This window comes from Heloderma suspectum, chromosome 2 (assembly GCF_057233095.1).
Source record: "Heloderma suspectum isolate Gila_16-S chromosome 2, 16-S_ref, whole genome shotgun sequence".
Taxonomy (NCBI): domain Eukaryota; kingdom Metazoa; phylum Chordata; class Lepidosauria; order Squamata; family Helodermatidae; genus Heloderma; species Heloderma suspectum.
The window spans coordinates 201436083-201694378 of record NC_139459.1 but is presented as its reverse complement, the minus strand read 5'-3'; the positions used below and the strand labels follow the sequence as shown (position 1 = coordinate 201694378).

The window sequence follows — 258296 nt, the reverse complement described above, 5'->3', positions numbered from 1 at the left end:
TTTGGCATTTTGTTTGGGGGTGAGGGGAGGGAGAATATAGTGTGGGAATTTGAGGGTTGTTGAACCTGCCTGCCTTTTGAGAGACAGAATCCCTGAAGAGATGGGACACTCCAAAGAAATGGAAACTGGGATCCACTTGGAATGCTTCTCTGTGTTGCATGGTTGCAAGAGATGGTGATGGAGTGGAGGTGTAGCCTCTAGATTTAGAGGGGTGTTGGGGGAGCTGTCTAACTGGAAGATAAGCTTTGAATTCTAGCTGACTTAGATGAAAGCCCTTTAGTTTCAGTTTCTCTCATACAGGCTGACAATATCTGCTCCAAGAGTTAATGTTCTCCAGCTCCCCTGTCTTTAGAAAAGTATGAACTCAATTCAGTGAATTCAAGCTACATGTGTCCACCCTGAATCCATCTTTGAAGTAGTGGGAAAAGGACCATGGGGAGTTTTGTCCATGTGAGGACAAAGGGTCTCAGTTCCTTTTCTCCTCTGCAGTTTGCATAATGGGGACTCTTCACTTGCAGAACAGGAGTCTCTCCAAGATGCAGTTGGGGTGGAGACAAAATTCCTTTTATTTATTCTTGGCAATAGAGCTTTACCTCTTTAAGCACCACTTTTGCCTAATGTTTCAATGAACCCTCGCCCCCGCATCCATCCATGTAAATATGATACAACTAGCGCTTTTCCTTTGCTAACTGCAGAACTGAACTAGTCCTATCAGTTTGCTTTGGCTACTTGCAGTTATGTTTTTTTTTTAAATGGCTAGTGTCTTGTTGATGTTAGGCAGTTCTTTAGTAACACAGAAATCCCTGAATCGTGGCATGAGCTGCTGTGTATGACTCAAACCCCGCCCCCCCCAGTTGTATGAAATGCTTTTTATTTTTAAATGCACTTATGTTGATCTTAACCGCATTTCCAGCCTTCCATGAAACCGCAGTATGATCTTTCTTCTCCCAGTCATAAACACAGTGCAATTCTGCTTCTACTATTTGAGGCAATAAAGCCCAGGATGACATAGGAGAATGAAACATGTGACATAATGGAGTTAAACACTAACTCACAAAAGAGGGGAAATGGCTTATTAGAATTATATTGAAATTTATATCACAGATTGAATTAATTTCACTCAGAGTTGGTATTCCTTCTTTCAAGGATATGTAGCAACTGAGATGGGGGTTAATTGCCCTTCCAATTATAAACATTAGCCACACTTTGAGAAATAAAAAATCATCTTTGAATCTATGATTTCCAGTTTTAGGAACAAGCTTGCAAGGGTTGGGTCAGACAGGATTCTAGACAAGAGAAGCTTGAATCTCTTCACCAAAGATGTCTCTAGCCAGACATACTACATAGTGATGCCAAGATAACATCGAATTGGTTCTAGATTTTGTCACTGTCTGCCCCTTACTGTTTGATAGCCATGGGGTAGAATGGATTTCACAAAACATGGCTCATAATCCTGAGAATCAAAGTGTGTGTGAGTGGGAGAGAAATAAGAGTTTACATAGAAAAAGTTCTTACGGTGAATATAAGGTCCTAGGATGATTGTGGTGTTACTTACATTTGCTCTAACTGTAGAGTCAAAGTACTGGTTTTTCAGTGCAAGTGGATAATGCTGCAATCTGGAACACAAACAGCAACCCATTATTAGTTGGACTCAAATCCAGTATGTTTCATTGTTACCAGTTTTGCTGTTTGATAGTGACCAGCATCCCACCATTCACTGCTGAATTTCCATTTGTGGAGGGGACAAAGTTTCAGTCTATTTTGTCATGGAAAAACCCTCCTTTGTACAACTAGAACTGTCAGTAGCCAAATTATGGACTGAAGGAGCCAATGAAATATTGTTCTCAAACGCTGAAGCACTTTGGCAGATGGGCTGGCATATACAACAGATTTCATTTTTTTCAGAAGCATTAGATTCTCTCAGTTCAAATAGAGAAAAAAAAGTTAGGTAGTTGAAAGTTCTCATAGTGAATAGGTGGCCCCAGATTAATTATGGCATTTGGAAAGTAGACTTATGCACCTCTATTTATAAGGTTAAAGTATAGCTTCTATTAATGCAAAAGTTTGCTGTTGCAGACTTCATATTTCTTAAACGAATCTGAGATGTAGAACTTGCAGTTGCTTACTGAAAGAGGAAAGAAGAGACAAGTGAGCGAGAATTATCTCTAAATTAGATAATGTCTTATTGCACCAAACTGGACAAACACTCAGGCTCAGACTACTCATACCATTGTGGCGTCTTTACTTCCCTTTTGCTATTTTCATGACAGTATGAAATCAGGATCCCTGTTTCTCCAGAGTTCAGCTGTTCCTGCTGCGTTAGGGCTTGTTTCTCCACTTCTCTGTTTGGGCTGTCTAGAAAGCTGCTGTGTGGTATGATGCAACCCTTCAGAAATGCCTGTCATGGGTCTGGAACCCAGGCGTGGAGGTGATGGACTGGAGGGGAGTCTGTAGCAGACCTGGAGCCAAATATTTATTCAAGGTTTTCAGCACAGACAATTTTGAGCCAACTGCCAGTTTGTCTGCCAGGATTACAGCTGTTTCATTACATTAAAGCAGCTAAAAATATACCACCTGATTTTCCGGAAGTTTTTCACAGATGTACTGATTATGGATGGGATGGATGTCAGTAAATTGGGAGGAAGAGTCAAATGAGACCATCAGGAATTAATTTACCTTACAGAATTGCCTTTCCAATTCTAGCACTTATTGTATAAGAGATAAGCTGTGCATCTTAGTACCCAGCCCAATTCCTGCATGGAACAACTTTGGTCCTTTCTTAGGTTAATTCATTTCCTTGAATCTTTGTCTTCCTACTTTGGAATTACTGAGTACCATGCTGGTGGGCAAGGCATTGATGAAGGCTTGGATGAAGATGCATAGGATGAGATGCTGTGAAAAATCTAAACTCCCCAACCCACCTCTATCCTGTAGCTAGGGAGTTCAATGCTGCTCTACCTGAGCAGAATATTAGCACTTCCCATGGGTTTAAACCCTACATCCCAAAGAAGGGAACAGTCCCTTGCCCAAGGTTGCACAGAGATCAGCTCTCCTGGTCCTTTTTGAGCTACACTGCCCCTGATTCTCTAGCACTTATAGACTGAAGTGCTTCACCCTTTTTCAAAGCACTCATCAAACATGCCTTTTCAACCTGTTGAACAAATGCAAAATTTCATTAACATATTTGGTGCAAATATATTTGAGAGTGTATGTACAAGGTAACAACTCTGCAAATGGAAGCCTATAAGTGGTTTTAAGATGGGAATCCCTGAGCCTTCGATGGCTTGTAGTCACCTTGATTCTTTAAGGTTATTTAAGGACTCCATGGCCTTTAAATTTCCTATCTGCTGTATTTGTTACCTGGATCCCCCTTTTCTGCAATTTGCATACTTTGTACACTGTTGGGCCCATAAAAATATTCAAAGCCATAACAAAAACCAAGTTCTCAACACAGTTTCCTACGTAGTGTGCCATCAAGCTCCGCAAAACAAGAATAGCAGATGTGTGAGGGACACAAGCCAGTTTCATATTAATATCCATAGCAGTAAAGAGCTAGGTGAGGAGAGGAAGGGTCTGCATATTCCCTATAATGTGATAAATATCTAACTAGCATTACTGGTCTCAGTATTTTTATTGGTGGGGAATCTGAACAGTTGCTACATAGTAATGTAGAACAATGCCACTCTCTTACTCTCCAGTTCTTGCCTTCTTATTAAAATAAATATCTCATTGTTGTGATTGATCAGAATAGATAGATGTTTCAAAGTCCACAGATAATCTGGTATTTGTAGAGGTGTGACTTGTCCCTTCAACCCAATGGAAAGTCATAGTTTAGTTGTCACATTTCATTTTTTCTGATGGTTCTCTTCATCTGAAGGATTCAATTACTTTGGGCCTCTATGCCAGATGTACGGAAGAAAGTACTGGTTTAGCAGTACTGCAGTCCAGTATAATTCTCTCAACTTTATGTTTTTAGTTTTTGTTTTGAAAGACATTAGCCTCCTAGGATCTCTCTTTGGATTGGGAAAGAGAATAGAATCAGGTGGCTGATAGAGAAGACATGAGAAGGGATTCTTTGATTGGTGCCACTGATTTATGATGTGATCTTCAAGGGATGCCACTTTCTCTGTGTGTAAAAGCAGGATACATGTTATATGTGTAGCATAATTTATGAGTTAAGTAGCTATGGACACAGACTGGTGGCACAGAGAAGGACATTTACTTTTCCATAGCTGTTCAATGAGCCAAATGCATAATCAAGCACCGATCGCTTTTTCTTCTAGTTCAGTCCTTAATACAAATAATATTTACATTCTTCTGCTTTTATCATTGGTTGAATTCAGCTGTTCATCTTACAGGAAAAATATTTTTCCCACTTCCACCAGCTAGTACTTAGATATGTAAACGCAATGGGATTCTCCTCTACCCCACCACCCTGGCAAAAGGACAATTTCACAGCCAAACACTATTGATGGATCGATTTTGTTCTTTCCCTAACAAATTCGGTAGAAGGACTGTACATGCACCCTGCTCAGTCTAGCAAACCTCATGTCCAAATGCAAGAACTATGAAAAAGAGTCTTTATCCACACAGGCAACATATGCTACAATGTTTTCTCTAGAACAGTGCAAACTCACAAAGTGGTGTCTCTTCTGATACTCTACACACATTGTATAACACAGACTTTGGCTATGATAAAGAATTAGGTTTCCTGAGAAACTCAGCTTTCATTTTTGTCTAAAGAAAGCAACTTTCTAGACTTCATGTTTGCTGACCAAAGTTTAAGTGCACAGACAGTATCTGCTGCAGCTCAGAAATCAAAGGTGGTCTTGAGTAGCAGGTCATCCTGTGGTATATATCTATGCCATACATAGCATCCTGATACAACTCATGTCTCCTAGGCCTTTGCCTCTTTGCTTCTGGACATTTAAAAGGAATGCAGCATGAATCTAGATACAGTTGCAGGGGGCACTTCATGGGTTTTATGTCATGCATGAATTTCATTGTACTCTATTATTGTTTTAGAAGGACTTGTGTTAGAAGCTAAAAAGAGGGAAGGGTATATGGAAGAGACTTGAGATTAGCTATGCCCAACTATCAAACCATTGTACGAGGCACTATTTTGTAAAAACAGAATAGAAGGATAGTGTTGTAAATCATTTGTTTTACAAACCAGTAAGCAGCCTGGAGTTTTGCTTCTGTGACTGAAACCAGAATGCTTGAACTGAAAAATGAATCTGACAATTTTCAAATTATATAGATGATGTGTATATACTAACCCGTGACAGCAAAATCATGAATCAGTGACTCTGACGTTGGCTTGAGAGCAGTCCTCCCTATTGTGGTATCTTTCCTCATTTCAAAATCTAGTATCTAGCAGGTAACTGATTTGCAGAAACTCCATTGAACACGACAAAGGACCACCTCATTAATATGTTCCACAAAAATATTACTTCCAAAATCCCCATTCTAAATCTGCTGAAATCAGTCAGGTATTTGTTGTTTTGTGGTTATTGTTATCAGATATTTAACTTTTATCCTGCTTTAAGATGGAGATGTTCTTAGATGACCTGCTATGGCACAGAGCCACATACTTTGCAATACACAACCTTTCCCTGCAGGAGACACAGAGGGGGGAAATGCATTACAAAGCTATTTTTCATTAAGTATAATTTCCTGTTGGTGGCTTTGCTCAGTTGCAGGGGGTGGGGAATTAGATACACGTCACTGTATGAAAATTGAGATGGTTATGATCAAATTGGATCCCTAGGAGTTGGACTGCTTCCAATGGGACATCTCCAAATGGCTATTTTTGAATGCAGTCTAGCTCTCCAAGAAATAGTTCAGGACTGTGTCTTGCTGATATAGACAGTAGGGGAAAACGAATATGTTTTTGAACGCATAACAGCAGATATTTCAAATTATTATCTGAAACAGCTGAAATGTAGGCTTAACTCAAAGTACATAATTCATTTGTGGAACTTACTGCCTTGCAATGTTGTGATTACAAGTAGCTCATTAAATGCCAAAGCACCCCAGTACATTGCAGAGTCTATGGTATGAAGGGACCACTGAGATAACAATTGATAGCAAAAAATGTGAAGGAAATCCTTGCCAGTTGTTATTGTATTAAGTCCAGTTCATTGTGTTTTGGCTAATATACACCTTACTAATATAGAGCATCCAGTCACTGAACAGATTTAGAGTGATGGAGAATCCATTCTCCTTGAATCTTGCATGGAAAGATAGAAGTCCCATGAGAGCAAATAAAATTTGCCCTTCTGTTCACCCATTAGTATCATTTCCTACAGTCTGTTTTATAATAGTCTCATACTGGTCCAAGTGTCTAAAGCCATTAGGGATTCTTTTGAAGGACATGCAACCTGACCCTATGAATGCTTACTCAGAAGTAAGTGTTCCTGTGTTCAGTGGCACTTACTCCTATGTAAGTGTGCTTAGGACTGCAGCCATAGTAAGCAACGATGAGTCCATCCTAATGTACAAAAGTAGCCCTGTGCATGAAGGTCCATACTTCCCTACTAAGCCCTGATGTGGTCCATCCATTTAGTAAGATACACCAAACAGATGGGCAGGACTCGCCTGAAACATGGATGCTTTCTTTCTGGGATTTGGGTGGTTGATTCCCCCTGCCTCCTTCTACTGCCCAATGGTGCTAAACTAGAAAGATAAGATCCGAAACACCTGCTACTAATGGTTCCTTCCAATGGGATAGTATTTTGCTTTGGGTAATTTGACTCACAAAAGGCAGACAGGCATGGTTATTTTTGGATGTATGCTTGTAAATATCAGTCCTACAAGTACATTATTATTTACTTTTTGTTTGTTATTGTCCATCAATGTCATAGAGGGGTGTATGTTTGTATGTATGTGTGCACGTTTTTGCCAGTGTGTGTGAAATGAAGAAATGAGTTTGAGGATGACGATGCCACGGGCTAAGAAGTTTTGTTTTTATTTTAATCACATGACCAAAAGGCCATTCACTGGTTAAGATTGTTTTTGTTTGTTTGTTTTGATCACATGACCAAACACAGCACTTGAACATCAAAATAAAAATTAAAGAATTAAAATATATATATATAAAAAATAAGAGTTCAGAGCTTTTCACTCCAATCCTGCACCTGAGATATGTATAACTATCATTTCAACCATTCCAGATGGAAACCTATTGGCTGTCTCAAAGACAAGGGGCTGCCACTGAGGGGAAACTGGGATTCCAAGGGGAAAGCTAATGCCACTACAGCATGTATTGTGCCATATAGTAATGTTAGGTTCCAAAAAGGTGCAAGTTGGTTTTAGGTCCATGGCTGGTGTTAAACAACAGGGACTTCTGTTGCACTTGGTCAGTGTGTCCATTCACACCTCTCCACCATCACCCTGAGCTGCTGCCTTTCTCTACAAAATGGATGCTCGTTCACTTTGGAAGCAAGAGGCAGTCCCACCAGGACATTTGGGGAGGCCTCAGAGACTTTGCAGGAGTGAAGCAAAGCGCCTGGACTTAAAAATGCTGAATGTTCACTGTAAAAAATTCTGTACTGAGAGACTGCTTTGGGCTAAGGTACCATTTGCACTATGGAAGGTTAAAGAAAATTTAAAGAGACTAGGATGGGGTTTCCTTTTGTGACACACCCTAGAGCTCAAGAAGAGATACTTTAATGTCTGTTTTCTCTTTTTGTAATGGCTGTGTGTAAGGATTAGTACGTATGAATCTTGGTGTAGTTCCCTTCCTGCTGAAGGCAATTCACTGTGTAGTTCTGCAAACCCAGCAAACATATGCTGTTGTATCTGACTTCCAAGCCACAAGTGTCTTGTTACTGCCATACCTATGAACACAACTCTAACAGGGCATGAGTCGATAGTTAATTTCGCCATGAAATACCTACTGGGTGTCTATGTACATCTTCATGTGGTTACATCTTGTTGTGGATCCTAAATAGTTATAGAATTAGCTAATCAATGTCCAGCTAGGCTTAGCTTCCCCTGAATTGTCAACGATGAAGGAGAAGAATCTATGTCTTAAATAATTAGTTTGGGAGAAGAGGCAAAAGCTGGACTTTTAGCACAATTACAGATTGTTCCAAATTTATTAGGAAACCAGGAGTCCTAAGAAAGGCATTTTTGCAGTGTCAAGAATATGTCAGGGGTCTAATAGTTAGGATACCTGAACTCTTCTGCAAGTTTCATCACCAACCTTGGTGTAATTTTGAGTCAAATTGGTATTATCTCTTTGCATCTTCTATGGAAGAGGGATGAGGCTTCTTTTACACCAATGTTGTGAGTTTTAATTTGTATATTTAAAGCTTTATAGAATCCACAGATGAAGAAATGCTAAAGGCATAGGAGTGAGTAAATTGTTCAGTACCAATTTAGGAAAAGTCCAGTTAATGAGCCTTTCTATGCGAGGCATTTATTTTGCACTCGTGATTCCTCATGGTAGCTTGCGGGTGCTTTATACAATGTTTTCATCCTCCAGGGTCTTTCCTGTTCTTTGGAACCATTTTAGAGGTTTTTCCTTTAATGAGGAATGTCTGATATATCTCTGAATGGCGGCATGAAACCCCCGTGTATTTGTGCAACTCCGCTATGCCACAGTGCCACCTAATGGTTGGTAATGGAACATATAGAAAGGCAGAGAAAGAAACCCCCCAGGGGAAAAAAAAGGAGCCAATCTTAATCCCACAAAAAATCCCGAACGTGGCCCTTTATGAGGAGATGGGGTCGGAACAACTCGGGACTGTAACAGGTGCTACATACACAATAGAAAAGGAAAACTGTGATATGGAAGGTTAAAAGACTCATGTAGAAAAGCCCAGTATCTCTGCTGGCATTCTGTTGACTTCAAATATTTCACAATTCCACCTCATATCATATTTTGACATTGCTGAAGTAAATTTCTAAAATGGTTTCATTGCCATTTATCAAAACAACACAGCCCTGGTCTGTTTCACTTAATAGCTTTGGATTTGGAGAAGAATAAAGTGACAAATATTTTACCACAAAAATAGTCTTCCTTACCCAGTTGGAAAAGTTCCTAGCTATTCACTTTGCCAAAAGCTCAACAAATTCACATATTTCAGGCAGGTGTGTACTCTCTACTGCCACACAGGGTTTATTGACTGAAATTATAAGAATTAAATTGAGGTGGCACTCATTTATGAGGAGGTGGGGTCAGAACTGGGGACTTTAACAGCTGTTCTTTCATATGCATATTAGAAAAAGAAAACTAGAGGAGAAAAAACAAAAAATAAAGACTGCCTTGGCTATTTCTCTTCTGTGTTGTATAAACTAAATTTGTTCTGTAACTGGCTTTAGTCTGTCAAGTATATCATAACCATTGCTTCTGTTCCAATTTCTCTTTGTCCTTTTTTAGATTTTTTTTGTACAATAAATATATATATATAGCAAAAAGCATCTTCTTCTTTGAATGCACTGATGAAGGAGCTCTAAATCTTAAGTGTATAACTTAGGAATCCGTGGGTTGTATCCAATGTTAGTCCAACTTAGAGTACACCTACTGAAATAAATGGGACATAAGTTTGACTAGCATTGGATAAACCTACTGGATACAACACCCTAGATTTGATTTTTCAGTGCAACCATTAGATACAACTTGAGATAGAGTTACTTTGGGATATCTACATATATAATCGGGGCTGTATTTGGAGGAAGGCTCAACAACACTACAAGCGAGAAGGTTCTTGGAATTGTTGTAGATCACAAGCTGAATATGAGCCAACAATGTGATGTGGCTGCAAAAAAGGCAAATGCTCTTTTTGGCTGCATTAATAGAAGCATAGCTTCCAAATCCCGGGAAGTACTAGTTCCCCTCTACTCAGCACTGGTTAGGCCTCATCTGGAGTCCTGTGTCCAGGTCTGGGCACCACACTTGAAGAAGGATGCAGACAAACTGGAGAGGGTTCAGAGGAGGGCAACAAAGATGATCAGGGGACTGGAAACAAAGCCCTATGAAGAGAGACTGAAAGAACTGGGCATGTTTAGCCTTGAGAAGACTGAGGGGAGATATGATAGCTCTCTTCAAGTACTTGAAAGGTTGTCACAGAGAGGAAGGCTAGGATCTCTTCTCGATCATCCCAGAGTGCAGGACACGGAATAATGGGCTCAAGTTACAGTAAACCAGATTCCGGCTGAACTTCAGGAGAAACTTCCTGACTCTTAGAGCAATACGACAATGGAACCAATTACCTAGGGAGGTAGTGGGCTCCCCCACACTGGAGGCATTCAAGATGAGGCTGGACAGCCATCTGTCAGGGATGCTCTGACTTGGATTCCTGCATTGAGCAGGGGGTTGGACTCGATGGCCTTGTAGGCCCCTTCCAACCCCACTATTCTAAGATTCTATGAAGGAAAGGAGAGGGGTTAGCAATTAGAAGGTATTCACACATGTGGGTGAGTGCAGGGATGGAACAGGACGCCCTGGCTCCCAGAACTATCTGTGACTGTGCAATCATACTTCCCCGTGGAGAGTTGGTATTATGATAGAGGAGTCAGCTACATATACCATAATAAAGGCACCTTATTTCAAAACCTTCATAATTACTGTGCATCCCTGCAATTTTACATCTATCACACCTTTTCATTGTCACTTCTCCCCGTTCTGTATTTAAGAATCAGAAACAGAACCCAAGTATCTTGGCTCTCAATTCCTTTCCAACCATAATTTATTGGGCTCCATGCCACTCTTATTGCTGGAGCAATCTGATAGGCTAAAGCATGCTAGGGACAGGCCATGGGGGACAGAAGCCTATTTTTTAAACAAAAAAACCCCCAACCACACACCCACACACACACACCAGCCTGTATGACCTTTCTTGCTTCCCATCCCCTTGAGGACTCTTGCACTGAGTTGAAAAGCTGCACTTGGACTAGAGCTGAAAATATTCTCTAATACCTCTATTTTTTCCCCACACTCCCTGATACTAAGTCAGCAAGCCACACTACTGGAAAATATTTCAAAGCAGCCTTCAGCAAAATGTTTTTCCTATTTTTCCTGGATTAAAGCTGTAATCCTAAACACACTTACCATGGAGTAAGTTCCACTGAACACAATGGGACATACTTCCAAATAAGCATGCACAGGATTTCACTGTAAGAGAAAGAGTAAATGTCACAACATTAAGGGTAGGGAGTGGAGAGGAGGGTTGGAAATCAGCATCTGATGCTGAAATGCTCAAAATAAAACCTTAGTGAAGAACCTGAACGGAATTAGTTTGATTCTCATAGACAACCAAACTAATGCTAGCTTAGCATCTAAACACCAGTTATCAATCTAATTTCTTTTAAGAACATTCCCATAGCCCCTAAGCGCTCCTCCTGCCCATGTTTACACAAATTAAATTTGGATACTGGCTATTTAAAGAATAATTGATACCCTTCTTTATTTGCATATTCCTTAATATATTTTAGCTCACTACTATTCTTTAAGTTCTAGCTAGGGTTGCATCTGTATTATGGCTTCAATTCCATGTCTAATGTGGAGCAACAAGCTTTACATATGCGGTCATGCACAAGGATCACTACATGTGGGCCTTTTGGACAGATGGTGTCCGTTTTGACAATGCTGCTCACCTGCTGGGAAGGAATAGGGGGGTCAGATTTTAGTCCATTCCCTGTACAAATGGATGTCAAGGCTGTCAGTTTTAAGAGTGAGCATCATGGTTATCTGCAGCCTTAAGTAGTTGTACAGAACACTTTTGGTGTGCAATGCATGTAACACAAAAAGGGATCCCATGGAAAGCTTGCATCTATATGCAGATTATCCTTGCTAGCATCAGGTATTTAATACAATCACAATTATATGATTGTGATTGCATTAAACACCTACATACTTCTACCACAAAAGCATTCATATATTCCAGTGGTAATTACTCCATTGCTTTGGTTTAGGCAATGCCGGCTCACTAGCACTACTTTCTCATTGCTTTGACACAAACTGGATCACAGGCTAGAAAGCAGGAAATTATTTAGTTCTTCTCTCCATGGTATGGAGAAGGTCACTTTAAAGCAGCCTTCCTCAATTTCATACTCTTCAGATGTTTGGGACGTCAAATCCCACCAGTCCAAGCCAACATGGCCAATGTTCAGGAATGCAGGGAATTGTAGTTCAAAACATCTGGAGGGCACCAGGTTGGGGAAGGCTATTTTAGATCATCAGTAAATCCACTCTTTCTTCCGTATCTCAACAACAAATTGTGAGATAGCTTGTAAGCCATCAGTTTTGGATGGGAAATGTACAAGCAAACCCAAGAATAGTTAAGTCCAGAGTTCTACACAGGGATAGCATAGTGGAGATGAACCTGGTTATTATTAATGTAATCCAGCGTTGTAACTACTCTTGTAAAGAAAGTTCAGTGTAGTGTAACCAAGAAAGATTGCCATGCTGACAGGTACAGTTTAAAATCAAAGATGGGCATTCCAGATGCTGAGTTGATGCCTTCTGGAAAGGTGCTGGATTACAAGCTGGAAAACATTGTCAAAATCTGAAAAAGCTCAAAATAGAGTCAAAATTTAAAAATGAAACTACAGATTTCCCAAATAGCACTCAGTGCTTCAGATTTGAAGTCACTGCTGTTCATACTTTCCCCTCACTTTGCTTTTGTATTGTGTGCCTAACTCAGATGGCAAGTCCCCTGGACAGAAACTGTGCACTCCTTGATTCCATGATGTATTTATTTATAGTTGTATTATAATACTTTTATACCACTTAGGGCACAATCCTATGCATGTTTAGACAGAAAAAAAGTCCTACAACTCCCACCATTCCCCAGCCAGCATAGCTCGTAATGGTGGGAGTTGTAGGATTTTTTTCTGTCTAAACATGCATAAGATTACAATCTTAATATATTAAAATCTTGGGGGGAGCAATCCTATGGCCACTAGTCAGTGGCTAGATGGCCATAGGATATCTAGTTTTCCAGGAACCAACCTCAGATTCTGCGCACCAAGGTCTGTTCCTGGATAACTGACCTTCCCCCTGTTCCAAGCTGCCTTGCAGGCAGCGCAGAACAGCCCCACGCTCTGCAGAGAAGCATGGAGCGTCCAAAACGTCATACCGGCATTTCCACCTTCCATGTCCTGGAACGCCCTCTTTTGTACCAGCAGCCTCCTCCCTCGGTCTGCCTTCCCGCGGCTAGCCAGCCGCAATTGGCTGTCTAGCCGCAAATGCAGGGCAGGAGAAGCGCAGAGGGAATGATCCCCTCTGTGCTTCTTCTGCCATGCACTGGATAGGTGGTTGCCTGTGAGCTTGGAGGCGGCCGCCTATCCCCATAGGATTGCGCCCTAAGTGCAGTATTGGTGTTAAACAAAGATTTAATTATGGTAGCCTTATTTAATGATAGCTGCATAGCAAGAAGCATGCCTATTGTATGTAAGAGATCAAATGTCATCTTCAGAGGCAGATGGGGAAAAACGTTATTCCAACTGTTCTGCTCTAATCAGAAAATTCTAGCTTCCACGTAGTATCTAGCATGGCACTGGTTATTTTATTAGAAGTTTGTTTGTTTAATGATAGTTGCATAACAAATAGCATACCTATTATACGAAGAAAACTAAATGCTATCCTGTTAGGCAGGCTCACACACACAAAGTTATTCCATCTGTTTTGCTGTCCCAAAATTGTAAAAGCTGAGATTTACAACTGGCCAGAAGTGCTGCAGGAAACTGGATCATGGGATGCTGTTTTATGGAGCCCTCATTAGGAGGTGACAGGTATGCTGAGAATGCAAGAGCTAATTACATTGCCCCAATCAGAGGAAGTGGTGTGAATGTATCACACATGGACATGAAGCCAGTCAGAGCAATTCCAGCTTGCTGGGTATGTGTGTTGTCACGGTGAAAGGGCTTGGGAAAATGAAGTTGCTCAGTAAAAAGGAATGGATGGAAACAGGGGTGTTAAGACAAGATAAGGAAGGCTCTGAAACCACAGATTTCACTAAATAGAAGTATATGGCCAAATATGTGTCAAATTCTAAGCAGCTCAAACCACCCAACTTCATACAGGTCAATCCGAGGTTTCCTCAAGCACATAAGCTCAAAATGCTTGCTCTTGATCAGTCATTTTGGGGCACCTTCCTGGTATATTTTGCATCCCGTGCAACAGGAATCCCATGGATGCATCCATGCGAAAGCATTGTCCGAATGTGTCATCAACAACTTATTCAAAGATAATTCCATGAGCTGAAGATGATGTCTGGACAGATACAGGACACGTTAAAGCACATGATAGTCCCTGAGGAAATTGTGTGGATTGTATCCAAACTGATGTATGCATCCACAGAGCCATTCCAAAAGCTACCCCACAGACACAAGTAGCTGCACTAAAACTAGCTCTCACAGGAAGGAATTTCTGAGACATTCTATGTGTGATTTATATAAAGGTCCTTTATTGCTTTAAAAAAAGAATCCAGTAAACCACATAGTACTAGCTCCTACAACTAATGGCTTGGTTTATAAAAGTTTGGTCCACATTCATGGAGGATAGACTCATCCATGGCTTATTACCCATATGTTCAGAGACAACATCTCCCCAATTCCTAGTTGCTCGGACAAACAACATCATGCCTTGCTTGTGAATTTCCCAGGGCCCCCTGGCAGCTACCAATGGAGTCAGAATGCTGGATATATGGATCTTTCATTTGATCTAGCAAGGCAGTACTTATATTCTTTTGAGCCACTAACATTTGAACTCTCTGCAACATGCTAGTCCACACTCCCATGGCATCAGTTTTGTGCTTTGTCTGCAGCTTCTCTGTCTCCTTCTCATTTACTAATACATACTAGATGCTGCAAAAGTTAATAGGCCTATCCCTGCTAGCTCATAATCCTTTAAAAAAAGCTCCAATGTTCCATCACTATCTTAAATTGCCTCTGTTCCATTCATTTTGTGTTTTTCTCTCACTCTATAGATTTCCTTTTCAGATGCAAACCTTTTAATCAAGGCCTTGTAAGTTCAAGGTGAATTCACAATGCCAACTGTGCCTGAGGACAGGTGCACCTAGTATTTCAATATCTACTGCTTACTCTTCAGTAAACTCTTCATAATGGCTAGCAGACAGCAGGCTAGGGATCTCAATTTCCTCTTAAGAATTCAGTAGCTAAAATTGATCATAAAATGGTAAAGCCCTCTTAGGCTGTATTGTTAGGGATGAGTTGTATACAGGGAACCTTGATTCTATTGGAATTGATAAGAGGGTGAGCGATTCAAGTTTGTGTAGAAGAACAGGAGAGCCAGATGAAAGAGGGACATTTGTTGTTGTTCAGTCGTTAAGTCGTGTCCGACTCTTCGTGACCCCATGGACGCCAGGCCTTCCTGTCCTCTGCTCTCTCCTGGAGCATACTCAAGTTCATATTCATTGCATCAGTGATGCTATCTAGCCATCTCCTCCTCTGCCGTCCCCTTCTCCTTTTGCCTTCAATCTTTTCCAGCATCAGGGTCTTTTCCAGGGAGTTTTCTCTTCGCATTAGGTGGCCAAAATATTTGAGCTTCAGCTTCAGTATCTGTCCTTCCAATGAGCACTCAAGGTTGATTTCCTTTAGGATGGACTGATTTGACCTCCTTGCAGTCCAGGGGACTTGTAAGAGGCTTCTCCAGCACCACAGTTCGAAAGCATCAATTCTTTGGCGCTCAGCCTTCCTTATAGTCCAGTTCTCACAGCCATACATTGCTACTGGGAAAACCATAGCTTTGATATGGACCTTTGTCGGCAAGGTGATGTCTCTGCTTCTTACCATGCTGTCTAGGTTTGCCATAGCTTTCCTCCCAAGAAGCAAATGTCTTTTAATTTCATGGCTACAGTCACCGTCTGCGGTGATCTTGGAGCCCAAGAAAATAAAATCTGTCACTGCTTCCATTTCTTCCCCTTCTATATGGAAGAAGATAAAAAGAAGAAAATATTTCAACTGTAATAGCTGTAAACAGACCAAAGAGACATCACGGACTTTCCTGATTATTCTTGTCTGAGGGACAACCACAGGTGATTGGCATGCAGTAGCTCCAGAGTAACTAATGAAGCTGACTAGAAAGTGGGATGTTCAGACCAGGCCAATACATCACACATTAACCAATTATTTTATTTCTTGTTAATCCACCTCCTATTATTAATAGTATATAATGGAAATCATTCTATAACAAGTTAATGTTTGTTGTCAATGTTAAACATTTCCATACATTTTGGGGTTGGGGTCTCCAATGCTGTTTAATTTTATTTTTTGTAGGAGCTAGTGCTGTGCAGCTTACTGGATTTTTTAAAAAAATGTTATAGCGGTAAGGGACCTTTATATAAATCATTCAGAGAATGTCTCAGAAATTCCTTCCTGTGAGAACTAGTTTTAGTGTAGTTACTTTTGTCTGTAGGGTTATTTTGGTATGGTTCTGTGGATGTGTACATCAGTTTGGATGCAATTCCCACTTCCTCAGGGTTGTCCAGACATCATCTTCAGTTCATGGAATCATCTAAGTAAGTTGTGCACTTTTGCAAACCTTGGGGTTCCACCAAGCCTGCTGATACTTCCTTCTTCTGCAGGGATGGTGCCATCTTAGCTATGTGAGGACCAGTACTCGGAGAATGAGCTCACTATTAGTATATGAACATATTACATGTTATTTTTCACATTCATTGGCTCCTGATCCATTTCTGGGCATGATCCAAGGTGCTGATTTTGTCCTATAAAGCCCTGCATGGCTTGAGACCTTAGTACCTAAAGCAGGGCTGCAGAACCTCAGGCCCAGGGGCCAAATCTGGACCTTCAGGGTTCCCCAGATGGCCTCACCTTCTTCTGCAGAAGTACAACCCCATCCCCCTCAAAACCCAGCTATATGAGGACTGAGCAAATTAAGTGATCATGGAATGCTCACTGCCTGTTGGAGGGTGGTGGGAATGGAAAACCAGGGAAAAGAGGAATGGAATGGAATATTCTGGAAGACAGCCCGATTCCAGTCAACCAGCCACAAACAGGAGCACTCCACATTGCAACCTTTTGTTGAAGGTCCTATTCGTACGCCATATTTAAAACATGGGCACAGATAGCTCAGAGTGAGAAAATGATGGTTCTAAAGATCTTCATTAGTGTCCTACAGATTGATTCTCACTTCATAGAGGGGGTGCACGTTTGCCTGGTAGACCCAATTTGCAATGAGATTTTCCAGCTGGCAACTCTAAACTAGGATCAGTTTTAGAGATTCACAAACTCAGATAAGATCCAGGGTCAGTTAACTTGGATTAATACACAGTTTCTGGGCATCTCCTGAAAATGAATTCATCAATTTAAACTACTCATGTTGATCCATCCGTTTCATGGGCTTGTCTACAAGAAAGTTGTTTTAAAAGTGTTCATGCTGCTCTTCAATATAAATATTATCAGGTGGTGTACACAATGAAAAATGGAACAGATATAATAACAAACCAGCAATAGAATTTAATATATAAAACTGCAGATAAAAACCTGGCAGCAGTAAAGCAATACAGTTTAACAATTAAAAGTATGGGGAAACAAGAAGGTATTTGCTTAGTGCTAAAAAAAAATAACAAAGTGCCAGGTGAGCCTTCTTGTCGAAATAATTTCCTACACTGGCTGCCACCGCTGAGAAGGTCTTCTCTCCAGTCCCCACCTGCCTCACTTCCAGTGGTGGTGGCTCACTGAGGAGGGCCTCTGATGATAACCACAGTGCACAGGCAGGCTGATGTGGAGGGCTGGCATTCTTTCAGGTTCCCTGGTCCCAAACTGTGTAGAACTTTAAAGGTAAATATCAGTACTTTGGATTTTGCTTGGAAATGGACTCGTAACCAATACTGCTGCTCAAGAATTGGCAAGTTATATTCCCAGCTATCAGTCCCAGTCAAGAACCTTATAGCTGTATTTTTGAATGAGCTGAACTTTCTGAACAATCTTCAAAGGCAGCCCCATTTACAATGCATTACAGTAGTTTAACCTGGAAAGTTGCTAGAGCTTGGGTAAAAGTGGACAGGCTCTCTAGCCTGAAGGGTTCCAGCACTAGTGGAAGTCATTCAGAGCCAATGACACCAGCATTCAGTCACACAGGTGAATCTAAGAGCACTGCACACCTGATCATTCAGTTAGAATACAATCCATCTGGAACAGGTTGAACATCTCTCTGGCTAGACAAAGCACCTACCAACAGTGTCCCCATCTTGTCAGGACTGAGCCTCAGTTTATTGGCCCTTATCCAGTCCATTATAGGTTTCTAGGCACCAGTTCAGCACTCCACTGCTTTACCTAAGTTACATGTAAAGGAGAAGCAGAGTTTGGTATCATCTGCATACTGATGACATCACTTCAAATCTCTGGATGACTTCCCCCAGCAGCTTCATATAGATGCTGAAAACCATGGAAGAGAAGATGGAGCCATTTGGTAACTTGTCTTTTAGATTTTCTCCATCTTTTGTGAATAAAAGTATCAAAAATCTTTTGAATGTCAATCTAGGGAAATTAAATGATTTTGCTAAATCCAAGTACTATCTTGATGTATTTCCTAAATTGTGCCAGCCCACTTTTCCATAAGCTCTTCTTACGGTGCCAACGTTCTTTATGACATGCAGCACAATCCTGTCCATACCTACTAGGAAGTAAATTCTATTATGTCCAATGTGGTTTACTCCTAAGTAAGTGTGTTTAGGATTACAACCTTAATACATCACAAGATAGATGGCCATCTCAGTGCCTTGAGACACTGCGCAGCAGCAGTGCCCAATACTGTTAACACCAATATCTCCACTGCACGTCTTCATCACCATTAGGGGTCTTTGTCCCTGTCATGCTTTTCACAATATAGCACCTTCCCAGAGGAAGAGAACCAAGGCTGGCTTTCAAGGCAGGATCTATAGTTATAGAATGTATCTGGAACATATTTTTCTTCACATGAAAGGTGCACAGTATGTGATGCAGAGATAGCAAGGCTATCCTGATTGAAATGTTTCTGCATGGATGTGTATGTTTGTTTTGAAGGAAGATGCCAAAAGTTTAAAGAGCAACTGTTATTGTTCTGGTCATGTCTGTGTCACCTGCTTCTGCTTGGCCACTGGCTGACCTAATTTAGAGACATAGAGTGCTGTATGCATATGGGAGTAGGACTATAATCTGAGGAAAGACTGGACAAATTAGAACAGTGATGGTTACCCTTAGAATAGTGATGGTTACCCTTACTGCTGATGACCCATGCGTCAGGGCCAAATCTTGTGCCAGCTATGACATAATATAGGCCTCCTACCCTTCCTTTTTGCTGCTCCCTAACACATTTGCCCTTATGCAGATGCACACAGTAATTAAAACACTGTGAAAGGATTCCACCAGTCCTGCTCATGAGAGATAAAGTTGCTAGAAACCATACATAGGTGAGGAGATTGCTCAAGCCATCTATCTGCTTCCCTTTCCCAATTACTACTTTTCTAGCACCAGAAAGGAAAAGTGCATCAGGTGATCTGTTTTGAATTATTTTGGTCAAACCTATTAAAGTAAAAGACTTCCAGAAAAGTATACTTTTACCTTAACAGACCGCCTTATGAAACCCCCACTCCCCATCAGCATGCAGACAGTGATACCTGTCTTTCTCACTGAGAGTATCCAGAGCTGATTGTCTCCTCCCTTCATAGCAGAAAAAGGGCTTTGCTAACATTTTAGGGCTCAAGAAGAGGAAGCATGTTCTGGACACCAAATAATTAAGAGCATTTACATTCAGATAAAGCCTCCAAACTAATTTAGAATTAGAAGGGACAGCTTTACCATAGTTTCTTTCTTGGCTGAGCTTCTTATTTAATTTTAAGGTAACTATAAAAGGTAATTACATAGACAGGTGAAGGGTTGTCAGTATTCCATGTATTTGATAGTGTATAATCTGGTATGCAGCATGAGATTTGGCACCCTGAGAATGTCAACTTTGAAGTGAAAATCGTGTTCCCTCACCTTCCCATTTTTACTTGCTATGGCTGCAGAGAAAGATTTGACATTGTGTGAACAGCATTTGCGGGAAACCTCTTGATTTGTGGTTCATAATTTATAATATAGGAACTTATACCAGATCAGACTATTTGTCCAGTTAGCCCAGTATTATCTACTCTTGGGGTGCAAAACTTGCATGTGGGTCTTGGCTGCAAGTTCTGTGGCTCCCGCCCACTTTTCCTGGCAGATTGTAGGAAGAAGGACCTCAGAAAGACTGAAGAATGAAAGCTTTCTTCAGTAGTAAGCAGTGAAACCCCATTCTTATCTCTGATCAGAACTAAGAGCGATTTAAAGACATTCAAACTTTAAATATGCTGCTTGGTATTTAAATACCTTTAAATTTTAGAATTTGCATGCCTGAAAGCTGTTGAATTGGGGCTTACTTCTGAGAAGGTACACACAGAATTGAGCTATGCTTTGTACACTTGGGAAAGTATCAGAATTGGTAAGAACTACATTTGTGTGTGGGCATGTGCACGTGTGGTCCCCAGTCCTACAGCATGCCCCAGATGTGGCCCAAAAGATTGTGCACCCCCGGTCTACTCTGAGAGATACTGGATCTTCAGGACCTCAGGCACAGATAGGCCTTTCCTATCACCTGCTATCCAATACTTTTTTAAACTGTAGATGCCAGGACTGGACCTGGGACCATCTGCATATAAAGCATGTGTTCTACCACTGAAATATGGCTCCTCCCCAATTCATTACATGACTCTAATTACAGGAAGAATTGTTTTCCAGAATTTCGGAAATTGCTTTAATAGTAAAAGGTCCTGAGAACTAAAGAATATTGTTATATTCAGTGCTCATATGAGCTCTGCGTTCCTATTAATTCTTCTGGAAAGTGTTCTCCCCTACTCTTTATCTTCATCCCTTGAGATAAAGGTTTTGCCAACATACATTTGTTGATGACATCACCTTGTTGATAGGTAATGACAGTATAAAAACACCATTACGTCAATATGTTAAAGTGCATTGGCTATGCTGGCTGGGGATGGTGGGAATTGTAGTACAACACATCTAAAGAGCACCAGGTTGGGGAAGGCCAATATAGCTAATAGGGCTACTGCCAGTTACAAGAGAAAACGGGTATCTGGACTGCTTAAGCCACTGTAATAATTCTAAGCTCTTGCCATTAGGGGAGAGGCAGCGTGGAAAGTGACTGACATTAAAGAAAAATGACAACTCAGAGCACAAGAAAGCAGTTCACCTCACAGCTGGCATGAAACTGACCAATCCCCTCTAGTCTCTCCCCTGGCAGAGGGGGAATAATCTGAGTTTCAAGGGGTCAGAGCTTCAGGTGAGAGGTCACTTCATTTGCCCGCCTCTAGAAATAAAATTTTGCTGTTTCTCTATAAATATTTAAAAGAGCAGCGGGACTGGGGGCAAGGAGAAGAACACAATTCTCTTTATTAACTCCTCACTGGCACACACTTCCAGGCTCCCTCTGTCCCTTTGTTTTCTTATTTTCCTGAATTTAAACAGGAGAGATTTTCAAACCCACCCACAGAGGGCTTGGGGGCAAGAGGCCACTGGGGAGAAGAGGACATTGCAATTGGGAAGAACATATGTTTGTATTTCTTTGTGAAGGGATGCATGCACACCCACAGGATCCCTTCTCCCCCCTTCCTTTTCCTGCTTACATTGTGCAAGCTTAACACAAATTTCCATCTTCCCCTTCCCTGACCTATAGTCCTACTTGCATTTAGAGCCCAAGCGTCTACTGTTGAAAAGTGACTTCATGCTGAATTTGGGTGCTAACACGGCCTTCCCTAGCTCTCATGCTGCAAGGCTTGGCCATCCCTTTCTTTCGCTGGTTTTCCCACACTTTCTGCCGCTCATTGTATGCCGGCTGCTTTTTCTATCTGCCTATTCAGCTCAAATTAGTCACGAGCGGCCCCCAGCTTAGAGAGGAAAAATAAATTAGGTAGTGTTTTAAACACAGTTTGATTAGAATGATCCCCCCCTTGCTAAAGAAGGGGGAATGCATACACTTTAAAAGACAGCGTCCTCTCTAATAAAATCCTTCCCCCACTGCAGGAGTGGGGCACAAGGCAGGGGAGAAAAAATTGTGAGGGGCAGTTACCCATTAGAATATAGGCGATACATACAGAAAGGTAAGGAAAGATTTTGGGGAACACACAATTTATTACTATACTAATATTATAGCCAAAGGAGAGAGGAGAGGACTGTAAGAAATGACAGGTAAGCAACATATCCTAAAGCATTTAATGTTAAATACTAGGATGAAGATACAGGCAAAATGTAGATTTACTTATAACCATAATAATGAGTACAGGTGTACAACCTTAAAAATCAGTTGGTCATACATCCTTCTGAGTGTATCTACACATACCTCTTCTTTCCAGGAGTATTCTACCATGGATTTTAGCAATTACTGTTTCTATTCTGTTCACACTTTATCCTTTAAAGAATTCCTGATATTGATTCCTATTTTCTCCATTAAGGAAAAAAAACAACCAATGTCTTAATGACTAACCATAATTCTTTGCTTCAATATGGTAGACTGAAGGAAAGGAATAGGAAATATTCTTATCTTCCTCTATATCCTGTAACAGAGAAACAAAATAAATGACTCCTACTCCCTTCAGTGATTTAGAAGCAGCAGCAACTGCAGAATTACCAGTATTAGTTAAACTTTAACGACTGAATAACAATGACACCTATGGAAAATTGGGCAGCTACAGTGGTAACTCCACCCTTAAATGGGTAGCAAGGTTGCAGTCAGTTACCAGAATTTGTTCTGGTAGGCTTCAGATTTCTTGGATTCTATCTACACAAATGTCAAATATTTGGGTCACCGTAAATAGTTTAATTCAATTATTTCTCTGACTGTACAAAACAGGGCATATATTTCCTAGCTTCTCTCTACAGCAAGGGTACAGAACCTGAGCACCTCCCTGGGTCCAAATTCAGCCCTCCCTGGGCCCCCAGAATGCCATGCCATTTCCCCTTGCCCTGCCCCTTTCCCTCCAACCACTGATTCTTTAGTGGTTTCCTGGCTTTTGTGCAGTCTTTTCCCTCATTTTAAAAGGTTGAAATGCCTCTCCTAAGACTTAGTTACTGACAGAAAGAGCTTTAAGCTAAAATATACTGGTATTTTGGGTTTTTTAGCCCTACCCCCTTTGCATTTGGAATGCAGCCACTGAGAACTCCTCTGAAATGGAATTCGGCTCTTGGGCTGAAAGAGGTTCTGCACGCCTGTTCAACAGTGATTTGCAGCTATTTTGATAATGCCCCTGCAAAATACAAAGTGGAAACAAACTCAAATGAACATCAAAAGTTCATGCTTTCTTGCAGACCCAAGTTATTAATTAAAGCCAGAAGTAACACATCTCCAAGTACAAGAGACTAAGATGTATCCTGCGGCTAGGAAGTATGATAAATCGGAGCCATTGCCTCCTCTATCACAGAACTTGTTTATGTTTCTTGGACAAATTATTGGGGGAGCATACTCAAAACTGCTTAGTGCAGATTATTATATCTTAACACATTTAACTGTCCTTTTGTACTCAACCATCACAGTAGTTAATGAACAGGGATATTCCCCATTCTTAAAGCATGTAATTAAAGCATTACACTGGGGCCCAGTTTTGTATCTGCAAAGCTAAGAATACAGAGGATGTATAAAGATAAAAGCACCCTTGTCCTCCTCCCTCCTGAGAAGACTTTGAGGGTGTGCAGGGGGAAAGGGGGCTAATAAACTAGAAGCCCTTTCACAAATGTACACACACATTACTTTCTCAGGGATATGGATACATATTTTAAAGAAAGTAAATTGAATTTCTTTGATTGCTATAATACTGCTTTCCAAAGGGCAACATCTTTTCTCTCTCCTTCTTTGTCCCTTCCTGTTATGATGCAAGTTGGATAAACAAAAAACCAGCCAGAATGTATGAGAGAAATCCTATAATTGACTGAAACTCACTGTACTATTAAAGTGAACGATCAGAATTCTTGGGATTTTCAAAGGAGTTAAAACTCTTCACCAAGAACCAGTATGACATGACCATTAAGTGTATCCTTAGCAGCTCGAAATCTTACATGCCAGTAGATATAAACACAAAAAGATACATCCAGTTATGCTCTGGTCTATCCAAGAGGCAGATACAGGCATTGCCTTGAAGAAGCAGTTTTATTATGAAACCAAGAATGAAATGCAGTTCTGGTTTCAACACACCCTACAAAATATTTCAAGCAAGTAACCATACTGCCAACAGTTGATGAGTAGAAAACACATATTAGGAAATTCAACATATAAAATAAGATCAGAATAAAGTTGAATATACATTTTGAGATGTTGGGGTGCTGAATTGATAACTGATACCAGGCGACCCCAGGACCTAATAGCAAATACATCCTTAGAATATTGCTCAGAAGTGGCATAAATAATGAAGAGCATAAGCACATTAGAAGAGCTTGATTAATTAAAAACACATGCTTTTTAATGAATAAAGTATAAAATCAAGAAGATTCAGCTAATGATTTTTCTAAGCATTGTTTAATCTGCAACTGCACACAAAAGGAAGGACCTGTGTGTGGGAAACAAAAAACCTCACCATCTATCTTTCAATGAAATATTAGGTTAAAAAAATCCAAAGGAGCCCAACTGGACTATCACCGAGATCAAAAGCCGACCAGCAACCGTATATAGAACTGGTGACCAACAAGAGATGATACCTTTGGAATACAGAACACAGTGTCATTCTTCCCTGTACAAAGGATGAAACAGATCAGAAGTATTAGCTAAAAATTCTTTGGGCTATATGAAGTGAAACAGCTTGGTACCGCTTTAAAAAAAGATAGAACCACCCGGACAAAGCTACCACTACATTTCACTTCTGAAGCAAATATGAGTAAGTATGAGCAAATTCAGTTTTCTTTCATTTGCAAGAAAATGAGATGCATAGGAGATAATAGGAGATAAATTTTATCCAACTCATTACTTTTAATACATTGCAACATTATAAATGGAAGCATCATCTCACTCTAAAATGTATTTTACTCAGGGAGAAACATAACATAATTTGAAAATTAGGTTAGAGACTGAAAGCTGTGTAAAAAGGCTAATGTAAATATTATATTTTACAATAATTCATTCCACAGCTATCATTTTTATAACTTTTTGATACTACGCTCAAAGGAGGAAATTATTTGCATTTGTGACAAGTAAAATTTAAAAACCTCAGGGCAAGGTTCTAAAATATCATTATCAACAGAGCATCTACAAGAGGCTGCATAGCCCTGGTTGTTAATGCATGACTATTTCACTTCCTTTATCTTGGAATGCTCTAAACTGTGCAACCAGTCACAGTCTAATGCAATTAATCCTATTCTGTGCGCCAACAGCCACACAAGGTACAAAACGCATGTATACATTAACTGATGATTATACATAACCCATCCAGGCTAGGTGTATGGCAATATTTTATGAATTCATAAGACCCAGTGTTAGTCAACTTGTAGCAGAACCCAAGGAGAAAAGGGCTTCAGCTTTGAGTATAAAAATAATCTCAGATTGGGAGCAGTCAGATGAGACAGATTAACTTTATGAGTTATTTTGCTCAAAGGTGGGGGTAGAAGAAGCAGCCTGTGTCTTAGTCATGGCCACTATGAAAATTCAAAAACTGAGGTAATGAATGCCTAAGTAAAAATGCAAGGAAGGTTCAGGCAGCTAGGCATTACTGACTAACTTCAACTGGAGTTGAATGATGTGACAAAAATATTCATATTCTTCCTACTTAGGGAGTATTTTTATTTTGTGCAGCTGTTTTCACGTGTACAGAGAAGTATGTTGGAGGTATAATTTTGATACAAGTGACTAATAAGAGAATTTGCCAGATAATTCAAATTGTTTACACACACAAACAGAATACTTTTATTTGATGCTTTAAAATCTGTTCCTTTTACAAGTCCAAATTTGGGGTGGGGGTGGGGAAGCAAAACTGAATAGCTAGCTTTAAAATGCATAGCCAAGGTTTGTATGGGGGAGAAAACTATATTTCTCATTAGGGATGAAGAACAAGAATGTGTAAAAGATACACCCCAAGCAGGTAAACACTAAGAGGAAGATCATCAGACGATGCCAAAACGCTCTGCTCTTTTTCTCTTCTTTGCCTGCAAATAGGAATTAAAAGAAAGATTAAAAAAAATCAGGACCTAGGGGAATGGCAACTCTCAGCATGTTTTGGCACAAAGGAAGGTAGAAAGTCTACAAGGACTGTCACAGTGTTAGTTTAAGAAAGCATTTTTCATATCAGATTTCACAAGGGGCACTCCAATTGCAACAGGGCCTCCAACCAGAGTCAGAAATTAAGTTGTAAAAGCGTAAGATACAGTGGCCTGGTGGTTGCTTCATCTTGCTGGGATATACAAGAGAGCTGTGCTTAGAACAATGACTACTTTACAGGCCTGGAAAGCCTTCCAGGCAATGGCGAGGTGGGAAATGTAAAAGGCCAAAGGGTTAACACTCTTCTATTCATGGGGAAGGCGAGAGGAACACAGTCAAATGCATTAAATATACTCATGCGTCTCTGAGATATGCCTCTAAGTCAATTCACTAGGGGCATATAAATCTTAATTTTTACCAGGATAAATAGCCTGGGGGGTAGCAGAAGTCCTAATCAAGAATCTCCAGGGGAAAGGTGCCGTTTAGCATACACAATACTAGAAAAAGACCTTTTTGTTTCAGGCACACTCTCCAAGTGACCTAACGGAAAAGCATGGAATCCCTCAGACCAGAACCCAGCCACCCCCTTCACTCAAACTGAACAGGGGGATCATTCTACAGCTGCTACTTCATTTTGTGGAGCAATGCTTGCACAGCATCTGGCAAAAACAAAAAGCAGCAAACCATATCTGAACCCCATACAGGATGCCAAAGAAAATAAACTTCCTGTATATAATACTCAGGATTCATCCAAGCAGGAGGGTTCAGAGACCCAAATATTGCTTCCCTTTCACAGGCAAAATCAGCCCACAGTAAGAAGACCCCTTGTGATGGGGACTATGGCTTAATACCAATCACAATAACCATGAATATGGATTTACAGAAACAAAAGAACTACCATGCTAGAGTAGAAGGATCTAATTAAAATTATACAAATAGTTCAAGGAGGAGGAATCTGAAAATCTATAAGATAACAGATCCCTGCTGAAAGGAATTTACAAAATGTGATACAAGAGAAGCATTAGAAAAATTCTAAACAATGATCAGGAAAATATTTAACAGGAAATAATTGTAGATCTCAGTTTTAACCTTTTGTGACATTTTCAAGGGGTTGCATGGGGTCAAGAGGAAACTTACAGCACAGTGCAAAAAAGGTAGGAAACTGTAGTTGAATGTTATAGATTTTACAAGGTCAAACCACTCATTTATTTATTCTCTCCTTCACTCTTGCCATTAATTTCTGTAGATAGTTTTTAGTAGCACTGGAAAAGGCAGGCAGATAATGTTCCATACACCCAGCATGACATTTGTTTCACATACACCCCAAATTAAAAATCACCATGCAAGCTCTGCAAAGGATACAAAGGTGGGTTTGGATCTGCTGACCCAGATTCAAATTCCAGCTCAACTATGTAGCTGTGTGGTCTTAGACAACTCATGGGGTTTGTTATGAGGATAACATGAGCTACTATGAGTTTAGAATTTACCTTTAGCTCAACAAGACTGTGATGGAAAAAACTAGTGATATAGATTAAAATGTATCAACCAAAGAAAGCATAGTAATGGCCTGATACACTATCTTTAAAGAGGAAAAGAAGCTAATTTTTGAGGTCATCCATTGATGAAGTATCTAAAGTACTAAATGATCACCTAGGAGAGTTTAGTGGGACCATGGGGTTGGGGGCAGAGAAAGGATAAAAGACACACAGTGCCATCTTGTGGAGTGCTTTCCATTATTTCAATTAATCACAGAAAGCGTTCTCAACTGCTACCCATACCATTATAAAAACAGAACATGTCCCATATCATTTTTGTTTTGATAGGTTACCTCTGTGTCTTCTGTGGTTCCTGTCCCAGAAGAACTTGTTACAATACCAAACCTCTCCTTTCTCTTTTTGAGCTTCTCATCATCTTCAGTCTATACAAAAAGAAGAGGAAAATATTTATTTGGCTTTGTAGGCCAAGATAATAATTTTAGTTTTTGACACCTTCTGCTGTTGCTGCCCCAAGTCTCATAGAACAATTTGCTGGAAGAGGTCATAGCTGGTATTCAGAACTGGCTGTTATTCAGTAAAGAGAGCTGAAACAATTATCTGGATGGACACTATGTACACCCATGACAGCTGAACAAGCTAGGCCCTCCAGCTTTATTCCATTGACTTTTCCTCTTCCTTCCTCTTTCATGCTGCTCATCACCTCACTTCTACTGTTGTGGCAGTACCTTGTATGTCAATGCTGGGCATTAAAACTGGAGCTGGCATCAAGAGCAGCCTCAAATGATTGTTTCCACCAAGAAGGAACACTGGGTAACACTTGGATGGCTGTGTATGTGCATTCTCTTTCTGAGTTTCTCTTCTCTAATCTTTAAAAGAATGAGCAGCCCTTTAATATCAGAAAAGGGAAAAGGGTACAGGAAGCAGTTGATATCACTGAGTTGTATTTTTCTCTGCTAGAAACAGAACCACCACCATGTTTCCTGCTTTAAAAGATCACCTCAATCACTGAAACTTTAAATCAAGATGATGTAAGTACTGATTAAACAACTAAGAAAATAAGAATTATTGATGTTCGATACAGTATTTCTCTGTATCTCTAGAACTGAGAATTCAACCTCTTTTCCTACACTGCCTTCAGAATGAAGCATAGAATCTGCTTTGCTGTGTAACAAGGTAATTTAATACCTGTTTTAAACTTTAGGAACGGTAAAATGTTAGCACAACACAACATACAATTTAAGGCTGGTTTTATAGTAGTACACAGTCATCACTGAGGGAGCTCCCTAAAATATGTTTTGGGATATTTTGTCAGTGTGAATAATGTGAAGTCTGATCAAGAGATCCTGATCCCAACTTTAACTACCACTGTACAAGATCTGAGAACTAACATTTTTCAGTGGAGGGAAGTAATAATAAAGACTAGCTGCATAAATGCATCTTTGCCACTAGTTCTTTCATTCCATTCTTAAAAGGCCATCTTTTTAATTTAATCCATCTGCTCCAGTCTAATAGAAGCATTTTCATTAAGTTGGCCTGTATGGCACTTAACGTATCTTCATAAATTCTGTTTCAATTATTTTCCAGTCTGAGTGAGCAAATAGATGTTGGCTGATGCAGGTGCTTTGGATTTCTTCTGTTGATTTCCCCATAAGACTGAGGCATTTTACTCTCAGCCTTTAACCATGCTGGTGGCCTTGGTCTACAGTAATAATTAAGGCCATCATTATCCTTTAAGAGCCTCTACCTCATCCATTAGCCATGGAAGTTGTGTTGTGCTATTTTCAGTTCCAAAAGATTGTTTGTTTATTACATTTATATCCTGCCTTTTTTCCTCCTTAAGGAACCCAAGGTGGCGTACATAGTCCTCCTCCTCCATTTTATCCTCACAACAACAACCCTATGAGGTGGGTTGGGCTGAGAGTCTGTGACTGGCCCAGTCACCCAGTGACCTTCCATGACCGAGTGGGGACTAGAACCCAGATCTCCCAGCTCCCAGTCCAACACTCTAGCCACTACACCACACTGGCTCTCACGAGCCAGTGCAAATTACCTTGCTCTGCTCCTATAATTTGCCTTACCTGCTCATGCAATACATTTATAACCTTCCCTATTTCATGTATTTGGTAATCGAGCAGTACTGGCCATGAGAGGCACTGAAGTAATAATAGCCTTTCACAATCACCTTGTTGTGGATGCAAGAGTCAATCAGATGATGGAAATGAGCAATGAAACAAATCAAAACCTTTAACTGTATTTGCTAGTCTTGATTAACTCCTACTTGAATGCTCATCTTCCCACGTCCATTAAGCACTCTGATAAAATGTGGTCTGAACCTTACCATCAACAAGGTCATATTATAAATGATTAAATGGTAAGAATGAAGAACTAGGATGGCACTTTTCCTGTGACTATATAAAGTCCCCTTTCCTCATTTCATCTGTACAAATAATGTCTAATGATGACTGTTCAGACATGATTAATTGATATTAACTAGTCAAGCAGTGACAACTACCTCTACTTTTAAAAACAAATGCAAAACAAAGTATCAATCAATTTACAAAGCAAGCCCAATTACATCACTGGTGCAGCAGATACCTTTTGCCACAGAAGCTGTGCTTGACACCTCCACAGCAAGTGGCAGGTCTACCTTCATTATGTCAATCCCTTACATAAATGACACCATAGCAACCAAACTCAGCTTTATTAATTATGACATTTTCATCTGTTGTGGCAACAGGAATAATTGAAAGATTAATTTAAAATGCAGCAGTTTCTCAGGGGCTTCTGATAACAGCAGCAGTTCTTATCCTAAAAGGATGCAGATACCCTTTCGGTGCATTTGTAACACTCTGCAATAGTTACTGCTTAACTGTATGGGTTTGCCATTTCTTTGGCCACAGGATACTTTTCATATTGGATTTTCTGCTCCAAAACACCTATTAAGCTTTTTGCTCTTGACAAATGAAGGCCATTATAAAGATGATATTACAATTAGTTTATATTAAAGGTTATTACATGACCTTTACAGATATGGCATTGGAGTACTGTTGGGCCTACAGTAGTGTGGCTGGCCAATTATATCAACAGCTGGAATGGCAAAAAGGACAAACTAGTGCATTATATTTTGGAGCTTGGTTTGTGTGGTTCTCTGGACTCAAAACTTAGTGTCCAACATTACGTGAGTGGTCTTGTGCTCCAACCCTCCAGAAAAGATTTGGAGGGTGCATGAGGGGGCAACATGGGGAGGGGAAATCTGTTCTGCCTGCAGTTTCCATTCTGCTGTCTGACAGCCAGAACTGGATACAACCCTAAGTCTGCCTGATGACTTTTAAATACAAATGTTCACTAGTCTTGGAACCTAAACAGTCAAGTTGATGCTGATGAATTCAGATAGCCAATATTTGGTACAACTATCACAATGGAGATTGCTAACCCTAACTACTCTAAAAAGAGAGAATGTGCATTCTGAGCTCAGTTCTGCCTTGCTGGATGCTATATACAGAAACAAAGGCTCTGGAAATGTAGGATAGTTGGAATCAGGGAGATCTGCAATGTTACATTGCTATTACGCACCTTTACAAAAAAGGGGGGGGTTGTTAAGTCAACAGCTTGATTCTAAGGCCAGATTTGTTTACCAAAGACAGATATAATACCAACCTGCTTTTTAGAACAGCTATTGTGAGGCTTAAATACCTAAAATGTAGTATGAGCTGAGGAGACTGAAGAACAACATACATGTTTCCTTGTTATTCTTGTTACGTCCTATACAAATGCTGCTTCAGCAGTTTTTTTAAACATTTTTTTCTCCTTGTATGTAGTAACTAATCAAGTAAACAAAAGTTTACTTGATACTTTACAAATCTCACACAAATAAAATCTAGATCAAAATATGCTAAGAATAAATAGTGCTAAGCAAAAACAAAACACCATGAACAGCAAGAAAAGCCACAGCTAGCACTTAATAGAATTCCTGGTGCATTAATGTTTGAATAGCAACATGGATATCCTTTTTGCTATGGGTACAATAACTAGCGAAGTGATATATACAATGGTTTCTACAGTGGTTTCTTATCTATATACCTCAAGATGATGTATGCATAGCCATTTAAAGGTTACATGCTACCTCTGCAACAACACAGCATTCTGTTTTATCCAATACATTCCTATCTTCCAGCTAAGATAGTTGGAAGACTTGCATAAGATAGTGATAACTCCTACTAAAAACTGCAACATGTAATTTACTCATATTCCAATGCAGATGGTTCAGTTAACCATTAAAAATCACATACTTTAAATTGTAGATAATAACAAGTCTGTATCTTTATGGCCTAAAGGAATTTTGAGGGAAAAATTAGCCAAACAGCAACTTTAAATGGATGAATGGATGTCGTGGGGCATGTAAGAGACTGCAGTGAGCTGAGGTTTTTATTTATTTTTTCAGTAACCCCCTATAATCATCCCACCCCCACTCACCGCCTGAAGGGAAAGTGTGTAACAATCCCACTAAATCAACACTGTTCTAATGATCTCACTCACTTGACCCCCTAGCACACCAGTGTCAGATGCAAACACGCTTACAATAAACTTCACTCCATCTTTAGCTCCTCACTGACAGGTTTTGATTCATGGGGTGCTGAAACCCATCTGAGGAAAATTACCTCTATCAAAACACTGCTATCTCGGCATCTATCAAGCTGTCCAAGAGCCCTGGGGCATGCTTGAATATGCACATGGGCATTTGTGTATGTGAACTGGGGATGGAAGCTGACCTTTCCTGTGAAGTGACAGATAAATTTCTCGAAGGTTGTGATTTCCAGGTTTTCTTCTTTTACTGCTTGTGCAGAAAAGCTCTGGAGAAGGATCCTAGTCAATAACAATTCTCACTTAAATTATATCCACCAAGGATCTACTACAAAAACAGTAAACTACAAACATCATCCATCTGATTATATCAAAAATATCCTGTCCAATTTCATAAGGCCACAGTTATTGTTCCAATAGAAAATAAAACTATTCAATTTACCTGTGGAATTAATTACATGTAAATTTCCAGGACTTCTATGTATAGATTCTGTCAATTTGTCAATTTCCACTATATCAAAGCATTTAATCAGCCACTCATAAGTTGAAGGTGATACCGCATTCTTCCAATACCTAGCCCATACTATTTTGGCTGCAATTAATAGGTTCATATCAGCACTGCATATAAGTAATATCTATCCAGATCAGCTGCCTTAAATTGCAGGTTTTGGTAGAAAGGTGAGGTATAAATCAAACAAATAAATAATATTAATTAATACCAATAGAAGAGATAAACCCAAGTTGGTATCCATAATCTGAGAAATAATACTCAAACTTTGTCGCCAATAGTTCTGGGCAAACTGAAAATCCCACATGTGACAGAGATCTGCATATGATGCCTCGCATTTTCAACCATTAAACCTATTCACCGTGTATATTAGCTTCCATCTTGCTGGAGCTAAATAACACTGGAAGAGCAGTTTACACAGCTGTCTTGGGAGGAAGGGGACAATATAAATAAGTATAAATAATATTTATTTCTCCAATTTATAGGCTGTTTTTATATGTCAGATAATGTTTAGCCATTTATCTTCAGTTAACCATTCCCAGGTCTCTTTACTACAAAAGCTTAACATTGATCTGGTCCACATGATCAAAATACAACAGCCCATGGGTTATTGGAGGATTGTTTTCCCCTCCAACAAGCCATGCTGCCCAGGTTCAAACAACAGGGCAAGCCACATCTGGGCGGTGATTATGGAAATCATGCCTCACATACTCCATAATTTAAATAAGCCACGGTGGCTTATTTTGATCATGTGAACTGCCCTGATATTTCTTTTTAACTGAACTACAAACAAGAGCATAACATTTTGGTGGTAACCCTTTAATAACTGTTCTGTTGTGGTCAGTTTCCTGAGTGCATATGTAGTACCCAGCATTTTAACTATGAAGCTCTGAACTTTTAGATATTGACTGAGTTATTGTGGCCTCTGTCAGGGATTTTTTTTAACCCATGATGGCTTATTTGGCCAAAATAATGCATGAAGATAACCCACGGTCTGCAGTAGGATTTCTTTAAGCAATTGTGGGTTATCATGTCATCTGGTGGTCACCATGGGTTATTTTGGTCACCTATGGAGTTGTGTGCCAAGAACAGTCAAAACTGCTGCCGCCCTGCTCCTTGCCAGCTTTAGTGCTTTAAAGTAACCAAGCCCACAGCATCAAGGGGGGGTGGGGGTGAGCCATTTCTCTATTGGGAACAGGCTAAAGCAACTAAGGCACCAATGTCTATTTTGTGCAACCAGGATTTTCGTTCCTCTCAGAGTAAGCACACTGGGTTTTGCTGGTGCATCAGGTGCTGCCTGACTAGGGGAGGCTGTGTATGAATTCTGGTCCTGATCTTGCAAACCCCCTAGGTTTTATAGCCACCACCCACTTTTTGGTGCACTCAAGATTTTCGCCCCTTGGTGAGTAGTCATGCAGTGTTTTGATGTTGGACTGGGTGCCTTTGGACTGCAAACTTCGCGCGCTTTAGAAGTGAAACAGTGCCACTGCTTGGGCGGGAGGACTGCAGCAGGACAGGAGGCGGTGGTGGCAGTGGTGATGAGTCAAATTATACACAGTAGCTTAATAAGCTACTCACAATAGCTTATTAGCCTGTTTGTGTGGTGGGGGATCGTGGACTGTTTCAAAAATAAGGTACTGTGCGTAGCTTATTAACCCATCATGGGTTATCGTGATTTCTGAATTGATATTGACATCACTGATACTGAAACCATGGGGGTGTGGCGGGGTAGGGCCAACCTCCTGCTCTAGTTCCAATTTCTGGTCTAGACAATATTAGTCCATTAATTGTCAGTGATATAAACTATCCAAATTATTCTTTTCCCATGTCTGGAAATCTTGAGCACAATCCACGATATTACATTTCCAATGTTTTATCACTGATGCTAGTGGTGAAAGCTATGGGCTAATTCTCTTTTTCAGTCTATCCACATTTTAATTGTTGGCCCCTATCTTTACTATCTGTCCAAAGTAGTGTGTTCAATGGCTGATTAATATATAAATGTTCTAAACTGAATAGCAGCATTGTTATTCCTAGGATGCAGCCAAACTACCAACCATGTTAATTGTGTGGCCTTAAAGAAAGGTATCAGGGACAGTCAATCCATTTACACTGTTGTCTGCATTGTATATGACATTATTCTAGAAGGTCTATTTATCCATATAAAATCATCCAAGATCTTTTGCCAGCTACAATTGTGCTCATTTCACATGCCAGCAAGGTTATGCTCAAAATCCTACAAGCTAGGCTTCAGCAGCATGTGAACCGAGAACTACCGGAAGTATAAGCTGGGTTTCGAAAAGGCAGAGGAACTAGAGATCAAATTGCCAACATTCACTGGATCATGAAGAAAGCAAGAGAATTCCAGAAAAACATCTATTTCTGCTTCATTGACTACGCTAAAGCCTTTGATTGTGTGGATCACAACAAACTCTGGCAAATTCTTAAAGAGATAGGAGTACCAGACCACCTTACCTGTCTCCTGAGAAACCTGTACGAGGGTCAAGAAGCAACAGTAAGAACCAGACATGGAACAACCAATTGGTTCAAAATTGGGAAAGGAGTACAACAAGGCTGCATATTGTCGCCCTGCTTATTTAACTTATATGCAGAGTACATCATGAGAAACGCTGGGCTGGATGAATCACAGCTCAGAATTAAGATTGCCAGGAGAATTATCAACAACCTCAGAAACGCAGATGATATAACCCTAATGGCAGAAAGTAGAGAGGATCTCAAGAGCCTCTTGTGGAGGGTGAAAGTGGAGAGTTCAAAAGCTGGTTTGAAACTCAACATTAAAAAAACTAAGATCATGGCATCTGGCCCCATCACTTCCTGGCATATAGAAGGGGAAGAAATGGAAGCAGTGACAGATTTTATTTTCTTGGGCTCCAAGATCACTGCAGACGTTGACTGTGGCCATGAAATTAAAAGATGCTTGCTCCTTGGGAGGAAAGCTATGGCACACCTAGACAGCATAGTAAGAAGCAGAGACATCACCTTGCCGACAAAGGTCTGTATCATCAAAGCTATGGTTTTCCCAGTAGTAATGTATGGCTGTGAGAGCTGGACTATAAGGAAGACTGAGCACCGAAGAACTGAGGCCTTCGAACTGTGTTGCTGGAGAAGACTCTTACGAGTCCCCTGGACTGCAAGGAGGTCAAATCAGTCAATCCTAAAGGAAATCAACCCTGACTGCTCATTGGAAGGACAGATACTGAAGCTGAAGCTCAAATATTTTGGCCACCTAATGCGAAGAGAAAACTCCCTGAAAAAGACCCTGATGCTGGAAAAGATTGAAGGCAAAAGGAGAAGGGGACGGCAGAGGAGGAGATGGCTAGATAGCATCACCGATGCAATGAATATGAACTTGAGCACGCTCCGGGAGGGAGTGGAGGATAGGAAGGCCTGGCATGCTATGGTCCGTGGGGTCATGAAGAGTCGGACACGACTTAACGACTGAACTACAACAAGTCCAGTAGTAACAATAACGACAAAAATAAAAATGTAAGCAAAAGTGCCACCTTAACTGCTGCAATTTGGACCAACCATGATTTTATTTTTTTCCAATTCACTATATCTTGCTGTATTTGTTGAATAAGAGGGTTATAACTTATTTCAGATAATGTATTGATACCTGAAGACAATATGACTGCTAAATATCTAACAGGATGTACAGCTGCTTTCAGGCCAAAATGAGATGTAATGTTATTTTTTCTTGCTTGATAAATTTACTGATATAAATTTAGATTTCAATCTATTGATTCTATAACCAGAAATCACAATATTTCCTGATAACCTCAAACAGGAATAATGTTTGAGGAATAATCAATATGCAGATGACACCCAGCTCTACCTCTCTTTCTCATCAAAACCAGGTGAGGCAGTGGCTGTTCTGAATCAGTGCCTGGGCATGGTAATGGACTGGATGAGGGCCAATAAACTGAAACTCAATTCAGACAAGACGGAGGTACTGTTAGTGGGTGGTTCGTCTGCCCGGCTAAGTGATATTCAACCTGTTCTGGAGGGGGTTGCACTCCCCCTAAAGGATCAGGTTCGTAGTTTGGGGGTGCTCTTGGATCCAGAACTGTCACTTGAGGCACAGGTGAACTCAGTGGCACGGAGCACTTTTTATCAGCTTAGGCTGGTATACCAACTACGCCCTTATCTGGACAGAGATAGCCTAGCTACAGTTATCGATGCTCTGATAACTTCTCATCTGGATTACTGCAATGCGTTATACGTGGGGTTGCCTTTGAAAACGGTCCAGAAACTTCAGCTGGTCCAAAATAGGGCAGCAAGATTGTTAACAGGGACTGGTCTGCAAGCTCATATTACGCCAGTACTTTTCCAGCTGCACTGGCTACCAGTCCATTTCCGGGCGTGATTCAAAGTGCTGGTGTTAACATTCAAAGCCCTTAACGGCTTGGGGCCAGGTTACCTGAAGGATCGCCTCCTCCCATATGTGCCTGCCCGGACCTTAAGATCATCATCAGAGGCCCTTCTCCGTGAGCCCCTGCCAAAGGAAGTGAGGCGGGTGGCTACTAGGAGGAGGGCTTTTTCTGCTGTGGCACCCCGGCTCTGGAATGAGCTCCCTAGTGAGGTTCGCCTGGCGCCTACATTGTATTCCTTTCGGTGCCAGGTGAAGACCTTTTTATTTTCCTAGGCATTTTAGCTTTCTAAATTGTTATCTTTGCTGTTTTAAATCTGTATTTTAAACTCCTGCACTGCTGCTAGATTTTATTGTGGTTGTATTGTTATATTGTGGTTTTAATATTCTATATATTTTAAATTGTTTTATTGTGTGTTTGGTTTTAATTTTTGTGAACCGCCCAGAGAGCTTCGGCTATTGGGCGGTATAGAAATTAATTAAATAATAAATAAATAAATAATCTCACTGTGTTAAAGTTCTCATGATATAGTCAGCATATGATGTGACCTTGCTTCCCATCTGCCTCAACGCATTGTATATGTGGTGAGAACTGAATTACATTGGCTAATGGTTCTATGGCCAGGGTAAACAGTAATGGTGAAAGAGGACAATGCTGTCTTATAACCTTTTGAGGGCGCAATCCGATGGCTGCTAGAGGATTTTCAGTTTTCGGGAACCAACCTCAGAGCCTGCACTCCAAGGTCGGTTCCCAGAAAACCACCTCCCCTCCCCCTCCCCAGTGGTGTGGATTGTCCCAGGTTCTGCGCTCAGAAAAGCAGTGTGGAGTGGGAGGAAAGGGGGCGTTCCAGGGGGCAGGGAGGAGATGGTGGAAGTATCGTTATGATGCTTCCTATGCGTCATCGAATTGCCCTGTCCCCCGCACCACTCTGGCTAGACAGCTGAAATTGCTCGTTTAGCAGGTAATGCAGGGTGGCTGGAGCACCAAGAAGATACCCTCTGTGCTCCTCCCACCCTGCACTGGATAGGCAGTCGCCTCCGAGTTTGGAGGCGCCCTCCAGCATTAAATTATCAATGAGTTGTCAATTAACTAAAATTCTGGCCAGTGGGTTTGAATAAATGGCCTTATTCCATGTAACAGATTGAGGTGCCATGTTAAAATGTTGGCAGAATTTTACATCCTGCTGACAGAAGTATACTTTTATTTCACCAGTTCACCATAATTGCTTTAGATTAGACTATTTTTTTATTTCTTCAACTTTAGTATGTCAAATCAAAGATTGCAAGATTGAAACACTGGTAGTGTCAGATCATTCCCCAGTATGTTTGGAACTGCAATTTTCTAATATTCCTAGGGCCCCTAGTCTTTGGCGTTCTAATGTTTCACTTCTTAATGATGAGAAGTTTAAAACCCAGATATTAGCTGAACTAACAGAGTATTTCAATACTAATGAGGGTACAGCAGGTTCACGCGCCACCGAATGGGAGGCTAGTAAAGCTTTTATAAGGGGCCGAATTACCTCTTCTGCTTCCTATCAAAAAAAGCTTTAAAAAACTCAACAGATGCACTTAAATAAGAAGCTGAAATCTCTCATAACTCAGTTTGCCACTTCTCCCACAGCACAACTTTATAAAGAGCTACAGAATACTAAGTATGAGTTGAATAATATCCTTTCACAACAGGCAGAATTTGCTCTGACATGTCTACAACAGAAATATTGGGGAAATGGTTAACGTCCTAGTAAGATTCTTGCACATCGTCTTAAACAGCACCAATATCAAAATGTTATTTCAGCTATTAAAGATGAGAGTGGTAAATTATATACTTCTACTACAGACATAAACTCACAATTTTTAAAGTTTTATTCTGATCTATATAGTACTGGTAATAAGATATCAGTGCAAGATACAGACGCTTTTCCCCCCCTCAGATTCATCTTCCACATTTAGATTCTTCACAAGAACAGCTCCTTGTAGCTCGTCTGCGTTTAGAGGAAATCATGAATGCAATAATGAAAATGAATACTGGGAAATCATCCGGACTGGCTGGATTCCCAATTCAATGGTATAAAACATTTCCTAGCTTTTTAGCCAAAGTTGTATCGCCTCTATAACCATACTTTTGAAGTGGGCTCCCTTTCTTCATCGTTAAATGATGCTTACATTACTGTGATTCCTAAGCCAGGCAAGGACCATACCTATTGCGCAAACTATCGACCTACATCATTAATGTAGATATCAAAATATTAACAGCAATCTTGGCCGATAGATTACAACAGGTCTTGGCTGTATAGGTTAGACCAGACCAGGTGGGATTTATTAAAAATAGACAGGGGGCTGATAATCTTAGATTAGTTGTTGATCTGGTTGCTTTAAACTCTGAAAGAACTGATCAGGCGGTCATAATTTCCTTGGATGCAGAAAAGGCCTTCGACAAAATTAATTGGAAATTTATTTTTACTACATTGACTAATTTTGGTTTTCCTATTGAATTTTTGAAATGGGTTAAAATTTTATTCTCGGCTCCTAGAGCGAGAGTAATGACCAACGGTTTATTCTCAGTTTTTTTTTTTTTTACTAGGGCAGGGCACCAGACAAGGTTGCCAATTTTTGCCATTGATATTCAATTCATGTTTGGAACCCCTGGCCTGTGCTATTAGACAAAACAATAGTAATCGTGGATTTGTCCATTTTGGATTAGAATTTAAAATTAGTCTTTATGCTGATGATCTTTTGTTGTTTATCTCGAGACTCCAGTCGTCGGTTCCAGCTTTGATGAAATTGATTAATACCTTTGGTGAATTGTCCGGCTATTCAATTAATTGGTCAAAGTCGGAAATAATGCCGATAGGACATAGGATATACTCTAGTGTATTAGCCAATTGGCAATTTTGACAGTGCCCAGAGTTTATTACTTATTTGGGAATAATTATTCCTAGAGAGATTTATCAAATGATTAGTTTAAATTTAAACAAGTTGATTAATATTTCACGAGATATAGATAGATGGGCATCATTAAAGTTGAGATCATGGGGCAAGGTGAATACACTTAAGATAAATACCATACCCCGAATTATTTATGTTATATGAGGGATCCCTATACTTATATCTGGCAAATATTTCCAAAAACTCAAATGCTTTGTTTCGTAAATTCTTTGGGGTTCCTCTCCACCAAGAATATCTTTAAAAAGGATGCAACTTCCAATTAATGAAGATGGGTGGGTTAGGGTCTAGCTATGTAATATCAGGCCTATTTGCTGATCTCTACTAAATTTTGGTCTTTTCCACTCAAATTAGATTTTCCTCTGTGGTCAGTATTGGAATCTTCTTGTCTGGAGCCTCTCTTTAAATGGATGGCATTAGGTTCTCGGCATATTAAGGTAGACAGAGCTCCTCCCACAATTTCGGCAGTTAGGGAAGTTTGGCATATAATGTCACGTCAATTACAGTTTGATCCATTTTCCCATGCTAAATTGACTTTATGGGGAAATCCAGATTTAAGAATTGGCAAGAAATGTTTTCATGGCAGACCTGGACAGATAAGATGATCTTTACTTTAGATCAATTAGTGAGGGTTGATGATGAGTTTTTGGTATTTCCAATTTTGCGAGATCATAGAATAGTGGGGTTGGAAGGGGCCTATAAGATCATCTAGTCCAACCTCCTGCTCAGTGCAGGAATCCAAGTCAGAGCATCCCTGACAAATGGCTGTCCAGCCTCGTCTTGAAGGCCTCGAGTGTGGGAGAGCCCACTACCTCCCTAGGTCATTGGTTCCATTGTCGTATTGCTCTAACAGTCAGGAGCTTCAGCCAGAATCTGGCTTCCTGTAACTTGAGCCCATTATTCCGTGTCCTGCATTCTGGGATGATGGAGAAGAGATCCTGGCCTTCCTCTCTGTGACAACCTTTCAAGTACTTGAAGAGCGCTATCATACCTCCCCTCAGCCTTCTCTTCTCAAGGCTAAACATGCCCAGTTCTTTCAGTCTCTCCTCATAGGGCTTTGTTTCCAGTCCCCTGATCATCTTTGTTGCCCTCCTCTGAACCCTCTCCAGCTTGTCTGTATCCTTCTTAAAGTGCAGTGCCCAGAACTGGACAACAGTACTCCAGATGAGACCTAACCAGTGCTGAGTAGAGGGGAACTAGTACTTCCCGGGATTTGGAAGCTATGCTTCTATTAATGCAGCCCCAAATAGCATTTGCCTTTTTTGCAGCCACATCACATTGTTGGCTCATATTCAGCTTGTGATCGACAACAATTCCGAGATCCTTCTCGCTTGTAGTGTGGTTGAGCCACGTATCCCCCATCTTGTAACTGCATTTGGTTTCTTTTTCCTAGGTGCAGAACTTGGCATTTATCCCTATTAAATTGCATTCTGTTGTTTTCTGCCCAGCGCTCCAGCCTATCAAGATCACTTTGAATTTTGTTTCTGACTTCCAAGGTATTAGCTATCCCGCCCAATTCTGTGTCATCTGCAGATTTGATCAGCATCAAATGCACTTTCTCCTCCAAGTCATTAATAAAAATGTTGAAGAGCACTGGGCTCAATTTGATCTGCCGGCTTCAGCAGAATGGCAGTATTTGCAACTGAGACATTTGTTGGTATCTAGATTCGGACCTGCTGCTTTTACTGCTTCAGAGTCTCTTTCACTATTGAAAATACTTATTGAAGCTGATCAGATGTACTGACCTATGATTCATGTTTATAAACATTTATTATCAATGAATAAATATGACACAAGTGGTTTACAGTGGGAATGGAACAGGGAATTGAAACGTCCTATTCTGCTTAATCAATGGACTGCCATTTTGGCGTCTGTATCGGACATTTCCATGAATCTTTGGTTACGCCTTATTCAGCAAAAGCTCTTGGTTTGGGTCTACTGGACACCACAACATCTTTTTAGTAAAGGTCTGTCAAATTCGGCTAATTGTTGGAGGTGTAATGCAATCAATGCTTCTTTTAGTCACGTTTTGGAAATGCCCAATGGCTGCCCCCTTTTGAGAGGAAGTTATTGTACAGATAAATTTTGTACTGGAAAGCTCTTTAATATTTACTGATGTAAATGTTCTTTTAAACTACTTATCTGCTTCTTAGAATGTAACACATGGTCAGTGTAAATGGATTTTTCACATCCTTTTGGTTGCTAAAAGACTGATACTACGATATTGGAAGGATAAAAGCTCACCGCCTATAACACAATGAACGGAAGACTTAACACTAGCAACATTTGAAAGAGTGGTATATAGGTGTAAGTTGCAAATGGACTTATATGTGGATATTTGGTCTGCTTTTAATATTTGAAATAGAAAGGTCCATTCCACCTGATCAAATGACTTGGCAGTGCCAATAAAAGAGCACCAAGTTGGAATCTTGCTAATCTCAGCATTACTAATATTGTTAATTGCTTTCCATACATTTATATTCAGCTGCCTACCCTTTATAAGTCCAGCTTGGCCTGGGTTTCCCATTATATTTAATCTGCCAGCTAGAATACCAGTCATGATTTTAAAATCTACATTTAATAACAAGATTGACAGCTATGATTCTACATTTGAGGTATCCTTACACTCCTTTGGAATGAGTGCAATTTTAGCCTGATCTGAACTTTCTGGTATAAAACAATAAACAGAATGTTCAGTGTTGGGACCAATTCTTGGGCGTAAATTTGCTAGAATTCTGCCCCTAAACAATCCAGCCCAGGCGATTTGCTCTTTTTAACATTTCCTAATAGGAATTAGAATTTTCTCCTCAGAAAATAGTTCACATTATTCTGCTGATTCAACTTTGCTAACTAACATTACCTCATCACTTTTAGGGTTACATGTTTGGCAGCTTCATAATAATAAAAAAAAGTTAGTTTCCTTCAATTTTTTTGTTAATTGCCCCATTTCCTTCATTACTGAGAATTATATTACCTGCCTGTTTCTTTGCAAGTTGTTGAGCCAATAATTTATCTTTTTGTTTTTCAAAACAGCATTGCTTCATATAGGCCAATGCCTTCTGGGCTTGTCGTGTTTCCACCAGTTTCACTTTTTTCCAAGTTGTTAGTAATTGCTCTGATGTGCCAGCTGAACGATCTATTTAATATTGGGCTTCTAGTCTATGTCCCGCCTAAGTAATTGTCACCTTTGTTTATACTGCTTGTTTTTCATAGTTGTAATATTGATGGATGATCCTCTTATAATGGTTTTGAAGATGTCCCTTAAATTAGATAGAATTAACTGAATGCACATTACTTCTAAAATAGTGTTATATATCATCAGCAATCCTGTTCTTAACATATTCATCCTGAAGAAGCAGGATATCTAATTGCCCTATTATTTCTTCCACTAGACATCCTGAGTCTTTCCACGTACAAATAATTGAATATGATCTCCCTTTTAAATTCTTTTACTTTATTTAAGCAGAAACCTCAAGCCTGAAATTTGGTACAAAGCTTGGTATCTCAAGAGTCTCAGGGATATGTCACAGTTTAAACAAAGATCTTAATCTCTGCAGAAAAACTTTTCTAACATTTGAATGGTAGCATATGGATCAAGCAGCTCAGCATTAAAAATAAAATGTTAATCAACCCGTAACAAGACGGACAGGTCATGGCAGAGAGTTCTGACAAAATGTGGTCCACTGGAGAAGGAAATGGCAACCCACTCCAGTATTCTTGCCAAGAAAACCCCATGGAACGTATCACAAGGCTAAAAGAGATGACGCCGGAAGATGAGCCCCTCAGGTCGGAAGGTGTCCAATATGCTACTGGGGAAGAGCAGAGGGTATTTCCAAGTAGCGCCAGAAAGAGTGAAGCGGCTGGGCCAAAGCCGAAAGGACACTCAGCTGTGGATGTGTCTGGTGGTGAAAAGAAAATCCGATGCTGTAAAGAACAATATTGTTTAGGAACCTGGAATGTCAGATCAATGAATCAAGGTAAGCTGGAGGTGGTCAAACAGGAGATGGCAAGATTGAACATCGACATCTTGGGAATCAGCGAACTAAAATGGACAGGCATGGGCGAATTTAATTCAGGTGACCATCATATCTACTATTGTGGGCAAGAATCCCTTAGAAGAAATGGAGTAGCGCTCATAGTCAACAAAAGGGTGGGAAAAGCAGTACTGGGGTACAATCTTAAAAATGATAGAATGATCTCAGTACGAATCCAAGGCAAACCATTCAACATCACAGTAATTCAAGTCTATGCCCCAACCACTGAGGCCGAAGAAGCTGAGGTTGATCGGTTTTATGAAGACCTACAACACCTTCTAGAACTAACACCAAAAAAAGATGTCCTCTTCATCATAGGGGATTGGAATGCTAAAGTAGGAAGTCAAGAAATCACCGGGATAACAGGCAGGCATGGCCTTGGTGTACAAAATGAAGCAGGACAAAAGCTAATAGAGTTTTGCCAAGAGAACATGCTGATCATAGCAAACACTCTTTTCCAACAGCACAAGAGGCGACTCTACACATGGACATCACCAGATGGTCAATATCGAAATCAGATTGATTATGTCCTTTGCAGCCAAAGATGGAGAAGCTCCATACAGTCAGTAAAAACAAGACCTGGAGCTGACTGTGGCTCAGATCATGAGCTGCTTCTTGCAAAATTTCGGCTTAAATTGAAGAACGTCGGGAAAACCACTAAACCATTCAGGTATGACCTAAAGCATATCCCTGATGAATATACAGTGGAGGTGAGGAATAGATTTCAGGGATTAGACCTGATAGACAGAGTACCTGAGGAACTATGGACGGAGGTCCGTAACATTGTTCAGGAGGCAGCAACTCAATCCGTCCCAAAGAAAAAGAAATGCAAGAAAGCCAAGTGGCTGTCTGATGAGGTTTTACAAGTAGCTGAGGAAAGAAGGGAAGCGAAAAGCAAGGGAGAAAGGGGAAGATATACCCAACTGAATGCAGATTTCCAGAGAATAGCAAGGAGAGACAAGAAGGCCTTCTTAAATGAACAATGCAAAGAAATCGAGGAAAACAACAGAATGGGAAAGACTAGAGATCTCTTCAAGAAAATTGGAGATCTCAAGGGAACGTTTTGTGCAAAGACGGGCATGATAAAGGACAAAGAAGGCAGGGACCTAACAGAAGCAGATGAGATTAAGAAGAGGTGGCAAGAATACACAGAAGAACTATACAGGAAAGATCTGAATGTCCCTGATAGCCATGATAGTGCGGTCACTGAACTTGAGCCGGACATCCTCGAGAGTGAAGTCAAGTGGGCCTTAGGAAGCATTAGTAACAACAAAGCTAGCGGAGATGACAGTATTCCAGCTGAGCTATTTAAAATCCTAAAAGATGATGCTGTTAAAGTGCTGCATTCAATATGCCAACAAATCTGGAACACTCAACAGTGGCCACAAGACTGGAAAAGGTCAGTTTACATTCCAATTCCAAAGAAGGGCAACGCCAAAGAGTGTTCAAACTACCGCACAATTGCGCTCATTTCACATGCCAGCAAGGTGATGCTCAAAATCCTACAAGCTAGGCTTCAGCAGTATGCGAACCGAGAACTACCGGAAGTACAAGCTGGGTTTCGAAGAGGCAGAGGAACTAGAGATCAAATCGCCAACATTCGCTGCATCATGGCGAAAGCAAGAGAATTCCAGAAAAATGTCTATTTCTGCTTCATTGACTACGCTAAAGCCTTTGATTGTGTGGATCACAACAAACTGTGGCAAATTCTTAAAGTGATGGGAGTACCAGACCACCTTACCTGTCTCCTGAGAAACCTGTACGAGGGTCAAGAAGCAACAGTAAGAACCAGACATGGAACAACCGATTGGTTCCAAATTGGGAAAGGAGTACGACAAGGCTGCATATTGTCACCCTGCTTATTTAACTTATATGCAGAGTACATCATGAGAAATGCCGGGTTGGATGAATCAGAGGTCGGAATTAAGATTGCCGGGAGAATTATCAACAACCTCCGATATGCAGACGATACCACCCTAATGGCAGAAAGCGAAGAGGATCTCAAGAGCCTCTTGTTGAGGGTGAAAGAGGAGAGTGCAAAAGCTGGTTTGAAACTCAACATTAAAAAAACTAAGATCATGGCATCTGGCCCTATCACTTCCTGGCATATAGAAGGGGAAGAAATGGAAGCAGTGACAGATTTTACTTTCTTGGGCTCCAAGATCACCGCAGACGGTGACTGTAGCCATGAAATTAAAAGACGCTTGCTCCTTGGGAGGAAAGCTATGGCAAACCTAGACAGCATAGTAAGAAGCAGAGACATCACCTTGCCGACAAAGGTCCGTCTAATCAAAGCTATGGTTTTCCCAGTAGTAATGTATGGCTGTGAGAGCTGGACTATAAGGAAGGCTGAGCGCCGAAGAATTGATGCTTTCGAACTGTGGTGCTGGAGAAGACTCTTACGAGTCCCCTGGACTGCAAGGAGGTCAAATCAGTCAATCCTAAAGGAAATCAACCCTGACTGCTCATTGGAAGGACAGATAATGAAGCTGAAGCTCCAATATTTTGGCCACCTAATGCGAAGAGAAAACTCCCTGGAAAAGACCCTGATGCTGGGAAAGACTGAAGGCAAAAGGAGAAGGGGACGGCAGAGGATGAGATGGCTAGATAGCATCACGGATGCAATGAATATGAACTTGAGCACGCTCCGGGAGAGAGCGCAGGACAGGAAGGCCTGGCGTGCTATGGTCCATGGGGTCACGAAGAGTCGGACACGACTGAACGACTGAACAACAACAACAACAACATCATTTAAAAAAGTTTTTAGATCTCTTGGCTGAGCAGAAATGCTTAGGAAAACATAGGTGAAAGCTTAGCAATCAGAGGTGGGGGAAGACTCTGAATCAGTGGCCAAGGGATTAGGGTTTTTTTGGTCATCTGCACAACTTTCTGCTCGTTTGCATGGCTCCTCCTTCTGTTTCCCTACTATTATGTCCACACCTTTCCTTCCTTGCTATTTAGGCCAGAAGACCTGATTCCCTTCAGTTGCTATTAAAAAGCAGCCAAGAGCAGGAGTTTCAGCTATTCCTCCATGCCACCAGGCCATTTTGTAGGAGTGAAGTAACTGAGAACAGATGTGGGTCGTGAGCAGGGTTAGTGGCTTTCAAAGCCTTTTGAAGTGACAGACAAAGGCAGGAATGCTCTTCAGGATTGATTTGATTTACTGGGCTCTGGATTTTGGTCACCTGGAGAGGAGGGCAGAAGAGGGAAAATGTCCTCTTGCATTTGGGGCTGGTCAGTGGTGCTTTTTTATTTAAAGGAAGAGAAAGAAAAACCCACACTGGCTGGCTGATATGATATTCCTATTGCAGCTTGGGGGGCTCAGTTGGACACGCACACCCTTGTTAATTTAGAACACAGATTTGCCCCTCCCCTTTTCTGAACTGGTGCTGGAGGGAAAGTAATCTCCTCAGATAGGTCTAGCAGTGGTTATTTAGTGATCTGGCATTCTAATTATGTCCAAAGGGCCAGCATATAGAAAGTGTATCAAGGAAAAGTACCCCAGCCAACTGGATTCATTTTGGTTGCTGGGTGCTTAAAGTGAAAATAGGTTCCAGGAGCTTAGAGTAAAAATACAGGTAGTAGGGGATACATTCCAGATAGGCTGTATTGATGGGAAGGGCAGGGATTTGTGGTTTTGTCTTTTGGGCTTCAAGGAGTCATAGCCTGTGCTATAAGAAATTAGTCTATCCCAAGTGGGTAGATAAAATATCAGCTAAGGAGGCAGCTTTATGGCAGATGCAGTGTTTCTGTCTAGTCCAGGCACAGGTAGTACGAAGGCTGACTTGCAAGTTTGGTATGACTTTCAAATACTACACTGGTGTCTCCTACTGGAGTGAAGTTGCTATTTAAAGCCTCAGTCAGTGTTGGAGGATGAACTTGAGCACACTCCGGGAGAGAGCGGAGGACAGGAAGGCCTGGCATGCTATGGTCCATGGGGTCAAGAGGAGTCGGATACGACTTAACGACTGAACAACAACAGCGTTGGAGGGGAAAGTGGTGCACCCAGGTATGACCAAAGCAAAGGAAGAAAGAAGATTAACCAGAAATCTCACCTTTCTGGAATGTGTCCTATTGTGGTTGTAGTCCATCTACAGGCCCATGGTTTTGTAGACAGAACAGTGCATTTCTGGCGTGCCAATGAGACCATGGTGCAGCTAATTACTTACTTGACCTCCAAGTTATTGAGGACGATGCATCTGGTTAGAGAATTTGTCCTGCAACATCTGCATTTTGATGTTCTTTTTGCTTCATGCTACATGCAAGGCCTGGATAACATCATAAATGATGCCCTCTTTTCTACATATTGAACACTGGTTCCTTCAGCCAAAACAGATATGGAAAAGATGCCAGTGAATAAGCTATGAGCGTAGCTTTGAACTCCCTAAGGGAATTCCACAAGCTGGGTGAACTTTAGTCTATTCTATTAGAATGAATGTTGTACTCCCTGAACCTGAGGTTTAGCTGCCTGACAATTTTCACATTTCATGCCAAGGCTAGGAGATACTCTGAAATCACCACAGACTTCAGGATATGCAAAATGTTAAAGGGATGAATGCAAAAGAGCATTCATTAACAGAAATTATTTACAAAATTGAATAAAATGTCACTCTTCAAATAATAGCTTGAGATTGCTTAAAGGTTCTTACTTTAAATATGGTTGCTAACCATTTCTACGCCGCATCTTTCCCTGCCAAATTAAATCTCAATAGCTTAATGAGTGCAAGAGTGCCTTCGCTAGAGATGTGAAGGCTCAGAAAAAAAAACAACTGGATTTTTTTTACCCTCCCCAAAATGTTTTTATTTTATTTTATTTTTTTATAAAAAAGGATTTTTTGGCAGCTTTAGATTATGAATTTTTTTTCCAGAATGATGAATAAAATATTTAAGACAAAGTGTTTATATATTGTTACCCAGCCTTTACGCCCCCATCCCTGAATGATCAAAACTATGTAATAAGAATCATAGAATAGTAGGGTTGGAAGGGGCCTCTAAGACCATTGAGTCCAACTCCCTGCTCAATGCAGGAATCTAGGTCAAAGCATCCCTGACAGATGGTTTTCCAGCCTCATCTTGAATGACTTCAGTGTGGAAGAGCCCACTACCTCTCTAGGCAATTGGTTCCATTCCATTCATAGAAAGACTAGAGATGCAAAACTTCTGGAAATAATGAAGCTGGGGGGAAAATGTGTTTTTTTAATTCTCTCTGTAAGATTCCCAGCATAGTTATTTCTTGCACTCATTAAAATTATTGATCTAATATATCTTTTAGTGATAGCCATGTAGGACTGCTCCAAGCCATGCTCAGTTTCCCAACATGTGAGCAGAATCACTATATGGAAGACAAAGTGCATTCTTGACAGTTTGGGTTTTGTTCTACAGAGTCCTGTGTTTCTGGGCTTGTTCTGGTTAGGTGGTATAGCAATCAATTAATGTAGTTCTAATCTAAAACCCACCTGTGAAAGAAACACTGTAATTATCCTGCCACTGCCACCACATCTGACGGAACAGCATGTGGGTTATCCCACCTATGTTTCTTTCTTTTTTTTTTTAATAATATAGTATAACCGTGTTAGCCTTCTGTTTACACATTTAAGGGTTAAGTGTAGCACACATATATACTAACTGTTTTAGTTGTTCAGATATAAATTAGCATGAGCTTTTGTGGGTTATAACCGACTTCATCAGATACTATATGTTGAACTGCAGACTCTGAGTCTGAAAAGACAGCTAAACAGGTAGATCTGCAGCAAGCATTCAATTTTCTTAAAGTGACAGTTACAAATCACAAAGTGCATTAAGTCTTTATAATCTGCATAGAAGCCATAGTCCCTATTAGGTCCCTGATTAACTCAATCGAATTTCCTATCTCTTGTTCTGCAATCTCACATTCCAACCAAGCCCCTGTTCCTATTTCTTTAGAACTGTCACCCTGAAGTCCTCGATGGTATGTCCAGGGAGGTTAAAGTGTTCACTGACAGGCTGAGTGATATCCTTATGCTTGATGTCTGATTTATGCTCATTTCATCTTTGTCTTAAAAATAATCCTGTTTGGACAATGTAGGTGGCTTTTGGCCACTTGATGAAAGAGATCAAATACACGTTTGAAGATACGTAGGTATATTTGCCCTGGATGTGGTTGATAGCCCTACTGGGTCCACTTACATTATCACCAGTGTTTATTAATGAGAACAGCCAGCATTTAGGTTTATTGTAAGGTCTGGTACCTTGCTCTGAGTCCAGTGATGGACTCAGAAATTAACTTTGAAGCTTGGGTCTCACTGCCACAGTTTTTAATGACGTTAATTGGACTCACATGCTGCCTCATCTATAAAACCTTTAAACTGCTGCCACTAGAATAAACCCTCTCTACCTAAAAGAACCTCAGTAACCTGGCTCTTATGGCATAAGCACGGGACTGACACCACTACTAGAGAGAAAATGAACGAAAATGAACAAAAAAGATATTCATTAACAGATTTTTGGCCCCCAATTTCTCCAGACTTGCCTGAAGCCACAAGCATGTTTTTTCTCAAGTGATAGTCTTCCCCTTTAAGTGGCCTCTTGGGGACTTTTCCAGCTATCTGCCCCACCTCCAACTTTAAGAACTGGTGCCCAAGTTTGCTTTTTCCTTCACCCTCCCATTTACCTTTTGTGTTGTGTCTGTTAGTTCAGAGGTGTTGATCTAAAAGACACAACACAAGGGCCGAATTCAATTTTATAGCAATTCTCAGGGACTGCATCCCAATGGGGATGGGGCCAAAGGAAAAGGGGGCAGGGCCAAACTCCAGCATATTTTAGTTTAAAGCTCTTACTTCCAGTAATGAAAAAAATGTGCAACAACCGAGAAACCACTAAAGAATCAGCAGTTGGGGGAAAGGGCATGACCATCTGGAGGGCTGGATTGGGATGCCAGGTGTGCTGGATTTAGCCCGCAGGCCTGAGGTTTGACACCCCTGTTTTAGATTGTAAGCCTTAGGCAGGGACTGCAATGTTTTTTTTTAATTATTTGTAAACTGCTCCGGGACCTTTTCAGCTGAAGAGCAGAGTAAAAGGGTTTTAAACAAACAAATGAATAAAAGCATTCTCAGTATTAAGCTGCAGTAGTGCCACGAAAGAATCATTTAGAGAGCCCCAAGTATATATTTACTCCAAGGAACCCAAAAAGGCAGTGTCAGTTTTGAATTTCAGAGGTATCTATCATAATGTATGCATTCAATCATGAGGCTTCTGAATGTCCATCTCATGTCATACACATAGTAAATATCATTTGTTTTATTGCTGGGTGAGGCAAAACTCTAATTTTATGCTGGAAGAGTTAGCACTAGGGAGGTGACAACTAATTTCCTTTCTAAAAGCAATTTACATAGAATCATAGAATAGTAGGGTTGGAAGGGGCCTATAAGACCATCGAGTCCAACCCCCTGCTCAATGCAGGAATCTGACATGAGCTCTATGGAATGAGGGTAGTGTCGCTGCAACTTGCCATCACCATCTCAAGGTTGGGAGACACACCTGCAGTAAGAAAAATCCCAACAGAAGTGAATAGTATACTACTGCATCCTTTTCTCTTTCAATGATACTATGTAAGGCAGTAGAGCACAGGCTAACTCCCATAGCTGGAACACAGTCTAGAAGTCAGCACAGGCGAAGAACAAGACTACGGATACCTCTCTGTGTTTGATAACCTGGAGACTATTTTTACCCATCACAGACAACTAGGCAGGTGGCTAGTTACAGACTGGATGAAGCTTCAAAAGTAGCGCCTGATCAACAGAATATAGGCTACACCAAAAGAACTTAAAAAGATGCTGTCCTCTGCCAGATCAAAATGTCCTTGGAGGCCAATCTCTAATATTTATCACTCTGTATGATTCAGAGTTCCGATCAAGACAGACTGCAAACGTGAAGTTATTGATCTCCATCGCTCCCTCAATACTTATCAACATTCTGCACATTTGGGTACATCTTTCAATCTCCTTGGCTAATGCCAATTGAGGAATCTGCCTTTCATGTTTTTTTGTGTAATCTTTCTCAAAACCAATGACCTACATTTATTGAGTTAAGCATACAATGCACAAAAACCCTTCTTGCTGTAAGCTTTATCAGATTCCCCCTTTGGAAACTGTGATTTTTTAAAATCACAGGGCAGGTATTAGGGGTGTGCATCAACCACAAGAATCTGTTAAGACCCCTATTTGGAAAACAGCCCTATTTGACTCAGACGGATTCAGAGGCCACCTGGATTTGACTCTTGATTCGGAAATCTGAAGGTTCATGCCTCCCACAGAACATCACTGGAAATCCACAAACGACTACACTTTTTTTTTTTTTAAAAAAAAACAACTGTTTAACAGAATTGGATGAATTTCACAAGCACAGTGGCCCCTGTCAGGCCCGGCTCCTTTGCAACATTAGCAACTAAACAAGTGTTAAAGGAACAGTGATCTTCTTTATTACAGCATGATACAAGCACAGGCATCTCACCAGAGTCCACAGATTAGAGCTCTTAGCAAGCCCACGTTCAAATAAACTCAGATAATCCAAGCAGGAACCAGACACAGGATCTAATAGTCAAGCAGTATAATCCAAAAAAGGTCCCAAGGCATGGGATTCAAAGCATGCAATAGTTCAAGGTTCAAAGGGGCAGGGCAACTAGAGCTCCTCACTGGTCAATCCAGCACTACAGAAAAACCTAGCCTGGAGTCAAGAACTCTATGTAACTGGCTGTTTTTCTTCTAGCCTTTTCAGCTGCTGTCAGTGCCTGGGAGACAGTCTTGGGCATGACCTTTCCTCAGCCGAGTCTGCCCGTTGACCGCTTATCAAAGAATGTTCCTTGGGCTGTGCTGGCTCAGGCGCTTTTTCCCAGGCTAGCTCTGGCTGTAATTGGGAAGAAGTAGCTGCCTCCCTGACTGCAATCTTTTGTGAAACCAGGAAGAGAAGAATTCCCAGCACCCTGACCCTCCATCCTTTGACTAGGCCCTAAATCAGATTCTTCTACCTCTGAATCTGATTCTTCCTCTGAGACAGTGGCGGCACCAGAACAAAAATGGGGGGGGCACAGAAGGGGCAAATGGATTTATAGGTGGGTGAGCTGTGTCTCATACGCTAAGATCTCTGAAAGAAAAATAATGGTATATTTCACACTAAAACTGCCATCCTAAACATGTTTTTTCTGAAATAAGTCATATATTGATTAAGTTAGGTAATAATTCTCTCTCTCTCCATATATATATATATATATATATATATATATAAAACCAAATTCAAATTACATTAAGGAAATAGGCTTTCAAACAAGGTAGAGTCACTACACGAACATTTCCTTCATGTATGAATTAGACAGAAGACCTCCTTTAGAAAACTGTCACTTTTGAATCAGTGCAGGCAGAACCAGGAATGTAGATTCTCGGTATGTAAGGAAAGTAAATGCAAACTGACACACCTGAGCTCTGTACACCTAAAAAACCTAGTGCATGTTGTTGCATATCTAAATAGCCATCCCTGGCTGATTAGACTGTCAGTCACTGAGAAAGAATGGGGGGGAGTATGTACTATGTAGATCTAAAGAAGCTGAATACATCGATTCTTATGTACTTCTGCAAAATGACTGACAACAATTTCAAGGTCGAGGGCTTTTGATAGTTTCTTTTCAATTGCCATTATAGCAATGTTATTTAGGCATTCTTCACCCATAGGCATTACTTAGGCATTCTTCACCCTTGCTCCTCAAGTAGGTCTTAATTTGCCACAGACATGAAAACGTTCGTACACATCCAGCAGTAGATATTGTGATGGCTATGGCACGCAGTCTGTGGAGTTCACTGAAAGACAGTTTCAGTTCTTCAAGAAGAGTAAGCATTTGGTTCATTGTGTCAATTCTCATTTGTCTTTCTCATTCATACCTCTCTAGAACCTTTGGAAAAAGTCTGAGTTCTGCTTCAAATCCATCCATGTCACTTTTATATCTTGCAAATGGTCTGAGTTTTTCTGGATCAAGAAAGTAATAGTACTTGGGACTGAAAGCACTAACCCCATTCAAAATATTGCAATTGTCTGTAAACCTTCTCTTGAGTTAATTTATTATTTTATTTTTAAAAAACATTTGCATCCCGCCTTATATCATTAAGATCTCAGGGCAGGTAAGTTCACTAGTAGTGCAATCAACAACAGGAAGTAACACTTTAATTCTAAAATTGTGGTCAGTTTTTGGATAAATACTTTCTGCTATGTTTAATTTAGTAACATGGCTTTTAAATTGTTTTGGGATACAGTGTATTCTGTTTTCTTTATTTTGCATTTTGATTGAATTTTCTTCTGCAAACATCTTTACATCTGCCATAATTTTAATGAAATTTTCCTCCTGATCCCTGAGATCCTGCAGTTTATCAATCAGAGAATTAACAAGGACACAAGCTTGAGCCATGTCACAATCTGATTTTTTCAAATAATCTGATACCACTTTTAGTTCAAGAAGCACTTCACTAAAAAGATTCAGGCAAAACACAACGCCAAAATCTATTTGGTGCAGAATGCCAGAAGTCTATACACTTCTTTCAGAATGTGATTAATTTCGGATTATATTCAGAAGCAATAAAATTGCAGGAACTGTTGACCACAGCTAAACATGATGCAACCTGACATACTCAACAAATATCTGACAGTCTTTTTAATTAAATAATTATATTCTGTTTGTCTTTGCAATTCAGTGAAACATGGATGCACATAAGAACAGGAAACAAATATATACAGTTGCTTGAAGACTAAAGAAGTTTGCAACAACATATATATTTGAACACACATCAATAGTAATTAAGTTCAGCCTGTGGTTGAAACAATGAACATAGATGGCTTGTGGCACCTCTTTCAGGAGCAGTGCATGCACCTCATTTAGTTTTCCACTGATTACACTAGCACCATCATAAGTTTGTACTATGCAGGGCTTAATAGCTATTCTACAACATGCTAATAAGCTCTTTATATAACTCACTAGTGAAGGAGCATCCAGTGAATCACATGGAGGGAAACCAACAAAATGTTCATATATATTGCCACTGTAGCAATAATGAATTACTAACATTTGTTCTTGCTTACGTATGTCCTTAATTTCATGAGCAATTAATGCAAAGAAGCCAGTTTCCTTCACTTCATGAGAAATTGACTTCAGAATCATTCTGCTCAAAACGCTTAACAATTCAACTTGAATGAAATGATGCATTGTGAGGAAGGGTATCTATTTTAGACTGGATTCTGGGATTGTGTTTTGCAACTAGATGCAAGAGTTCAAGAACATTTCCTGTTTTCACTTGTCTCACTTTCCCAATGTCCACGCTGAGCAATTGTGTAGTAGTGAACAAAATTATTTCTGCAAGCATGACTATGTAATGCCTATTTTCTTTGATAAGTTATTTATGTGCATCAGTTAATTGTGCTAAAATGGAGCCTCCTTGAAATTTCTGTGTCCATTTATAACTCTCCCATGCCACCATGCAGTCTTTGTGGACCGCACTTGTTATGCAGCTTCAGTCCTGAATCATTACCAGTTGTTTTTCCAGTTGTTGTACCCTTTATGAGTAAATGTATTTTCACTAGTACAAGCATATTTTCCAGTAAAATGGTGACAAGCAAAGCAAAATACAGCATTTTCTATTACACTGTATTCTAACAAGGAGTACATTTTGTACTGTGTTGGGTTAAAATATCTCCATGCCTGGCCATATTTTGTTGATGGAAAACATTTTAGCACTGGCTGAAGTGAACTTTCTTCTTTACATTGTGCAATGTCACTTGGACCAGGTAATTTTTTTTACGAAGGAAGGCAACTCATTCACTAAACCAGCATCTGGCAGCTCTGAAACACTTTCCTTTTCAGAATTATCTATTTCACAAGAATTAGAGTCACTAGTGGCAGATAAATCCTACTCCCAGTCAATTTCTGATTCATTTAGTCTTTCTACGGAAACCTGTGCTTCTGTGACATCAGATCTTTTCCTTACTTTTGCTGGGCTTGTGAAGTGGTACTCTAAAGATCCAAAAGATGAAGCTCTGGAAGATGAAACTCCTGAAGATGAGGCTGGGTGTTTTTATTGCAATCCTTTGCCTTTGTAATATGGAGTAAGAGGAGTAAGAGGCATTGAATATGGTGGGATTAACTGATGAGTAAACATTCACAGATCTGCACTGTAAGTAAATTCTCCTTGCCCCCCTTTTCCTATCCTGAGGAGAAAAAAGGACGACCTGGAGAAAGTAGTTTAATTCCTTGCTGCCCCTCATTTTCCCTGACCTAATGCCCTGAGAAAACAGGAAGACAGTCATGAAAAAGACAGATTAATTCTTCCTCTTTTCCAACTTCTAAGTGAGGCCTGCACAGCTTGGATAGAGGAGAAATGCTTGGGAAATACCCTATAGCCTGGTATTATTAAGTCCTAGAAGGTCCCCATAGATATTAAAGGGGATATTAATTTTTTTAAGTGGGAAAAAGGTTACTTTAGGCTTACACCACAGAAGGGGAAATTAATCTTAATTTTGAAAAATATTAACTTGCAGTTAGAATTCCTTTTTCCTTTTTTTTTTACTATGAGTCCCCCCCTCCATAAATAATAAATTAAGTTAAGGCAGACAGTAAGCAACATTACCAAGCAGCAACTGGATTATTTTTTGGTGACACAGGTTCCTTAAACATATACAAGTTTCTGAGCTTTTAATTATTCACACACATTCTTTTTAATGCAAAATTCAGTTGTAAAGGGCCAGCCGGCCAAGAGGTCAGCAAAGTTGGATCACAAAGCATGGTGTGTGTGTGTGTGTGTGTGTAATCTCCAGAAATACAACCAAGTACATTAGATTACAATTTGTGCATTCTTAACTGAAAACGCACTTTCTAGTCCATAAGGCAGTAGAGAAAAAGATTTCCCCTAAAACTTAAAAACCAGATATGGCCTGGGTGTATACTCCAATAAGTCACTAAAAACAGCTTTCAGTCAAAGCTAACTCTTTTGTTAGAGGCCTAATTATTCAATTACAAATAAGTGTGTGAAGACACACCTCTATAACCATCTTCAGCCTTCCCACCAAGAGAGGTGAGCCCCTTCACCACACCACCACCACCACCACCACTATAAATCCCCCCAGAGGAAAGCAGAGAAATCCCTTTGTGATCGTTACAGGGGCTCAGTGATGAGTTAGAAACAGTTTGCGCATTCTCAGAGTCACTTATTTTGTTCCCTATCCCACCGCAGAGAGCAAGTTCCAAGCCACAGCCCAGATTGAGCCTTCCACAAGTGGAATCCCAACACACATAGCTACTCCCAAGACGTATGTTAAACCCTACCTCAGAACACAACGTCAACAAGAAAAATTAAAAACTAGATACTCCCTTCAGGATGTGGCTCTTCAGTTCCAAGACAATGTTACAAAGTATGCTTTAATTTGCAGGGATATGCATATCACATACATGAAAACCAAACACATACATGAGGGATCTTTTGGCGTTGAACTCTGGGCGCTTAGGAAAACCTGATACCCCCAAAGGCTGAGAGTCAGAGACCACAAGAAGATCTTTGAAAGCAATTGTTTCATTAAAGAATTTAAAATGAATTAAAATCACTCATCAGGGGAATTAGTATCATACATTAATACTGAGGTTAAAGATAATCAGTAAAGTCAGTAGTGAAGCTAGGTACACTGGGATGTATAGAAAAGTGTGTGTGTGTGTGTGTTCAAAATAGGTTTGATAGAAGTGCAGCTCCTTAAAGAGAAATTTTAACTCTTAGCAAGGTGTGTGAGTGGATCATGGAAGAAGGGGGAGAACGTTGGGGGGGGGGTTTCAGCTTGGGATAATTTGAACGGGGGAGAAACAGACTCTTTTGGGGAATTGTGAGTTTGGTGGATGGGGTTAGATCAAAGGCAGTGTTTTTGGAAGAAAGTGGATGGGGAGACATAAAAGAGCAAGAGGGAGCTCCAAAGCCAAGGGCTTTTGGAGTTTGGAATGGGATGAAATATTAGGGAAAAGGGAGGAAAAGAAAATAATAGCAATATGGACAACTTAAAAGGAAAACTGAATGTAATGCAAAGATTTACCTCTCTGTATCTGCTGACTTTTGAAGTCCTGGGGAGCTCCTTCTGTGGAAAAGTAGGGGAGACAGGAGGAGTCCTCTGAGCAGAAAGGATGGAAGGAGTTCTCTTTTCTTCTCTGTGTTCTATAAATTTGGATTGCTGCTTCTATCCATGTTCTCGCAGCATTTAGTAATCAAAATAAACCAAAACAAGTCTTTCTTTTCTAAGATTGCTCATGGATGTTTTTGGAAAATGGATTTTTAGGTGGCTATGGAGATGACAATATATGAATACACTTGTATATGTGAAAAGTGCCTTTCCGCCAAGTAATGACATGTCCGGCAATGGGGTGGTGAGTTGGGTGGCGAGCTCCTTGTTTAGGGAGGCGCTTGCCAACCCTGCCCCCCCCCCACACGCACCACCATTGGGCATCAGAGGAAGGTATGACAGCCCCTTGTAAGGGAGTGAAACCTGCCACATTTCAGACAGATAGATGCAGCATGTTTTGTTCTGCAGGCCTTAACATTTTGGTTTTTATAAACTGAACTGCCAATATTTTTTTTTATTTCTTGGCAGAATTGGATGAAAATTGTAGCCATTGTTGTTCCTTATTAGGGGATCACACCTGCCATGTTTCAGATGACTAGAACAGCTTTACAGTATAGGGTGGGTTTTTTTAATGCACTAATCCTCCTTTATTTCTTTGGGCAATTGTTTTGAAAATGACATAAAACATAGAGGTGGCCCTAGCTAAGAAGAATGTCATAAGGATGAGTGCAAGACTTTTTGGAAGGAGAATCTTCACATTTTGGGTTGGAGGGAGAATTGTTTTCCCTTCACCTGCTTCTGTGTGAGGTTTTGGGGGGGCAATTTCTATGAAAAATGTCACACACCATAGAGGTGCTCCTAAGCAAGAAACTTACAAGATTTTAGAAAGATAGATGTGGGGGTGGGGGGCGCTAGGGAGTCATGAACAATGAAAACAGTTTAAGACTTTGTTGTTTTGTTTTTTGCTCAGTTGGCACCAAAGTCACAGAAAGTGCAATAGGGCAGGGGTGGATTTTGGATGTGTAGCATACAGTGGCAGAAGGACGTAAACATCCAGTATTGTTCACGCAAACACCAAATGCTACACCCTCCCAGATCCCACAAACTCCACAATAACACTTTTATCATTACTGTCCCTGGAGGAGAGAACTAGCAAAGAATATTAAACACTGAAACAATCCTGCAATATACTTCTTCAACATCCCTGCCTCAAAGCACTGGGACTGGAGAGCCCCGATAAACCATCCACTGCGATTAGAAGCTAGAGTTGTCAGTCGCAAATCTACATCTGCCCCTCCCTAGGTGTTTTCGTTAATGGAGAACTTGGGAAGAAATGTATCCATTTTTGCAGACACACCGTCTGGGTCTCTATGTCCCTCTGAATTGCTTAACAAAGGTTCGGGAGGTTTCAATTTCGGATTCAGACTGCTTTGGAGGAGCCCTGCTTCAACTCAGACATCTCCCAAAACTTATCAAATCGGCCTGCTTTAGATTGGGATTCAGCTGAATCTGAAGCACACCCATAGCAAGTACTTTAAGTATTGATCTCTTTCCAATATTCAGAGCATTTTCTATATGAAACTTTGAAGTGAAAAGTGGATTAAAAAATTGTCCCAAAAAAAGTGGTGGAAGTCCTCTAAGATGGTTAGTGTAGCTGGGCAAACTGATCCAGCAAACTACAAGGTGGGGTTTAGCTCTGAGGTTTTGCTAGCCTCATGTCTAACCCTGTGTCCTAAAAAGCCAGTGCTTGGACATAGAAATATAGTAAAAGTTACTTTGAGGAAGTTGTCTATTCAACTTGTGAATCTCAAGGTTGTAAAGTGCACTACTCAGGAAGATTGGACTTGGACATCAAACGATAAAAGGATGCTTTCAACGAAATTCAAACGATGCTGAAGAAAACAATGCAAACATGTTACAATTGAACCCATCCCTTTAACAGAACTGAGTTCTAGAGTAAAATGTGAAGTTAGGAGCAATAAGAATACAGTCTATAAGTGATCTGTCTAGTTTGGTATCATGAATGGATGCTCTATATACCCACACAATCCTCCACTCATTATTTTCCACTCTAATCTTCCAAAAGACTATGGTTTGGGAATACATTAAACATTAGCTGCATGTCTGTAGTAAATAGCTACAGAGGGGATACTCATTTTTTCCCCATACTAGTTGGTTATCAAGTCAGCGCTATGAAAGCAAGTTCAACAGATAAATTGTGTACTCTGCAAATACTCTAGCAGGGAATAGAGGGGGAAAATCTGTTTTAAACCTACAGCCTGTTAATTTCTTCAGGTGTTCCTTTAAGTTTTTTACAACAATATGACATTATCACGAATTGCATTTTACAAGCCAATGGGAGGGCATTTATATAAAAATGAACCCTTCTGGCCACCACTCCTGTATCTCCACTGCAGCATGACGGATGGCAGGATGAAAAGCAGAGCCTCCAGGCTTTCAGGCGATTGTAGATTAATGATGACATGGCCTTGACCTCCAAAAGGTAAAGGTTATGAAACACTCATGAGTAGCTGGCTTCCAATTTCATACCCAGAGGGTGAATGACAGCAACTGATAGTTTTGTTCTTCAAAACACTCTAATCCTGGGATGCACAGCTGTCACCCACCATCTTTTTGAAATTCATCCCAACATATTTATACCTCCTTGTTCTTTTCCCTTGTGGACTCTCTTCTGTGCATCAGCTACGTGAACAATACTCAGCAGCAAATATTTAGTAGAAGCCATGAAACGACAGGAAATTGAATGGTTTCAGTATAAGCATCCTGTGAAGCAGGTTACTCTTCCTTTTATAGCCTTAGAATGATCTTTTGCAAAGTATTCAACATGCATAGTTTACACACTAAACTTGCACTGTGATCAATGGGATAGGCACAATCAAGAAGCTGTAGATTTTATAGACTCCAGTACTGCTTACCTTCCCATTCTGCTTCTCACAAAAGACCCAAAGACCCAAATAATACGTGATTGATCTCCCCCTTTCAGGACTAGTCAGTCAAATCAACACAGCCCTTTAATCTCAAAGCCCAGGAGAAAGTCAAACACTGTGCAGTTCTCCCCATCCCCTAATAAGTCATGTTTCACCAAGAACTCTACGTAGTTGGTACAAGGATGCATTGACACTGAAACAAGATCTTTTCACAGCCTCAAAAGTTTTATTTGGAAATGAAGCCAATGTTGTGAACTAATGTTAAATAAGGTCATGCTTTTGTCTCTATACAGCAAGACAGCTGGCAGGTTCACATCACAATTTGATACAACACAAATGGTGAAACTATTGCAGTATTAGTCTACAGTACCATGAAACTAGTAATACATAGTTCAAGATGTCAATATTCAATTATATCTCCCTTGCAGGGACATACCACCCTTATTTGCAGATTACCCAAAGATGATAAAAGTAATTGCATGTACAAATGCACAGTCAGTAACAAAATCTAAGAATGTATCTAATCCAGCAGAAAAACCCATTAGTTTCACTGTCAGTGTATCTTTGTATAACTATATCATCTCCTGGACCTTATTTGATACAAGTGTTCAAGTTATGCAGATCTCTGCATGAGAAGTACATTCTGCTATTAGCATCATAGTAAAAATAAATAAAGTCAAACAAAAAAAGGTGAAAATTACCTTCACTGTTGCTTCTTTCCTTGACTCTTTTTACTTAAATCACAAACAGAAGCCAGGAAAAAGAAAAAAGCTTAAGAGATCAAAATTGTCTGAGGTGTTGAATTTGTTAAAGGGCAAAGTTCTGAGAGTCAGCAGTTATGAAAACTCTCTGTGTCAAAATACCAGGGCCTTCACAGATAAAAGTTTATGCTTGCTCCAAACGGGATCAGCAGGGGAGTGAGGCATACAAAAAAAAGTCACAGCTATGTGTTAAGAGCACACCTGCAACTCTCAGAGTTTAATTCTGAAGTTGAAAAGCATTCTTTGACCTAGACGTCACAGGATGAAACATACATATAAGGAATGCCACATAGTAGAGTGAAAGAAATGTATCTCAGGTGCACAATGAAAAAGAAAAAACACATCTCTGGATTCTTTAATAATATAACATAGCTTTTTAAATTAAAAATATTCCAGACAATAATACATAAATCTAACTGTAACAAACACTAGCCTTTCTTCTGAAGAAAAATGTATACTTACTACTTCCCACTCTGAGGAAGGCTCAGATCATGTATTTCACAGCAGTCAAAGGATACAGTTAGATAGTTCATCATAGCATTCTATGTACATGTGCACAAACACCCTGAGCCAGCAAAGAAAATTATTTGTGGGAGCAGGCTCCTGTGCACATAGTCAATAGATATGCAAATCCACATCTGGATGTACATTCACATCTGCTTTACCATTTTCATTCAGGCCCTACTGGGTGAGGTTTTAGTTGCAGATGTATGGATTGAGGATCACTAGCTGTTACCCATGACTGGAATTAGAGCTTTTCAAAAACAGTGCCGCCAATCAGAAATTGCAATGAACAGTGGTGAACGATCCAGCAGGTTTTAGGAAGGCGAATGTTAAAATATTATACTGCCCTCACATTTGATATAAAGAACTACCTATTGAATTCTTTGTTAGAAGACGTTCTTGCCATAAAAATCTCACTGCCAATGGGCAGAGTAAAAATAATAGAACTAATTCTACTGCCATCAGGACTATTGCTGATTTTACTCACTTTCATTTTTGTTATTTATTCTTGTACTTTTTGAATTTTGTATGTAAGCAGCCTAAGAAGCCATTGGGGAAAAGTGAGATATAACCCTTCTAAATAAAATTAATTCATTTGGGGCTAGAAATCTATTACAGTGGCTCACTGATGTCAATGGACAGAGCAGAAGTGAACACTGTTTTATGTCAAGGAAGTCCACAGGTCCCAGGGCAGGGGAATCAAAGACTGGATTTAATGAAATGTTATGTTCTTTTTTATTACAATCAAAACCCCAAAATGAGCATGTTGTGGGAGAATAGGAAAATGGTGAAAGACATAAGCAGCTTTAATCTATACTGTTTGTACACAGACCGAATGCAGCTGACTCTCTCCTTATTACACAAGATTCTAGGTCTTTATTGTTCTTCTCTACTTCCCTCCCCACACCTACTTCATTTGAGAAGTTAACAGATCAAGAAAAAGGCTATATAAATCTCTTGCTAAATACTCCATATCATCATTAACGGGCAGAGCAATCCCTAGGCGCCCTGAGTGTCCCAGGGACCATACAATATTTTGAATTCCCTCTCCCAAGACTGTAGACACTCCTACGACCTTGAGAGGGGGAATCAGAGCTCAGGCCATCCCCCACCCCCACTCCTCACTGCTGCCACAGAAAGCACCATGGCATCTGCTTTCCAAGATCAGAAAAGCAACCTCGAAGAAGCTTGAGGCGGCCAGAAAGGGACATTCCAGTGAATGAAGAAGGGAGAGGTGAGGATCCTGCAGCTCTCCGCGGCCCGTCCCTGCCCACTGCCATTAAGTAATCTATACCACCTCAGAGGCCCATCTAGCTGAATTTGTTTTTGAGGAGGAATGGGTTTCTCCTGCCTGGCAGGCAACAGCCCAGCAGGACAAAGGATTTTTGGAAGCCTTCCATCTAACAGGCAGCAATCGCATAGGATTGTGCCCTAAGGGATCTACTAATGTCAAGCTTCTCAATAACTCTTTCACTATGGTGTTACAACGATAGGGTCCCCAAACAAATTGGCATGTACTAGATGCAGCACAAGCCCAGAGGAAGAGTGGGTGTTGCTCTAAAGCATTTAAAAAAAACTCCAAACATATATATTTTTAAAAAGGGGGTTTCCCTCACTTTAAACTGGAGATGCCAAATTTTCTGGCCCTACTCCAATGTCTTCAGCACAGGGGTGTCAAAGCTAAGGCCCACAGGCCAATCCACTCTCTGGGGTTCATCAGATCACCACATCCCGTTCTGTCAGTCCCATCTCCTTCCTCCAACTGTTGATCATTTGGTGGTTTCATGGCTTTTGCATATTTTTTCCCATTCTAAAATACGCTGGGTTTTTATGGTATGTATGGCCATGCCACTTTGGGCTGAAACAGGTTCAGCATCCCTGCTTTAGCATCAACCTGATACACATAAATTAAGCTGGTTAAAGTTTTCTCACTACTTATTTTCATACTAGGAAATGCTTTACTAGCTTAATTTCTGTGTATCAGACTGATGTTAAAAGCAAAGGAGCAGTGTCCAGAAAACTGGCAGCCTCATTTTGAACATGTGGACTGCAATGTGGCAAGCTAGAAATTATGTCAATAAGGTATGTGTGTGTGTTTATGTGAAAGAGAGAGATGTCTAAGAAACTGTAATGAAGAGGTTGTACTATGTGTCTGCTGTACTATCTCCACTAGATCATTAGACTCTGTTCTCATATTTAACACTTCATGATGAAGAAAACACGAAAATGGTTCTCGTATAGGCTTGAAGAATCAATTGGCTTGAAAGAAAACCCTGTCATGTAGTCTACCCTGGCATTTGGTGCCTTGCACCCCCAAACAACTCTGATAAATGGGAATTCTAACTTTCCTGAACAGTTTAAAGGATGGTTATATTATCTCCAAGTTATCACATAGCTTCCCATTTATACTATTTAATTTGCCTTTCTACACATCCATCCAAATTCTTGCAAGGCCTACATGACTGGATATCCACAATGGAGAAGTGGAGAAGACTAGAAAAGAAGGGAACTATTGGGATTGCAGGAACTACACTAAAATGGCAAACTAAGGCTGCAATCTTATGCACTACTTACCTGGGAGGATGTTCAGCACATACCTGAACTCAGTGGCACTTAATTCCAAGTAAATATGCACAGGATCAAGCGACAGGCTTCAGGAATGAAAGATGTTATTTAGCTCCCTAGTGCCAAGGTGTGCTTTTGACATTTTACTGACAATGCGCATCTTTTCTACATCAGATGTGCAGATTTTTAGAATTGCTTGCTTTAGCAGTAACAATGATAGTACAAAGGATGTTGGCTGTTGCTGGGGAGGTGGACCTAGGGAGAACATCAGGTCAAAGTGGGGAACAATGAATATTCTCTTCAGAGGATGTTAATGTGGAAATCTGAATCATTCCACAGCTAGGTGATGAAGATACATATTTTTAAAATTAAGACAAGATTAATTCTAGTAATTTTTCCTAGTACTATAAGGAGTTAATTCCCTAACAAACGTAGGCAGGTAAAGTTTTTACTCCCATTTTACAGATAAAAATTGTGTCCAGCCTACTTACTAGACCAGAATGTAATGTCTCTCTCTATAAGCTGTATCTGCAATTATGGTCACATGTACACAAGGTATTATATTTAGCATCATTCTCATTAAAACCTCACATTCACACTTCAAGCTTGATCTGTACTGATACTAAGTATACTCCTCTAAGATAGAGTTGAGGAAGGATGTCTCAAAAGAGGGGGAAAGGATACTTTCCCAATAAACTACTGTAACTAAGCATGAGTACACAAATTATTCCTGTATTTACCCAGTTTCCATTTCCTTCCTCTTCCTTTGTTGCTTTATCTCTATTTCTAAATTGTAAGCTCTTTGAATCAGGGGCTTGTCCTCTCATTCTTTGTAAAGGGCCATGTGCATGGATAGTGCTATATAAACAAGCAAACAAAACTCATGATACTGGACAATGCTGGCTTTATGGGGTTTGGATCAGACTTATGGAGTATATTAAAATGGGTGGTTTACATTTAGTTGCTTCAAGATGACAGTATATTATTTTAGATTTTCTAAAATAAAAATGGTCCTACTCTCAAAGGCTTGGGCTCAAAGATTCCACTGTATGAGTGAAAGGCACTCCCTCTCCCCACCTCCATCTGCAGCCCCCCTGCACGCTACCAAACTGGCTCCAGAAAGTTAGGGAATCCTACAGAGCACATTTTCAGGGGGCTGCAGAGAGAGGAAAATTTGCAACATTTGCATAGGAATAGAATTTAGATCTTTGGATCCAAGCCAAAGGTTTGGAAAAGCAACTTTTATTTCAAATAAACTCTTTTGAGAAAGATTTCATCAATTTTTATTAGCACTTATATTATTATAGTCCACACTGAAAAGAAGTTCCTTAGTTGTACTAACAAATACGTCAATAACTTTTTTGGGGGAGTTCTAATCAAATGAATCAACAACATATATAGACACACCAAGGCCTGCAGGCCCTGGTCTACATAAGTGCCTTCTTTCTCCATCAGTGCAAGACCGCTGTTTAATTAAAATGAAACAGTTAAATGAGGGATGAAAGTAAAATTATGGACAATGGCAGAAATTCCAGAGCTGCTGGCATTTTTCTTGAGCAAAAGAAAGCACTATTAAAAAAATCCTTGAAAATTGTTTGTGGTGTAAATTAGAACTTTTAAAAAGCTTAATTATTCATGCCTAAGAAAAGTGCTGCAGTCAGCACCACCCTCACGTATTTATACCGCACTCTCCTTCTCACTTTAGATTACTTTTGTTTTTCATGGTGAACTGGGGTTAAAAAAAGAAATGTGACTTTGTTTCTCTGGTTAAAATCAGAATAGGCCCTTGAAGACTAGGAGTGAGAGCACAGTTCTCCATTCTTCCCCTAGTTGCTCCTCCAAATTCCTGCAGCCAAGTGGTTCAACAGTTCCTGAATGGCACACATAATGACATCATTGATTGAACTATAATAGAAGGGAAAGGGGGGCTGGAGAAAAAGATGTATTTGTGTTACAGACAAAAGATAAGTTCTGTTTCACAGCAGGGACAAATGAAGAACCAGATGACTGGACAGAGTGAGGTCGCGAAGTACCCCTTGCCATTGTCTTTGCTTTAAGCAACCCTTCCACTACTCCCTAAAGGTTTGTTAGGGACTCAAATCCTTTTCAAATGGCACCGCGGAGAAAGGAAAGATCAGGAGCCCTGCTGACCCTTCACAACTCTCTCATCATTTATTTTTTAAAATATCATGTAGTGTAAGTGGGGGGAATGCTATAAACATTAATAACAGTATAATCCTAAATACTGAACTATGATGAACATTAGAACTATTAGGAATGCATAAAAAAAAGCAGGAACCACTACCAAAGTCTTTGAATTCAACAGGGTCCATCTTGTATTTTTGCATTCTAGTCTTCTCACAAAAGTATTAGTTTTTCTTACATAGTAAGTTTTGTGGCGGCACAGCTCTAATATGCCGAAACTATGTAGAAACCACTAACAAGTATTTGGACCACACATCTGGGTGCTATTTTGAGAGACTGAAAGGACTGTTTTTCACTGTTCACAAAATCTAGAGATAATTGCTAAGGTCTTTGACAGCTTATTTCTAGAATTACACTTTTTTCACCCTAGGTAAAAAAGAAGAAGTATATATATCAAGTGAAGTTATTGTAGAACATGTTGGCAGGGATATGATATCCTTGGAATGAAAGAAAATGCTAAATCTAGTGAATGGAAACTTAGCTTCTAACTCTCATAAAACTCATTAGGAGTTTAAAAAAATGGAATGAAATATATAGTAGCAGAAAGTCATTCAAAGGCCAGTGTCAAAAACATAAAGAGCAGCACTGGCTTCTTAAATTCAACAGCAATAAGACCCTTTTCAAAATATGGAAGGAAAAATGTATTCCTGGTAATGACACTAATGTTCCAACTGCATTCACAGAACATTATAGCCCCAAGAGCAACTGTTAAAGTTGCTAGAGATGTACCATGTAATTATTCAAGTCAGAAAGACGCATCTTTGAAAGGACACACATATGAAAAACTGAGCACCAGAAGGGGAGGAATACAGAAATGTCTCCTCTAATACCAAGCTGGGATACCTCTGTGCCTATCAGTTTGGAGGCAAAAAGATGCTGCCCAAAAGTAAAACAGTAGTTTCTGCATACATGGGAGACTGCCTAGGTAAACAGAAATCAATTAATCTGAAAGATACAAGAAAAAGACATTTAAAAAAAACCAACTGGCCTGACAAGATCTATACTCAGTGATATTCAGGATCTATGGAATGTTGAGGGTGTCAGTGTGTAAGTGTAGAGGGGAGGGAAAGGAAAACACTGCTAAAGATGCTTATGTTTGAGGCTGTAAATTAGTCCCAAACCTGAACCCTTTAGTGTTCAGTTTATATAACACAGCTGAAAGTTTTTATAAGAGTAGGAAAGAAAAAATAGCCATTCCTTTTCATTCTGTCCTCCCGTAGTGTGCCCCCCTCACTGTCCCAAAACAGTGCCACAAGGCTTCTGTTCCAGGCTAGATGGAGCTCTGAACAGGATCACTCCTATTGTTCGGATACTCATTTTATTTATTTATTTATTAAATTTCTTAATCGCCCATCTGGCTGGTCACCCGGCCACTCTGGGTGATGTACATCAATACAAACAGTTTTAAAACAATAAAATTGAGGAATTTTTATTTTTACTTCTATTTACTTCTACTTACAAATTTTTACTTCTATTGAGGAATACCCTGCAACAGCTTGATGTCACTCCCCAGTTACCAAAGCTAAAACACTACCTCAAAACAAATCTTAGAAATAGGGACGGAGATAAATTTCCTAAAAGCAAGTCTGTCATCTATCTATCTATCTGGAGTCTGCCATCTATCTATCTATCTATCTATCTATCTATCTATCTATCTATCTGGAGTCTGCCTGCTATCTATCTATCTATCTGGAGTCTGCCATCTATCTATCTATCTATCTATCTATCTATCTATCTATCTCCTGTAGTACATATGAATATTTAGTATGTCTAACTGTCCCTTCCCTCTCCAATTTCTTCTAAGATACTTTCCAAAAATGGAGATCACAACTATTTTTTTTTTTTTTTAGTACACATAGGAAAATATTAAATTTTTTAATGTATTTTTGCCACAGTTGAGCTGGAAAAAAATGTACATGCTGTGCACACAGAAGGTACCAGGTTCAGTCATTCGCACCTTCAGTTAAAAAGGATCTTGGATAGCAGGGCTGAGAAAGACTCCTACCTATGATCTTGGAAAACAGCTGCCAGTAAGAATAGACAACACTGGGCTAGATGGAAAAATGATGGTATAAGGTAGCTTTATGCATACAGATCTACTGAAAATGAAAGTGATTTTTTTCCCAAAAGGCAAAAATGACAGGTAGCTAGCATGTACACAATGAGCTGCTATCCAACATAATTTTTATTTTTTCTCCCCTTAAAAAGACATATCTCTGTATTTTCAGTGCTATAGGTAATATGTGAATTCTTAAACATTCACACTTTTTTTTATAACAAAAAAGGTGTTTAAAATTTCGCTTTATATAATACAAATGTGAATGCGAGATGTCTTTATTTGGGGCCACTCCATTTATGACATTATAGCTAGACTTGAAGTACAGAGAAGATGACATCAGAGATAGTGTCTCGAGTTTCTCTTAGCTTCAGGGAGCAAAGACATGCCTCCTTCCTGATCTCTCCTCTGTTTCGATGCTGGCAACACCTATGCACCCTAGCATAACATGAAAAAGATGCAGAGGCACTTTCACCACCACTGAAGCTGGTCAGAAGAGGAAGCCAAGATATTCCTACCCTCACTTTGTATTCTCACAGTTTGCAACAGTTTGCAGATAAAAATCAGATAGCAAGCCTGATGCGATCTACTGGTTACCAGTTAATCATGCTTGTAATAGAAGAAGAGGCACATTTATAACCTAAAATTATGTTAGCAGATTCAAGCTAAAAAAGTTAGTGTGGAAACAATTTCAGTACCTGTAGCTAGCTCCTACCAAGCTAAATGAAATGTTATAGAAGATTTAGGAGAAACACTCATAGATCAGGATATTATACCTGGCCTGGTATACCTCTCATAGGTCTGAATATTATAAAAATTTAATAGGCCTGAGACAGGATTTTAAACTGAGATATCTATTCAGGTTTATAATCAAAAACAGCTCTCCCCAGACCGCATAGTCTTCAGTTACATTTTCCAAAGACAATTAAAGAGGAATATCCTTGCTAGAAACTGACAAGGACAGGATGAAGTTTCAGAAGAACAGCTCTTGCTAAGCTGCACTGAATTAGAGGAACAACAGTTCATTAGATGCTGAAATTCTGCAAACAGGCTACTTAAATTCCATTGACTTCAATTATTGCACATTACTTTTTCAGCACTCCTTCCTTACCATCAACGTAACGTATAATTCGGAGTTTGTAAATAAACATTCAAATATTGCATCCAGATTTACATAATTTGAACAATTACACGTTAATACAGAATTTAAGTTCCCTTCGTGGAAAATCTGGGTTGTTTTCAAAAAGTATGACCAGTAATAAGTGACAGGATCTCAGAATGGTATAGAATTAACTATTCAGGCAAGTGTCTTCCCCTTACAAATATTTGACATGGGGACACTACTTAGTTTACTGTATGCATCAGTTTCTTACAAAAATTATCCATATAATCTCTGTAGGAATTAGAAAGTAAACTATGAACCCATCAGAAGAAGTATAGGCTCAAGGCCAAAGAGATGTATGAAACTTGTATTAGGGTCTGTTTGGTGTTAAGATCTTTTCAAGCCATCTTCTTTCTTCTGCCTCTCAGTGGCATGGCGATAAAGTCTCCCTTCCACCATGGGAGTGCAAAGAAATTTATTACAGGATGGTTGATGTGTGTGCAACACCACCTATCCCAGGAACAGTTTCAACCATATGTGGTTGGATTACAGGGACAGCTTCAGCATCTCATAGGAGGAAAAATAAGAGAATTTGGACTAGATACAGGGAATAATAGAAAAATAGGAACAAGGGAATGCAGATGACAAGTAAGCATCTGACTGAGATTGAAAAACATTCTTACACATTGATTTATCTTGTCTATTTATAACTGGTTTAGCCTATCCTGAGATCTATAAAGTGGGCTATAAATCAAAATGTGTGTGCATAAAATTAGTACTCTACCTGAATTTAGAGAAGGCCACATTTTGGAAACCTGAAAGTAAGTGACTCTCATTCCACTTAACACCTATCAGGGAAATCTAATGGCTGCAAACACTGAGGATGCAATTATGAAAGAATATATTAAATGAGAGAAAAGACCTGACTACTTTTTCAACCATCCATAACAGAATGTTGAGTGAAATGGTTAAAATATACATTGAGAGATAGAAAATACTCATCTTGTATTTGGATCTGGAAACCATACAGCCTACACTATCCACACAGCCTTGCACAAGCCATTGGACTCTTTTCCTAAACAACCCAGAGTGTGGGGGAGGAGGTGGCCTTGCTTTCTGCATCCTTGTGTTGAAATGTCCATGACTGCCAGCACTATTCTTCACCTTGTCATTTCCCATTATTCTAAAATCAACAGGCCTACACTCATGGCTACTCAAGTTGGAGCACGGTGACATCATTTCAAGGCGGTGGGGGTAGGGAGAGAAGAAAGAGAGAAAAAGAGTATCAAGGGCAGCCCACTATGCTGGATGTGTAGACACATTGCTTTACATTAGATCAGACTCACACTTTACATTTTGAAGTCAAGTACGAAAACGTTAAAAAAGATGTGAATCTGCTCTCACAGAGATATGGTATGCAAGCCCAAATTAAAAATACCAGTGTCAAAATGCTTTTAAGAGTGAGATTGACAGCACAAATCTATACATGTTTATTTGGAATTAATTAACTCTCACTGTGTTCACTGGGACTTACTCTCTAGTAAGTGTTTAGGACTGCTGTCTCAGAAACAATTCTGAACAGAGTATTTAGCTCTGAACCAGTCTGGCCTCCATATTAATATATGTTTCTTCCTAGCGTAATGTCTCCAAAATCGCAAAATGCAAACCCAAATTCTATATTTTCTCTCTGTCTCTCTCTTATATAAATCAGACTAACACAGTTGTTTATCCAAAGGCTTTTAATATCAAATCAAGGACTTATTTAGACTCTCCCTTGACCTGGATTTGTCAAAGAAAATATGTACACGTATTAGTAAGCTGAGGGCCATTCACAACATTTTTAAAGTCTGCTTAAACGGGCCACTTTTATTTTGAAGAAAAAGGAGCTCTGGGACCCTGATCTGGAGCATCCCAATCTAGACCAGGGCCCAGATTTCCTCACTGAAAATCATCCTCTCCTTGGCTATTTGGAGTGCAGTAGCTTTGGAAGCAAATAGCAGTGGCGGGGGGGGGGGGGGAATGTTCAGCAAGAAACTGATCCTAGCCTAATATCTGTTGGATAATAAATGATAGCCCTAAAGGAGACCATATCAAGAAGGTTTTAGATCAGTAACTTTCCACCTCTTGATCTATCTACCTTTTGGCCTAACCTGAAACACAGGGGACCCTTTTATTTTGTTCTGTATTAATATACTCCCTTTTCCCCTCTGTCTCTCTGTCTCTGACACACACCCCTTTCCTCCCACTTTCCCTCTTCTTTCCATCTGTTTTGTTTCTGCTTAAAAAGCCCTGAACAACAACTAAAGCAGGGGGGGAGGGAAGGAGGTAGTACTGCCACTTGTGTGACCCATCTTTGGTCAGGGTACAACCCATTTGTAAATCCTGACCCACCAGGTGGAAGAGCAATGCACTATATACTATGTTGCTTTCAGCAGCTGTGAAGTCTTGGGGGCCTCCTGAAGTACCCTTGGTAATCCTGCTTAGTAGAAAGAACCAAACAGTTTGAATGTATCCACACGATTCAAGAAAAGCTTGTCTTTACCATAATGAACCACACAGAAATGTAAATATTTAGAGCATAACTGCTCTAAATCAATTCATATTAATATAAGGCACATGAGGACACTGTACCTTGTTCTTTGATCCTGATCCTAGAGTCATAGTACTTTGAACAAAACTCCATATTCTAAGTAACTGTGCTTGGGATTACAGCCTAAAAAGATAACATTCCAATATGTTTGTTCTGGAAGCTACCAAATGCTAAGAAAAGATGCAGTAGTGTCTGGAACTACATCGTGAACCACAAGAATTTTATTTAAAAGATTTTGTTATATATAAGGGGGTGATTCCAGAGTGTCCCTTCTGTCAACAGGACTCCCTTTTGTGGAAGGGACTGAGATCCACTGGAGGCTTCTACTGGAGGTAGTGGGGAGGAGGTGATCTTCAATTATTCCCGTTTCCCCCTGCACACTATTTCAGAGAGTCCCCCAATCCTCTGAAGCAGTTTTTAAGAGGGTACGAGGGCTGTAGGGGAATAGGTGAAAACTGCCTCAGCCCCTCTTCTTCTAGTAGAAGGAACTCATGAGCAGAGTTCTGGTTTCAAGCTCTGGATCCAAGCCAATTTTATCAACATGTAACAAGTTTCATTAGCAAGCTTGTGCCTTTGCTAATTATAAAATGAAGCCATGGTAATGCAAATTACCAAGGCACAATGTTTTATTAAGTGTCAGGAACTTTTACTTCTCCAGCTGTAGTCTAAAATATACCTTTTTGCCATACAAACATACTCAAAATCTAAAACAAATGATAAATGAACACGTTCAACATGTTTGAAAGCTGGGTGGGGTGCTAGTGGGGAGAATACCTGTTCACAACTGACATAAAAATTTGGCCTCCTGATTTGCTAGTAAAACTCCATTCAATTTTGCATTCCACCTTTATAGCACATTCTGTAATCATGAACAAGAGTGCTGGGCTTCTCCCATATAACATCTGTAGATGCAGACGACTATATCATTTTTTTTTTACAATACTACAATAGTTCTACAATATTTGGAAATGCAGATGATCAGTTTTAAAAGCCTTTTAAAAAAAGTTTGAGTTGATATACTCACCAACCTTCCACTGCTTCAAAAAATGAAGTTGTACTTTACATCAGTGTTGATTTGAGGAACAAGTATGGAGGGAGAGTTCGATTTGAACATTAATAAAGATTACATTTTACAAAAAGGCATAGACAAAAGCTGAAAAAAGACAGCAAAGGGTTTGAGATACAATCTGCAAAAGGGTGAAGAATATTCCTTCGGATACAGAGATGAGAGTTACACGAGGAAACCACGTGAAGCCCTCCAACATAAGGGAAAATAGAAGATCAACCAACTACGGACACCTGCCTACAAAGCAGCTGGCAAAACTTTCCAAGCCAACCCTAATCATGTGGGCACCATGGACAGAGTCTGGTTTGCTTCCAAGAGAACTAAGTCTTCTCATCCTTCAAAGTAATAAAATGGCTGGCTCCCAATGCTATTACAGTGTAGCACAAAACTTTTCCAACGTTCAGAAAGCTTCTAAGCCACAAATCAGTATAATTCTGCCTTCTGTGGATGGAAGGGCTCCACTCATGGAAGGTGCCTTTTTGGGCATCCTCTTGTACCACAGCTCACCCCATTCAACAGGGTCCCCCAACCCTCTGTGTAGCATTTTCATGGGGCTAGAAGGGCTGTCATGGAGAGGATGGGGCAGAGAAGTCATCTTCAGCCAGCCCAGTGGCATTTGCCTAAATCTGGATCCAACCCATTGTCTCCAGAATTGCAATTCAGTTTTCTGCTACCTTCTGTAAGTTGTATATTCCTAGATCAATGGCTACTGAGAGCTGAAGCATTGCTGAAGCAAAGGAGCTTTGGACTTTTAACTGTTTGCACGTAACAGTGGCATTCAGTGGCAAATCATGAGTTAACCCACAAATTGAGGGGACATATGCCATATGTGAGCTGCTTCCAGTTTCCAGCAACAACTTACGAATGCTCCATTCTTGGTTGTTACCATGACATCCAAACCCAGACACTTTGGGTTATTTGTGGGTTAAATAACCTAAAGTTAACTCATTTTTGTCCTTAGGTTAACTTTGGGGTATTTACTAATGAATAACCCAAAGTGCCCCTGTAACAACCTATGAATGCGGCAACCTCTCTGCTTGACAATGTGGATTAATCTTGGAAAAGGGGTTTTAGTGGGTACAACAGATATGGGTTATTATATAACCCTGCATTAGACAGGATTAGTTTAGATTGCCTTCAGATCTAAACTAAAACCTTATCCCTTCCCTTGATATTGCTTTCTTACTGATGGATAAATATCAGATGGATAAAAATTAATTCATCGGATGGTGGTGGAGGGGAGGTATTTGGAAATATTGCAAGGAAAATAACTAGAAAAAGAATCCCTCTACAGCATGCTGCTCCAAACTTGCTGTAAACTAAACAATTGAGCCAATGGTATTATTTCATTAAATTTATAAACACATAAATTGCCTCTATACTTGCCCTCCAAAAATCACATCATGAAAAACAACCTTTGCTAAGATGAGCACGACTGTTTTCTTCAAACCTATATAACAAGCCTTCACTAAAGAGAATTAAGCCAGTATTAAGAACTTGAACCAACGTTCACTTTTCAACTTTTTCAGCCAGCAATATCTTGTTCATTGTGAACTGCCACCCTACCACCCATTTGCAATCAAACTAAAACTTTCACCTATCTTTTAAAAAACTGTTTCAAAAGGCCTTACCATTTTCCTATCTCAAACAGCAAAATGGGGAAAGTAGTCCTTGTGAATTTTACATTGCAATTTATTGGTAAAAGAGAATGGAACCTCAGATTTCTGAGTCTTGGTTTATCTATACCTTCTGCCACACTGAAAAAGTGTGAAGATGGAATATTCGTTGCAGCTGCCCTTCTTCTGCTTACCGAGTGGGAGCACATTATACCATGGGGCCACTTACAACAAATTTGGGTATTACTACATTTGTAAATAAATTGCTGCTTGATTGCCCGGCACTAACCTTTTGGGTTCAAGCAGAGGACTCTGAGTCAAAGTTCCTTTGTTTCTTTTCAACTTAAAACCCAAATCTGAGGACTGGAAGAAACTGGTGCTAAGGTATGTGAGCTTAGATCCTTCCAATTCTATCGACATTTGCAGCATCTCTGACATGCTAGTACTTTACTTTCCAAACTCCAACTTCTGACAGGCTGCAGGTTAATTAGGGACGTCTATAACAGTTTGAGACCCTTACATTAGATAATGTGAAGCATACATTATTTTAGTCATCTGTTCTGACTGGAAATGGCACCAGATAATGCAGTGCAGAAAGGAGCATTTATGCTAACCTAAGGGCTCTCTAAAAAGTCTCAGTCTTCTACTTTGTGGCAATATTCTCCCGGCTGGATACCTATAAGGTTGTTTTATGCGTAAAAAAGAAAAAGAAAGCCCTCTGAGAATGCGCTTTTGCATTATGATGTCGAATGTTGCCCTCTCTGCAGCACCAATGCCTGCAGCTATCAGCTATCCCACTGGGAAGCCAGGGGTTCAGAGTGGTACAGGGAGCAGCTGCTACAGATGGGAAATTTACAAGGGAAGGGAGCAGTTTAAGTGTAACTCACAGAAATCAAGGGACAGCAGCCTCAGGTCAGAGGGTAAATTTTAAAAGGAGGGCTCCCATGAGAGTACAGGGGAGGGGGTATGATTAGTTCTGGAGAGAAAAATGCTTTCTTGATTTATTTAAAAAATTAATTTGATGGCTCTGCGCTGACCTAAAAAAAAAGAGCACCTGCCACTTCTATTATAGTAAACAGTGGTAGTCACCACCTCTACTGTACCTTCATTATCTTTTAGGAAGAGGATTTTTAACTTAACAGACTCTACATTAGCAGTGGGTTCAAAGCTGGATAGCCTCTTACTCAGATCTAGGTTTACTTCCTTGATCCCAGGAGGCTTGAAATTGCCCTTGGCTACATTCCTCTTCCCCCACCTCTCTTCTTCAAAACCAATTTGAATAGGAAATGAAATGTAGCTCCAGAGACAATGGTTTACTGTAAAGTTTTTGCTGCAATGCTTGGTGTTAAAAATCTGCAAAGATACATATAACCAGGCTATTCTGTAATGAAAAGCTATAAAGAACACCCAGGTGGGCAACACAATACTAGAGGCTAATTGAAGCAACTAATAATATGCCTCAACACAATTCAAGAGTGTGCTTCTCAGAGGGAGAAAGCCACTTCTAAGCCTCTGAACTCTGCTTTCTTATAGAACAAACAAACAATCTCAAGACAAATCACTATAATGGCTAAATTTGTTGATTATCATCTTGCCTGGTATACGCAAGCAAAAAGAAACATAGCAACAAAAGAGTATTTAACAAATACAGTCAGGCAGAAACACAGATTTCTAGACCTAACTTAGCAATCGATTTCTGACCTTTGGCTTGTCATTCTCCTATTGGTATTTCCTCCATGTGTATAGTCGGGATCAATTCACTAATGAAACTAGCTTCACACATATTCTGTAAGAGCATTCAAATCAGTTAATGCTTAGCACTTATAATCTTCAATTTTTTGTCAGGTGCTGGGGAGGGGATTGTTGTGGGAAGCTCTTAGAGAGAGCTTACAATTCATATTAAGACTCTTCTACAGAATTCTACTCAAAGGAAACTGGCCCATAAATGCTGACAAAGCATATATTCTTCCTGAAAAATGTGCACTCCTGGTGACAGGGTTAATGATGTTTGAGCAGCCTCTCACCCTGACCTGCCCCTCCACATATTCTAGCTTTAATGCACTTGCATGATTTCACCCTGCCCCCAGAACAGAGGATGGGGAGGTAAGTGGCCTCCATCTTCAGTTATTTTCTACATGGTTGAACTCCCTGGTGCCAGGTTCAGTGCCTTATTGCAGAACGGAATGCATTAAGTGTTCAATGTGTAAATCCTATGAGGGATAGAATAGTTTATTTGTCAGGGGTTAAGGCAAAATGACAGCCTTCTTCTAGGCTTTTTACATATGAACATTTCCAAGTCTGGAATAATGAATAGACAGTGTTTCTCTCCCTACTCCACCTTATCCTCCAAAATCTGGTACTGATCTGTAGAAATGTCAGGAGTTTTTAGGTCCATGGAAAATAGCCCAGCCTTATACTAGATAGAGTGTTTTTCTTCTTTCCTCACATCCTTACCATTTTCAATGCACTACACATCTATAGGAAAGATTACAGCAATGTCACCTGTTCTAACAAGCTCTGCTGAAGAATCTCCTTCTCCCCAGCCACTAATGAACTGGTGCTTACTCCTTTCCGACATTATTGTGTTTTTCACATTTAAGGCTTAATGAACCCAAGTCCTTTATATTCAGTTTTGGGAAAGCAAGGTCTTGAACCCAATAACAGAGGGAATGCAGAACCATATCACAACACTAGGGGCTAGCTAAAACTAAGTTTGGGCTGCATCACTTCAGACTGCAGGAGAGGGCTTCTGACTGAATATTCCTATAGACATACATACTTATGAAAAAAAAAACCTCTACAAAGAAAACTAAATGCCAGAGAAGGGTTCTAGCCTAGCTTTCTCTGTGACATGTTTCCCACAGATTGCCCCTCCTGTAATATGAAGTAGCAAACCCAGGCTCAAGGTTATTATCTTGGTGAGAACTAAGCATAGTATTGTGGGCATTCATCCCTTGGGAGAAAAATCAAGCCATAGTGAATTGTTTCAATTATTTCATCCTGAAAGGACCTGCCCCAAGGAATATTATCAAAATGTTATGTAGTTAAGGTGGTCAGTTACGAATCTATGCTTTAAAAAATCAGAAGCCATATGCCACAAATTCAGTAATAAACATTGCTATTTGACCTCCTAACACAAGCCATTTAAGTCTTTAAATATGGCTTGGAGATGGACTGATGATGCTGGAGATAAAAATCCTCAATCCACCAGAATGCTTCATCAAAACAAATAAGATAAAACAAGTGGAATTATAGGGTTAAGTTATATATTTGTTGCAGTTTCTAAATTTTTCAAATATTGACTCATTTGCTATAGTAGTGCTTGCCCTGGGACCTTACCTTTTTGGAGACTGTGGAGACATTCAAGCCAAATCTCTGAGCCCTTTCCTTTAATTTGTCTATATTTACCTAGAAAAGTCACAGGAAACAGTTTAATATAATCTCCACTTGTAGTCTTAGATGAAGGAAGCCTAAAGACAATTTGTGCTTATGCCAAGGAAAATGGAGAGGTCTGAAACTAAGTGCTGGTATGGATGAATTTGCTATGCCCCAATAAAAATTCCCTCTCTGTATCATGACTGCAGAAATCTCTTTTATCAATTATGAAGCGGAAAGAGAATCAAAAGATGGCATCCAGATCTACAGAATTTTACTGCAAATTTCTTCTAACAAGGGTTTCTCACCACTATTTTAGCAGAGCTATTGTACAAAGATTGATTCATTTCTTTTAAAATGCATTCACAACTGTAAAAAAAATGGAACTATCACATTTGTTATTTCCAACCCAGTTAGTACTTTGCCTCCAATAAATTATTTTTGTTAAGTCACCTATTTTGTATTTTTAACTCTACAGAAACAACTATATATACCCCCAACTCCTCAAGATAATTAACATGAAAGAAACTCAAGTATCAAAGAGAACAAAATATTTCCATCTAATTTCAACACTAGAAGCGTTGAGTAGATGTGGTGTTTAATTAAGTATGGAATTAAGAAGCATATGGCCTAAGCCTGAGCTGAATTTGAGAGATTTGATTTTTGCAACAAAGGTGACATCTTGGTAGCAAAATTGGGATTGTTCCTCTTCTGTTGATATAGTTCTCAACAGGAGATGGTAAAGGATTGATTCCTTTCAGGTGGCTGCAACAGCCACTTTAAGGATGGGATAAGTGCCAGAACTTTCCCCTTCTCTTGGCATATTGCCAAGGGGGTGGGGATGGAGCGAGCATCATTATTACATATAGTGGAGCCCTGCAGATGGCTTCCTTTAAAATGGCAACTGCTGTTTTAAAGGAAGCCAACATAGTTTACTCCTACTTGATTGCTCCTTGATTGATTAGGCCATCTTTTCATGAGGAACAAAATTGCTTAAAAAAAGGTCTCATATGCTTTGCCTCAGCCCTAATTTGGCCAAGGAATTTACACTGGAAAAGTTACTTAAGTGTTTTGCTCCATCTCCATTAAAGCCAGTTCAAGCAACATCCCTAATGGAGAAATATTTGGCAGTTCCTAAATGATCATATACTCTAAAGGCTTCAGGTGGACCCTGGAATCTTTTGTGGTAATCTACTTCTCCTTGATATTTTATATTGTTTTATGCTGTACTTTGCAGTTTAAATTTTTGTGAACGGTCCAGAGAGCTTTGGCTATTGGGTGGTATAGAAGTGAAATGAAGGAATGAATGAATGAATGAAATCCTTCCCAAACAAACGGCACAACAGAAGACTAAATTTGGTGCTTGTTCTTCTAGATCTTGGAGAAACATTGGCTAAATTAGCAGAACAACTACCTGTTCGCTCTCAATATTGTTATTAATACTGTACCTGGTGCTTTACAGAGTAACATAAGCAAAACATTCTACAGGAGGAGCCATGTTAGTTTGTTGCAGATTAATAGGCTAAAAGGAATCAAGTTCTTATCCTAAAGAGCTCACAAGCTAAAATTTGACGACAGGGGAGATAAAATTTAGCATGGATTAATATGCACAAATGTACATACTATAATTTCATTTTGGTTGGAAGTGAGTGGTAAATAATTAAGCTAAAAGAACAACTGGGCTTAAGGAAGAATTTGAAGGGAGAGCGAGAGAGAACGTAGTGTTTTAGGAGGGAGTTTCAAGTATAGATGAAAGGGAGAAAGTGCAGAAACGTATCAAGAAGGGCTGGGGAACCTCTGGCCTGTGTGGGTTTCCTATTGAGCCTGGAAGCTTCTTCCCCTGGTCCCACCCCCTCTGCCATGGAGGGAAAAGCTCTTATCTCCGATCAGCAGCTGCTGAGTGATTCAGTCCTGCTTCCTTCTGATCCTTCTCCTCCTTACTTCTGAGTAGTCATGCAGAGGCCTGATATTTCGGATGCTATTTGAAAATGCTGTGGAGTGTTTTAGTCTTGCTTACTTCTGAGCAGACATTCCTTATTTGTGAGTAGACATGCTGTTCATGATTACTTCTGAGAAGACATGCTTCTTATTAAAAACAGTTAAGAATGGAATTTGCGGGGGGAGGCATTTTTGAGGATTTTTTCAGCTTCACCCACTTTTGCCTGTGGCCCTGGCCACTACTAGAATGCAGCCCCTAAGAGCTTCTCTGAAATGTAATTCAGCCCTTGGGCTGAAAAGGGTTCTTCACCCCTGATATAAATAAACACAGCACTTCAGGGTGGCTGAGGGTGGGAGTCTGGAGAAGTGAAGGGCACAAGCAAAGGTGTGTTGGCAGATAAGGGCAAAAAGATAGATGGGGGAAATCTGTGGACTTTGATGTAAAGGAAAGTCAGTTTGTACAGGCTGTGGAGGGGACAGGGAGCCAGTGATTTGAGGAAGAGGTCATAAAGTGAATGATGAGAGAAGAGAAGAAATGAATTATTTTGACAGCAGTTTTCTGGATAGATCAAGGGACAGGGATGTGACAAGGATGAGTCAGATAGTAGCAGTAGTTAACACAAGACACAACTGGAGCATGAACCAGTGCTTTAGCTTAAGAGGACAAAAAATAATGGACAGATCTGGGCAATATTGTATAGAGACTTTGTGATACAGTACATCTGGGGAGAAAAGGAATGGGAAGAATAAAGCTAAAGCTAAGGCCTCCTGCCTGGTTTAGTACCTCTGAACAAGAACTACAGAATCTGTAGCTTTGACATGGTCACTTGTAGGAAAACAGATTACTATAACTGATTTCCTAATGCAACAAAAATGTCATTTTTAGCAATAGGATAAAGAACACAATGTACATGGAATATGAATCTAGTCTTCTATTCCATCAGGCATCAAAGGAATTACAATAAGTGAGGAAAAGAAGCAAAAATACTATGACTAAGTTGCTAGGCTAGACAGGCCTTTGATCTAATCCAGCATGCATCTTCTTATGTGTAAATCAAGTAATTTTCTTGGCGTTATGTTTAATGCCAGTTTTGAAGTACCCATTCACTGAAGTGAGCAATTTGTTAGATAAGGTTCTGGACTATCAGTTACTTTCTGGGTGAGAAAGGGATTCAGTAGAATGTTTAAAATTCATTAAATTCATTACAGTAAGCAAAGTAGCTACTTACTGTAGTCTTACTTTCTGCTCCCAGACCTGAAATAGGAAAAATACATTTTAAATGATCATATTTGAAATAAACATGTTTCCTTCAGATTGCCCAAGTAGTGGATGAAGAAGTGGTGAGAACAAAAGTGGAGGGATATGTCTCACAGCCAAAAATGAAGGCAAAGCCTCAAAATGATGCTCAAAGAAGAAAGGTTTGTTGGAAAACACAATAGCTTGGATCTCAAGATAAAGTGATTTAGGAAAGATCACAGAAAGAAAGTTCTGTCCCCACCTCCCCCCTGTAGTCACCTGCAACCCTCAAAAAGCCTTTCTGGGGGGTTGGAGGCCCCTTCTTAACAGTATAGGACAGGGTGTGTGAGGGCTGCTGATGGAGGAGGAGGAGATGGGAACCTTTCTATGAACTTTCTTAAGGCTGCAATCCTATACCTAGTTACCTGGGTATAGGAAACCATCAAACTCAATGGAATTTGCTTTTGAGTAGACATTTACAGGATTGTGCTGTAAAGTTAACTTAGGATCCAAGCCCAATTTTGGGCAATTCCACCACCCTTTCAGCAGCCCCTTTGCCCCTCCCATGTTATTCAAGAGGGCCCCTAATCTCCAGAGAAGCTTTTGGGGTGACGGGGGGGGGGGGGGAAGAGGGGACGGATGCCCCCTTAATTTCCTTTCATTAACTTATCTTAGGATCCAAGCCAACATGCCCAATGCATTCAGGGGTATCACTTTCTTCAGGGGCGAAGAAATCTGTATTCCACTTATATTTATGAAGCGTTGCCAAATATGATTTCTTTGCCCCTGAAGAAGGTCCCCTGCACCTCCCAGCTTGTCTATCTGCAGATCCTGGCCTCTCCTTGTCCTCCCCTGCCCACCAGCACACACCCCTTTCTCCCTCTCTGATTTTTCTTACGAGGTTGCAGCTGTGACCTCATAAGGAAAGCTTTCCAGAGGTTGGAAGGGGGAGGGGATAGGGAGAAGATCCACTATCCGATTTCTTCCTCCATGGTCATACCTCTGTCTACAGCTGTGGAAGAGATCTGCACTATCCTATGGCTCTCCAGATGCTGTCTAGGAAGCCATAGGATTGCTCTGTAAATTAATCTGATTTACTTAACAGCACAGATGACTGAATTTCTTGAAGTTACTGCTACATGAAGCCCAATTGTAAGCACATTTTAAGAGCAGTGTGGTGTACTGGTGAAAATGCTGGATTGGGAGCTGGGAGATCCAGGTTCTAGTCCCCACTCGGCCATGGAAGCTCACTGGGTGACTTTGGGCCAGTCACAGTCTCTCAGCCCAACCTACCTCACAGGGTGGTTGTTGTGAGGATAAAATGGAGAGGAGGAGGATAATGTAAGCCGCCTTGGGTTCCTTGCAAGAGGAAAAAAGGCGGGGTATAAATGCAATAAATAAATAAATAGCTAGCAGTACTACTGTAATGGTAGTCTCTGCCAATTACTCCATCAGAGGCTAATTGCGTTTTAATCTATGGCGTACACCACATCATTCTAGCTATTACTACAAAATCCATGTATGTACTATTTATATTGCACCCTTAAGTCTAGTATTATTTATCTTCAAATGTAAATACTAATGGATAAGCTAATAGTGAAATCCAGACTAGCTTCTGTATGACAAACATTGGAGCAAACTGTCCAAGGAATAACTTTGTCCAACTTCATTTGCAGCTATTGGTTTTTGCTCAGGCATATCTGAGATTTTCAGAACATTTACCACCTTTACCTCAAAATGCTGCCAGCTTGGATTTCCAATGGTTCAGTGCACTGAACATATGATTACATGTCCAAGTCCTGGTTCTGCCAGAAGTCACTATATATCTTTATATTTTTGATGGGATTATATTAATTTATCTGAATTAAAGATAAAGTGCTGCATAGAATGAAATTTACATAAAAGCAATACTTCCAGATTCCATTAATAGCTACAATGCTCAAATATCCACTAGCCAGCCAAGGTAAGAAGATAGATGTTACTAAGTATTCAGAATGTCATGGAGTCAATGCAACTTCATTCTCAATATCATTTTTACAAGGTGGTTGGAAGAAAAAAAGGCCATATCATTCAAAGGAAGGGGAAGATATCAGATAGTGGTTCTACAAATGAACTCTGCCTCACACTCACATACCTTTAGTGGAAGCTGTAGACATGCCAAACCTGTGAAGAAGAGAGCAGCTCGAGTCAGAGACTCTGAAGTTTAGGGTCTATGCCATAACACAGTAGAAAAAAATTTCAATTCAAGCTAAATTATGAATTACCTCGTAAATATGCCATAGACATACCTGGAGTACTTGACTGGTCTTTGAATCAGATAAGCAAATAATGGCAGATCCACATTTGACTTCTGCCATTCACAATATTACCACCAATCAAATGAAACAGATGGTATAATAAATCATATTCTGGGCTAACCTTTCTTGTGGTATATTACTTGCCATTCCATGTTCTTTAATAATTGGGTATTTAAAGCTGTACATCTCACAAGTGTTCAAGGTACTTATCACAGATATACAGAATAAGGAATGTTGTCTGCTGATGGTAAAATTAAAAGAAATGGTCTGTATTCCATCCTTTCCTCAATTTTTACCTTTTTAACCCCTTCCCCATGATCTATGGCCCTCATGGCTACCAGCAAAGAAGTGAAAGCATATAATATTACTTAAGTTGCAATAGACAAACAAATTATTCCAATCATTTTAGGCCTGTCTGATCATTCGCTGGAAGCTTTAAAGGCTATGAAAGAAACTGAATATGCAATCTGTTCTTCCTGCACTTAATGTAATTTGATGCCTTCTGTGGAGTGATAGTCTCCTACCTGAAATAAGACATTAAAAGATGAGTCTACTATGTCCTTTTCATGTCTTGCCCAAAAGTTATTCTGGAAATTTACTTCTTTCTCTTCCATCTTTCTGTTACCCAACTTGTGAAGCAGTTTCTTTTAGATTAGTGGTGGGGAACCTGTAGTCCTCTGGAAGCTGGACTCCAGCTCTCATCAGTCCCAGCTAGCATGATCAATGGCCAGGGATGATGGAAGTTGTAGTCCAACAACAACTGGAGGGCCACAGTTTCCTCACCCTCTTAGATGAAAAGATGAGAATTCTTAGGGTGGCATATTAAAGTATTAGGTCAACAGTTGTTAGGGAAGCAAAGCATTTTTTAAGGTATGCAAAGTCTGCAAAGCAGTATAGCCGTTGGTTGTTACCCACAACTCAAATTCCAAAGGTCCTCCATCAAAGTCACCCCAGCTAACTAGCACACAGCAGTTGCAACATACATCCATAATAGACTGCCACCTGGTTAAGAAGCACCAGAGTGGCAATATCACAAATACTTACCGAGCTGCTCGCGCAGCCTTCTTACTCTCCAAACTCACAGGAACATTGAATCTCTCTGCCCGTTTCTGCATTCTCTAAAGTAGACAAATACAAATCCTGTAAATATAGGCAATATAGATGGTTGTATCCTTCTGTCAGCAGAACAGACACTGCCAGCAAACTGAAATTCCCTTTCCTTCTTGCAGCGCCCTACCCATGCACCTTCCAAATCTGCTCCACAGGGTTAGGAGACCCGCTGGAGTAGATTTGGGATGTGTGCAGGAAGGCTGCAGGAGGGAAGAGGGGAAAAGAAATTCCTGTTGTGTGTTTGTGGAAGTCTGCTTGCCTAGCGTTGGATTTAAATTTAATCTATAAAAAAATGCATTTAGTTTCAGATTTAACAGTAATCATCAGTTAATCTCTGCTTGCCTCCATCTCCCAAACAGGGAAACTTTTCATTCTCCTAGGTGTCAATACTCCTGGCTGTTCCAAGGTTTGGAAGACAAAGCAACACAGAAGTGTGGGTATTAGTAGTATTTACTTACAGCAGGTTCATGAAAGCCAGATTCCACTTAGGTATGATAAACAATTGTTGTGGTGGGGCACAACCAGGCACGCCCAAACCCTGGGTTTAAATAGTGAGTTTACCAGTTGAGAATTTAAATTTAAAATGACTGTGCCTATGATTGCAGATAAGAACTACTGGTTTGCCCAAGCTCAGCTCCTACATATTTAGACCGATGAGAGCAATGCTAACAGAGGAAGTGTGGGAGGCAAGCAGGGCCCAGAAAGAGAGAGAAAGGGTGGGGTTTCTATCTTCAAGACATCTCTTGTTGGTTAGTGAGAATAATCAGCAGCTGCTGGGAGTGAGCAACCAGTAGCTTAACCCTCCCTGAGAAAATGCAAGGCAGAGGGAAGCAACACTGAAGTGAGGTGGTCCCATTCCAGAACCAACCCCAGAAACCACACTGGGGCCAGCTTAGAGAGAGTGGTCCTCTTATGGATCAGTAACTGATTAAAGACCAGAAGGAAGAGAGTAGGAATAAATGGTAAATTCTCCCAATGGAAAGCTGTAAGCACTGGGGTCCCACAGGGATCTGTATTGGGACCAAAGTTTTTCAACTTGTTCATAAATGAGCTGGTATTAGGAGGGAGCAGTGAAGTGGCCAAATTTGCTGATGACACCAAATTATTTAGGGTAGTTAAAACAAAAAGGGACTGTGAAGAGCTCCAAAAGGATCTCTCCAATTGGGAGAATGGGCATCAAAATGGCAAATGCAGTTCAATGTAACTAAGTGTAAAGTGATGCTCGTTGGGGAGAAAGATTCCAACTTCATGTATAAGCTGATGGAATCCGAGCTAGCAATGACTGACCAAGAAAGAGATCTTGGGGCTGTGCAGGGACAGCATGATGAAAATGTCAACCCAGTTTGTGGCTGCTGTGAAAAAGGCAAATTCCATGTTTGGTATAATTAGAAAAGGAATTGAAAATAAAACTGCCAATATCATACTGTCCTTTTACAAACCCATTGTGCAACCACACTTGGAATACTTTGTACAGTTCTGGTCACTGCACATAAAAAAGGATATTGCAGAGTTGGAGAAAGTGCAGAAAGGGCAACTAAAATTATCAAGGGGCTGAAGCAACTCTCCTTTGAGGAAAGATTACAACATCTGGGAATATTTAGCTTAGAAAAGAAGTGAGTAAGGGGAGACATGATAGAGGTGTACAAAATTATGCATGGTATGGAGAAAGTGGATAGTGAGACATTTTTATCCCTTTCTCATAATACTAGAACCTGGAGAGCTTCAGGACAGATAAAACGAAGTACTTATGTTCTTAGGAAATAAAGAAAGGAAGACTTGGGGCTCCATAGGGCATGAAGAGCCCTGCATCAGAGAGTGAAGAAACTTCAGGGTTCTCTACTTCTATTATCCGCATCTCATTCTTTTGGTTCACACCTTACTAAAGACACACTGAAAGGCCACCACTACCTGATTTCTTGAATCAGAATAGAGCCCTACATTACTTGGCCTTTATACAGCAAAACAGAGGTTTGATTTGGAGACTTGTTTTTGCCTCAGCAGATTAACGCCTGCCCTGTAACAACAATCAAGCAACCGTGCCCTCAGCTTTCCTTCAGTTACAGGATCTGCTCAACTGTGGATGTGAGCCCTTGATTGTATTACTGGACCTCTTTAACTTTGCTTAGATCTTGGGCAAAACCTTGCAAAGTGCCTATGACTGTCTCCATTTATATCTAAATTGAGCTCAACTTTATGCGGTGGCCAAACTCAAACTTGAAAACATTAAAGGTCAGGATATTGGCAACTTCTATTTCCTCACTCTACTTGGGAGTTTGAATAACCATTTATCTGGATATAGCAATCTCAATTTTTAATAAGACAGATGTTATGACAACCCTGCTAAAAGGAACATAGGATGAGTGTCAAGTATTCTCAGCAAAGCACTTCAGTAGACTGGAGTTCCTGCTGTGGATATGAATGCTATGTCTTTGTTGCCAAGTTAAACCTGCATAAGTTGAGGTAGACTGGCTTCTAAGGTACCAAAAATACAAGGCCAATTCTATAAAAAGATAAAATCAGGGGATAGCACGGTGCAACTGACTGGCCTGGGAAATCCTACATCAGCCTTCCCTAAGTTGGTGTCTTCCAGTTATTTTTGACAACAACTGATGGGAGTTGTAGTCCAAAACATTTGGAGGGCACCACCTTGGGGAATACTAACCTACATCTTGCTTCCAATATATATGTTTCTGTTCAGAAGTCCACTTCCTCATCTGCCTCGAACATATTATGTGATATCCAACCCTTATGACCCACTGCTATGTTATATTAGCATTTAGAAGACCTTTACAGAGCAGGTGCTCTTTCTTGGTATGAAGGGAAAATTGTACCTGTTTCAAACATACCACCTGACCAGGCCAGCTGAACTAGATACACTATGTATTGTATTGCTCTCAAAACACTGTGCTGGCACTAGCTCCATTCTCTTCAATAAGGCTTACACCAGCACAACAATTTGAAGACTGAACTGCCTTCAGACTGGGAAGAAGTTTGCCAGCAATAGCAGATTAACTGCTATGAAGAGAATGAGAGCCTTTTTATAAATTAGTATGCTAAAAATCCATTGTTGAGTTAAAGTTTTCAATGCCAAGCATGCAGCATAAAATGTTGTATGTGAACAACTTACTTCCCCCTCCTAGTTGCCGAAAGCAAGTGACAGCTCAAACAGCTCCCAGCTGATTTGGAAGCAGACAAAACAGGATTTTTAACACAAGCTAAGAAAAATTCTTTCTTTAAAATGAAAAGTAGAACTGTTTTACAGAATACTGGCAGGACCCCAAGAATGTGTGCTTGAGCAGTCTTATGAATATGGCTATATTTCACAAACCAGCACACAATTCAAGGTACGTTTGTGGCATAAGAGGCAAGATAAGATGCCTGTAGACAGAAATGCACTTTATTCTGGCAAAAGGATAACTGAATGAAACATATAGAAGGAACAAGAATAAAATGTTTCAGCATAAAAAGAGAGATAACTCTTAATGGCTAATCCTTTGCCTATAAAGTTTTATGAAGGCAGCAGCATATTTATGACTAATAAATGAAAATACTTCATTGAATAACACACTGGAACTCATGTACGCATTCACCGGACAACACAGACCACCGCACATTCTTGCAAGCATTTAACTTGTTTATTCTACATAATTTACTTTATTAAGAGAGAATCCACTTTTCTCCCTGCAGGAACCAAACCTATTTTTCTGTAGGCAGGTTTGACCTGAAGCGGTAGCCTAATATCACCTCATGTGAACCCTCAGACAGTTCAAGTATAGCACTCTCACTGACAGCGCTGAGAATAAATGCTAGAGTTCTGAGAACATCATCAGACATCAGGAACCTTCATATGTCAATTGAATCTAGAAGGCATTTATATGCTCTGGCTAAAAAGGTTCATAAAACATCAAGGGATTTTAGCGAGAATGGAGCTTGGCAGAGTTGAAACCCAAAAGCAAAGGACGTAAGTAAAATAATTTAACTTAATGACCCCTTGATGAAGGCTTCCCACAAAGTTGAGAAGACGTCACTCTTTCAGCACCAGCTCCGTTTCAGATAATTTTCTATTTATTGTTTCTGGTTATTTCCCCTACTGAAGTAATAATCCATACTTTGTGAAAGCAGCTCTCAATAGCTGTGGTCAGCTTACAAAATGATTAGATCTTGAAGGTGGCAGTTTAACAGCGGGGGGGGGGGGGGAGGAGGACTGTTTTCCTATCAACTTCCCCAGTTATGGAGACTGCAAGTGATGAAAATAAAGGAAGTGAAGCAACTGTAAGACAGAAAGAACATGCCAAGTTTCCTCATAGCACCTTTTGTCCTATTGCAGGAAGACCAAACTTTGTATAAGATACAGAATTGGAGGCATATCAGTTTCTCCTTTAATGTTCCAAGCAGTTCTTTAGGCAAGTGTGGAGACAGTGCCACAAAACTGGGAGAACCATCCAAAGAGCAGAAAAGGACACTCAGCATATACATTTCATGCAGTTAAGTTTCCTTGTGTTAACATAGTGACCTCTCTTGCCAGTGCAAGCCAGAAGACAGCAGGGGCCACATTCATCTACCAATTGCAGCAGAGCTGCAAATCTATCTTGTATTCCAATAGACAATAAAGTTAACAGAGATTACAGCAGCAGATACAAAAGATAAGAGAATTAAGGCCAATATGAAGCAATCCAGTCTACTGCATCCAAGTTAAACATATCGTTCCAGTTCAGACAAATTGGGTAAACTACAGTTTCCCATGATGTCTGAATATTGAGAATTGTGTTGGTTAAAACTATGGTTAGTGAGAACAAGCCAAGATCAAACTCTGCTTTCCGATTCTGACTTGTTCTGAAACAACTGTTTAAATAAACCAGTTTTCTGAGTTGAGAGGTCATGGTGACCCACAGTTTGTTTACAATGGGAAATGAAAGCTTGTGATCTCCTCCTCTTGTACACAAAACAGGAGAGGAAAAGAGGAGCATGCAAGCCTCACTGCAGCTCATCCATATAGCTGCATGGTTTCTTGTTACATCTGAACCAGGCCATAGATAGCATCAACCTAATAATGCAAGACCAGTAGCAAACTAGAAATGGGAAAACCCAGTCATATACACTACAAAATACTGGCCAAGGCTCAGCTGCATGTACTAAAATTATGGTATTAGCGGGATAGTTTTCTATTGGTTCAACCCAGAGGTGAAAAGAATTGAAGCAAAAGAGCAATTTACCTCCATTTGTGGAATTTCTGATGTAATTTTCACCACTTTCTTTTCTGCACCTCTAAAGCAAGAAAAAATAAATTAGAGACCGAGTAAGTTTGCCATTTCTATCCAAGAGTGATGCCAGTTTTTAACAGTTCGATGGACATTAAAAAGTGCATACATGCTTAATGGTTATAGTAACACTACAAGGCATGAACACTAGAGGGGCCTCCACCTTCAAACAGGAACATGCATGGAGATCCCATGTCCAATCTATAGCCAAGCCAGGACTATTTCCTGCTTGTTACACTTGAGCAGGGTGGGCAACTTGTGGCCCTCCAGGTGTTTTGGTCTACAACTTCCATGAGCCCTAGCCAGCATGGCCAATGGTGAAGGATCATAGGAGCTGCAGGCCAAAACATGAAGAGGGCCACAAATTGCCCACCTCTGCTCTTGAGGGGCAAATTACTCCGGAATGCCCTATTTCTGCCCCCCCCATCGGAACAGTGATGACAGTGAAGCTTTCTGCTGCCATACCAGAGGGGCCTCTGCCGTGGAGAGGGACAGCCGCAGCTTCCTATGGCTCCTCAGTCACCCTTCCCTAGAGAATAGGATTGCTCCCTAAACACTGTCTTAAAAGAGAACTTGTGTAAGATTCTACCTCAGATATATTACACTCCTTTATAAATTAGGAAGATAGATTTAAATAATTCAAGGAACTGTTGGAGATGCCAGGATAAATATGTAGATATTTTAACGTATCAGATGAGAATGTAAACATATCAAAGTACTAAAAAATTAAAAAAAGCTCTCGGATGGATGGATATGAAATCCAGACTTTCTTGGAGATACTTTCATAGAGTTATAAATAACATTTTCTTTCATAGAAACTCATGGATTTAGTAGGAAATTACACTGGAAAGTAATATCAATAGGGGATTAGATTAAGAAAATCAGGTATATTAATGAAGTTATATATATGTAGAAGGGTAGAATGCGTCTATTTCTGATTCACTGACTACGCTAAAGCCTTTGATTGTGTGGATCACAACAAACTCTGGCAAATTCTTAAAGAGATGGGAGTACCAGACCACCTTACCTGTCTCCTGAGAAACCTGTATGAGGGTCAAGAAGCAACAGTAAGAACCAGACATGGAACAACTGATTGGTTCAAAATTGGGAAAGGAGTACGACAAGGCTGCATATTGTCGCCCTGCTTATTTAACTTATATGCAGAGTACATCATGAGAAACGCCGGGTTGGATGAATCACAGGTTGGAATTAAGATTGCCAGGAGAATTATCAACAACCTCAGGTATGCAGACAATACCACCCTAATGGCAGAAAGCGAAGAGGATCTAAAGAGCCTCTTGTGGAGGGTGAAAGTGGGGAGTGCAAAAGCTGGTTTGAAACTCAACATTAAAAAAACGAAGATCATGGCATCTGGCCCCATCACTTCCTGGCATATAGAAGGGGAAGAAATGGAAGCAGTGACAGATTTTACTTTCTTGGGCTCCAAGATCACCACAGACGGTGACTGTAGCCATGACATTAAAAGACGCTTGCTCCTTGGGAGGAAAGCTATGGCAAACCTAGATGGCATAGTAAGAAGCAGAGACATCACCTTGCCGACAAAGGTCAGTCTAATCAAAGCTATGGTTTTCCCAGTAGTAATGTATGGCTGTGAGAGCTGGACTATAAGGAAGGCTGAGCGCCGAAGAATTGATGCTTTCGAACTGTGGTGCTGGAGAAGACTCTTACGAGTCCCCTGGACTGCAAGGAGGTCAAATCAGTCAACCCTAAAGGAAATCAACCCTGACTGCTCATTGGAAGGACAGATACTGAAGTTCAAATATTTTGGCCATCTAATGCGAAGAGAAAAGTCACTGGAAAAGACCTTGATGCTGGGAAAGATTGAAGGCAAAAGGAGAAGGGGACGGCGGAGGATGAGATGGCTAGATAGCATCACCGATGCAACGAATATGAACTTGAGCACGCTCCGGGACAGAGTGGAGGACAGGAAGGCCTGGCGCGCTATGGTCCATGGGGTCATGAAGAGTTGGACACGACTTAATGACTGAACAACAACAAAGAATGCTTTCAACAGGGATTTTTTGGGAAAAGGAGATGACATTTTGGAAGAGAGTAAACCAGAAGCGAGCATAAAAGGATAAAAAGCTACTGTGGAATTCATGAAATATATGATGAATATATTTGGAAGGAAACCTGTAGAGTAGTATAAAAAAATTACAGTTAAAAAAAAAGTTTAGAATTGAACATGGGGAATTGAAAAAAGAAATCACTAAATGGAATCTGTGTGTGCCTACCAGCAAGGCAGATTGTCATCCTAGCAGCCTGATCAGCCAGGCTGTTGCCTTTAATCTGAACATTTTCTGAATCCAGCAAGAAACCTTTTCTACAAAATAAAGAGTCTTCAACCAGGAAACAGTAAGGAAAGATAATGCTACATGCTGAACCTGAACAAGTTTAACACTAACAATGAACTCCACGAGTCAATGTATGTATGGACGGGTCTCTGGGACCAAAAAACCCCCGGGGAATCAAAAGAAAAGAACTTGAACAAATACGTTTAGAGGAAGGTATGCTGCCTTAACAAGAATAAGCTTTTGACTAACTCATGGGTTCCAGATCTGCCCTAGCAGGGTACATGACCAAAGGATCAAATGTGGAGCTTGGTGGTCACTCTCAGTTCTTTGTATGGTGACAACTCCTGAATTTTAGTCTCTGTAAAATCCCCAGTTATCCATACAACCTTGAAAGGAATGAAATTATCTTCAACTCTGAGCAAAACAGATGTCATTCAACTCAAAAGCATGGGAAGGAAACACGGCATTTGCAAAGCATGAAAATTACTGATCAAGTCACATTAGAGAATTCCAACTGCCTGAACCATTGCTCTCCAAATTCACTCTCTCTCCCACATCAATGTAAACTGGACTCTTTATCTGAACTTCTGATTATTCAAATATTTGGATGCCTTCGATGCTAGTTAGATAAATGAGGTTCTATTTAGCATGTAATCATTCACACAGTACAACTGGGGGGAAAATACTGCTTACACTGAATAGTTAACCCCAACCAGAAGCCCCATTCCTATGTTATGTGCCCTGAGAATCTTTATTCTTTTATGGCCATATATTCACAAAGGGGATGCTCTGTTGTAGTTCATGGGACAGCTATGGTTGACTTTTGGCCAGGTCAGCTCTAGCTCCATTTCAAACACACACTTCTTTAACAATGTGCAATGGGAGCCAGTAAACAGCTTGAACAAAAATATAATGGAGTGGGCGTGCTTGGAAGTTTATGCTCTGAAAACAGGGTTGAGGTTTGCAAGAGAAAACAAAGGAGGAAGATACAAAGTTCGGAAGTTCCCAGGCTAAATGAAACAGCACCCTTCTCCTCCAAACAGCTCCCATAAAACAGTGGGTCATAGCCTGACTCATTAAGGTCTCCCATTTAGAGAAATCGACAGCTTTTGTTCAAGATTCCTGGACAGTTTTCCCATTTTATGCCCTGAAAGGTAGTAATGGTTTAATGACTTTTTCACAGGAAGCAATTCAGAACAGGAACCAGGGACTTGTTACCCCTGCAGCACTGTTTGCAGTTTTCTGTTTGTGATGCAAAGAAAGGGCACCCCCTGCTGCATAGGAGCAGGCACTGCACTAAAACTCACATAATCTTGGCACCTAAACTCAAGATTCAGCTATACTGAATAGGATATGGTCAAATTTAATGCTTTTTGGAGCCATTAATTGTTAATAGATCAGGAATTCTATAAGCACACTCTGCAACTACTGGCACTCAGATCAAAGACCCCAATCAATCTTAGACAAAAAGCAGCACCTGACTTGTATAAATCTAATAATAAATAATAGCAATAATTTAAGGGGTTGATGATCAGGAACTCAAGACTGTAATTTTCAATCAACAGCTTTCACATACATCTGCACAGAAAGCGAGCATGATGATACGTATAGTATAATTTCATTGCATTGCACTATGAATGCAGCTGTAATTAAAACTAAGGATTGATCCCCCTTGAGCAGGGATGGCCACCCTCAGCCTTCCTGAGGTCCCAATCAGGACCTCCAGATGGGTTCTCCAAATGGCTACACCATCTTCTGGACATACCCCTTTCCCCTGCCCACCAATCATTTGGTGGGTTTTCAGCTTTTGCATGATTCTGCCCACCCCCTATTCTAAAAGGTTGAAATGTTTTGTTATTTGGCCTGCTCCCTTTGTCCTTTGGCCCCACACATCACTGGAACATGGCCCCAGAGAGCTTTTCTGAAATAAGATTCGGCCCTTGGGCTGAAAGAGGTTTCCCCACCTTTGCCCTAGAGCTGCATTCACCTTTCACAGCACGTGATCTCTGCAAGAGCCACTGGCATAAGTATCTAAGCTACTAAATTGCTGAATCCCTGTTTGGACATAGACAAGGCCTGTGCACACTTAAATCCTGTTTTGTTAACTTAAAAGGAAGTATAAAATAATTCACAGAACTACTGCTGTGGAAGAATTCAGATTCTTGCAAACACCCATCTGTTCACAAAAACAAGAAGAGGAGCTGGGCTTTGCCCACTCAGCTAGAGCACACTGGAATATTATACTAACTATCTACAGCAATGGATAAAAGAGGTGAAGAGGTGTATGCTGCAATTACCTTGTTATTGAGGAAGGCAAAACATATACATAAAACAAAGCATGGCACTTCAGAATGTATATCATAGTACCAACACCTTATTTCCCAAACAATTCACCTGGCTTCTCTGCAACAATATTTTGCCATCTGATAAAAGGGATAAATATTTACCTAATTTCTATTGCTGGAAGCATTAGCCAGGAAGTGGCCTAAAGATGGGTTGGATTCTACTTACATTCTAGTAACTGGCTATAATATACCAACACTTCTGTTGCAAACATTTTTGCTTTTTTAATGAGTTGTTTTATTGTCTTTTCATTGATAGCAGGGCTGTGAGCCCTTTGGGTTGGAAAGTGGGGTAAAAATAGTCCAAACCAACCAACCAAACTGGTGGATTTGAAAATCCATATTCTCTGATAACCCAGGCAACTCCTTACCAATTCCTATATCAAAGAATCCCTGTTCATCTACAAGAATCTGATAAAGAAGATGAAAGCACCTAGGGAAGCAAGTATATGGAAACTGCTATTAAAACACACACAGGCCTGCTAGTTTTTATTTAAAAACCATGGTACTCAAAATGTGAGGCAAACCCTTCCAAGATGCAGGGTAATTGCTAGGGGAGGTGCTAGCTCACCTTCTTTGACCTCTTTTACCAGTGCAGTTTGTGTGCATGCCTGCTTGATCGGGTCAGGAGTAGGCTGTGTACCCCTTCAGCAGATTCAGTCGTTTAGTTGACGAATGGCACTAGGGACAAATGGGCAATTTGCTTCTGTCTTTTAGCCTTTAAAGCATGCCGTTGACACAGGTGGCCCTATTCTTTTTTACAACTTGCCTGTTCCTTGATGTGGAATGAGAATGAGCACTGCAAGCTAAACTGTGTATCTTTACTTTGCCTTTGTTAATGCTGAGGTGGCTCTAACAGTCTTTCTTACACCTTGGAAAGCTTACTAGAACTAAATGTAAGATTCCCTGCATAAAGTATATATAGAGAAAGACAATATACTTGTAAGAGAATAGGGAGGCAATGCCATTCTTGTAAAAAAAAAAAGTATGGTAAAATTAACAGCTTCATTTATCTAGGTTACATAATTCAGCTTTATCTATTGCAACATTTCAGTTACTTTGGTTAAGAATTTTGATTTTTAGTAAGTGTAGAATATATGCAGCTTTAAAGATTTTCAAGATGGATTATCATACATAGTAGATACATTTGCTCCAAGTATGATAAAGCAAATTCATTATCTCTGCAAAAAGACTCAGAAGCTTGGATGTGTGAAAGAATATGGGACTTTGCCAATTTTAAATGAGGTACATTTAAATTTAACTTATTTTCCAGGTTCATTATTTCTAGCCTTCTGGCGTTTTAATTTGTGATTTCCAAAAAGCCAAAGTATTTCAAATGTAATTCCTAACCCAGTCATTCTACTATAGATTCAATTTGTGTACTTTAGCATGGGTGGTTAAGGACAGATTCATAGATGGCCAGAGTTTCAATGGACAGGTGGTACACAAATACTTGAGAAATAGAAACACATTAATGTTTGACCAATAACATGCTCTGCTCTATGAAGGACAGATAATTACACTTCAGCTGATTTCTCAGTAGCTATTTCCTCTTTGATAGGTGTGTCTATAGGCTTCTGTTCTTCTTCCTGCAATGCAAAAAGTCAAAAGGAAAGAGTAAACCTACAGAACAGAATATAAACCTCACAGAAAATACAGATGAGGATTAACAAATATTACTTCAGCCTGATCCTATGCAAGTCTTACTGGAAGTAAGTCCCATTGAGTTCAGTAGAACTTAAGCAAGCATAAAATTTCAGCTTTGTGGAAAACCAACCACAATTGCAAGTGTTAGCTCAAGGTACAAATTTGCATATTTATGATTTCAAAAAATCAGTCCAAAGAGTATACTACATGTATTATTTTATTTTTGTACACATCAGTGAAAGGTAATACTTCTTTTTCTTTAGCCCTACACTTCATAAACTCTTTTACAATCAAACAATATGGATTCTAGTAGACCAAGAAGAAAAAAAATCTTAGAGTAGAGGCTTTATCCCATTTCCTGTTAAATTATACGGCAGGCACCCACCAAACAGGAAAGTTGATACCGTACTGGACCACCATCTCTTAGTATATCAGAATGCAAGTTAGTTATGAAATTATATAAAATTCTTCTTCAAGTAGTTGCAGGTATAAACTGCCTGATGTAGCGTACTATGTAATTAGAATGTTTCTTCTCTTTTACTAACAGAATCTGACCAATACACAATATTTAACTGTAGTTTCTCCCACTTTTAAAAATCAACATGGCAGAATCCTAAAAACTTCACAATATTTGGTGCTGCAGGTATTACTAGAGGACAGATATATAGGCTTCCACTTTGTTGTTTCAAGATTTTATGCTAATTAGAAAAAAACCTCAGCCTTAATATAAAAACTTGAACAGCTAGTTCCATTTTTAGTTAGACTGTGACCCAAAATCTGTACTCAGTATTCTTTGCACCAACTGACTTTGCACTAAATAAATATGGTAAATGCTGCTTCCAAGAGTCCTAGAAAATCATAGCAGTTGGACCTGAACAGGGCAGGCTGTTCTTGAGGGAGCAGCCACAGCTATGTTCTGCTAAAATTAAAGGTAAGGGAAATACAGTACATGGCATCTGGGACTGGGGCACTTCTGGCAAGGAACAAGGCCTGTCCAAAGCCACTGGTCAAACCATTTAATCTCCCCCACTTAAATTTCTGTAGCAATGAAGAGGCAATAAAGGTACAAGGGGTATGACAACCCACCCTGCGAATAAGATATGCAGTGTGTTATTTTCGGAACAATCCACGGTGCACCCGACAGACAATTGGGCTCACCATGGGTGGTTCTCCCCCTCGGTCCTCCACCCGGTATCCCACGTTCTTGCACGGCAGAACCTGTCTTGTCTGCCTATCTCATCCCTTTCCCTGGACTGATCACGATCCTGTTTTTGTTGCTCAGCTTTTCTTTTCTTTTAAAAAAATCAGACCCCGAGATTTGTGCAAATGGGGCCGCTATATAATTTTTTGACCCCAGGAATTTGCATAAATGTCTTTGCAAATATTTGTGTCCATCTTTCGCACTTGCACAAGTGCACACTTCTGGGTATCAACTATGTATAGCCTTGCCTTGACAATGTCCTTGTATGTTTTACCTGTCAAAGCTAACAAAGTGCAGTATGAAACATGCAAAGAAACTGACAAGACGGGACTGCACATAGGCTGGTTTGACAGCAGTTGACAGTGACAGGTGGGGAAAAGGGGACAAGATCACCCACTTAGCAAAGTGATCCCCAGGTTTTTAAGTGTTGGGCTGACACCTCTGGGTGCCCTGCTTCCATTCCACACTTCCCCAAGTCTCCAGGAAGTCCTTTAAAGAGGGAACTAGCCTCCCCCTGACTTTTCATGGCTGTATCATTATTTTTGCTGGTGTATTATTATGGGAAATAATGTTTAAAAATTACAAAAACATTTGTGCAAATTCCTGGGGCTGAAGAAATTATATCTACACACAGAGACATATATATAAATTACAGCTATATTTGTGCAAATCTTGGGTGCCAAAACAATATTTTAAAAGGGGTTGTCAAACAAGCGACAGCCCCTCCAAAATGCCTGATCATTCAAGATCACTTGGAAGAAAGGAAGAGGTCATTGCCGCTCTTGCCGAGTGGCTCTGTACCTGATTGCTGCAACCTACAATGGGTTGGTTCTGTGTGGATCGGACAATACACCAACCCATTGTGGGCTAAACAACCCCAGGAACAAGCCATGGATTGTCAGGGTGGCTTAGTCGTGAAAAATAAGCCACCCTGCAAGAAGTGATCCAGGTTCAGACAACACAACAACCCACTGTGGTTTGTTTCAAATGACAACCCACAATGGGCTGTCATGTCATGTGACAGATCATTCCATCCCACCTCTGCCAATCCACTTGGTAGGAAGCAATTTTTAAAATGAGCTTGCTAAGAAGCTAGTAGTCTGTGTTTCCAGGCTGGCTGAGAAGGGGCTTCTCCTTCTCCACAGCCAGCAAGGAAACACAGGCTAACTAACCTCTTAGCAGGCCACCAATTTTTTTTGCAGACTAGTAACTTTTGTGGGCTTATTTACAGGCTTGTTAGGGTATCTGTACACAGGACTGCCTTCTAAGAACCATACTGCAGAAGAGAAGGAATGTAGCTGGCAAAGAATTTTAGTATTCTGGGAATCTCACTTTCATTTTTAAAGGAAACATGCTTGAAAGTATGTGGGAAATCTATAGTAAAATCTCAAAAGCATGGAAGAGAAAAGTGGAACAAGGGACGGGATAGGGTTCAGTGCCCTGTATAAATCTTTGCTTCTTCCCATGACTAGCAGAAGTAGAATAGATAATTTAATTAATATGACAGTTTGCTTAATGTGCATAATTAAGATCGGTTGCAGAAGTCAACTTCTTCAAGCACAGAATCTGCAATACCTTTGAATTTTTATATTTTTAGAGCATGGTATATACAATCTTGTTAGTAAGAAAACAAAGAATGGCCCTTTTAGCTGATAATTTTTCCTGATTGCTTGATATTGCCATTAGGAGTCCTTTTTGATAATTACGTAGACATCGGAGATTACACATGCAATTAAATATATTTGTTTGATTAGCTTGGAAGTCATAGGCCTTTTCATATCTAGTGTGAATCTATAGGAGCAGCTCAAATAGTATTACTAACATGTATGAAGAGGTCATATACCATCACAGTATTTTCCCCATGACATTTACTCACTGCACTGATATAAACCACCAAGGTTTCTGTCCACAAATGGGTCCCAGAGTCACAAGACGTAAAAGCGTCCAGTTACCCAGATGTGAACAATATGTCAGTCTGAACACCAGTTATTTTTATGCAAACTTTTGATGATCTCAATAATCTGAATTTGTGACAACTGGGATACGCAAGCTGTAATGCACTTTATGTTTTTTAATAACTCACAAATACATCTCATCAATCAATCCACATTCTTAAAATGAACAAAAAAACTTAATACTAATCTGAAATATGATAATCACTCAGTATAATTATTTAGCCACCTCAGTCATATACATTTCCAAATACCCATTTTCTTTCCAACTATTTGCAAGCTGCCTTTAGTTTTTGTAAAAATATACAGAACACTAAAGACAATCCTTTCAAGTATGAAAGAAATGGGAAAAGCAGTGTAAGATGCTATGGCCCTAGTCAAATGGCCATGTACTTGGATGGGGGCCAAGAGATGCGCGAGCTGGAAAGCGAGAAGTATAGTTGACACTACCCACTTGGCAAAATGCTGTGAGGACACAGGGTGCCCTTTTTTCAGGCCATAGTGACAGACGAGGGGATGTTTGGTAAATAGAACAAGAAGGCCTGTCTACTGGTTAAGGAGTGAAATTTGACGGAAAATTCCCTCCATTTTCTGGCATATGAAGCCTGAGTGGGGGGTTTGTGGGAGGCAGTCATCATCTCCAACACCTCATTGAAGAATTTGTTATGTCACCAACCTTAGGCTGTTAGGCCTAAGGTTTTGAGGTCGGGGTATATCTGATCTTCTCCCTGTTCATCTTGAGGAGGTCTGGTCAACAAGGAAGATGGAGAAAAATGCTGTCAGACAGGAGGAGCAACATCGCAAACCACAGTTGCCTTGGTCACCACAGGTTTATTAAGATACAAGGTGTTTTGTCATTATCTTGTTCATGACATATGTGAGGAGGGGAAAAAGAAGAAAGGCGTAAGTCAAGGCACTTCCCAATATACGAGAAAGGCATTGCTGAGAGAATCCTAGTTGTGTCCAGCCCTGCTGCAGAAGGTACTCATTCAGAGTTCAGGATCAGTGGGAAGAGGCCGATAGTGGGGGAGCTCCACATCACGAAGAGGTTGGACACAACACTTGGAGAAAGCTCCTAGTCGTGAGGGGTGGTCCCATTCTGCTGAGTGAGACAGCTAGGGTGTTTGACATTCCTACGAGATGGACAGCAAAAGGAACAATGCGGTGGAGTATACACCAGTCTCAGAAGTTTAGAGTTAGAAAGAGGAGGGAGCGAGACTTCATTCCACCTTGTTTGTTGATATGAAAGACAACCATGGTGCTGTCCACGGCAATTTTGATGGATCATCCTGTGATGTGTGTTTCGAGTACCCGGAAGGCTTTTGTGACCGCTGCAAGCAGTTTGAGCTGACTGATGCACAGAGCTCATTCCCACTGTTACTACTGTCCATGGATACTGAGTGAACTTCAGTGGGGCCCCCAGCCAGAAAGGGACACATCTATGGTTCCTGTTAATGATGGGCTGAAAACTGAGTTCCTATATGAGGTGCACTGGGACCATCCAGTAGCTCACAGAATGTCAGATTGGAATGGGATGATCCAGAAGGTGTCTTGGGATCTGTCTTAAAGTGAAAGGCCCGGAGGAACAACGATTGCAGCAGCCTCATGCAGAGGCATGCTACAGGGATTACCACTGTGGTCGTATCCGTGAGGCTGAGAAGGTGCTGGAGTGTGATTGCTTGGGAGCCGGGACAGTATTCCACCTTGTGGGCAAGATGTCTTAGTGTGTCCGCTCTGTCTGCAGGTAGGTAGAGGCAGGCTCGAGTGGAGTTCAGAAGTGTTTGTATGAATTGTCATATGTGAGAAGAGATGAGGCAGGACTTTTCCTTGTTGACCTGTAGGCTGAGGAATTCCAGAAGTGACAGAGGTACAGTGATGTTGGCCTGGAGACATTAGAATGAGGGAGCGATAAGGAGTCAAGTCATCTATGTATGGGAAAATGACAATTTCTTGAAGCCACAAGTGTGCTGCCACTACCGCCTTGCTTTTTGTAAAGACCCTGGTGCTGTGGCCAGATGGAATGGGAGAACTTTGACCTGGAAGAACCCATTGCTCAGGGCAAACTTGAGGAAGTGGCATGAGGCAGAGTGAACAGAGATGTGAAAATAGGCATCACTGAGATCTATGTGGCAAACCAGTCCCCTTGATGCAGTAAAGGGAGAATGGAGGAGAGCATGGTCATTTGGAACTTCTTTGGGTGAATACAAAGATTGACATCTCAAAGGTCAAGTATAGGCCAAAGACCTCCATCCTTCTTGGGGAAGGGGATGGTGAAGTACTCGAACAAAAAAACGGTGAACTTTTGAGCAGAGGCGATTCTTCATGCCTTTGCTCAAAAGCATAGTGATTTCTTCTTTGAGGACTAGAGAAGGGTGAGCAGAGTGGAAGATTCCTGTAGGAGGGATGTCTTCGAACTCAATGGAGTAAACTTGAGTGATGATGGATAGAAGATATTGGTGGTGATGGATTCTCAAATGGCAAGGAAAGGTCTGAGTCTGTTGGAGAAAAACAGGGCCAATGGCTGGGCTCTTCTGCAAGAGTCAAAGACGATGCTTGGACTGGTTGGGCATTTACCCTGTGTGGATTGGCGGTGTTTGCCCTGAAAGGGTTGTTTGCACTGAAAGGGGTCATATGAGCCCAGTTTAGAGGGTCTGTTCAAAGCTGAATCAGGTTGGTGTGCTGGCCCCTGGTGTTGCCAATATGGACGTGGCTGATTTGTAGTGGCTGATTTGTGGCAGTTGAAGAGGGCTGCAATCCCATTCCCATCTTTTGGGCGGATGTTTTTATTCTGTGAATATGGTCCAAGGTTTCACTCGTAGATGCAATGAAAAGGCCTTTACCATCAAATGGGAGATCCTCCAGCCTGGATCTAGCCTCCTGGTTAAGCCCTGCTGTTTGAAGCCAAGCATGGTGTTGCAGTGATATGGCAGCTGCTATAGCCTTGGAGCCACAGTCAGCCATAATGTGGGCTGTACTGATTTGTTGTCCAGCAAGTCTTTGAGCTTTGGGCTGAAATATCATGGCCATGTTTTGTACATCCTCCGGAAGGTGGTCAAAGAAGGTTGCTGCTTTTTTCCAGAGGAACTGTTGGTAGGCCTCTATGCAGGCCTTGTAATGGGCTACTCATAGGGCTAGAGCTGCAGTAGAGTAGACCCTATGCCCCATTGAGTCTAATTGTCTCCCCTCTGAGTCGACAGGTGCAGAATGGAGGTTTTGTCTGGTCTTGGATTACAATGCTTCCACTATTATGGAGTTTGGTGTGGGGTGTTTAAAGTGGAAAGGGAAGCCCTCTTCCTGAACCCTGTATAGGTTCTCTATCTTTTCAGATGAAGAGGGTACAATGGAAGGTCTCAACCATGATTGCTTAATGATGTACAAGAGCACGTGGAACATAGGAATAGTGACTGGGGGTTAGTCTGGTTGAACCCTCTGAAATACTGGATCCCTGACTAGAACTGGAAGAATCTTAATATCTAGCCCCAGGAATTTTACCATTTGCAGTATCTGTTCTGTGAAAGGCCTATCATTATCACAGAGAGGGTTTTTTGATCCCCAACAGTAGCGTCCAGGGAAGTGGTCAAGGCTACCATAGGAGGGCGAATAAGAGCAATAATTGTCCTGCCCCAAGGAACGATCCTTGGAACACAGGTTGGTAGGCAGTTCCAGGTTAGTAATTGGTGAAGTTTTAGCTAGTGAAACCACTGATGACAGTTGGGGTGTGGTGGCTACTGGTGTAGCTTCTGGGAATTTTGGAACAATTATGTCTTGGAAGAAATTAGCCGGAAGAGAATGGTGCAAAGCGAACAGCAAGCTGGCAAATTTAGGTACTGTAGTAGTTGCCAGGAACTGTGTATCAGGTGGCTTAGATACAGTGTGGGTCAATGGTGCAGGATTGGGGAGCACCTCTGATCATTCATTACGATGAGGAGAAGGAGAACATTGGTGGCATAAGTCGTAACCCTGGGTATTTCTATACCTGCAGTCATGACACTATTGGGAGGAGGAGTGATGCCTTCATGATGGAGAGCGGTCCTCATAGTAGTATAGAGGAGATCTGCTAAAGTAAGAGTGTCAACAGTACTCCCATGGCATGTTGTAGTGATGCTGGAGGAAGCTCTCTGACGAGGCTGGTGTGGTTTCTCGGGATCTACCGCTATGTGGAGAATGGTCCCAAGGAGAAGGCTGGTAGGGTTTCAGGGAGAAGACCCCATGCGCTTAATTTCATCTGAGGAATTGCAATCTGGTGGGAGTTGCACTTTCTCCAGAATTGGGATCAGGGACCAGAGATAAATAGGTTGTGTAACCATCAGTACCAAGGGTGGTTGCATTGGTATGGATGTAGCCATTGGTTTGTTGTCTGATTCAATCCTGCCAGCAGTCTTTTTCTTTTTTCTCTTTGGTCTTGGTGCCTGGGGATTGGCGGGGCATTTATTATGGGACTTGGCTGGATTGACCATTTCGATCTTGACCGCCTGTACTGAGGGCTCACTTCTGACCCAAGTTGCCATGGTTGGCGGTTGGTCCAAATACAAGGCCGAAGCCAATGCCAGAGAAAGGGCCAGTACTCCCGATACCAGGAATGATTACCCTGCAGCGACTTCCATGGCTAGTGTCAGAACTGGGCCCAGGCTCCTAGTTTGGTTTCTGACTCCGATTCAGAGGCGGAACTAGAAGAAGCCCAACTGGGACAGGGGGTGGGGGAGGAAATTTCCCAAGACTCTCCAGGAGTCAGTGAAGAACCTTCCCAGGGGCTTATTGAGCAGGAGGGCCAGGTTCAGAGACCGTCTTCCCCGCCCCTGTGGGAACCTGGCCTCTGTCAGAGGGGGAGGAAGCACAGGAATTGACAGATGCAACAGCCCACTGCCGAGTTAAGTGGGCAGAGTTGAGAGGGGGTGGGAGGTGTTCTGCCAGATTGGCTGCCCATCAGAGGCTGGGTCAGGAGGATCATCCCTGAAGGGAGATGCTCAGAAAAAGGTTGTCAAGCATGGTGGAATATCCATCCATTAGTTGAAAGGCAGCTGCTTAGTCCAAGAGGATAGCTCCTAGCCTTTGCAGACACTACAGGTGTGAAGAGGTGCTGTTAACTGAATAAAAGAGTTTGTGGATTGCACAATGAGTCTCTGTTGCCTCACTACTCAGTGGGAGGGCTTGGAAACATGTCAGCTACTGGTGCTGTGAGAAGCTGCAAGAGGGCCAGTGCCAGCTTCTTGCAAATGGGAGGCAGTGTGAAGCAACCAGTTCAGCATGGCTGTATCTGCCACCATAAGGGCTTGTTCCCACAGAAGGGCACGGAGGCATGCCATGCTGTTCTGTCTTCTATCTTCTTTAGTAAAGGCCTAGCAAAGGGTGCACAAATCCAATTTATGTGCCTCCTTGAGGCGGAGGAGACAGTAGAGTGTCCGTCAGTTAGTGGTATCTTCCCGCCACAGTGGGTACACTTTTTGAAGAAGGCTTTGGAGGCCATGCAACCCAGAGGAGCGAAGGGAAGAAAAAGTAAAAACTCAGAGGAAGAAAAAGAGGAGAAAGAACTCTGCTCAGCATCCCATGTACAAAAAGCCATGAGGCAGAGAACATTCCAAATGCTACCAGTCACTGCGATGGGCAAAAAGGAACTGAGAAGCAGGCGGGAGGCACAGCCGGAGTGTGCAGAGGTGGTGGGCGGGACTCCTGCTTAAACTATATTCAGCTCTAGAATGTTCGAAATGACTGTTCTGTGCAGGCACATAATCCATATGTGTGAGTCAGAGAGACTATGAAGAAGTAGAATAGGTTTTGTTGGAGATTCATAGCTAGTAACGAGACAGCCAGCCAAGAATTGCCAATAAAACTTATTTGCACATGTTAGCTAATACAAATAAATACACTCCATGGTTTCCTAATCGTGAATATTAATACCAGTGTTAGATATCTTCCAAGCTATATATTTCACAAGCAATCATATACTATAGGTATCTACCTGGAAACCTTTCTAATAAAATAGTTCAAATACTGGTTAATTCATCAACACTGGTGACAATCTATCCAAAGGTGACTGTAATACTGGCACCCCCAATTTGTCAACCACAGGTGACAATCTATCCAAAGAGATGTTTCCCGGCACACTCGCAAGACTCTGCTCCTTTCCCTGCTCCCTTCATGGAGTCACTCAATAGCAGCAGCTCCGAAGCCATGCTACCATACACTTTCCTGCTGCTTTTTGCCCGCACTGTTGCCACAACAGAGAGACCAAATGGCAAGCACACTCCTGCATGTTTCTCAACAACCAGAATGAAGAGGAGGTGGGGCATGGCTGAGATATTTGTTCAGGGGGGTGGCAAGTGAAGCTTGAGAAACAAGCATGGACAAACAGAGGGAGCTGCTGAGGACCTTGAAAAACAAAGGGGAGACAGGATGCTGTGGAACTGCAGCAGCTTGAGGAAAGAGCCCTTGAAGTGGTGCTCCTCTTCCTTTTTGCTACTTTCTTGCTGTCTTGTAGCCAGTGGCACACAACAATGATATGTTTGTATTACGGAAGACTGTTTCCCACCTTTTCTTCCTTCTTTCTCTGCTCCCCACAAACTCTAGAGTTGATTTGGGAGTTGATTTGGGAGGTAATTAATTGAAGGGGGCCTACTTTAGGTACACGTTTTTGTTTTATTCCGTTCAGAAAAAGCATTTTACACATGATCAGAGGGACTGTGGGTGTAGTACTAGGCTTTTGTGAACACAAAGTGGCAAACTATTCTTCCAAATCCAATTGCATCTCACCCCGCAAAAGCACCAAAGTTGGCAACTAATCCTTGAAATGGGGAGGGTGGAAATGTGCCAGGAGGGCACTTATGAAATTAAAAAAGAGCACAGGTGTCTTGTGGCACTTTAAAGGCTAACACATTTATTTTTGCATAAACTTTCTGTAAGCAAGATCTTGCTTCATTTGATGCATGAATTGTGTAAGTGTTGGACATTATATAAGCAAGGGTGTATGTACTATAACACACACAATACTTAGTATATCTTGAGTGTTCAGTGCTTCATGTACATTCAGTATCTTAATAATCCTTACAAGAGCCCTGCAAGGTAGACTAATAATATTATCCCCATATACAGGTGGGACAGAGGGCCCAATCCACACATAGTAACAATGATTTTGTGACTGACCTGGCCCCATGGCAATAATTTTGTATGTGTCCATGACACTTCCTTAAAATTTCAAATGTGCCCCTAGGCCTGAAAAGGTTGGGGACTCTTGCTGTAATATGACATACAGATCCTTGTCACCATGCATCCTGTTATCAAAAGTAAAAGCTAGAGAACAATCAAGATCAGAATGGGGCACAATACCAGTAACATGAACTACAGAATTAAGTAACTATCTTATACGTTAGGATGATTTACCTCTGTTTCTTCTCCTAAAACATCCTCTTCATTTGCCTCCTCTTCAGCTAAAACAATCAGGGGAAAATGGAAAGAGTTACTAATTAAAATACATTTGATATGCTGGGTGTACTGAGATCCTAGTTGTTAGAATGCTAGCAGTCTTCACTTAAAACCAGAATCATTTTAGTTATATTGTGCTCTTTTAGAAAGATCCAAACCACATCAAAGTCAGGGAAATATAGTGCTCTATAGTACTGTACCTATTTACATACAGATTAACACACTAAAAGTGCAACATACCAAATGCATCTTGTTACTGTCAAATTCACAGAAGCTCCATTCACATGCACATAACTGAGCCTGCTTCCCCTTCTGCGTGCTCCAATTTCCTCCCTGACTTGCTGTTTAGCTGAAGTCATTGTTTGCTGTTACACCTGAATTGGCAAGTGGGATTGATCATTGTTTCCAATTTTGATTTGGAAGAAAAGCACAAACCACAGCTTGCTGATGTGGATGTAATGTGGTTTGTGCTAAATAAATAATTAGGGAAGGAATCAGAGTGCACAAGCCCACATAATGGTTTGGTGTTATATGTGAACCAAGCCATAGTTTAAAAGCTGCTATTTTGACGCATTATCCCTGAATCCAAATTGCTATTTTGGTGTGTTACTTTAAAATGTTTGTGAAAACGAATTGCTAGTGTAATATAGTTTACCATGTTATCATGCCTCTGAAGCTTTCTGGGCAGTAGATTTTGTTAATTAGGCTAATATTCCTTTTTTTCTAATGCATTTTTTCTTTTTTAAAAACATCGTTTTTATTTATTTGTCTTATAACATACACTTCCATACCAGTGGGACTCTGTTTTTAACCTCCAGTGAGTAAGGGCCAGGCACAGGCTACTCTAGAACAATCAGAAAGCTAGACACCAAAAGGAAAACAGACTATGGAAGGACAAGACTCTCCAGTGGTGGTGATCTGCAAGGTGTGTGCAATGTTTGTTTTCTTGCCTGAGATCAACATGGCCTACACTTGCAACAAGTGCAAGTTGATCACACTGCTGGAAGAAAAAGTAAGAGGACTGGAGCAGCGAGTGTCGACCCTCCAGGGAAAAAGAGAAAAGAGTTCTTGGACAGAATGGTGGAACTACAGGAGCAAAGCGAGGTACAGGAGTTAGAAGAGCAACAGCAAGCTGAGGCAGAAGAAGGAAATGCTGAGGTGAGGAAAACTGAAGTACAGGATACTCCTTGGAAAAGGGTGACAATTAGGAACAGAAGAACTAGAAGACACTCTGCACCAGCGGTGGCAGTGGAACTACCGTTTCCAGGTACGTGAGGATGAGACTGGAGGACAGCCTGCAGAGGAAGAGTTACAAGGGAACCTGTATGAGAGCAAGCAAGAGGCTGAAGGTCAGTCAAGCAGAGGCGATGAAACCAAGGCCTACAACAAGAAGAGTAGTAGTAGTGAGAGACTCCTTACTGCATGGGATCGAAACCCATGTATGTTGCCAAGACCCATGGACATGCCAGGTATGCTGTCTCCCAGGAGGATGGATTAGAAACATGACTGAAGGGTTGCCTGCACTCATAAAGCCCACTGACAGGTATCCCTTTCTTCTCATCCATGTGGGAACAAATGATACCGCCAAGCAGAGCTACGAAGAAATCACCTCAGACTTTGAAGCTTTGGGAAGGAAACTCAAGAACTTTGGGGCCCAGATAGTTTTCTCATCCATCCTTCCAGTAGTTAGAAGAGGGATAGAAAGGGAACGAAAAATACTCCAGGTGAATGACTGGCTACGAAGGTGGTGCCGACGAGAGAGATTTGGATTCTGGGACCACGGGCTATATTTCCTGGAAGATGGACTGTTGGCAAGGGACAGGTTGCACCTCACAAAGGATGGGAAGAATGTGTTTGGCCACAGCATGAAGAACTACATCAGGAGGGCTTTAAACTGAATCCTACGGGGAAGGGAGACGTAAAGTCGGGGGTAACAATGGACGAAGGCTCATGCACCGCAACGGAGAGAACAGCTCTAATAGTGCCCAATAATAGTCTTCACAAACATGTAGGAAGAAAGCCAGACTATGAAGCACATGGTCTTCGATGTCTACATACTAATGCCCAGAGTATGGGAAACAAACAGAACGAACTTGAACTCTTAATACAGGAGGGAAATTATTACTTGATATGTGTAACTGACACTTGGTGGAATGACTCTCATGACTGGAATACAGCAATTAAAGGATATAACATGTTCAAAAAGAACAGGAGGAACAGAAAGGGAGGTGGGCACTATATGTGAAAAATGCATCTCTCTGCACAGAAATACAAAAGGATGAGCTTGGTAGCCCCATTGAGAGCATCTGGATTAAAATAAATGGAGCAAAGAATAAAAAGAACCTGGTGGTCGGAGTCTACTACCGGCCACCCAATCAAGAAGACAAGGATGAAACTTTTGAAAAGCAAATAGCTAATGTTTCAAGGAAGCATGATGTAGTAGCAATGGAGGACTTTAACTTCCCCAATATTTGTTGGGAGACAAATTCCGCAAAACATGGCCCCTCCAGGAAATTCCTGACTTGTGTGGCGGATAACCTCCTCCTACAGAAAGTAGAGGAAGGAACTAGGTTGGCTATCCTTGACTTGATCCTAACCAACAGAGATGACTTAGTGGATAAAGTAGCAGTTACAGGAACTCTGGGGGAAAGCAACCATGTTATACTTGAGTTCTTGGTTCTAAAGGAAGCAAAAGCTGAGTGTAGCCAAACGCGTACCCTGGATTTTAGAAAAGCTGATTTTAATAAACTCAGAACAATAAGTAGTCCCATGGCAAGCGACTCTAATGAGAAAAGGAGTCCAAGATGGGTGGGAACTTTTAAAAAAGGAAATTCTCAAGGCACAATTACAAATAATTCCAACAACAAAAGGTGGAAGACAACAGAAGAAGCCAATGTGGCTTCACAAAAAGCTTAGAGATGACCTGTAAAAACAAAAAAGTACACATATAGGAAGTGGAGAGAAGGCCAAGCAGCAAAGGAAGAGTACAGGCAGGTAGCACAGAATTGCAGAGATGGTGTCAGGAAGGCTAAAGCCGAGAATGAGCTGAGGTTAGCGAGGGATGCTAAAACCAACAAAAACGCTTTCTTCAGCTACGTGCATAGTAAAAGACAGAGGAAAGAGATGGTGGTTCAGCTATTAAATAAAGATGGCAAAATGTAACAGATGACAAAGAAAAGGCAGAAGTGATCAATTCCTACTTTGGCTCAGTCTTCTACCAAAAAGAGGGTCTATAACCCCCCTGGCAAAGGTGAAGTACAGGCTGAAGGGGCAGGATTGCAGCTTAAGATCGATAGGCATATGATCAAGGAACAGCTAATTACTTTGAATGAGTTCAAATCTCCAGAGCCAGATGAACTGCATCCTAGAGTAATAAAGGAACTGGCAGAAGAACTCTCAGAGCCACTATCAATTCTCTTTTGAGAAATCATGGAAGATGGGTGAAATGCCAGATGACTGGAGGAGGGCTAATGTTGTCCCCATCTTCAAAAAGGGTAAAAAGGAGGAACCTAGGAACTACGGACCAGTCAGTCTGACATCAATCCCTGGGAAAATTCTGGAGCATATGATAAAGCGATCCATCTGTAAGCACCTTGAAAACAATGCAGTGATTACTTGAAGCCAACATGGATTTGTCAAAAACAAATCCTGCCAGACGAATCTGATCTCTTTTGATCAGGTCACCTCCCTTGTGGACTGTGGGAATGCTGTGGACATAATATACCTTGACTTCAGCAAAGCTTTTGACAAAGTGCCCCAAGATATCCTGATCAGCAAAGTAGCTAAAAGTGGGCTAGATGAAACAATGATCCGGTGGATCCACAGTTGGCTACAGGATCAGACTCAAAGAGTGCTTATCAATGGGATCTTCTCAAACTGGGGAGATGTAACGAGCGGGGTACTGCAGGGCTCAGTCCTGGGCCCAGTGCTCTTCAGCATTTTCATTAATGACTTGGAGGAGGAGGTGCAGGGAATGCTGATCAAATTTGCAGATGACACAAAATTGGGTGGGATAGCTAATACCTTGGAAGACAGAAACAAAATTCAAAGTGATCTGGATAGACTGGAGCGCTGGGCAGAAAACAACAGAATTACATTTAATAGGGATAAATGCCAAGTTCTGCACCTAGGAAAAAAGAAACCAAATGCACAGTTACAAGATGGGGAATACATGGCTCAACAACACTACAAGCAAGAAGGATCTTGGAATTGTTGTAGATTACAAGCTGAATATGAGCCAACAACGTGATGTGGCTGCAAAAAAGGCAAATGCTATTTGGGGCTGCATTAATAGAAGCATAGCTTTCAAATCCCGGGAAGTACTAGTTCCCCTCTACTCAGCAGTGGTTAGGCCTCATCTGGAGTACTGTGTCCAGGTCTGGGCACCACACTTGAAGGATGCAGACAAGCTGGAGAGGGTTCAGAGGAGGGCAACAAAGATGATCAGGGGACTGGAAACAAAGCCCTATGAAGAATCATGGAATAGTAGGGTTGGAAGGGGCCTACAAGGCCATTGAAGAGAGACTGAAAGAACTGGGCATGTTTAGCCTTGAGAAGAGAAGACTGAGGGAAGATATGATAGCTCTCTTCAAGTACTTGAAATGTTGTCACAGAGAGGAAGGTCAAGATCTCTTCTCAATCATCCCAGAATGCAGGACACGGAATAATGGGCTCAAGTGACAGGAAGCCAGATTCCGGCTGAACATCAGGAGAAACATCCTGACTCTTAGAGCAATACGACAATGGAACCAATTACCTAGGGAGATAGTGGGCTCTCCCACACTGGAGGCATTCAAGATGAGACTGGACAGCTATCTGTCAGGGATGCTCTGACTTGGATTCCTGCATTGAGCAGGGGATTGGACTTGATGGCCTTGTAGGCCCCTTCCAACCCTACTATTCTATGGTTCTATGAATGCTCTATTTCAGAATACTCGAAGTGCCCAAAGAAAGTCAAATCGAATCTATTCATCCAATAGAATGTTGTTTCCCTCCTACCCCAACAGGTGTGTTGAACATGAACATAGGGTCACATGCCCAATCAGCATCCACTCACAGTTCAGTAACCTGGAGAGGTTAGTCATAAGCTGTAGCAGGGGAAATAAAATTCATTTTGCAACATGCATGACAATGGGCAGCAAAACTTGGCTCTTGCACTCAGTGTATCACATGGATGCAAAACAAGGATAAAATAGCATACCGATGGTCGAATATGGTGGATGGGCACTGGCACCAAGGGCAGCACTGACACAAACAACACCCCCTCCCCAATCCAAGGAGAACAGAGCCCCATGAATGCCAGAAGTCAGCTCATTTTCCTAGACATCCCATTGTCAGGCCTTTGGGGACAAACACACATCAGGAACCAAAATCCAAAGCTGAGAAGGGTGTAAGGACAGAGCACCCACACAGGTAAGCAAAGGAGGATGGCTGTGTTTGCTGAACAATGCTTCCCTCCATCAGCAGGTAGCAGCAGTGATGTGCTCAAAAAAGATCCATGACAAGCATGAGTCTTAAACAGGGATTCCAGTTGAGTTGGAATCCCCAACTCACAAGTAAGCCCTCCCCATGATCACAGTATGGGAGAGGAAACCACAAGCACGTGTGGCTCTTCACTCCAGACATTCTGCTCACTAACTTATGAACTAGCTTTAACTTAAATGGTTATGTCGCTGTCTTTTGACCCCATGGTAGCTGTATACTTGGGAACGCTACATACACCTCCCACATACTAGCTAACACCCCTCAGGCTGCAATTCTAAGAACCTGCACTTAGAAGTGACTCCCGCTAAACTCGCTGAGGAAACATGCTGCAAGTTTGTCTGTGATTCACGACAGGACATGAGTGTGTTTGGCTACGCTAGTCTGTACCTCATACCTGTCCTCCACCCAGGTTGGGTTTCTCCCACCTCTTCGACAATGAGGAGAGATGGACTGATGCCACACCCCATGGCAATTGCTCATGCTGTCCACCGCCATGATTGCAAATTGTGGTAACGGGGAGGATGTGGTGCTATGAAGGAAAGCATCAGGAAAGATTGGAAGTGGGTGGAACAAAAAAAAAAAAGATGGGGTGAGCCATGATAACTTTATGGAATGGAGAACAAACCCACTGACACTCAATGTCTGTTGTTGGCTACTCTGATGTGTAGAGTATACACACTCTACACATGTGTACACACCCCACTACCACAGTCAAGGTTGTCCTCAGATACAAGAATGGAGATTGGACCCAGGAACTATGGCCCCATCCATGACTACCTGTGCTAGGCAATAAAAACAGAAGCGTTATGGGCCTGAAAGAGTGGGCGAAGTGGAGGCAGAGTAAGGGAGCCTGTCATGAACTGAAACATGTGTTGGCATGCTTCAGAGGTAGAATGGTTAATGAGCTGCTCTTAAGAACCTAAGAAAAAGAGCCCCGCTGGATCAGCACAAAAGCATATATAGTTCAGCATCCTGTTTCCCATGATCAGTTGGATGCCTACAGGAAACCCAGAAGCAGGACATGAGGGCAATACCCCTCTCCTGCTGTTTCCCAGAAATTGGTAGTATCTGTGATCATAATATCTGTGATCCTGGAGATAGTATATAGCCATCATGACTGGTAGCCAATGAGAGCTTTTTCTTCTATAAATCTGTCTCATTTCCTTTAAAAGTCATTCATGTTGGTGACTATCACCACAAAATATGGTAGCAAATTACATAAACTGTGAAGAAGTACTTCTGAATCTCCTACCACTCACCCCAGATTCTAGTATTATGGAAGAGGGAGAAAACTACTATCCATTTCTTCCACACTATGCACAGTTTTATATACCTCTATTATGTTCCTCATACTTGCCTTTTTTCTAAATTAAATACCCTCAAACATTGTAACCTTCCTCATAGGTCAGCTGCTCCGGTCCCTTTATCGTTTTGGTTGCTCTTTTCTGCACCTTCTCCAGCTCTAAAATATTTTTTCTGAGTTGTGATGACAAGGACTGTACACAGCATTTTAAGTCTGGTCACACTGTAAACTTGTATAAAAGCATAATAATCTCAGCAGTTTTATTTGCAATCCCGTTCCTAATGATCCCTAGCATACAGTTCGCTTTATTCACAGCTGCTGTAAGCTGCCTTGATGTGTTCATCTGAGATATCCACTACAACCCCAAGATCCCTTTCCTGGTCAGTCACTGCCAGCTCAAAGTCCATCAGTATGTATGTGAAGTTAGGATATTTTGCCCCAATGTACATCACTTTACACTGAACTGCATTTGCCATTTTATTGCCCATTCACCCATTTTGGAGAGATCTTTTTAGAGCTCTTTGCAACCTGCTCTTTTCTTGCCACTCTGAATAATTTGGTTCTGTCAGTAAATTTGGCCTCACTACTTTCCCCTAAATCTAGGTTATTTGTGAACAAGTTAAAAAGCACTGGTCTCCATGCAGATCCTTTGGAGGGCCCCACTTCTCACATCCTTTGTTTGTGAGAACTGTCCATTTATTCCTACTCTCTGCTTCCTGTACTTTAACCAGTTACTGATCCATATGAGGACCTCCTCTTATCCCATGACTAAGTTTATTCACGAGTCTTTAGTGAGGGGCTTTGTTGAAAGATTTTTGGAAGTCCAAGTACACAGTGTCTACTGGATCACCTTTACTCACATACTTGCTAATTTTTTAGAGTTCTTTGAGAGTGTTAATAAGACAGGATCGAACCTTTTTTTGGTCAACAATGAAGTAACAATTTTCTTAACAGAAAACCAGAATATGCACATGTCCTTGAGACACCAAAAACTCTTTGTCGTTTTTGGCCCAAGTGACATGCATGGCTAGGAGTGCCCACTACCAGCTGAGGTTGGTGCTCCCAACTGCACCCATTTCTGGACAAGGATAGCCTGGCTACTGTGATCCACACACTAGTGAGATGGGATTATTCTAATGCGCTGAATGTGGGGCTGCCCTTAGGGCTGGTTTAGAAGCTGCAGTTGCTGCAGAATGCAGCAGCTAGGTTACCTGCTGATGTGCCTTACCATGCACATATTACACCTGTGCTAAAGGATTTACACTGGCTGCCAGTCTGCTACCAAGTTAGGTTTAAGGTGCTGATATTCATATACAAAACCCTATACAACTTGGTCCAAGTTACCTCATGGAACATCTTCCCCTATACCAACCTCCCAGGCTACTACGATCTACAGATTTCCATTTGGCAGCAATATGATGATGGACCTTTTCTACAGTAGCATCCACCCTATGGAATAATCTCCCTTCTGTAGTATGCCAGGCTGCAATGCTGCCGTGTTTTAGATGTTTATTGAAAACATATCTGAATCAGTCTCTAGCATGATACTACTTCTGCATTGTATTTATTGAATTCTTTTGAAAACCACTGTTTTAGATGTCTTTTCATAATTTTTTCATTTAACTATTCTTGATGTTCTACATTTAAATTCCTTTTATTCCTTTGCTAAAATAATCTCATATTTCTTATTTGTCTGGAGAGTCAGACGAATATAATTTTGTTTAAAAAATGTGTAAACAATTTGTCAGTTCTTTATATTTGACATTTCTCACCTTTTTCATTTTTAATTGTTGCTATTCTATCTGTCAGTATTTTTCTTTAGTCAAGTGGTGGGCAACGTGTGGCCCTTCCGATGCTGTTGGACAGCAACTCCCAACAGCTCTAGCCAGCATAGCCAATGAGGGATGATGCGAGTTGCAGTCCAAAAATATCTCAAGGGTCACATGTACCCCAACCCTGCCTTAGTCAATTCACTACATGTTTTGACCCCCTCACCCCCGCAACCTAGTATCAGTTTCCATAACTCAGTTTACGTAGGGGTGGGCAACTATGGGAGGTCTGGAGGCCATTTACATTTTTTTTTAAAAGCTCCTAGTGCCCTTTTAGCACTAGAGAGCAGTAATGCTTAACCAAATAACATTTTTCTTCCGCTGCCATCAAATTCAGTGGTGCAGCAGGGGCCACAAAGGGGGAGGGGTTGCAGGGGTCACATGCGGCCCACTGGCTGTGTGTTGCCCACCCCTGGTTTACATACTGCATAGCCATATTGATTTTGTTTATTTCTAGTGAATTTAAATTGCACCTTTTCTCAGCTCTTGAAGGTTGTTTGCTTTATTTTCTAATGTTTGTCTTACTATATTTTATGTTTAATGAGTTTCATCTTGTTATCTTTTTAATTTGGCTCATTTCTGTAATGCATATTCTTCTCAGGACCATATTCATAGCGTCCCATATTATATCAATTAAAAAGTCTGGTGTATTACTGGTTTCAGAATATTAATTTATCCTTTTAGTTTCTCTTAGGTTAACTGTTCTCCATACATCTGTTAGTCTACATTCTGAACTTGAGCACACTCTGGGAGAGTGGAGGACAGGAAGGCCTGGTGTGCTATGGTCCATGCGGTCACGAAGAGTCGGACACGACTTAACGACTGAACAACAACAAGTATCCTTAGGTTTTTCAGTACGTTTCTAGGATCTGCTTTTGGTTAGTTTCTTATATCTAATTAGATTTAGTCTCTACCTATAATCACTCCCGCTTCTGTAAATTTCTCCAGAGCTTGGAATGTTTCCTTCAAAACTGGTATTATTCAGTATTTATGCTGTATATGGAATGGAATATCTCCCCTTCCCAAGAAGAATCCCCTTGATTCCTTTGATGGATCAACATGTTTTGCCAAAGCAATTGCTACCCTTCTTGACTTCAAGGTCCTTGGGGCAGAATATGCGTCTCCTAGCCCTTCATAATAAATTAATTCATCTGTATTTTTTCCTATTATGAGTTCGTTGAATTAAGCTTGTATTTGGATTGGGACTTCCAGTTGGAGCCAATGTTGCCCTGGTGGCGTTCTGCGGAGCTTCCGCAGGACGCTATCTCAAACAGCTTTTAAAAGGTTGAAAAACTTTTTCATCTTCCCCTGGAATGAAAAGGGGAGGCAAGAGCAGCATCTGGATGAAGTCTTGGAAGAGTAGCCCTTTCTGCAAAGTAGCAGAGGGGCTGGGCTCTGAGGCTAGTCTGCCAGAGCTTAATCATCACTCAAAGTTGTTTTGAAACTCCTAATTAGGAGAATTCAGGGCTGATGTGTTCCAATGTAGTTTATGGATTAAGAAACACCAACAATATTTCAGGACCTGCAAGATCTGTTTGAAGAGAAGGATGGCTACATCAAGGAGGAAAAAAGGAGCAGGATCTCCACCAACCCCCCGCCCCATACCTCCCGTGGCAAAGGCTTCAAGAAGCGAAAATACAGGGGAGTTGCTTGCTCTGAAAAAAATTTGTCTTTGCAATTTGCTGAACAGGCTAAGAGGCTGGAAACAATTCAAAACTCCATCACCGCCCTGCAAGGGGCTGTGGACTTAATTAATACTTCTTGGCAAAAAATGGAGGCAAAGGTTAACAAGATCGGGTGGCGGCAAAGGAGATTGCGTCACAAGCTTTTTACAACAATTTTTCTGTCAGAATCTCCCAACTTGAGGCTTTCACGTGCAGGGCAAATGTACGTATTATTGGTATCACAGATCTACCTACTGATGTAAATTTGTCTATTTTTGTAGATAAGCTTCTGCATGAGATACTCCCTGTGTCATCTGATTATTTATTTGATATTGTGCAGGCATTCCATGTGCCAAATGCCAAAGGGACTGGTTATACGATCATAGTCCAATTTGCAAGAATCTCCACAAAAAATTATATCCTGCGTTTGGCAAGAGGGGGAGAAAATCTTTTTTGGGGATCAAAACAAGATAAAGTTATGTTACTTCCGGATTACACCAAAGATGTTGCTGATAAAAGAAGGCAATTTACCAAGGCGAAAAACCTGGTAAACAAATGAACTTACAATATCATTTAAAATATCCTGCTACATTTTGCATTTTTTTCTGAAGGTCAGATGAAGTTTTTAAATCACGAAACGGCGGAGGCGTGGTTAATCGGAAACACGTGTGAGACTTCTGTTCCAGCCTCATGAACTGGAATTTATAAACATGTTTTGTCAACTGGCTATGTTTAGTCTGTAAGATCCAGGCTAGGCCAGAGATAATTGCTCACATATATCTGTCTTTTTTCTCCCATTTTTTTTCTTTTCTTTTAAATCCTTTCTCTTTAAAATGGATATGATATACTGTACTTAAATCTACTGTGAGGGTGTATAGAAATGTGCACACTCATTTATATATTTAGTACAAAATACATTAGTGATTGTTGTAAGGGTGATTTTAAGCTTTATTATTATATAATAGTATAAAACTTATTAGTGATTTGTTATTATTATTACTTATCCTTTCTAATTTCCTTCCTTTTTTATTATTATTACTATCATTATTATGAGACTTTGTTTAGTAATATTTTTGGCTCGTTAAATTGTTAAGCTCTACTATTATCTGTTAACTGAAGGGCAATATATGGTTACTGGAAATGAACTGTAGGCCTGCTGCCTTGCTATAAGATTGATATGATATTGAAATGTAAGGTTGATTATCTATGCTGTACTGAATTGTAATATTGCCAGTGTTATAGGTATAACTTTTAAGTAGAATGGTATTTGAAGCTGGTGTGTAATGGAGTTTGAATTTAATCCTTCTAAGGAACTTTTTAATATTTTTTCATTTTCTTTCTTGCTTTCTTCTCTTTTCTTTTTTCCTCTTTTTCGTTATTGCTGTGTCCTCCTAAGAATACTGTATTGCTGGAAAACTGTAGATTATGATTAGGCTGTTGGTACTGTTTATTTCATTTATAAAGATTAAAAAATAGAATAAAAAGTATTTTCAAAAGAATTAAGCTTGTATTTGAAGCTTCCCTTTTAATTATATCCTGGATTTGTGTTCACTTAACTAGTGCCCCTAAACCTCTCATACTGAGTGAATACATCTTAATTTCAGACATATTCCGTTAATTTTATTTTTCTGTTTCTTAACCTATATTTACTTATTAGTTTAATCATCGCTACTGACATACCTTGGTTTACAAAGTTTCTCATGTGATCTTTAAACTCAGTAAACAACAAAACATTCAAGTTAAAAAATATATTAAACAACTGTTACACACTGCTCAGGAATCCCTTTGCAGGAAGCCTCATGCTTGGGCTTTAATGCCCATTGCTACAGTGGAACTGTGATTAGGAGTGAACTAGCAGTGTTTTGTAGATGTCACTACCACTTGCAGAAGCCATGTTAATTCTTCCTCAGCAAGATGTATTGTCTGATAAGCTTGGCAATTTATCTACAATACTGCTTTCCACCAATTTAGCCAAAACAGATGTTTTACTCACAAGCCTCTAATTACTGGGATCCCCACCCCCAAGTTATTATTTTTTTGTTTGTTAAAAAAATCAGCCATTTCATATTTATGAAATTTCAGCAATATACTTGATGTATTTAAAGACATTTTTGTTGTTGGTCTTAACGTTTTCAGCAATATACTTCTCAAATATGTTTTTCTTTTGCATCCCGTATTGTCTGCTCAAACTTTATGCAAGTTTGTGTTCCTATTTGTTCTCCTCATTTGGGCAAGACTTCCCATTTTCTGAAGGAAGCTTTCTTGCCTCTAATAGCTTCCTTAGCTCTGCTCATCAAGAGAAAGACATCACTTGAGAAGATGACACCTGGGTTCTACCGTCACCACCGGCAGCTATTCCAGCAGGCTGTACATACGGAGATGACAGGGGATGCGGGCTATTCCACCAGCCCTGCTGAAATACCACCCCCATGAAGGCTCTTCCTTCCTCAACTGTTAGTACCAATAGCCATTCCAACAGAGAGAGGCAGGAGGTGAACTGGAGCCATTCCACCAGCCCTGCTGAAAGAGTACTTAATTTTTCTTCTTCCTTACCCATCCCTTTTTCCATGTGTTTTTAAATTGTAAGGCTGCAGCCAGGGACTGTCTTGTTTTACTGATTGCATATAAGCTGCTCTGGGAGGTTTACTGGCTGAGGAGCAGGATAAAAATACTTTAACAAATAAAATAAAATAAAAAATTCCTCTGCTGCCAGGCTATGTTTGTTCCTGCCTCTATGCTTTTCAAAATGCTTACTTATTAGGGGTCAAATGTGTGTGCAGACTATGTCGCATACAGCAACTGTACACTACAATGGGGCTACAGTCAGTGCCAGTCGCAGGCGTTGCAGTGCTGCCACAGCAACGATCGTGCCAGTGTTGTCTAGACTTAGTTGTATGATTGGGGGTGAAACTGCTGAGGGCTGGTGATGCAACGCTACCACAAGGAGTGCCATATTGCCATTTCCAGGAGTGTTGCTTAGCTGCAGTACTTGATTGAGGGAGCTGCCTCACAATTGCTACTGAATGCGTGAGAGTCACTACTTTGCATGTTGTGTCTATTTTGACGGGGCTAACGTCATATTGCTGATTGGGCACTGGATTTCACCTTGCCTCTGCTCACCTAGGGTCCAGTGCAGCATGACTATTTATTGTTTTATACTGCTTAAATTAATTTTATCTGTACGCTGCCCTGAGATCTTAATGATATAGGGCAAGATAGAAATGTTTTAAATAAAAAAATAAAATAAACTAGCATCTTGCACAGGCTACGAGCTCAAACTGTAATGGATAAAATGTGTTCTTGGAGAAACACAAAAAGAGAACATTTGTTTCTATACATAACACCAATTGGAGTCTATTATACAACCCAAATATATTTACCATCTCAATTTTTTGTGGGGTGTGGTGGGAACAGTGCAGATTTAGTAGGATAATAAAATATGAGCCATCTTAGGAGGAATTTCTCACCACTAAGAGCATAAGAAAAAAGGAAATCATTTTCTAAATTGGTTACTTGAAAGCAAGTTTCACTAAGTTCAATGCTTAGAGTTGCGGTCTTATTCTCACCATGTAGCTATGCATGAAATAGGGCTTTTATTACTGTTCCAAAGATAGGAAATAGAAAGTTGGGGGGTGGGGGGAAGATTAGATGCCTGTTCCAGCTCCCACAAGATGTATGTAGGAGAGATGAATCTTCCTTGCCACTGTTAGCCTCCTCCTTGACAGAATAGTCTGTTAAGTCATGCGGGAACTTTATATGAGCATCATTTAATGAACCAAGACAAATCAAGTAACTTCCTTCGATAGGTCTTGAACAGTAAGATCAAAGACAGGAATTTCTCAACACTAACAGCTTATAAGAAACAGAATATATTAGTTTAAGTTTTAAAGTAGCCTCCGATGGACATTCAGTCAATCTTGTTAGAAGGACCTTGGCATAGTGTAGGAACCTACCATGCTGTTCAAGATAGGTCTGGAGTCTGTTGATGAGGTCCTGTTTGTTTCCCTTTGTCTCCAGGCCTCGGGCTAAACATTCTTGCTTCAGCTCAGCAAGCTGTAAAGTAGAAGAGATTTTGTCTTAATAAAATACAGATTTGGAAGGGGAAATGTAAAACAGGACAATAAAGATAGTGGATAGGTAACAAATAAGCCTTGAGCAAATACCCTGTGTGGTTTAATGGAGAACATGGGGTTTTCTCACATTTTTACATCACTCAGTTTATGACCTTTTAAAGAGAGCCTCTTGTCTGAAGTAAAAACAAGGCCAAAAATAGAAGATTCTCTCTAAATACAATAGCATTGATTGGTGAAGGAAGTGAACCATTTCCTGACTGGAACAGCCTAGAATGGCTCTCTTCCATGGTAGGAATAATGGGGCTTTCACTTATGTTATTCTGTTGTCAAGTTTCTCCCCAAATACATTTGAATATGTCATCTATTTATCACCACTGGGTCTAATCTTGTGTTATGTATATCAAATTGACTGGTACAATCCAACAGAGAGAGAGCGCTGCCCTACCTAGCTTATAATAAACCAAACTTACATTGCTCCACAATTTACAAATTTGAACAGCAACATAAATATAATTCTTTTCTTGCAGGGCTTAATGGCTGCCTGACAAGCAGAAGTTTGGCAGGTAAAACTTTCATTTGATCTCCATGTTATGAAAGCTTAAATTTCTGAGACACTCCACTGTTAAAAGCACTGGAGCGAGGCCATGAAAAAAAGCTGGCAATTCTAACAAACACCTGCAAGACACATGCTCAGGATGTTGTGTAGTCCTTTAAGACAGTATAACAATATTTAAAGCAAACTAATACATAAATAAACTAATGTGGAAATGGGAGTGCTGCCTTCCTTTGAAGTGTGAGGGGCAAGAGCGATGGGCAAGGAAAGGCCCACATTTCGAGAACAGATCGGGGGAAGCGAAGATATTCAACCCGTAGGGAATGAGAAAAGAACCGCAGCGTCTCTTTCCCGCCCTCACAGAAAGGTGACGGGCGGGCAGAGGATAGGCAGCTCCTTCCTACCAAAGGAAACAAGGTGCCATCGCCAAAGGCCGCAGTGGGGAAAAGAAGGCCGAGCACCGTTTCCTTGGACGCAAGAAGGACACGATGCGACACAACAGACCGCCCTCAGTACCTTCAATTTATGCAGCTCTACCGTTTCCGTCGCCATCTTATCTTCGCCTCCCTCAACAAACCCCCGCCAGCCGCAAACTCCCTCCGTGTCCCGCCCAATCCCAGCCACGCTCTCACTTGAACTTTACCCCTCCTAACATCGTCCCTCCTCATTGGCTCCTTTCACCGAGAGACGGGAAAGATGTTGAGAGTGGCAAACGAAAATTGCCAATAGAGAGGCAGGGAGGAGGCTGGACGGCTTGCCTATTGGCTGCGTGGCGGGGAAGAGACGGAGAAGCGGGATCGTGTCCTAGAAACCGCCCGCCGAGTAGGAGCGTGCGGAAGACGGCGGAGGGGTTCCGCTTCTTCTCGCTCTGGGGCGGGTCGCCGCCGCCGCTGAAGCCGCCAGGTAGGCTCCTGCTCAGGCGGCCATGGGGGCCGGGTGGTGTCATTCGTGATAGGCCGGAGCGTCTGAGACCTTGGGGCTCTTCAACCCGGGATGAGGGAAGGGAAAAGGGATCTAAAGGGGACTGAAAGGGAAGGGCGGGGAGTGCGCCTGCCTCGCACCCCGGGGAAGGCGTGGGGTGGGAGCTGCGCAGGTTTGGGAGGGCGGCCGCCAAATACGGACCATCTCGCGACAACATCGCAATCCCTTAGGTGGCGTATAACAAGGGTTCAGTATACTGCCACGGCAGACTCCATATACCGGCTCAGACTGTTGGTCTGTCTGCCCTCCAGATGTGTTGGATTACAGCTCCTAGCAAGCGGACTTGGGGAGTATGGGAAGTTTAGTCCCACACATCCTGGAAGGCACCAGGTTGGGGAAAGCTGGTCTGTTCTTGACTACCAGTAGCTCTCCAGAGTTTCAGACAGCGGTGTTTTCCAGCCCTAGCTGGAGAAACCAAGAATTGAATGCGGGATTTTCCTGCATGTGCAGCAAGGGCCCTACCGTTGAGCAAAGGCAGTTCCCCCTGGCTGCCTGAAATGGAAGGACCAGAAAAAGGGAATTTATTTATTTATTTATTGCATTTATACCCCGCCTTTCTCCCTCTCGCAAGGAACTCAAGGCGGCTTACATTATCCTCCTCCTCACCATTGTATCCTCACAACAACAACCCTGTGAGGTAGGTTGGGCTGAGAGTCTGTGACTGGCCCAAAGTCACCCAGTGAGCTTCCATGGCCAAGTGGGGACTAGAACCCAGATCTCCCGGCTCCCAGTCCGTCACTCTCACCACTACACTACACTGGCTCTCTTCATAATCCAACTCCCTCCCGTTTCAATTTCCAGCATAAATTCACTGAATTATAAGACCACTGTTGGTCTCTTGTTTTCCTTCCTTCTTGAGCATGCACTTTCTAAATGTGATTGTGGTTTTCTCTCCTGGGATAAACTGGAAAAGGACTTCAAGGCTACCTAGTCCAGGGGTTGGCAGAAAGTAGGTCTCCACATGTTTGGGAGGATTCCTGACCATTGGCCATGCTGGTAGGAGCTTCTGGGAGTTGATGTCCAAAACTTTTGGAGATCTACCTTCTACCCACTCCTGATCTAGTCAGCTTTTCCTGCTTTGAGACGAGCTCATGGGTGTAAGCAGGGAGTAAGAGCAACAAAGTGCTTCTGTGGTAGATTATCTGAGTAGAGGAGTCTATATAATGAAGTCCCCATCTCTGTCCCCCCCCCCCTCCACTTTTGGTTGCGGAATTCCCTTCTAGTCATCACCTTGGGCTGTGGCTTCAGTGTGGAAATGGTCACCATTGCTGCTTTCGCTTTACTCTCACCATAGTACCTGGCTCTTTTCTGGGGATCCTAGGAAATTGTTGCTGTACTGTCTGCTTTGTTCTCCTTGGCAATGGCTGCTCTGACTCACAGGCCCAGATGACTAAAGGTACAAGAAAAGGCAACCCTGCAGCCTGAATAATTGGCCAAGTTGCAGGTAGCAAACTGGGGGGACAATGCTCCTCTCCCTGGCCCCTGCCTCCCCCCTTTTGTAGGCTAGTGATCAATTCCTAATGGTGAGCAACACATCCAAATGAAACTTTATTGGTGCATCAGTCAAAATCCTTTTGAATAGGAGTCCTAGATATTTGCTTTGACTGTGGGAAGCAAAGGATGGGAAAAGTAAGGGGAGCTGTTGTCAGCTAGGATGCCTTCCTGTCAACAATCTGCCTGCTCCATTCTTTTCAGGGAATTGTTTGTGGTGTATGTATGAGGGTTGCAAGACATGGTTATTTGGAGCTAAACACAAGTTATTGCACTCATTCTGTGATGCTGAGACAGTACTTTGCTTTGGTTCCATTTTCTGGGACTGAAGCTCAGGAGGTTCTGAGGAAGGCTCAGGTTCGGATTAGAGACCAGTGTGGTGGCTATGGAAAAGTTCAAAGGCCAAGTCTGAAAAAGGCAAGTCTTGCAGGCAAAGGAATGGTATGAAGGGAGTTGAACTCCTTTCACGTTTTCTGGTGTGCATCGAGTCAGTTTCCAGATATGTATTTCTGTGCTTCCAACATGGTTTTTCTTTTCAGCATGAATGTTGGAGTAGCCCATAGTGAGGTGAATCCCAACACACGAGTGATGAACAGCCGAGGCATTTGGCTGGCCTACAGCATCTCGGTGGCTGTCCTCCACATCATCCTTCTCAGCATCCCCTTCTTCAGTGTCCCTGTGGTCTGGACCCTGACCAATGTCATCCATAACCTGGTAGGTCAAAACTCTCTTACTGCCTGATCTGGTCACTGACTACATTTTCTTAAACATGATTCTTCATTTCTGAGCCTCTAGGGCAGGGGTGGGCAGAAGGCAGATCTCCAAATGTTTTGGATTTTAACCCCCATAAGCCCCTGCTAACATGACCAATGGTCAGGAATGCTTGGAGGTGACAGCTAAAACCTCTGGAGATCTACATTCTGTGCATCCTTGCTCAGGGGTTCTTTTATCCCATCAGGAGTGGTATTTATCCTAAGATGCAGTTTCTTTTCTTTTTTCCTTTTTCCCAAGCAGAGGGGTCTTGAATGCTGTCCTAGATCTTAGACTAAGAAATCTATTCAGGGATTTCTACCCAGTAACCCTGGTTGCCATTCCATGTTGAACCATTAAATAATTCCTTAGCTCTACCTTTTAATCTGAACAGTGCAAGAAGCCATTACTGCTGATGTCCTCTTTCCTGCTGTACTCCTAAAAAAAGGTGGAAGAAAGACAATGATCACTTCTTTTTCCTCCTCAGGCAATGTATTGGCTCCTGCACACAGTGAAAGGGACCCCTTTTGAAACACCTGACCAAGGCAAGGATCGCCTCCTCACGCACTGGGAGCAGATTGACTATGGTACACAATGGACTTCCTCCCGCAAGTTCCTAAGCATCTCACCAATTGTGCTGTAAGTGCCAGGAATTGCTCATTTCTGCACCGTCATCTTTTAGTCATGCTCATTTGACTAGTTTGCCAACAGCCAGTAGATTTCAACAGCTGGTGTTCAGAGTTCATTGGCTATGCCTCGACATGCTGTTCTATTTCTGAACCTGGCTGTTTTGTTTCTGGTCAAGTCTGGCCTTCCTCAAGCCATTGGTCCAGTGACTTGGGTCCATTGGTCCAGGTTGATTTGACTGAGGAGGTGACATGTGTCTATTTCTTTAAAATTTGGTTTTTAGACTTACATTGTACAAAGATGGAGAAGGAGGAGGAGGAGGCTATCAATGGCTACTAGTCCTGATGCCTCTATGCTGTTTTTAGTATCAGAGGCAGTAAACCTGTGTACACCAGTTTCCGGGGGTATATAAGCAGGAGGGTGCTGTTGCACTCATGTCCTGCTTGTGGGTTTCTTGTGGGTGGCTGGTTGGCCACTGTGTGAACAGAATGCTGGACTAGAAGGACCCTTGGTCTGATCCAGCATGGCCCTTATGTTCTTAAAGATAGCTTTCTGCTGTGATACACTTTTAAGGTGATTGTGGTTACACTCTATCACTTGCTCCCATGATAGGCTGGAGGCTGAATCACACTCTTATTGAAAGAGAAATACAATGGCAGAGCTGCTAAAACCAGATACGCAGAGATGGTGTTTGGAAAGAGTTATGCTGACATGGGGCAGACTGTGTGAAGTCAGATACTGTCCTACAAAGCTTTGGATTATGGATGTCCTATTGCAAAAATTCTCAGTGTGTACAGTAGGCTTCCCTACAGAAATATGAGCTTCTTTGTGACTCTTCTCATATCAGAACTTTGTGGAGGCATCTGGTTGATCATTGGGCAGCAGGATGCTGAATCAGATCGACCTTTTGGTCTGATGCAGCTCGGCTGTTATGTGTGGCGTCATTGGGCTTGGAAATAATAACATACACCTTCCACTTACGTGCATCATTATATAACAGGAAGCTGTTTACCCTGTTCCTAACGCCACTTGCCCATGTAAGGAGTAAATGGAGTACTGTTAGCTATTAAAATATGATGACTCTCCATATATTTCCACAATCCTTCCTTCAATGAACAATAAGACTAAACATGCCTTGTTTTGTTTAGAGAAGCCTTCTCAACATGGGGAGGGTCGTTGTGATACAGGTTGAAAACTCTTTCTGTGTGTATATGCGATTAACACTATATTTCTTTCCCATCAGCTACATCTTAACCAGCTTTTATACAAAATATGACCCCGTGCACTTCATAATCAACACCACCTCCCTGCTGAGTGTCCTCTTGCCCAAGCTGCCCCAGTTCCACGGGGTCCGCATCTTTGGCATCAACAAATACTGAAACAGCCAGAATCTTGGTACTGCTGAGACTTTTTTCTTCCAAAGAAAATAGCTCCTAGCTCCAAGATCCTTGTGCCAAAGGCATGATCACACCACCTGAAGCTCTATAGAACCGTGTCTGAGTGGGGCAGGGATAGCTCTAGCTGCCCACTGAACTGAGAGCAGTATTGAACGTTTTGTTTCTTGGAAGGAGATTTATGCCGTTCTCCCTGTGGCTAATCTGCAGTTGGGCTGGCACCTCTTTTGGTGGAATGAAAAGATAATTGAGCCCTCAGAGGCCCCAGATCTTCTGTGCAAGAGTTCTGCTTGAGATGTTTGTAATCTGTGACTGGGATCAGCTTCTGAGAGAGCGCCATTTTGTGTAACCCTTTTCTTTTTAGATATTCCCACTTCAAACAAGCTTGTGCTGCTAAGTTTTGTGTTTGTTCAGGGTGGAAGAACCTCTGAAAGACCTCTTAGGAGAGTGAACTGTCATGACCCTAACTCCCAGGGTTCTTCTCCTAAGCTGTGCAAATATATGTCCGATACACTCCTTAAATTCTCATTTGTTAAGAATAGACCAGCTTTGAGTATAACCTTGTTCATACCAGTCAAGTATGAATCCAGCATAGAACTTGTGTTTTTAAATAGCTCTGGTTATAAAGGAAAAATGTAAGATCATGTTAGTGTTGGAAGACTCAAATTAAAATATAGCTTTTGTCAGTGCTCTGCACAGCTTCTCTCCATGCTGATTAATTTCTGCCCTTCTTACATTCTGCCTATCTGTATCCAAGCTCTTGCCTGCCTCCTCTCTCTTCCTTCCCTGCTTTTTACAGTTGTAATGACTGCTAAGAAACCGATTCAAGCTTCTAAAAAACAACCCTCCAACAGTCGCTTCACACAGTATTTGTAAACTGACTCCATTGAAAAGCAGTGATTTCAAAGATTACATGAAAGTTCTATTAGTTGTGTCACATAGTTGGGTGACAAGTAGGAAGATGTGACTGAGCACAAAGGAATAGAGGCAAATTGCCAAAATGCACAGTCTGTATTGCTAGTGAGACCTTGGTACTTGTAGGCCTTCTGAGCTGCTAAGACTAAATTGTCATTAAAGCAGTAGAGTGAACTGTTAGGGGTAGCTCCAGCTGACTGCTCCAGTTTTTGCTCCAGTAGAGCAGTCAGCTGTCACTACAACCTGGCCGCCTAGGTGTGGTTTTTCATCTGAGAGGATTCACGTATGTGAGTCACCACTTGATGCAGATGAAGTGATAGACATGTATGTGTGAACTAGCCTGGACAAGTAGAATTATGGATACATAATACAACCTGATGTAGTCCATGGGCCAAAAGGGGTGGTCATCTATCTGGACTGAATAAACAAAGTAGCCTTTTTTGGGTAGCCTGTGACCCTAGTACAGTTATTAGCCACAATAGCTGTTGGTCATAAGTAGCTTTCATCAAAACACCCCTGCCCCGTTATGTATTTTTGACTTTTTTACACAATACTTGTTTGAGGTTATAGGTTTGACACCTTTTGCCCATTAGAGCCCAAGAGCTGAAATTGACCAGAAAAGATTCGGAACAGACTGTGCAAAATCTGCAAGTTATGCATGGAAAAATCTTGTTTATTAGATTTCACTTTTGGATAAAATTGGTCAGAGAGTCTGGTCTGCCTTCTTCATAGTTTACACCAACATTTTCCTTATTTAGCCAGTTATCTGACACTGATTAAAGGTTAATCATATCTCTACTGAGGTAACAGTCTTTGTGTAAAACAATACTCACCCACCTGCCTCTTTATCTGTCAGCACGCTTCCTTCTACATACATGGGGCTTTAAAATAGGGTGGCTGGTGCCCACGTGGATTCAGCTAGACACTTTTTTTTTTTATAATCTCTGATTTTAGTAAAATTAGCCATGATGCCCATTTTACTGAAAAAAACATGGTGTTAAAAAATTGCCAGAAATACATAATACTCAAATGTAAGCACAAGTTGACAAATGCAACATATTCTAGGTGAAATAGAAGTTGATACAAATGGCTACATATTACCTCCTGTATCAGAGGCATTATGCCTTCACATGTGTTTTGGGGGAGTAAGCATGGGCGGATCCTATTGCATTTATGTCCGGTTGGCCACTGTGTGAACAAAATACATGCTTGACTGGATAGGCCCTTAGCACGATTTAGCATGGCTTTTCTTACGTTCTGCAAGTGTAAGCAGTCTTGTGCCACACTCACATGTACCTGTATGAAGAATGGTTTGACATGCACAGCAATATACCATGTACAACAATGTGACAACCAAGCTGACTGAGAACTTGTACCTGCATTTGAGCATTATGTCCGCCTTTGAATGTATTTTTTTTTTTTACGCGAGGTGCTTTTTTCAGTAAAAAAAGCACTCATTACCAACTGGCATGGCTACCCCCCAAAGCTACCATGTTTATTCACTCCTGATGGTAACAGTCACTCCTTTTTCAGGCCTGTGGATGAATTAAAATGTCAAATAAGCAAAAAAGATTGTGGCAAGCAAAGACAAATCTATATATTGCTGAGCCTCACCAATACTGATGTGCATCTTTAAGAATAGTGTGCTTAGTTGGAAAGCTTCCATAGCTCATCACCATGAAGCGGTGGAAAGCTGTTCCAGAAATGCTGGAAAAAAGCCCAATTTCTATAGTTCACCATTTTCCTCTGCCTTGCAAAGTTCACTGGCTAAGGGCTGTAGAGAGATACTGTCTAGGCTCACCCCTTTTGAGCTGACCTGCTTTCTCTGGCATCTGTGAAAGGTATCCAACACTACTTTGTGGAGATGGGTTTAAGGTAGAGTGCAGGGTGATAGCTCAGTAGTCAAATATTTTGAGAAGTTACTTTTGAATAGAAAAATTACCAAAGCCATCAGACTAAGTCATAAAAGCACTCAAAAGATACATTGGAATAGATTTATCCACAAGAACACTTTGTACCTGTTAGAAGTGATTTCAAAATCTGTTCCTATGAGTTAAGTCACTTGCTACAAGCTTGATGATGGTCTCCAAGAGCTGCTTCTCACTAAATCAGGTGTAGAAAACTTGTGGCCCCCTCAGCCACCATCCCTGACCATTGGCTATGCTGCCTGGGGCTGATGGAGTTTTAACAACTTCTGGGGGATCATAGGTTTCCCACCCGTGTATTAAGCGAGAGTCAGGTTGTGCTAATGCAGAGGTCCCCTACATGTTGCCTGTGGGACCTCCCAACAGCACCCACGACGCTCTTCACTCCCTGTCCCCTGTGGTAAAAGTCCAAACTGGACTTGGAGGTCCGTGCCCAGCTGCCCTCTAATTAAGCTCTGGACATGCGGGTAAGATTCAACTCGAGTTTACTCGTGTGCAACGAAGGCAGCTCTGTCAACCCAGAGGCAGCCCAGATCAACACTCACCAGTTACATTTATAATCATAATGTGGCTAAATAAGTGACATCAGCCAAGGCTAGCGCGCATGTCTGCTTATTATCAATTGAACTTTTAATGGACCATCACCCTTGGCTTCTTCTCAGAGCCTTGCAACTTTTGCAAGGACAGTGATTCTTATGTCTGGGGTGAGTTGCTGTGGAGACAAGTTAACTTATCTCTACTGTCCTAACAGTTTCTTCTTTTGTACAAAACAAAAACAGTTATAGGCTTTTGAGGAATCTACTACATTGGCACAAAAAAAAAAAAGCCGAGACAACATGGCCTTGCCTTAGTTATTTTCCACACCCCTTACCCAAAAGTGTTTTTTAAATAAAAACCTTTTAAAATGTTAAGGCAGTCTTCCTTCTCTACCTTTGTAGCCTCTTCCGTTGCTATTTGTCTACCCCTTTGCCTTGCTGTTTCCCCCTTCCTCCTCTCCTCTAGCTTTGCTATTTCTCCCCCCCCCCACCACTTAGCTTACTTTTGATAAGCCAGGCCCCCACAGCAGTCATCATGTGACTAGCCATATCCTCTTTCGGAGCCATTTTGTGGTGGTGCCCACAGCAGTTACTCAAATATCCAAATGTGCCCACGGGTCCAAAAAGGTTGGGGAGGACTGTGCTAATGTTTACCATGCAAAATATGAAGGAGACATGCATGACTCTAAACTCACACTACGGAGCTTTGATTGTGCTGGGGAGCCATAGCCAATGCCCTTAGGAACACGTGTCTTTTATTCACACTTTGCATTTACCATGACAAACACTGACATATAACATTCAAAGTTGTTTTTGGAGAGGGCTTGAAACCTAGGGAATCCTCTTACTTAGAAAGTAGCATTATAGGACCCTCTTGGGCACATTCCATATAAAATTGGGGAGGGGAATACTTGATTTTTTAAGCTAGGCTAAGCAATATATAAACACCCCATATATGCAGAATACTACCAATAGTAACTTAGTGGTTTGAAAGGTACTGTTGTCTAATGTTACATAAAGGAGGAGCCTACTGAGCTCAGGGGAGGGTGCAGTAGCATCACCAGTGAAAAGGCTCTGCTTCAGATACTAACAGATCTCATATTTTATTTAAAATATTTGTTGACTGCCTGTCAGGGCAAAATCCCTCCTAAGACAGCTCACACAATAGAATCCTATACAGTTATGAACAAAATATTATCGACAAACACTAGCAATAAAACATTGGCCCGGACGGTATTAAAATTAAAAAAAAATTGATGCTAAAAACCCAGGACAATCTGCTGAAATTAATTTCAGAGAAGGCCAGAGAAAACAAGCAAGTCTTTAGGCTCTTCCTTAATTCTGGTAATGATGGGGTCCTGAGCCTACGTAAGAGTAAGGCTTCTGTCAATCTCTGCTATCACGGAGGTTCATATAGAAGCTGTGTGTTCTGTATGCTGGCTCCAAACCCCTGGAGGCTGTATAGATGATCATCAGCTTGAACAATAAGACCCTGAAGTTAATTGGAAGTCAGTGCAGAGAAACAACTCGTTTCACATACTCTGTCCCATCCCCACCAACATGTACCCTTGGGGAACGGGGAGAGGAGCGAGAAAATCAGCTGGCCGCTTACATTCAGGCTGTTGCCATCAGTTAAATGATATAATCCTGATCTACAACATTTGTCATGACCTTAAAAGTGAGCAATACCAGTTAGCACCAGAACCATCTTTTGGAGAAGGGAGAACAAGTGTAAAAAGCAGGGGGACGTCATCAGTGAGCTCTCTCCCCACTCTAGATGCAGCTAACTTGCTGGAAATAGTAGAAGGGGTGTACCTCATGAATCCAGGCCTGAGTCTAAACCACTGTTCCTTCAACTTTTGATACCTGGTGTCTTTCTCCATGCATTAAAATTGAAGGGACATGGCCTACATTAAATTCTCACACGGAGGCCCAGTTTGAATGATCACTGCGGTTTAAACAAGCCACAGCATGTGCCCGGCATCATTTGCCTAATTATCTCTGCGGGTGCAGCTTGTCACATCATCCGAACCTGGGCGGCATGGCTTGTTTGAAGGGGAAACAACTCACAAGTAACCCATGGCCTGTTGTTGGGCTGAGGGTTGTTTCCCCCTCCAACAAGCTATGCTGGGGGAATTCCTTGCACTTATCAGCTGTAGTGCAAACTGCATCAGGAAACCGTGATGTGGCCTTACACCCCAGGATGATGTAGTACCCAGTAATCAGTGCTGCACGAGACCTCTCCACCCTGATGGGGTAGAGTGGCAGAAACATCAAAAAGACTTGCCTTAATTTTTCAGGACACCCTGGTGTTCAGTATGGGAACCACTGTTGCAGACGCCTCCAAGAATGCATAGGAGAGATTGGCCGCCATGTAGCTTCTCTTAATCAGAAGAAATTGGCCTGTAACTCGGATTGTATGTAGATAGTCAACTCAGGATTGACCAGCTGCATATTTCCCCACCGTGGTGTCCTTCATTTGTGTTCGACTACAGCTCCCAGCATCCCTCAAGTAGTCCAACACATCTGGAGGGCACCAGGTTGGGATAGCTGCTTTCCATAGTGCAGTAATGCCAATTCTCTTCTTTCCACCATCCATCCCCAAATCAGCACCAGTTGGGTTCTGAACAATACTGGGAATAGGCTGGGGAGACGTCTCCTCCCAAGGTCCTGTCCTATAGTTGAGATACAAACAACTGCACAGCTGCTTGCTTGCAAAGGAGCTACTGAAGGAGTGGCCAAGGGCCTTGGGCGTTCACAGTGGTCTATTTCTCTCTTGAACAGTGGCTCTCTCCCTGCCACAAAGCAAGCTGCTTTCGAGCAGAAGCAACTTTCAAAAGCAGTTTGCAATACAAAAAACCTGGCTCCTCCTCTTAGGATCGATGCCAGAATAAAAGTAGGGGGAAGTTGCAAATATGTGTAAACATGAGGCATGAAAGGAAGTCATGGTTGGCCCACTATTATTCAGCCATGCACTGACTATGCAGACTCGCTGTTTTGTAATGCAGCAGGACTTTGTACAACCTGGCAAATGGCTTATGAGAGAAGGCAGCTCCATCACACACACATACACACCCCTAAACACAGAAAATAAAATTTAAACCAAGACTCGAATAATTTAAATGCAGTTTAGTGTTATTTTTTATTTCTTTTAAAAACCTTAAGAGAAGCAAAATTGGGAACCACTTCTTTTGTATCTTTGAACGTAAGTTATATACATTCCAAAACTGTACCCAATACAAAAGATGCCACGTACAAGGGTGTTTTTTGTTTGCTTTTATTATTATTTTTTTAAAGGATTCTTTGTTTGTTTTCAGCTCTTTGCTCTCATCGTGAAGGACAACTTTGCTACACAGAAATCACACACACAAAGTAATAAAACCCCAAAACACAAAATATAATTCCTCACGAAGTCCACACTTTATTTTTTAAAAAGTGATTATTTTGGGTTCATAAAAGGGTTAAAACTTAATATATATAATATGTGCAACTGTAAACAGAAGTATGGGACAAGGCGTCAAATGCGATTATACAGGCAGAGAACTTTAAAAAAGTTTTAGCTTCAAGACTGGGTTATAGTTTATATAAAAATTAAAAACTGTATAGTCTTTCTTCATCAGCTAAAATCTACAGGATTATCTTAAACTCTAACCGTCATCCAAAAAAATCTTGACAATCTATTATATTCAGTCACTTTTATCTTTTTTTAAAATCTCTCTCAAGCTTTTAAACCTTTGTAGCAATTCTTTAAAATTTATTTTTTTTACATCTTTACAGCCTTCCAAATTACTGGAAAGACACACAAACAAATCCAAGAGACAAAAAATGTATACTGGCTTTAACTCAAACCTTTATTTTAAAACAATGTCCAGTGGTTTTGTTACTGATAAAAACTCCCCCCCTTCTCTACACAAATGCCATCTTATTTACAATCTTAATTACTTAATAATTTGTCATCTCCCCCCTCCCTGTTTCTAACCGTCGTAGCTGAGAACGGTTTGCAGAAGCAGCTTTTTCACTCAAGAACATGGTTCTCATCTTGCCGACAAGTTCAAAAAGAAAGATGCTTTTGTGGACTAACCCTGATTTTATGCCCTACCTAACCCCACTATGACAGATAGGTTGTTGCCACGTTCTCTCTGCAAGGTTTCAATCAGTTGAGAGTATGAGCTCTGACCTGCTAGATCTCTTAATGCCACTCTGACAGGCATTTGGGGGGACATGTGAGTTTTAAAGGGGGAAGAGGGAAATGGTGCAATTGTGCGTTAAAGATCTCAACTGTACAAAGTTAGTCAAGAGAGCCTTATCGGTAAAGACTCTGCAACTCTTGCCCCTCCCCCATGCCAACTTAGGTTCAAGGGTACCAGCAGTTCTCCAAAGTTTCACTGAACAGCAGGGAGACTGTGTGTGTGTATGTGTCCCAGTCCCCTGTATAATGCCCATATTTTGCCTTCTATTAATACATGATCTCCCTACGTGGGGGAGGATGCTGCTGGGCAGATGGCTCTTAAGATACTGGTTATAAACTGATTGTTTTCTTTAAAAACAACAAAAAAGGAAAAAATATAGTATCTATATACACACACACAGACATAAAGCATAAAAATGGATTCTTTACACACTCCCCACCCAAAGTTTTGTCAATAAACAAGTCTCCCCTCTAGTTGTCTTCACACCTGGCCGGGGGTGGGGGGAGGAAGGGGTTCTGCAGAGAGTTACCCAGCCAGCAGTCCAGAAAAATGCTGCAGCCAGGGCATTCCTCCCCATGCTAGTTCAAATATATATACAATATATATAAATAGATAAATAATCCCAAACTCTGCAATGTGCCAACATCTATCTCACTCTCTCTCTCTCACTCACACACACATACACGAGCCTTCAGAGCAGCAAGTTGATCATGGGAAACTGGAGTGGGAACTGGGACTTTAGGGAGATGGCCTTAGCCAAGAGCCAACTCTCCCCCACCCTCCAATGTCAGAGCCAGCTGCTAACCACTGGCCTTTTAATGCATGCTCCCCGCTTTGCAGATGAGCCAAAATGCTTTGGGCTCCATTGGAGACGCTCTGCTAGAGAGAGGTGCTGGGGTTGGCATCTGGTGACCTTGAGCTCTTTGTTCCCCAACACATTGGCACATTCAAACCACCATATCATACCCTGCAGTGTGATATGCCCCTCTGTTGCTGGATGGGAAACTATGGTGTTCATTTCAGCAATTCAGTCTTGAAGGGTTCTAGGAGACAATCTTACTTTTGGGAGCAGAGGGGAGAGAAGAGAGAGGGTGGGAGGAGGACAATCCCAGAAAAGACGCTTCCCACCTCCACCTGGAAACTGTTCCCATGTGTGCCAGGGCAGCTGTGGCTCTCCATGTTCAGGGAAGAGGGCTCAAAAGCAAAAGGGTGGCACAGCGAGGGGCTCAATATTAGAGAAAAACAAAACAGCAAAGTCTAACACTTCAAATGAGGTAGGTTCAAGTGCGGATGCTCCTCGCGCATGGAAGATGGGTGGGTGGGGAGGCAGAGGAAGGGAAGATCTGTTTCCAGCTTCTGCAAGTCAGTGCCTGCTCTCCACTGAAAGAAGTACTTTTTCCCCAAAAACACATGTACACACACACTCATGCTCCCCCTTTTCAAATCTGACACCTAAATGTATACAAAATCCAGAGCCAGGGGGCTCTAGAAGGTGGATTGTCAAGCTAATGAGTTTCTTTGAAGCCTCGTGTTACCTTGGTAGATTAGCAAGCAATAGATATTAGGTTAAAAAAACCCAAACTCAGACGCACACAAAAATTTCCTAAACACGCATACGCATACACACAGGAAAAAAAGAGTTACAAATTCTTCTCCGGGGATTCAATAGCCATGCTGCAGTCCCCTTTCCCCAGCTCTGCTAGATAGAATGCCCCAATCTCCTCCCAGTATATTTTTGAAGTCCATTATTTACAGGTGCACAGGGGTGGAAGGGGTCCCCATTTCAGCCTCAAAAGAAAAATACTAAAAAGAAAACCCTGAGTTGCCAGTTTATCAGTTCCCCACCCCAGATGGGGTTGCTAGTGGCTGTTGCCTTCTGCTGGGGAGTAGCAGGCTGCCTTGTCCAGAAGAAGGAGGCAGCTGGACCTGACAGCCAAAACCACCAGCTTGATAGAATACCTTAACCAAGACTGGCGTGCGGTGGCAAATATGCTGACATCGCCCCCTCTCACTTTGGGTCCCAGCTGCCCCACTAGCATGTTGGGGCAGTGGATTCCAATCACGCTTTCCCTGGGTGATGCTCTGCTGTGCCGGAGGGTTGGGAGAGCTGGTGGAACAGGCCTCTCTCTGCAGAGCCTCCTGCGCCGTTTGTGCTGGGCAGCCAGGGATATCCCCCTGCCTTGCTTGGTGGGCCCCTTTGGGCTAGTTCATCCATTTCCTGCAGTTCCAAGCTCCACAATGGCACGGGATTTTGTGCTGATCATCTTCAAAATCAAACTGGTAGTCATACGTCAGCTGAAGAGGAAGGAGACCAGATGAGAATGAGGATTGGGGGGGGGGGGTTCTTGCACCACCCATCTTGCCCATTCTTATTACAACCATGCTCATTCCAACAGATACTTCAGTTGAACAAAATCTTTAATACTTCTATATTGTTTCCACCAAGATGGTAGCAATGACGGGAAGAAGGAACAGGAATATGGACTCCTCTTTAACACACTTCTGCTCCAGAAATGTATGTTCCTCTGTGGAACAGAAGAAGCTGCCTTATACCAAGTGAGATGATTGGTCCATCTAGCCCAGTCTTGCCTACTCTGGCTGGCAGCAAAGAGTCTTTTTCTGTCACTGACTGCCTGATCCTTTCATCTGGATATGCCAGGGTCTGAACCTAGAGCCTTCTGCATGCCAAGCATGTGCTGCTACCGCTGAGCAACAGTCCCTCTACATTAAAATGAAAGGATGGCAGCCTGGCCAACCCATTCTCAAGATGCCTCTGTCTACCGGTCAGTCAAGAAAGCAGAACAAGAGCACTCTGGGATATTTGCCCAGGACTCCCTTCAAGATAAACATAAAGGCATTCTTGCACATAAAAGAGTGGTAATAGCACACAAGGAAGGAGGACACGTCGGAATAACCCCTACAGGCATATCAAAGTCTGTTTGCCTTTCATTCATGGCAATGAAGTACACGGCCACCACATTACAGATAGAGAACGCATTCAAAGATGTGCCAATATCGGAGTGTTACCAGAAATGTTTTGTAGGGATATGAATTCACGGTCTAACATACCATTCAATTACACTAATTCCTGCCACTCATGAACACTTGCTATGCCATTGAAACATGGTTTAGTCCCCTTTGTTGCTCACATTGTGTGCATGCACAAAACAGTGAACAAGAAACAACCCCCCCCCCCTCCCCGCAGGCACACACCCGGGTGCTGGTACAGATTAGAAAATGAAAGAATGTACCCACACAAAACTAGATTTTCATAGGGTGGGAGTTCCTGCTGTTGCCACCTCCAAGGTAGCCTGCAACACCATGGGGAAGGTATGCTAGTTGCATACATATTGCGAAATAAATAGGCAGGTAGATTTAAAAGAAAGGCCATGTAGCACATAGGCATTGAAGGTGAAGGTATACAAATTACCGTTTTTTAAACCTGCCTACCCCCTCATTTGGGATGGGGGTGAATGCCAATATGCAAAAGCAATGTTTTCTATCCATTAACTCTGGAGAAGCTTGGACATTTTTCCTCAGTCCCAAGGCAGGGTCTGGTGGCATGTGATGCAGCCACCTTCTTGAAGCTAAGCAGGTCTGGGTCTGGTCAGGGCCCAGGTGGGAAACCACTTGGGAAACCCACCTTGAGTTCCATGATGGGAGCAGCCACAGCTCAGAGGCAGAGTACCTGCTTTGCATGCAGAAGGTCCCAGGTATCTCCAGGTAGGGCTGGGAAAGATTCTTGCCTGAAAACCTGGGGAGCTGCTGCCAGTCAGTGTCAACGATACTGGCTAGATGGACCAAGAGTCTGACCCAGTATAAGGCAGCTTCCTATGTTCCTATGATGGAAGCAAGGAAGGCGGGTATAAAATGTTCTAAATCAGCCTTCCCCAATGAGTTGCCTTCCAGATGTTTTTGACTACAACCTCCCATCATCCCTGCTCATTGGTTATGCTGGCTGGGGTTGATGGGAATTGTGGTCCAAAACATCTGGAGGGGACCACACTGGGGAAGAACATTCTGAAATCAGGAGTGGGTGAGTTGTGGCCCTGCAGATGTTTTGGCCTGCAAACTCCATGATCCCCAACCATTGGCTATGGCTGATGCGAGTTGTACCCCAAAACATCTAGAGGGCCACAAATTGCCCAGCCCTGTTCTAAACAAATAGACTCAGTGTCCTATTGTTCTACAAGCATTTTCTTCACATACACATTACTGGTTTGGGATTATGCACCTAGACACACCTGCCTTGCCCTCCCCTTTCCCCACCCCACAATAATCCAGTCCCCACCTCCTCTCCCTTGGGTATTCGGCGACTTGAGATGATGATTATCTTGTCCTCCTTGTCGAAAGTCACAACCTCAGCCACGCAATTGGGTGCACAGGAGTGATTGATGTACCTGGGGGGAATAGAAGAGGGAAGGACATCCATGAGCATGAGGAAGGATGCAGGGACACTTTATCCTTCTCCATGGCACCCCATTTCAGTGAGGCCACCACTTTTTCTTATGATATTTGCCATTCTTTGGAATGCTCTTGAAATTTTGGAAAGGGTTTTTTGTGCAGGATGACTGCAGCAGGACCCCTGGGTTCCGTCCTTAATGTTGCATGAGAACTAAGGGCTGATTAGGTCAAAGGAGGGCTGGGAAGTGTGAGAAAAAGGAGTCAGGACTCTGGGGTCATAGCCCTGGCTCTGTAAGGCAGCATCCACAATGGCCAAAGAAGTCTCAGATGTAGTATTTCTCAGGCTTTATCCTTTTGGCAGGTGAGGTTAAGCCATAGTCTAAATCTAGCATCTCACCTCATCACTTTCCTGGGGACTTATTTCTACAGGCTGCATATATTAAAACCACACGCTGACCCTGTAGTCCTCAAAGCAGCACTTCCTGCCAAGCTGCACAAAGGAGCCACAGGTATGCGTGTGAGTGAGAGACAGGAATGTTGTGCTTGCCTCTCACAAGGTAAGCCCATTCAAGGTAGGCTAGGCTGCCTCAGTCTGCCTCTCTTGTCCTCGACTTGTGCTGCTCGCAACCCCAGGATTACCCCTGCAGGTCTGCCTATGTCCCCTAGCTAAGATGAACAACACTTCAACTTGGGACAAGAAGCTTCTCTGCGCTCTCATTCTCTTCCAGTCTGGTTGCAATGGGCAGGTCCTGACAGATCAGCAAGCTGGTGGACACAATTTGATAATTTTAAAAAATAATCAGATTTTTAAAAACACACACACGGTTCTATTCATCTAGTTTAAAATGAAATCAGACTGCAATACGAACATGAAACTCTACGCTTAAATCCCATAGAACTGAATCCATGACATTCTGTGAAACACATTGAGCTGGTCTGCACAACAATGTGGGTGGATAATAAGCCATGGTGGCTTTTTAACCACCCCACATGTACTGGTCGCATGCTGGCTGATTTCCCTAATTACCCTCACTGGGCATGGCTTGTCATAACATCCGAACCTGGTGAGGATGGGTGGCTGGGGTGGTTAACAAGCCACCCAGCAACCCTACACCAATTGTGGGCTCTGGGTGGTTTGTTAACTACCCCAGTCAGCCACCCACCCTCACCAGGTTTGCACATCACCACAACCCACCCCTGGTGAAGGTAATTAGGGAAATCAGCCAGCATTTGACCAGAGTGCACAGGGGTGGTTAACAAGCCACCGTGGCTTATTAACATTCTCATGTTATGCAAACCCGGTTACTAGGACTATTCACACAACATGTTAACCCACACTCAATGGCTTGAGTGTGGGTTGTTTTGAACCATGTTTTTTTTGTTGAACCATGGGTTAGCAGCACGTTTTCTGCAGGGTGGGTTATCATGTTGTCTGAACGCAACCAGGGTGGCTTGTTAACTACCCTGAACAACTCAACAACAAACCATGGGTTCTCAAGGTGGCTTGTTTGAGAAAATAAGCCACACTGCATGGTTAACAAGCCCCTCGGCTGTGTTCAGACAACACACTAACCTACGGTTCAACAAACAACCTATGTTGCAAAATAACTCATGGTTCAAAATAACCCACATACAATCACTGAGGCTCAGTTCAGATGACATGCTAAACCACGGTGGGTAAATTCTGGGAGCAACCCACAAGAGATTGACATGTTGTGTGTGGGGTATTTTCCCCACCATGATGGGCTAATTACCCTCATTAAGCCACTCTCATAACTCATGCTCTGCAGGGTTTGTGCGCCCCATGGCGACTTACCATGTCGTCTGGTGAGCACGCGTGAGTAATGGGGACCTACCACAGATACGTGCTCCTAGAGCGACTGAAAATACCACCACTGCTCAGCTTGACCGATCTATATGGCTGAGATCTGCCTGGCAACAGATGGAGTGGCCACCAGGAACCCTTTTCCACTGTGGAGGCCCTGGGATGAGAGACTGCCGGGCCTGGAGGACTCCAGCAGGGGTCTGCCTCAGGATGGGAGAATGAACCATGCTGCATGGCATGGTTGCACAGTTGTGTGTTGGGAGGGTGGCCTGTTCTTTTGGTAACCCTCTCCACAGGTGGGTACCAAACCCCCATGGGTTAACGTGATGTGTAAACAGGCCCTGAGTGTGGGTTAGCGTGTTGTGCGAATAGCCCACTGGGCAACAGCACGGTTTTCTGTGTAAAATGAATGAACAATGGGGGGGAGAGTTAATCAACTTTTTAAGGCAAGCTTTCTTAATTGCCCAATATTTATTTATTTGTCTGTTATTACATACATTTATATACTGCTTTCTAACAAACTCTCAACGTAGTTTACTGGAATAATGCAATATATATATAACATTAAAATTCAAAAAATTAGTCACTGGTCCATTTTAACCATACTGGCTCAGTCACCAGTCAAGGAAAGCCTGTATGAAGAGGTAGGTCTTGAGCAGACATCTAAAGATCAACACTGAAGACGCCTTCCGTACATGACCTACAATAGGTCATGTATTCGTTAACTGTGGCAGATCATGAATATTTTTGACTACCAACCAAGCAACATGGATGCTTACATTCCTTCTCATGGAGGCAAAAACCCTCTTCTGACAAGTAATGAGCAACCATTGCTCCTGGAAAGTTGGGCTCTTAGGCCCCAATCCAATGCATAGTCAAACATGCTTAGACCACTTATGTAACTAGTATAAGCACCCATAACTCTAATGTGGATTGTTTTCCTCATCTTCAAATACGTGAGAGCTTGCTTAGTGTCTTTGCATGTCTACAGAGGGAGTCAAAGAGAAATCTATTGATCACAACTCCCCCCCCCCCAATCTATCAGCAAATCTAGTTCTGTAGTATAAAACATATGGGGCCTGTGTGGCAAAAAATGTTGGACTGTGATCCTAAGTAGTATAAAGGCTTTATTTAGTTCCAAATTGTTACAGCAACTAATCGATATGGATGTTTGTTCAGAAAACATGAGTTAAATTGTGATCGAAATCAATGATTTAAACGGGCATTTTTCCAATTTTAAAGCCTGTAAATGGATCGACAGAGTGAAGCCTTTGGCTCTGGATACAAACACTTTCACAGCATAGCCTCACTCACCTGGCAGGGCCGCCGGTCAGCGTGGCATCAATGACATGCTCATTGTTGATACGGAACATGTAGATCCCTCGGTTCTGGAACAGGTGTGCAAGGGGGTGGCGGAGAGAGAGAAATTACAGTGTGTATTTAGGAACCAGTGTCTCATGGTTTTGCACTCAACCTCAGCCGAGTATATAATTTGATAATTTTACAATTCTAGTTTGTTTTTGTGCTCTGCTAAGGGATGTAGTGTGTCGGGAGTGGCTTCTTCTGCTACTTCCAAGCTGTGATGTGGTAACCTTAAGGGGCAATGGAATAGGAGGATCCATTTCATTCAGCAATTTGAACTAAATCAGTCAATTCTCTACCTTGTTCACCATCACACCAATCTTGTAAAATAGGTCACTACTAGGGAGGCCTGAAGAATTCAGTATTTGCCAGTCTGTACTTCTCAGACTCCAGTCTGGACTGGAACATATTTATCCACTGGATTTTGCATTTTCCCCAATTCTCAGCTCAAAGGATGTATCAAAATATATTTAAAGTATGTATTTTGGGGAAAATATATGTTTAGAAACATGTATTCAAAATTTATTTAAATGTGAATTTCTATAAGGATTATAAACAATTGCAGATGAATACAGAAATGCAGAATGGACTTAATACATGAACACATGTGGAAGTGACACAGATCAGAAACAGACCAATTCATTCATCTCTACTCACTACCATTACCCATTTAAAAGATGGGGGAGAGCAACCACAACATTAGTCCACAAAAGATGTGGATCCTGAAGATCTCAGACTGAAATCAGATTCTCACTGAATGTGCCCCACCCATAACACTGGTCAAGCCCACCTCCCTTCCCAGTTCTGGCAACTATCGAAAGGCCCACATCTGGAATAAGCCAGAATTATACCAAGCCTCAATCTCTCACACACACAGACACACCCTGCCCAAAGCAAGGCTCTCTCCATCAGGATGAGTACCACTGCCCCAAAGCAGGACCCTGGCCTCCCCAGCCCACCCCGCCCGCCTCACTAATCAGTGGCCAGGTGCTTCTACCCCCGTTTCTCCCTGTCCCAAGGCCATTCCAGGACAGCGGTCTTGCTCGCCCTACCTGCTCCTCGTAGATCTTCTCGCGCCGGTTAGCCACCTCATTGCGAATGATGGTGCCGATGTATTCGATGACCATGGTGTGCTTCTCTAGGTCCTTGGCCGCATAGAGCCCAAGCCCCTGGATGCGCGAGCGTGCCAGGTACACGTTGTTCTTCCATTCCGTCTTGAGGCGGCGGTACTGTGAGGACTTTGAGTGCACAAACTGCTTGCTATATGGCGTGTTGGTTTCACCTGTGAATGTGCTCTGGTAAGCTTTGGACATGCTGGTGCTATTCAGAGTGTGGGGCCTTTGAAGGGTGTTGTGGGAGGGAAGGGGGAAAAAAAGATATTAAGCCTACCAGCAGGGTAGCCAAGAATCAGGACAGACATACTCAGGATGCTATAAAGCAGGGGCCCTAGGGGGCAGATTGCTTCCCAGGACACCCCCCCCCCACCCTCACCGGGGGGTGGTGGATGACATCAGGCCCCTCCCTCCCAAACCCCTGCCCCCTTATATCATCAGTTTCCCACTCAGTGCTACAGAAAGACAGCCTCTGGGCAGAGCTGAACTGGGGAAACCTCGCCAGATGGGGATGGGCTGGAGTTTCCCCATCCCCACCCTAATGGGATTGTTCAGCTGATGCTAAGATACAACAACCCTTCAGGAATGGCATTCCTGGAACAGCTACACTGGCATATTAAATTTGAGTTTGCTAATGACAAGAGGTATGAGGAAGCTTCATCTCACTCTGGATTTATCAGCGTCTTCAGGGCAGCAATTCTGATTGACGCAACTGTTTATAGGTGGCAACCGATTCTCTGCATAACTACCATCATAGCATGGATCATAGAATACAGTATGCAGGAGTTCTAGTAACTGGGAAGTAGTTACTAAAAAGGCAGGTCAAGCTCCCAATCCTTGACATGTAATTTCTACAACACAATGCCCTTTGATGCCGCCCTAAGAGTCCCATTCCACAATTCGCAATTACAAAGCAAAACCATGTAACATACTCCATGCTCTTTCACAAACAAAAACACATATGCAAAAAATAGGACATGGAAGTAGAATCAAATTCACACAACATTTGTTTCAACAGCAGGATCTATAATCCACTCCCACCCCCCACAAAACATACAATTCAAGAATCCTAAAGTAGAAGTTCTTCCTCCAAAACAAAGAAATGAGGGGATAAGAAACACTGGGTTCTTTCTACATTTGGTAGCTTCTCAGGCTATGGATAACTCACTACTGAATTCCTACATTTTTGCACCACTCAGGCCATAGAAACATGGAGAGCTGCCTTATACCAGCTCAGACTATTTGCCCATCTAGCCCAGTAAAGTCTACTCTGGCTGGCAGCAGTTTTTCAGGGTCTTTGGCAGAGAGTGATCTTTCCTGTTACCTGCTTCCTAATCCTTAAAACACAAATAAACTGGAGATGCTGAGAATTGCACCTGGGACTTTCTCCATGCAAGGCATGTGCTCAGTTACTAGCTATGGTCATTCCTGCCACCTCTGAGTACAGCACAGCAGCTATTTAACAGCCACACAGGAATACTGCATACTAGTCTAACACAGAGTAAAAATATATCAGCCAGCTACAAAAGAAGCAGTAGCAGGCTGAAGAACACTGTAGCAGCGCACACCAGCTCTTGCACTGAGAAACCTTGAACGATCATAACCATGTGAGAACGAATGCTTGCATTTCTCCCTGTTCTGCTTAGGCACAGTTTCAGAGTAGGCATTGTTCCTGACTCAGCCAGCAGGAGGCAGCCATTTCAAAAGAATCCTGAAAGGATGGGATTAGGACCACCCCTTCCTATTGGCAGCCTATTGCCCTGCCTGTAGCAGCGCAGACAACCTCTTCCTTTTCCCCCCGAGGATGCTGGGGATTGAACCTGGGACCAGCATGCAAAGCATGTGCTCTACCACTGAGCTATGGCTCCTCCCCTTAAAAAGGCTCCGCGCTCCTGACCAGGGGGTCTTGAAGTACTGTCTCAGGGAGGCCTGTGCATTCTCAGTGAAGGCCTCCACCCAAAGGAGCCATCAAGGTGCTGTCATGCTCACCGTTTGTAGTGTGTAAGGATTTTGGGCTCTGATCGAGCACAACCAGTGGGATTGATCATGAGTGGCAGCTCCATGAGTGGATGGCGCCCATAGCGGAACAGGTAGTTCTGGCAGCTCTCTACACCAGGCAGCTGTGAAGAGAAGGGGGCACAGCGTCTTTCACAACCTTGTGTTACAGTCATGCTGCACGAGCACTCTTTTCCCACCCCACCCTGGTGCATGATATTGACGCGGCTCCCCAAATAGAGTTAAGGGGTTCCCACTGCAAACCCATCCACGTTGCACAAAGTTCAGCTGATAAAAAGGGTCTTGGGCAAGATCAGAATCTCCACTATCAGAACTGATCTCAGCACCGATGCTCAGGATCATCTGTCCCTTCAATTCTGTGGAAAGATCTGTACCTGGGCTTTCACCCAGGCCTTCAGTGCCCCTGAACCCAACTCGTATCCTCTTTGCTTTCCATGGTCTTACCCATGTCAGTCACCTTCTCCCCAAACCCAAGGACTCCCACACCAAATTTCACCAGCTGGGTTTCTTGTGTTTGATACATACAGACTCGGCAATGCGCAGCACAGCATGCACTGTCAAGCCGAAGAGCTCTTCTCCCTTTAGATATTCGGGGAAAAGTCGCAGCATGTCAGCTTCTTTGCGCATCATGGCCACTGGTTCAATGATGCGGTTCCACACAGCTGTAGCAGGGGAAGAGGAAATTCATCAAAATGCCTTGCCTCATGGTAGATTTCACCTGGAGGATTCTGTGATTCCAGAAGGAATTGGAGGAATCCACACTGAAAATATGCACCAATTCTAAGATGGCAACAAGCAAACACTAAGACCCCCTCCCCCTCCCCAATAACTGCTCAGTGGCTGATGACAGCCTGATTTCTGGAAACTCAGGAAATCTCAGTGCAGGCCAGAACTGAGCAGGGAGCTGCTTCCCACAATGTCCCTGCTGCAGGGCACCTCTGTATTTGTTCCACGAACACACGCACCACCCCTTTGAACTCCTTTGTCCTACTCAATATGCACCCTGGGTCAGCCACCTCATTTTCAGAACTCCACAGAAGACTGTAAACAACTGGTCTTTGAATTATGTCAATTTTGTGTAGTTCGCATGCTCATCTAATTTGTGGAGCATATGTTGACTGCAAAACTTTGGTTCTTTTGTGAAACCACTGATAATTTACAATGTCTTGATTTACACCTTCCTCCAGGAGGAACAGGATCAAGAGATGTAAGTGGCTAAAGGCTGAAGCAACCTGATACACTCCAATAGTAACAGCTCACGTAAAATTTATCTGAACTGACTTGCAAGGACCTGAGGAGTTGCAAATCAATTTACAGTGCTACAAGGACAGTGGTGTTGTGGGGGGGGGGGGTCACCACCCCACTGCATTTCAGGTCACATGCAATTATGGCTCTGGCACACCTACATCTTTGTACAATTTGCAGTTTCTATATACAAAATGGCAATTATTAAGTAGTACGGTTGGACTGCCAGATTTTGTGTTATTGTGTGGGGAAAAAAGGTGGTGCCTGTCTGTCAAACGTTGATAATACTGCTATACTTTTTAATTAAGCATAGCAGGGAAACAAAATGATTTTAGAACATACTTTCTCACCTTGCATGCATCCAAGAGGGAGCCTGGCTTGCTGCTCCTGCCCTCAAAGAAACTGCGATAGCAATTCCTGTGGCAGGGCCCTCAGCACTACACCCCTCAGCTCCATGTTCTCCCCACAAACACCACAGCCATAGATATTAGCACACTGATTCATAGGAACCTCCCTCCCAGTTTCTAAATCCTGCGGATTGGCAAAACAGACTAGAAAAAATGCTCTGAAGATCTGATTGATTTAGCACATGAACACAAATGCTGAGCATTTGGCATGAATTATTCTAGGCCAAGAGCTGCATTTTCCGGTCACTACAGCTCAATTTAGCACAGCAGAATTCTAGGTGTTTTTCAGGGGAAATGGACCCTGGCTGCTCTCAAAAGCGGGCAACAGCCCATGAAAATGAGGCCTAGGGCCCGGGCTCATCCCTTTACCCTGTGGCGAGGAGTCTGTGAAGACCAAATCCTCCAAGCCCTGTTCCATCACTTGCACCACAAACTCTGGTCGGCCGTTGTTCTCGCAGATGGTGCAGCGGTAGCAGCAGCGCCGGCTGTTGGTCCGCAGGCTCCAATAGATGCGGGTGGCCTCATAACCCACCGGGTAGAGCGCCGTGGCGCTGTGGAAGTCCGCCATCTGGTGGGGCAGGAGCTGCCCAATGGCATGGAAGACCAGGCCCCCCACCCGGAACATGTGGAGGCGCTCCCCGCGCTGGATGATGCTGGCAATCTGCTTGACCTCGTCTCGCTCGATGTAGACCCGCCGGAAGACAGTGAAGGTGCTGAGCTCCTGGTCACAGGGGCCCTTGAGCTTGTGCAGCGGGCACAGCATCGTCTTGTCCTTAAAGAACATGCACTTGGCCCGGATGGCACAGGCAAAGTGGTAGACGCTGGGGCAGCGGATGCGGTTGCAGCTGTTCGTGGCCCCCGTCTTCTGGCAAAGCGAGCATTTGGTGAGCAGGCCCCGGTGCAGTGCCACCTCCACGTTGATGAGGGCCCCGCCCTGGGTTTCATAAACCTCCGTGGACCAAAGGGCGCAGTTGAGATGAACCCACAGGTCCAGGTCCAGGTTCAGGAGGCGCGCCGGGCCATCCGTGGCCCCATCGCCTTCCTCGTGGCAGAAGCAGCATTTCCGTAAGTCCCGCGGCACTTTCTCGGGCCGAAGGGTGGTGGCCAGGCGCTCCACGAACTCGGCAACTTCCCTGTCCCCATCACGCTTGGCGCCTCCCGCTTTCTGGATGGAGATGAGGAAGCGCAGCCGCTTCCAGCGCACCCCTTTCCACTTCTTCAGCCGCGGCCTGCTCTCCTCGCTGTCCTCCAGGGGCCGGGAGCGAGGCTTGGCTTTGGGGGGGGACTGCGGAGCTTCCTCCTTGGGGGAGGGCGGGGAAGGAGACGGAGCAGGCGGTGGGGGCGCTTCGGGTGCCGGGGCTGGCTCTGGAGCCCGGGGGGGGCTAGGTGGGGAGGGTGCAAATGGGGAGAGAGGTGGAGAGGGTTCTTCGGGGAGTGTCAGGAGCTGCCGTACATCCAGGTTGGCGACATTGTTGATGTAGCAGTGTTGAGCAGCCTTCTCTGGAGCTGGACATTCCTGGAACAGAAAGGAAGGAACAGTCTTTGAGAGAAGGGACCTCAGCCACACTCTGTCAGCCAGCATGCTTGGTACTAGAGATCCTATCAGCACTGCAAGGTATATGGATCTACTATGGGCACTGCTTCATGGCATCCATGCCAATTTGAGAGCCAGTGTGGTGTGAGAGGCGGTGTGGTGTAGTGGCTAGAACGTTGGGACTGGGAGTCAGGAGATCCGGGTTCTAGTCCACATGTGGCCATAGAAGCTCACTGGGTGACTTTGGGCCAGTCACAGACTCTCAACCCAACCCACTCACAGGGTGGTTCTTGTGAGGATAATATGGAGGAGGAGGACGATGTACACCGCCTTGGGTTCCTTAAGGAGGAAAAAAGGCAGGCTATAAATTTAATAAATAAATAAATAAATAAATTTGCCACCAATAGGTCACAAGGCCACCAGTACGTCTTCCTTTCTATGGAGCTGGGCAAATGACAGGCAACAGAGGTGGCTGGTTAGGGGAAGCCACTGGCGGTCACGAGAGAGGAGCATGCACTCGCATGGGAAACAGAAGCTCCAACCTTCAGAACACTGAAAGCTTTCACAGGTGCATCACTGAAATCCTGGAGGGCTAGAAACTCGCTTTAAAAAATGGAAGTTGAGGTGAGCAGTTTGTTCCACATTCTATAAGCCGTTCCTACAGTCACTAAGTCCTGCTGCTAGTGGGATACTGTGTGCGTATGCTGGAGTAATTCTCCTCTCCCAATTTATTCTTTTCTAATTTATCAGTCATGGCTGGGAAAGTGGTGTATGTGGGTATCTACAACTGTCCAAGGACCTCAAGAAAAACATCCAAGAGGTGACATTAAGGAAATACAAAACAGAGTAAGTGGGGGAGGGGAGGGGAGAAAATTTGTCCACTGGGCCTGCCTGCCATCTCAAAGGCATATTTCAAGTTGGAAGGGAAGTTGCGTTAAGACAGGAGTGGGAAACCCACGCCTGGGGTCCAAATCCAGCCCCCAAATGCCCTCCCTTCCCATGGTCCCACCCCTTTTCCTGCCAACTACCAGTCAAAGAATCATAGAATAGTAGGGTTGGAAGGGGCCTATAAGATCATCGAGTCCAACCCCCTGCTCAATGCAGAAATCCAAGTCAGAGCATCCCTGACAGATGGCTGTCCAGCCTCATCTTGAATGCCTCCAGTGTGGGAGAGCCCACCACCTCCCCAGGTAATTGGTTCCACTGTCGTATTGCTCTAACAGTCAGGACGTTGTTTCTGATGTTCTGCCGGAATCTGGCTTCCTGTAACTTGAGCCCTTTATTCTGTGTCCTGCACTCTGGGATGATTGAGAAGAGATCCTGGCCTTCCTCATTGGGTGGTTTCCCAGCTTTTCCCATTCTGAAAGGTTGAAATGCCTTTCCTAAGGCTTAGCTACTGCAGAAAGCACTTGCCACTAAAACATGCTGGGTTTTTTTGAATTCCTGGTGTTTTGGGCCACACTCCCTTTTGCCTTCAGCCCCACCCACCACTGGAACGAAGCCCAAGAGCTTCTCTGAAACTGAATTCGGCCCTTGGGTGGAAAGGGATTCCCCACCCCTGTGCTAAGACCTCCGTTAATCTCCTTGAGCAAGAACACAACTCAGCGGTTAACACTGCTCAGTGAAGAGGGAGAACAGCATTCTGGGAAAGGTCCCTGCCCCTCCTCCACCTGTTTGAGCAATGTCAAGATGTCCAGCTCATTCTTGAGACTGTAGCCAGGCAACATGGCATCAAACTGCTTCAGCCACTCTGGACCACCTTCAGGGCCCTTCTGACTCACCGGCTTCTCTTTGCCTGAAAGAGACAAAAAACCCAGAACTTGTAAGTCAGTGGTTGAGAAACCACAAGGGTATATTATCAAGTTCCTGCCCAGTTTAGGATACTCACCCTGTGTGTTAGCTTCACCTTTTCTGGGTTCAGTGGCAGCACTCCGCATGGGGCTATCTGGAAACAGCACTTCATAGGAACTGGGAATCTTCATGCTCAACAGCTCCGCCACTGCCACCATGACACCATTCAGGTTCTGGGGAAGATGGGAAACATCAGGAAGAAGCAGCGGGTGGCTGATCCACCCGAATCGTGGTGGGGTAAAAAGTCCCATCTGTAAGCTGCAGTGTACCATAATCACCATGCAACACATTTTTTAGCTATGCCACACTAATTGATTAATACAAGGAATGGCACAGGGATGTGGTTTGTACTTTTATATTGTAGTTTTAAGCTTTTACATTTTATATTGTATTTTGTTATGCATTTTTTGGTTTTAATTGTCGTGAACCACCTAGAAGGCTTTGGCTATAGAAAAGTCAGGTTGCTTACCTGTTACTGGAGTTCTTCGAGTACCTGTGCATTCACACATATGGGCTCTGCACCTGTGTGGAGCCTTTATTCAGGGAAGTTCTATAGCTGAGGAAAAGTTGGCGAGAACCCCTCCCCACCATCCCACTGCACATACTCCAGAGGGTTCCTGCTCAATCCCTCAGTTTCAAGAAGACCACCAATTGTGGCCCCCCTAACACTGAGAAATTCCAGTAAACAACATCACATGAAATTGACACTGAAGTGGGAAAGGTGGGTGGGTTGTGTGAATGCACAGATGACCACTCGAAGGACTCCAGTTACAGGTAAACAATTTGACTTTCTTCTTCATGGTCTCTGTGCATCACACATATGGGCAAATAACAAGCTTACGTGCCAGGAGGTGGGTCGGTGTCATCATTCAAGAGCCTCTGACAGCACCATCTGGCCGAAGGAGCAGTCTTTACAGGCTTGAATGTCAAGACGATACTGCTCAACAAAAGTGGAAGGGGTGGACCAGGTTGCAGACCAACAGACACCTGGTATCGACACCCCTCTCTCAAACACCACTGATGTCGCAACTGCTCTAGTCGAGTGCGCGCCATCACCGGACCAGACCAGTCCAAGGACTCCAATTCATAAGCCAGTTTAATAGCTTGGACTACCCAAGATGCTAGGTGCTGGGTGGAGATGGGGAGTCCTTTCTTAGATCCCCCATAACAGACAAACAAATGCTGGGATCAACGAAATGGCTCTGTTCTGGCTTTATAGAAGGCCAAAGCCCTGCGAACATCCAAGGTGTGCAACGTCTTTTCAATTGTTGTTGAGGGTGAGACAAAAAAGGCAGGAAGAACTATATTCTAACTCAAATGAAAACTGCAAACAACTTTAGGCAAGACAGTAATGTCAGGACGAAGTACTACTTTGTCCCTATGCAAGTATAAGCATGGCCGGTCCACTCAAAGGGCACATAACTCTCTAGAGTGCCTGGCCGAGGTAATGGCCACTAAAAACGCTACTTTCAGGGAAAGAAGATGAAGATCCCCTGTAGCAAGCGGCTCAATTTTGGGGGAGTAAGCGCATGCAGAATTACAGAAACGCTCCATGCTGGCACCAGAGGTTTCACCAGAGGGGCAATTTTTTAACTCCCCTCAAAAACTGACGGACAAGAGGATGTAAGAAAACTGAGGATCCCTCAGCACCAAGATGGGAGGCTGAAATGGCTTCTATGTAGACTCTAAGAGAAGAACATTAAGTCCTTGCTCATGGAGTGACAATAAAAACTTTAGTATGTCTTGTATAGTACAAGAAACAGGGTCAAAGTCATTGTCCTTACCAAAAAGTGTAAAACGTGCTCACTTTCTAGCACAAGATTTCCTGGTAGCAGGTTTCCTAGCTGCCTCAAGAACAGACTAAAGCGGAGCAGGGAAGTTTATTTGATCTACTGCCGGATCCTCCATGCTGTGAGATGCAAGGTAAGCAGGTCTGGATGTCTCACTTTGCCCCTGTCCCTGCACAACAGAGCTGGTGTCAATGGGCGCCAAAGACCAATGCAGGAGTTTAGCAAACCAAAGCTGCCTCGGTCATCACAGTGCAATTATGACGCCCTCCACTGCATCCTTCTCTACCTTTGCTACCACCTGGTTGAGGAGAGGAAATGGTGGAAGCATACAAAGGAAGCATCTGCTCCAATCCTGTGCAAATGTGTCCTCAAGAGGCCACGCACCTCTGCCCACTTGGCTGCAGAAACTGAGGCCACATTCTTCTCCACCGCGAACAAGTCTAAAGCAAGATGACCCCAGTGATGAAACAAGCAGTTGCGGACACTTGGACTGAACTCCCATTCGTGAGACATTGGGAAGGAGTGACTTACATGGTCGGCCAAGGTGTTGTCCTCGCCTGCAATATGAATCACAGGAAAGTTGATGGCCCGAGCAATACACCAGTTGAAGATCTGTATCATGAGCTGAATCAATGGTACTGAATGAGTCCCTCCTTGTTTGCTGAGGTGGAACACAACCATCATGTTGTCAGAAGCGAGCTGGATGCGGCGACCATGGAAGATCATCTCGAAATCCCTCAAGGCCATGTCGACAGCAAGAAGTTCCACAACACTGATGTGACTGCTTGCCTCTGCCTTCAACCATGGTCCTTGCACCTTTAGGTGCCCGCAGTGAGCACCCCAACCTAGTAGTGAGGCGTCCATTGTGGCTGTCAGAGTTGGAGTGGGAAACTGGAAAGGCACGCCTTGTAGGAGGTTCGACAACACCGTCCACCAGCGAAGGGAAGTCTTGACATCAGAAGGGAGCTGTAGCCTGACCCTTCGTGCATCCTGCTCTAGGTCAAATGACCTGATGAACCAGTTCTGCAATATCCTCATGCGGAGGCAGGGGACCACCGCTGTTGTAGCCGCCATCAGTCCAAGTAGCTTCTATATCGTGTGGGCCTGTATGGTACAGCAAGTTGGAATGTCCGTCGCGAGCTGCACTAACACTCATGCCCAATCTTGAGGAAGGAACGCCTGCCCCTCCAGAGAATCTATAGAAGTTCCGATGAACTAGATAAATTGGGATGGCATCAACACCAATTTCTCTGTGTTCACACACAAGCTGAGGTCTTTCAACAAATCTAACGTGAGCAGAACGACTTTCTGCAAGTGGCTCTTTGACTGGGCAACGAGGAGCCAATCATCGATGTAAGGATAGATCTGGCCCCCTTGAAGTCTGAGCTGGGCGTACACCACAGCCATACATTCTGTAAAGACCTTTGGGGCCATCCTGAGCCCAAAAGGCAGCACCTTGAATTGGTATGCAAGACCGTCAACTGTAAACCGGAGAAAGCGCTGGCTGAACTCTTCTACTGTGATATGAAAATACGCATCCTTCAGATCGATGGTTGCGAACCAATCCCTGCTCTGCAGCAAGGGTAGGATCAAAGTCAATGTAGTCATTCTGAACTTTTTGGATGGGATCAACACATTGACCCCTCTGAGATCCAGAACTAAGCAAAGCCCGCCATCCTTTTCGGGCAGTGCGAAATAGCAGGAATAGAAGCCCTCGTGCATCTCCAACAGAGGGACCAGTTTGACTCTGCCCTTCAAAACAAGCTTGTCTACTTCTTCTAGAAGTAGTGGAGATGAAGGCGAGGTTGTGATGCCCAAGAAGGGAGGGAGAGTGTTGAACTGGATTCTGTAACCTCGACGAATAATAGCGAGGACCCGAGTCCGTCATTATTCTCTGCCATGCTAGAAAAAAACAGGCTGGATGTGCCTAATCTCATCTGATCTTGGAAACTAAGCAGGGTCAGCACTGGTTAGTACTTGGATGGGAGACCGCCTGGGAATCAGGCTTTCTGCACTGATTAGGGGGTTGGACTCGTTGGTCTTGGAAGGCGCCTTCCAACCCTATGATTTGATTCGATTTTATTCTATTCTATGAAAAGCTGCAAGATGGGAGTTGACGAGAGGAGTGTGATCTGGGAGGAGGAGTGGCGGAAAAGGACAGTCAAAGGCGTTGTTTCTTTGTATAGTCGGTTCTCCTGCGGGAAGACTGGAAGTGTGATGCCAAAGCAAACGGTCGCTTCTGTTGCAAGCCCTGTTGTTGTCACGTTGGCCAATCTGGATGAGGTCGAGACTGGTGGAAAGTTGACTGATGGTACCAACGGCATTGTCTAAAAGCCAGTTAAGGCTGTGAGAGACCCATCTTCCTTGCCGTGGTCTTAGCCTTCCGAATAGTGTCCATGGCCTCATCGGTCTTGGAATTAAATAAACCGTCACCGTCAAATGGAAGGTCTTCAATTCGAGAACTTGCCTCCTGTGTAAGACCCGCCGACCTCAACCAGCATGTCTGCAAAGCGCAACGGCCCCCACCATGGCTTTGGCATCGCAATCGGCTTGGTGCCTGGCGGTGTTAATTTGCTGCCTTGCTGCCTCTGTGCCCTCAGATTGAAAGACTGGTGCCAATTCATGCTCATCATCCAGAAGGTAGTCACACAGTGAACCCATCTTCTCCCACAAAAAAAAGCTGATAACGAGCCATAGTTGCCTGATAATTTGTAACCCATAATCCAAGGGAAGCAGAGGAGTAGATATGCCTGCCCATCAAGTCCAGTCTCCTGCCCTCTTTGTCCGCTGGAGAGGAATGAATTCAATGAGAACTGCCTTGTGATGATTCCACAATAACCGAGTTGGGAGGAGGATAGGTGAACAAAAAGCTCACATCCTAGATCCTATACATCGCCTCCAGCCTTTTAGAGGTCAGAGTCATGGAAGACGGTGCCTTCCAAGACAGTTATACTGTCTGCAATAAAATCGGAAGAAATGGAATGGTGACTGGAGTGCTTGAGTGAGTCAGTGTGGAGAACATCAAATACTGGATCCTCAACTCTCTCCACAGGTTGTTGAGTCCTGAGAGCCCACAGTGACATTGGGTGACGAAAGCGATAACGCAGTGGACGAAACCGAAGCGGAGTCAGATTGGCAATCCTCCCTTAGAGAGAAGGAAGAGCACTGCTAAGCATCTTGGTCGTCAGGCTTGAGACTCAGCTTGTGGAAGTGGGGAAGGAGCTCTGCGTTCATCGACTCTGCCTATCCGAAGACTCAGGAACCAACTGCTGAAGAGGAAGTGAAGAACACTGCGGAGCAGGCATTGGCAACACAGGAGGAGGCGCTGCACCACTGGTGGAGGAGGCGGTGGTGGCATAAAAGTCTCTGCAACCGGTGGATGCGAAAGGGAAGCTGATGGAGAGACTTCCTGGCAATGTGGGTAAGTGCCCGGATAAACATAATGTCCATCAGCATAAGGGTAAGGCTGATAGTAATTCACATTGTCCCAATTACGTCGATGACCTGGAGGAAAAGACCAGTCCGATCCTCTCTCCCAATCAGAATGGGGAGATCGGGACCTCTCTCCCTGTAACGTGGCTGTGGAAAAGCCGGTGACCCTTCGCCCCTGCAAGAGTAGCCAGAGCAGCCCGATTGCAGGGAGAATTCACCATGATGTACATGCATTGGTTCCATCCCAACATCCCCTCGATCCTGAGTTGGTGTTGAGTCTCTGATTTCCCCTTCCGATGTAGAGCCCGAGGTCGATACTGAAGGTGCAGAAACCATTGGAATTGGCGAGTCTAACACTGGAGGTGGTGTTGGCACCCGAGCGAGTGTTCCAGCTGGGGAGGCAACCTTTTTTTACTCCTTCCCATTCTTCTTTTTCTTCCATGCTTTGGAGGAATGAGAAGGCTTCCCCCTTTTCAACTATTTCTTAGCAAGAGAAACTGCCAAGGAACAGCCAGGGGTAGGAGGATCAGAACAGCCCATGGCTGGAGCCGGAGCTGACCAGGAAGGCAAAATCACCGCCTTTCCAAAGACTCTTTTTAAGGAAGCCTATTTGCATCCTTAGGCTGACTTGCAGGTTGATCTGACCCCGATGCCGTGGACGTTTTGGGAGCATCTGCTGCGTTCAACCGCTGCTCCCAAAGAATCGCCTTAAGTCTATCAGCGTGGTTTTTCCTTAAAAAAGGTAAAGGTGTCCCCAACCAGTCGTGTCCGACTCTAGGGTGCAGTGCTCATCCCTGTTTCCAAGCCGAAGAGCCAGCGCTGTCTGAAGACGCTTCCGTGGTCTTGTGGCCAGCATGACTGAACACCGAGGTGCACGGAACGCTGTTACCTTTCCTGCCGAGGCGGTACCTATTTATCTACTTGCAATTTCTTGCTTTCGAACTGCTAGGTTGGCAGGAGCTGGGACTGAAGACGGGAGCTCACTCCATCACGCAGCACTCGGGTCTCGAACTGCTGACCTGCCGACCTTCCAGTCTGCAGTTCAGCGTCTTAACCACTAAGCCACCGCAGTCCCCTTGCCTGTCTTTCCTTGCCTGTCTACTAAACAACATGCAGTGGTGGCAGGCCTTCATGACATAACCTTCACCCAGATAGAGAAGGCACAAGGGGCAACCGTGCGTGGGTGGTAACTTTCCCCCACAATAAACGCACTTCCCAAAAGGGGCCTTAACAGCCACATGCCCAAAGGTGCCACATGATCAAGGAATTGCAAAGACCGAAATAAAAAATAACAAAAAACCCCGAATAAACTGTGAAGACCGAAAAACTAAAGAAAGAAGGAAGAGAAAGACAGAAAAAAATGAGAAAAAAATTATCCCCAGCAGAGCCTAGTAAGAAGCCCCTTCAACTGAGTGCTACCACAATGGCGGTCAACAAAGAACTGAGGGATTGAGCGGGAACCTGCTGGAGTATGCACAGTGGGATGGTGGGGAGGGGTTCCCGCCAGTTTTTGCTCAGCTATAGAAGTTTCCCGAACCAAGGCTACGCGCAGGAGCAGAGCCCATCTGTGTGATGCACAGAGACTACGAAGAAGAATGTAATTAATTAATTAACAGCTAGCTAGCTAGCTTCCTGAGCAGCACTGCCTCACCTATTCAGTCCAAGGGTGGGGAACCTGTGGCCCTCCAGATGTTGAATTACAACTCCCATCGTCCTTGACACTGAGCATGCTACCTAGGGCTGGTGGGAGCTGGAGATGAATAACTTTTGGAGGGCCACAGGTTCCCCATGCCTGCCTTATGCTGCCAGAACCATGCTCCCATCCCATTACATTGGATCCCTGCCCCCAGGTGGGCTTTGCTTGGTATGGGCAGCTGCCTCACTGCCCCACCTCCCTCTCTTTCAAACCAAGGGTGGCCGGTCCAGGGAAGGAGAAAGGGACACAGGGCCTTCTGCTTTGCTAAGAGGTAGCCTATGTTCTCGCTGGGTGCATGCTGTGCAGGAGCAGAAGTTGCCTACTTGCCAACATCCATTGCCTGCAGCTTCTTTGTCTGTGGCTTTACAGTGCTTGCTCTCTTTCCCTCAATGGCTCAATGACCTCCTTTACAGTATTGTTTGGGAGGAGGTGCACAAAAGCTCTGTCTCTTATGCCTGTTCCGTTGGCGGCTGTTGACACACGTGCAAGTCCTTTACTTGACGCTGCAGCCGCTGGTGTGAGGAACAGGCATGTGCAAATGCACTTGGTGTTGGGAACTGGGACAGCATTCACCACTTGGCTGTGCTGCTAGGAAAGCAGGCAAGACAGCACAGCCACTGCTCCGCCCTTGCATCCCAAACCTTCGCCCCGGGACTGCTGGCAACTTCCATGCCGTGACAGCACCACAGAAACAATCCCGTTCATCAGCCTTCCTGAATATGGTGCCCTCCTGACATGTTGGACCACAACTCCCATCATCCCCAGGCCTCTACACATGAAACTCACATGGAAAAAGCCACCACCTCACAAGGTGGCTTTTTTATCCTTTCAGAAACTAGTCTGTGGCCTGGCCCTCGGTAAAGCACCTGTTTGGGTGGGCCCCATACCTTAGCAGCAGCTGCAGACACAGTGAGCATGACGGAGACCTCACTGCCCTTGGCCTTGTCCCAGGAAGTGCCTGTTGCCCCCTTCCCCCCTTGCTCCAGGGGCCCATAGGGCTTGACATCTGGGAAAGCTGAGAAGTGCAAGAGAAAAGAAAAAGGGTTGAGTCGGAAAGACCTTTTGCATAAACACAAACACCACCTTAAAAAGGGCAGGGCTGTTCCACACTCAAACTGGACCCCCGCACACCTATTGGAATTGGTTGCATGTTACCAGAAGCACCTTAGAAGAGCGTCCTCTGCCCTTTAGAGCCCACTTCAGAAGCCCTTTGGACTCCTAACATTACGGGCATCTTCTCCCCTGGACAATGCAAGCAACAGTAGAGTTTAGATCGGGGCTAGGTGCCCTCCAGATCCTTTGGGCTACAACTCCCAGAATCCCCTGCCAGCATGGTCAATGGTCAGGGATTATGGGAGTTCCAATCTAAAACACCTGAAGGGCACCAGGCTGCTTACCCCTTGCTTAGGTCCTATGCCAGCCCATGCTTAACATGCCACCTTGCCCTTCCTCCCCGCAGCTTCTCCAGCTCTCACAAACCTGGGATGCTGGCCTTTGGGATGATAGGTATGACAGGGGACAGTGAGCGCTCCTCCACCTCAGACTTGACTCCAGCCAGCAGGGGAAAGCGCGGCATCTCTTCACCCAAGACGCTCTCAGGGGACGATGCCGGGACGATGCTATCGGGGGAGTCACTTTCCTCGTCACTCTCCATTCTGCAGAGGAATTGCAGAAACTGGTTATAGAATATAGCGACACTTCTGCAGGTATCTCAGGGATGTTCCAAACCACCGACAGTGCTGGGAGATACAACCCAACCCGCCATTCTCTAGGGTCAGGAGTGAGCAGAAGGTAGATCAGGATCTACTGGAAAATTTCTGAGTGTTTTCCAGTAGAAAAGCAAGGGTCTCCCAACACCAAATTATTTAACAATAGCAATGTTTAGGTCTAAATTAGACTCCTAGAACTTTTCCTCTGTACCAGTTCAGATGTAGATGTGTATTTGTGCATGCAGGTCATCCCAGTATGTGGCTCATGGAGTTCTGTAGGTAATTGCCTCCGCCCCCAGAGCCAGATGCATTTTGCATCTTGTGTCAGTTCGTGGATCTCGGGGTTCTGGTAAAAAAATAAAAGTAGCTCCCACAAGCCTGAATTCTGTTCTCCCCTGCTAGAAGCATGGAAAACCCAGAAAGATGTTATGCAAGTTCATCCTGCTTCTCCAGGAGCAAACTAGCACCATGGGCTAACTATACTACTTTGACCCTCCCTCCTCTCATTAGTACAACTACTTTTCTTAAGGCTGCCATTTTGAACTTCTGGAGGGAGGAAACGATCACTTCTCCATACTCCCCAATGAATGTCACCCACGTTGGGGCCCCCAGAAGAAACCTTCACCTTTCCCAAGTCCAGCAGTTCATGCTACAGCTTCCAGCCTGGCTAAGCCGGTTCCCCGTTCCAGCCTGTCTTCTGTGCCCTCACTTCGCCTCCATTCTTACCTGACATCCTCAGTCTGGTTGTGTGGTGGCGTGGGCAGAGCTGCAAGGAGGTCTAAGCTTTTCACTTCCACAAGAGGAACATCTGCATTCGTGGGAGAAGGAGTGAAGGGTCAAAATGTTAAGCTGTTATGGGAGAGCTGCTTGCATGAGTTTCAGGTATTCGTGGTGCAAGGATGTGGTGAGGTGCCTAACACCAAACTGAGGAGACATGATTGGCTGGTTTGGGGGGACAGTTAATACCTTATCACAAGAGGGAGTGGTTCCAGCCCTCTTAAAAGAGGCAGCCGCATGTCTACTCCTTAAAAAGGCTACCATGGACCCATCTAATCGTAGTAACTATTGAACTATTGCAAGATCTCCCCATTTGGGGAGAGATGCTCAAGCAGCTGGTTTATCTAGACCCATTTCAATACAGATTCAGGCCCAGTTTTCGCACTGCAGCTGCCTTGGTTGGCCTGGTGGATGACCTGCGAAGGGGGAAAGAGGCCTTGTTGGTTCTCCCAGTGGATTCTGATACCATTGTATCCCTCTAGATTATCTGTCTGGGCGGGGACAGGAGGCGCTGCTCTGTGGTGGTTTTCCTCCCGCCTGCCACCAGGTCTGGGGGGGGCGGTTATACTTTGGTGCATGACACTTATGCGATGGTGTTCCTCAAGGCTCCCTTATCCCATGCTATTTAACATCTACATAAAGTGGTGCATTAGTTGCGGACCCTCCTATCCGGACAGTGTCTTGCAACAGTTATCCACGCTCTTGTAACATGGGAGATTAATGCATCGTGCGTGGGACTGTCCTTGAAGACTTCTGACTATATAACACTGAAGGACCATATTGATCTGCCCACAGCTTAAGATCTTTATTAGAGACCCTTTTCCAGGCCCCCCTTCCCCCAGGTGAAAAACAGGTGGTTGGCAACCAAGGAGAGGGCTTTTCCAGTGGTGGCGTCACATTTGTGGAATGCCCTTCCCCAACAAGAGGAGAACCAACTCTTATAATTCAGGAGACAAATTAAAACCTATTTGTTCGCCAAGGCTTTGTAATGGTTCTTTATCATCTTACTGCAACTGTCTTGAATTGTTAATTTTAAAAGTACTATTTAAAAAATAAATTCCCTTCTGCTTTTAAGATTTAGTAGATCATCATCATTTTTATTCTGCTGCCTTCTATAGTTATTGTTTTATATTTCTTTTGTGTGCCATTTTGAATATTTTTTTAAATAGAAAAGCAGTTTATAAAAAGTTTAAAATACAAATAAAAGATCCTCAGAAGATGAGGCTGAACTGTTGCCTAAACACAATTAATCACAGCAAATTGTTATAAATAATTAGGATTGCACAGCAGTTTTCTGAAATGCCCAATATGATTCTATCCATCTTCTCCAAGTCCCTGGTCTCTGCCTGGCACCCATCTTCCTACTTCTCCTTTAAATTTGCTGCACTGATGAATGCAGTACACCACTAGCCCAAGAAGGCAATAGCCATTAGCATAATGAATTCCACCAACATAATGAATAATTCATTGACATTATGAATCCCAAGATCTATTCCAATCATCCCAAGGGTTGGAATAGATTTATTTTACTTATGTACTGTACTTCTACTTTCTGTTCCACAAGAAAATTCAGAGCAGCCTCCATAGGTCTCCCATCATTCTAGAATTTGACAGCACCAGCTCTACTCGGCAATGGACTTTACCCTTTTGCCCTTCAGGCTCACGGGACAGTACTGGTTCCTTGGGCTGCTCAGTCAGTTCCTCCGAAGACAGAACTCCATTCACCAGCTTTTGCTGTACAGAGGGTGGCGGTGTGGGGGGCAGCGAAGAAGGTGGTGTAGGCGGGTTGCTCAAGTTGTTCTAGATGGGGAACAGAGGAGTCAGTGTCCATCATGGTCCCCCACCTGATTCCTCTTCTCCATAGCTTGGGAATCATGTTAGACCCCCTTCCACCAAACCCACACTTCCATAGTTTGCTTATTTTACTTTGTGAGCCACCCAGATAACTTCTTGTTATGCGGCGCCCTATAAATAATGCAAATACGTGTACAACATTTATACACCGCCGATCAGCACAGCTTCCAGCATGGTTTACAAGTCAGTTTATATGGTCAACTCTGGAGCTACGGAATGCCCTCCACTAGCCAGGCTCGCCTGGCACCTACTTTGAGGTCAGGTGAAGGCATTTTTATTTTCCCAGGCCAAACTGCTGCTGAGATTTTTTTTTTAATCTACTGTGATTTTATTTGCTAATCTTCCTCCACTGTTTTTGTCATCATTAAGATGTTTTATTATCTCTGATATTACTGTCCTTATTTCTTAACCTTTCGAGCCACCCTGGAAATGTCTACTTATTGAAGGGTGGGATGCAAATTTAACGTATTGGGAAAAAAATAGCACCACTTTGCCCAGACGAGGGAGATTTCAATTGCTCCACCTGTTTTGTGATATCCTTCCATCCCTCACATCCAACTGATGTGTCCTCTTTTGGCTTCCAACTAGCTCTACCCACTATATGTGCTGGAGCCTGAAATGGATTGGACTTCAAAGCTGCGCAGAGGCAGAGCTACATACAGATAGCAAGGGGTACAGGAAGCACAAAACACACAGCATGTGTGATTGTGACCAACACAGAAGAGATCAGTGAGCCGCATGCAACACAAAGGACCAGACTGGCAACTAGCAGTCCGTCTGTGAGATCCAGCCCCCAAAGGACTACCTCACTGCGATCCCTCCCCACCCCGGTAGTTCCAAACCTAGAGATAATAAGTTCATGTGGAAGGAGTGGTGGCTGTGGCTAGAACCCACCAAGAGGATCACTTTGGGGTCTTGTAGTGGCCAGGCCCAACACCCTCTGCCTTAAAATACCTTGCCGATAAAACTAGTTGCCGAGCAGGGCTGTATGCTAAGTATCCTTCTCTGACCAGAAATACATACAAGCCTTTAGCTCTCCTCATCCATTTATTCAAAACAAAAAAAACCACCCCGCACCCTTCCCTTCTTCTCTTCGCCCACCCAAAGGTCACATTAGCTCTTTGGGATTTGCTCAGATAGAACCTTTGGGCCAGAACAGCTCACGCTCATATCACAAGGCCTTTCCCCTCTGCAAGGGTGGGGAACCTATTAAAATGGCCCACCCACGGAGGCTAATGGATTTCAATGGATTCCAGAGGGCTCTAGGGGATTTTCTTGCTGGTATGGCTGGTGCTCCTGTCAAAGCCCTGTTCACTCTGTGGATGTGACTCGAGCAGTTGACACGATCACACCCAAGCCCCCTCTCTCTCTGAGCAGAGCCCAGGTAGCTCCCTGGCATTCACCTGAGCTAAGGGCAGTGAAGCAAGAGGGGAGACGGCTAGAAACCAGGTGGAGGAAAACTCATGCTGAGTCTGACTGAACACAGGTTAGAGCTCATAATCGAGCCTATTCTGTGGCGGTAATAGTGGCAAAGGGGAGTTCTTTTCCACCACCATTGCATCTTCTCAGTGTTGTCCAGTGGAGCTTCTCTGCGTGGTTCATGGCCTGTTACAATCTGGGTTATCTCAAGCTGTGGGCTGAAGTGTCATCAATATGCGGATGACACCCAGCTCTACCTCTCTGTTTCATCAAATCCAGGTGAGGCAGTGGCTGTTCTGAATCAGTGTCTGGGCACAGTAATGGACTGGATGAGGGCCAATAATCTGAGACTCAATCCAGACAAGATGGAGGTACTGTTAGTGGATGGTTTGTCTGACCAGCTAAGTGATGTTCAACCTGCTCTGGAGGGGGTTGCACTCCCCCTAAAGGATCAGGTTCATAGTTTGAGGATGCTCTTGGATCCAGCATTGTCACTAGAGACACAGGTGGACTTGGTGGCATGGAGCAGCTTTTATCAGCTTAGGCTGATATATCAACTATGACGTTATCTGGACAGACAGTGCCTAGCTAGTTATCCATGCTCTGGTAAACTCTTGTCTGCAATGAATGGGGCTGCCTCTGAAAACGCTCTGGAAACTTCAGCTGGTCCAAATTGGGCAGCAAGATTGTTAACGGGGACTGGCCAATGTGATCGTATTATGTCAGTACTTTTTCATCTGCACGGGCTGCCAGGCCATTTCCAGACCTGTTTCAAAGTGTTGGTACTAACACTCAAGCCCTAAATGGCTTGGGGCCAGGCTACTGTCAGGAGGCCCTAGCCAGCCTCTTTCAGTCTACTCCAGTAGCCAACTCCAGACACAGACAAAGGATTCTTTTCAAGGCATTATTCCTTTTACAACTTAATAACTCTATCACCAGCGACTAAGCTATGAACAGCAGAGTAATCTATGCCCCGGGTTGGAAACAGTTGGTCCCCGTTTGAACGAGAATCACTTGCAGACCTTGAACTTATGGGCTAGAGAGAGTCCCTCCCCTTTTCCCTTGGGTCCTCTGGATGCGACCATTGCTTGCGCACCAAACAGGCGCTACGCCTCCTTTCCGTGCCCTCCATAGCTCGTTGCTCTTTGCGTCTGCGTCGAGCATCCAGCCAGCCTTCCTTCCGTGCTCTTTCACTCCCAGGACCGCTATCTATGTCTGGAATGCCGGCAGGAGGAATCTCTGCCAGCTGCAGGGCCTGGGAGGAATGAGCGCGCTCCTCTCCCACGGACGGCTGTTCCTCCTCAGAATCAGAACTGCTCTGAGGTTCTATGGGCTCAGTGTCCACCCTGACAGCTACCTGAAAGGTCATCTCCTCTCATATATGCCTGCATGGATCCTAAGATTGTCTTCAGCATTCCATCTTTGGGAGCCCCCACCAAAGGAAGTGAGGCGGGTGGTGGCTAAGAAGATGGCCTTTTCTGTTGGGGCACCCCAGCTGTGGAATGAGCTTCCTAGAGAGACTGGCCTTGCACCTACGCTCTGCTCCTTCCAGCACCAAGCAAAGACATTCTTATTTTCCCAGACATGTTAGTCTTTCAGTTTCTGTGGTTTTAAATCTGTTAATGTATTTTAAATCTTTGCACTGCTGCTAGGTTTTTATTTTTACTCTATACTGTAGTTTTAAACGTTTATATTGTATTTATCATGCTGCATTTATGGTTTTAATTGTTGTAAACCACCCAGAGAGCTTCGGCTATTGGGCAGTATAGAAATGTAATAAATAAATAAGTGTTCCAAAAGCAATTCCACAGTGTCTTTCTTGCTGTGAACAACTGAGCCAGCCAGCCAGCCACATGCCCAAAGCAGCAAAGGGCTGGCCACACATACCTTGGTGAGAAGCTGTGAGTAGTAGTCTGGAATGCTGTCAAGAGCAGCATTACCAAAAGAACCCTTCAGCTGGCACTTGCCATTGACTGGGCTGCTCCCAAAGGGAGGGAAAAGGTTGAAATTGGCTGTGATAACAGGCTCCATCAGAGGCAGCAAAGAGAGTTCCTGAGGAGAGAGGACTGAATCAGACAGATGCATCTTCACACACTGACAGATCCTAGAAACTGTGTGAGGGGTGTACTCAGATATGAACCTCCACCCTGCACCCCAACAGGGTGGGACAGAGACGGCCCAAGCAGTGGGAGAAAGGGTACACTTTACCAGGGCCTGGAGAACCTGGCTTAGGCTATAACCCCATCTCGGAAAAAACTGAATCTAAATTGTAGCTTGTGCTCAAGAATATCCATGGAAACTTTGGGACACTGATATGAGTGGGAGCCAGTGCTCCTGGTAAGATTTACAGGCCCAAAATATATGTGACTAAAGGCACAATCCTATGCATGATGATATGGAAAAAGTCCTGCAACTCTCAGCATTCCCCAGCCAGCATGACTGGCTGGGGAACGCTGGGAACTGTAGGACTTTTTTTCGGTCTGAACATGCATAGGTCTGCACCCTAAATGTTTAGTTTTCATTCTCTCTCTCTTTCTCACTCACACACACACAGTGCTAAGTCTGGTGGCTATAAATACAAATTAGGGAGCCAGAAATGTAAGAAGGTAAAACAAAGGGAACTAAAAGAAGAAAAAGGATGCCACTGAATCCTCCAGTTTTTCAAAAGAGTTAAGGCCTTTCTGCAGCCTGGGCCAGGCAATACACTGTCTAGGGAAGCAGATTAACACAACAAAAAGAAATTGATTCCAATGTAGAGACTGTGTCTGTGACAACTGATGATGAAGAAAAAATGCCAGATGCATTATGTGACTCCAATCTAATGTTTTCAAAAGGTAGTCAGATGGTATTACCATTAGCATCACCACATAATTTTTTTTCTAAAAAGCAGGAGAGAGTAGTGCTACACTATCAGATTCATATTTTTTCAATGATCCCACCTTATACCCCCAAAACATAACAGTGATGTGTGGATAGCCCTATGGGTTTTATCTGTACTCTACCAATGATTGTGGAAGAAGCTGAAAGAAGTTTCAGCAAGCTAGCACTCATGAAAAACTGCAGGCCTCCCGCTATGGAAACAAGAACAGTTAAGCCACTTAGCTATTTTATCTATCAAGTTTGAACTTGCAAGAGAAATGGCTTTGGGGAGATAATTCATGATTCTGCCATGAAAAAGGCCAGAAAAATAAAGCTTTAAAGTAAATTGGTCTACTTATAAACTGTGTTCAATCCTGTTGGTCCATTAAAATAAAAGAAATTAAAACAAACAGGGTAATAATACCTTTATTAGGACCAACCAAAATGTCACAGCATAGTCAGCAAGCCTTGCAGGACTCTTCTCCAGGATGGATGTTAAAACAAAAATAGCCAGAAAGAAAAAAATGGGGGGGGGGTGTTTGGAAACATGACAGAAGGGCCCCCAGTAGGTGCCATGCTATAATTCCAGAAATGTAGAAAATGTAATTTCAAAAATTAAAATAGGAACTTTTCTTTCTTGACTCATGAGATTGTATGTACGGAATAGTATCGTGGCACGTATGTGGGAAGGGGCCCATCTTATACATCTGTACTCCCTGCCCCCCAAATTATGGTTAATAGAGAAGAACAACGAAGCATATAATAACTGTCAAAAAACAAAATAAAACAGAATATACATCTGGTTAGGGTTGGCTGCCTGCAGTGATTTTGACTGTTATTTCTAACACGCACATGCATACGCCTAAACAGTCTTTCCTTCTGATTCCACATGTACAACAGATTCCAAAACAATGTACACAGCTGCCATATCTTATCATTTTTTTCAAGCCATCTCTAGAACAGAACATTTTGTTTTGAGTATCACACGTATACTAGTCTTGCGAAGGCTTACTGCTTCACAACAAACTACTACCTACCGCTTCCTACCTCCTCCTTACCACTATGGCTGGATGCACGTCCTGCACAGCCACTAACATATTAAACAGCAATTCTTCACTTCCTTTATGCCCTGACCCCCAAGAGAAATACGAAAGTACTTATTGAACTTCTACGCAGGCCTTCAGCCAGCCAGCACCCCTGCAGCAGCTGGAAGGTGGAGCGTACCTGCTTCAGTTGCTTCATTAGGGTCTCGCTGGTCTTCACACCGTCCTCCTTGCGCAGCTTCTTACGGGAGTTGGCAAGTCGCTCCCCAGCTTTTTGAGATCGCTTGGGCTTTGGCAGTGGGGGTTTCTTTGCTGCTAGTGTATCCTGTAGCGGCCCCGAAAGAGAAACAGACAGATAGAGATGCAAGTGAATTGCCGCTCCTCAGCACACCTGCCTGGGCTCCTATGTGTGTCCCTTCCCGAAGGGATGCACGATCCCTTTCATAATCCTCCCCCTCCCATAGGACCAAATCTGAGCCAAGGTGCACTAAATGCATAGTGAGGCAGCAGAGTTATGGACTTTACTAGTTGAGGAGGAGGAGGAGGAGGAGATCTATTCTTGAATGCTCCCATATGCAAGAAGACTCCCTTCTGTAGCAACCCACTGCATGGCTGTCCCCTCAATGTGCTAGGTTTCTACACTATCTATAAATCTGTAACACGCACACACATACACATGCATGGAGGGTTAAAAAATATATGACATGGGAACACATTCCAAAATGGTATCATCCCCACTACCAGACACTTGGAACAGTGCAGCTTAGAATTCTACCCGCCTCATTCCAACATGTAGATCAGGTGTTAATGGGATGTGGCTGAAATCCTGACAGACCACTCAGTAAGCCAGTTGGCTTAGTTGCTATAAGCAACGGAAAGCATTCCCCCAGCCTGTCGAACAGCAGGATTGCTGGGAAACTGGCGGCGAGTGGCAGCAGGGGACATAGTGTGGGCTGCAAAAAAAAACCCCCATGTGTGTGTGGGGGGGCATTGCATGTGGCCTGCATGCTTCCTGCCCTTGCTTTAAAAGAAGCTTGAGATGGTGAACGCAGAGAATGGGGAAAATAACAAAAACCAGAAGAGAACCTTAAGGACTTACAAATAATAAAAGGCTCCAGTGTTCAGAAGAAGTCAGACACCCTGAGAAAGATGAGCAAACAAAGGGCACATCCACATATCTAGGTGTAAAAGGGTCCAAAGACATGTAACTGGCCTCATTCCAAGGGCAGCGGCATGACCCATTAGTAAGGGAAACAAAACCAGGAAAACAATGGCAGGAAAAAAGTAAGCAGACAGTGGATGCAGGAGGTTGGGGAAGGGAAATAAATGGATTGATCTTTTGCAGGGTGAAAATAAAAAGCTGTAAGCACAGCGGCCAGAAGCAGGACTGGGAAGGGGGAAGGGGCAAGCAGATATGCACCTAACTCCTCTAAAACTTGCAACCTGTAAAATGCTCACATTAAAATTGTAGTCCTAACATTTGTAATTTCTAGAAGGGAAAGGGCACATGCGCATATTGAGAACTAATGGCAGTTTAAAGGGGGCAACATCCCTCTCAACCACTTAGAAAAAGTGGCAGTGGCCACATTGCTGTTCCTGATCAGCCTATAAAGCACACTTCATATACACTTCCAATCTTTTTCTTCCACGACAATGAAGGAGAAAAACTTGTTACTCCCAAAACAAAATGAAAGCAATGTTTTTGCAGACTATGGAATGGGGGGAGGATGGGGGCTACTGCCCTCCAGATGTCGTTGGATTACAGCTCCCAGCATCCCTAACCACTGTCTGGAGCTGATGCAAGTTGGAGTCCAAAAACATCTGGAGGGTCACAGCATCACCACCCCTGCTACAGAGGAAAGGAGCAGGCCACCCAGATTATGCATGGTACAGTACATTCACAGAACATGGATTTCCACATTCCCTGAAAAAGGGCAAACTTTTAGATTGCTTGGAAAATTACTTCTCTAGTTTTCTGATAGGATAGTGAAATCCAACAGACTACAAAAACTCTGTGCCACCAATTCCCCATTCACATCGCTGCCACTCAGGCTGGTGCCTTCTCCTCTCCTGTCATGCTCACCTCTCGTACATCCGGTGCCACCTGCAAGCGGCCCTCCACCCCAGCCAGTTTGCCATCCACGTGCCCGTTGACACCGCCCGAGCGCTGCGTGGCAAGTGTCACGTTCTTGGCCCGCAGCAGCTTCTGCAGCAACAGGTGGCCAGCTTCAGTGCGGGCGAGGCTGTTGTTGGCGGACGCAGGATCCCCGTTCGCCTCTCTCTTGACGGGCTGGGCACTGCTCATCAGCGCGCACTGGGCTGCTTCTTCCTTGGGCTCCTGTTTGATGCACACAAGGGGAGGGTCTCCTGGGGGTGGCAGGACTCTTCTCCCTCCTGGGGGGGAAGCAGATGCCGACACCTGCCCATTGATGGGCTCCACGGGGTCTTTGGGGCGCTCAGAGTCTCTGAGGCTGCAGGTCCCAGGAGCTACTTCCCCTGTGCTTGGGATGGCAGGAGGTGGGTCAGGGGGCAGCAGGGGGCTGGGGGTAGCAGGGTGGTGCTTCTGGGCAGGAGTCGGCTGCTGCTCAGGGCCTGCAGCTAGGAGCAAAGGGGACGGTCTCTTTGGCTCTGAAGGGATAGGGTGCGGCGGCGGCGGCGTGGACGCCATGCCAGCCACGCTCGAGGGCACAGGGGGAGCCTGAGGGGCAGGGTGCCTGAGCATCCCCTGCTGCTGGGGGCTGGGGGCTGTTTGCTGGCTCACTGGCCCCCTCTGCTGCTCCACGGAGGCAGCGAAAGCCTGCTCGGGGCGAATCTGGAACACGGCCAGAGGCTGTCTTGGTGGCTGCTGTCCCACAGCGCCAGGCAGGGGAAGCTGTGGCGCAGCGGGCTGACCTGGGTCAAGCGGTGCTGGTGCCTGCCCTGGGTAGGGGCTGGCTTGCCGCAAAGCCTGGTTCTGCTGCAGCAGGTTCTGCTGGTGGCGCTGCATCAGCAGGGCCTGCAATTGCTGCTGCTGCTGAGGGGTGAGGTTCCGCAGCTGCGGGTTTTTGGAGATGACCCCCTGAAGTTGGGCACGGATCTGGCCCATCACAGGGCTGGACAGGATGCTTTGGCCTTGTGGCGATGACTGCTGGACCATCATGCTTTGCTGCTGCTGCTGCTGCAGTGGCACCATCAGCCCTGGCGTTTTGGGAGGCCCAGCTGGGCTCTGAAGGCGCTGCTGCTGCGGCGGCGGCAGAGGGAGCTGGCCTGGTAAGCCTTTTGGGGGCTGCTCCAGGTTCTGGCCCACAATCCTTTGCTGTTGAGGCATTATGTTTTGCACTTGACCATGCTGCTCCATCTGCAGGTTCAGCAAATGGGAGGCCTGAGCTGCATCTCGGTGGTGTTGGTGCTGCTGCTGCTGCTGCTGAGACACCTCTTGCTGCAAGATACCCTCCACAGGCAGGTGAGTTCGCAGTGGCTGCTGGAGGTGGCTGTGCTGCTGCTGCTGCTGCAGGTGGCTGTTCTGCTGCTGCTGCTGCATCCGCAGCTGCAGGGAGCCCAAGGTGCCCTGCTGCGGAGAGCCCAAGAGAAGGTGTTGTGCCTGGCCCAGGTCCGCTGGCTGCTTTGGCTGCTCCCCATGCTGCGGGAGCATCAGCTGCGAGGGCTGATCCTGCAGGGGAGTTCCACGGCTGGGTACCGCCTGCTGCTCCTGGCTACTCATCTGCAGCTGCCCTCCCAACTCCTGGCCCACCAAATGGGGCCGAAGTTGCTGCTGCAGCACCACGCCATCTGCCCCCTCTTGAGGCAGCCCGGCGGCACCTTCTGGCCCGCCCTGCTGCTCCTTAACAGCCAGACCCTGCTGCTGCTGCTGCTGCGACGGGGCCGGCTGCATCCCCTGACCCGAGTGCAGCGGCTGGCTCAGAGACCCGTGCTGCACGAAGTGCTGGACAGGCTCTGTGGCCATCCCCTGCCCCTGCCCCTGGACACCTGGCTGAGCGGCTGGCCCCAACATTCCTGGCTGAGCGGCTGGTCCCTGGCCCAGGAGCGCCTGGTGCTGCGCCAGACTGCTCTGCTGCTGCTGGCTCAGCAAAGCCCTCTGCTGGCCCAGCAGCCCTGCCTGCTGCTGCTGCGGGGACAAAAGCAGCCGGTGCCCCATCATCCCTTGGGCCTGCTGCTGAGGAGAGCCCAGCGCTCTGTGCTGCTGTGGAGCCAGAAGCATTTGCCTCTGTGCAGCCGGGTGGGCCATCACGCCCTGGTGCTGCAGCATGGAGTGTCCCAGCAGGGCTTGCTGCTGCTGCTGCGGCGAAAGCTGCTGGACCATGACCCCCGGCGGGCTGCTCAGCAGCCCTGGCTGCTTGGGAAGCAGGCTCTGGCTGGGCTGGGGCGTGGCCGTGGGCGGCGGGGGCTGGCCCATCAAGCCAGTCTGGCCTACGCTGCTTTGCGGCTGCACAGACACCTGTCCCATGAGGCTCTGCTGTTGGTGCTGCATCGACACTTGTCCCATGAGGCTTTGCTGCTGCTGCATCGACACTTGTCCCATGAGGCTTTGCTGCTGCAGCTTCTGGGCCAGCTGCAGCCTTTGCTGCTGCAGCTGCCTTTCCTGCAAGAGACGGTTGCTGGAGAAGAAGTTGTTGGAGGCAGCACCCCCGGCTGGCTGCGGCTGCTGCTGCCCCATGAATGGGACGCCCTGTTGTACTGCCATGGGGGCGGCCTGAGGGAGGCGCAAGCCACCTGCCTGGCCTGCCAGGCCCTGTGGCCCCTGCTGGAGGCCATGTGCAGAAAGCAGCTGGCCAGGGAGCTTGGCCATGAGGCGGGGGCTTTGCGAGGGGCTGAGGGCCAGGACAGTGGAGGTTTGCTGCTGGTGCTGCTGTTGCTTGTTGCGGTACTCAGCCATGAGGTTGGTATGCTCCTTCTGTTGTTTCCGAACCTGCCAGAGCGGGAGGGAGAGAGGTGAGATGGGGGGGGGCATTAGTGCAGCAAATAATCCATCTATCCCTTTCCCCCTAGAGGAGGGCAATTTCCTCAAACACTGAAGGCATGCAAATGTAAGAATCAGAAACCATTTCTTGTTAATTAGACTGGTGGTTTCTTTTTTAATGGAAGCCAAAGTTTTGAAGATACTTAGATGCTGCTTCAGATCTTATACTTTTGCAGTGATCAAGTGGATACATCAAATACGCAGAGACCTGCACCAGTCCAATCTCCCCCACCCCACCTCTGCCCCACCCAGCTCTTCTGCACCCTAATACACCCTTGGCCATTCATACTATTTCTCCCTCCCAGTCTCCCCTCTCATCTCAACTATACACTTCTGTGCTCACACAAGCTCCTTTGCTACTGCCCACCACCATGGAAGAGGCACAAGACGAACACTCTGCCTCGGCCCCAGGCCCTCCGAGTCACCACGCCCCCTTTCACACACACCCTGGTCATACCAAAAGCCATGCCAACATGCTAAGCCAATGCAACACAAGCTGGTTTGGAGGGTATACCTGATCCAACTGTTTCTGGATCTTGCTTTGCTGCTCAGTCACCAGCTTGAGCTTCTCTGCATCCGCCTCGGGGAACTCACGGCCAGCCTTTTTAGCTGTCCGCTGCTTGGCACACAGGGCCTTGCGGGACTTTCGGTGTACTCCTATTTGCTCCTCCAGCACCTTCAGCTGCATCTGGAGGAGCTGCTGCGTATGGAGAAGCCACTCTTCATACTGACGTTGGTCAGCTTCATCTAGGGGCAAGAAAGAGGAATCGACTCTGAAAGCTGGAGACACACACACAGGCCAGGCTCACTTTGCATAGGAAAAGGAATGCACTTTACACCTGCACTCAAGTCTGAATATTGCACAAACCAATATAGGATATGCAACTTTGCTTGTTTGGCATCAAGGCCCTCCATATGCAGGCTTTCTTTGGATATCTGCGATTCTGAAGAACTTGCCTTTTTCATGGTTTTGCAAATGTGATAAGGTGCATGGAGAGGTGTGAGGCAAGAGGCAGGCACAAATGGGGGACTCTGTCAAGGTCACAAGGGAGGGACCCAAAGCTATGAAGGCACCTGGCATCTCTCTGCTGCCAATCCCGCTCCAACATACTGTATGTGTTGAGTCACCAAAGAAAGACAAGTCTACATGGCCACAGATCACCAGCTGAACGTTCAGTACTACAGCAACCAAGGGGCCCCAGAAACCCCACAGCTCCTGGCTGCAACAGGACGGACATCTCTGCTGCAGCTCAGATCCCCTCGGTTATGACAACAATAAGCCTGCATATTAGACATCGCTTAAAAAAACCCATTATCTAGTTGCCCCTGGGGCACAGTTTTTGCACTTGCCATGTGGTTAAGGAGGACAGAATTACCCACCTCTCCTCGCCACTTTCAGCAAATGAGAGTAGTGATTCTCACATTCACGTTAGAAGCTGTGTTCAGAACCGAGAGGCAGCATTTATTCCACAGTATGCAATCTGGAATAAGAGGGTCTGCCAGGCTTCCCCAACCTGGCACCTTCTAAATGTGTCAGACTACAACTCCCATCACCCTCAGCCAGCATGGCTGGGATGATGGGAATTGTAGTCCGACTCATCCGGATGGTGCCAGGCTGGGAAAAGCTGCAGTATGTGATCATGTCTGCAAGAGCCCAGCTGAGCAGGAAACTGTCTCAAAGCATTACCCAAGGAAAAGCAACACACAGCTCCTTCAAGCACCCCCTCTGCCCTGGACTGCTGGCTACTCACTGATGACACCTTGAGCAAAAGTGGGTGGGTTTGGACGAGCCTGGGCTGAGTCACTGCTCCGTTCCTGCAAGGGATTTGAAAGAATCAGAATACCTACAGCCTCGCCCCCGCACCTTTCCCCTGCCCCCCTCCATGTCCAAACCCCCGCCCCCACCCCACACGTTGCCACATGAACTCTTTCACCCATATCAAGCAAACTCATCACAAGCAAATCATATACACGGGGCAGGGAACCTTTTCAGGTCTGGACTGCCTGCCCCATGCAGGCAGGATGAAGTCAGTGGATGGGCCCCTGTCCACAACGCCACTGGATTCCCAGCTGAAGTGCAGGCTGGAGCTCCTCTAGCCAGCACCACGGTCAGGGAGCCTGCTTTACTCTGCCTGGGCAAAGCGAAGCCCACCAAAGCGCCGGCTTTGCTCATCCTTTGCGCTCCCTGTGCAGGGAACGCGAAGGAGAAGCCAAGCGGCTTAGCCATGGCTCAGTCACTCTCCCACCCCTTTTCCCTTCTGAGGGGCAGGGCCTCGCTTGGGGCCCTGAGGGCCTGGTTGACTGGCCTGACGGGCCAAATCTGGCCAGCAGACCCAAGGCTCCCCATTCCTGGCCTACACCATTCAACTCTCCCTACACCCACCAAGAAAATCTACAAAATGGAAGTCTCACAGGACCTGCCAACTATTGCTCACCTGTCCTCCAGAACCAGGCAGGATGTGGTTCTGCATTTCAGATGAAGATGAAGCTCCGGACAACCTCTGAGCCAGCAAGGAGACTTGTTGCCTGCAAGGAGGAAGTAGGTAGGGTGAGGCGGGGGAAGAAACAAATGAATGAAGCCAGTGTCAGGCCAGGAGGCAGACCTCGGAAAACTTTAAGCCAGAGTCTCTCAAAGCAAGTCCCTCCACAGTAAAAACAAAAAGCAAAATATCTGAGCTTCTTCAAGCACAGCTAAAGGCAAAACAGAGACAAATCAGTTGTCACTCTTACCACAGATGAGGGACCACATGGATCAACAGGAATGAGGTGCAGGGGTGTGTGTGTGTGTGTGTGTGCGTGTGTGTGTGTGTGAATAGCGTTTCCTTCTTATACTTCCAGTACCCCAATGGAAGGGCTTCATTAGGAGCCTGGTCCAGCAAACCAACCCCAATAGTCCAGAACATTCTATCCCCACATCCCCACCCACCAGACATAACAAAATACAAGTTAAGAGCTACACAGCTACTTATGTTACAGGCAGCTGGGAGGGATGGGGCAGGTTCCACCATCTCTTTGCTCCTGGCAGAAATCAAGAGATACACGCGGAATTTGAGTTTGGAGGTGAAGGTGGGTGTCAAGAAGCAACTCAAACCTTCCCCAGCAACTGCTGTCACCTCTGGAGGAAAATGCCTTCCAGGGCTTCAGAGCCCTGGCCTTACGCCACACAGCAGCATCAACCTCCTGGCCCGGTGCTTACCTATTCATGCCGGGAGCCACCCCAATGCTGCCCTGCGCCATCACCTTCTTGATACCCTTCAGAGCCACCATCTTGGCCTTGGCAATGGGATCCATGATGTCCTCAGTAGCAAATTTATCCAGATCTGTACGGGGAGGGGGGAAAGGAAAGAAAAGGAGACCAAGAAGTGAGCAGGCAAGTGGTGGCTCCTTCACATCCTCCCCAAACTCACCAACAAAGGGCCAGGCTCTCCTCTGTGCATCACGAGCACCCCAACATTACAGGGCTGGGGCGCTAATGCTTATTTCACTGCGAGTGAGTGGCTGGTAGGATGGAGAAACAGTCCCTGCCAAAGGACAGGTGGAAGCCAGATCTACACAGCCACCGATGCACAATCTCTAACAGGGGGTTTAGGCTACCCAGTGGTGCAACTAGGTGATTTCACACCCTGGACTTAAAGGTCTGGGGAGGACTTTAGATGGCCATGTGTACTACTTCAGTTGTGAAACATATCAGTAACGTTGGTCTTTTCTCTCCCCACTACCAGCACCATTCCACACTTCACAGTTGTTTCTGCACGCCTGTTACACTAGAGAAAAAACAAAACACACAAACGGTTTGCCAAACCTATTAAAAGGAAATACTCTGAGCGTCTGCAGTTCCACATCACAGCACTATCATGATGCCAGGGACGTAACAGTGTTTGCTTATGCAGCAGCCGCGGGAAAGTCTATCTTCAAGCTGACCCTTCCATCAGACTTGGCCCACCAAGAATGGAGCTCGTGTCTCTCTGAAAGACGCGCAGCGGTGGGGGCCCCAACTGGCCAGCCCCCACCCATCAGTGAAGTGGCAGATTTTAATCTGCGTTTAAAGCTTTACTCGGTTAGTCACATCTGCTAAAAGCTCTGGGGAAAGCAGACTAGAATAGGCTGACACAGAAAAGCCCTCCCATGAGTCCTACCTGTATCCGGGAAGAAGCTGTTGGCCAGCTGCTGCGGCTGCTGCTGTGGCTGCATGACAACTTGTTGGGGCTTCAGTCCCATCATCTGCTGCTGCTGCTGCTGAGCTCCAGGCAGGGGGGTCTGGGCTAAGACCTGCTGCTGGTTCTGTTGGCCATGTGCTGCCTGGATGCCATGCTGGGTGGCAAGCATGTGAGCCTGGTTCTGAGTCACTCCCAAATGTGGTGTCAGCACTTGGCTTTGCTGGGGACCAGCCAGACGCTGCTGCTGCTGCTGTTGTTGCTGCATCAGTTGCTGATTGGCCACCATACCCTGCTGCCTGGCCACCAGGCCCAACTGAAGCTGCTGCTGGGGGCTCACCAGCTGCCCGTCGTGAGGCTGGGAAGGGGGAGCAGAGTGGGTCAACATGGTGTGGGGCTGGAGGTGTTGTGAGCCCCCTGGCATTTGGGCAGACATCTGCTGCTTCTTCTGCAGCTCCTTCTTCTCATGTTCCAGGAGATCCTCAATCAGGAGAGGCAGCTCGCTGGCCACCAGGGAGCTTTCCATCTTGTCCAGATCGTCTGCTGGCGAGTGCTGCTGAGCGTTCGCCAGGCTCAAGGGCCCCCCGTCTAGCTCAAACTTTTCCAGGAGGGAGCTACTGGCACTGGCCATCTGGACAGGAGCAAGCGGCGGGCGGCTCTGGGTGCCATAGAGGACCTTCTCTGACATAGAAGGGTGGTTGCTGCTGTGGAACTGAGCCACGCCAAGCCTCACTCCACCAGGGCTCATGAGGTTCTGGCTGGGCTTGATGTTCACTGCTAAGGTGGCAACCATTTTTTCTGCTCCTTCAGATTTGACGGGAAGCTTCTCCGGGGCACCAGTGTTAAATTGGCACGGCGAGGCCTTGAGGCAGCCTTCCTCTATCTTGGGCTTGATATCGGCGGGCAGACTCACCACCTTGCTATCCAGCATGTCACTGTGGGTCTTGAAGGTTGCAAGGATGGGGGACGGGGGCACTCCTGAACAGGAGGAGCTGGGAACATGGAGCAGACCAAGTCCCTCTTTAGCTTTGGGCACGTCATCTCTGGGTAGCGACGGTGCCTTCTGCTCACCTGGCTTGCCAGCACCAGTGGAAGGACCATCCTTGAGGTATGGTCCAGCAGAGGGCTCTTTCTTGAGCAGATCCTCCCGTTCAGCCTTCTCGTTGGCAGATTCCACCAAGCGAAGGTGCTCATTGAAGATGTCCTTCTTGTCCCCAGTGTCCAGCTCTGGGTCTGTGTAGGCCAGCAAGTCAAACTCACCACCATTCAGCAGGTCATCAAGGTGTGGGTCATTGGTTTCCAGGTTATCCAGGTTGCCCAGGTCGTCATCGCCCTTGGCAACATCTGGATCAAGACTCAAGTTGGCCAAGTCATCGTCATCCTCCAAATCCTTGTGGGAATCGAAGTCGTCATCTAAATCTGGTTCCACTGGCACCTCACAGGGTAATGGCCGGCTGGCCAGACCTAGCTGGTTCTTGCCAGCAGATGGGGCAGCATCAACAGCAGCTGGCGTGATGGGTACATCTTTAGGGCCAGATGAAGCGAGCGGCCGAGGTGGGATATGCTGCATCTCCAGGTTGCCGGGGGACAGAATCAACTGGGACACGGCCTTGGCATGAGGGTGATGGTTGTTGCTCATCTCTGCCCCCTGGGGGGAGGGTGAAATAGGGATCTTTTGTGTTTGTATGCCTTGGCCTCCCAGGACAGGAGCCTGCATGGGCATAACAGAAGCTTTCAAAGCCTGGTTGGTGCCATCATTTCCAGGCAGGAAGAATCTGGGTCGAGCTTGTGGATTTTGTTGGCCAAAGGTGGGCCCGGCTCCACTCCCAAGCACCCCCTTCTGGATATTGTGCCGTAGCTCAATGAACTGGGCTCCCAGTGTGCCAGCTGGTGCCTGAAGCTGCTCTCCAGGCCCTGGCAGGCGTGGGGCGAGGCCTCCCAGGGCTTGACGGCTCAGGTCTTGGGTGGGGGGCTGGGGGAAGCGTGAAGGGACGGGGAGACGCATGGAGACAGCTTGCTGCTGCTGCCACATCTGCTGCTGTGGAGATGGGGCTTGGAAGACACCACGGGGATAAAATGGCTGTGCTGCTGCCACCGATGGCCTGGAAGGGGTTAAGAACAAAGAGAGGGGGTGAATAACACTGGCTGGACACAGACGGGGGCTTTCGGGGAGCCCTGTATCACAACCACCCACAAGCTGATCAAAGGCACCTCTCAGTGCTGCCCAGAGACAACCAGATGGGATCGGATCTGGGGCTGCTCTTCCAACGGCAGCAAGAGACTCACCTGCCGTTCATATCCATAGCAGAAGGGGTGGCTGCTGGAGGTGGCCGGGCAAGCCGCTCATCCTGCACGTAGGGCGCCTGCACCATGACCGCACCGGGCAGTTTGCTGCCCCCTGGGGTGCCTCCCAGGCTGCCAAGTATTCCCTTCTCCTGGGGAGAAGCAGGAGAGACCACATGCACGCTTGTTACCATTCGACAGCACAGTCTCTGTGCAGAAGAACAAGCTCTCTAGGAAAGCCGTAATGCGCCAAGTGAGGAGAAATATAATGCCATTTATGCAGATCATGCAAGTTCAGGGAAGCGATGCTGGATTCAGTTCCTTTAACAATCTTGCTTTAGCAGGCCTGAAATACCTCGCATTCCTAGGTGCTGGGCCAGCACCATACTTTTAATCACTATGCAACCTCACACTTAGAAACCAACATACAATGCTGGACTATACCAAATAGGGCCATTGTTCCGCTTAGCCCAGTATCGTATGCTCTGATGGTAGCTCTCTGAAATCTCAACACAGAGGTTCTTTTCAACCCTGATAGCAAAGATCCTTTTATGTGGGCATTTTCCCAGCTCAGAGCTGACTTCTAACAGCCTCTGGCAAAGATCATTTAGTGTGCTATCTGATGCATATTTAGACAAAGAAAACTCCTACTGTTCCCAGCATGCCCCAGCTAGCCATAGTGGCTGGGGAATGCTGGGAGTTGTAGAACTTTTTTCTGTCTAAACATGCATCAGATTCCACCTTAAGAACCTGAACTACTCGCTAGAACTAAGCATGGAGAACCAGGACAGTTAGTATTGTATATATTTCAACTGTTTGATGGATCACTTCCATAAATTTGACTGCATATGCTTAGGACGGCCAGCTTCTGAAACATGGGAGTGCTTTGACCCCTACGCTCCTTGGGGGTTCAGCCTGGCCCCTTCCCATATCTGATCTCACTGCCCATGTATCAGTGGCGAATGGGGCTCCCAAAGCACAGGGATTTCCACATTTGGCTCTGCAGTGCCTGGGAACCTTCTGGTGGTCGACGACGCAGCAGGCAGCTCCCTCAGCATGCTCATGGCCACTTTCTCTCCACAGCTTTTGAGTCCACAAAGTTTTTGCTTCTGGTTGAACCATCCAAAACGAGTCGGGTGGGATGAGCTTTGGGCTTTGGATGCTTGGAGCGCACCAGCATCTCAGTCCCCAACTCCTGACCATCCTATGCCACGAGAACTAGAGCCTGCTATCTTTTTGAAGACGCCACGGACAACTGGAATTCTTGGGGAGGCTCCGTGTGAGAAGCTGTATTGGCCCCAGGAGCGTAGCCAAGTCATTTGTAGTGTTAGAGGGGCCTAGAGATCCACACTGCTTTGTTTAGGCTCCTTGTAAGCCTCTGAGCATGTGAAATGAGACAAAAGCCCATAACAGCTCGCTTCGCATTCCATACTGCTCAGTAAAGTGTCTTGTGCCTGGGAAGCGAAGTATGTTTGTGTAAGCTGCAGGCAGCCATGCTGGGAATGGACGGGAGGGGCGCTTGCTGCTGTTATGCTGCCTTGTTGCCAACATGTAGAGTACAAGACCCATTGCACCCCATGGCTCGGGGTTCAGAGAAGCTGTCTGATCCAACCAGTGGATACGCCTGTGTACTGTGAGCTCCCCAATAAAGTACTCCTTTATCAGTAAACCTGGGTCTGATTTATCACCATCTTGGCACTCTAACCTAGGAATTCAATGCCCAGTGCAAAGGCAATACAAAAGCCAGATGCCAGGCTCCACAGTGCAGTCACAGCTGGGCACTCTCCCGGATGTCTCCCTACCTGTGCTGGAGGGTAAGGAGTCATGCTCCGATTCATCTGCTCAAAGGCTTGCCCGCTGCCCTCAGGGCTCCACGAGGCCTGGGTGGTGGTGGCTGCAGCGGCCGCGCTCTCTTTTTCTTGTCTCAAGTTATTTCTCTGGATCTGTTGACGGATGAGCAGCTCACGGAGCCTCTGGCGCTGGTGGGGCCACCAAAGAGACGGGGCACAGACTGTTAATCTGCCCTGCGCTTGGAAGGCTTTTAAGCAAGTCTGCCTTCAGTCCCTACTTCTGGACAAAATTTGCCTTCCTCCTGTGAACAGACCTTCCTCAGCACCTCCCCCATTAATATGTGCCTCAGAATCCTGGTACTGTAAAACCCCAAGCTGGGCTACTAGATTAGGTTACCTGCATGATTCTGAGCACTGTACTGGCTGTTCAAAGGGTGTGTGTGTGTGCCACACATCAGTGAGATATGGACCGGGGAAGGAAGGTTGGGACTCCCATGCCATATACACAAAGCCTTACTCAAAACTAAAATGTAGAACCGCTATCCCCCGCCCTGCTGGTTCCCTGCTCGTAAGAAGCGAGCACTGGAATACCCACTCTACCATCAGTACTGAAAATATACAGGAATCTGTATAGGCACAATGCCAAGTTTTAAAAATTGGACCAATTTAAAGAGCACGTTCTCACACTTTATCTTGTTGCATGGCAAGAACAATTCTGGACTGCAATGCAGCAAATCAGACACACATGGGTGATGCCATCTGAATCCCTGGGCTCTCCCTTCCCTGGTTTTATTTTAATCATGTTTTACGCAACTGCACCATCCCAGTGAGCAAGTGCACAGCAGCACCAACTGGTGTGGAAAAAAAATGCTGACAGACAGGCAAATGGCATCACAGATCTCAAAGGGCAGCCGGGTTACCGTAACATAACCCAATGCATGCAGAGATATGAAGAAAAAGAAACACGAACTAGAAATGAAAGGAGCAGAAGGTTGTAAGCCAGCTTTCCCCAACCTGGTGCTCTTCAGATGTGTTGGACTAAAACTCCATATATGACCATGCTGACTGGAAATGATGGGAACTGCAGTTCAGTGTATTTGGAGAGCACCAGGTTGGGAAAAGCTGCCATATATAAACCAGGCCATCCTACACTGACATGATCAAAGAGCCAGGATTCTCGGGCCTTATCACCAGTTCTTTGGTTCATGTACATATTTAAGTCATTAAAAACTCTTTATGTCCTGCTTCAGCTCACTCAGACCATTTCTTTAGATTGTATCATCGTTATTAGATGTTGTCACTATTATTAGATGCACTAGGGTATAGGACCTGGTGAATTTGAGTCAGGCACTCAACACATTTGAGAACTGGTGTAGATGCATCCAAGGGAGGGCTGGGAAACCCCTGGCTTGAATTTCAGCCAGGTATGAACTCATCAGCTGGCCTCAGACAAGCCTCTGTCAGCACCAGCCCCTGTAATCTCCAGTACTAGAGAAACACAGGCCTACCTTAGAGGCTGTAAGAATTACTGAGATCACAGATGTGAAGCAAAACACTGATTCAAAATGTTACCTGGGTTCTAGCCTCGCCCCCTTGGCCCCAGTTCCTTCTCAGGCTTGCTGTAATTGGTGAGAGTATGCTGGGTGGTGTGGGGTTCCCTCTCTCTCCACATGCCCCTTCACCACCTGCCCAAACCTTTCTTTTGGAAGGTACTATGGATGGGTTTCACTCGCATTCAGAGGCTGAGTAATTGCTCTATTTCAGGTCAGGAAGGAATTCTGCCCTCCCGCCCTATAAATGGGCTACAGACTTAAAGGAATTTGTTTTTGGCCTTCCTCTGCAGCTTGGTTTTGCTTGCTTGAGTCCCTTGTGTTTATCTGCTCTGAAAGGAGCCTTTGGTGCAAAGGTCCTGATTTCCACCTCCGGTCTGGACCTTACAGCTGATGGCTCTGCCACCTTTTGGGCATGGAACCGGCCTAGACAGCCTTTTATGTGACTCCCAGTCTAGGATTCCACATGACGTAGCTCCCTGTAATGTCGGTTTTATCAACGATTTAATGTTTGACCCACCCTTGACAACCACCAAAGTGGATACCCGCTCACCTGCCGCTGTTTCTCCATCTCCGTCTGGGTGGCACTGCTGCCAATTGCCCCCTCCTGGCTGGCCGGCAGCTCTGGCAGCTCTCTATTTGGGGGCCCTCCTGCCGTTCCCTCTTCCCTCTTGTCGCCTGGTGACACCATGCTCACGCGCGCCGGCAGGTAGGACAAGGTGCCGTCTTGCTGAGGTGGCGGCTGCTGGGGCAGAACCGAAGGAGGGCGCAGCGGAGACACGTTGTAGGAGTCTGTAGTGTTCTTGCCCGGCCCCAGGGGGCTGCCGGCTTGGTGGAACCCCGGTGAGGAAGCGTAGCTTGCGCTTTGGGGTTTGCCAGGAGCAAAATGGCTGTTGACCCCATGGGAAGGGGAGCTCTTGATTGGCTCATTAGGAGGGAAGGTGAAGCGCATCTGGGGCTGAGCGTTTGTGAAGACACTGGAACTAGGAGAGCGGGCAAACTGGGGCTGCTGGTTGGTCTTGGGGTGGGGGGACTCGGCTAGGGGAGGCCCTGCAGGGAAACCCCCAACAGCAAGGGTGTTATGGGGGACGGGAATCGGCTTGAAGCTGCCAGCATCTGGGATCTGGGGCCGAGGGGGCTTGTGCAAGGGGGCAAAGGGGTCCCGAGACTGTGGTCGTGAGGGAGGCCGTGAGTATGGGTCAGGGGACTGAAACCGAGGAGTGACTGGGGACTGGCAGAAGGCTTCGTTGGAGAGGGGCCGGGGCGTGAGAGGCGACTGGGAGCTGGACTGGGACTGGGGGCTGGCAGGGATGCGTGCGAAGGGGTCAGAGGGCAGTGAGCGAGGGGGCAGGGCACAACAGCTTTCTGGGGGCGGGGGCTGAGGCCTTGGCGTCAGAGGGGGCTGAGCATAGGGGTCTGGGTATGGAGAGTGCCGGTAGAGATCAGCCTGGCTGGGGGGAGAAGCAGCCAGAGTGTGAGACTCTGGGGGCCGGTGCCCCATGCCTGGGCTCTGGGGCTCCACCTGAGACTGGCGGGGGGTGAGGGGGGCTTTGAACACATCCGGGGCCTTCACTTCAGAGGGGTGGTGAGTGCCAGAGGGAGAGTCACTGTAGCTGGAGCCATAGCTGGGAGAGGAGATCCCCGGCCCCGTGTCCTCCTTCTTGATATCCAGAACTTTCTTCTGCTCCCCAAAGGGCGGGGGCGAAAGCAGGAGGGCAGCTCGCTGGGGGCTCCCAGGCACAGACAAGTTTTCCAGGGATCCACTGGGGCAGCGGGGCTTGAGGAAAGGATCTGGTGTGGAGGGCTGATGCCTCGGGGTCCCAGGAGGGGTGGGCTGGAACTCCCCAGGCTGCAGGGCTGGACGAGGGTTGGGCAGGAGCGGGGACTGCCCAGAGGACGAGGAGGAGGATGCAGAGGCAAAGCCGGCAGGCACTGCAGGACTCTGGCCCACCAGGGAGGGAGAGGGAAAACCTGGGTCTGGTGGGGGGCAGGCAGAGGCCATGCCGTAGGGCTTGTGCAAAGGCACTTGCGCTGGGGGCTGGGCGCTGGGGGCAGAAGAGGGAAGCTTGAGGAAGAGCTCACTGGGCGACTCAACGCCTGACCCACTTGACAGAGCTGCAGCACTGTTGACGTACATGGGTGGGCCTGGCGCCGAGGCGGCAGCGGGAGGAGGAGGAGGAGGCAGCTGGGTGGCACCAGGCAGCGCCCCCTGCTGGGGCGGGATGCGCAGGTGCAGGGTGGGGCGGTCTGGTCTCCGCAGCACCTCAACTTTGGTCTGCTTGTTGATCTGGCTCTCAGCTTGCTGTGAAAAAAGGGGGGCAAGAGTGCACAAGTGGCACAACATCAAAGGCACCATCAATACCAAAATACCACCCCACCACCACTGCCCCAGCTCTACTCTGTGGTGACCAAATGGAGGACTTGAAACTTTCCAGGCCATGGGACAACTGCTATTTCTTAGCGCAGCCTTCCCCAGCCTGGAGCCCTCCAGATGTTTTGGACTTCAACTCCCGTTGGCCTCAGCCAGCATAAGCAAGTTCAAGAACGCTGGGAGTTGGTAGTCCAAAACATCTAGAGGACACCAGGTTGGGGAAGGCTCTTTTAGGGAGTGAGGACAGGAAGGATCTTGAGAGAGGATCAATAGCTTCTGCATTATAATCAGGCTTGAATTTCACTGTGTGTGTGTGTGTGTGTGTGTGTTCCTTATTTAGGGTATTTATATCCCATCGTCCCGGTAGCAACCCTTCAAGGCAGCGTACAAAACAAAACAGTAAAATATAAAAATTTTAAATCCAATAGAAATATTTGGTATAAAGTGACACCACCACAGAGCAGCCGCAGCAACTCTCCACCAAATGCACAGGAGAGGAAAATTCTCTTAACTTGCCATCTAAACACGAGGTATCAAATCGACATTTTGGAAAAAGATGTTCCAGAAATGAGGCACCACCACAGAAGAGGCCCTGTCTTCAACTGTCATCTGTCTAATCTCTGAAGGGAAGGGCACAGGGTGGAATACTTCAGATGATGATCTTAAAGGACGGGCAGGCCTACACATGAGAAGCCTGTCCTTCAGAAACTGTGGTCCTAACCCAATCAAAGCTTTGTAGAGTAAAACCAACACTTGCACCTCAACACATGCTAGAAGCCAGTCAAGTTCTTTCAACACCAGCGAGATATGTTCAGCTGGGCAAGTCCTGGTTAACAACCTGGCCAGTGTATTCAAGATACTGAGAAACAGGGTTTCTGTTTTTTTGTTTTTTACAAGATGTGTCTAGCCATTAAGACTGCAAAGGCTAGCTCGATAGCATAACAAAGAGTGCCTGGTGAAACCTCAGAAGGGGTGGGGTGGGGGGAAGAAGAGCATTCCCAATGGTCAGGGGGTGGAACTTCAGTATCATGCTCAGCTTTCAAGCAAAAGCGTTATTAAAAAATAAAAATCAGAAACAGAAAAGATACATTTGCTTAATTTATACAGGGCACAGAATTCAGCTTTTCTTGGCAAAGAATTACATACACCCCTGGCAACAGCCAGTTCTATAGAGGGCCAAGCCCAGTTTCCCAATAGACTTTTCCTGCTCCGTTCTTGGCCGGTTTTATCTATCTATTGGTTTTTCCATTGTCTTGCTTACCTTCTGCACCTTGTTGATGCGGTGGGCCGCCCGGTTATCTTTAGCCTTTTGCTGCATAGAAGAATCCAAAATGAGAAAGGATCATGACAACCAAGAAGATGGAAAGCTTCCCACCCCCAAAACTAGATTAAGGATTTCCAGTATCACTGGGAGGAAAGAATGGGGCATGTCTTAAGTTATTGTTGTTCTGAATTTAAAGTAAAATAGAACAGCTATACATCCTGTGTACCAATAATGAATTCATTCTCCGAGTGTAGATCCTTATGTAGCCAAAAATGGCTCCATCTACGCAGAAAAGGGAGCTACCAGCAGGATCCAGAAATCCCAGTCTTTAGATGGAAAAACCTACAGGGGTGAAATCCTCAAAACAGCCTAACGAGGAAGGCCATGGAAGGCTGGCTGGCTGGTGATGAGGGAGAACGGAGAGCCGGGGGGCGAGTAAGATCCTGGAAGAGGGCATGGCCAAATGTCTGGAACCCTGAACACGAGCAGTCCATACTGCAACTTTTTGTTGCAGGTCCCGCTCGTAACCTAATAATATGCAAAGCAGGCACAGAGGTGTGCGCCAACACCACACACAAAACGTAAGAACACAGGCAAATCCTTTATAAAATACAAGAGGAAAAGTAACCATTCAAAATAGCAAGACGAAACCTTAAACTTAAATATCATATTTACATGGGCCACTTACCAAGTAAGGGGCTTTGTCTGGGGCTGGCACCTTTCTCCAGAGCTTCATGATCTGCTTGCAACGGCTAGACCAGTCTTTGAGGGGAGGAGAAAGGAGAGAAAAAGTGAGATGTCTGGAAATTGTGGCCCCTCCCTGACGTAATCCGGCCTGTGGAGGGCTTGGTGGTGGTGGGGTCATCTGGTCCCCCAATCAAAACAGTCCCCCGTGTTTGGTATATATGCATGCATGCGTGCGAGTATGTGTGTGAGCACACTCACACGCATGAAGGGATTTCACCCTCTTCTACACAGGTAACAGAATTGCACAATGACTCCCCGTAGCACATCTGCCAAACAAACAGTGCAATCAACTCAAGTCTTCCATCTCTATAGTCTCTTCCATCCATGTACTTCCAAGCCTCCTCTGTCAAATATATAGAACTAATGTACCTCATGCCCAGGAAGATAGGAAAGGGAAACCCTTCTATTCAGTCAAACTGAGAATACTAGCAGGAGGCAATATATTAAAGGGGAGAGTTTTGTTTGGCTAGAAAGCCTAGCAAAGCTGGAGAGTTGCCTATCCCAGGAAATGTGCATGGCTCCATGCCTTGTGGGCTAGACAGTCAGAACATTCTGGAGAATGGGAGAATGTAAGAATGGCTGACCTCACAGGCAAGGAAGGGCAGGGCTGCATGCATTCTGCAATCACACTGCAGGAAGGTGGGGACTGGTAGGGTCACCTTGTTCAGTGTGCTAAGAGTCTCAGCTATCATTCTTCAGTACACAGATTTTCTAGCACTTTGAGATAGTGTTGAAAATTCATCCATAGTGACAAAACGGTGTGGCTGCAGAGGACCGCCAGTGAGAAGGGACAGGTGCTACAGTGTACTCCATAGCTCTTTGATCCTTGCAAACCTAAGAGCATGCAAGTGGTGTTGTCTGTATCACTTAAGTCACACAATGTGGATCCTTTGAGAACAGGTTTGGGGTCACCCGGGTGCAGAATTTGGACTTTGTTGCACAGAAGATCCATGGCGCCAGGGAAGAGTCTGCTTGTAGTGAGCAAAAGTCAGTTTGCAATAGAAAGTTGGGCCTGAGGCCACAGTGGAAGAAGAGGAAAACCACTAACCCGGGTAGTCCTGCTTGAGACTGGGGAAGTTCATGTTGGCATAGAGCACAGGCGAGATGGTGGATAATTCGCCAAGCTCCTCGTCCTTCTCCCAGCGCTGCAGGCTCCGCTGGTTATACGAGAGCCCATCACTTTCCCCCTCTGTGGTGGGCGTGGTGGGTGTGGAAGCTGCAGAGCTGCTGGCCCAGGGGCTCTCTGGCTCACACTGCTCAGGGCTGAAGAAGCCGCTCCTCTCCCTACGTGGCAGTGGAAGGACGAAAACAAGCAGATGAAGAGGAGGCAGCTGCAGTGGCATGCTGGGAATGGGGAGCAGTTCAGGGGCTGGAACAGAAGCAGCATATGAATGCTCCTGCCAGGTGGAACAGGATGCCACTGTGGCAGACTTACCTGCTATCCAGAAATGGGGACTGGCAAACTCCAGAGTAGGTCTCCATGGGCACAGCTGGCTGCAGGGGCCCAAGGGAGACACCAGCACCTACAGAAAGGGTAGACAGCATCACAGAGCTTGAATCAAGGGGCACTCCCTCTACCCATGCATGGATGTAAACCACGCTTGCACACAACCTTGCTCCCATCCAAATATTCCAAATGATGACTTCCCAAGCAAAGATGCTCTGGACTAAAGTGGCTGGGTCTAAAGTGACCTTGCAAGTAAGTCCACTAAAGTGAACAGCCCACCTGACCACTCATGCCAGGGTCAGTAAATCACACCCAATAAACATGAAATAAAAAAACCTGGAGATGACTCTTATTTGGCACAGGCAAAACTATGAGGCGTGTGGCTATTTAGTAGCCAGGGCTAAAGTAATCCCCTCCTGTTTGCAGTCCTAGCCAAGTAGTAGAAACTTAGTGAGGGCTGGCTGATGTTACTGAGAAGGTCTAGGTGTAGCAATTAGCTTGCTCCCACAAAATCAGAATAGTTTGGATGTTACAACTTGCAGAAGAAATAGGATGCATGGGTGTGCTTCTTGTTCCCTGAGCATCTTCACCTCGATGAGATACACGAGCTGTTTCTCTGTCTGGAGGGCCTGCATCTCACACCAACTGGGGACAGAGAGCAGATCTGCTACAGACATTAGTGCAGAGATCTACACATGTGAACTGGTGCTGTACCACAGGGTTATTCCAAGGGCTTTAAAAATAATATATCTACCACCTGCCCAGGGAACTGAGAACTCCAAAATGCTTTCTAATTTTCTTTGATGATACATAAATATATCTGTATCTGTGTTTGTTTGCATGCATGTATGCGGGGGAAATACAGTTCCTAGCTTTGTTTTTTTTAATTCTTCATTCTATAAATTACCAAAGCATAGGTCAGGAAACAATAATCTGTACAGTCTTGAATGTGGTAGAATATTTGGAAAAACATCCAGAAAAACAAGCAGCTCTGATCTTTTTAGATGCAGAGAAAGCATTTGACAATCTCAACTGGAAATTTTTAATTAAAACTTTAGAAGAACTGGACTTTGGAGAAAATTTTATAAAATCGGTGAAATCGGTATATACCGATCAAAAGGCTCAAATAATTATAAATAGGGATCTGACTAAACCTTGTGTGATACAAAGAGGAACAAGACAAGGTTGCCCATTGTCACCACTACTGTTTATATTGGTTTTAGAATTATTGAATAGAGATATAAGACAAGATGATCGAATTACAGGAGTAAAGATTAAAAAGGAGAAATATAAGCTAAGGGCTTTTGCAGATGACTTGGTATTTATGTTGGAAGAACCCTTAAAGGGAATTGAAATTTTAATGAAAAAATTAAAAGAATTTGGAGTAGTGGCAGGGTTTAAAGTTAGTGAACAGAAAACAAAAATTTTAATAAAGAATATGAATGTTCAAGAAAAAAAGAAGTAGATGGATGAGACTGGCTTCCAAATTGGAAAGGAAGTAAAATATTTGGGAGTCCTTTTGACAAATATGAATTGTATGCTTTTTCAAAATAACTATGTTAAAGTGTGGAATGAAATTAAACAAGACCTATTAAAATGGGAAAAATTACAACTATCACTTTTGGGAAGAATTGCAACAATTAAAATGAATGTATTGCCTAGAATGTTATTTTTGTTTCAAATGATACCCATTATTAAATCGGATTTACCTTTCAAGCAGTGGCAGACAGATATACCAAAGTTTATATGGCAAGCAAAAAAACCAAGAGTTAAAATAAAAATCTTACAAGATGCAAAGGAAAGAGGTGGCTTGGGATTACCAGATTTTAAAACCTATTTTTCAGCCTGCTGCTTGATGTGGATGAAGGAATGGGTGACGTTGAAAAATAGAAGACTTTTAGAATTAGAAGGACATGAATTGAGATACGGGTGACACGGTTATTTGTGGTATGATAAAACAAAAGTGAATGTAGATTTTAATAATCTTCTATATATATAAAACTCAAAAATTGAGTGTGGGTTTGTGGCTGGCTGCAGGGCCGTCTGTAATGCAGGGAATAAGGGGGAGCTGCCCTGGGTGTAATCACAATGTAGGGGCCCACTGAGCCTGCCATTTGGGCCCTACAGTTGCTGCCCCTTTTACTTCACATTCTCACTTGCCAGAGTGTGTGATAGGAGTCACTGGGTTACATTATTACTTTGTGTATGCGCTCCCTTACTAACAAGCGCACCCTCTCAGTCATGGTGCAGGCCAGGTTTCTGATTTGAGCTAGTCACCCTATTGGCCATCTTTCATTCTATTGGTCTCTCTCCCATTCACTCTGACTTCCTTCACCTTGGATTGGCTGGCTGCCGTTTGTTCCCTCCCCTTTACTCGTGGTTTCTTTTCTGACTGTGCAGAGCATTTAGTTTCTCCCCTCTTCCTGCAATATCCAGCAAGCAAGCAAGCTAGTGTTAAATATCTTTACCCCTTTCAATGCCAGATGTATCTGTTAGTAGCGCGTGATTAACACTAATGTGAAATGTGGTGCGGTGTGTGCTCGCCTGTCTGAGGGGCTGGGATGACACAGTGGAGTGGAGACTTGGGGCTTTATTCATAAAAGAGTGAACTGGGGGGAATTGAGAAGGCAACTGCAAACTGAAGGGCAAAATAGCGGAGTTTTACATGTAGCTGAATGGAAGATTTTGGGGTTTGTGTGTTTGTGGCTGGCTGCAGGGCCGTCTGCAAGACAGGGCATAAGGGGGAGCTGCCCTGGGCCTAATCACACTGCAGGGGCCACTGAGCCTGCCATCTGGGCCCGCCGCTTTTAGTTCATATTCTCACTTGCCAGAGTGTATGACAGGAGTCACTGGGTTACATTATTACTTTGTTTATACTTTCCCTTACTAACAAGTACACCCTCTCAATCATGGTGCAGGCCAGGTTTCTGATTTCAGCTACCAGTCATCCTATTGGCCATCTTTCATTCTACTGGTCTCTCTCCCATTCACTCTGACTTCCTTCACCTTGGATTGGCTGGCTGCCATTTGTTCCCTCCCCTTTACTCATGGTTTCTTTTCTGACTGTGGAGAGCATTTAGTTTCTCTCCCCTGTTCCTGCAATATCCAGCAAGGAAGCCTCTGTTGAACATTTTAATAGTGGTATGAGATTCAGTGTGGATTATATTGTACTAGTGCTTACAGATTCAGTCTCTTGCATTTTTAGTAGTGTTTTTTATTCAGTCTGCTCATTATAATTGTTATGCTTTTTTAATCAAGTCTGCTGGATTCAACTTTTCACCTTTCTTATGGGGGCCTTTCTGAGAAGCATAAACCTACCTTAATGTGTTTCTAACAAATAGTGCCTATGACAAAATTACATCCCGGGCAACACCAGGTATATCAGCTAGTCACTATATAAGAAGAGCTGTATTAAGAATTTGGAATAAATATAAATTAAGGTTCTATCAAAAAATACCTCGTTGGATATCTTCACAAGAAGCAACGCATAGAAGAGAATTTGATAGTATGCATAAATGGATAAGATACAATGATTTACTGGAACTGTCACAAGGGGAATATAAGTTAAAATCAAGGGAAAGCTTACTGGAAGAAGGTCATGTATGTCAGTGGTTTTCATATTTGCAAATTAAAGAAAGGTTTAAAATAGATGAGAAAAATGGTGGATTTGAAGAAACAGAATCTGCGTTTGAAACAGCATTGTGTATAAATGACGAACATGTTATTGCTAAACCGTATAAACTACTGTTAAGGTATGAGACAGAAGATGAACAAGTAAAAGATTGTATGATAAAATGGGCACAAAATGTTGGTCATAATATATCAATGGAAGAGTGGGAAAGTATGTGGTGAAAAGATTTAAAATTTACTTTATGTACAAGTCTTAAAGAGAATTTTCATAAGATGATGTATAGATGATATATGTCACCGTTTAAATTGTCTAAAATGTATAAAGGTGTTTCTGGAAGATGTTGGAAATGTGAAGATCAAGACGGAACTTTTTATCATTTATAGTGGACTTGTAAAAAAGCTAAAACATTTTGGAAACGAATAGTCTTTAGCTCAAAGAATATTAAAGACTACTATAGAATTCAAGCCAGAAACTTTTTTATTGGGACTAACAGATAAACATGAAAAAGAGAAGGGGGGAACCCTCTTTCTCTACATGACAACAGCTGCAAGGTTATTGTATGCACAAAAGTGGAAGAATGAAACAATACCAACTGTGAGCGAGTGGATCATGAAAATGATGGAGCTGGCAGCGATGGCAAAACTTACCATTATAATTAAAGAAGGATCAACAACTACATTTATATTAGATTGGAAACCTTTTATAGAATCTGTACAAGAAATAGAGAAAAACGATATCTATGTATGTGGATTTTGAATTTTGAGATGGTTAATGCTCTTTGTTGAGGTGGTTAAAATTAGGAGAGAAATGAGATAAAGTCTGTGAACTCAATGTATGATATACAACTAAGATAAGAACTAGAGAATAATAATAAGCATCTGTTGTGTAAGGGGAGCCAAAGGTAGATATCTTACGATCTTAAGAGATATTTTAGTGTATGTGTATTGTGTGTTTATGTTGTTGCTGTTTTTGTTTTAAAAAAAAGAAAAATAAAAAAAATATTATAAAAAAAAGAAAAAATCATCTGTACCTGAGGTGGGGGAACCTCTTTCAATCTGAGGGCCAAATACAATTTTGGAGAAGCTCTGAGGGGCCGCATTCCAGCAGCGGGCTGGGACGAAGCGAAAGGCGCAGGGCCAGAACACTGAAAATACCAGCAACAATGCTCTTCCTGCCAGTAACGAAGCCTTAGGAGAGGCATTTCAACCTCCGAGAATGGGGAGAAAGCTACACAAAAGCCAGGAAACCACCAAACCACCAGTAGGGGGAAAGGAGGTCGTGTTGTGGGAAGGGGGTGTGGCCGTCTGGGGAATCTCAGAGGGCGCGCCTGAGACCCCAGGAGGGCCGGATCTGGCTCCTGGGCCTGAGGTTCCCCACCCCGATCCATGCTGATTTGCTGATGGGGGGAGCAGAGTTGCACCCAGCCACCATGCCCCTCGCCCCCACTGCCAATGCACAAGCCAGCCCTGCCTGTTCGGCTAGTGTGTGAAGGGGTTTTTCTACCCAAGTTATCAAGGTACAAGCAGAAAGATCCTCCACTCAAGGGGGCAGAGGAGAACCTGGCCCAGTCTGGAAGGCCCTGCAATGCTGTCATCAGGTCCTTAGCGGTGGCTGCCTCTTCTGGAACTCAGTGCAGTAAGGCCCAGGGAGCTGCTGCAGGGCCGTTCTATCAGCTCAGCTGAAACACCAGCTGCACTGGGCTCCTTCTCTCCCTGAACCATTTCCTCATAGTAAATAATACTATTTCACTTTAAGAATTGGTGCCTGAGGGGTTTTTTTTTCTTCTTCCCTCCCCACCATTTTTTTCTCTTTTGCGTCATGTCTTTTTGATTGAAAGCCTGCAGGCAGGGATTATATTGTTTTTATTGATAGTATGTAAGCTGCTCTGGAAGCCTTTCCAGCTGAAGGATGGGGTAAACATACTTTGAATGAATGAATGAATGAATGAATGCATGCATGAGGTAACCTACGCTGCCTCTTTTCTCATTAAAGGACCGTCTGAAGGACAGAGTGCGGGTCTCGCACTCCACCTCAGTACTATGGGCTCACCTTGCAAGAAAGGCCTTTGGGCAAGCTGTGTGCGGTTTGGATCACGAATACCTCCAGCCTCAGCCTCTGCCCCAATGCAATTGAGCTGCTGCTCTCGCTCAGCGGACCCCAGGACATCTTTAAAGAGCTGCTGGACATCCTTGCTCTCCATTTTGGGTAGCTCTGTTGGTAAAGAGGAAAGCCGCAGTGGAATCACAAGGCGTTAAGTTCCTCTAGAGCAACCTCGGTCATACAGGAATCTGCTGGTCTCCGATAAGGGCAGGCTGTCTTATAGGGGGACCGCAGGGGTGGAGACGGTGGGGGTGGGTTTAAAGACCAAGGTGTGATGGATACAGTAGCACCCATGCTTACTTTAAGCCACTAGGATCTACCCCTATTTTAGAGCTGAGGAGAAAAGCCAGGGGAATCCTGGCTCCTAGTCTCCCCTGCTCTCCAGGGGGCAAATCCTGAGCAGGGAGATGGGGGCAGTAGGGGCTATTCAAAGGGCCCGCCTGACCTTCAGTGGGGATTTTGTCAAGGTCGGAGCTGAGCACCCCCTCCCCCGGGGGTGTGGCTGGGTTCTCGGCACCTGTAGGATCTGCAGAGGTCTTGGGTACCATCTGTTCCTCTGTGCCTGTGGGAGCAAACACACCAGGCCTATCAGTGTGGAAGTGCCCATCACATGCATGCAAGTTTGACGAACAAGCTGTGATGATCCTTATACTCCAGCACATGCTGAACATGTCTCCAGGCACTGACAATTCCCCAGCCCAAAATGGGGAGATAACCCCCTTGCCCAGCTACATCGTTACAGGGCAACCTGAATTTTTTAAAAACCACTTTGGTCCACTTGCAGCTTGACTTCACCTCTTCCTGCCACTAGAGACTGAGGAAACAAGGCTCTGACACCCTTCTTATGGAAAAAAAGCTATTAGCGCTATCAAAATCAGGTCCTCTGTTGTGGGGCTATCCCTAACAAAGCTCTGGCATTTTCAGCTGGTGCAAACAAGTAGTGATCACTTTCCTACAGGGGTGGACTGCTGGGAACACATTACACCACTGTGTCAAGCATCTCCACTGCCTCCGTATTGCCTTCCCAGTGCATCACAAGGTAGGTGGCAGGGCAGGAATGACAATCATGCTATGTGACATTTGCAGTTGTCAAGGGATGCGACTTCAGCATGCTGTGTAGTTCCCTGCTCCTTCGAGACTATAAAATGATGCAAACATAAGCAAATACATGCACATTTACTTTACGACGAATAAATAAAGTAAATCCTGGACTGGGGGGATAGAGATCAGCCCACTGGTGCTGGATTTGTATTTTATTTCAGCAGCACAAAGCAACTGGGTTAAGACACTGGATGTGCCATTGGAGTAGAAGGGTCCCTTGGACCGCTTAGAGAACAGAAGCCCTGGAGGAGACAATACGGTGTTAGATGGACCAATGGTCCGATTCAACATAGTCCTGCACACCACCTACTCTCAGTGCACTGTAGCGAGGACAGCAGGCGACCTATCCACCTATGTGGGTTGACTGATGCTACACGATGATAATTAGGCAGCTGCTGATTTTCCTTCTTTGGAGCCCATATTTGCAGGGACACCAAGGAGCTCTGCAGACCTCTACGAGGAAAGGCTGCCAGCTGCAGCATCTTTTTTAGCTTGTGCCTCGGTGCCCAATATTTGGAGAGGTCCGAAGGGTCCTGCGTCCATCCACAGAAGGAGGCAGGAGAAAGACTGGTTCTAAACAAGAAGTGGGAGGTGCCTCCTATGCCAACCACTGGCCCAGTCTTTTCTTCCAGGAACAAAAGCCTGCCTCCTAACAGACAGGAAGGAAACCATCCTCGTGACCTGGACCACTGGATGGTGACAAGTAGCTTAAGCTGTTTTTTGTTTTTTCTTGACTAAGAGTGGCTCGGCCGGAGCACTAAGCAGCAGCAGCAGCAAGTCCATTCTACATTTTGGAGAGCCCAACAATATCTCCAGAACCAGCAAGTGTTAACCACAGAATTCTTGGCTAAGTCATTGCCGGCTCCATCTGCCACAGAGGCACAACAGAAGAGCTAGGTGAATGGGCTTATTCAGCAGACCTGTCCCTCAATAGCCTTTCTGTAATAAATATAGATTTATACTAGGAGTGGGCAGCCTGAGATCCTATGGCTACGTATGGCCCTAGGGCCACACATGGGCCCCTCTAAAAAGCTCTCTGCAAGCAACCTGTTCAGACCTCTGGCAGGAGCAGTATGTCCCTCCCCAGGCAGCCCACTGGGCAGGGAGGAAGGGGAAGAGGTGGTGTTAGAAAGAGAGAGAGAAAAGGGGTGGTCCCAAACACTTCCGGCTCTGGCCCCGCCCACCCATGGCTTCGGTCCCCACCCACCCCCAGGGCTCCTGCCAGATTGCCCTCAAGGATATATGGCCCTCGACAGAAAAGTTCAGGGGGAACATTCTGACAGAGAATGCAGCCCCTGGTCTGTACAAATGAGTTACACATATCTGGACATGCCAAGTAAAACGTGACCCCGTTTGCATTCGACTGTAAAATCTGTTCACTTTATGTATTCAAGGCCAACTAATCCAGAGCATAATTGCAGGATATACCCACCCACTTAGGGCCACTTTTTAGGGGCATGGCATAAGCTACCATACAGATAACTTTTTAGCAAAAATCTAAAAACAAAATAATGTATTGTGCAGATCAACACAGGGACAAAGATGTTAAAAGGCATAAAAACATATCCTTTTCTGGTTGCCGCAAGTTCTTTACATCAAAATCCTATACATGTCTACTCAGGAGTAAGCCCGACTGATTTGAATGGGGCTTACGCTCCTAGGTAGGTGGGTATAAGATATAGCCTTAAAAGTGACATGGCACAGCCCCTCATGAGACAAAAACCATCCCAAGCCTGCCTTCCTCCTTTGAAGATCTCATACTCACCAGTATTCTCAGTCTTGGCATCAGCTGTTTTCAAGTTGTTTTCTGGAGCTGCTGCCTCCCTGCTGTCGACACATTCATCCCCTAGAGAAGGAGAGGAAAACATGAAGAAGCTGACCCACTAAAACAGGGATGGCAAACTAGTGGCCTGGCGGTGGCCCCTAAAGCAATGTCATCTGGTCTCTGCTGGCCCTACTGAACTGCCATCAAGGAGTGGTTAAACAAATAAGTAGGTTTAGGCTGGAAATGTCATTTAGAGGGGAAAGAAACATGTTCTGAAGTTGTATGAGAGAGGTTCCATTCTGTAAAGTAGCATCTCTGTCTCTGTCTCTCTCTCAGAGTGCATGCAACATGCGTGTCCAGGGTGAGCCTAATTTCAAAAGCCCTCTGCATGTGATCAGTTCAGACCTCTTGCAAGAGTGATCTGTCCCTTCCTTGGCAGCCTGCTGTGTGGGAAAAAAGACGGAGAGAAAAAAAGGGGGGTAACCCACCCACTTTGGGCTTCAGCCCTGCTCATCGCTGACCTGTGGCCCCCGAGAGATTACCCACAAGGCCCTTGACAGAAAAAGGTTGCCAACCCGATGTTCACAATCTGTAGTACTATGCCCAAGCATACACACTCCACACAAAAAACTGTGAAGCTCTTAATAATAAATGGTGATACTGCAGCCCACAAGTGTACAGAAATCGGGAATCCAAACATGAGAATATAGCACACCGCCACTTTTCCATTTGCACCGCTAGGGCTCGGTACCTGGGGGAACTGTTCCACCACAGCTGTTTTATTTTGCCATCATTTATTTTAAACTTGCCATTTTACTGTGTTATTGTGATTTATATTGATGGCCACCTCAGGAATCAGTATGATTAAGAAGTGGGATATTAAAATAACACCCCCCCACCCCCCAATGCAAGTTCTCTCCAACCTTGCCATTGCTCTCTGTGATACTTGGATAAAGTTCCTTCAAAATCAAATGGGACTTGCTTCCAAACTTCCAAGTAAATGTAATTAGGGTACAAATGTGTTGCACCAAAGTGCACCCTTTCCACTTTATGCCAGCTCTCTCTTTCCTTCTGTGCCAGCCACTTGGGACACAAACCAAACCTGAGTCAAATCCCCATCTCCCCCATACTTTTGCCCCCTTGATCCAGCTCTCTTTTCACCACCACCCACTTACCTTTGGGCTGAACCGAAGCCTCTTTCCCATCCACAGGCCCTTTCTGGAGCATGCTGGAATCCACTTTGGGCCTGGGGGCCCCCTGGCCGACAGGAGGGTGGGCAGTTCCATCCCCACCCACACCACCAGCTGCCAGCAGTGCCTTTCGGCTCAGGTCTAGGAGCGCCTTTCCAAAAAAAGCTTCCTGTCAAAGGGGTTGAAGAAGGAACAAAAGGAGAGAAGAGGAGCAGGCACATGGCCAGATTATTACTCGGATCTATTTCTTATAGCAACTGCTCTGATGCACAGCCCTCCAGGCAAAAACAAACAACCTGCCCTTCCTCAGTTGAGACTTCCTACCATTTATACCAGTTTTTAAACTTAGGGCTCCTCCAGAGATCTCTATTCCACTGCTATTCCAGCAACTCTGCATTTCCTGAAACTGTCAAGGGCTCCTTGGAGGCCTCTCTCAGTCTAATCCAGTAGCCAAGTCCAGACACAGACAAAGGGATTCCTTTCAAAGCTTTATTCTTCTTTTACAACTTAACAACTCTACAGGTAGCAACTAGATCTGAGCAGCAGAGTACCTATGCCCTAAGTTGAAACAGTTGGTCCCCGTTTGAAAGGGAATTACTGGCAGACCCCTGAACTTAAGGACTAGGGAGAGTCCCTCCCCTTTTCCCTTGGATCCTCGGGGCGCAGCCGTTGTTTGCACGCCAACTGGGCACTGTGCCTCCTTTCCGCGCCCTCCATCTGGCGCCGCTCTCTGCATCAGCGTCGCGCATCCACCAAGTCTGCTATCTCTGCTCGGTCACTCCCTGGACTGCTTTCTAATCTAGGAATGCTGGTGGGAGGAATCTCTGTCAGCTGTGGGCCCTGGGAAAGAGGAGCGCGCTCCTCTCCCAGGAGCGACTGCTCTTCCTCAGAATCAGAACTACTCTGGGATTCTATGGGCTCAGTGTCCACCCTGACAGAAACATCATTTTGCAGCTTCTTGGCTCATCACCACCCCTTACACACACACACACACACCTGTGATTACTGTATCCCCTCCCTCCCAGTTTGGACAGTGAGAGGCTGAAAGAAGTGTGAGTAGGAGAGCACCAGACACCCATGCACAGAAGCATCTCTCCTCCAATCCACTGAGACAGCCTTTCTCAACCTGGTGGCCTTCCAGATGTGTTGGACTACAACCCCCATTACCCCCAGTCCACAATGGCCATAGCTGGGGAAGGCTGCACCAAGTTATTGCCCTTACCTGAAGGTAAGTAGGGAACATGTCCTCCAGCTTGCTCTTCTTCCTGCCCCGCCGTTTCTTCTTCTCATCCCCCTCAACCACTCCCTGCTCAGCGATGGCCTCTGCAGGGGTTTCAGTGGGTTGATTGGGTTGAGCTCCTGGTGGGGAGGGAGGCTGAAGCTATTAGTGAGCCCCATCGTATTGGGCAAGACGGGCAGTACTGGATGCATCTGTGGGATTTGCTGTCTGGCTCAACTCACATTACTTTTTAGGTTCAAAAACTAGGAAAGGGAGGGGGAAGACCTGGGTGGGGCTTGATGGAGGGCTGGGCTACAGAGAAGGACAGGAGGTTGCATGAGGCTTTAATGGCTGCCTCTCCTTACTTCCCTGGCACACAGAGGCCAACAAAGCCATAGATCCTTCTCACCATTTCTCAATGACCCAGCTCTCTGGCTCGCCCCACATCTTGCTAAAAAGCTCCAACATTTAAGAACCTGGGTCTTCAAGTAAAAATTATGTACAGTCATTAAACAGACAGAAAATTTACTTCATTTGAATAATGAAATTCTGGATGCAGGATACTCAGGGCTGCAGACAGAAAAATAAATGGAAAGGCAAGCTTCTGCTTTTTTTAAGGGACTATCCTCCTCCTAAAATTTTAAGTTAGGGGAGCTTCTAAAAGAAAAAGGAACATACCACACCATATTACAAGCAGGGAGAGAAGTACAAGCATAGCACTTACCCTCTTCTGGGTGCCCCTCAGCACCCATCACCTCACGAGAGGCTTCTGCCATGGCTGCTGAACTCTTTTTCAAGCGTGTGTGTGACTTCCGCTGTCGCACCATGAACCCTCCAATACCTGTCCCAGGAACAGCGGAGAGACAAGCCCGTGAGCAACGCAGGGGGGGCCGCTTCCCATCCAGGGCCTGACCCAGGCCAGGAACACTCACCCGGACGATATGGCTTCCGCTTCCGCTTCTTGACTTCCTCAGAGTCTTCCAATAGAGCCTTCCCCAAATCAGCATTGGCTGCAGCTTCCCTCTCTGGGGTAGCAGGAGCTTCCAATTTGATCTCGTACTCCATGTGTTCGATGCTAACTGCAGGTGGATGGTAAATGAGAACAAACCCTCTTTTAAAAAGCCCTATTCTCATTTTTCCCTATTATACGATTTCACATGTGCACCAGAGCCCCATGTGTTCCATCATAAATGCCCCACACACACACACTGCACCTTATAGACAGACACCTAACTGGAGTCATGTACACACAACTGCCAGCCGAAGGAACAGATTGCCAACTTTCATTAAGAACAGATTGTTTCGTCTCTCTCCAACCCCCTACTCCCACACACCCCACAAAAGTCCCTAGGTCAGTAACTATGGGACCTCAGATAATTTGGGGTACACACTCACCTCCCAAATCCGCTACCATCACAGAGCAGGACCATCATTGAGACTCCAGATTCCATGCAATACATGCTGCATTAGAGTTACAACTTATCAGCTTTCCTATTCTAGTGAATTATCTAGAACAGGACACCAGAGTCCTGGCTCCCAGATTTCCTACTACTATGAAAACTGACTAGGATTATACCCTCTCCATGAGACAGCAAAGAGAAGTCACAAATCCTCAATCTAGATTTCAGATCAAATTTGGAAGCAGCGGAACTGTGGCTCAATAACAAGACCCAAGTTCAATCCTTGGGACCACCAGTTGGGAAAGCTCTAATTCCTGCACAGCAAGGAAATACCCCTGCCCAAGACCCTCTGATAATGGCATTCCAGCTTCTACTGCTGGCCAAGTTGACAGTGCTTGGTGGAACAGATCACTCGTTCAAATCAGTATTAGGGTGTAGATGTGCTATGGTCCATGGGGTCACGAAGAGTCGGACACGACTTAAAGACTGAACAACAAAAAATGATGGAGCTGGTTATATAGAAGCTGGTGGGGACGGTACAAACCTTCAGCTTTCAGGATCTCATCTGGCTCCACATCACCATCTTTTTTTTCATCTGCACCTAGAGGATCAACCCCGTCCAGCCCAACTTCACCATTGAGAGTGCCCGGCCGCAGTGTGGTCGGTGTGGTCGGCATTGTCTTGCGTGGTCGGCGCTTGTGTAGTGGTGATAAGGACAAGTTGCGTAGCACTGCCATGCCAGCCTCGGTTAGCCAGACGCCTTCAAAGCGAAAATACTGGGGCTCTATGGAAAGAGAGGGTGAAGCCATGTTTGTCTTTCTCGGCTGTGGAATGAGCTTCCCAGGGAGGCTTGCCTGGCCCCCCACCTTGTGCTCTTTTTGGCGCCAGGTGAACACCTTCTTATATCCCTAGGCGTTTTAGTCTTACAGTTTCCGTTATTTTAAATCTGTTACTATATTTTATATCTTTGCCCTGCTGCTAGGTTTTATTTTGGTTTTTATTTTATACTGTCGTTTTAAACTTTTATATTGGATTTTATCATGTTGTACGTTATGGTTTTTAATTGTTGCGAACCACCCAGAGAGCTTTGGCTGTTGGGTGGTATAGAAATGCAATCAATCAATCAATCAATCGAAAACTAGCCAGAGGTTTTACATCCCCTTGTTTTAATCCACTAAACCCCTATAATCTCTTATAGCCAACAACAGTAATCCCCCAAATCTTGGACCTACATTCATTGCAGACACAAAACCCCTTGCCTGGGTTAGAGAGCCCATCCTCTATCAAGGCAACTTATGGGCAACCTGGCCTTCCAAAGACGTTAAGCAGCGTTGTTCCCACTAGGACACTTGGCTTCTTTGTACCCAACCCAACGCTCATTGCCCTCTAGTTCAGATTTGCCAGACAGGGTTCCTGCATCACGACAACTGTCCCAAACCTCTCAGCATCAAGAAATCTCATGGGAGGCATGTACTCTAAAATTTATTAGCTGCTTTTCTACATGAAATATACTTACTCAAAGTGACTTACACATACAAAACATAATAAAATAAATTAAAAACCAGTTAATTAGTACACTATCAATTAAGGATATAGTGAGCAGAAAACTATACAACACCAATACCACTCCATAGCGACAGGCCATAGTTCACTGGGAGTGCACATGCTTTGCGTGCAGAAGGTTCCAGGCTCAATTCCTGACATCTCCAGGTAGGACTGGAAAAGACCCCTCTCTGAAGTCCTGGAGAGCCACTGACAAGCACTAAGCTAGGTGGAACAATGTTATGTCTCGGTGTTATTTATTTATTTACAACATTTGTATACCACTCCACATCTAAACAGATTTTGGAGAAGCGAACAAAATGAACAAAATAAAATGAACAGAAGATAAAAAGAGTGAAACATGGTATTGAAATTATTCTTTAAAAAAAACAGACTGCCAATAAAAACAAGGCTGGTTAACCAAGGAAGGCTTCCTGGAAAAGAGCTGTTTTCAGGAGGCGCCAAAAACAACCCACTGCTGGTGCCTGCCCAACCTCCAGAGGTATAAAGCAGCTTCCTATGTTCCTAAACCATCTGTGGTTGGGAAAAGCCTTAAAAAGAGAAGAAATACGAGGCTGGCCTTATCCTTTGAGAACCACAGCCCTGGACAGAAGAAGCCAACAGCCAGGTGGGATCCCCAGCAGCAGCAAGCAAGCCCCATGTAGCGCTCCATACAGCATGTAAGAAATCTCGCTCAGTCTTGGTATCTGGCTGCAGGCTGGGTACATGGAGCATGGATGGGAAAGAAACTTACCCGGCTCCTTGATCTTCACCGGGATAATTTCCGGAGGGGGAACTGGAACTTTTAAGGAAAAGGAAGTCAAAAGGGGGGATGACGACATCATAAACTCTTCAGTACTCTTCCCCCCCACATACGTAATAGGACAGACATTCCAATTTAGATGTTTTGAAAACATGTGTTCACCCAGCCTTCTCTGCAGCTTTGCTCCCTTAACAGTATTCCCCACCACCCTTTCACACAGCCACATCATCTCCACATCCAACCCCAGCAGCTCCATGCCATTGTGTCATACCATGATTATACCCTCCAACCACACTACAATTTCCAACTCCCTTCCTCACCTCCATTCACTGCCATCCCCTCCACCCCCCATTCTTTCAGCTAACCTGAAGGTACATCCCCTACCACCCCAAACTATCTTGCTGTAGTCCTCATGCAGCAATGACTTCTCCCCTATCTCTGACTCCCGCCAACCTCGTTGCAAAGGAATCAAGAGCAGCAACAGCAGTGAGGCCGTCCTAACCCCCACATTTGGAGGTGCCACCAGCAGCTCTTCCTCTCCGTTCTTGAACTGCTTGGCTCAAAACAAGCTTTTCAAGAGTGGGAAGAGCTGGTACCTAGAAAAGGGTAGCTGGAAAGGAAGTAGGCTTCTCCAAATTCTAAAGAGCAGGAAATTCTCCCCAGGGATAGCTCCAGAGTTGAAGGGCCCACTGGTGGTGAGGTGGGCAGCAGCCGCTAGGCTCTAATACACACCAGGTGGCTGCACCTGAGAGCAGCCGCACATAATTTCCCACAATGCCCCGGGACAAGGCTACACCGGAGGCATTCTGGGAGGTTAAAACGGCAGCCTCTCCTAGACCCAGCCTCCTGGTACTCACCGGTGAACTAGAAAACACAGTGTTTTAAAAGGGGCCCAGGACAGGCATCAGTGGTGGGTCTTGCTGGCACAATGGAGCCCTGGCATCTCCCCAAGGGTGCCAATTGGCGCGAGTCTAGTCCTGATCCCCTTTTCCATTGTCCAGTCGCTGCTGCTTCTTTGAAAATACAGCATAGAGAGCTTGGTTGGAGGCTCTCACTCCATCCCAGTACTCACCAACAGGCTTGACTACATAGGGCTGACACGAAGTACAGTCAAATCCTTCATCTGCCGCCTGCTCCACTTCTTCTTCAGTGAAAAGGTTATCACATACAGCATGCATCCACCTGAGAAGTACACATATGGTTTGATGTGGCTGGAGAGGGCGCCAGCAGAGGGCCTTGCCACCATGAAGAGCTGGAGGCGGGTCCTGCTACTGTGTCACCAAACTCTGCCTCTCTAGAAACAGGACCGTTAGTGCACTGCTCTTTGGGGGGCCAGGGGAGTAGAAGAAAGAGAGACTGGGCATTTCTTAAAGTGAAAAGGGTGGCACTCCTAGGGCCCAAACCATAGGCAGCAAGTTCATAAGCTTATATGCCTCTTCATACTGTTTCCTTTTGTTCACATGAACACAGCCTTGGATTAACAAGCTCTTCATAGAGGAAGTAACATTTCTCCCCAAGAAGAGCCAGTGTAGAGTAGTGGTTAGAGCATTGGAATGGGGAAACCCAGGTTCAAGTCCCCACTCGGCCATGGAGTTCACTGGGTGACTTTGGGCCAGTCACTGACTCTCAGCCTAAGCTACCTCACAGGGTTGTTGAGAGGATAGAATGGAGAGGAGGAGAACCATGTATGCTGCTTTGGGCTCCTTGGAGGAAAAGGTGGAATATAAATGTAACCAATTGATTATTTATTATTACATCTATATCCAGCCATTTCTTCTCTTGCAAGGAGCCCAGGGCATCTTACCTGGTCCTTCTCCTCTCCATTTTATCCTCACAACAACCTCGTGAGGTGGGTTAGGCTGAGAGTCAGTGCCAGGCCTGAAGTCACCCAGTGAGCTTCCTGGCCGAGTGGGGACTAGAACCCGGGTCTCCTGAGTCCTAGTCCAACACTTCAGCCACTACATCACTCAGTCACTCACTCACTCAATCAATCAATCAGGCAAAGAGGAGTACAAAGTCCTCTGAATGATACATATCCTGTTTCCTAACTACTGGGCGGTGGAACAACCCTTTCAACCTCCTTTTCCAGGTGGATGTCATCTATCAGAAGACAGCATTCTGTCTAGATTTGGAGAACTAGTAGTCACACAGTGACAACTTATTGTATGCAGCATTTTCAGCCTTCCGCAAAGGAAGTTGAGCCCAGCATGGCAATGCCTTTGTTTTCCTAGTGTGGCTGCAGTGGCCAGAAACAGGGTTAACCATGGTCAGAGGCTACAGATTATCACCCCCTATCATGCACTCACAGACACCATGCATGCATCCTTTTAGCAGAGCAATCCTAAGGTCCCTGGGATTCCTACTTCTGAGGCCATAGGCACTGCTACAACCTCAGGAGGAAGAAACCAACATCCCTCCTCCCCAGCCCTTCACAGCTGCCATGCTCCTCCAAAGTTGAAACCGTGACCCAGGAGGAGCTCGCGGAGGGGCAATAAGGGGTGGGTGGGACAGTGGGCAGGGGAGAGTCCAGGATCCATAGGATCCTACAGCCTCTCTGTCGCTGTCCCCACCCACTGCCAGCAAGTTAGCTAGATGGGCTCAGAGGCCCATCTAGCTGAATTGGAGTGAGGGGGAGGCAAAATTCCCTCTGCTGTTCCTCTGTCCTGCCTGGCTCTTCCCGGCAAGGTATAGGGTAGACAGAGGAATCTGATCTCAGAGCCCCCCTCCCCTGTCTATCAACAGAGTGACTGCTTTCTAAGTGGCTATTCCATCTCTTTCATTTGAATTTCACAGACCCTCATCCATCCCACTAACCAGTGTAAAAAGGTTGGTGAGACCTTGCAAAGTATTATGGGAAAGACAGAGGACAATTCTACAACATGGACACTTTTGAACTTCACCCTCCTGAAGCTGGAAACGTACAGGAGTAAGGCAGCTCCTCTAGGATCCTATTTACAGGAAGTATCTAATATTACCTGTGGTTGTTGATGTGCAGATTACAATGGTAAAATCATAATATTGGCTGGGTAAGGAAAATGGGGGCTTACCGCTCACAGTGCTGACACTGGATTAATAGGTCATCCTCCACATACTTCACCTGGCAGATGGGGCAGGTGACAAGACTGGCACAGGGAGCACAGTGGGTGTAATTGTTCTGCCATTCACAGTGGAAGCCAGGTGAAACTGCTCCACACTGCACACAGCACACACACCTGTGGGAAGGAGAAGGGAGAGGCTCAGTGCTGGTTCTGCAATCCAATCTACCCATGCCCCCACCACAAACACAAACGAAGTAGATACCCCCAAACTGGTACAGCAGCCCAGGAGTTCTCCTCTCTATGACTGGGGCTCTGTTATGTATATACATCTCTGATCACAGGCATATGCAACCTACCTTAATGCAAGATCATCATTTGCATGTGTTTTTTAAAAATAGGATGGTTCTATTAAACCGGGAGTGCAGAACCTTGTTCAGCCAGAGGGCCGAAATCCATTTCAGAGAAGCTCTCCAGGGCCAGATTCCAGTGATGGGTGTGGCAAAAGGGGCAGGATCAAAAAACCCAAAATATACCAGCATATTTTAGCATAAAGCCTTTATTGCCAGTAATTTAGGTTTACAAGAGGCAGCAAAAGCTTTAAGAATAGGGGGAAAATGTACAAAAGCTGGGAAACTACCAAAAAATTGGTGCTTGGGGCAAGGAGGTGAGGCTAGGGGAAGGGGGCATGATCTTCTGGGGAACCCCAGAGAACCAGGCTAGGAGCCCTGGAAGGCTGGATTTTGCCCCCAGGCTTTAGGATTTGCATTAAACATATGATAATACATGGAGGGAATCACCTCCTTGAACAAAAATATTCACTTATATGTATTACTGGAAACATAATACACAGTTTACATTGTTACAAAGGCTTTCAAAGGATCTGGAATATATGTTACTGAACCTGTATATTATAATAGATTATTAACTGTTAGGTACATCCTCCAAGTTCACAATCAAACAGCAATGGTTAGCCTCCTCCTTTCTGTAACTGATAACTGCAGGAGATACAACTTCGCCAAAATATCAGAAATTAAATGAAGTCCCACCATGTGGCCCACTGAGGGATGACAAGCTGGAAGAATTAGGACTTCCTTGGTCCAGAATGGAATGTATGAGAATTTTGTTTCGGTTTGCAAATCACTTGAAAATGTGCCATTCCTAACCCTGAATGGGAGCGCATGTTCTCCGAAAATGTTTTGAAATTCCTGAACTTGCGTTTGCAGCTACAAAATGCACACCTTTAAAAACGTGCAACTTTAAAAACGTGCAACTTAAACCTGAATTTTTAAAAATTCACACCTTTTATATATTCCTACATTCATGCTTTAGTGGGGTAAGAGTGCACACTTTTCAGAACACTCAACTTTAAAAATTCCCAACTTCAAGTTGTTCATTTTTAAGTTGTGTATTTTTTAAAATACGCATTTTTTAAATTTCACATTTTCACACTTTAGTCAATGGGGGGAAAGTGCGCACGTTTGAAAAAATGCACATTTTCCCCATTCAAATGAATTGAAAAAACAAATCACAAATGAGAACGGGAGTGAGTGGAACTGAGCTTTGAAGTAAAATTCTGGGAATTCCAGCCAGCTCAAGCTCTGGTGTGGTTTGCAGTACAAACGTCTCTGGAAGACTTGGCCTCTCACCATTTGCACTTCCAGCCACCCTTGGGCACTGTGTTGAGAGGTGGGTCCAGGCAATACGTGTGGTAGCTGATATCACAGTCATCGCAGAGCAGCAGGCGGGAGGGGTCGGATGCTTTGCCACAGACCTCGCACACAATGCATTCCACACAGCGCCAGCCTTTCAGGAGCATCACCTTGGTAATCTTTTAGAAAGGGAAGAAGGAGGCACGTAGACAAATACAGGGAACCTGACCTACTGGGGTGGAAGGCCTGGAGGGCCCTGTTTGGAGAGGTGGGTTTTGAGCCACAGCTGCACCCAGCACAGCTTTTCCTGGGATTCAAAGTGTACAGATCCCCCAAGGTCTGGTCCCTCTCCAGTGGGTCCCCAGATGTCGCTGGCCTACAATCCCCATCACCCCCAATCAGCACGGCCACTGGTCAGGGATGATGGGAGTTGTAGGCCAACAACGTCTGGGGACCCATGTTTGGGAACCATTGCTCCATGCTCTTTGGAGTAGTTAGCCACTGTGTGAACAGAACGCTGAAGATCCAGCATGGCTCTTCTTATGTTCTTATGAGTGACTGCCTCCCCCACAGGGCCCACTGCACATGGATAACCACCTCAGGCCTGCTATCTGAGCCAGACTGCAGGGAAGAAGGCAAAATGACCCCTTGCCCCACATAATTACCTCTCAAAGAAATATGTGTCATTTCCTAATCATGTCAGAGGAACCAAACCTTGCGGGACTCTTGCAGTTCACATCCCTGGGGCCTACTAGGGCTTTCAGAGGTCAGGACATGCAACTTAGTGCAGCTTCCCATTTTCTTTCTAACCCCTCCCCCACTCCCATTCATATATCCCTATTGCTCCCCTCTAAACGTGTTACTAACTACCTTACTCAATGATAGGCAACCTTATTGGGCCTGTGGACACATTTGGCAATTTGAGAAACTCTTCTGGGCACCACCACAAAATGGCGGCCATGGGAGGCATGGCAAAGGACAAGTAAACTGCTTAAAAGACTGAGTACACAGCAGAGGTGGGATCTGAGCCCCAACACAGTAAACAACTCTTTTGAACCCACACTTCTCAGCACTGGTAGAACCCTATTTCACAGCAACCCAGCTGCCACTAAGAAATTGGGTTAATTTAAATAAATGGGTTAATTTAAAAAACAAATAAGTGAGAAGGGGTAGGTCACCTTGGTAGGTGCCAAGAAATGTGTCCAGGGGCGCCACATTGCCTACCTCTGCCCTAATTCATTAACAAAAAGAAAATCCCAACAACCACCCTTGAAGCTGGAACAGATTTTTTAAAATTCAGGCAATTTTATTAGATTGTCAGACAATGCAGGTCATAATTAGCTCAAGACTATGTATACCTGGGATGCCTTGTTGCAGAATCTGGGGATTTTATGTGCAAAGTTCAAGAACTGGGTGCAGGGGAGCAGGCCTTACCTTGCTGTTGACGCAGTAAGGATGGTAACACTGAGAACACTGGGAACATGCCAGGAGATGGCCCTCGGCACCACGGCCAAAGCTACCACACACTACGCACATGTCCTGTCAAGGAGGAGAGAGATTAGGATCAGAAGAAGCTACTCAAAGCACAGGAAAAATCTCTTTCCCACTTCCATGTTATTTACTACATTAACATTCTGCCTCCTCTGCAGACTCTTGGTCAGAGGTAGGCAACCTGGTGCCCACCCGATGGTTTGAACTACAACTCCCAGCATCCCCAGCCAATGGTCTGGAATTGTGAGTTGTTGTCCAAAACATCTGGAGGACACCAGAATGCTTGTCGCTGCTCTAGGTATTTTACAACCACCTACCCCCACCCGAAAAAGGGATGCCAGCCAATAAGAGATGTTGTATAACACCTTCTTGAGTGATTAAATAATGTTAATCTATTCACAAGTCTTCAACTGAGGCTTGTGAACAGGACTATTTCCCTGAAGTATGATTTTACAATAAATGAAAGCTACCATTTGTCATTAGAATACAAAAGGCCAGCTTTCCATGAAAACAAATCATGAAAATATGGAATACACCCTAATTAACCAAATAGGCTTAATCAATAAGCAAGTTTAAAGCCCATCAGTATTGGAGGAAATCCAAGCTTTACACAAATCTACGGTGTGACCACACTTGAAATACTACAGTTCTCGTCACTGCACCTTTAAAAAGGGATACCGTAGAGCTGAAAAACATGCAGAAAAGGGCAACCAAAATGATCAAGGGCTGGAGCAAGCCCCCTATGAAGTAAGGTGACAATGTTTGGGGCTTTTTAGGCTGGAAAAGTAAGGAGGGACATGATAGAGGTTTATAAAATTATGCATAGGGTCAAGAAAGCAGATAGGGAGATGTTTTTCTCCACTCATAATGCTAGAACCCAGGGTCATCCCATGAAACTGGTGGGAGGCTCAGGTGAGTCAAAAGGAAGTACTTCTTCACACACAGGGCATGGTTAAACTATGGAGTTTGCTATCATTCATTCATTCCATTTATATCCTGCCTTTTTTTCTCCTTAAGGAACCCAAGGCGGCATACATAATCCTCCTCCTCCTCCATTTTATCCTCACAACAACAACTCTGTGAGGTGGGTTGGGCTGAGTCAGTGATTGGCCCAAAGTCACCCAGTGAGCTTCCATGGCCAAGTGGGGACTAGAACCCGGATCTCCCAACTCCCAGTCCAGCACTCTCACCACTACACCACGCTGGCTCAGAAGATGTAGTGATGGTCACCAACTTGGACAGTTTTGAAAGGGGAGTGGACACATTCGTGGAGAATAAGGCCATCAAGGGCTACTAGTCCTGATGGCTACATATTACCTCCCTCCAGGGTCAGAGGCAGCATGCCTCTCAATATCAGTTGCTGGGGAGCACATGCAGGAGAGGGCTATTGTCTTCCTGTCCTGCTTGTGGGCTTCCCATTAGGGCATCTGGCTGGCCACTGTAAGAAACAGGATGCTGGACTAGATAGGCCTTTGGTCTGATGGCTCTTAGTTTAAAAGCTGTACCAACACTGACTTCAACCGTGCACTATCAGCTGCAGCTGCCTACAATGCTTCTTATTAGAAAGAGCCAGGGTTCCCCCCAAAAGGCAAGCTGCTCGAACCCACCTCCACAGCCCTGCATGGTAGCAGACTTGCTTGGAACCTCAGGTCTTGCCAGTGTCTCCACCACCACCCCTGCACCCTCCAAAAAATCAGTCGGGGAAAATCTGTGCTTACATCTACTTAATCAGTGCAATAAGAAATCAATTGAAGCTTGCAGCCCTAACACGTGTGTTATGTGTTTGTTTTTTCAAATCACGTATTCCTTATCCACCTGCATCAACACAAATTTGTCCGTGTTGGAGAAGAGCACCACTGTGTTTTGCATAGTGTCGTCGTCGTCATCGTCATCCTCCTTGCTTGGGGAGCTGTCGATATCAGCGAGCTTGGAGAAGAGAGAGCATAAAAGAACAGGGTGAGTCAGCTGTTCCTGGTGCTCAGGGTACCACCTAGATCCTAGAGAGTAAGAGCCTACATGCATCTCTGCGCGCACACATGCACACACACCTACCTTCAGCCTGCCAATCGTGCACTGGCGTCATTACCCCTGCCACAGGGAAGAAGGCCTACATTCCCCTTAGCAGCTTCCACATAGTATACACATATATGCCCATGTCTCCCTCTGCTCCACACCACCCCATACACTTCTGCAGGCCAATTTTTGTAGGGTGACCATGCTCCAAGAGGGACAGAACTCCTACCCTTTAAAGAGCACACAGGAAGGCAGAGGTTTCCACAGGTGCTGCTTCTCAGTGTTGCAGTAAGAGAAAAACAACATCTGCTGAAAAACACCCTGCTCTGAAGCACTTAAAGGGAGAGAAGCCCCATCTCAGATAGAATATGGCAAGCCTACATGAGAGGGGACACCTGGAAAATCCATTTAAATGAAGAAAAAGATAGTGGGAGTGGGGGTGCTTCAAGCACCATCAATAAGAATACGGGCCAGTCAAGGGGCACTAACTGGGAGCTGGGATAGGTCAGGAAAGGCTTACTCTCCATCTTTAGGCCCAACCACATGCCTAAACTAGGTGGGCCTAGCCTAGCAATTGCCTGCTGCTCCTTTAGAGAGGCCATCATCCTCCCATTTAGGGCCAATACCGCTTCACTTGCCCTGGGTAGCACCCATACTCATCCCCCCACCCCACCCCCACACACTCCTCTCCACATAATCCCCTGCCTGCCAAAGCTGCCCCTACCGCCAATGTCTCGATGGAAGAAGTGGTGGATTTCAACCGCGACCGGCCCCGCCCTCGGCCTGTGTGAGACCCTCCCCGAGGCCGTCTCCTCCCGGGAAAACTGCTGCTGCGACCCTACGACCAGAAGGAAAAAGAGGGGGAGGGGGAAATTATGTATAGAGATATATAGATGTAGAGGTATATTGGGGAGTGCGCCCACACTCCATTGCACCATCCTTCCTCCAGGACTCCCACACTCATAGGGGAGGGGCTATCCAGTGTGGGACAGTCCTGGCAAGGACCATCCAGAACCAGCTGGTAGCAGGAGTCAGGTTACCTGCTTGACACGGGAGCGGGCTGGGGAGCTGCGCCGCCGTCCCTTCTCGCACTCGCCTTTTACATCAAATGGTAAGGAGTCGTCCATGTCACCCAGGGGCAAAGAGCCTCCATCTTCCCTCTGCAGGCTGACGTCTGTAGAAGTCAGGCCAGCCATCTCCAGGGAAAGCGACCCCCCACCTTCATGGTATGGGGAGGCGAAAGGGAGCTCAGAGCCTGGGAAGCTGCTAGCACTGGCATCACCTTGGCTCAGGTTCGAGATCTCGTTCACAATATCCGACTTAAGCAAGTGGTGGGGCCTCAAGGGTGGTGGGGCCGGTCCTGCTTCCTCGTCTCCACCTGGCCCTCCCTCTAGTGGGTTGGCAGCCCCGTAGGCCTCCATTGGGGTGGACGTACTGCCTAGCAATTCTGCCTCCACAGGCGAGGGAGAGTGCTTGGATTCACCGGCAAAGCTGAGGCGAGACTCGCTGGGCTCTGGCCCAGCTGTGGTCTGTCGTTCATCTGGGGCCTCCTCTTCACTCAGCTGCGGGGAAAATCTCTCCTCAAGCTCCATCTTGGGTGCTGCTGCCTCCTCTTCCTCTTCTTCCTCCTCCTCCTGGCTGGGCTGGACTCTGCTGCTGACAGGGCTGTCAAGGACTGGCGCCTCCGTCCCTGTGTCCATGGGCTCCTCACCGGGCTCTCCCTCCTCAGCAGCTTCAGGGGAACCAACTTTGAGAGAGCCAGGCAGAGGGGTCGCGGGAGAGGACTGGGCAGAGGGAGCTGACTCGCTATGGCTCTCTTGGGGTTCTGGCTCTATGGGCGGCAACTCAAAGGTGGGATGCTCTTGGGCACCAAGTGATGAGTCCTCAGGGTGGGCAGGTGCCACTGGATCTGAGGGGTGGACAGAGAGATCGGAAATGGGGGATGAATAAGCCATTGATAGGAGCCATTCCCACAAATATGATGAGGGCGGAGAATGGCCTTCCTCTGATCAGAGACAAACATAGAACGAAATTATACACTAACCCAGGGGTGCAGAAACTCTTTCAGCCTGAGGGCCCAATTCCATTTTGGAGTAGTTCTTTGGGAGGGGGGAATTCCTTTGGTGGGGGGAGGCAAAAGGGGGTGGGGCCAAAATACCAGAATATTTTAGCTTAAAGCTCTTAGTGACAGTAACTAAGCCTTAGGAGAGGCATTCCCACGTTTTAGAATGGGGGAAAAGATGCACAAAAGCAGGGAAACCCCCAAACCACCGGTGATTGGAGGAAAGCAGCATGGCTTGTTGGGGAACCTCAGGGGTAGCCCCAATTGGGACGCCAGGAGGGCTGGACCGGGAGGGCCGGGCCGGGCCACCGGGAGGGCCGGGCCGGGCCGGCGGGAGGGCCGGGCCGGGCCGGCGGGAGGGCCGGGCCGGGCCGGCGGGAGGGCCGGCGGGAGGGCCGGCGGGAGGGCCGGCGGGAGGGCCGGCGGGAGGGCCGGCGGGAGGGCCGGCGGGAGGGCCGGCGGGAGGGCCGGCGGGAGGGCCGGCGGGAGGGCCGGCGGGAGGGCCGGGCCGGGACTCCAGGCCTGAGGTTGTGTACCCCTGCACTAACACTAACCCCTCCCACAGAAAAAAATGTTTGGCTTGTTTGTTGTTGTTACCCTTGTGCTGCAAATAAAAAGGTTATTAAAAAAAGGAAAAGAAAACTTTAAACTGTTTAAATCCTTTCTCTTCAAAATCGATGTGATATACTGTACTTAAATATATTGTTTGAGGGTGTATACAAATGTGCACACTCATTTATATATCTAGTATAAAATATATTACTGACTGTTGTAAGGTTGCTTCTAAGCTTTATTATATAATATTATAAAATTTATTAGTGATTTGTTATTATTATTTCTCCTTTTTAATCCCTTTATTATTATTATCATCATCACCACCACCACTACTACTACTACTACTACTATAAGACTGGTTAGTAAGATTTTTGGCTGGTAAAAGTGTTAAGCTTTATTATTATATTCTAACTTAAGGGCAATATATCGTTACTGGAAATGAATTGTAGGCCTGCTTCCTTGCTATATGACTGTTGGTATGATATTGAAATGTAAGATTATTTATGCTGCATTGAATTGTAATACTGCCAATGTTATAGGTATACTTTCTAAGTAGAATGGGATCTGAAGCCTGTGTGTATTGGAGTTTAAATTTAATCCTTTAAAAAAGGGAAAAGAGAGAAAAAAGAAAAAAAATCTTTTATTTTCTTCTCCTTTTCGTTATTGCTGTGTCCTCCTAAGAATATTGTATTGTTGGGAAACTGTAGTTACCGCTTAGGTTGTTGGTTTGCTTATTTCATTTATAAAGACAAAAATAAAATAAAAAGTATTTTCAAAAACATAAAAATAAAACTTTAAACTGGATGGTGAGCCAGGCTCCACCTATAGCAGCACCCCCCACGTGTCTTTCTGACTCCAGACCAGAGAGAACATGCTGCCCGCTGCATGTGTGCACGACCTGCTTCAAGACTAGGTTTACTCCATACACAGGCCACAGGAAGCCCTCATGTGTGCCAGTGCTGCCGCCATGAGGGAAGCCTCACTTCTACAAATTCCTTATCAGAGGCACCGTCCCTAACGCATTCAGGGGATTTTTGCTAGCACAGTAGCTGCCATAGAAGGAACTTTTAAAACACAGCATCTTCCAGACACATCACTGGCACAAGTAAAGGCTTCACCACAGCTTGGACTTCAACTTCCATCATCCACAACCAGCAAGGGCATTGTAATCCAACGCATCTGGATGACATTAGGTTGAGGATGGCTAAATCTAAAGGCATCTGGTTAGCCACTGTGGGAAACAGAATGATGGACTGGATGGGACTTTGGTCCGGTCTATCAAGGCAACTCTTATGTCCTTAGAATCATGTCAAGTAAATCTATACAAAATGATAGATTCGCACAATTCATTCTGAATGTAGAATCTGATTCGTGTGTGTGTGCACGCGCACGCACACACACACTAGAATTTAGCACTACCCTGGATGTGTCCCTTAAACTCACCAGGTGGTACTGGGGGAGGGGGTGGTGGAGAGGGGTCCTTTTCCGGCTCTAATGGCGTCTCCACTTCCATTTGCTCCTGCCCTGCAGGGGCCTCTGGATCCACACTGGACAGCTCTAGAGGTCTGTCTCCATCTGGAATAGGAAGTTACACAATGGGGCAGCTTGCTGAAAGGCCCTGCAAGTGGCTCAATCAACTCTACCCCCCAAAACAACATACTGTGCAGCCCCCGCTTGGCTCCCAGCAAAATCAGAGCTCATCCCCCCCTGCCACACTCCACCTCCACATACACACGCAGGGGTACGCTGAATATGGAGTGGGGAAAACACGACGGCAGCAAAGTCTTTTTGCTTGGCTGCTGTCCACTCTGAACCCTGTTCATACACGGGTATGGCTTGGAGCACACCAAAGACAGTGAGGCAAAAACAAAAATATCTGCAAAGTCAGAGTGGCCCTGAAGTTAATTTATACATTTCATTCAGGTCGTCCATTTCACCTTAGTACCACGTTCCTGTGGCGTTCCAGTATGAAACAGGGTGCCTGGTGACTGCCATAAAAGCAATTGGCATTCATGATCAAAAGCGGGGACAAGCAATGATTCTTCACAAGGTGAGCCGCAGTTATGAAAGGTGCACACAGATAATTATTTCTCTTTTAAGAGAGCATCTACTACCTCCCTCATTTGGCAAAAACTGCATCCAAATAGGAAGCAGTATGTAAAAGAAGAGTCACTCACCAGCAGGCTTCTCGCCGCACGCCAAGGGCACCTGCTCTTCCTGGGGCAAACTGACAGGGCTGCCATGGCTTTCTGGCGGCCCCTCTTGAGCCACAGACGCTTCCTCCAGAGGCTGTTTGGGGGATGCTGGCTTGTCTGTTGTGGGGATGCTGCCTGCTGGGGGAACATGCCTGAGGTGGTGATGAGAAACAGAAACCCAGTTGAGACCTCTCCTTCAGCATTTCTATAGCACTTGTGAGCGTTCAAAGCACTTCACATTCATTTTCCATTGTCTTTACAATACCCCTGTGAAGCATGCCGCTATTATTGGGAGAACTTTGGCTACTGGGCGGTAAAGAAATGTAATAAATAAATTATTATCCCTATGTTGTAGATTGGGGGGGGCACTGTTAGGGAGTGGCTGGTTTTGTGGCAGAAGCAGTGCTTGAACCAGGGGCCTCCTCTTTACGACGCAGCTTCTTCACCACTACAATGCACTAACTCTCATGGTCATATCACGTGATTTTTTGGAATCAGTTAAAACTGTGCCTAACATTAACTGTGGGGATCTCACGTTTTCTAGACCCAGTAAGATCTGGCATCTCATTGAAGAGAGTGAACAGTGCAGCAACATTCACCCTACCGAAAGCACTTGGGACACAGTCTGAAATCTGGGCTTCTCATGAATGTCCTTTGTGCTCACATGGAGCAGGAACATCCAGCAATGAGAACTTCTCCTATGCACCAGTGGGGGCAGAGCTTGTAGAAGCATCAAACTTCCACTGGAGGGAGTCACCCTCTCTGTTTGGAAGTACTACAGTTCTGGGTAGGGATGTACAAGACTTCGTTCCAGTTCGCAAATCACTCGAAAATGCCCATTCGCAACTCTGACCACAAACACGTTCTCCAAAAATGTTTGCAAATTCCCAAACTTGCATTCATGTTCAAGAAATGCACACTTTTAAAATGCACATTTAAAAATGCACACTTTAAAAAGTGCTCACAGAGATCAAACCCCAACTAATTGTGGGAATGTCAAAAACATAACTTGCACTAGAAGCTCATCCTCCGGAGAGATTGGCCAGCCCCAGCTGTGGGGCGTCTGGATGCCCTGCTCAGTCGGAGCAGAAGGAACCGCCATGGGAATTCAAGTGTTTCATCTTTGCTCAAACTGCGAGGAGGAGGAGATCCATCTGAACAGCAGTGACCCTATCAATGGGGGAGGGGCTGGGCTGTGTCTCTCCCAACTGCACAAGTTGTTGTTGCAATTGTCTCCTCCTGAAAGAAGTATCAGCCAAGGCAAAGATGTAGGCTTTGAAATGTCTAATCAAAAAAGGGAGAAGGCATTGCCCAAGTGGTGATGACTTGACAAAATGTCCGCCAATGAAACAGCTAGTAGGAAAGTCTCTGCAGCAGCTGCTCCTCTCACAGAATGGACTAGAATTTCTGAAGGAATGGAAACACTTGGGGACTGGTAGACCACCATCATCCCATCCCTGATCCATCTATCTTAGGATTGCTTGGGAACCCTTTTTACCTGGATTGCCCATTTGAAGGGACAAACACAAAGAATCCAAGCAAGTGCCTGGTGCTGTTGGTCCTTTGAAGATATACCGAGGAATTTATGCACTTCAAATATGCTGCTCCTCTTCTTTGAAGTGAGACAGGCTGAGCTAGATCAATTCCCAAGAACAGTGAAACAGAAAAACAAATAAAGGTTCTGTCCTTCTGGTCATATGTTGGCAGCGGAGTCAATCCACCCAGAGGTTCTGAACTGGTCTGCCGCATCAAGGTGGAGAGAAGGTGGACTTCTGCTCACTAAAACAGACTGGATGTTTCTGACTGGAGACCATGCAACCTCGTAAGATTTATATGGGCTCTTGCCATTACTTTGTCCATGAGATCTAAGACATGTCAATTGGAAACCATCTTGGAAGGCCCTCCGTTGCAGGAGACTGATGCTGTGAGGATTCCTTCTCCAACTAATTGCCCCCTGCACTATTCAGCCCTGGCAATGTGCTACCCAGTCCAACAAACTGGCACCCATAACCAGCAACATGCAGAGGATGATCTGAAGGGAAATGCTTCTTGACAGGTGGAGAGATGAACCTCACCTCATGAAGCCCAGAGAGTCACTGTTGGGACAACAATCTGCCTGCGTTGTTTGGAAGGGATGACTTCCCAAAGGACAGCAGTAGCTACTGAAGTGATCTAGCCCAGAGGACAGAGTTCACACAAGTTATCTTAGACCCCAGCACCTGAGGAAGCCTCATCATGTCCAGGCTAATTTATTTTATTTTTAGTCTGCCCAGACAAGAGTTCTGTTGGAAGATTACATGATACTGAAATAATAAAGGCACAGTACACAACAAGAACAACCACGATCAGAACAGGAGATAAAAATACAATATAAAATATGTAAAAGCAGCCATTTCTGTAAAGTAATACTTTGCAGACACTTCAGACAATTCAAAAATAAAGTTGCGAAATCTAGAATCTAAAATCCCTTGGAGAAGAGGAATGTCTTGGTGCCAAAAAGATAACAATGTGAGTGCCAGATGAGTCTCCTCAGAGAACCCCTTCCCCAAGGTCCACTCTTTTGTAGCCACCTGCCCAACTCCATGCAACAGGGCCGCCCAGAGGACAGCCTCCAAAGATGGCCTAAGGGTCTGGGCACATACATATAGGAGGAGACGGTCCTTTAGGTACACGAAGCAGCATCTGATGTCACCATCTTGGGACTTCCTTTCTGGGGAGAGGGAGACCCTCTCCTAGTCACACTGATGAGCAAGCTGCTGCACCAGCAGCAGAAAGAAAGCCCCTTACAGTTTAGATCACAAGGCTGATCCAGCCATAAGATAGTGGATTCACTGCAGCTCTATCTAGGCCACAAGTGCAATCATAAACACACCCTGGGCACCAATGGGATAAGCCTTGAACTGGAATTGGCAATGGCATCTCAAAGCAAACTGAAGATACCTGCATTGTGTTGGCAAGATGAGCATGTGAAGATAAGCTTTTGTCCACCAATTACCTTGGTAGAGCATAAGAAGAGCTGTGCTCGATCAGAAGCCCATCTGTTCCAACATTCTATTTCCACAGTGGCCAACAAGCTACTTATAGGAAGCCCATGACATGAGTGCAGGACATGGAATAATGGGCTCAAGTTACAGGAAGCCAGATTCCGGCTGAACGTCAGGAAAAACTTCCTGACTGTTAGAGCAATACAGCAATGGAACCAATTACCTGGGGAGGTGGTGGGCTCTCCCACACTGGAAGCATTCAAGATGAGGCTGGACAGCCATCAGTCAGGGATGGATTCCTGCATTAAGCAGTGGGTTGGACTCGATAATCTTATAGGCCCCTTCCAACACTACTATTCTATGATTCTATAACATGAACCCAATAGAACCCTCCCGCTCATATTCCCCGGCAAGTGGTGCCCAGAGTCTCAACAACAGTGAGGTTAACAGTACTTATGCTTTTGCTTGTTACCCATTTAGGCCGCACCTCACCCATGACCCATCTTATGAAACTCCAGGTGGAAAGAATGGCCCTTTTCCATCGCCCGCCTATGAGGGCAGTTAGGTGGACAAGTACATGAGAGAGGGCCTTTTCTGCAGTGCCCCCACACCTTTGGAATAAGCTGCCATCACAGGTCCTCCAGGCCACATCACTGAAGGGTTTTAAGAAGACCCTGAAGTCTTACTTGTTTACTCTGGCCTTCCCCTGATTATTATTTTTTTTATCAGACTGGGTATAACTGCAATTGTGCTGTAGGGTCACTCTTATGCTGGTGTTTGTTGTTTTATGGAACTTTTGTTGCTTTTATCACTGCATAGGTTTTTTTATTTTGAATTGACGCCTTGAGAGGGTGTCTGCCCTGAAAGGTAGCCTATAAATATTTTAAATACATAAATAAATGTACAGTAGGCTGGGCAGGTGGAAAAGAAACCATCACTGTCAAACTGATTGGGCTTGTCCAATCCTGCTGATCTTCCATCACACAACTTTCCAGCCACAACAGGAGGTTCCCAGTTATTACACAGACAGGCAAGACAGCAGCCGCACCTTCAAGCATTTTTCAATGAAAACAATCAAGGCTTCTTCACCTCCATGACATCCTTCTCGTCACAGAGACCAGAAAAGAGGATCTATAACCCTTTCATTTGCAGAACACAGTTCCTTAGAGAGGCTGGGAAAGGCCTTCTCCCACAGGGCCTACAAATGTGTCAGCCAAATCATCCATGAATTAGGAGGTTTCCCTCCCAATCTCCAAGATGGCCGCACTGAAAGTACTACTGGCCACTGAAGACCGAGAACACTTCTCAGGGCAAACACTGAGTGTTGATAAGCATTGGCCTGCTGAGATGCAAGAGCAGCCCGGGTTGCAGACCTCTGATGGAAAGCTCCATAGAGTGAGGCTCCCGCTGCTGCCTTGACACTTCAGCTGACAGACTCTGAGGCAAGGCTGTGTTTCTTGTTGCTGGGCACGGTGCCCTCCCCACACATTCTCCAGTGCAAACATGAACACACCCTAGAATCCCTAACTAAGCCGAATCACTGAGGGAGGGAAGAGAAGGACAAAAGCTTTCTTTTTAATCTCAGATTGGGAGAGCTGAAGAGCCGCAGGTAGTGGGGGCAAAAGAAGAAGAGGGCAGCTCTCCCCTGGGGTGAAAACTTGCAGCGTCTGTAGGCTCTTCTTCCACAGCAGATGGGAGGAGTCGGTCAGCACTAGATATCTTGCTCTGGCTCTTCCATGTCACGGAAAGCACTTCGCATACTGTTAAATGCCATAATGAGGAAAAGAGAGAGGCGAAGAAGACCCCAGGGCCAGCTCCAGCTGGACTTCCCCCCACCCCCCAGGGCCAACTACCACCAATTGCCTTGTGGGAAGGATCTGGATGAGTTCTTATTTGTTAATATTGTTTATTGTGATATTATTTTTATGTTACTTGTAAGCCGCCTTACAAGTTACAACCTATAATGAAATACAAGTTAAGCTGCAATAGCAGTAGTCATGGTCCGCGCTAAATTTGTCATAGCCTTTTCTCCCTCCCCCGACCCCAACACCTAAAGTACCAGCTTACCAGTTACCCCTAAGCCCCCCTCCTCTGAAGCTACACTGGGCTTTTTGAGCCCAATATGCTGACTTATGCCCCATTCCATGGTCTTCTCCCACATTTCAACCTCAAGCCTCCCTCCTGCAAACACCCCATCCCTGGATTATCCAGCCAGGCTCTTTAAAGTGTTTCTGCTTATTGGGGGAGGAACAGGAGCGTTATCCTGTAGTGAGAGGCCTATTTGCTGCCACACATTCAGGCCAGGATAACCCTACCACAGCAATGCCAACAACAAAAAGGAGAGATCACATTGAAGCTATTAGGGCTGCAAGATAAAGAATGGGAAAAGATCCATCCCATTGGGCAAGTGGGCAGAAAGGGACACCTACAGGGCCCTTGCCACACATTTAATGCAGTTGCATCACCAAGTTAAGAATTCAGGCATATTTTGATGGGAGTTCCAGGAAAGAGGACATAAAAGAGGACACTTGTCTTGACAAGTGGAGCCATAGCTCAGTAGTAGAGCACATGCCTTGGACGCAGAAGCTCCCAGGTTCAACACCAACATCTCCAGTTAAAGGCTCAGGTAAGTGGTGATGGGAAAGACCTCTGCCCAGGACTCCAGAGAGCCCCTCCCATTCACAGCAGACAACAGTGGACTAGATGCACCAGTGGTCTCATGCAGCATAAGGCAGCTTACTATGTTCATCACCTTTCACCACTGGATCCGTTAGCTCCAAAGTTAAACCCACAACACTAGGTAAGCACTAGAAGGGTTGAAAAAATGGTTCTACAGCAAAACTCTGAGCAATCCAAACTGCTTTCAAGCCCCCATTCCATATTACATTTTTCTGTGAGGTTTTTCTTTCTTTCCCCCCTCTTTTTAAGTGCAAACAAGTCTTGCAAGTACCCTCACCACTACATTGTGAAGTGGGTCATCATTGTGAACACCCCATTTAACTGAGGCCAAGAGATGGAGACTGCTTTCCCAACCCCAGGAACTCACTTCTGACTGTGCTCTATGGCCTCAGTGCTGTCTGTATTCTTGCAACGTTGTTCTCGACATCCTTCACACAGAGAGTAGTTCTCGTACCATTGGCTGCTGGGATCCAGTGCAGATGGGCGGAAGCCACAGTCAGAACAAACGCGGCAGCTCTGGAGGGAGGGAGAGACAGCCATTCAAAATAGGAAAGGGCAGGGTGGGATCTTTCCATGAGTGCCAGATTTTTACCAATTGCCCCAAGATTTTGATCACCAAACTAGGACTGGGTGGTGTGTTGGGGGAGGGGGGCAGGAATTGATGAGGCACTGAGAAATGAATACAAGCTTTCTGCTTATAGAAAGAGCAAGGTTTTTCTCTTTCTTTGGGGGAACCCATTCCAATTGACCGGGTTGGAGAAATCCAGCAATGGGATATTTTATTTATTTACAATATTTGTATACCACTCCACATCCAAAGATCTCAGAGCAGTGAACAGTGGACAGGATAAAAGAATAAAAACACCATGTTAAAAGAATTAATATAATTTTTAAAAGAAACAAAGTTCTGACAAACCGAAAGCAACACAAGATAATCCAGCAATGGGGATGTGGGACTTTTCCTCATGCAGGCACATCTTATTTTATTTATTTACAATATTTATATACCGCTTCACATCAGAAGATTTCGGAGAACAACACAGTAAAAGAATAAAACAGCAAGTTAAAAGAGTTAAAACATTTTTTTAAAAGACAAACCTCAATAAAGTGGAATTTAACAAACCACGGCTGGTCATGCAAGGAAGGCCTCTTGAAATAACATCTTCAGGAGGCGCCGGAAAGAACACAATGTTGGCGCTTGCCTAAAGGCAGGGTATTCCACAGGAAGGGGGCCACCACACGGAAGGCTCTTCTCCTGGTGGACTCCAACTGGGCCATGGTCCATGTGGAACCACCAGGAACATGCCCTCTGATGACCTCAGTGACCGGGCAGGTTGGTAAAGAAGGAGGCGCTCTCTCAGATATCCTGGTCCCAAGTTGTTTAGGGCTTTGTACACTAGTACTAATAACTTAAACCTGGCTCAGTAGCGAATAGGCAGCCAGTGCAGTTCCCTCATCAGAGGAGTTACACGCTGAAAAGGGGCAGCTCCCAACAACAGCCGAGCTGCTGCATTCTGCACTTTCTCCAACTTCTGGAGCAACCTTGAGAGCAGCCCCACATAGAGCGCATTGCAGTAGTCCAGTCTTGAGGTTACTAGTGCCTGTACCTAGGGATGTACAGATCCCCCACCATCCGTTCCGGTGGGGAATCCGGGGGGGGGAGGTGATCCGTTCCTCACCCCGGAATCCTCGTGGAGCGGCTCCGCAGAGCCGAGGGCCACCCCATTCCGCCATCCGCATGCCCCGGATTTCCCCGTTTTTTTTCGGCTCCCCAAACTTACGTAAATAATTCCGTAAGTACCGCCGAAAAATCCTTTTCGCACGCCTGCCATTGGTCTCCATAAGCCTTGGGTCACAGGGAAAATGTCTATTTATTTTCGTTAAAAGGGTAAAGCCCTTCATGGGGATTCCCCACGTAACTTCTGGTCACCTGACCTCACCGGACCTGTCCTGACCTCACCTCACCGAACCTGACCTCACCAGACCTGACCACCTGACCTGACCTCCACAGACAATAAACAGAAAAGATGGAGGATTTCCATGGACTTCACGACTCAGCCCCAGTGAAAGAAAGCCTCAGGTCACAGGGAAAATGCCTATATCATAAAAAGGGTAAAGCTGTTCACGTTCTTCTTCCATTTTTGATTTATGGATTTCTTTTCGCAATTATTTTCGTAAAATCCGCCATTCGGTGGACAGAATAAAAATGAGTCCGCGTGAGCTCCGGTCCGGGTCGACTGGGCCGCCCCGTTCCGAGGAGGATTCCACAGACCGGTTTTGTCAGAATTCGATCCCATTTAAAATTCGTGCAGAATTCTCTGACATCCCTACCTGTACCACTGGTAGTATTTTGCACCAGAATGGGGGTGGATAACTTGTGGCCCTCCAGACGTTTTGGCCTACAACTCCCATCATACCTCACCATTGACTATGCTGGCTAGGGCTGATGGGAATTATAGGCAACTGGAGTGCCACAAGTTGCCCACCTCTGTACTAGAAGAATTCATTTCAAATTATATTAACCAAGAGGGTCGTATTTTCTTCTGGTGCAAAATAATACCAGATGTGCTTACATGAAGGAAAGCCCCCATGCCCCCATTTCTGGGTTACCTTAACCCAGTCAACTGGAATGGGCTTCCCCAGATAAAATGGGCATATTTGCCTAAGAATTATTATGTAAATTATGAACACTTAATTTACATAAGCACACAATATTTGAATTTTTGCAGAATTTGCATTTGCGCCCACCACCCCAGGGTTATGGTAAAAAGAAAGATATGGGTAACTGATGGATGCCTTGAGCAAGAGCACAAGATACCCAACATAAGGTACAGGAGTCCCACTGTTCAAACAGCACAGCCTTTTATATATATTGCCAAAATGGTTTCTAACACACCTATGCTGTGATAAAAAGGAGAGAAACTTGCTTAAAAAGACATCTGGAAGTCTCAAAATCCTGCTCCTGTAACCCAACTCTTCCCCAGAGTCCACAGTTCTAAGCACTTTGAATGTGATAGACTCTGATTTTGTCAAGAGGGGAATCAGTTATCTTCAGGCTCAAGATGATGATTCATGAAGCGGGGAGGGGGTGGTAGGTACACTGCCTCACCTATACAAAAGATTTGGGCCACCTTTCAAAACAAAAGGGTTTTAACATTTGAAACATAAAAGCTCCTGTTTGAAGAATGAGGAGAATTTCTAGGTTTTTAATTGGTAGTGACTGGTGCCCCCAAAAGTAATATTGCCTAGAACTCTACCCAAATGACTTTCCCAGTCAAAATTTCCCTGGCTCCCGATCATTCTTACCCCAGTCATACTTAAAAGGATACTGAAAAATATCCCCCTTTAGATACTGCAGACCTGGTCAGATGTGAGGAGGAGATTGCATTCATCTGCTTCTTGGTTTAAGCTAACCAGGGTTGATCATTATGGTAACTGGCTAGTGTGAACTACAGTTGGTTGCCACAAGCCAGCATTATAAACTACAGTTAGATCCTGGCTTGTTTCAATAAACGATAGACAAGACTAACCAACATTTGTTCTTTTTGGACAAAACAATAAACCATGGTTATTTGAAAAGAGGAAGTAGGTGCTTCCAATCTCCTCCACGCCACGCCAGAGGAGGAGAGGGTAGGGGAGTGCACAAGTCAAAAGCTCATTCACACAGTATAGTTCAATGTTACATCTGAAACAGGCCATGACTGTTTCAGCATAGCAGGGGGGTAAATATGTTAACTTAAAAGTAAGATAGTTATTTAAGGAAGTTGTTTGTAACAGGTTAAAGCTTCTGGCATACCTCTATATATGGAAGGACAGGGCAGGGAAAATTCTTGCCCATAGATGGGGCTAGGTGCATTCTGTTGAAGAGATACACCAATATGGAATCCAGCACCCTGAAAAATCTTTTCTTAAGCAAGTTTCTAGCCCTTAAGCACTGTCTCCAAAGCCAGAGGGGAGGCTGAACAGGATTTCCATTGGCTAGAAACAAGCCTTCAGCTATGAACATCTCTTTGTCCTGCCCCTTGTCCAACATCTCCTTGCCCCTGCCCCCTATCTGTTCAGGATAGATTTTTTTAAGGATCACAACTTGGGTTACCTTAGCATACAGTTTTAAGCTTTTCAGCTCAGATTTGCACACAAGCGGGGCTTACTTTGCACTTCCAGGAGTCTGTGGGGAGGCTCTCGATGGCTGGCTTCAAGCAGTAGGTGTGGTAGCATTTTTCACAAGCTTCACACACCAACATCCTGCTGTCCTCACCAGACATCCTGAAAGAGAGAGACACATCACTGGGCTCCTGGCAAATTCTCCCCCGTCAGACCCCTCTGACATACTCAGCATCGGCCCGTTCCTTCCCCACCTCCAAGGGAACTGCTGCCTCACCTGCAGGTTTGGCAGACTTTGCATTCGTGACACTGCCAGCCCGAGCGTTTGCGTGGCGTCACTGTGATTTCCAAACAGGACCCATGGTAGTGCAGACCACAACTAGTGCAGAAGAGTAGATCGCGCAGCTCCCCTGCTGCATCACACACCATGCAGCGCGAGTCCTCTGTGGAAAGAAGGGCACACTGGGACCAAAGCCACCAAGTCATCCCCCATTAGCCTTGAGTCCTCCATCTGCAGCCAGATCCAGACACAAACACAAAGGACCTCCCTTCTCCTGCTCTCCCACCCAAGAAGTAAAACTTTGGAAACCCTGTTCTCAAGCCCCTGATGCTCTACCCATTAGAGATCACTTCCCACTTAGGTCCATGCTGTTCAGAGAACCACTGGGACAGAATGGCCCCATTCGAATTCCAGCAGGCCACAAGTCAAACCTTTGCACCACCAGCTGCCCTTGGCATCCGGCCAACACTTACCCATCTGTACAGCCTGGTCTAGGTGCTCCGGACACAGGAGCTTCAAGCTCCTCATGGACTGGAAGCAGCCACTAGCCGCTGCACAGGGGAAGTGATAGTGGCGCTGGCACCCCTCCGCGTGGCACGCAATGGTAGCACCCCGCCTGTTACAGTGTTCACATTTCTGAAAGAAGCGAGAAACAGATCACAAGTCCAGAGAGGAAAAGTGGGCCAGAAACGCTGAATACCCAGTGCTGAGATACAGCTTCTACTAGAGATGGGCACAGACATTTAGATAGGGGCTGAGGTACAGGATGAGAGACCGCTTATTCCATTCTGGCAAATGCCTGCAGGATCTAGACAGTGGCACTGAGCCACCCAGTCTTCAAGGTCTCCAAAGCTGAAATCCACATCAGCCTGGCAAGTTGCCTGCAACAGCAACCCACTGAAATGGAAGTCTCTTGCCCTGCTATCCAGTCTCCAGCTTGTATCAAAGCGGGAGCAAGTATAATGTAGACATACAATCTAATAATCTTGCAAACCATTCCTGGGCTCTTTATTGTTCCCAGGTGTGCCATTTTTCAAGTCTTTATTCACTGCAAAAGGAAACCGAATACCCTGTTGGCAAAGTCTTTGGAGCATGATATTAGAAAAACAAAGTTAAGAAATCCAGGATATTGTTATTGGAATGAAAGCTACAAATTCGAAAAACTGGATTCATCTACCTAATGTGTATGTGTTACAACACAATCCAGTTTCAGGACATCTTCTTAAAAGGGCAGGAGAGGGGAGAGACTTCACATATTTGTACCCAATTTGTTGTAGAGTAGGAAAGGGGTGAGGGGCCAGCGAAGACTGGTTTGGTCCTTGCAGGAAAGTGTGCCTGTAGGAAAGGCTGGAAGTGTCAACAGGAGGAATTGGTAGCTGTGCTGCATGAAGCTCCTTGCAATAATCACTTGATTCCCAATACTTTCTCTCAAGTCTCCACCTATGTGGCCAACATGGCTAATGCAGTTTGTTCTCTGCAATGATGTCATACCCTGCAACTTAAACTTATTTTGGCAAAGTCCATCAACATGCATTAGGGGGTAAGGAATTCACTCTGGTCCCCTTCCCAGCCAACCCGGTGTGTCTCTGTGTGGGGCTGGGTGGGTGGGGTGAACAGAACCCATGGGTGTTCCAGAAACCAAGTTAAATTCCTTATTCCTAACATATTTAGGGCCTATATCAGGACATAACTAAGGGTTAGAAAATGCATTTCAAGATGGTAGATGGTATTTCTCAAGTTTCAAGGCTATACTTCATGCTCCACAATGCAAGCGAATCCTAGAGATTCATCCAGGATATTGCTCTGCGGCAGCCTTCCCTGTCTTGGTGCTCTCCAGATGTTTTGGCCTGCAACTCCCATCAGCCCCAGCCGACATGGCTATGGTCAGGGATCCTGGGAGTTGTAGTTCAAAACATCTGGAGGGCAGCAGAGTGGGGAAGGCTGCTCTGTGGGGAACTGTGCTAGTCTGCCCCACAATAGCTAGGAAGGACCCCATCTCTCTCTCCCTGTACAGCTGACCCTGACAGACCTGTGCAATCCCTGAGATGACCGCTTTGTTCACAAGGCTCAACCATGACCCTTCTGCACGCAAGTCTCCAGCTGACCACACCACACACCAGTGATGAGCCCAAAAGTGCCCTGGAAGAAAAGGAAGAGGAATCAGTAACAAGGAAAGCAAAGGAAACCTTAGATGGGGCACAGGGTATTCAGTTGAGGAAGGAGACAGATGGCTTAGTGTGGCTGGCAGACTAGGGAATTCAGGAGGTGCAATGTGGTATAACCGAGGAGGAGGAATAGCATAATTCCAGGATCTACTGGTGGATCTCTCGGGATTTGCAGTAGATCAGCAAGTGTTTCTGACTCCCAACTGTTCAACAACAGCAACAAAAAGCCCTCACCCCCAGAGTGCGTGCGCAAGCACACCGTTTTCCAAATTAGGCTGCTGAAATAAAGAAAGCTTGGGGGAAATCCAGAAGTGGATTTGTGTGTAACGGGACAAAGAGCTCAGTTCTGGGACTGAAAAAAAGACTCCTGGGGCTGAGCATGTGCTCAGAGTCATCCTATTCTTGTATGTATGCTCCTGGGCAACTATTTTGCACCTGGGCCTAACTAGTGTGTGTGTGTGTGTGTGTGTGTGTGTGCGTGCGCGCGCACGTGCGCATACACATACTTGGGATTTTTTGTTAAAGAATAGATCCTGCAAACCTGGTCTGCCCTCCCCTCCCCAAGGTTTATCCTAACTTGAGCCTTCATGATGAAAGATGGCACATATAGATAAATAAGGACCCAGCCAGCTTTGAGGATTCCTAACCTCTAGTTTATCTATTTATTTATTAAGTCAATCAATCAATATGCCACTTTCCATATCTACAAAGTATCTCTAAGCAGTTTACAAAATCAAAAAGTAAAATCCATCATAGTAAATACCAACAATGCTGCATAAGGAAGCCAGAAAAGGCACAGACATGAGGGAGCCTTGGCTGGGGCGTAAGGGGGCCAAGGGTTAGAACTGAGGCACCACAGGGAATGTGACAAGCCAGGCTCCCAAGCCATACCACTCACCTGTTGGCTCAAACACCTCTCGAGCTGACACACCCTCTGCAAAGCCAATCAGGGTCAGGTCATCACTTCCAGTCTCCGTTGAGCCAGGCTGCTTCCCTCCCTGTGGGTCGGAAAGATCTTCTGCCCAACCAGGTGCAGGATCAAAACGCAACAGCTCTCGCTGCCCAAGCAGGCTAAACGTGCTGCAGTTACAGAATGCACAGCGTTTGTGTGGGAAGCTGGAGGGGGATGGGGGAGAGAGGAAAAAGAGCTCGTTACTGCAAGGGACAGGTACATCTCTGCAATCCACTAGAATGGCCACATCCAAAACACCGACCCTTCTCGAGGGCAGCTGTTATGGTCTAGATGTTAAGGGGGATTTCCCAAATCCCTATGGCACCTCAGCGCTTTGATCCTCTAATGCCCTGAGTGCAGCCATGCTATACTCTCCTTATGCATGCAATGCCAGGCGTAGCTAAGAAGTTGGGTGCAGGCATGATGCCTCCCCCCCGTTCCCAGTTGAAAGCTTTTGCTCCATTATTAAGTGGCTTTAGGCCAGTCACGCAAGCTACGTTACCTCACAGGTAACAAGCAAGACATGAAGCCAAGAGGCATGAACTCACTGAATGGGTTTAGAAAGACTGCAAGGAGCTGTGATGATCCAATTAAAAAACAACATCGCCTTAAGAAGCCATAGTATTTTAATAACTTTCTTAGGACCATCCAAAACGTCACAAAGTCATGAACAAGGCTTTTGAGTTCTCCACAATTCTGCATCAGGCCACATTTCTTCAGAAAGCCACATTCCTCGGTCCCACCCCCTCGCCACTTCTGTAACATAGGGGGTAATCGCACCGACCCACCTGACACAAAATGAGATGCTCTGAACCCTTAGAAAAAGCACTGGGCACAATGTGTTTGGGGGCTTGGTAGTGTGGATGGGTGCAAAAATGCTAGCCCCTGCACTGGAACAGGCCCGTTTATCATAGCGGGTTTCTATTAGATTGTGAGCCTGCAGACAGAGACTGTCTTATCCTTTAATCTCTCTACAGTGCTTAGAGAATGTTATGTGCTGTATACGTATTATACAGAAGAAGCTATTCTTAATAGTTTATTATTTGCAATATAAAACAATTTAATAGTAATATTTAAATACATATAATTTTATGAAAATGAATGTATAATTTAATATTTTAACAATCATTTAATAATGATGATAATAATTTGATGAAGGATGGATAAGAATTATGGGCTGTGATCCAGGAAAGGGCAAGCCCAACTGGATCCAGCATAATCAGAGGATGCCAACCACTGCACGATCCAGGTGGCTTGAGTGTGCCACTCTGGCTAGCTTCCTCCTCTTGCCATCCAACCCCATACATACAGGAGCCCCAGGAGGACACTACTCCAGCTTGATACTCAACCATGAGCAACTTCACACCCCGCTCAGGGCTACAGAAGGTCTCCAATTGCTGCACTGCACCTTGGCGAACAACAGGAGCCCTGGCACGGGACAGTTTCACATGGCTCCTGGAAACCTGATGCAGGTGGCATGCATACCTAGCCCCCCGGGGCTTTTGTTATGCAAGAAGAGACCTCTGCACCCAGCTTTCTGTACAAAAAAGAAGGGTAGCACTGGGAGAGGAGGTTTCGGACCTGTGGCCACTCACTTGTGGGGTGCCACAGGGTTCCATCCTCTCCCCGATGCTGTTTAACATCTATGTGAAGCCGCTGGGGTCTATCATCAGGAGGTTTGGGGTGCAGTGTCATCAATATGCGGATGACACGCAGCTCTACCTCTCATTCAAATCTTCAACAAGGTTGACTGTAGAATCCCTGTCCAAATGTCTGGAGACGGTGAGTGGCTGGATGGGGAGGAATAAGCTGAAGCTGAACCCTGACAAGACCAAGGTACTTTTGGTGGGAGACAAGAGGAGGCTGGGGGATGTTGACCTGGTGTTGAATGGGGTACGGCTACCCTTGAAAGACCAGGTCTGCAGCCTGGGGGTCATTTTGGACTCCCAGCTGTCCATGGAGGCTCAGGTGCCAGCTGTGAGCCAGACAGCGCTGTATCAACTCCATCTGATATGGCCGCTGCGCCCCTTCCTTACCGACCATCTGCTCCCATCGGTAGTACATGCACTGGTCTCCTCTCGTTTAGACTACTGTAATGCGCTCTACGTGGGGTTACCCTTGAAGACGGTTCGGAAGCTACACCTGGTACAGAACGCGGCGGCTCGCCTGATTAAAGGCAGCCGCCAGCAAGATCACATCACTCCAGTGCTGAAGGAGTTGCAGTGACTACCAGTTGTTTTCCGGGCCAAATTCAAGGTGTTGGTTTTGACCTTTAAAACCCTACATGGTTCCGGCCCAGCCTATCTTAAGGAGTGCCTCCAGCGACACCAGACAGGCCGCTTAACAAGATCAGCCTCGGATGGCCTTCTCTCTGTCCCATCAGCCAGGACAGCTAGACTGGTGAGGACAAGGGAGAGGGCCTTTTCTGTGGTGGACCCCACTCTGTGGAACTCCCTCCCTAAGGAACTCCATCTTGCCCCCTCTTTAATGAGCTTCCGCCGTGCATTAAAAACGTGGTTGTTCAGGCAGGCATTTGGGGTGGGTTAGGGTATTTGAGAAAATGTTTTTACTGTAGAATTGTATTGTTTTAAACTGTTTTATTATATGTCGTACATCGCCCAGAGTGGCTGGGTGACCATTCAGATGGGCGATTAATAAATTTAATTAATAAATAAATAATAAAAAGGGGGCTGGATTGTGCCCTATCTTTATTCTACTACCCTCTGCTTTCAGATCCAGATTCCTCATGTAGCTCCTGTCAAACCCTTTCCCAGATTTCTCCACCACAGTTCCATCTGCACCATTTTTTCAACCTTTATCAATGTAAGCCTCCTTATTCAAGAAGAAGAAGAAGAAGAAGTAGTTGTTAAAATTCTGTCATCTGTCAGGGATGCTTTGTCTTGGATTCCTGCAGTGAGCAAGGGGTTGGACTCGATGGTCTTATAGGCCCCTTCCAACCCCAGTATTCTATGATTCTATGAAAGTTCTCTTCAAAGGTAAGGGAAACAAAACTGAGGCAGCTCAGCAACTGAAACCTTATTGTGGTGATGGGGGGACTAAAAGTGGGGGAAGAGAAAGAGCAGGACTACTTGATCACTGCAAGCCAAGAGAGGAACATCTAAAAGCTGAAGAAAAACAGCAGTAAAAGGCTTTTCCTGTTCGCTGTCAGCACTACCGTCCAACGGAACCTGAGGTGAAGAGCTTTTGCTCCCGAAGCAACTACCTGTGCCTCTTGAGGGAGGCCCGCTGTCAGGAGCGCCCTAGCTGCCTCTTGCAGTCCCCTCCAATAGCCAACTCAGGACACAGATGACGAGGATTCTTTCCAAGGCTTTATTCCTTTATGACTCTTACAGATACTAATAGCTAGCGACTAAGCAAGGAACTGCACTGGAGATAGATAGCAGAGTAGCCTAAGCTCCAGGTAAGGCAGCTAGTCCCCATTTGAAGGAGAACCGTGGGAAGACTCTGAACTTATGGGCTATGGAGAGATCTTCCCTCTTACCCTTGGGTCCTCAGGACACAACCGTTGTTTGAGCGCCAAACGAGCGGAGCGCCTCCTTTCGGCGCCCTCCATCTGTCGCCTCGCCCTGCGTCTGCGCCGAGCATCCAGCAAGCCCCCTCCAGCGCTCTCTCACTGCCAGGGTCACTATCTCTCTCAGGAATGCTGGCAGGAGGAATCTCTGCTGGCTGCTGTGCTTGTGAGAGATGAGCGAGCTCCTCTCCCACGGATTGCTGTTCCTCCTCAGAATCAGAACAGCTCTGGGGCTCTATGGGCTCAGTTTCCACCCTGACATCTCCTTTCCATTTTTACAACAGAATCCATAGTACAGAATCTCTCCCCACCACAGTCCTCCCATCCAGAGTTATTGATTCCCTCCTTCCCCCTCCACGAGCCCCACTCAGACTCCAGAAGTGAGCCTAAAAATTTCTCACCTCCAGGTCTGGGGTGGTTCCACTTTCACTTCCTCTTCTTCCAGTGCCTCCTTCAGAGGGCCCTCTTCTGGCGGCTTCAGAGGATCAGCTTCCACACTGCCCTGCTCCTCTGAGGACACAATTCCATCTGCTGCTGCAAGAGGGTACCTGTCAAGACCTGAGCGTGGCAACTGGGAGCAGGGCCCATCACTTGTGCCACGTTCCCTGCTCTGAGGAACTCACCAAGGGGAGAACTACGTGTTACAAAGAACATGGGGCTATCATCCCAAAAAGGGCAGCACATGTTGAATTCCCCCCTCTATAACATTTATCCTGACATGATTATGATGGGCATTTCCCCACCTCCTAACAGTGGAACCAAAGACAGGGAGCAGAGGTAGGGCTACATGCATTGTAAAGATGTCAGGACACAGGCCCAGTTGAACTACACATTAGAGAAGGGGAGGGACAACTCAACAAGGTGCTCCCAAGTTCCACAGCAGCCCCATGTCCTTTGTAAGCTCTAGTTCAGGGGTGCGCAGCTTCAGGAGGTCTGGAGACCACCTTCACCCCTGGACCCCACCACCACCACGAGCCACACTCCTGCTAATGCACTGCTGAAATTCAGTGGCAAACCACTACAAAAGTTTAAAAAGGACAAATTTAGCTTGTTTCCAAGCTAAGCTTGTCTTTTTTAAGCCTCCACAGCAGGGCGTGGCAGCATCTGACAGGGCAGCGGCAGATGCACCAGAGGACAGAGGGGCACATATGGCCCACATGTTGCCCGCCACTGCTCTAGTTTCTCACTAAGTTGCAGAGGAGGAGGAAACTAGGCAGTGGGCATGCTAACACATTTAATTCTGGAAAGCTGCATTCTGGAAAGCAGAGGGGAACTCTTCAGATATCCTGTCATGACTACAGAAAATGAGACCCGCATGAAGGCAAAAGTAGGGTAATATATTCCTCTACCAATGTATTCATTCATTCATTCATTCATCCATCCATCCATTCATGTGGGTGGGTGTATGTATCCTTGATCACTGGCCATCCTGGGTGGGGCTGATGGGAATTATAGTCCAAAATATCTGGAGGGCACCATATTGGGAAACACTGCTCGGTGGCATGTATGTGCACTCTCTCGCGCGCACTCTCTCTACACACACACACACAAACATATATGAGTGAGAGACAGCACATGTACAATGATCAGACATGATGTGAGTTGCGGTCCAAAACATCTGGAGGGCACCAGGTTGGGGAAGGCTGCCCTAGAGTAAGCCCACACATAAGTAACCAAAGCTGTTCATCTTTAGCCACAAGTGGGGCCATAGAACCAGTAACAGACATTGCTCCCTGCATTCCTTCCCAGTTCTAACCCACTCTTTTCAATGAGAGAGACACAAGTCTTTGCTTCAGGGCCTTAAAGCCAACCACCTGCAACACTTTCTGTGGAGCAGCCACTTTGCATGTTTGAAATTAGGCCAAACAGTCTATGTGCAATGCTGTTGCCTAGAAATGGGGAGAATGTGGCTAGTTCAGAGGTACTGCTTCTTGTGTTCCTACTGTACATCATGGAAACTCCTGCAGCTAATTCCTCCTCTTCAAAAATCAAGATATAGAATAGTTTAAGCATGTTTCTCCCCAGGAGAAATTATGGGAGGTGAGGTCAAGAGTCCAAAAAGCTACCAGAAATTCTTTACAGAGATCTGGAACACCCAAACCTTTCTAGAGTTATGGTTTTGTGGGAGAGTATCCATCTCCCCAAACTGTAACGTGGAAAGCAGCCGTCCATTAAAATCAGTACTGGACTGAAGATAAAGCAAATCCAACTCCAGTAGCATGGCTGGGCCCATCAACATTACAGATAATCAAGAACCACCAAACCCAAGAACCAGCACAGTTCTACTTGAGCATACACCTTGCAGGAGCGCTCTGTGTCTCTGTCTCTCTCTGCCACGGTCTCTCTCTGCCATCTTTTTAGTGTTAAGGCCTAAAGCAGAAGTTGCTTTTCCTCTACAGTCTAAGAATATGAGCCACCTGCTTCCAGAACACCATCTCCCATCTATTTGGCTATGTCACAAGATGTATCCCCTCCTGCCCGAGACATTCTTCTGCATAGTGCTCAGCCAGAAGAAACATGCAAGGACATATTTCCCCAAATACAAGAACTCCAGGGCAGGAAATGGCAGAGAAGGGCGGGCACTACTATAAGGCAGAGTGAGGCAATTGCTTCAGGCAGCAAGATGTTGGAGGACAGAGCTATGTGTGTGCCATATGGCCTGCCCTGTGCCCCCAAAGCTACCTTGATGCCCTCAAGTACAGTGGAAGAATGGTGTGTGTGCGTGTGTGTGTGAGTGAGAGAGAGAGAGAGACAGACGGACAGACAGACAGAGATCTTGTCCCTTGCCTCAAACAGCAAAATAACTTGGGGCAGCATCCTACACATTTTTTTAAAAATGCTAGCTGCTCACTGCCACATTACTGCATGCAGCTGCCTAGAACTGCTCATCTACTACAATGGCCAAGTCAGGAGCACCTACCTTGTGTGCCTGAGTCTTTGTCCTCACAAGGTGGTTTCTGATCATCCATCCTGTCTACAAGAGACCTAGGGAAGAGAGAAACTACTCATTACTATGGCCTGGTTTGTACACAGTGCTAACCCATGGTTTGCTGCCCAACTCAAGGTTTATCTGCCAGACAATCAAACAAACTGTGGCTTGTTTTCTCAGTCCCTGGGTTGTTTCCCTTCTTCTTTGTCCACTCCTTCCCAGTATCCCAAATGCCATTGTGGTGTTATACTACTGGCACGTAGAATGGCTATTTTTACTGCTTTTGCCTGTTGCCTCTGTACCCTGGTGAAACAACCCATGAACAATTCATGGTTCTGGGTTCACACATAACAACAACCCACAGTTTAAACAACCCAGAGTTCACAACCTAACAACAAACCATGGGTTCTTTTTCTGAATTGTTCGTGATTAACAAGCCATAGTTCATTAGTGCAGCTGGGTTCACACAACACGACAACCCAGAATTGAACAACCCATATCATGATAGCGTTATGTACAAACTTCCCCCTCCATTTGGAATCCGTATCTTTTGCTCTAAGCATCTCACTAGAACGGGGGTTGGCAACTTGTGGCTGTCCAGATGTTTTGTCCTACAACTCCCATCAGCCCTAACCAACTTAGCCAATGGTGAGGGATGATGGGAGTTGTAGGTCAAAATATCTGGAGGGCCAGAAGCTGCCAACTCCTGCACTAGATTTTAGAATTATGCCACATATATAGTGTTGCCGTCAAGCCCAATGCTAAACGCACTCGATGCCAAAAGAAAAACTCCACATTAAAACACATACACAGCCCAAAGTTCTGCACTCAGTCATACAAATTACATTTACATAAGACTTGCTTTGCATGATCTACTCTGCTTCCTGAATAAATAGCTCTAGAGGCAAGCACTGGTGTGTGGGGATACAAGAAGGGGGAGGGCATGAAGGAGGACAGTACAGTCAGTGTGCAGAGTATAGAAGCAGTGGGAGAGCCACAAAAGTGAGGAGGAGGGCACTGGTCACCCTCCTATTGGAAGCTCGGATCAATGGTTCCAGAAGCATTCCTGCCTACACATTGCCAAGCTTTTCTATATATGAAGAGGACTGGAGCCATACTTGAAACAAAATGAAAGGTCCATTTCTCCAGAAGCCAAATTTCAAAGCAGATTCCAAACACGTGCACCAAACTTGCAGGTACGTGGTAAGTGCATGGCCCCTGTATTAAGCTCAGATAGTGTGACACAGGTTAAGTCTGTTTCTCTCTAATCCCGAAAGCCCCGATTTCCAGGAACTTTTCAGTTTCTCTAGCAAATCAGAACAGCAAAATGGCTGCTCCTAACCAAAGAGCAAACTGTGGCAGGGTGGAATCTTACTTTCATAATTGGTGGATTTGCTCTAATACACAAAAAATTTTGGAAATGAATACCAGATCACACATTTATTACAGGGTATTCCATCCCTATACAACTCACAGTAATACTGCTAGACCACCTCAATAAAGACAATACACTAACCCATCTCAAAAGATTTGATTATTTTACTTACAACAGCAGCCTACTTTCAAATAGCTTTATATTGGGGTGGGGGGAACACTCTCCCAGACAGGACAGTATAACAAGATTCTGGACATCCTAATAACCGATAAGTTACCGACTTAATTGAAAATGATGTCAAACTCTAAAAAAAATCCCTGACAATTTCATAGAAAAATGGTTCCTGTTCTTGATATGCATGAACTTTGAAGACCTTGAAAACAACCTCTAAAATTAAATTGCAGAGTTTCTATTAAGCAGTAACCTAAGATAATCACCTGACTATAAGGTACACAGTATGTTTGATACTTTCACAACCAAATGTCAAACGTAAACAAGAATTTGACAACCTCGTAATTTCCATTTTATAAATGTTCTTATTTCCCCACCTGCCCCCTTTAGTAAGTGTTCTCCCAAGCTCAGGGGAGAACACGATAGTACAAATTCAGTGCCATTTGAACGCAACTCTTAAGTCTCCACCTTTTCAGGTGGATTTTAAATACTGTGGGTTTGGGGTGGTGGTGGGGGAACGGGACCAGATTTCTTAGTTACAATTTGCTCCAAGATGTCAGAACAAGGGCATGAAATAAATCCAAGAACAAATACACAGCCTATTTCCCAAAACTGTGAGTCAAACTTTTCAGGGCAAAAGCCCCAAAATTCCTAAACCAACTACAAAAAAACCTTTTTTAAAGACTACCCAAGCTCTGACCCCACTGATACCACAGGATCAAAGACAAAGACAGTCTCTGCTCCGGAGTATGGACGACTGAAAAGCCAAATTGAGCACTTAAGGGGTGGGAGGCGAGAGAAATCATACTATACAGTAGACTCCATTACATCAGTTTTTTCAGTTCCCAGTATCTTCAGGTAAACAAAGATAATAGACTTGGACAACACATCTTGGTTTACCTAGTCCACTTCCTGTCAGCAACAAGAATCACGTCTAAGCATCTTTATGGTGGCAGGGAGGAAGTGTGCACGAACGGGGATACCATTCACTCTCATCTCCAGCAATGGACATGCTTGCACGTATCTTGTTGAAAGAAGCCTTCAAAGATCATCCTGCTATTCCACGTGGAAATGCCAACCTAAATTATTACAGTGAGAAGTTTGTCCAACACACCACTGAAGACCTCCCATGATGAACATTTCCAGCCCTCAACATTTCCAGGCAAAACCATTTCTGGGCTTCCCCACTCTTATATTTACATCACTCTTCCCGACATCCCAGTGTAAGGTCTTTTTTGGCTACAGAGTGAACCCACTATTTCTTGTTGTGTTAAAAGTTTCCCAGGGTATCACACAGATCCCTAAACAGCACAACAATCCATTGAATATATTGAGTTTCCAAATATACGACTACTAGCCTGAAAACAAGAACCACACTCTAGGTCAATGATTCTTGCTGCTTGTCCTTGCTCCATAATGGAATCCAGTTGGGGGGCGGGGGGGACCATTTTCAGCCCAAGAGCCAAATTCCAACCTGGGCAAGATCTTGGGGGCTGCATTCCAACTGTGAGCAGGGTCAAAGGCACGAGTGGGTAAGGTCAGAATGTGATTGTAGATCTTAAGCCTACTAAGAAGTAAGCAGGACAAGGTTTCTGTATGTCTATTCAGAAGTAAGGATGGAATCATCATCAGCATTTTCAAACAGCATCATGAATACAAAGCTTCTGCATGTATACTCACAAGTAAGCATGAGTAGCATGTCTACTCACAAGTAAGCAGGGCATGCTTCTGTAGGACAAGCCTCAGAAATAAGCAGTGAACGCCTCAGAAGCAAGCAGGACTGAATCACTCAGCAGCTTCCTCCCTAGGCCCTCTCCGCTGGAGTAAAGCTCTTATCTCCACTCAGCTGCTGATCAGAGATAAGAGACTTTCCCTACAGGGAAGAGGAGGCAGGCCTGGGGAAGAAGCTGATGGGCTGGATGAGGAACCTCTAACGGCTGCATCTAGCCCATGGGCCAGAGGTTCCCTAGCCCCTTTCTGCTACCCCCTCATCACCACCTCTAAGGCATCCCAAACAGTGACACAGCAAGTCACAACAAGACTGGAATGTCAAGTTTGGGTCTGGTTATCACCAAGCCAAACCTATCTGCAAGCAGTAAACCACTTTTGGGCCACCTCGACCATCAGGCCAAATATAATAAGAGGCTCTTGTTTGGGGGGGCGGGGGGAAAGAGCCAACCTTTAAGAGCAGTGATTCCCAGTGGAACAGCTGGCTTATTAAATAAACAGCAAGAAGCCATCACAGCATTATCTGCAACAGGACTGCCCTAGCAGGTAAAGCAGTATGAGGTCCTTTGGCATTTATACAGACTGACCTCAATTTAAACCTTCAGGGGGGTAGAAAGCAGCAGAATCAGCAAACAATCCTGCAGAGGCTCCCCTGAGAAGAGGCAGCCTTATAATCCACCACACTGGGAAAAAAACGGGGGTGGGAGAGCGCAGGAAAACAAGAAGGTAGCTATATAAATTATAAGCAGAGCCAGGGACCACCATATACGCACCCATGCCAGCAGGTTATGCAACAAATCTAAGAACGGCGCTCTGGATCAGAGGTTAAGCAAAGGTGATTAGAGAAAGGGATACGAGTAGCAACCAGGACCCCTGGAGGCTATTCTCAGCTTTTTGTTCATCCACTTTGGTGCGGTTCATCACAATGTGACAGACACCAAGAGACAGTGTTCAGTGGAAATGTACCAGGGGTGCAGCTCCTGACAGCTCAATTGCAGCTCTTGAGCCAACGAAAGTGTCCATGCATTTCCCCAACATTCTCCACTTGGGCTGTAGGCACAGCTGAGGGCAAAGGGGAAGGAAGCATTTTGCATGCAGGAATTGAAGAGGCAAGGACAGCTGAAGAGAGGAGAGGGAGAAGACACTGCTGAGGAAGCATGGAGCCAGAAGCAGTGGCCTAAGAGGTGAAGATGGCATGGAAAAGAGGAGCGAGTTGCCGGTTGCAGAAGACTGCTGAAGCGGTGGTGAACAACAGGGAGAGGGGAAGGTGCAGACTCAGGCAAAAAGGAACAAAGCTGGGACAGAGAGAAAAAGAGAGTGGAGTATGAAAACCTGGGGAAGGGCAAATGGTCAGTCAGTATGGCACCCTTTTCAGTTTCTGTGGCCACTTTGCAAGGAGTTAGGTCCAAGCTATGCCGTCTATTCTCCCCCTGCCCCATTTTTCCTCCAACCATGCTCTGTAGGCCTTACCTCTGAAGGGGGAATTGATCTACCTCCTTCAAGGCCTTTACCCCTTTCACAGGAGAGGAATTAATTTGCCCCTTCCCCACTCTTTTCTCATCCACCCATGCACTGCAGGCCTCATCTAGCCAAGAGAGGAAGTTAATGCACACATAAAGGTAGTGGGCACCTTACGGCTCTTGGACTTTTCAAATTCATGGTCTGTGGCTCAGAGAGTCTGAACCTTTAGGCTCCCCTGAAATATGGTGATTTGGGGGCAAGGAGGCTTTCCCTAGACCCTTACTTTAGGGTCTGGGTTCCAGGCACAGCCTTGGAATAGGGGAGAATCCAACTCTCCTTTAAGCTCCAGTTAGGCCAGACCATGTTTTGTGGATGGGCTAGACAGAGAAGAAAGACTGCTCCTCCTTTTTCTCCTGCCGAAATTGCACCACTTCACCTTCCTGCATCCCTGAAAGTTCCAGTACTTTCTGGCCTCGCTTCAGAGGAATATGTCTGCTCCTTGTTACACAGGACCAGCGCGAACTGCACTGTTGCCATAGCGTCTGCGGAACCCTCGGCTGCTGGAAATGGAAGCTCTCTTCCTGGAAGTAAAGGTTAAACGCCTTACCCAAGCAGCTCTCAAAAGCAAAAAAATGCCTGGGCCCAAGCTCTCTTCTGCCAATGCAGAAGTCATTGCCTTCACAGCCAGGCAGGCTTCTCGATCTCACCTTGTGAATTCATCTTCATGAATTATTCATTCATAATCTTGAGAAACAGTGAACGGCTAAGGGCTTCACAAAACCAGAACAATTTGGGGAACATGTTTATAAGGGTTCATATGCAGAATACTTACTTCTCAAGACACTCTAACCAGTTTCTGTGTGCAAACTAGTTAAGAGTGGAATATAAAAATAGATCTTTTCACTCCCCCAACAATCACTGCCTGTAAAGTTACCTTTTTAATATGGCATTTTAAAATTGTTGTCATGGTTTTTAAGGTTGTTTTGAATGTTTTACTATGTTTTTATTTGATTATGGTTATTTTCTGAACTTTTTGTAAACCGCTTTGATTGGCTTCAGAAAGGTTGTATCAAAATAAATAAATAAATAAATAAAATGGGGAGCACTCCAACTTAAACTGTGTCAAGTTTGAGAGGAGGCAGAAAAAGGCCATATTACAACATACATGAGTTACATGTATGTTGCAGGTTGGGGCTAAACATGGATCCCAGGTCAGAATAGGATGAAGACCACTACTTTCAATTAATCATCCAATGTCTCTTTGGCCTTCACTGGCAGAGCAGAAAACTAAGATCACATTCCCCAAGTTCCACTTAAAACATCCCATCAATTTGTCTGAACAGTAAAGACAATGAAAGATTGCTGCTAACTTCTGCCATGACATTCCTTCATAAATCTAACAATGTCCACCCTTCAGATGGGTGAAGGAAACCCTGGTTCTCATTTCTATTCAGGATCCCAACATGTTCCAGAGACATAGTTAGGTTGGAGCAGAGGACGAGATGGGAGTCAGGACTGGGTTCTGTTCCTGGGTCAAAAGTCATACATGATATCAAAGGTCACTTCTGCTCTTCAGCTTCCTCCTCCTCTCTCCCTGAAGGTTAGGCTACTAACAGCACAATCCTAGACACATCTATTTAGAAGGAGATCCCACTGTATCCATGGGGCTTAATCTCAGGTACAATGTGTAGGATTACCGCCTTAGTGCAATGGGCTCTACCTAGGTCTAATGTTGACTGCTTTAAAGATGTAGCTGATGCAAAACAGTAGTGCAGGATCAGTGCTTCAAGGGTAGCAATGCCTCCTTATAGCCTAGAGGGAGCAACTTGTGGCCCTCCACATGTTTTGCTACAATTATTATCATCATTATTACTACTATATTTCTATCCCGCCTTTCTTTCTCTTACAAGGAACCCAGCTCCTGTGATCCATCACCACTGGCTGTGCTGCTTGGGTTGATGGTCATTGTAGGTCAAAACATCTTGAGGGCCAGAAATTCCCTGCTATAGCCTTTTGCGCAGAATAAACAACCCCTGGCATAATCCATGCTCTGCTGTTGGGTTATGCAAGGCTTGTTTAACCCTCACACAACCCCCACCGCCTGGGTTCACACGACATGACAAGCTGTGGCTGGGCAATGACTATTCAAAATGGTGGCCTGCACATGCTGCATCCCACCATGGCTTAAATAAGTCACGGTGGGCTGCTCGCTCATGCGAACCAGCCCACTGAGTTTAGTCTGTTACACCCGTCCTGCCAGTGCTTGCCAATTGCTTTCCTGTCTCAATCCAAGGTGCTGGTTTTAACCTTTAAAGCCTTGAACGGCTTAGGAATTGGCTATCTAAGGGACACTGCCTGTTTCGTTATGAACCTGCCTGGGTAAGATCTGCAGGAGAGACCCTTCTGAGGTTATCACTATCCACAGAGGCCCATCATTTATCTTGTGTTGCTCCCAAACTATGGAATTATTATTTATTATTATTAACAACATTTCTATACCACCCAATAGCCAAAGCTCTCTGGGTGGTTTTTAAAAATACAGTATACAGAGATTAAAAGCCATTTACATAAAAAACGCACGAACAGACAATATACACAACAGAACATATATCTAAAACAACTTCAAGCAAGCAAACTCAAGCAAACAACCATAACCATAAGACAATCCAGGATCGATTAAAACTTATCATATGCTGCCAGCACCAGCAATTATTATGTTTGGCCCTCACTGTCTTGGCTTTCAGAAAGGGTGTGAAAATGCATCTCTTTCTTTTAGCCTTTTAAATTATGTAATTGTTTAATGTTTTTAAATGACCACTGTTTTCTGATCTTATGGTTTTAAATTGTTGTGCACCACCTTGATGGCTATTTAACAGAGACAGTAGGAAGACCCGGAAAAAACGGGGGGAAAGACATGTTTCCCCCCATTTTTTCCCCAAGGACTTCTTCATTTAATTCCAAAAAAGTGGGGAAAATTGAACAATTTTGAATAAAATATCTTCTTTCAGAATGATGAATAAAATGTTTATGATAAGGCATTTATATATTGCTATCTGGCATTTATTCCTCCCCAAAATGATTTCTTAAAACTACACGACAGAAAGACTTAAATAAGACCAGAGTTGTAATATTTCTGGAAATTTTGAAGCCAGGGGGACAATGTTTTTTTCCATCCTCTCTGTAAAGATTCTTAACATAGTTATTTCTTCCATTCCTTATTAAGATGATTGATCTAATTTATCTTTTCCAGACAGGCATTTAGGGATGCTCCAAGTCATGCTCAGTCTTAAACATGCAACTGGAGTCACCATATCATAACATATGAAGAAAATGTGTATTCTTAAGAGTCTGGATTTTGTTGTATGGAGTCCTGTGTTTCCAGTTAAATGTTGTAGCAGTCAGTGACAAGGTTTACATGTAATGGCAAACTGTGAGTTAATCAACTCACAATTTGCCATGCACAAGCAAGGGTAAGTGAATGCACTCCCTCCCGCGTGCCTTCCCACTTCCGCTTTTAACCAATGACCTATGATCAGCCAGATTGTTGAGCATGAAGTGCGAACCTGGACTGCTGGGTTGTTTAAGGGTTAAACAACCCAGCGATTAACCTTGGGTTAAAAAACCCTTAAACAGCAAGCCATTAAATAACCGAGTGCTTCAGGTTTGCACATCATGCTCAACAACCCACAACCTGGCCTATCATAGGTTGTTGATTAAAAGCAGAAGGGGGGGCAGGCAGGAGGAAGCCCACTCACTCATTCTTGCTTGCGCAAGGCAAATTGTGAGTTAATTAACCAGCAGTATGTTGTTATGTGCAAACAGCCACAGTGTATGTAATTCTAGAAATCACATGAGAAAAACATTGTAGGTTATCCCGCCACTACCACCACTTGCAATGAAACAACATGTGGGTTATCCTGCCTATGCTTCTTTCAAAATACAACAACACATTGAAGCTTGGGTCTATGGAACTCACTGCCAGAGTTTTTAATAAAGTTACCAATTAAAATTCACCATTATGGAATGCTGCCTCAGCTATAAGGCCTGTAACTGCTGCCACCAAAATAAGCCCTCTATAATTAAAATAAACTCAGCAGTTTATGTCACTCTTCAAATAACAGGTTGAGATTGCTTAAAGGTCCTTAAATTAAATATGCTTGGTTACTATTCCTAATAAGTAAGAATGTCTTCCTAGCTAAGTAAGCTCTCAAAAGCTTTTCCTTCAGACCAGATTTCTCTAAACCCCACCCCAACTAATTCCTCACAAATAAGAACAGATGCTATTCATCCATCTTCCTCTGCCTCCAGCTCTTCCTGCTTCTTCTGGCTTCTAGGTTGATTCAGAAGCTTCAGGGACTACTTCCTGAAGTTCTCCCTGGTCAGATATAAAACAGGGACCTAAAATGTATGATGTATTAGTTTGCTTATAAAATTGTGTTTGGTATGTTAAATTTCAGAGTATAGTTTATTCAAGCAATAATTACAAATTTACTGAGTTTACTTTCAAATGTTTTTAATTTTAATGATAATCTAACAAGCAAACCAAGTTTGCTTGGTTTGCCATTATACCTGTTCCATTCCTAAAGTAATAGGTGACTTTAGATCTATAAACAGTGCTAAAAAAAGCTACCACAACAGTATTCCATAGCTTTCAATTTCCCCCCAGAAAAAAAGAAATTTCCAGAAATTTCATATCTCTACATGTTAATAAATAAGTAAATAAATGGAGCTATACAACAGGGGCACAAGGAGCGCCATTCCACCATGACTAAGGGTGCAATGGTATGTATGTTTAGACTGAAAAAAGTCCTACAACTCCCAGCATTCCCCAGCCAGCCACGTTGGCTGGCTGGGGAATGCTGGAAGTTGTAGGACTTTTTTCTGTCTAAACTTCCATAGGATTGCACTCTAAAATACTCTACACTAGTAGACTCTCAGCAAAATCTGGATGCAAAACACCTTTCAGAAGCTCTACAAGACTGTGTAGACAGATGTTCAGTGGCAGAAGGTCCCAGGTTCCATCCCTGTCAACTCCTCTTATAACCATCAGGTGATATGAAGGCCCATCTGCCTGAGAACCTGGAAGGCTGCTACCAGTCAGGGTAGGCAAGACTAAAATAGATGGAAAACTGAATGACCCGGTATAAGGCAGTGTTCTTTACTCCTATGAAATGGTGCTACTCAAAACTACTCTTGCTCCTAAAATACAGGTTCAGCCATTCCATTCAAGAAGGTAGACACCAACATCTTCCAAAAGAGAAAGCTTAGCTCTTAGTCATGTGGGGATTATGCCAATGAAAGTTTCCCCAAAGCACAGCAAAGGGAGGAAGGATTCACAGAGTCTGCCCACCCAGGGTCTGCTGCATACCTGTAGCTTTCCCCTCGCCAAGAGGAGGGAAGAGAGGAAATCATTTCACTAATGCCAAATGTCCCCCCTCTCCCCCTCCCCATTCAGGCTGTAACAACAATGGACGGACTTCAGGCTTGTGGCTCAACGTTGGTTTTTACTAAAACTCAAGATATACCAAGGGGAGCCAAGGGGCAAAAGATATATGCTGTGAACTGAAGAATTCTCAGAGCAATGTTTTGCTTTGAGTACCAGAACTGAACCAAGCTCAGTTTTTCCACACAAACATCTATTCCTGGTTATCCCAAGCTTTCTTCACTTCACCAGTATAATTTGGGGTGGTGGGAGAAGAGTAATTTTGTTGTTATTAAACAACTAGGAGTCAGAAACGCTTGCCAATCTATCACAAATCACCCAGAGATCTACCAGAAGATCCAGATCGACCTTCTGGCCACCCTTGGGCTATAACCACTGCAACAAGCTCCCCATTTCCTTGCAGAACCCAAAACTAGGGTCCATAGTATTGGTTTCTCCAAAGCTCAAATGTTATCCCAAAGGAATCTGTATCTACCACTCTTTTTACACTAGTTCAGCAATTTTTAACAGGTTCACAAAACCTGCTGACCCAACCTTTTGGGTTCTCATGATGTGATTTGGCCCACAGTTTAAATTCTTCCATTCTTTCTAGTGAAGCCAGCAGCCAGTTAAGGAAATCCTAGCCTGCTAATCATATGAATTTTAATCAAATACATCTGCATAAATCTGCATAATTGTTATGAAGAAAAATAACTCTTTCACTATTTTTAAATATCTCACATGCACAAATACACACACGTATAGCAGGAGACACCATCTGAAAAGAGCCATTCCCTCCTACGGGAGAGAAGAAAGTACTTTCTTCTAAGACAGCCTTCCCCAACCTAGTGCCCTCCAGACGTGTTGGGACTGCAATTCCCATCTTTCCCAGCCAGCATGGCCAAAGTAGCATTCCAATACATCTGGAGAGTACCAGATTGAGGAAGACTATTCTAAGATAATGCCTGCCACTTTATATTTCTGTAAGTCTTTATATTAAAAATAATTAAAATATTTTGAATTATCTGCTTCCTGATTAATTGAAGGTATTTTTAACTGATTGAAAGCTTTAAACTAAATTAATCTAGCCAATTAATTGACTAAATGTTGCAGCCCTGCTTTCTAGTAACAAATGTGCTGGTTGTTAGCGGTGACTTTTGTTAATTCAGAGTCAGCTTAGGGAATTGATAAAACTGTCATAACAATCTTCTATATTAACTTGGAACTGTAGTTGGCTTTTAAGTATTCCAAGGGCGCAATCTTATGCATGTTTAGACAGAAAAAAGTCCATACTGTCTGGGGAATGCTCGGCATTGTAGGATGTTTTTCTGTCTAAACATACATAGGACTGTGTCTTAAACTAGAGCTACTTCACATTATGCTGATGGACCAACTACAAGAAAGCAATTTCTGCAACATGTGAAGTGGCCCTTATAGATCATGACTTGAGTGTTTGATGGATCAAATGAGGATTAGCTTTTACATGTGGTTTACAAACGTACAATGTTTTTACACAATCTTTAGGTTTTGTATCATTGGTGGGTCTTTTTTCTTAACACGTGGCTGAACAATACATGTATATTTTAATGGATATCTACATTTTAACACCTAGTACATATTTTTATGCAGTCTCACAAAAGGATTGTATAAAAAAAATCTCAAGAAGAAATGAAATCCAATCTAGTTGGCAATAACAACATGACTGATGCCAGAGCTGCTCCCATTCAATGCAACTGGTTCTGATGATCCCTGAAGCCTGCACCTCAATAATCAATGTCACAAAACGAATGAGACTAATGTCTACTACCAGCACATCATAAACTTTACAATGGTAAAAAGCAAAACACACGTTTAAGGCCTACAGAATCATAGAATTATAGAACAGTAGGGTTGGAAGGGGCCTACAAGGCCAGCGAGTCCAACCCCCTGCTCAATGCAGGAATCCAAGTCAGAGCACCCCTGACAGATGGCTGTCCAGCCTCGTCTTGAACGCCTCCAGTGTGGGAGAGCCCACCACCTCCCTAGGTCATTGGTTCCATTGTCATATTGCTCTAACAGTCAGGATGTTTTTCCTGATGTTCAGCCGGAATCTGGCTTCCTGTCACTTGAGCCCATTATTCCGTGTCCTGCACTCTGAGATGGTCGAGAAGAGATCCTGGCCTTCCCCTCTGTGACAACCTTTCAAGTACTTGAAGAGCACTATCCTATCTCCCCTCAGTCTTCTCTTCTCAAGGCTAAACATGCCCAGTTCTTTCAGTTTCTCCTCATAGGGCTTTGTTTCCAGTCCCCTGATCATCTTTGTTGCCCTCCCCTGAACCCTCTCCAGTTTGTCTGCATCCTTCTTAAAGTGTGGTGCCCAGAACTGGACACAGGACTCCAGATAAGGCCTAACCACTGCTGAGTAGAGGGGAACTAGTACTTCCCGGGATTTGAAAGCTATGCTCCTATTAATGCAGCCAAAAGAGCATTTGCCTTTTTTGCAGCCACATCACATTGTTGGCTCATATTCAGCTTGTGATCGACAACAATTCCAAGATCCTTCTCGCTTGTAGTGTTGTTGAGCCACGTATCCCCCATCTTGTAACTGTGCATTTGGTTTCTTTTTCCTAGGTGCAGAACTTGGCATTTCTCCCTATTAAATGTCATTCTGTTGTTTTCTGCCCAGTGCTCCAGTTTATCCAGATCACTCTGAATTTTGTTTCTGTCTTCCAAAGTATTAGCTATCCCACCCAATTTTGTGTCATCTGCAAATTTGATCAGCATTCCCTGCACCTCCTCCTCCAAGTCATTAATGCAAATGTTGAAGAGCACTGGGCCCAGGACTGGGCCCTGCAGTACCCCGCTCGTTACCTCTCCCCAGTTTGAGAAAGTCCCATTGATAAGCACTTTGAGTCCAGTTCTGTAGCCAACTGTGGATTGACCGGATCGTTGTTTCATCTAGCCCACTTTGAGCTAGTTTGCTCATCAGGTTATCATGGGGCACTTTGTCGAAAGCTTTGCTGAAGTCGAGGTATATGATGTCCACAGCATTCCCACAGTCCACAAGGGAGGTTACTTGATCAAAAAATGAGATCCGATTCGTCTGGCAGGACTTGTTTTTGACAAATCCATGTTGGCTTCGAGTAATCACTGCTTTGTTGTCAAGGTGCTTACAGATGGATTGCTTTATCATCTGCTCCAGAATTTTCCCAGGGATTGATGTCAGACTGACTGGTCTGTAGTTCCCAGGTTCCTCCTTTTTACCCTTTTTGAAGATAGGGACAACATTAGCCCTCCTCCAGTCATCTGGCACTTCACCCGTCCTCCATGATTTCTCAAAGAGAACAGACAGTGGTTCTGAGAGTTCTTCTGCCAGTTCCTTTATTACTCTAGGATGCAGTTCATCTGGCCTATGAAGAACATTCTCTGCCAGAGTCGCCAATTCCTTTACGTCACACTCTCACTGCCAACCAAATGATTTCCCTACAAAATATGGATTTCAAACCCAGATTGATGGTTTCAACAAGCAACACCAAAGAATATAAGCCCGGGTCATAGGAGTTCCCAGCCTTTCCCAAGCTTACATCCCAGATGCCAGACTACAACTCCCACCATCCCCAACCAACACACCCAATGGTCATGGATGATGGGCACTCTAGTGCATCAATATCTGGGGACCCACAGTTGGAAAAAGATGTTTTGGGGCATTAACTCTGAACCAACGTTTTTATTTACTGACACAGACACAGCAGGATTTCACCATTAAAAATGCTGTTCCTGTGTACTATAAAATGCAATGGTGATGTGTCAGTAGTGATTCCTCCTGGTCAGAGATCGCTTGGCTACTTATCTATCCTCTGGTAACCTCCAAATTAGACCACTGAAATGTTTTGTGCATGGGGCTGCCACTAAAGACGACTCATTTCTCATGGTCCAGAGTAGCTGCTAGATTGTTGACTGGGACTAGTAATGGAACTTATCACAACCACTCCTAAACAGCCATACTTGCTAGCATTTCTGAACACAATTCTAGGTGCTGTGTTTAATCCCTAAAGTAGCCTTGTAAATAAGCCCACAAAAGTTACTAGCCTGCAATAAATTTTACTGGCCTAATGAAGGCTGGCAGAGAAGGGACAGAAAACTGAATTTCTATGCTGGGTACAGAGGAAAGACAGAACACTCCATCCCACCTCCACCAGCCCACACACTCTGCATGCAGTTCCTGGTCTAGTCCTGCCTAGTCCCAAACAAACCTGCCCAAGTACAGAGATCATCTTCAGAGGCCCTTTGGTTGATGCCCTTGCATGCTGAGGCAAGGTGGGTGGAAAGCATGGAAAGTGCCTTTTTAATGGTGGCACCCCGCTTGTAGAGCTCTCTGGGAAGAAAGTTCCACACAAGCACAAAGTTTCTTATCCTTCCGGTACCAAGCAAATATCTTTTTATTTTGAATATGCTTTTATCAGAAAATTGCTGCCAACTCCTCATTTGCTATTTTTAGCATAATTCTCTCATGTGCTTTTTTTGTTTTCTCATTATTTTACAACGGTGAGCCATCCTGAGAGCTCCAACTAAACTGAAGAGTGGGGTCTTAAATTTGATAAAGTTAGAAACCTAAACCATTTCTACTGACCTGAACTATTGTAAACCTCAGAAGCTCTCCCATCACTACAGAAATCTAGGACTGTGCGTCTGGGAGGAGGAGATCTTCAACAGAGTTCTTTCTACCTACACAAAACTGCCATTTCCTACTCTCCAACCCACCTCCTAAGTGGGAGGTAACAAGCACTAAAATAGAACTTAGCATCTCCCCAAATTTCAAGCCAGAGTTCCATTTGCTCTCTCCAGCCTTTTCTATGGCACTTTTGCAAACAAAAAGCCAGTGTGCATTGGTCAGTGGATAAGAGAGCAATCCTATGGCCTCTAGACAGCGTTTGGAAGGCCATAGGAGAGTTCAGATTCCTAGATCTGAAGTTGGAGACCCAGCACTCTGAGCTCCATGCCCCCTTCCCCTCCCCGCCAGCATGGAGAGAAACATACCGGCTGCCTCTCCGAGGTCGCAAAAGTGACTTTGGAGGGAAGGTAAAGGGTGTGGTTCTGTGGGCAGGGAGGGGACTGGGGAAGTGGGGATATGAGCTATCCCCAGCCCTCCCCAGCCTCCTTCCCTCCCCTTCCACAGAGCCCTAGCCAGGCTGGCAAAAACAGCCATCTAGCGAAAATGCAGAGCAGGAGAAGCACAGAGGCAAAAATTGCCTCTGTGCTCCTATCACAATTGCGCCCTGAAGTGCTGGATGTGGATTCAGAGTTTTGACTCAGCCTCACCAACCAGCCTGTGTCAAATCTCTCTCTGCTTCCAATCCCCACCTGTAAAATGTGAATAGCACCCTGTTTCTCAGGATCATGGACATAAAAAAAATAAAGGAACAACATTCCTCAGCCCAAACCTTTGAGATGAGAAAGAAAAAATAAATAAAAACACATTAAGCTTGTGCTTCCCAAACAAAAAGCTCACAAAAACCTTATAGCAAGCCCCCCCCCCCTTCCCCTTTGGAAATGTAGGCAACCTGGTGCCCTCCAGATGTTTTTGACTACAACTCCCATGAGCCTCAGCCAACATGGCCAGTGGTCAGGGATTATGGGAGTTGAAGTCTAAAACATGTGGAGGGCACCAGATTGCCTACTCCTTCCGTACGGTATAGGTCACTAGGCTGAAACCATATGGAGAACCCTATAACAGGGCAACAAGTGTGTGCAACTACCAAGTTTGAAGGAACTGGCGGCTCAATCCTGCATCAAAGACAAAATCTTCTCTTAGTATCAGGGACTCCAGGGCTTAAACCAGGAAGCTGATCCTGAAACCTAGCATAGCAAGCTATCTGGATCTGTACACACAGGCTTCCGAGCTCTCTTCAGGCACAGACAGACATAGCGGACACTCAGCATCAAGCTCTGCTATTGGCAGGCAGTTTGAAGCATCTGGATTGGTCAGACTTGGGGTAAATAGGAGTAGGGCTGGCCCAAGGCATTTTGCTGCCTGAGGTGAAAAACAAAATGGTGCTCCCTCCCATTCCATGTATCAAAGCTGACTGGATGGCAGGTGAATCGCTTTTCAATGCTGGTGATCAGACAGCCTCCTCCACCACACCAGAAGGCAGCAGGCTTGCTTAGGGGACACCAGGCAGGCTGTGTAGCACACAGCTGTCTCCTCCAACACATTGCTTTTGCCCCCCAGCATCTGCTGCCTGAGACAACTGCCTCACTCTGCTTAATGGTAGGGCTGGCCCTGAAAAGAAGTCTGGCCATCTGTTCTTGCATGATCACCAGAGCAGGACCTTTTACCTACAGCACGTTAGGCTTTAATTCAAGCCTTCAGTCTCAGAAACTGACCTTAGGGACCTTAGATTGGAGCATATATGCATGCATGCATCCATGAGCATGTGTGCGTATGTGCGCGCACGCGCACACACACACACACACACACCCAAGGTCTGGATTCAAGTACAGCAGCCTCCCCCAAACTGGTGCCCTGCGGATGTTTTGGATTTCAACTCCTACAGGCCCCAGCCAACATGGCCAATGGTCAGGAATATTGGGAATAGTCCAAAATACCTGGAAGGCACCAGGTCGGAGAAGGCTGAGGTACAGCCACTGGTCCCAAAAATAAGGATAACTGTTCAAAACGATGTATATTTTAGGACAAGCAATTGCAGCAACCACGTTAACACAGCTGCTTTTCATTTTTACTTTCTCCAAGACTTAGTGAAAAGTTGGTAGAATGGCAATAAGGTGGAATCTAGCTCTTAGCTCATTCCCATATCATTACAGTCCAGGAGTTACACGAAGAACATCTTGGGCAATAAGGGTTAAATGAGCACAGAATTCATTTCACAAGTGTTAGATGATAACAGAAAGGTGAAAAATACCTCTGTAGCATGACTGCTGCCAGCACAGAAGCCCTCCCAGTGCAAGACGTTCTGGTTCTATCATCACCAAGTCTCATTTTGAGACAACCACACACCATAGATATACTGTAATTATTTGGGTAGAAAAAAAATGAGTTGTCAAAAGTCTCCCATAGCCACAAAAATATAGTGGTAGAGCACATGCTTTGCATTTAGAAGGTCCTAGGTTCAATACCCAGCACATCTCCAGGCAGGACTGGAAAAACTTTTGCCTGAAACTCTGGAGAGCCACTGCTAGTCAGTTTGGACAATACTGAGCTAGATGAACCAATGGTCTGACACAGCCACCAGGTTCAGACAACATGCCACGGTTCGTTGTGGGTTATTAAATCCATGACAACCCATGGTGCAGGGTTGGATATGCAACTAGTGCCCACTGGCACCATGGCTTGTGTGAGGGTTGTTTAACCCTCGCATAACCAACATTTGCTGGGGGTTGCATGACATGACAAACCCCTGAGCAGGGGGTGGATATTCAAAATGGTGGCCGGATGCAACTTGCATGTACCACAGCCTCACAGTGGGTTAAATAACTCACAGTGGGCTGTCGTGTCATGCAAACAGCCCCAGTGACCTGATATGCATCACTACAACCCACAGTTTGTTAACCATGGTTTGTTTCGGAGCATGCAGGAGCAACTATGCTGGCTCCTGCCCACTCCTGCTTTGCTAAGTAACACAAGAATGCCCTGTTCCTGGGTTGTTCTCCATGATACCTCAAGCCAGAATTCTGGGTTACTGAGGGAGAAAAAACAACCCAGATTTTTTAACCCAGCTTTGGACATCACAGAATCCAGGAACAGGGCATTCCTGGGTTTAGCAAAGCAGGAGCGGGCAGGAGCCAGTACATTCATTCCAGCGTGGTCCCAAACAACCCATGATTAACAAACCATGGGTTGTTTACTCATGCAAACTAGGTCAGCATAAAGCAGCTTCTTATGTTCCTATGAGTCTCCTGCAATAAAGCTTCTCTTCTTTTGGTACACAATATGATGGCCCCTCTCTGCAAATATCCATGTGCACAAACATCAAGTACCCAGCAATCACTGGTAGTGCTGTTACCTCCAGAAATAGTTGTATGAGCAGTGGGATTTTAAAACTGCATTTGGATCATCCAGCACAACCTCAGGTGAGCTCTTCCCCTTGACTTGGGGTATTTTATAAAAAGGACACACATACCATTGACCTCCATAACACCAGCTGCTGTTCAGCTGCTCTCCTTCCACTGTCAAGAAAAGTAAGAGCTTCCCCTTTTTTTCTGGGGCTTAGATCCAACTGTGACAGTTAACAGACATAAGAGAGTGCAACAGGTGTGGCCCACAAAGTCCCCCTTTGATAGCCAGAGGGGGTGAGGAAAGATGCATATTTCACTGAGCCACCAATCTCACTGATACTGCCCCTTAAAATAGAACAGGAAATTCGGCTCACTTGGAAGAGGCCAGATCCTCATTCCAGCAACTCAACTCTGGAACTGCTTTTGAGAGTAGCCTGCACCAAAAATCTGGATTTCAGCAGCTCAAAGAAGTTCAAGAGATACAAAGCTTGGAGCAGGGGCATCCAAGCATACAACTACCTAAACCAGCCTTCCCCACCCTGCTGCCTTCCAGACGTTTTGGCTTTCATCAGCCCCAGCTAGCATGGCCAACAGCCAGGCATGCTGGGAGTTGTAGTCCCAAACAACTGGAGGGCACCAGGTTGGGGAAAGCTGGCCAGGGAGAAGGCCGGCTTGGAGAGTGAGCGAAAATGCCAATACAATTTCCCTCTCCACCCGCCACCCCCTTCTTCTCGGAGCAAATCCCTTTGGAACTTCTCCATAATCCCAGGCAGGCTGCGCTGAGCTCCAGAGAGCTGCTGGGCAAAGCAGGCCTTGCCCCAGGGTGGTTCTGCACTGGGAAAGTGTGCGCTCAGGAGGAAGAAAGGCATTTGGCATATTCCAAGCCAGCCTTGCCCAACCTGATGGGTTGGACTAAAACTCCCAGCATCCCCCAACCAGCTTTGCTGGGAGTTGTGGTCCAACACCCTGGGAAGGCTAGTGTCAGCTCATTGTAGAAAACAGGATGGCATTTCTATTTTAAAGGACAGCCAGTTTTTTCAAAGAGGTGGTAGGGGGTGTCTATATTCAGGAGCAAGCACATTCTCTCAAAATGACTGGCCACCTTAGGTCCACCCATTTACCCTCACATGGAAGCAGTTGCATATAGAAATGCCTCTTTGTAATGCTGCCCTGTCCCTCTTTCCAAATTAAAGCACTGTTTTAATCCGGGCTCCAAATGAAACTGAACAGAAATGTAACGAGGGGGGAGGATACACTTGGGATGGGAATCTGGCTGAGGCATGGAGTGGGGGGAATAACTTCAAACCTCTAATGAGTTGTTAACAAACACTTCCTCTCCCACCCCATCCCCCTTTAGTATGATACAATATGTGAGAGAATGAGACACACACACACACAACCTCAGCCCAAAACAAATACAGTTCCCTCTGGATTCCATCATTATGCAAAACATACCAAGAGATTTTGTATTTGTTAGAGCAAGTGGAAGAAATTAATAGGTCCTCCCCTTGCCCCAAAAATTACACAGCTGTATTCTCTCAACAGGAAGAACATGAGGCGAGTCACCCACACCCCGTTGCTGATTTATAAAGGCAATAGAAACACAGAGACTTAAAGTATATTTTCAGTTCAATTACTATAAGCAGCCATCCACCCCACACCCTTCATGAACAGCTTTTCCACAACAGACTTCCCATGCACCAGAATTCTACATAAATGAGCAAGGTTTAAAAGTCTGACGTAAATGCACTTCAAGACACAGTGAACAGTGACATTCAAATAAGGCGAAGAGATTAAGACTGGGCTTTGCTTTTGCTTGCTCTCAATCTAGAAAAATGGAACTCCCCACCTACCTCTCTTCTACAAGACGATCCAGAAATCCTCACCCGGCAAAATCCATCGGCAAGATACAGCAGAAATCATTATCCAAAAAATTGAGAAGGGAGAAAAAGGAAGGCTTTGCATTTGTTCCCTCCTTTGAAAAAAAAAAAAATAGCAACAATAATAACAGGCAAAAATATGCTGGACTCTTATTTACAGCCACCCAGAGAGGGAGGTAAAAAAACCACAAGCGAAAAATTAGGTTTGGAAAGGATGCTAAATCCAATATCCGAAGATCTCTCCACCCAGGAAAAATTAGACCTCCCAACCCCCTTGCGAGAATTGGGGGAGGGGAGAGCTTTGCTTCCTTGCACCACGGTAGTTTAGGGTTCCAAAATAAGGCCAAAGAAAGAGCGAAGCAGCAAGGATCCCTAGGACGACACACAAAGGGAGCTCCGGGGTTGCCTTTGATCTTCAAGCAGCCGCATCCGACGGAGAAGGCCTCTCTCTCTGCTTCCGTGCCTGTTCCCTCGCTACTTCTACCTCCGGACTCCCCCCCACACACACCTCCCGCTGCCCCTGCTCTTGCAGGGGGCGCCCCAAACAGAACGTTTCAAACACTCACTCTGAGGCCAGATAGAACGTCGAAGGTTCTTGGGAGAATGGAACCCCTTCGGGCGGAACGCTGAAGCTTCCCGGGGAGGGGGGAGCGATTGGGGGGAGGGAAATGGAACGTTCAGAGTTTCTCTTCTGTTGGAACGTCCATACTTTCCCTCCTCCCGTGTAGTTTCCCTGCCCAACAATACACGCACAACTGAAACTAAGCCTCAGCTCATCCTCCTCGTCCTCCTCATCTACTACGTTGAATTTCCTCGAACACAGCTAAATGCACACATATACAGCCTCTCCCGGAAGAGTGGCTGCACCAACCCGCTCTCTTTACTCCTTGTTTCGGCTTGGAGGGGGGTCCCCCTCTTATCCCCCCCTTTAGCCTCCTCCCTACCTTCTGTTCCAGGCCTCCTCTCTTTCTTTTCCTGTTTCGCTCTCTCCTTCCCGTTTATTTTTTGTTAACTTCTCACCTTCTCCCCTCGCACCCTAATCCTCAGCTCCAGGAGAGGACGGGGTTCAAACAAGCATCGCTGGCTGGGTCTTTACCCCCCTCCGCTTTTCCCCCCACAACGAAGGGCTTCAAGGAATTGAACAGAAAGTGTTCACCGAGGCAGCCATTTTCAGAGAGGAAAGTAGGTCCTGCTGGGCCAGCTCCGGGTTTGCTTAACCTCCCCCTCCCTCCTCCTCCTCCCCCCCCTCCTCCTCCTGTGCAAAGGGAGGGAGGGTGGGATCCCGGAGTTAGGGACTTGTCCCTCCTCCCTTTTCCCCTCTCCCGGCGCCTCTGCTCCCCTCGGGGCAGGACGAGGGTGCCTCGGGCGTGATCCACTTTCAGCCCCCCTTGCCTTTTCCTCGAGATGGTCGGATGTATTATGGGGGGAAGCCACCGAGCACTTATTTTGTGTTGGAGCCCGATGGCGGAAGGACACGCAGAAATGGCTTTTGGGGAAGTGAGAGATGTGCCCGTACGGAGCCTCAGTGCACGCTCGGCTGGCGATCACTTCGCCGATTTTAACCCTGCTGTGCCCGGGCCGGGTGGTTGCAAAAGCACGTGGGTTGGGTTCAGAGGGCTCTTCCTCCCTTCTCCACCCTTTCTGAGGCTGTGTGAGGGAACGTGGGACAGGTGCATTTCCTCGCAAGAGGCGGGGGCGCCGCGTTTCCGCTCATCACGCGGACTAGGGACGTGCGGGAAGCAAAGAAAACAGGGGAACATCCGAGCCCTTTGCCACTAGGGCAAGCCAGGGATGTAGGGCATCGGATCGAGGGCTCCTCCACGGCTCCAGAGGGGGCGCTCGCTCACCCACTCAGGCACATGCCTCCAGGACTTTGTAACCTTTGCTGAAGGAGGTCCCACTACGCCCCCCAGCGGAGGCAACTCTTTAGCTCTCTCGGGGAACATTTTCGAAGCTCGGCCTCTCTTTTCTTCGCTACTCTACAAGCTTATCAAAGGGCACCGACCCGTTCGGAAGATCACAGGGCAAACTGATCCACCAGCATCGGTTAAAACGCACGTTCGGAGTTCTGACCCATTGTGGCCCAAAGGGTTTTCCTCGTGAAGTTGATCCGCAGGGTCAAGTTGATCCGGAGCCAGGCTCCTTCTGGGATGAGGCATAGATACTTAATTTCTTCTCGGTTTCTGATGTTGAAGCGCGTTGCAACCCTTTCTGGCGATCCTCCCATCCCTACGCGTTTCCCAAGGCGCGACAAACGGGCACAGCTGGTTGATGTAACCTCTTGGACTCGTCGTTGAAATGTGCTTTTTATCTCTTCATTTTCATGTCAGGTTTTTTGTCTCAGTAGGTGAGTTTGTCTTTGTTTTGCACATTTCAGCATGGTGATGTTGGTGGACGGAGCAAGCGCGTTGGACAGAGGCGCTCGTTTGATAATACCTGGTTCTCCCCAGAAACGCACTGGCTCTACGTTTGGTTACTTACTGCCCTTAACAATTTGAAAATTTTTCTGTTGTTTTAAGCCACAGGGCTCGGCAGCTTGTCGCTCTCCAGGTGTTTTGGCCTACAGGTACCACCATCCCTCAC

At 44.4% G+C, this 258296-nt stretch overlaps 3 protein-coding genes across 17 annotated transcripts; 1 reads left to right on the top strand and 2 right to left on the bottom strand.

The window, feature by feature from the left end:
- Positions 1–25911: 25911 nt before the first annotated feature.
- SARNP (SAP domain containing ribonucleoprotein) lies at positions 25912–123211 on the bottom strand. Of its 4 annotated transcripts, XM_084837343.1 has the most exons (11): positions 123155–123211; positions 121966–122065; positions 107691–107737; positions 97038–97105; positions 90815–90866; positions 85536–85609; positions 84329–84357; positions 82187–82212; positions 78984–79052; positions 28005–28094; positions 25912–26124 (listed from the first exon to the last, which is right to left on the bottom strand). In XM_084837343.1, the coding sequence occupies exons 1-11, from the start codon at positions 123188–123190 to the stop codon at positions 26083–26085; spliced, it is 633 nt and encodes a 210-aa protein (XP_084693469.1). In that variant the 5' UTR covers positions 123191–123211; the 3' UTR covers positions 25912–26082. The 4 variants fall into 4 exon arrangements, 3 of the variants coding, with proteins under 3 accessions (XP_084693469.1, XP_084693470.1, XP_084693471.1); XM_084837344.1 differs by lacking the exon at positions 78984–79052; XR_014788178.1 differs by lacking the exons at positions 25912–26124; positions 28005–28094 and adding an exon at positions 39695–43993 and having other exon boundaries at positions 77346–79052.
- A 233-nt stretch (positions 123212–123444) lies between these two features.
- On the top strand, positions 123445–147652 carry ORMDL2 (ORMDL sphingolipid biosynthesis regulator 2). The gene is made up of 4 exons (XM_084837347.1): positions 123445–123541; positions 125650–125824; positions 126348–126499; positions 127731–147652. Exons 2-4 carry the CDS (start codon positions 125651–125653, stop codon positions 127864–127866), a joined length of 462 nt encoding a protein of 153 aa, XP_084693473.1. The 5' UTR covers positions 123445–123541; position 125650; the 3' UTR covers positions 127867–147652.
- Positions 131619–257171, bottom strand: KMT2D (lysine methyltransferase 2D). 12 transcript variants are annotated; one of them, XM_084837334.1, is made up of 56 exons: positions 256280–257171; positions 255687–255808; positions 238131–238309; positions 235676–235740; positions 233157–233289; positions 229170–229387; positions 228136–228245; positions 226580–226742; positions 226104–226269; positions 225874–225988; positions 222090–222238; positions 216042–216211; positions 215308–215439; positions 212288–213156; positions 211972–212085; positions 211050–211160; positions 209178–209282; positions 207741–207922; positions 206104–206268; positions 204129–204238; positions 203048–203095; positions 201296–201535; positions 200284–200430; positions 200076–200192; positions 199355–199491; positions 198118–198301; positions 196943–197023; positions 194522–194638; positions 194026–194187; positions 188334–188421; positions 187947–188182; positions 186840–186913; positions 186149–186199; positions 183070–184818; positions 180979–181155; positions 179180–179328; positions 176876–178995; positions 175936–176059; positions 175175–175265; positions 174491–174554; positions 173254–173486; positions 169866–172688; positions 167964–168107; positions 165768–165932; positions 162251–162407; positions 160557–160638; positions 159601–159776; positions 159009–159136; positions 151023–151376; positions 148188–149334; positions 146692–146828; positions 146140–146270; positions 144091–144376; positions 142991–143064; positions 139739–139847; positions 131619–137742 (listed from the first exon to the last, which is right to left on the bottom strand). In XM_084837334.1, the coding sequence occupies exons 4-56, from the start codon at positions 235722–235724 to the stop codon at positions 137650–137652; spliced, it is 15456 nt and encodes a 5151-aa protein (XP_084693460.1). In that variant the 5' UTR covers positions 235725–235740; positions 238131–238309; positions 255687–255808; positions 256280–257171; the 3' UTR covers positions 131619–137649. The 12 variants fall into 12 exon arrangements, with proteins under 12 accessions (XP_084693460.1, XP_084693466.1, XP_084693456.1 ...); XM_084837340.1 differs by lacking the exon at positions 238131–238309 and having other exon boundaries at positions 151023–151147; positions 151241–151376; XM_084837330.1 differs by lacking the exon at positions 238131–238309.
- Positions 257172–258296: the final 1125 nt, after the last annotated feature.

Bases quoted from the DNA above. Each gene is read 5' to 3' on its own strand.
- KMT2D (XM_084837334.1), bottom strand. From the start codon at position 235,724: ATGGATGATCAGAAACCACCTTGTGAGGACAAAGACTCAGGCACACAA. The intron at 207,923-209,177 runs GTAAGGCCTGCT...CCTTTCTAAAAG, and splicing joins CTTACTGCGTCAACAGCAAG to ATTACCAAGGTGATGCTCCT. The intron at 188,422-194,025 runs GTGAGCCCATAG...CCCTTTCTGTAG, and splicing joins CCAAAGGCCTTTCTTGCAAG to GTGCTGGTGTCTCCCTTGGG.
- ORMDL2 (XM_084837347.1), top strand. From the start codon at position 125,651: ATGAATGTTGGAGTAGCCCATAGTGAGGTGAATCCCAACACACGAGTG. The intron at 125,825-126,347 runs GTAGGTCAAAAC...TTTCCTCCTCAG, and splicing joins CCAATGTCATCCATAACCTG to GCAATGTATTGGCTCCTGCA. The intron at 126,500-127,730 runs GTAAGTGCCAGG...CTTTCCCATCAG, and splicing joins AGCATCTCACCAATTGTGCT to CTACATCTTAACCAGCTTTT.
- SARNP (XM_084837343.1), bottom strand. From the start codon at position 123,190: ATGGCGACGGAAACGGTAGAGCTGCATAAATTGAAG. The intron at 90,867-97,037 runs GTAATTATCTGT...TTCTTGCTTTAG, and splicing joins ACTGAGAAATCAGCTGAAGT to AGGTGCAGAAAAGAAAGTGG. The intron at 84,358-85,535 runs GTAAGTATTTGT...TCTTCTTCACAG, and splicing joins AAGGCTGCGCGAGCAGCTCG to GTTTGGCATGTCTACAGCTT.